The sequence below is a fragment of the Erythrolamprus reginae genome, chromosome Z (assembly GCF_031021105.1).
Source record: "Erythrolamprus reginae isolate rEryReg1 chromosome Z, rEryReg1.hap1, whole genome shotgun sequence".
Lineage (NCBI taxonomy): Eukaryota > Metazoa > Chordata > Lepidosauria > Squamata > Dipsadidae > Erythrolamprus > Erythrolamprus reginae.
In genome coordinates, this window is record NC_091963.1 from 35,808,570 (window position 1) to 36,027,048 (window position 218,479).

At 38.3% G+C, this 218,479-nt stretch overlaps 4 protein-coding genes across 7 annotated transcripts; 2 read left to right on the forward strand and 2 right to left on the reverse strand.

The window, feature by feature from the left end:
* Positions 1-10,352: 10,352 nt before the first annotated feature.
* Positions 10,353-31,044, reverse strand: ASNS (asparagine synthetase (glutamine-hydrolyzing)). 2 transcript variants are annotated; one of them, XM_070766902.1, is made up of 12 exons: positions 30,858-31,044; positions 27,246-27,518; positions 25,928-26,165; positions 23,902-24,087; positions 22,588-22,689; positions 21,113-21,240; positions 20,242-20,368; positions 18,692-18,798; positions 16,379-16,479; positions 14,766-14,847; positions 13,460-13,615; positions 10,353-11,530 (listed from the first exon to the last, which is right to left on the reverse strand). In XM_070766902.1, the coding sequence occupies exons 2-12, from the start codon at positions 27,492-27,494 to the stop codon at positions 11,321-11,323; spliced, it is 1,686 nt and encodes a 561-aa protein (XP_070623003.1). In that variant the 5' UTR covers positions 27,495-27,518; positions 30,858-31,044; the 3' UTR covers positions 10,353-11,320. The 2 variants fall into 2 exon arrangements, with proteins under 2 accessions (XP_070623003.1, XP_070623004.1); XM_070766903.1 differs by having other exon boundaries at positions 27,246-27,515; positions 30,858-31,023.
* A 19,823-nt stretch (positions 31,045-50,867) lies between these two features.
* Positions 50,868-58,637, forward strand: C1GALT1 (core 1 synthase, glycoprotein-N-acetylgalactosamine 3-beta-galactosyltransferase 1). The gene is made up of 5 exons (XM_070730078.1): positions 50,868-51,088; positions 52,229-52,322; positions 54,084-54,309; positions 55,580-56,247; positions 57,199-58,637. The coding sequence occupies exons 3-5, from the start codon at positions 54,087-54,089 to the stop codon at positions 57,409-57,411; spliced, it is 1,104 nt and encodes a 367-aa protein (XP_070586179.1). The 5' UTR covers positions 50,868-51,088; positions 52,229-52,322; positions 54,084-54,086; the 3' UTR covers positions 57,412-58,637.
* Positions 58,638-74,756: 16,119 nt separating this feature from the next.
* COL28A1 (collagen type XXVIII alpha 1 chain) lies at positions 74,757-192,092 on the reverse strand. Of its 2 annotated transcripts, XM_070729152.1 has the most exons (36): positions 191,943-192,092; positions 189,574-189,742; positions 185,762-186,318; positions 173,994-174,014; positions 170,440-170,493; positions 161,915-161,968; positions 160,381-160,422; positions 159,034-159,060; positions 157,083-157,127; positions 150,604-150,648; positions 144,813-144,866; positions 133,035-133,103; positions 131,965-132,033; positions 130,547-130,615; positions 123,611-123,679; positions 123,038-123,106; positions 121,091-121,159; positions 118,544-118,612; positions 117,368-117,439; positions 116,978-117,046; positions 115,132-115,203; positions 112,935-113,003; positions 110,586-110,654; positions 107,792-107,860; positions 106,519-106,587; positions 95,773-95,841; positions 91,498-91,566; positions 89,437-89,505; positions 86,916-86,996; positions 86,024-86,059; positions 84,965-85,001; positions 82,853-83,407; positions 80,203-80,381; positions 79,857-80,085; positions 75,870-76,044; positions 74,757-75,680 (listed from the first exon to the last, which is right to left on the reverse strand). In XM_070729152.1, the coding sequence occupies exons 2-35, from the start codon at positions 189,710-189,712 to the stop codon at positions 75,872-75,874; spliced, it is 3,507 nt and encodes a 1,168-aa protein (XP_070585253.1). In that variant the 5' UTR covers positions 189,713-189,742; positions 191,943-192,092; the 3' UTR covers positions 74,757-75,680; positions 75,870-75,871. The 2 variants fall into 2 exon arrangements, with proteins under 2 accessions (XP_070585253.1, XP_070585254.1); XM_070729153.1 differs by lacking the exon at positions 106,519-106,587 and having other exon boundaries at positions 191,943-192,024.
* A 14,256-nt stretch (positions 192,093-206,348) lies between these two features.
* MIOS (meiosis regulator for oocyte development) lies at positions 206,349-217,815 on the forward strand. 2 transcript variants are annotated; one of them, XM_070729604.1, is made up of 10 exons: positions 206,349-206,672; positions 207,905-209,263; positions 209,807-209,905; positions 210,318-210,575; positions 213,623-213,792; positions 215,382-215,447; positions 216,335-216,493; positions 216,830-216,982; positions 217,271-217,475; positions 217,657-217,815. In XM_070729604.1, exons 2-10 carry the CDS (start codon positions 207,976-207,978, stop codon positions 217,788-217,790), a joined length of 2,532 nt encoding a protein of 843 aa, XP_070585705.1. In that variant the 5' UTR covers positions 206,349-206,672; positions 207,905-207,975; the 3' UTR covers positions 217,791-217,815. The 2 variants fall into 2 exon arrangements, with proteins under 2 accessions (XP_070585705.1, XP_070585706.1); XM_070729605.1 differs by having other exon boundaries at positions 206,586-206,662.
* Positions 217,816-218,479: the final 664 nt, after the last annotated feature.

Consider the following 218,479-nt stretch of genomic DNA (forward strand, 5'->3'; position numbering starts at 1 on the left):
TAAGAACATTTTTTATAAAAATAAAGTAGTTTAGAAAATACAGGATATAAATGACAGTACAGTATATGAGACAAGCAAAATATCCAGAGCAGTTACTGCCACCTGCAGATGAAAATGAGGAAGTAAACAGAAATCATGCATAGATGTACATACACAGATAAACATAAACAAAAACACACACAGATACACACAGACACACCCACATTGAAATAGTATAACATAATGGGTTCCTGCAGGCCCCAAGAATTGTACCATGTCTTGAAAACAATACAAAATGTTTAGTGAAAGTTGAGCAGAATTATTTTAAATTTGCACTGTATGTGTATCACATAATTATAAAGCTTGACTTACCTTTCCATCTTTCCAAGGTGTGTTAAATGAGGACCCAAATTGTTGGGAGCAATATGCTGACTGTTTAGAGAGGGCTGTAAAGCACTGTGAAGCTGTATATAAGTCTAAGTGCTGTTGTTATTTCTTTATGTGTTATTTCAGATGTAAGAAAACTTGTTAAGTGGGAATCCAGCACAGATATGTCACCAAATACAGTGGAACCCCGACATAAGAGCTGCTCTACTTAAGAGCAACTCGAGATAAGAGCTGGGAGGGGAGAGATATTTTTGTTCTACTTACAAGCCCAAATTCGAGATACAAGCGCCAAGGAGCTGTCTCCTGAAGCCAAACGCTAACTTCCGCGTTCGGCTTCAGGAGACAGCTGCGAAGCGGCGCGCGTGTTTTAAAAGGTTGCAGCCGGCCTGGGGGGCTCGGGGGGGTGCTTGCAGCTTTCTTTCTTGCTCTTTTTCTTTCTCTCTTTTACCTTCCCTTCCTCTATTTCTTCTTTTCTTTCTCCTTCCCACCTTCTTCCCTCCCTCCCTCCCTTCACTCATTCCTCTCTTACTCTCCCCTTTCATAAGTTTCCTTGCTTCCTTCCTCTGTTCCTGTCCCTTCCCCCTTTCTTTCTTTCTTTCTTTCTTTCTTTCTTTCTTTCTTTCTTTCTTGCTCTTTTTCTTTCTCTCTTTTACCTTCCCTTCCTCTATTTCTTCTTTTCTTTCTCCTTCCCACCTTCTTCCCTCCCTCCCTCCCTTCACTCATTCCTCTCTTATTCTCCCCTTTCATAAGTTTCCTTGCTTCCTTCCTCTGTTCCTGTCCCTTCCCTCTTTCCTTCCTTCCTTCCCACCCTCCGTCCATTCATTCACCCATTCCTCTCTTGATCGCTTAAAGCCGGTCCCTGGTGCAAAAAGGGTTGGGGACCTCTGTCCTACAGGATTGGGTGGCAGAGAAGTTGAACATATGTAAATTTAAAAGTTTAAGAAAGTTTACAAGTTAAGTGAAAGAAACTTCATTATTCATTTATATGTACATGTACATTTCTTCATTAAAAACATGTCTTTCTGCATAATTTAGACTAACTTTGTGAGTTTTTTGAGGGCTGGAACCAATTAAAATTATTTACATTAATTCCTATGGGGAAAAGTCGTTCGAGATAAGAGCTGCTCGACTTAAGAGCCCAGGTCCGGAACGAATTAAACTCGTATCTCGAGGTACCACTGTACAATCTAAACTATGTTGTTATTTAAGAGGTATAACAAGCAGGAAGAGGGAGATTGTGATCCCGCTTTATAGACCGCTGGTGAGACCACATTTGGAATACTGTGTTCAGTTCTGGAGACCTCACCTACAAAAAGATATTGACAAAATTGAACGAGTCCAAAGATGGGCTACAAAAATGATGGAAGGTTTTAAGCTTAAAACTTATCAGGAAAGACTTAATGAACTCAACCTGAATAGTCTGGAGGACAGAAGGGAAAGAGGGGGCATGATCGAAACATTTAAATATGTTAAAGGTTTAAATAAGGTTCAGAAGGGAAGTGTTTTTAATAGGAAAGTGAACACAAGAACAAGGGAGCACAATCTGAGGTTATTTGGAGGAAAGATCAGAAGCAACATGATAAAATATTATTTCGCTGAAAGAGTAGTAGAAGCTTGGAACAAACTTCCAGCAGACGTAGTTGGTAAATCCACAGTAACTGAATTTAAACATGCCTGGGATAAACATATATCCATCCTAAGATAAAATACAGGAAATAGTATAAGGGCAGACTAGATGGACCATGGGGTCTTCTATGCCATCAATCTTCTATGTTTCTATGTTTCTAAGAGCCATTGGCTTTGAAATAATGAACAGTAAGAACCTTTGCCACAGTGGCTTTATGTGCATGATAATTGTAACATATAAACAAGATTTAAACACAGGAATTCCACAAATGTTAACTTACAGAATTCATCCAGGAAATATGGGTGGCATATCTTCAGGAATGAAATTTTATCTGGGTATGTTTCACCACAATCACTGTGTGTCATTAACAGGAAAGCCTGCAAAATAAGTTATCTGCAGGTAGTTCCCAATTTGCATCACAACTAAGCCCAAAATTTCCATTTTTAAGCAAGACAGTTGTTAAGTGAGTTTTGCCCCATTTCACCACTTTTCTTGCTATTGTTAAGTGAACCACCACAGTTGTTAATAACACTATGGTTAAATGAATCTGACTTCCCCATTGACTGTTTGTCAGAAGGTCGCAAAAGATAATCACACGAACCCTGGCATTGCAACTGACATAAATACAAGCCAGTTGCCAAGCCTTTGAATTTTGTTCACGTGACCAAGGGGATGTTGCAATGATCGTAGGTGTGACAAATGGTCATAATTCCATTTTTTTTCAATGCCTTTGTAACTTTCAGTATTTACTAAAGAAATGGTATATCGAATTCTATCTTTATGGCATTGCAGCAAATGCTGTTATGTCCAAATGAAATACACATACATATCTGCTTATTTTTAGGCAATCCAAAGTGCACCAGGTGTTTGTGTGTGACTGTGCAAATTTTAGAAGAATACCAAAAATGGAAAAAAAAAAAAGAGAGTAATTTTCCAATGATGGAGAAACAAATGCTGGTATATACAGGGAGGGAAAATGGGAGGGAGAGAGAGAGAAATAAGAGAGAGACAGAGACTGAAAAGCATCTGCTTGCACCATTTATTTGTTTTCCCAATATTGATAGTCCCATTACTTTGCTGAAAAGCCATTTTAAGTGGGCTGATTTTGAATCTGTACTACAGATCATTTCTGAAGACTTGCTTGCTACCGCAATTACTTTTTCTAACAAACTAAATCACAGCTTAAAGAAATATGTCTGCTTATAATTATATGTTTATTATTTCAGTTATGTGCCATTCAATTTTTCGATATTTCAAAGATAAGGTTTTTTAAAAAAACAAAATCTACAGCACTTCCCATGAGCATATTTTGTCTCTAAACTGATTTTCTTAAAAAGCAGACAGGAATTTCTTTAAGAAGTTGTATGTGTAGAGATCTTATTTAAGAATTAAGATTAGGAATTAAGTCTAGAGACTTCCAGTGGTGAAGTCATCGCACTGCCGGGAAAAAGAACATGGCTCTGTTCTTAAACTCCAATTGTTCTTGACAGAAAGCTTTTAAAAGTATTGATGTTTCTGGAGGAAACATTGACAGAGAAGGGGAACTTTGAAGGACCTCGGGAGTGAAACGCAATCTTCCTGAAACTCTTCCCCTGGGGTCCGCCAAACGACATTGTTTGGTCGACGGGACCCAGAGAAGGCCAACTGAGATTTGTGCGGTAGAAGGTGGTTCGGATGTATTCTGACCCAATGATTAATATCTTGAACAAAAAGATCATCAATATAAAGTTTATTAGCAGTTCGAAAGAAGCTGGATGAGGATAGCAAAGTCCTCAAAGACCTGCTGGAGAGCAATAATGATAACTGATAACTGAGAATAAAACTTCTGTGGACAGTTCCTATTATATGAGGTCAAAAGTTTGTGATCACTCCAGATAGAGCAAATCAGATACTAACAATATTTTAGGATGGATCGAAGGACTGAAGCACTGAAGAAGAGTTGACAATGGAATGGGATCAAGAGGACTACAGCCTAATAATAAGAAAGATAGAGGAAACTTTCCATCTCTCCTGTTCGTCGGCATTAAAAAAACCATCTACTGATCAAAATTGGGTATAACCATAAACTGAGTAAAAGGGATGATGCAAGGGTCACCAGAAAAGAAGACTGTACAATAAAGAACTGGACTTTGAATCTTAAAAGGTGGAATATAAGATTACATTATTATCATATCATAATATATTATTAAGAATAGTAATAATTACCATGTTTTCCCCAAAATAAGACATTTTGACCCCCTCAAATGCCCTTGGCCTTATTATTGGAGGGCCGCCAGTATGAGGCAGGGAGAGGCTAGAGGTCCCTTGTTCACTTCCCATAATTCACCAGCAGCTGATTAACGGGTGCTGCTCAGACCATGGCTACTTTTGCAGCCAATTGCAGCTGCAAAAAAAGCCAGAGGCCAAGTAATGCACCCATATGCCTCGCACCCACCTCACCTCAATGTTCCCTCTAATTTTTTTTCAGTGTGGGCAGAAAAGTATAGTGTCTGAGCAGCATTTTTAATGCCTGAGCACAGATGTCACCCAAGACAACTTGTTGCGTAATTATTTGGGGATCGGTGCTGGGGCAGAATAGGGTCCCTTCCCACTATGTTATTCTGTTATTTTATATTTCAATTAATATCATTATCAACTTATAAATCCAGATAGGCCATCATGCCTACTCCTCCTTCTTATAAATTCTTCTTAAAAGAAACAAAAAAACCTTATACAATTTTTTCCTAATTAGGAAAAATAATTCCCTTCTTTTTTATTAAAAGAAATTAATAATAAAACAAAACCAAAATCTATTACTATTAAAACTAAAACAACCAGCAAAACCAAAAACACAACCATTAATAAATCCATGCTTTAAAATCTTCATTTCTTAAATATTTATATAGTAATCTTATAATACTATGAAAATCTATCTGAACACCAATGCATCAATTAATATATTTCCATATTTACTTTTCTATAATTTCATTCAATATTTCCAAACTCAATTAATTTTCAGGCACTTAGCATTTACTATTATTAACTTTCATCAATCTTCTACATTTCCAAATATATTTTAAATTCCTAATGCAGTCATAAAATCATACAGTACGTATCATAAACCCCTTATTTATCATATGTATCTTCCATTAATTTTACCTATGTAATTCTATATACTGTAGTTCTAAAATTCTAATCAAATTTTACAAAGTAATACATCCTAATATTAAACAACACCTACATATATCTTTTACCGTCACTCCGTAGTCAATCTATATTTAATCAATCATCCCTCCTCAAATTTCTACCACTGTCTCATTTCTGGGTACCTCTCCTGTCTCTCCCCCTTTTCTCTCTCATTTGTTTCTCATTTCTCCCTCTTCCCTTTTTCTCTCATTTCTTCCCACTATCACTTTTCCTCTTTTTCCATTCCTGTCTCCTCCCCCACTTGTGTGTGCGTGTGCGAACTCTTGAACCATTTCCAAAAACAGGTGAGGGCTGGAGGTTTTTTCCTCTCTTATTATTGGGGTGCTTTTTACCATATGCTTTAAATCAAGAGTCACTTCTCTCTCTCTCTCTTTTGTTTCTCTTTCCTCTCATTCTCTGCCTCAATCATTTTCTCATTTCTCTTTTTTTCTCCCCTTTTTTCTCTCATTTCTCTCTTTCCTCCTCTCCTTTTCTCTCGCTTTCTTTCTTTCTCTTTCTCTCTCTTGCTTTCTGTCTCTTGCTTTTTCTCTATTTCTCTCTTGCTATCTCTTTCTCTCTTCTCCCCTCTTGCTCTCTCTCTCTTGCTTTCTCTTTCTTTTGTTCTCTCTCTCTCTTCCTTTCTTCTCTCTCCCTCTCTCCGTCGGTGGTGGGCACCCGCACTGCCTCTCTCACCTGCTTCTGAGGCGGCACCGACCCAGAGGCAGAAGTAGAGCACGCCCAGTCGCTGCATTGGTGACACCGGGCGAATGCCGGGTCAAGAAAAGGAAAGGATTTAGGGGTAATGATTTCTGACAGTCTCAAAATGGGTGAACAGTGCAGTCAGGCGGTAGGGAAAGCAAGTAGGATGCTTGGCTGCATAGCTAGAGGTATAACAAGCAGGAAGAGGGAGATTATGATCCCGCTATATAGAATGCTGCTGAGACCACATTTGGAATACTGTGTTCAGTTCTGGAGACCTCACCTACAAAAAGATATTGACAAAATTGAACGGGTCCAAAGATGGGCTACAAGAATGGTGGAAAGTCTTAAGCATAAAACGTATCAGGAAAGACTTAATGAACTCAATCTGTATAGTCTGGAGGACAGAAGGAAAAGGGGGGACATGATCGAAACATTTAAATATATTAAAGGGTTAAATAAGGTCCAGGAGGGAAGTGTTTTTAATAGGAAAGTGAACACAAGAACAAGGGGACACAATCTGAAGTTAGTTGGGGGAAAGATCAAAAGCAACATGAGAAAATATTATTTTACTGAAAGAGTAGTAGATCCTTGGAACAAACTTCCAGCAGACGTGGTAGATAAATCCACAGTAACTGAATTTAAACATGCCTGGGATAAACATATATCCATCCTAAGATAAAATACAGAAAATAGTATAAGGGCAGACTAGATGGACCATGAGGTCTTTTTCTGCCGTCAGACTTCTATGTTTCTATGTTTCTAAGATGGAGTTATCTCTCTTCGCCGGGCCAGCTGCTGCTGGGAAGGAGAGGATAGGGTTTTCCGCCCCAGCACAAATGCTGCTCCGCCTGCCCACCTCCAAGCACAGCACAGCGGATGTGTTAATTCTATCGCCGGTGGCCGGAAAAACTTGGAATCTGTGAAGAAGGAAGGTCAGCTTCTGGTCTTCGGAGAGGGGCAGCATACAAATCTAATAAATTATTATTATTATTATTATTATTATTATTATTATTATATTATTATTAATAATAATAATATTATTATTAATATTAATATTTTGGTCTTCGCACCCTCAGCAAAATGTTGCGAGACCGGAAACTGAGCTTCCTTCTTTGTGGCTTCCAAGTTTTTCCGGCCACCAGCGATAGAATCTGCCGGGGGAAAAGAGGTTTGAGACCTCTGTGCTAGAATTGGAATGTCCTGCACATAGGTCTCAAATCTAGTGCGCTATAGCGCATAGCGCAGCTTAGAGAGAACGCTGCCTGCGGTGACAGTCACAGCAGGCAATTCCATCCACAGAATAGCTCCTTCATGAGTGCCACTCCAGCTGGCACCTCCAGCAAGCGCAGCCACTTTTGCTATCGATTGTGGCCACAAAAGCAGCAGGCCAAGTGGTGCACCCCGTGCACTGGTCTTGATACTGTAGCAGCAGCCTGAACTTCGCTCCTGAAAGCCTGCGGTCCAATTCTGTGCTTGAGCTCCGCTAGAGCTTGGTTCTGGGAGAGATTCTTAGAGAGCCGATGGGGGAAAGCTGATTGTTTTCCCTTTATCTTCTCTCCCAAAAGCACTTCTCAGATTCAGCCACTTCTGCAGCAGAAAACTCGTGCCTCATTCGCCTTCCAAAGGGCAATGTAGCAGCCACTATCCACACTTTTTTTACTTCTTATTTTGTCCCGACCCATGTGGTCCACTAACATACTGGGCCACGTGAGTTGGGACAAAATAACTGTTAAAAAAATGTGGATAGCAGCTGCTACAGTACCCTTTGGAAGGCCGCGCATGGACGCACTGCTTGGCCTCCTGCTGTTTTTGTGGCCACAATTGATGGCAAGCCACACTTGCTGGAGTTGCAGCTGGAGTGGCAACCATCAGGCAGTTGTTCTGTGGGTGGAATTGCCTACTGTGACTGTTACCACAGGTAAGGAGGGCATGAAGCATGTCGGGTATGTCACTTTAGCCTCTGGCTTCTTTTACAGCTGCAATTGCCTGCAAAAGCAGCCATAAGTGCTGGAGGCAGCAGCCTGAACAGTACCAATGAAACTGCTGTTTCGTGAATGGTGGTTGGAGCAGCTAAGAAGCCGAGATAACGGGGGGGGGGGGGGGGGGGGGAGAGGGGATGAATCCTGTGCTGGCCATGCCCATCCCTCCATTTGGCTTGAGCCTTGACCTTATATTCAGGACATGTCCTATAATCAGGGAAACACAGTAGTATAAATTAATTTATATTTCATTAAATTAGTAGCTTAAAATAAGGTAATTCTGATGAAATCGAAATAACAATATTTGAATACTGAAAAATATAAAATTGTGAATGATAAATTGTTAAAAATACTTGAAGTTTCCCCTCCCTTTGAATAGTAAGTAGAGATTTGAAAAGAGTAATTTAATTTATAATAGATAGACATACTGATAGTGTAATTATTATAGTACTACTTGAATTACTTGAATGTTTAATGTTAAAGTATATAACTGAAATATGAACTTTGTGAACTGTAAGTTAATATAAACTCAAAAGAAGAAATCTACTTTAGAATACCTAGCTATATTTATCCTATTTGATAATTACATTAAAAGCTCTGCAACATAAGAGAGAAAGAGGGGAATCGGTTTGCTCAATTGGGAGACCTATTACTACACAGCAGCTCTCACTTGGATTGAAGATTGGATATTACTTAAAAAGAATTCTGACATTGCAAGGGTATGCTGGCATGCCTTTCTGTGGGATAGTAAAAGAAAGATCCATAAGTATTTCCAAAGACATCTAATTAGATTCATTTATACAAATATGGCAAACGATTAAAAGAAACTACTACAATAAAACTACCTGGTTCTCGATAATGGAAGCATTATTAAATTTATTGGACGTGGATAAAATTAAGAGATATTAAAGGAACAGGGATAATTAAAAGCAAGAGCAGAATAAGGAGCAAGGCATAGAACTTGACTGGTGGCCATACCTACAGATAAAATCTGTAGGGTACCACAAAAAAGATGCAGAACAATACGGATTCCAGAAAGTAGAAAATGAACTAGATAAAATTGTATTAGGACAAGAGGACAAAATGATCTTAAAATTCTATAATTATTTATTGAGTTATAAGATGGAAGGTTGTAAAAGAAGTGATGATAAAATGGGCTCAAAACTTCAGGAATAACATAGAATTGTGGGAGGTTTGCCGTTACAAAATGACAAAATCCATTGCATATAAAGAAAAAAATCTATAAAATGTTCTATAGATGGCATCTTCCACCAAGAAGGATTGCAAAAAAGTATTCCAATGCATCACCAGAATGTTGGAAGTGCAAACATAATACAGGAACATACTACCATATGTGGTGCTCTTGTTCCAAAGCAAAACAATACTGTCAAAGGATAAAGAAATGGATTGAATAAATAACAAAAGAACATAGAGAAATTAAATCAGAATAATCTTTGTTTGGGATATTCACAGGTACGTAATCAGAATAAAAAGACGCCATATCTAATTTTACATATTATCATAGAAGCAAGAAAATATTCACACAGAATTGCAAGAACGATAACATACCAAGTGAAGATTGTGTGATCCAAAAAATATTAAAGAGTGTGCAGTGATGGATAGGCTTAATAAAACAATGAATGATGAAGAATCAGAATATTATAAGATATGGATGACTGGTATAAATGGTTAAATAACAGATCGACAAGTTAGAAATGACTAATAGATAGAATGTAGTAAGGAAATTAATATTTTTTACTAATATGTCAGTTTTACAATAGTGCTGTTTTAATATAAGGCTATTTCATTTTTAGATGAAAATTTCATCTAAATCTTGTAAAATTGACATTAGTAAAAATATTGTTTGTTATAAGTAAGAATGGATTTACATGTTTAGATGTTTATATTATATGTACTGTATATGTCATGTTTATTATAGGTTGAAAAGAGGGACAAATGAATAACAAATGGAAGTAAATGAATATGATAGCTGTCTTTTTTAACAAAAAATGTTTAATAAAATTATTAAAAATAAGAATTAAGTCTGGAAAAAATGAAAATGTGTTAAACTCTATTCTTACCATTGTTAAACACTAACCCATCTCTACTGAATATGATTCTTGGCGATGTACAAAGATATAGGCAAAGTATAGTTTAAAAAAAACGATACTATTGCTTCAATGTAGTTTTTATATGCATTGCACCAGAATTTGCTTTTAGTGTATTGTGTGAGCTACATTTGGAAATATTGCATTACAATATTTATACAAAATACAAAATAATGTACGGTTTTTGAAAATTGACCAATTGATTAATTCAGATCAATATTTCTTAACCTAAGCAACTTTATGATTCCCCCTTCCTACATGTTGCTGAGAAATTCTGGAAGTTAAAGTCTAAACATCTTAAAAATTACTGAATGTATAAATTCTACTGTTAAAATACACTAGGAAGTTCTCTGGCGCCATCTTGTGATTTCAAGATAGGTTTTAAACAAGAAAAAAAGACACAAGTTTTACCAATAAATCCAGGCATTTATTCAAGTATTGTTTAACTTTTTAGAATACGAACCTTTTTATGCCACATGATGTTATATATTAAGACTGTTTTAACTTATTAAATAATCTCCTGTTGAATTAGAATTAGAAAATATTTTTCTACATGAATTCGTTTTCAACAGCTCTCTCATTTAGAAAAATTAATTTTACAGGCTTTACAGAAAAGATTTAATATTTAATTGTAACTATAGAATTGCTTTAATTGTGTAAAAGAGATTCTGCTGAGTGCATAATGTTATATTGGGATCCTTTAAGAAAAGATATATATGGCACAGCTTTAAACAATGATGGACAAGTGACTGCATCTTGATTTATAATGGGATTAAAAAGCTATGAATGGTGACTTGTCGAGGTCAGATGGCAATCACTCTTAAGGCTCTGAAAGAATCCAAACTTCCCAAATATACAGAGCTGCCAGAATAGTTGGGAATCTTAAACTTACAAAAACTAATTAAAATAACTAATATTTACCATCTGAACTCAGATGATTAGTTTTATTTAATTTATTTATAAGACTACAAACATACTACTTAAAAAAACCCTACAGCTTATTACTTGCAAAAAAGTGCACTTAAACTACTATAAATTCTCTGTATGCTTAGGTTGCTTAAATATCTTTTGATGTCAGAAAATTAAACTATCTGAATAAAGACTTACAGTGCTAGTTTTCTTTTTACCAAGCTTGATTTTGGAGTTTATCAGCTCTTGCATAATGCAGTTTAAGGCTAAGAGGCATTCTCATTACAGGCATGGCTGGAATCATCAATAACATTCTATTTTATCTAAATAAACTACTATATTCATTTACTTATTTTTTGTGGGGGAGGACCCCATTTATTTCTTTTTAAGTTCCTTTAAACCAACAAGATTCATCTTGTTTAATAAGCACTTTGGAGAAAATATTATTTCAATGTATACTAAAGCTATTCTTTTGTAGCAGATTTGTAATGTTTCAATGTGCGAGCAGATGGATCAGTAGCCTTGATCCACCTTGGCATCCAATAATGCGGGAGCCAAGTGGAACGGCCTGGGTAGTGCTTCTCAAAGATCTGACGGTAAAAATATGCTTCTTTTGTTTTGGGAGGATTGAATGGAAATTTTTCTTGAGCTTTCTCCAATGAAAGGTCATCAACCTACGGGCAGACATAAAATAGTAACAAATGAGCATTTCATTAGAAATTATTCCTTATTTCTCTGTTCCATTTTATTTTATTTTTTTATAAAACCACATTGCAGAATTCTTGGACTAAATAACTTAGAACAATTACAGAATTCATAAGGACAAAGGTATCCACAATGAATTTTGATGTTGCCATGATGCATTTGATTTTCCTCCTAGGCACTTCTGCCAAAGAGCCATTGAGAAATTCAATCTTCTTAGAACAGGGGTGTAAAACTCACGGTCTATGGGGCGGATGCATTACATCCCCAGTTTAATAAAGGGCAGAAACGTCATGATACTTCAAGTGACAACAACATGATGCCAGGTGTTTGACACCTGCATCTTAGAATGAGAAGATTGAAGAAATTATGGTGAAACCATCAGTGGACCATTTTTTCTCAGTTATTATTATTACTATTATTATAATATTAGGCCACCTGTATTACAAATTTCCTAGCAGAAAAATCAGAATTGTTTTAAATACACCAAAATATGCATACGCATACCTAAAAATAAAACCCAAATACATCTTGGTAGAAATAGAAAGGAAAATGTGTAGAAGAATATAGATCTGACCTTGGGAACTGGGTAGAAATGACTGGATTTAAGGGGGGATTTTCAGAAAAGAATACTCAAGTGTAAAGACAGAGATATAATAATTTTAACAGGCTTTCAACATTCTGCTGTACTGCCCTGTTAAAAACAATCCTGAAATTGCTGCCACGCCTATGTCTTAACCTTGTTTAATTTGAAAGGCTAACAAAAGATATATTACAAAAATTAAATTACACCTTCCCTCAAGGCACCCAAGGTAACATAACACTGAGAGCATATGCACCAAGACAAATTCCTTGTGTGTCTAATCACACTTAGCCAAAGAATTCTATTTCATTCTATCTCCCATTTTATCTTCAAAATCATGTTTGGGAGCTGGATCAAAAGACAATGACTGGCCTACAGTCACTCAATGAATCTCATAGTTGTTGTGGTTAGCTCTGGCCCAGCTCCAGCTCCAAGGAATGTGCAGGTGGATGTGGGGGAGACATCCACATGCCGCAGGCCTGTTTTGCTCCAGATAGACCAAGGCAGCATGAGTGACAGGAAAGAGGGGAGTTTGGCAGACAGCCCAGGAGGAGATCAATCATCTGTATCATCTTTGGATTCTGAACAAGAATTAATGACACATCCACGGATGCGTAGAGTGATGCATAGGAGACAACAACTGAAGGATTATTACAAGAAAAAATGAAGCCACCTGTGCTTGGGTGGGGCTCCAGTAATTAGGGCTGCTGCTATAAATAGCAGCATGTGGGTTTGGCTGTTGTGGAAGAATATCTGATTGCAGTTTGTCAGGAATCTTGTGTTGTTTGGACTTTGTTGCTTTTTCACGCCTTGGAAAACAAAGCAGAGCAACGTGTAGTTGGAAGAAGGGGTGTGAAGTTTCTTCACAGCTGCTAGCTAAGTACTTAAGGACTGCTTAAGGGAAATTGTACAGACTACCCGGTTGTTTTGGGAAGAGTGCTCTTTGCAATACAAAAAGAGTGCTTTGTTTATTTTGAATTTTGTGATAAAGAACATTGTTTTGAATTTTCAAACGTGTGTGTGTGTCTGAAATTTGTACCCTTGAATTTTCAGGAGGCTCCTATAAGAGAGCCCGGCAGAACAATAGTCAAGAGATATTTGAACCTGAGCCGCCTTAATCCAAGTCTTACATCAATTTTTTTTTAAAAAAAGAATAAATTTGGAAGCTTGGTTATATGTACACACATATGTATGTAGGCATGCTATATGACTAAGCGAATTTGATGACCTACTTCCAATATAGACACACTAGTTCTATTACATGAATTAATTCAGACTGATTTTCAGTCAGACTGGTTTTAAAAATTCAACCTGTTACCTGAAGCTCAATATAGTCTTGTAGCATAGAGAACCAAGATTTTTTGATAGAAGCTAGGCCGTCGCTGAAAGCTTCCTTGGGTCTCCACAGTATTTCTTTAGGCAATAAGTTAGAATCTTCAAAGGCTTCCCTTAATAAGTGCTTTTCCATCCCATTCTGTGCAGAGATAACATAATAAACAACACATAAAAATATATTCCTAAGGAATAAATACATCAGAAATTCTAAAAAAATATTTCAGAAACAAATCAGCATGACAATCCCATATTCAGCATATTTTTTCCCCAGGTTCGCCTGGTGCGCCAGTTGCGGCCCTATTTGGACCGGGAGTCATTGCTCACAGTCACTCATGCCCTCATCACCTTGAGGCTTGACTACTGTAACACTCTCTACATGGGACTGCCTTTGAAAAGTGTTCAGAAACTTCAGATCGTGCAGAATGCAGCTGCGAGAGCAATCATGGGCTTCTCTAAGTATGCCCATATTACTCCAACACTCCGCAGTCTGCATTGGTTGCCGATCAGTTTCTGGTCACAATTCAAAGTGTTGGTTACGACCTATAAAGCCCTTCATGGCACCGGACCAGAATATCTCAGGGACCGCCTTCTGCTGCACGAATCCCAGCGACCGGTTAGGTCCCACAGAGTGGGCCTTCTCCGGGTCCCGTCGACTAAACAATGTCATCTGGCGGGACCCAGGGGAAGAGTCTTCTCTGTGGTGGCTCCAACCCTCTGGAACCAGCTCCCCCCTGAGATTAGGATTGCCCCCACCCTCCTTGCCTTTCGTAAACTCCTTAAAACCCACCTCTGTCGTCAGGCATGGGGGAATTGAAACATCTCCCCCTTGCCCATGTTGTTTTGGTGTATGATTGATTATGTGCTTGTTTATATATATTGGGGTTGCTTTTATGAATTTTTTAATCTAAAACTGAAATTAGATTGGTAAATATTAGATTTGTCATTATGTCCTGTTTTTGCCATTGTTGTGAGCCGCCCCGAGTCTGCGGAGAGGGGCGGCATATAAATCCAATAAATATAATCTATAATCTACCCCATCAACTTTAAGGTCTTTGGCATGGTTTCTTGCCATATAGTTTAGGTTTGAATGCTAAATGGGTCAGTTCAATTGAGATCCATTTAAAGAAATTGCATCTATAGCAAGACCTCTAATGATCACAACCTAAGCCTGAAAATCACAAGCATATACGAAGTTTCAGAGAATAACCAATAAAACTTAAATGTAGACTATAGCTTCCTTAGGTAATACTGCAATTTCCTAATTTGTCTAATAGTAAAGGCTAGCCTACCTTTGGGATTCTGAGTTCTGCTGGCAAAGAAAGATAGTAAGCAGTAAACTGATGATCCAAAAATGGAACTCTTAGTTCAAGTCTGAAAACAGAAACAAATATTATTGATGTATAAAATAAGCATATAGATTTGAAAAGGGTATTTTGTGCAACTTAGAGTACAGTACTGCAAGTTATTTCTGCTGATCACCAGCTGCCAGAAGTTTGGCAGATTGAATCTCAGTAGGCTCAAGGTTGACTCAGCCTTCCATCCTTCCAAGGTCGGTAAAATGAGGACCCAGATTGTTGGGGGGGGGGGTATGCTCTGTAAACTGCTTACAGAGGGCTGTAAAGTGCCGGAAAGCAGTATATAAGTCTAAATGCTACTAACCTCATGCTAGAGAGCAAAGACCTGTCCTCGAGAATGAAGTTCCCTGGAGACTCAGGTGACCTATACTCTACTGGTCTTTCAGAGGGTATCAAAGACCTGGCCCAGATCTTTGGAAAAAGTGATTGAAGCCCCTTTCTGAATAGGGCAATGTGCTTCTTGTTATCCAGTTTTTGCAAAATTTTGTTTTTGATTTTATGATTTTTATTTGTCAGCTGCCCAGAGTCACTTGGAGTCTGGTAGCATAAAGATGCAAATAATAAATATAAGAAATATAAGAAATATAAGAAAAGGCCATTGTTCAAGTGTAACTTTGATTATACAGTATAAATTGTCTAATAGCCTTTTCCCAAATCAGTACCCTTTTAATATAACTATGCCTCCCTGCAACTTAAGAACTTTTCTATATAAGAACCAGGTGTTCAAGATTTTTTTGCCTCTACTTAAGAACCATTTTCTACTTAAGAACCCAAGCCCAGAAAAAATTCCCAGGAAATTTGAGAGCAGCATGAAGGCCCAGCCAGTTTCCTACCATTCCCCCTTTAATCCCGGCCATATCGGACTTTTCTGGCAGTCCAGAGAGAACAAAGCATTTTCCTTTCTCTGGGCACTTGCAGCCTCTGCCAGCGCCCAGAGAAAAGAAATGTTCCCTTCGCTCTAGATAGCGACTGTCCTCTTCCTCTTCTTCCTCCTCCTCCTGCTCCCACCCAAATTCCAAGCTTTTATTTCCTTCCTAATGGTTTTGCACGCATTATTTGCTTTTACATTGATTCCTAGGGGGAAAATTGCTTCTACTTACAAACTTTTCTACTTAAGAACCTGGTCATGGGACAAATTGAGTTCTTAAGAAGAGGTACCACTGTACAAGCAAATGCACATCTAATTTCCAATCAGGAAGATTTTTCAGCTCCTCAAAACAGTAACTTGATTTTTTTGCATAATACTTCCAAATATGTAATGCCATAGAATCTCTCAATATAAATGTCAAGTAGGAAAAAAAAGGGTAAAAACTGAATGAAATAAAACTATATAGCAAAATTGTACTTCATACAAAATATGAAAGAAAATCCCAATAAGCCTGAAGAATGGAGATAAAAATTCTACAGATGAAGTATGTTCTTCATCAAAAACCTTCTTCATTACAGAAAGTTCCTAAAAGGATTTTGGTGCAAATGTAGAAGCAAGACGTGAGATCTATATAGAGAGAGACTGGAAAGGAATTAAGGGATCTGCAGCGGAGTATTACCCATGGGCAGCAGTTGTCCTATCAGCACGGAGAACGTCAAACAGATAGAGCTCTCTGAGAAGTCTCTCACTTTCCTCAGCAGCTTCTTCAGCTGTTGGTGCCTACAAAAGAGCATGGAAATTATTTTCATTCAAAGGAAGATTGGCTGCAGTTATACACAGCTGTGTGCAGCTCATAAATAGCCCTGAAAATATTTTTTTTGGTTCAGGAGCAATTGGGTTGCCATTCCATAAACTTTCAATGCTCAAGTAATGCTTGGATCCAGGAAAATGTATGGACTTTTGTATTAAAAGAAAGTACCTCTACTCCCAAATGACTAAGTAAGCACTTTCGTGCGTTGACCTTCCCAGAAAGACAGGGGGTAGATATTGTAAAATTATACAGAATATGTCACTCTATACAAACAGAAGTGCATTAACCTAGAAATACAGTGGTACCTCATGATACGAACCCCTCGTCTTATGAACAACCCGAGATACGAACCCGGGGTTCAGAAAATTTTTGCCTCTTCTTACGAACTTTTTTCTTCTTACGAACCCGCCGCCGCCGAGAAGCCCCACCGCTCGGCTGTCACTTTTTGAAACAGCCGGGGGGTTTCCCAGCATCCTCCTGAACCCGAATGCCAAACCTGAACTTCCGGGTTCGGCGTTCGGGAGGCCTCCGAGAAGCCCCCCGGCTGTTTTAAAAGGTGACAGCCGGGCGGCGGGGCTTCCAAGCGGCCTCCCGAACCTGAACTTTTGCCGAACTTCCAGGTTCGGCGTTCAGGAGGCCGCTGGGAAGCCCCGCTGCCCGGCTGTCACCTTTTAAAACAGCCGGGGGGCTTCTTGGCGGCCTCCCGAACGCCGAACCCAGAAGTTCAGGTTTGGCGTTCGGGTTCAGGAGGACGCTGGGAAGCACCCCCGGCTGTTTCAAAAGGTGACAGCCGGGCGGCAGCGGTTTTTTATGGGGGTTTTTTTGTTGTTGCACGGATTAATGGATTTTACATTGTTTCCTATGGGAAACAATGTTTCGTCTTACGAACTTTTCATCTTACGAACCTCCCCCTGGAACCAATTAGGTTTGTAAGACGAGGTATTACTGTACATACAATGTGGACACATATCTTGTTTAAAATGCTCCTTTTTGTCCTACCATTTGAAGTTTACAGAAACTAGGAGCACTATTACACTTGTAAAATCTGTCTCAAGAATGTTTCACAGAGGATCATGGAAACTCAGCACTGACATCTCAACATGCTAATTTATATTCATTAAAATAATGATGTTAATAATTTTAAAGTCAGTAACATACGGTAAATAGGGTAAATAAGTAGTCCATTGGTATGCTTATTCTTGCCATGCATAAACTTCTAACACAGAAACAAGTATTCGTTTTCCGCAGATGACCATGCCTCTTCTTGATTCCAAATTATACAGCTATGTCAAGTGACAGAGGAACATCAAGGAAAATGTGAACCTTCCCAAAAAACTGGGATCCCTTCCTCCCCTACAACTGATAGCACATGACTTCTGAACCACTGCTGCTGGATCTGGGAGGAGCCAAACCAGTAGTGGGTTCAAAACTCATTGCCACTGGTTTGTGCATATATCCCAGCTGGGTGGGCAGAGCCTCCCGCTGCCCCCGCCGTTACAGGTTTGCCAAACTGGCCCGAACCAGGAACAATCTACTGCTGGGCCAAACCAATATATCCCAACGAATCCCAGCAACCGATTAGGTCCCACAGAGTTGGCCTTCTCCGGGTCCCGTCAACTAAACAATATTGTCTGGCGGGGCCCAGGGGAAGAACCTTCTCTGTGGTGGCCCCGGCCCTCTGGAACCAACTCCCCCCGGAGATTAGGACTGCCCCCACCCTCCTTGCCTTTCGTTAACTTCTGAAAAGTCATCTATGTCACCAGGCATGGGGGAAATTAATATACTCCTTAGCTATTATAATTTATGTATGGTCTGTTTGAGCTGTATGACTATTTTATAAGGGTTTTTAAAATTGGTTTTAACTATTAGATTTGTATATTGTGTATTGTCTTGTTGTGAGCCGGCCCGAGTCCTCGGAGAAGGGTGGCATACAAATCTAATAAATTATTATTGTTATAATATACCCACTTCTGCATCTGTAACTAAATCTTAAAAGGTAAATGATAGCTTTCACGTCCTTTTCGATTCTCAACTTTGGTGAGAAAGAATAGTTTGTTGCTCAGTTCTTCCTGCCTGTAAATGAAGTTCAGCAATGTTTATAAATATTAGCACCTATAAAAATTACTTTAAATAGCATTCTCTTATTATGGTGCTTGGCATAGGCAAGAAAGATTGCATTACCTTATGAAAATAGATATATCCTTGGGTCAACTCATCTGAGCCTTCTCCTGAGAAAATGACCACGCTGTCTGTTTTCTTTCGGATGTATTTGGAGATCAAATACATGCCTAGAATAAGAAACAATTTTCCCTCAAAGGTCACACAAGACCTATATGCAGTTGTATTTTTCACAGTAACTTGCATGATATATTCCCTTTCACAGCCATTTAACAAAGATTAGATAGAAATATATTCTTTACATTTAGCAGAAGTTTAGATACCTTGATTCAACAATAATTGCAGTATAATGCAGCATTTGAGCTAGTTTGAGAATGCAAACAGATAAAAACAATGAGAGTTTTGGTAATACTGTATACTGCTCAAAAAAATAAAGGGAACACTCAAATAACACATTCTAGATCTGAATGGATGAAATATTCTCATTGAATACTTTGTTCTGTGCAAAGTTGAATGTGCACAACAGCATGTGAAATTGATTGTCAATCAGTGTTGCTTCCTAAGTGGACAGTTTGATTTCACAGAAGTTTGATTTACTTGGAGTTATGTATTATGTATTATATTATGTTTTTTAAGTTTTCCCTTTATTTTTTTGAGCAATGCATATAGATAATTACATAAGTAATACGTGCAATTTGGTTGGTGGAAATAAACTTTCTCATCAAGTCCTTTTATAGTATTATTTTTCCCTTTTCTATCACCAATGACATGATCAAGATACCCTGACAAAGAAAATAATGTACAAGGGACTCTAGTTGAACACTGTAGCTTCTTTGGATCCTCATTTTACCAATCTTAGAAGGACAGAAGATTAAGTCAATGTTGAGTTGGCCACAGGATTGAAGGACTGTGGACAAACTTACCCTGCAATACTGTAAAACCACTGTGTCACCACAGCTCCTAAACTTATTTCTTGTAGCAACATCCATACATCCAACATTATTAGATATCTTGAAGTCTGGCACTTTCCCCCCAGATTTAAATTTGTATTCCATTCAATGGAAGCAATACAGAGATGTAGTAACTTAGATAAGAGTGTAAACAAGGAAAGGGGATCTATAATTTCATCATATAGATAAAAATAATGTGAAGGGTCATAAAGAGGCTGCCTTAAACACTACTAGTTCATAGCACTCAATATTGTTTTCTCAGAATATAAAAAGCTGTTTAGGTTTTCAAACAGGAATCTTTTTCAACATAACTGAAAATGCTTGGCATATTAAATTAAATTAAAATAAATTAAAGTGAATTGTAACTTTTCACAAGAACATCTGTCTGGTTTGATATGCAAAGTTTTATAACCATAAAGACAGAATAACCTAATAATTTTTATAAATAGTACTTCTTTTCCATTAAAACCATTAATTGGTTATTCCATTTTCTTTTAACCTTTTTCTTCCTTATCAGTAAATATAATGCTAGGCAGAAAAAAATACATGGAAGCTGCCCTATATAAAAAGTATTGAAGGGTTAAATTCTACTTAATTTATGCCTGTATCCATCCTGCTTCAAAGCAGGAAGCCAGACCAGCTTCCATAATTTGCAAACCTTACCCACTGACGCTCGTATTGTTGTGATGTCATATGTTTCCAAGGAAAGTATTACTTCTTCTAGTGACTGAATCCCTTCTTGAGAACTAAACATAACCTCATGATGCTCACTTCCAATGTGAGCTGCTACCTATTAAAAACAACCATTTATATTAAACTTATTAAACTGAATTTTCATCCAGCATGCAGTCAATAAAAGTTGAATTCTTCAAAATATATTTTACAAAATAGTATGTTTAATTTTCCACAATCCATTATGCTGCTGTTCACCTTAATCTAGAAGATTAAGGTGAAGAGTTATTCAGCATCCAATTTCCTCTACTGGCCAATCAGCACTTTGTGAAAGTCAAACTAAGGCATGAATGTGCTAATGTTCCATCCTTGTTGCTAGCCAACAGCATGTGTTAAATGGAATATTGCTCCCAAGAGACATCAGAGAGAATTGGTCTAACAATAATAATATACAAGGCTATCAATTTACCTTGACCCGGAAAATGCTATAAAAATAATTATACAGCATAGGACAAAGTATTCTCTTTGCTTGCTTAGAATCTACCAATAATCAATTTTACTAAATTGCAACAGACCTGCTTTGTTCAAATCTTACCAGCCTAGAATCTTGCTTAAATGCAAACATGAGAACTAAAAAGAAAGTACTTTTTTGCCTGCTTAAATGCAAACATGAGAACTAAAAAAAAGTACTTCTTTGTCTGCTTAAATGCAAACATGAGAACTAAAAGGAAAGTATTTCTTTGCCTGCTTAAATGCAAACATGAAAACTAAAAAGAAAGTACTTCTTTGCCTCCTATTATTCTCCATACGGTGTAAGAAGTATTTTTATGAAATAACTGCTAAACCAATAATAGCACTGTACCTTTCTTGCAGCCAGTACATCAGGGCTATCTTCCATCCCAATAGAAAATGTTTGCAAGGGATAGGAAATTTTTTGCTCTTTCACAAGTTTGATAAGTATGGCAGCCACCAAGCTAGAATCCAAGCCACCTAGTAAAACATGAATAGTTGTTGATATTGTGATTATCTTTTGTTCCCTTACAATTTAGAAGTTCTAACTCAGATATTCTTCCTTTCTATCTGGAATCTTTTTTCAAAGGAATCAACTTTACAATAAATTTTAGAGTGATCCCTGAAATTATTTGGAAAATTAACTGGCACGTAATGACTATTGCTATATCATTCTTTATTTTATGACTGGAATACATTTTTGTAGTTTAAAAATTGGAAGACAACAGCTATAGTATTAGATAGTTTATCTAATTCCATTAGATAACAAAAGGTTTTTTGCACGTAATTGTACTTAATTAAGCCTTCATGACTTCAAATAAACCAAATAAGTTTATAAGGACTCATCTTGCATCCTTTAGCAATGACCAGATATTTACCAATTGATATTGACAGAAAATAGGCTCTCTTTATTGCTATGGAAAATGTGTATCTATTATGCAGTTGGCACTGTAAAATATTTAAAATCTATTAAACTTTTCCTAAATGTAGTGGTTGCTAACAGAATGAAAGTATAGATTGTCCTTAACTTACAACATTAACCTAGGGACCATTCAAAGTTACAACAGCACTGAAAAAGGGATTTATGACTATTTTTCACACTTATAACCATTACAGCATCCTCTTGGTCACATGATTGACATTCAGATGCTCGACAACTGACTCACAGTTATGATGGTTGCAATGTCCTAAGATCATATGATTATCCCCTTTTGCAACCTTCTGACAACCAAAGTCGATGGGGAAACCAGATTCACTTAACAACCATTTTACTAATTTAACAAATGTGGCAAGAAAAGTTGTAAAACGGGGCAAAACTTACTTAACAAATTTCTCACTTAGCAACATAAATTTTGGGCTCAATTGTGGTCATAGGTTGAGAACTATTTGTACTGCAAATACAGTGCAGTTACATAAGATACATTAAGGAAATTTGTGCCATCAAGTCAGCATTGACTTAGTATTGATAAGTCCATGTATTTTCCTTGGCAACACTGTTAGAAGGGATGTCCTATGGATGAGAATGTATACATTAGAACCTCTGGTCCCAAATGCTTCTGAACATGACCTAATCAGATTCCAAGCAAAAAATTCACAAAATTTTTGAATCTAGTCACAAACACATACTTAAGTGGCGATCAAACACTCCCTCAAGAAGAGCTCCATTACTGACACATATTTAATCTTAGTAAAAAGGGAAAAGATATACACAGGAATCAAGAGGCTTTCTGTCTCTCTTCTCCCACACCCAATAGTCTTGCCAGTTACTAATCTATGGTTATGTATGTTACATTAAAAGATCTGTTATGGTTGTGGTTGTTATTTTACCTGATAAGAGACAACCAATTCTTCTATGAGACATCAAACGTTTTTTAACAGCATTTTCAAACAAAAGTCGAATGTTGCTTTTCACAGTTTCAACATCAACACCTAGCAGGAAAATAGAAGTTCCATTAAAATAGATGAAAAGGGAGGACAAACTACTAACCCATTTTCTATTAATTGTTTACAAAACTTCAAAATATTATTTCCTTGGAATAAAGTTAGCAATAACCAATAAAGGTGGTACTTGGCCCAAATTCTAGCACTCACCAATTAATATTAGGTCAGATGCCTGGCAAGAGGGATAGAGTAGAAAGTGACTGAAATAGTCTTTCCTGAAGGGGCCGAATCTATCCCTTCCAACTTGGCCTCTTTCACCCCAATTCACAGGATGTCTTCTAAACCTACCAAGAGTTTCCCCTGCTCCAAGGGCATGAAATACTGACAGGAAGACACACATTCCAATAAAAGAGAATATTTGTGTTCTGGTTTCTGGCAGAAATTTAGCAATTACAAATAACTCTTATTAAATGCATCATTTCATGAATAAAGAAACTCCTTTTATTTCTCTGCTGTCCTATAATTCAAACACATTCCATACAGCCCTCGGTCCGTTATCTCTCTTAGCTGCATTTCTCACATTCCTCCTTCTGCTTCACTTAAACAAGATTTATTTTCCTAACAGCATAACTTTGAAAAACAGCAGCACTGACTGATAACAATACAAAATACTTTGGCTTACTTTAGCGTGGCAAAAACACGTCCATTTTCCTTTCAGCAACGTTGAAACTCCACCCTTCTTCTCCACTGACCCCCTCATGTGCCAAATACATCACTACAATATTTAACCCATTCCTCTCTTTAATATCTTCTTCCAGACCTCTGTTCTCTATGTTTTTGGGCCCTTCTGAATTTAGGGTTAACCCAGCGAGCGTCTCATTCTCCCTCACTAGATCCTGAACTCATAGCCCCATCCTGTGGCTGACCTCCCATCTGTTCTACTACCTGTAACCCTGGGCCCCCCACTAATTCATAAACACTATCTGAATCCGAGTCCTCAATATCTTCATCATCCTCCAACTGATCAGGAGTATGTACAACAATTTGTAGCTCAGGATTGAAATGAGAGATGTTCTCTGAGCATGGTTGTTTTTCTACAGACATTTCATTACCCAAACTAGGTATGGTTACCTAGTCAGGCTAATGAAATATCTGCTACAAAACAACCAAGCTAAGAAAAGGACCAAAGAGACATTCACTAGAATGGAATATAACCTGCCTGACACGTGAACCCGCCTGAAAACTGAACAATGCTGTTACCTGAAGGCAAATTTTGTATTGTACTATAGGCAGCATGCAAAGGTTCCTCTTTAGGGCTGTGAAATTTGACCACTTCCACTGATGCAACTTTCCCACTTGGCTTTAAATCCAAGACTTCATAATGTCCAGGAAGAAAAGGCTCCACTTTGAGAGCACTGGACCTATTGTGTTTCAAGTTGATCAGACCTGCAAACACATAGATGGAACAGTCGTTATTTTATACTTGTCCAAAAGAAAATGCCTGTCAATACAGCTTTGGAAAGTGTAGATTTCAGAATACCAACCTTAACAGGGAACTGTGAACAATGAACAGGAGAATGTTTATTTGTGTTATAAGCCTCGTTTAAGTCACAATAGCTGCACTGTGCATGTGCCAAGGAACATAAAAGGCTGTGACCCTTTCCATATGCTTATTTTCATACAGGTCTATGATATTTCTTTCTACTATTTTTATTTTAAAGTTTGCAAACTGTTCTGTCTGGGTTCCCCCAGATGCCAACACCAACTAAAAAGAGTATCCAGACACGCTGATAAAAAGCAAAGTCATTTTATATCTTTGAAAACAAACACAGATAACAAAAACTGTTCTTACAAACTGGAATGCTATGAAGCTTCACAGAAGAGTCACGACGGCCAGACAATACAACAGGCTTCTTGCTGGTACACACACCACTGTAGATAATAAAACCCACGCCTCCCCCAAGTTTTCAGCCTTCGAGGCCACAAGCCAGAATCAGAGACGCCAAGGATCGAAGCAAGGTCACAGGACTCCCAAAAGATAACTCTCCACAATACAGGAAGGGCGGGCCTGCCTTTTCAACCTTTCTGAGGAGAACCACCCAGCTGTTGCCTATTAGGGATGGAAATACCTGGCTAATTGTCCCCTTCGTTGTGCTGCCCTTCTCTGCCTCATATCTATGATGGCTTGTGCGTTCTCATCTAATGATTCCAGGCTACTCGCTGGGGAGAGCTCCCCCCCGGGGGTCTCAGGCTGTTCTCCCTCCTCCTCGTCCTGACATTCCTTTTCACCGTCTGCCTGGTCCTCCTCCTCCTCCTGTTCCTTGTCCTCCCCCTCTGAGCATGGAGCCGGCAGAGTTCCAGCCATTCCCTGAGGAGCCTCAGACTGAATCACAACACAAGCCATACAAAAATTATAGTTCAAAAAGGACTTCTACTTCTAACATTTCTTTCAAATAACCCAAAACTGATTATAAATCTCATTATAAACAAGTTCGCACAATAATCTATACTATGCAATAATATTTTAATGAAAACCAATGTCTTGTTTTCCTTTCATGGGTTTAACTTTCTGTGGAAAGGTGTCACATCTCACCATTAGGACATTTCTGAGTCGCCTCGAGAAGGGCGGCATGGAAATATAATTAATAATAAATAAATAAATAAATAAATAAATACATTCTTAAACAGAGATTTCATAGGATAAGACATTATAATTTCAATATTAAGCAAGGTAACAATTTAGCTCTATTTGAGAGTTCAGATCCAAGATTGATTGTTCAGAAAGATACAGAATCCCAGTGACCAGTTAGGTCCCACAGAGTTGGCCTTCTCCAGGTCCCTTCCACTAAACAATGTAATTAGGCAGGGCCCAGAGGAAGAGCCTTCTCTGTGGCGGCCCCGACCCTCTGGAGCCAACTCCCCCCCAGAGATCAGAATTGCCCCCACCCTCCTCGCCTTTTGTAAGCTCCTTAAAACCCACCTTTGTCGTCAGGCATGGGGGAACTGAGATATTTCCTTCCCCCTAGGCCTATACAATTTATGCATGGTATGTTTGCGTGTATGTTTGGTTTTTTTTGTTTAAATAAGCGTTTTTTTAAAATTATTTTAAATATTAAATTTGTTACATGTTGTTTCATTATTGTTGTTAGCCGCCCTGAGTCTACGGAGAGGGGCGGCATACAAATCTAATAACTAACTAACTAACTAACTAACTAACTAACTAACTAACTAACTAACTAACTAACAAACAAACAAACAAACAAACAAACAAATAAATTTGAATTACCTTTTGCTTCTGAACAAGCACCCAGGAAGCCATCATCAGTTAGGACCCTAAACAATGGTCTAACTCCATATGTATCTCTCCCCAGAAACACCTTTCTATTTGCGGTATCAAGCAAAACGAATGCAAATACGCCATCGAGCATGGAGGCAGTTTCTTCTATTCCTCCCTTGTCGTAAAGATGAAGAATTACCTCTCCGTCTACTAAGGTCTGGTAATCAAATCCAAACTGTTTCTGCAGCTACAAGGATAGAAACATATTTAAAGAGGTACACAATTAGAATACAGAGGAACGCAAAAAGTATGCTTCTAACAACCTGCCATCAAACTATGTTAATAAAAGGAAAAAAATACAAAAATGAATGCTCCCCTTTAGTGAAATTAAAACGCAGTTTCCTACATATTCCTTTTTTATATATAGATTATCTATCAGATTATCTATTAGCTGGAAGAGTTCCCCTCTATTTATAGGGAAACTTTTAGCCAATCTTCTATTTTCCTTAACCTGCTAACCATATGATTGAAGTCCAGATTCCACCACCCTCGTACATGACAGATGACCCCTTCTGATGACCACAAGAGGGCAGTTAAACATATGGTTATGAATGAGGTATTTTACATTGGAATGCCCAACCAAGAAATCTTTACTTGTTGTGTGCATTGATCTTTGGGAGAAAGTGTTCATTTGAATTGAACTGAACCACTGAATATAACATTTTATTTGCTTCAGGTCTTGCCATCTTCATTTTCTAATGCAGGCTTCATTTCTATGGTCATATGTAATAATTTTGTTCTTTTCATTGAATATTAGGAAATATTAGGAAAATATATTAAATATTAAGTTAAGTGTAATCTTAAAGAGGAAGAATAATAAATGATGATAAATTGATGAAACAGAAAAACATGTTTGCTTCTGCTAACCATTCAATATATTTCAAAGGACACCATTACAAGCATGAGATTCTATTGAATGCTTAAGATTAAATTACACACCTTTTCTATGGCATGTTTTAATCTTTTATCAAACATTTGTTTCATTTACAATTTTTTTGCCATGAATACCCAATTACACAATCCCAATATTTTTTGCAATTTATCAAGATGCCATATTCAAAGGAAACATATGGTGTTAACATTAGGATATGGACAATTTACAGTTTAAGGAATTTATATGCTGCTTTTCAGTTTTCTAAACCCAGTTTATAAGAACATATTGAGCCAATACACAGACATGTTAAATATGCATAACAGTTTGTTCAGACACCAGATATTAGGGAATGCTACTAAAACTATTAGAATATAGTTCTTATCGTATCTGTACCCGTTTGAAGTTGTAAATCTCTCCATTGTAACACAGCCACAAGTAGGGAAATTTTTTCACTCTTATAGGCTGCATTCCATATAGCTGATCAACAATTGCTAGCCGATGGAAGCCAAAGCAACAGTTGGTAAAGCCATTGACATTTTCAAACCGGAAAGCATCTGGACCTCGGTGGGCTATTTTCATAGCAGAGAGACACTGGGCAGAGAGGCATCCATCACTTCCGAAAAGGGCCCATATGCCACACATGGTGATGATGATGAGTAAAGGCTACTGGAGAGAAAATGAACAAGGAAGTTTTCTTAATGTTCTGAAATCCATATCTTTACACCATTCAATTAGAATACAGAGGAACACAAAAAGTAGGCTTTTAACAACCTGCCATCAAACTATGTTAATAAAAGGAAAAAAATACAACAATGAACAAGGAAGTTTTCTTAATGTTCTGAAATCCATATCTTTACACCATTCAATTAGAATACAGAGGAAGACAAAAAGTATGCTTTTAACAACCTGCCATCAAACTATGTTAATAAAAGGAAAAAAATACAAAAATGAATGTTCCCCTTTAGTGAAATTAGAACTCAGTTTCCTACATATTCCTTTTTTATAGGTGAAAATAAATGAGGCATGTAACTTGTCAATACAAAAACACATCACAGGCAAAATTTAAATATTTTATTTAAAATAGTTAAACTATGTTTCAGGGGTCTAAAAACTTGACACCTTTAAGATTTGTGCACTTCAACTCCCAGAATTCCCCAGACAGCATTGCTGGTAGACAAATTATGGATGTCCACAAGTCTAAAGTTGCCAAGATTGGAGATTCCTAAAATATTTTGTAGTATTTAAAGTACCATATTTTTCAGAGTATAAGACGCACCCCTTTTCTCCCTAAAAGAGGCTGAAAATTTGGGTGTCTTATACTTTGAATGTAGCTTTTTCGAAGCTTTTTTCCCCAGGCCTAACTATGTGCTAATGATCTTCCCGGCTTCCTATTCCCTCCGAAGGTGGTTTTCTTCCAGCCCTAAATCTACTCCCTCTGAAAAAGGATTTTTCAGCCCTAACGCAGTGCTAATGATCTTCCTGGCTTGTTATATTTTTTTTATTCCTACTCACTCCAAAGCAGTTTTTCCTGCTCTAAGTCTTTTGCACGCTTGTTTGCATTCCTACTTCCCCTGAAAAAGGTTTTTTCAGTCCTAACCAGGGGATAAAATTATGTGCTGAAGCTGAACAGACTAAAGATGCTAGCCAGACGAATACCTGGTAGGTAGATTTTTTTTTTCTATTTTCCTCTCCCAAACTAAGATGCGTCTTATACCCTGGTGCGTCTTATACTCCTAAAATATGGTAATTTGCATTAATTTCATATTAATTAGTAAAACACCGTAGTGGGCTCTAAAACCTTTTACTACTGGTTCACTCACGTGTGAAACCCTTCTGCGCATGTGCAGAAGCGTCCCAGGTGGGTGGGCGGAGCCTCCCACCACTGGCGCTACTGGTTCTAAGAACCAAGCTGAACCAGGAGCAGCCCACTGCTGGTAATATCAATTTTGACAGATTTTTTTTTTCTTAGTTTGATCTTCAGAAAAAAAATGTCTTGTTTCATTTCTGTACATACCTACTTCCAAAAAGTTCTGCATAAATATATTTTGATCTTTCCCCCCATATTCCAGTTTTATTACAATTAAACTTTTTTTACAACTTTTCTACATGACCATTTGGCAATGCTTTCAAACAAGTGTGATCTTGCTTTACATTGAGTTAAGTTATTTAACAAAGTATCTTCACCCATTAACTCTTCAACATTTCAATTTTAATCTATTATGCCATGATGACTGTTTACTTTAGAGAATTAGAAAAAATAATAGAGAACTCCTTACCTTCTTCCTAATTAATAAAAAATAGAATCTGATGGCAATGAAGTAACAGCTACCTACTTAGAGTTGACCAAAATTAAGAGTCAGTAATGATGATTAACACAACAGAGTTGGAAGGGATCTTGGAGGTCTTCTAGTCCAACCTCCTGCTTATGCAGAAAACCCTACACCACTTCAGACAAATGGTTATCCAACTTCTTCCTAAAAACATCCAGTGTTGGAATAACTTTTGGAGGCAAGTTGTTCTACTGATTAATTGTTCTGTCAGGAAAATTCTTCTAAGTTGCTTCTCTCCTTGATTAGTTTCCACCCATTGCTTCTTGTCTTACCCTCAGGTGCTTTGGAAAATAATTTGAGTCCCTCTTCTTTGTGGCAGGCCCTGAGATATTAGAACACTACTATCATGTCCTTCTTTACATTAAATTAGATATACCCAGTTCCTGCAACTGTTCTTCATATGTTTTAGCCTGCAGTCCCCGAATTATCTTTGTTGCTCTTTTCTGCATTCTTTCTAGAATCTCACATCTTTTTTACATTGTGGTGACCAAAATTGAATGTAGTAATTAATGAATAAATCCTACACTCAAGGAAGTATGCAAAATAGTTATTCACTTTCTCCTCACAACACATCTGTGACTGTGAGATAGCTTAGATCAGAAGGCAGTAACTGGCCCCAAATCTCTCAATCACTTCTTTGATCATGGAATTGGCTTTCCAATTCAAGAATTTAACCACTTATCACCCTGCCCTAAATTTTTGATGAGCAAAGTCAATGGTTACTCCAAACTCACTTAACAACCATGTTACTAACTTAACAATTGTGATGATGACTTAACAGCTGTGGCAGGAAAGGTCATAAAATGGGAGTAAAACTCACTTAACAGATGTCCCACTTAGCAATATAAATTATGGGTTCAATAGTGGTTGAGGTCTACCTCTATTCTGCTTTGAAGAAAAAACTGATTAAGGACAAAACAGAAGGGTATGAAAGACAGTATCTGGAAGGTATTTAATGTTAAAAGAGACAACATACTGTAGCTATGGAGTTGTATAATGTTAGAAAGCACATCCAAACACAGCCACACTGGTGACTAATTGCACCAATTTTCCCATACATTGAGTGAATTCAGACAACACTCTTGTGAACTGCTCAGTCTTCAGAAAGGGGTGGCATACAAATCTAATAAATAAATCTAATAAATAAACTGTGCCACAAATTAGCCAGATAGCCTTTTATGTAACCCCACCCCTATCAAAAGTTTACACTCTTCTGCTTTTATCTCTTGCACAAGTGAGAGCCAGCACGAAGCAAAATTAAAAAGTAGCGGTCTTTAAATCTACTGATCAGATGTTGTTTGTTTACAAGAAGTCTAATAAATAAAATCCTGCAGGTGCAATTTTCTAATGAGTAGTTCTTTTGTTTGCATTCTGTAATTGTAAACATTAGGCTCACTTTCGACTCATTCGTGAATGAAAACTAGTGAATAAGGAAGGCAACCCATTGCAGCGGGTTTCTTCTAGGGAGCGGGGAAAAGTTGGTACCTGAATACACATTTTTGTACATGTTTTGACAAATAAATAAATAAATGAATGAATGGAATAAATGAATAGCACGTGTTTTGCAGCTCTGAATGGCACAAGGCGGAGCTTTGGGTGCAGAGTCGGTGGAAAACTTCTAAATCCCGGGTCCGAACAGCCCAGCCTTAAAAAAAAAATCCCCTCGCTGTCTTACCCTTTCAACTTCGGTTCAGACTTTGCACCAGGAAAAGGCGCTTTCACAAGCGAGATCAATCACCAGCAGGCTCGACGGGTGAAGCACGCGCCGTCAGGCCGAGCTCAAGAGAAAGGAAAGCGCAACGCGGAAACCAATCACAACCCCACTCGGCTACTTCTTCTGTAAGGCTGAGCCGGATTTCATCAGCCATCGGTCCGCCCACCGCCCGCAATGCATTGATTGGACGCTTTCCGACGCCGCCGGCTCTTACTGGGAAGGGTTCCCGCCCGTTTGCCTTTCCGGAAGTTATTTTCCAGTATAGCCGCGACGTTTTGAAGCATAATTCTGCTATGAACTACCGGGTGCAATTCATCAGCCCTTTTTTTGGCACCGCTTGTTGCCTCTGATTATGATGTCAATTGAGGGGGGGAGGAGCATCTGTCCTGGAGATGTGTGTGCAACTTACTTTTAATTTATTTTTATTTATTTATTTATTTTGTGCAATACACAATGAGGGTTTTAGTGGGTATATAATTTTCAAATTCAGCAAAAAAATATGTGACATATATATATGTGTGTGTGTGTATACACACACACACACACATAGTAAAATACATGAAGAAGGTTATAGAGGAGATACTCATAATCAAATATATCTAAGAATAGAAGAAGAGATATAGGAATAGAAGAAAGGTATAGGAGATATAGGAGAGCAATAGGACAGAGGACGGAAGGCACTCTAGTGCACTTATACTCGCCCCATACTGACCTCTTCGGAATCTGGATAGGTCAACCATAGATAATCTAAGGGTAAATTGTTGGGGGTTTGGGGATGACACTATGGAGTCTGGTAATGAGTTCCACGCTTCGACAACTGTTCAGTAACTCCGCCCCTCTCCGAGTCTGCGGAGAGGGGTGGCATACAAATCCAATAAATAATAATAATAATAATAATAATAATAATAATAATAATAATAATAATAATATAATAATATCATCTGAACGCAAGAGTAAGAGGCCATTTGGCTCAGGCGTCGAGCCAAAATAATCACTTGCTCTTTTTATCCATTTATTCAAAGGGTCAGCTATTTGGAGTGGTGTGTCTTGTTTTGTTTTCACGGTAATTGTTTTCTGCCCCCCCCCCCGCGCGCATTAAGATTAAACCTTGTCTGGAATGTAGGGTGGACTTTCTCTGAAAGATCTTGTGTATTAGATCAAGATGTTAATGCCATAAATTTTCAAGAGGAAATATTTAGATGGCATACTGAGTCCCAATGGGATTGGGTGTCATAGAAGTCGAATTGAAATAAATCAATAAATCAATAAATACATACATGCATGCATACATACATACATACATACATACTGTTTGTTTGTTTGTTTGTTTATTTATTTATTTATTTATTTGATTTGTATGCCGCCCCTCTCCGTAGACTCGGGGCGGCTAACAACAATAATGAAACAACATATTTAAAATAATTAAAAGACCCTTATTAAAAACCGAACATACACACAAACATACCATGCATAAATTGTATAGGCCTAGAGGGAAGGAATATCTCAATTCCCCCATGCCTGACAACAGAGGTGGGTTTTAAGGACCTTACGAAAGGCAAGGAGGGTGGAGACAATTTTGATCTCTGGGGGGAGCTGATTCCAGAGGGTCGGGGCCACCACAGCGAAGGCTCTTCCCCTGGGTCCCGCAAAACGGCAATACATACATATATACATACATACATACATACATACATACATACATACATACATACAATCTTAGAACCCCTTTGACCCTTTCTCAACCTTATTGTTGATAGGCAACTGAATATAAGTAGCAGTAACTTCCAGGCAAGGGACCAGATTACTTGTGGGACCGCCTTCTGCTGCATGAATTCCAGCGTCCAGTTAGGTCCCACAGAGTTGGCCTCCTGGTCCTGTCAACTAGACAATGTCACTTGGCGGGTCCTAGGGGAAGAACCTTCACTGTGTGGGCCCCAACCCTCTGGAATCAACTCCCCCCAGAGATTCACACTGCCCCCATCCTCCTTGCCTTTCGTAAGAATTTGAAAACGTAGACTCCAGTGGACCCCAGCCTCTGGCCAGTGAATGTGTAGGATGTTGTAGTATGTTTCTGAATATTTGACTTTTAAATGTTTAGCTTTTAAATAATATTTTAAATTAATTATTTCTATTAATTGGATTTTGAAGTATTTTATATATTGCATTTTATTGAAATGTTGTAAGCCGCCTCGAGTCCACGGAGAGGGGCAGCATATAAGTCCAATAAATAAATAAATGTAGCCACTTTATACATGTGTGTTCTCACCAATACACACACATACACATATCTATATGGAATGTACATTCATAAGCTAAGTACAACCTTAATACAGTGATACCTCATCTTACAAACGCCTCATCATACAAACTTTTCGAGATACAAACCCGGGGTTTAAGATTTTTTTGTGTTTTCTTACAAACTAGTTTCACCTTACAAACCCACCACCACCACTGGGATGCCCTGCCTCCGGACTTCGCCTCCGTTGCGCTGCTGGGATTCCTCTGAGGCTCCTCTCCATGGGAAACCTCACCTCCGGACTTCCGTGTTTTTGTGATGATGCAGGGGAATCCCAGCAGGAGAATCCCAGCAGCGCAAAAACGGGTGCTTCGCTGGCAACGGAAGTCTGGAGGTGGGGTTTCCCAGCGAGGGGAGCCTCAGTGAAATCGTAGCATTGCAAAAACACAGAGGTCCGGAGGTGGGGTTTCGAGGACTTCGGTGTTTTTGCGATGCTGCGATTTCACTGATGCTTCCTTCGCTGGCAAACCCCACCTTTGGACTTCCGTTGCCAGCGAAGCGCTCATTTTTGCGATGCTGGGATTCCCCTGCTGGGATTCCCCTGCAGCATCGCAAAAACACAGAAGTCCGGAGGTGGGGTTTCCCATGGAGGAGAGCCTCAGGGGATTCCCAGCAGCGCAAAAATGGGCGCTTCGGCTGGCAAAAGGGGTGAATTTTGGGCTTGCACGCATTAATTGCTTTTCCATTGATTCCTATGGGAAACATTGTTTTGTCTTACAAACTTTTCACCTTAAGAACCTTGTCCCGGAACCAATTAAGTTTGTAAGACAAGGTATCACTGTATATACATGGGTGAACCAAGAATGTCATTAGTACATTTTACTAAGTTCTGTTGGAAGAAATATCCATTTTGGTTCAGTTTCAAGTGGGAACAAAGACACTGGAAATATGGACACTGCTTGGAAAGATACAGTAGTTTAATGGTGCAGGACACATGGTTTGAGATCCTGGGCAAAGAAAAACGTGAGTGACACAGGGAGATTGATTTATACACTCTGTTGTGCCCGCCTTGGAACTTCCTGTTCCTGTGTAAGAAAATGTATTCTGATTGGCTATCAGACTCCCATGAGACCAGGTTGAATCTTGCTGAGTGATGAGGTAATGAAGAATTGGGGCAATTCTTATTATGTCTGAGGGCTAATCCTACTTTGTTGGCTCTTGGGGAGGAAATTTGCTTATGAATAGACCTATCTCTTAAGTGTTGACATCTGCTATGGGCATATAGCATGGAAAAAGGGAATGGAATGTTAAGAGAGAGCTAATTTGCATATTGGTACGTAAATCAGTTTTTGGCAGTTGGAAGATAGAATTCTTGGGATTCGTATGCTGACTGTTGGTGAATCTGCATCATAGAGAGCAGATGTACAGAGAAATATACCTTGTTTTCCGGAAAATAAGTCATCCCCGAAAGTAAGACATAGGAGAGATTTCGTAGAATTGTCTAATAGAAGGCATCTCCCGAAAGTAAGACGTAGGGGACATTTCGTTTCGCAGCATTCCCGAACAGAACATATAATAATATTTATTTGAAGAAAGTATAATTGTTGTACATTGAAATAATGGTACGGTAGTAGTAAGAAATTCTTGATAGGATTCAGTTTGTCTGGTTATGTTGGTTTGTGACAACTACTGTACAGTATATAATAAATGTTCTTTTTTTTTTGTTCAGCAATAAATGTGAATTCTTCTTCATTGAAAAAAAAAAAGACATCCCCTGAAAATAAGACGTAGCATATCTTTGGGAGCAAAAATTAATATAAAACACTGTCTTATTTTCAGGGAAACAGGATAGTTATACTGTCAAGTTGTTTATTTGTGTAAATATAAAACCAGTTCAATGAAAAAGGAAAAAATAAAACCGTAAGTTTTATATTGGAGTCACTGTATTTGTACCCCAATATACATTGTATCATGACTCTGCTGGATGAAGTGAAGAACATCACTTGAAAAACATAAATAACATAGAAATCCACCTGCTATTAAGAAAAGTGGGGGCTATTAAGAGTGAGTCTGCTTCCTGCCTAAAAGACATGTCCATTTCTCATCCAGGGAAATATAATATTCTGCCTTTTTAATATTTCCTAGTATATTTTATTCTTCTAGGAGAGGGTTGAGTGCTAACTTCCTACAGTTCATTTATTATTTTATTTATTTATATATTACATTTGTATGCCGCCCCTCTCCGAAGACTCCGGGCGGCTCACAACAACAGAAACAATGCAAATCCAAAATTAAAACAATTTAATTGGAGAAATACTCAAGAATATAGAACTGTTGCCTGTCATATTTACCCCTTCTTATATAAAAAATTAAATTTACAATCAATAATAAATGATATGACTTTCCTTGCCTTGAGGTTTATAACCAATTGTCTACTGCATCAATGGGTGATTAGCTCTTAAATTGATTAGCACTCACCATATTTTTCAGTGTATAAGACGCACCTTTTTACTTCAAAAAAGTGAATCAAAAATTGGGTGCCTCTTATACATCGTGGGGGGGAGAGTTGGGCAGTGGTCAGCAGCGGCGGCAGCAGCAGCCTACCTGTGCTTCAGCGGCTGCCCCGAGGCTGCCTGGCAGCCCTTAGCTGCTTTCCTCCCCATGGGAGACCGGCAGGCATTGCCCAAGGAGCCCTCCCAGCAGGCCAAAAAGCGGCTCGGGCGAGCGGCAGTGGCAGGCGCCGCCTCTCCCTGGCTGCGGTAGCTTCATTCGGACCACCTTTCACAACTGCCGCTGCCATCCGAGGTCATCCCACCGCTTCCTGTGCAAACCAGTCCTGCTTGCAAAGGGGGATGGTGGAACTCCCTCTATCTTTGTTTAAAAGCCGCTTGGCGTCTCCCCCCCCCCTTGCCCTGCACGGCCCTGTTTCAGCCTGCATTACAAAAGCCTTTTTGCCACCGTTTAGGGCCCGGCGCCATCCCCCTTTGCAAGCAGGACTGATTTGCATGAGCTTGAAGGCAGTTCTTGGAGCTCTATTCTCCCTGACGCCAAGAAAAGAGTGCCAGGTCCTAAATGGTGAGAAAAAGGCTTTTGGGGTATGTTGTGATTCAGCCTGAAGCTCCTCCGGGAACGGCTGGAACTCTGCCGGATCCATGCTCAGAGGGGGAGGACGATGAACAGGAGGGAGAGGACCAGGCAGAAGAGGAAGAGGAGAAGGGAGAGCAGCCTGAGACCACTGGGGGGGGCCCTCTCCCCAGCGAGTAGCCTGGATTCATTAGATGAAGACGCCCAGGCTATCATAGATATGAGGCAGAGACGGGCAGCCCAAAGAAGGGGCCAATTAGCAATGTATTTCCATCCCTGAATTGGTAACAGCTGGGTTTGGGTGTGGTTCTCCTCAGCAGGGTTGAAAAGGCAGGCCCGCCCTTACTGTATTGTGGAGAGTTATCAATTGGGAGTCCTGTGACCTTGCTTCGATTCTTGGTGTCTCTGATCCTGGCTTGTGGCTTCGAAGGCTGAAGACTTGGGGGAGGCATGGGTTTTATTACCTCCAGTGTTGTTTTTGCCAGCAAGAATCCTGTTTTATTGCCTGGCCGTCGTGAAACCTCTGTGAAGCTTCATAACGTTCCTGTCTGTAAGAACAGTTTTTGTTACCTGTGTTTGCTTTCAAATATATAAACTGCCTTTGCTTTTTACCAGTGTGTCTGGATACTCTTTTTAGTTGGTGTTGGCGTCTGGGGGGACCCAGACAGAACAGGGTACAGTCTGAAATGTGAGGCATGCAGGGCAAGGGAGGGAAAAGGGGCTCTCAGACAGAGAATTGGTCATGCATGAGGCTTTTAAACTAGCGCAGATGCCGCTTGCGTCCGGATAGTTGCAGGATTCCAGTGCTCTCTCTCTCACACACACACATACACCCACATGCACGCACACAGGCGAGAGAGCGGAGGGTAAAGGAGGGCCGAGCCGGGTTGGGAAAGGTAAGCCCGGCAGCCTTGGGAGAGTTGGGGAGGGAATCCCGGGGAGATATATTTCCATGTTTTGCCCATTTCTGCCAAAATGTCACTAGGCTTTCCTCGGGATGGTTTTCCCACAACCCCCAATTGTGGGTTGACTGGGATCCGAAGGCACTAGGGATATGGGAGCACCACTTCTGGGAAAGATCACATGGATGGGTTATTTTCTTGGAAACAATGCAGAATGGGGGGGGGGAGGGTTCCCCATTACCTTCTTCTGGCCTATGTATTTCTTGCTGGGCATCTATATTTAGAGTTTCCCCCTGTAGTCTCCCATCCAAGTAAGTAGCAGATTACTATCTAACCCTCTTTAGCTTTTTCAAGATCATCTTCTAAAACTTTACACAGGGTTTCAGAATAGAGTAGAGTAGAGTAGAGTAGAATTCTTTATTGGCCAAGTGTGATTGGATACACACAAGGAATTTGTCTTTGGTGCATATGCTCTCAGTGTACATAAAAAAAAGATACATTTGTCAAAAATAATGAGGTACAACACTTAATGATTGTCATAGGGGTCAAATAAGCTGGGTTTGGGTGAAACTTGACTTTGGTCTTCAAACCTGGCAGGTTTAAGGCTTGTGGACTTCAACTCCCATTCCTAAGGTAACATGACTGGTGGAGGAATTCTGGGAGTTGAAGTCCACTAGTCTTTAAGCTGTTAGGTTTGAAGACCCCTGGGTTAGAGGTTAGGAGTGCAAGGGTCTTCAAATCTGGCAAGTTTAAGGCTTGTGGACTTCAACTCCTATTCCTAAGGTAGCATAACTGGTGGAGGAATTCTGGGAGTTGAAGTCCACTAGTCTTGAAGCTGTCAAGTTTGATGTTTGTAAAAAGTATAAATGGTTTTAAATAGTATACAGTACATGGTTGTAAAAAGTATACATGGTTGTAAAAGGTATTCTGCTACACTGGCATTTTATTAAACAATACACTACACCATTTGGTTCACAATACTTTTTCCTCGTTTTCCTCCTCTAAAATCTGGGTGTGTCTTATACACCGGTGTGTCTTATACACCGAAAAATACGGTAGATTTTTTTTTAAACTTTCATTTTGCTTTCAGATGCTGAAATAATGGGGTGTCTTTTTTATCTGGCACTGAAAGTTGTTGGCATTTTTGCAGTCCAATGGCAAGAGCTTTAAAGATCAAAAACAGCATGTTGAACACAGAGGCAAAGTAGCAATCTGTGCAGCTTGCATAGCAGAGGTGTATGTGTCATTCTAGAGAAATACATAATTGCTCCCATTGCTGCATCAGCTGACACTTCCAAATTTTCTTCAAGGGCAGCTCCATATAGGTTACATTACAGTAGTCCAGATCCTGTATTATGAGATGGAAGGCCCCAATATTCAGAATTACTCAGTCTTGAAAGGCTTCAGCTGAATCCTGGGGGTGGGGGTGGGGGGGTGGGGTTCCAGGATCCTACATTCCAAGGCACCATAATAAGACATAAACAACATTGCTTAAGTCTCTGGGTCAGAAAGGTTTATACTGGAGATGCCTCACCCTTCGCACCCAATGATCTCCTTCAGGTTTCATATAGATTTTCAATACTATAGGAAAGGAGAAACTACTTAATCCTATGGAATCCAAGGTAACTTCTATCCCCTCTCCCCAAATTATTAGAATATAAATCTCAATATTCTATTTGCCTGGGAGTCAGCTTGGTATATGGTTATGGTTAAGGAATCAGGTTAGAGACTAGGAAATTTAGTGGTTCTTTTATGCATGAAACTAACCAAGTGTCACACTTAGTCAGTCACACTCTTACAGCTCTAAGAAGAAAGCAAACGATTTCTGAAAATTTATTTATTTATTTATTTATTTATTACTTAGATTTGTATGCCGCCCTCTCCGAAGACTCGGGGCGGCTCACAACACGTGGAAACAAATCATAAATAATCTAACAATTTTAGAATTAAAAGATTTAAAAGACCCCATATACTAACAGACATACACACAAGCATACCATATATAAATTAAACATGCCCAGGGGAAGATGTTTCAGTTCCCCCATGCCTGACGGCAAAGGTGGGTTTTAAGGAGTTTACGGAAGGCAGGAAGAGTAGGGGCAGTTCTAATCTCCGGGGGGAGTTGGTTCCAGAGGGCCGGTGCCGCCACAGAGAAGGCTCTTCCCCTGGGGCCCGCCAACCGACATTGTTTAGTTGACGGGACCCGGAGAAGGCCCACTCTGTGGGACCTGATCGGTCGCTGGGATTCGTGCGGCAGGAGGCGGTCTCGGAGATATTCTGGTCCAATGCCATGAAGGGCTTTAAAGGTCATAACCAACACTTTGCCAAATCTTGCCAACAAAACCACAGGGAGTAGTTCAGGTTTTCACCAAGTAAACACCAACATCAAATCATCATCACCCAGTGCAGGGAAGCGTTCCTCCCGGTTCGCCCGAACCGGTAGTGACCTACTGGTGATGTCACAATGGCATCACTGAACCAGATTGGTCCAGTGCTGATCCATGGGCACTATGATCTTTTCTTTGAATTTTTTTTCTTCTGAGCATGTGTAGAAGCCGAGTTGCCGGCATTGTGCATGTGGTTGCCATCTTGTTTTTGGCTTTCTTTTCAATCTTTTTTAAATTTAATTTTTATTTATTTTTATTTTTATTCTGAGCCAAATTTCCGGCACAGTGCATGTGGTCACCATCGATAATGTCCCAATCTACGTTTGGCTCCTGGCCAAAGCTTTTATCCTCACTATGCACAGGTGGAAAGAATAACAACTCTATGACCCCAGAGCAAACAGCCTTTCATTGTGGATAGTTCATTTTGCCTTGTCTGGAATGGCTGGAAGAGCATACCCTCAGTTCTAAAGGCAAGCCTTTCCTGACCCAGTCCAAAACCTGAGAAAGAATTCTGTCTTTGGACATGTGTTTGGTCATGTCTGCTGTTGATAGAAAGTTTGATAGTTCTTCAATTATCAGCACAGTGTTAACAGAAGCTAGATCTTCCATTGGAATAGGTAGAGGGCATCTGCTCGGTGTTGTTCTCGGTGGCTGGAAGGGGGGGAATTTCTCACTTGTGCCCAGGATGCTGGAGGAGAAATCCCTCCTTCCAGCCACCAGAGTTCTTTCCCTAGCCAGATTGAACTTCTACAAGTTCAAGTGGCAGCTGAATGAAAAGAAAAAGGGTAACCAAGCATGGTTGGGAACAAGCAAGTCAACCAGTTTCAATGCCAGAGGGAGAAAAAGAAGGGTTGGGACTCCTCGTATGCCCAGCAACCACCTCTTCTTTACCATCCACCTCCCTCCGCCTAATTTGGCACACATCTGAAATGGTCCATTGGGGGTGGGAGGAAGTGAGGATCCAGAAAAGCAGCAGCGGCGGCTGAAGGGGGAAGCATCTGCGTGTGAAAGTGATTTCCTGGCCTGTACAACTAGACACAAGAACAGTTTTTCCCCGAACACCATCACTCTACGAAACAAATAATTCCCTCAACACTGTCAGACTTTCTACTAAATCTGCACTTCTATTCTACTAGTTTTTCTCATCATTCCTATCACCCATTTCCTCCCATGTTGACTGTATGACTGTAACTTGTTGCGTATATCCTAAGATTTTTATTAATATTGCTTCTTCATTGCTTATTTGACCCCTATGACAATCATTGTGTTGTACCACATGATTCTTGACAAATGTATATTTTATTTTATGTACGTTGAGAGCATATGCACCAAGACAAATTCCTTGTGTATCCAATCACACTTGGCCAATAAAAATTCTATTCTATTCTACTCAAGATGTAGTTATAGGCAGCTAGAAATTCAGTCAACCTGGTCATCCTTGGGAACATAATTTGAGGGGACTGCCTGTTTGCAGAGACAATCCCCAGCAATGGTTTGTGGTCTGTGACCAAAGTAAAATGGCGGCCACGTAGGTATTCATAGAAACTTTTTGCTCCAGTTACCAGGGCTAAAACCTCCTTATATATTTGTCCGTAGTTCGTAGTTCTTTTCTGTCTGGGACATGATGTAAAAAAAAAAGTGATGGGTGCCTCCCTTCCTGTAGGCAATCTGTGACTGGATGCAGTAATAATTAATAATAATAATAATAATAATAATTATTATTATTATTATTATTATTATTATTATTATTATTATTATTATTATTATTATTATTATTTGGATTTGTATGCCGCCCCTCTCCGCAGACTTGGGGCGGCTAACAACAGTGGTAAAACAACATGAACAATCCAATTAATAAAAACAACTAAAAAACCCTTATTATAAAAAACCAAACATACACACATATTAATAATAATAATAATAATAATAATAATAATAATAATTCCTCTTGTCACAGCATTGTGATTAATGATTCCTACAGAAATGATTAATCCTTTTATACATTCCTAATAACCATTAATAATTATGACACCTTACTTGAAGTGATTAACAATAAAAGAACTGTTTCCTTTGTTAGTCCCAAGGGAGAGACATTGCTTTGGCGCTTACTGTCAACTTTTTCCACCTCAGTTAAATGAGGACAAGGTTTTATCAGGACACCTTTGGTCCTGTTTTGAAACTTGGCTTTTAAAACTGTGGTTTGAAGTGACCTTTACAAAAACATTGCAAGAATTCAACTTTTCTTATCCATGAGCTTTCAAATGTGTTTAGTCTGGGAAGGAAATATGGGTTACGTTCATCTCTTTTTTTCCTTCTCTTTACTATCACTGTGTCAATTCAAAGTAAGTAAAATATGTCATATCATTCAATATATTTTGCATTTATTTATTATAAAGATGATTAGGGGAATGGAGGCAAAAAGATTAACAATGGTTTCTGGAACTGGGTATATCTAAGAAAAGAAGGACTGGGGTGACATGATAGCAGTGTTCCAATATCTCAGGGGTTGCCACAAAGAGGAGGGAGTCAAGCTATTCTCCAAAGCACCTGAGGATAGGACAAGAAGCAATAGATAGAAACTAATCAAGGAGAGAAGCAACTTAGAACTAAGGAGAAATTTTCTGATAGTTAGAACAATTAATTAGTGGAACAGCTTGCCTCCAGAAGTTGTGAATGCTCCAACACTGGAAGTTTTAAAAAAGAGATTGGATAACTATTTGTCTAAAATGGTATAGGAAAGTGATGGTGAACCTTTTTGTTGCCATGTGCCAAAACTATGTGTGCATGCCAGCACCCATAATAGAATAATACATGGTCCCCTGTGTATGTGTGTGCAAACACACCTGTGCGTACCCCATTCGTGCATGTGACCAGCACTGCACAAGAGTGCATCCAGTGTTTATGCACCCCTGCACTCCATTTTGGATCAACCTTTATCGGTGTGAATAGCCTGCCTTTACAGAGGCAGTGGCAGCTCCTCTTGCCAGCCTTGTGCTGCGGCGACAGACGGACAGACAGCAGGACCGCAGAGGATCGAGTCACCCAGCCTGATGTTGCTGGCGCGCCACTCTTGAATCAATGCTCTGCTCTGGACATGAGCGGGCATAGCCCAGGCCATGCAGCCTGCCCCTCTCGGGGACCCGCTCGGTCTGGCTCCCAACCCCCCCCACAAGCCATTCTTGCCTTATGCGGCGGTGATGGCATTTTTTCCTCCTCCTGGCTGTGATTTGCAGGCCAAAAGTGCAGCCTGGCACTGCTAGTCCTTGGAGGAAAAAAGAGGAACTGGCCAAGCACCAGCATTGCCTAGAGTGCCGGAAAGGTGGACCACTTTCCTTTGCATCTTGTGCAGCAGCAGGAAGCCGGGCATTGCCCAGGGCCCAGCAGTTTTCACCCTTCTCGAACAGAACCAGTGAAGAAAGCAGGTTCGACATCACTGGTATTGGTTCTCCTGCTTGAGCAGGGGTCTGTACAAGAAGAGCTCTAAATCCCTTCCAGCTCTATTCTATTCTAAAATGGCCTGTTAGATAACCAGGTCAAATTAAATCAAGCAGAAACTAGAATTCAAATAATATTTTGTTTAATCCATAATTTAAAATAAGTACATTGAATTGAACAAGTATACGAATGTCACATATGTTCGGGGGGAGGGGGTTGTTGTCAGTCTCACAATTTTTAAGCAATTTAAAGAAATGGCTTGGACAAATTTTAAAACGAAAGTTTGCAATATTAATATATACAGTACATGCATGTTACAGCTCTAATCATTCCTATAGCCATTAGGCACAAAAAATAGACAACTGTACATACTTAAAACCATAAATTCTATTGCACATTCTATTCTATTGTTCTGTGTTGGGAGTTCATCCAGATTTTTAAAGCTTTAAACTGCAATAAAATAATTTGACTTCTACAAAAAAAATTATAAAATACAAATTATAAATAGTAGAACAATAATTACACATTGATCTTCCATGAAAAAAATGTTAAATATTCCTTTAATCTTATTTTGATATCAATGTGCTATTAATGTAATATGCGACATTTGGTACAATATCATTTAAGATTGTATAGATGTAAACCTAGATAACTGTTAATAAGTGATTTATTTCAAGGGCCTGCAGATGTGTGCTGCCCAACTGATTTTCGGCCTTCTGGAAGGCAGGGAGAGGTCGTTTTAGCCTTCACAGAGCTTCAGGAAATTCTCTGGAGCCTGTGGATGGTGAAAAACAAACCCAACAGGCCTATATGAAGTTCAGAAATGAACTTCCAGTTGGGCCATTGGGTCCATTTTTTGCCACCCACAGTCTCCAGAGGCTTCAGAGAGCCCTACGTGCATGTGCAGTGGGGGCAGCATGGGTTGTTGTGCATGCATGCATAGGAATTGCATTATAGGTGTGGGTACGCACGCACACACTATTACGCGCATCCAGTTTTGGCACCTAAGCAAAAAAAAAGTTTGCCATCAATGTCCTAGGTAGAAGCAGATGTAAATGTCTCCTGCTTGGGCAGGGGATTTGACTAGATGACCTGCAAGGTCTCTTCCAATTCTATTAATCTGATTAATACATCATCTTTAATTGGCCAACAGCCGAACTTACCTAGCTTGCCAAACTCAGACATTTGTAACATACATTTAGAAAATGTATGTTTTTTTTATTAATTAGAATGTATAGTGCAGCTAAGAAGTATTATAATATTAAAAACAGTGTATAAATTAGGAAACATGTTGATTAAGAATGTAATTTCATGCAGGTAATGCTCAGGTAATGATGGCAATTGGAACTGCAATTTCCATTGCAAAGCTATGCATTTCTAAAGCATGTGACTGCAATCCGAGCAAGTCATTAAGGAGGGAGAGGTGGGAGTCCCAAGCAAAGAGTAAGATTTGCAGGTAGCATTATGAAGCACAGTGCTATGGTAAAGCAGAGGGCCTTGAGCACTAGAGAGTGCAGGCATGTTAGCCAGATAATGGACTAAGAGTGCAGGTGGGCAGTAGCTTGCTGTGGGCAGGCATGTATTATAGAGTATGGGCAAGTGGGAGATGCTATAGACCAGTGATGGTGAATCTATGGCATGTGTGCCACAGATGGCACGTGAAGGCATATCTGCTGGCACGCGAGCTGTTTTCCTACCTGAGCTACAGTGCACATATGCACACCAGCCAGCTGATTTTTGGCTCAGCTGGAGGTTTCGGAGGGCAATTTCGGCCTCCAGAGGACCTTCAGGGGAGAAGTGGAGGACGTTTTTGCCCTCTCCAGGCTCCAAGAACGTCTCTGGAGCTTAGGGAGGATAAAAAACAAGCCTACCAGACCCGGAAGTTGGGAAACGGGGGAGCAGTGAAGTGGGAGGGGTCGTACACACATGGAAGGGGCAGGGCAGCATATGGAGGCATGCCCGTAGGGGGCATTGAATTGTAGATGTGGATGCATTTTCAGCACCCAAGGGAAAAAGGTTCGTCATCACTGTTATAGACCATGATATCCCTGAAATCTAGTACTCATCAGAAGAAAAATCACCAGTTATTTACAGGAGTGATGTGGGACCTGCTGGCTTACCCACCAAATTTGCTTATATGGGAAGTCTGGAAAGTAGCAAATGGTGACCATAACTCAATTGCAATATTGTAATAACAATCTGGGCATCCAAAGATCCAAATCATGGTCATGTGATCCCAATGATACTTCAACACCAACAACCTCACAGACCATTTGTAAGTGTCCCTAATTCAGGATTTAGGATTTACATCTCAAATGAAAAATATTATTGAAAACATATGATCTTTTAAATACTAGTAAGTTGTCAGTTTTTTTTCAATTTATTCATGAATAAATGAAGTGTGCTTCTAAACTTGGAATTTAGGTAACGGTTATACAGGAGAAATTACAACAGTTCAGTTAGTGATCATTCAAGGTTATGGTGACTTTAAAAAGCGACTTATAACCATTTTTCACAATTAAGAGCATTGCAGCATACCCATGAGCACATGATCAAAATTCTAACGCTTGGTACTAGTTCATATTTATGACTGTTACAATATCCCATGGTCATATGATCATTTTTTGTGTCCTTCTCTGAAGCAAATTCAATGGGAAATTCAGATTCACTTAACTTTGTTACTTGTTTAATAACTGTAGTGATTTACTTAACAACTTTGGAGCCGAGGTGGTGCAGCAGGTAGAGTGCAGTACTACAGGCTACTAAAACTGATCTGCAGGTCAGCAGTTCAAATCTCATCACCGGCTCAAGGTTAACTCAGTCTTCCTTCCTTCCGAGGTGGGTAAAATGAGGACCTGGATTGTGGGTGCAATATGCTGGCTCTGTTAAAAAGTGCTATTGCTAACATGTTGTAAGTCTAAGGAGTCTAAGCCCTGAGTCTAAGGAGAAGAGCCACATTAAAAAAAAATGAATAAATAACTAAAATAAACTGGGACGAGAAGGGTTGTATATGAGACAAAACTAATTTAACAAATGTCTCACTTAACAATAGAAATGTTGGGCTCAGTTGTGGTTGTAACTCAAGTACTACCTGTATGTATCCATAAGTAGCATTTTAATTTACCTTTTAAATTTCTTTTTCTTAGCTTGTGTTATAGGCTGCATCTGATGACCTAATGGGCAGCCAAAATCTTTACTGCCACACCCTGGGTGTGGCTTATTTTGTGGGTGTGGCTTGATGGTCATGTGACTGGGTAGGAGTGGCCGGCCAGGTGGGAGTGGCTTAAACGATCATCATCGTTCAAGTGAACTTAACAATTCACTTGAACGATGATGATCGTTTAAGCCACTCTGCTTTGACACGGCTCAGCTCTCCTTTTTTCTCTGCTGCTGCTGCTGCTGCACAGTCCTTGCTTTTTTTTCCTTTCATCCTTCCTGGCCTCAAGAGGTGGCCACGGCAAGAGAGGGAAGCTCGTCCAAGACCAGGAAGGAGGAAAGAGGAAAAAAGTGAGGAGCACAGACACAGTGCAGGGAAAAAAAGAGAGGCCAGCCGAAACTGGTAATCCGAGAAGTGACTGCCACCGGTCAGCTGGAGCTAGGCATGCAGCTTCATTTCCGCTATTGGAACTACGTTCCACCCCGTCCTGCCTGCTGCCCACCCCTGGATATATTCCAAATTTATTATTTCTTAATATTTTGTTTCAGTTTCTCTTGGAGGTTGAAGCATTCTCTGTGTGTATGTGTCTGTCCCTGATGGTAGAAAATTCATCATAGCCATGTTTAGTTAAGCTGCTTCACTAAACATGAAAATAAATTTTACCTTTATAGCAGAAAGGATATTTATTCTTGTAAGAAATGCATTATAAAGAGCATAAAATCTACCACTTAGTAAACTAGGCCCTATCAAGAGATAGGTCAAAGAATCTGCTGCTGTGGACATAGAGTAATAATGAAAGTGGATGCACAATAACTTCTTGAGATAAGGAAGATTTACTGTCCTAGGATTCACAGCTCCAACAAGTTATTATTTGAGCTTTACTTAAACCTGAAAATCAGTTAGTGAGATTCTGGTGATTTATATGTGTTTTACTAAATTTCATCTGTTGAGAAGACTGTTACTCATTCAACATTCAACAGAAAGTACTACTTGACTTTAATTGTTAAGAAATAAAGATTTATGCAGGCATTAATTATATGTTTTCTTCCTTCATCTTATTTGTCAGCCAGTAAATTAAATAGGGAAGAAGTGGAAAATGCCACAGGCAAACATACTGAATAAACTTCTTTTATTATAATTCAAAAAGCAGTAGTTATTCAATAGAAATCATATTGGTTTGCATATAACACAATCAAATTTGCATCTTGAAAATTTTGGAAATAAGATTGCAAAGGAGTTATCAGGCCCATAGTATATCATACATAGTCTAGTATTAACTAGAGACAATGCTATTTTTGAAAATGTCCCAAATCATACTGGCAAACAGTATTGTAACAATAGTTATTACTGCAAAAATTCAAGTTTTGAAATAAAATACAAAGTTATTTAGGAAAGAATTATCTACATGCTAACATCTGATCTCACCAGAACACACCAAAAACATTTTTAACACAACAAAAGCTATCACATATTGATTTTTTTAAGATTGTTCCAGAAAATATTTCATTTAAATTCACATTCATGCAAATTCAAAAAAGAGATAATGGCAGCACAACCTCAGAACTTAAGTCTTTCCTCCTTTTAATATTTGTAGTTTTTTTTTTAAAAAGGATAGACTTCAATCATAAAAGTGGCTGATATATTGACCTTTTTTGACATAACTCTGTCCTTATCAATGTCCCTGGTGTCATTTTCAAGTTGATGTCAAAATGTAGATAACACACAGCCTCAAATCTGACCTTCCAGCATTGTTTATAGCTAATAGGTGCATTCTTGACATTTTGTTAGCTGTATGAGTAGAGTTAAAGGAACAACCACAACTGTTAAGATACTTCTCCTTTCCAACATTCCTGAGTCTCAAAGCATTTCTCTAACCAAAACTATATTTTATCTATATTCTAGAAAGAAAAACAAAGTTAAAAAATTCAAAACAAAGCACCAGAAATGCAACTCATCGTTTTAATTATGTGAAAAAGGTTTGAAAAGCAAAGGTAAAAAATTCAAAACAAAGCACCAGAAATGCAACTCATCGTTTTAATTATGTGAAAAAGGTTTGAAAATTGCTTATGGCCCAGACTCATTATAAATTCAGTTAATGCTTGAAACATTGCTACTGAACCCCTTTTGATTTTAAAAAAATGTATCAGAAAGAACTAGTAGTTACAGGTCAGATAGATATTAAGGAAATTCATAATATTAATAGCTTTATTTAAAGTGATTGACAGTAGCTAACCAGATTTTCATGCCATAGTAATTTTCTAGACAAAATTAGAAATGCTAAATTTTGAATCAGGAGGCACAAACTAGGATAGGACAGGACAGGACAGGATAACAGTTATAAGGGGCCTTGGAAGTCCAACACCCTGCTTTTTTTGGGATTGTTTTATCTTTGAATGGTCATTAAATGAATGGTTTTAAAGGACTATGTGTAATATCTGTTTCTATTTCCGATAGGATCTACATGAAAGAGAAGGAAAAGCTTTTAAAAATGTAACCTATGTGAATTAAACTAAATCAGACATTTTGCAGGACATAATTGTAATTTTATCATAAACATACATGCACAATTATTCCCCGCACCTCATTGGACCTAGCTAAGGTATTACCTGAGTCAGTAAATTAGTATCACTCTATAAAGCAGTGGTGGGTTTCTCCTGATTTGGACCAATTCTATGGAACCAGTTGTAACTTGGCGGCCTTGGTCACTAGAACTCCCAGGCCTGTGAACACCTCTGAACTGGTTCTCTCAGTGGTACTATAGGTGGTGCCATCTTATTTTTTGCTTCTGCACACACAGAGCTGTTTGCTTTTATGTATGCACGGAAGCTAGCTAGCTAGCTAGCTATTGATTGATTAATTGATTGATTGATTGGATTTGTATGCCGCTCCTCTCCGGAGACTGGGGCAGCTAACAGCAATAATAAGGCAGCGTACAATAATAATCCAATACTAAAAACGATTAAAAACCCATTAATATAAAAACCAAACATACAGACAGACATACCATGCATAAAATTGTAAAGGCCTAGGGGGAAAGAGTATCTCAAGTCCCCCATGCCTGGTGGCAGAGGTAGGTTTTAAGTAGCTTACGAAAGGCAAGGAGGGTGGGGGCAATTCTAATTTCTGGGGGGAGTTGGTTCCAGAGGGCCAGGGCCGCCACAGAGAAGGCTCTTCCCCTGGGTCCCGCCAAGCGGCATTGTTTAGTTGACAGGACTCGGAGAAGACCCACTCTGTGGGACCTAACTGGTCGCTGGGATTCGTGCAGCAGAAGGCGGTCCCTGAGATAATCTGGTCCAGTGCCATGAAGGGCTTTATAGGTCATAACCAACACTTTGAATTGTGACCGGAAACTGATCGTCAACCAATGCAGACTGCGGAGTGTTGGTGTAACAGTTTAGCACTGCACACACACATGTGGGGGCACATCAAGGAGCAAACCGGCAGTGAGGTAAACCAAAACCCACCCCTGCTAATAAGTCTTAGTAAGACCACACTTGGAGTACTGCATCCAGTTTTGGTCATCACACTATAAAAAAAGATGTTGAGACTCTAGAAAAAGTACAGAGAAGAGCAACAAAGATGATTAGGAGTTGAGAGGCTAAAACATATGAAGAAAAGTTCCAATAACTAGTCATATACAGTATAATGAAAATAAGGATCACGGGTGATATGATAACAGTGTTCAAATATTTGAGGATCTGTCACAGAGATGAGGGGGACAATCTTTTTTCCAAAGCATCCAAAGGTCATACAAGGAACAAAGGATGGAAACTGACCAAGGACTGATTATCTAAATGGCCTAGAAGTGGAATTCTTGCCTCAAAATCAGAAGATTGTGAGTTCAACCCTAGGTAAAGGCAGATGTAGGATCTCCTGCTTGGGCTAAATTACTTGCAAGACCCTTCCAACTCTGTTAATTGGTTAAACTAATAGAACAGCTTGCCATCAGAAGTTGTGGATTCTTCATTAATGGAGGCTTTCAAAAAGGGATTGGGCAGCCCCTTTTCAGAAATAGCATAAAGGCTCCTGCTTCAACAGCGAGTTGGATTAGATGACCTACAAGGTCTCTTCCAACTCTGTTATTTTATTCAGTACTATACTTGGTGAAACTCTTATCTCTCAGGCCTGAGACATTTGTACATACTGGCCTGGCTCCTGGCTTCCAAGGTCATTTTATTGATGACAAGGTTTAACCATTTTTAAGAAATGGAGCCTGGCCTTTCAAGCCTTGTGTAATCATATTTTCTTTTTAAAAAAAATTAAAGATAAATCTGAAGATGGGCAAATCTTTAGGGGATACATAAAGATTTTCTTTTAAAAAATTTAAAACTATTAATAATTTTGCTTTACAAAATAAAAAGCTCAACAGCAAAAATAATAAAAATTAAATCTAAAGGATAGCTTTCTGAAATTAAGGGCTGTTCTTTTAAATAAAAATACTACGGTTCCTGTACCCATGCCCCGCACTGGACACAGTAAAACAATACTGGTTTGAAACAACAATGCTATATTTCCTGCCACTATTAGCAAGAGTGGTCATTTATATTTTTAATGCCAACCTGCTTTCTCGTTGTTTCATTGTAAAGCCCCCCCTGAACATAGACGCGAAAGCGGGGCCGCATCTGCGCCACTCACAGGGGCAAGTTTCCTGGCCGCTATTTCCCTGCTTCGCGCATCGCTCTTCCGCCCTCAAGCGGCCACCGCGTTCACCCACCCACCCAAGTAGGCGGGAAGAAGGACCCAACTCCACCCCGTTTCCACAGCTTCGGCGCTTTCGAGAGGCTGAGAGGAACAAGCGGGGCGGCGCTCGGCTCGGGTTCCCTCTTTTTCTCCGGCCGGCGACCTGCAGTCTGGGTAGTTGCGGTGTGGCAGTCTGCTTGCAAGCTATTGACAGCGGTCCCCGCGTGGTCCGTGCTCTTTCCCGAGCGCTCCGGAAAGGAGTTCTCGGCCTTGCGCCCTGTACTCCTGGAAGAGGCGGGCAGGGAATAAAGGTAAAGAGGAGAGGCTGAAATGCGGTGGTCGGGCCTGGAGGGGGGAGCGGGGGGCGAGGCGCTCCCGGTTCGGCAAGTGACGGGGCGCGTATTGTACGAACATAACGCGCATAATGCCATCTTTTAGAGAGAGGGTGGAAATAAAAAACGCCGCGTGGAGTACAAAGGGCTGAAATCGTGTTTTAGGGGCATTTGACAGCGAGGATATTGAAGCCGAAGAAATCTTGCTAATTTCAGTGGGGCCGCTTTAGTCTGATGTCTTCCGGGAGTGTTTTATCGCAAATCCTATGGCCCCAAGCAATAGCGAATGTTTTATTTTATTACTGTAAAGGGAATATTGGGGGGGTCCCCCCATTTAAATGGGGGTTACGCAACATCAAACAGGAATGAAATCCAGATACTTCGGAAGGGAAAAGATTTGTTCGAGAGCAAAAAGACAGCCCTCGAAGTACAAGTGCACTGGAGTGCCTTCCGTCCCCTTTCCTATTGCTCTCCTATATCTCCTATACTTTTCTTCTATTCCTATATCTCTTCTTCTATTCTTTCATTGATATGTTCTATTACTATATCTTCTTTTCTATTCTTTCATAGATATATTTTACTATGAGTATCTCCTCTATAACCTTCATCATGTATTTTACTATGTGTGTATATATATATATATACCCACTAATACCCTCATTGTGTATTGGACAAAATAAATAAATAAAAATAAAAAAGTTATAAATGGGATATAAAGTCCAGGTACTTTTACAAGGAAAGCGATTTTTGGGGAAGGGATATAGAGTGCGAGCCTGTACCTGCGTGTCTCCTGTTATGTTTAATTTGGTGAATAGGCAGTACCCGTGGGCAAAGAATTTTAATATACTTCTCATATTTGCAAACTTCTTTTTTTGCTGTTTTGGCCAACTCGTTTGTGGGTTCAAGGAACAATGTGTAAAGGATTTACCTATTTGGTTAGTTAGTTTGGCCATTAATTACCCGAAGTGGATTAGTGACCTTTGTAACATGATGTTCTAGTGTCCCTCTCTTTTTCCCTCCCCCGTCCAATTTTATTTTCCTATGGAATAAATTGGTTTCAAACTTGGTTTTAGTGTCATTCTCTGTGCTGCTGAATTCGATTTTTGCTCTTTCTTGCAGTAGCCTTTTCATCTTTGAATAACCAGAATGGGCCTAACTGTGCCATAGGTCCCATATTTCCCAACCAGTTTGGTCAGGACGTGCTAATTTAAAGGTAAACATTGTAGTTTAATAATCAAAGTCTGCTCCCATTGATGTGTTTGGGCTGATCTACCTATTAAGTCTGATGTAGATTCCTGTGAGATTAAGGGTAGGAGTTGTTCCATGTTACAATGCTTGGAGAGCAAAAGGATCCAAATGATCATACTTTTCTATATACCCTGAGATGTCAATACACTCATGGCTTCATGCAGGAAAAAAAAGTTACTATAGGGGTGTTAAATTGGAGGCCCGGAGGCTGGAACCTTTAACATGCTGGCCAGGCCTATTAAGTTGTGATATGCCATATGATGACAACATGTCGTTGGGAGTTTGACATCCTGAATTAATATGTCAGCAGTTGCAATGATGGATATGTTACGTTTGCAGCTTGCAATACTAAAACCAAACAGGTGGAAAAATATTGCAAACTCTCATTCCAGCGTAGAAAAATGCCACATCTGAAGACATTTTTAAAAGTTTGCTCATGTGGAAGATGAGAAAAAGGATTTTTTTTTCCAGAATAAGGAAGACACACAATTCTATGCTTGCAGTGGATATTTGCCAAGTTGAAATGAAAGAATGCTTTCTGAAAAAAATCATTTTTCTTTCTTTTTTCTTTTTCATTCTTTTTTCTGTTTCTTATCTTTTTTGTTGTCAGTGTTTATTATGTATTGTGTAAGTTTTTTATTATTGCATTTCTTTGTTCTTTTCCTGTTTTTAATATTTATATTCAATAAATACTTTTTAAAAAAGAAAGAATGCTTACTGACAGAAAAACAAATAGCTAATATCATGTTTCCATTACATTCCATTCAAGATGCTGCACCTGGAATGACATGAAAAAAACCCTTCTAAGTTTCAGTAAAATAAATATCCTTAAATGTTTTATATATGTTTTACATGGCAAATTATCCTGTGCAACTATCTGAAAATTATGTTAAATGCTGAGTCATAAATATATGCAGTTTATTTGTGCCTCCCTTTTGCTGTTCTCTTTATCTGTAGGGGACAAAAGCTGTACAGTGTTCCCTCGATTTTCGCGGGTTCGAACTTCGCGAAAAGTCTATACCATGGTTTTTCAAAAATATTAATTAAAAAATACTTCGTGGGTTTTTTCCCTATACCACATTTTTTCTCGCCCAATGATGTCATATGTCATCGCCAAACTTTCATCTGCCTTTAATAAATATTTTTAAAAATAAACTAATAAATAAACATGGTGAGTAATAATCTAAATGGTTGCTAAGGGAATGGGAAATTGCAATTCAGGGGTTTAAAGAGTTAAGGGAAGGCTTGTGATACTGTTCATAGCCAAAAATAGTGTATTTACTTCCGCATCTCTACTTCGCGGAAATTCAACTTTCGCGGGAAGTCTCGGAACGCATCCCCGCGAAAATCGAGGGAACACTGTATATACTCTTTAAATCCATTAGTGCCCTGGTAATGAAATACCTTTTAAAAAGTTTTTCCCCTATTTTGCACTCAGGGATCATCGCTTTCCCAACAACATCAAAAACGTAGGAATTTTCTCTTACTTGCACATACACACACAAACACATATATTAACATTGTATCCTTTGTTTCTGAGTATAAATGCATTTTGTTTATATTGCATTTATTTGAAAGGGGTCCATCCAGCCCATCCTTTCTCCTTTGTCTCTGAAGCTAAACACCTGATTGATTATAATTATTCAATTTCATTACTGAATGTATTTTTCCTCTGTGTATTTATGTGAAACTTAAGAGTAAAATAATGGTTCCTCTTTTCCCTCAGGAAATGGCATCTCCAAAATCCTTACTGAATATTTTGACCTTCACTTTTGGATCAGCAATTGGCTTTTTCCTGTGTTACTTACTGTTTAATTTAAGATTAGACGAACAAATCAAAGTTGAGCCTCACATTCTTCATAATGATCCTCATGGCCATCATTCAGATAATGATGAAAACAATAACCTAAAAGGACAAATGAATTTCAATGCTGATGCTGGACAACATAAAGGTATTTATATATTCTATCTTGAGCACGTTTTTATTTTTCTACATAATAAGTATCATGTCTGCCTAAAAGAAAGATTGTAAATAAAAATTTTATGGTCATGTTTTAAATGTGCCACGGCCCAAAAAAAAATAAAGAGGTGATCTAAAATATACAGGTAGTTAGTTGAGGAGCCTCCATTTAGCAACTTTGAAGATGTGATGACCTTGAATGAGTGATAATTACTTACGGTCTTTGAAGTTCTAGCCATTGCAGTGTAGTCAACAGATTGCAATGGTTTTAGTGTCTCACAATCACAAGATCACCATTTGTGACCTCCCTTGCCAGTGTTTGCCACAAGCAAGATCAATGGCAAAGCTGGCAAGAAAAGTCAAAGTTGCTCCAGTAAAAGTATTCCACATGTATTCTCATATTCTGTACAGCTCACCCACTTGCAGCCTCTCTTCCTGCAGTCCATAGTTCAATTCTTGCTTTTGTGTGGTTCTGCAGCACCCCCTTCCTATCTGGTCAAATTTATGCTGAATTGCACTAATCCCTTTCCCACATTTGGCTGCTCTCCTGTGTGCCATACCACTCCATCCTTTGCCCCTTCAGAATTGTTTATACAGTGATACCTCGTCTTACAAACTTAATTGGCTCCGGGACAAGGTTCTTAAGGTGAAAAGTTTGTAAGATGAAACAATGTTTCCCATAGGAATCAATGGAAAAACAATTAATTAGTGCAAGCCCAAAATCCACCCCTTTTGCCAGCTGAAGCGCCCGTTTTTGCGCTGCTGGGATTCCCCTGAGGCTCCCCTCCATAGGAAACCCCACCTCCGGACTTCTGTGTTTTCGCAATGCTGCAGGGGAATCCCAGCATCGCAAAAACGAGTGCTTCATTGGCAACGGAAGTCTGGAGGTGGGGTTTCCCAGCGAAGGGAGCATCAGTGAAATTGCAGCATCGCAAAAACACCGAAATCCTCGAAACCCCACTTCCGGACCTCTGTGTTTTCACGATGCTGCGATTTCACTGAGGCTCACCCTCGCTGGGAAACCCCACCTCCAGACAAAAACAGGTGCTTCGCTGGCAACGGAAGTCCGGAGGCGTGGCATCCCAGTGGCGGCGGGTTTGTAAGGTGAAAATAGTTTGTAAGAAGAGGCAAAAAAATCTTAAACCCCGGGTTTGTATCTCAAAAAGTTTGTATGACGAGGCGTTTGTAAGACGAGGTATCACTGTACTACTCATTTTTGTGAAGGTTAAATTGAATAACATATCTCTTCATACCTTCTCTAGATGAAAATAAAAATATTGCTGAAGACTTGTACCAGAAGGTAAGAATACTTTGCTGGGTGATGACGGGTCCCCAAAATCTGGAAACAAAAGCCAAACATGTCAAAGCTACTTGGGCCCAGCATTGCAACAAAATCCTATTTATGAGCTCTGAGGAAAACAAGAACTTTCCAACAGTGGGATTAGAAACCAAAGAAGGCAGGGACCACTTATACTGGAAAACTATTAAAGCTTTCCAGTATGTACATGAACATTATTTTGATGAAGCAGATTGGTTCATGAAGGCAGATGATGATACTTATGTTGCACTGGATAACTTGAGATGGCTCCTCTCAAAATACAGTCCTGAAAAACCCATTTATTTTGGGCGAAGATTTAAGCCTTTTGTAAAACAGGGCTATATGAGTGGTGGGGCAGGATATGTGCTTAGCAAAGAAGCTCTGAAAAGATTTGTGGATGCCTTCAAAAATAACAAATGTACTCATAGTTCTTCCATCGAAGACTTAGCATTAGGCAAGTGTATGGAGAGCATTAATGTTGAAGCTGGAGATTCTCGGGATACAAGCGCCAAAGAAACCTTCCATCCATTTGTTCCAGAACATCATTTAATCAAAGGATACCTTCCCAAAAACTTTTGGTACTGGAATTACAATTATTACCCTGCTGTAGAGGTAAGTTTTATAATGGGGGTGGTTATAAAGATTATTATTGATTATATTATTTCTTTTTTTAAAAAGTTTTATTGAGTATTTACATTAAAATTGCACAACAAAAAACAAACGTGTATACATAAAAAGATTAGAGAAGAAAATACACAAGATAGAAAGATAAAGAGAAAAAGTGAGAAGATATAAAAAAGAGAAATAAAGCATTCTGCTTTATATATTACATATTTGATATCATTATTTACAATTAGAGCTACTCAAAGAGTAGTATATTTTATATGCAGCTTATGTCTAATTTGCAAAGGAAAATCTTCCTTTTGATACATTATTATACATTTATCACCTAAGTACATTTTGTTATCTTCCTATCATTTTATCAGTCATATATCCTTGTTTCAATGGTATAATAGTGCTATGATTTATTCATATTTGTTGATAGTATTTAAACCTATTGATTATATTATTATTGATTAGTGATTCTATTATTTATTAGCAACTTTTAAAGTTGCTATTTTGCATCAGATGCAGGATCCATGTAGTCCTATTATGGCATCTAGGACATTACCATGGTTTCAGGCATAAATTTTACTATTTCACATCTGTTTTAAAAATGGGAGATACCTGAACTTTATGCATGGAAGCTCCATCATACTAAGTTTAATATTTTTTTTCTTTTAAGAATACTCTGGGGATCATCCATATGTGGAAGAGATTGAAATAACATTTCCCTGATGTACATCTACTATACCATTACAAAACAGTTGTACAGTATGTGATTCATATTCAGAGACAAAATATTCTGAAATATTCTCAGAAACAAAATGTTTCTACTCTTTGTAAACATAGGACAGACCATCACGATTGAAGTTAAAGTCACCTGATCTGCATTAATTAACTCTAAAACATGACTGTTTTCTTTGTTGCCTTTTGATTCGTTCTTTCTTTTTCTTTTTCTAGGGCCCTGCTTGCTGTTCTGATCTAGCAGTTTCTTTTCACTATGTAGATGCCACTACTATGTATCATTTGGAATATTTGATTTATCATCTCCGTCCTTACGGTTATCAATTCAGATATAATCCTGATGTCCCAGAAAAACAAAATTTAAGTGAGACTACAAAAGGCGGTATAAAAATCAAAGCTGAAGAAAATATTCCAAAAGCTTCTAAATAAGGGCTCTTGCTCAGCTAAAAGTGGCAAAATAATTTACAAAGTGTTCTTTTGTATCCTTTTTTAATACGCTGGTACGTTTTTTCATATGCCAAGGGACTGCATGCAGTACTTCTATCAAAGCTTTACTGACAGAGACTCAATCTGCATTTGAAACAAATACTTTTGTTCCTTTTCTCACGTGGACATTCAGCATTGGCATCTTTTTTCAATAGGAGTTGAAGTTATTCTTCCCTTTTTCCTAACAAAGAAATTAACTTCTTTTGCTTTATTAAACCAGAAAATGTTGAAGCCATTCAAGTTTATATATGAAGAAGAACACACATGAGATCATCTGAAGAAACACTGCAGCATCAAAAATGACCGCAAGAGGCTTAATTTAAATAAGATTTTCTTAACAGCTTGAACACTTTAATTGCATTTTTTGTATAACAGCTTTAATGTTTCTATAGAATGAAGTCTTAAAAGTGGTAACCAAAAGACAGGTGCAAATATTGTTAGTTCATATATGTAAATATAATTCCATTATTAGAATGATTGTTGTCTCCGCAAAACAAAATATTTCTTGATACAGTATTACTGTTTTTAATTTGTTTCATTTCATTTCTTTGTTTTAACTTTCTCTGGAATATGAATGCCAGAGGACATAAAAACTATTCATTAGAAATAGACTTCTCTAAGTTTCATTCTATATATTCAGAACAGGACTTGTTTAAATTAGAATTTAAATAATATTGCAAAATTAGTATTTTTAGCTGTTTCTAGTATGCAATTAGAGTTATCATTCATTTTCATTAAGATTCACTAATATTTTGGTAACAAATTTTGACAATTTTTTTTCTTTCTTGATGTATTTTTTCTCGTGTTTAGAATTATCAACATTTAGAAATGTGTAAATATCTGCTTTTGTCATGTTTTTTCCCAAAAGAACACGTTCAGGTGTTTTTCAGAGAATCAATTATGTAAATAAATGGGACACCTTACCCCGTAAAATCAGTTGACAAAATCCCCAGCATAATAATGTGTTCCAAGAATTCAAATTGAAATACCATCTTTTTCCAGACTTTAAAATTTTAGTCTCTTTTTTTCCTCCCCCATCTTTGAGGATTTTGATAAAGTGAGCTACCGGAAATGGTTGCCAAATTAGAAGTATAAATATCATGTATTTCTGTAAATATGATTCAACAAGTGAAATTATAGTCCAAGCCAAACAAAATTTTATTTCTTCAGATTATTGCTTTGAGTTTCCTTTTATTTTCTTTCTTCATATACTTTTCAAGCCAACCATCAATTCAGTATTAGGGATAGGTAAATGTTTTGAGCTTCAAAAACACCATAATAGATGCAACGGATGTGCCTTAGCTCACTCAAAAAGTGTTTAGAACTTGAAATAATTGCATTTTTTTATTTCTTGATATACTTTCCAAGCCAATGATCAGTTCAGTATTAGGGATAAGTAAATGTTTTGAGCTTAAAATACATCATAATAGTTTGCTCCTGGATGCAACGGATGTTCTTTAGACCAGTGTTTCCCAACCTTGGCAACTTGAAGATATTTGGACTTCAACTCCCAGAATTCCCCAGCCGGCTGGGGAATTCTGGGAGTTGAAGTCCAGATATTTTCAAGTTGCCAAGGTTGGGAAACACTGCTTTAGACCACTCAAAAAGTGTTTGGAACTTGAAATATTTTACACGTCACTATTTACAATGAACTTTAGCAAAAATTCTATTTATAGTATAAATGTGTATGTTTTTCTTGTTTTTCTCATAATCCTCAGAATTATTTCAAATTTTTTCTCAAAACGACCCCTTTAATTGATTTGATTTCTTTTAAACAGAATTGTTGATTCGCAGCAGATCAATTGTGTAATTAAAGATCACAATTTAGGCCATAAAGCCAGCTGACGAATCCCCAGCATTGCAATAAGTTCTAAAAGTTCAAACTCAACTACCATTTTTGTCAAATCTTTATTCTCTTACTATTCTTTTTCTTTTTTTGGTTACCCAGCTTCGGTGGTTTAGAAATAGTACCCAAATAAAAGGTGTAAATATCATCATTACATTGTTTATATTAAATATTTAATAATGGTGCTGATTTAACATCTTTGGCTGTTCTTACTTTTCATTTTGCCTTAGAGCTTTGCACTTAAGCTTCACTAACATTTCGGTTGCATTTTAAAAAAATGTTTGATATACTTTTCAAACTAAGCATCGGTTCATAATTCAGGATAGGTAAATGTTTTGAGCTTCAAATACACCAGAATAGATTGTTCCTGGATGCAACGGATGTTCTTTAGACGACTCAAAAAGTGTCTTGAACTTGAAATACTTTACACATCCCAATTTAGAATGAACTTGGGGACAAATTCTTTTTGTAGTATAAATGTGTATGTTTTTCTTGTTTTTCTCATAATTGTCACAATTATTTGCATTTTTCTTCTCAAAATGACCCCTTCAATTGATTTGTTTTTTATAAATTGAATAGTTGATTGTCAACATAATCAATTTTATCATTGAAGGTCACGCTTTAACCCACAAAGTGAGCTGACAAACCCCTAGCATCGTAATTGGTACCAACACTTCAAATTCAACTACAATTTTTGTCAAATCTTCAGTCTCTCTCTCTCTCTCTCTCTCCCTCCCGCTCTCTCCCTCCCTCCCTCCCTCTCTCTCGTAGTATAAATGTGTATGTTTTTCTTGTTTTCTTATATTATGAATTGGACTTGTTTATATTAGAATATTTAGTAATATAACTGATTTAGTATCTTCAGCTGTTCTTAGTTTTCATATTGCCCTAGGTGTTTTTAGTTAAGCTTCACTAACACTTTTGTTGCAACTTTTGATAATGGCATTTTTAAAAAATTTCTGTATATACTTTTCAAGCCAATGATCAGTTCAGTATCTGGGATAGGTAAATGTTTTGAGCTTCAAATATACCATAATAGATTGGTCCTGGATGAAACGGATGTTCTTTAGACGACTGAAAAAGTGTCTTGAACTTGAAATATTTTACCTGTCACTATTTACAATGAATTCTGACAGAAATTCTTTTTGTAGTATAAATGTGTAAGTTTTTCTTCTTTTTGTCATAACCCTCAGAATTATTTTTTTCTCAAAACCACCCATTCAAAACCACCAATTCAATTCATCGTGATTGGTATTAACAGTTCAAATTCAACTACTATTTTTGTCAAATCGTTAATCTCTCCCACTCTCTCTCACACACACTCTTTTTTTGTCTCCTGGCTTGGATGGTTTAGAAATAGTCCCCGAAAGAAAGGTATAAATATCATTATTGAATTTCCGTTATTTCCATTTTTCTTGTGTAATTAAACAAAATTCTTTCTCAAAATTACTGTTCTGTTTTTCTTTTTTGGGGGTTCCTCTGTAATTCATGTTCCAGAGGACCTATGAAGTATACATAGGAAGCTTCCTCTGGAGATCAAAATCTAGAGGACATAAGAAGTATTCATAGGAAGTAGGTAGAAACAGACATGTCCAGGTTTAATTTTATATATTAAGAACTGGACTTGTTTATATTATAATATTTAGTAACATAGCTGATTTAGTATCTTTAGCTGTTCTTAGTTTTCATATTGTCCTAGGTGTTTTTACTTAAGCTTCACTAACACTCTTGTTGCAACTTTTAATAATGGCATTTTAAAAAATTTCTCTATATACTTTTCTAGCCAATGATCAGTTCAATATCTAGGATAGGTAAATGTTTTGAGCTTCAAATACACCAGAATAGAGTGTTCTTTAGACCACTGAAAAAGTGTCATGTTCCAGAGGACCTATGAAGTATACATAGGAAGCTTCTTCTGGAGATCAAAATCCAGAGGACATAAGTATTCATAGGAAGTAGGTAGAAATAGACATGTCCAGGTTTAATTTTATATATTAAGAACTGGACTTGTTTATATTATAATATTTAGTAATATATCTGATTAAGCATCTTTAGCGGTTCTTAGTTTCATATCGCCCTAGGTGGTTTTACTTAGCTTCACTAACACTTTGGTTTCAACTTTTAATAATGGCATTTTAAAAAATTTCTGTATTTACTTTTCTAGCCAATGATCAGTTCAGTATCTGGGATAGGTAAATGTTTTGACCTTCAAATACACCATAATAGATTGCTCCTGAATGCAAGGGATGTTCTTTAGACCACTGAAAAAGTGGTCACCTGTCACTATTTTGAATGAACTCTGGCAGAAATTCTTTTTGTAGTATAAATGTGTATGTTTTTCTTGTTTTTCTAATAACCCTCAAAACTATTTTTTTTCTAAAACCGCCACTTTTTTTAAATTTCTTACATCCTGAATTGGTGATTAGCAACAAAATCAAGTTTTTAAATTAAAGTCACACTTTAGCGCATAAAGTCCGCTGACAAGCCCCCAGCATCGTGATTGGTACTAAGAGTTCAAATTCAACTACTATTTTTGTCAAATCTTTATCAATCAATTTCTCTCTCTCTCCCTCTTTCTCTTTCTCACTCTCCCCCCCCCCCCCCCGCTCTATCTCTTTCTCTATCTCTCTCTCTTTTGTCTCCTGGCTATGGATGGTTTAAAATTAGTCCCCGAAAGAAAGGTGTAAATATCATTTTTAAATATCCGTTATTTCCATTTTTCTTGTGTAATTCAAAAAAATTTTCTTTCTTCAAATTACTGTTCTGTTTTTCTTTTTTTGGGGTTCCTCTGTAATTCATGTTCCAAAGGACCAATGAAGTATACATAGGAAGCTTCTTCTGGAGATCAAAATCCAGAGGACATAAGAAGTATTCATAGGAAGTAGGTAGAAATAGACATGTCCAGGTTTAATTTTATATATTATGAACTGGACTTGTTTATAATAGAATATTTAGTAATATAGCTGATTTAGTATCTTTAGCTGTTATTAGTTTGCATATGGCCATAGATGTTTTTAGTTAAGCTTCACTAACACTTTTGTTGCAACGTTTGATAATGGCATTCTCTATATCCTTTTCAAGCCAAAGATATTTTCAGTATTAGCGATAGGTAAATGTTTTGAGCTTCAAATGCACCATAATAGATTGCTCCTGGATGCAACGGATGTTATTTAGACGACTGAAAAAGTGTCTTGAACTCGAAATATTTTACCTGTCACTATTTAGAATGAACTCTGGCAGAAATTCTATTTGTTTTATAAATGTGTACGTTTTTCTTACTTTTCTAATAACCCTCAAAATTATTTGCTTTTTTAATTTTCAAAACGACCCCTTCAATTCATTTGATTTCTTACATCCTAAATTGGTGATTGGCAACCAAATCAATTTTTTAATTGAAGTCACATTTTTTAACCCATAAAGTTAGCTGACAAACCCCAACATCGTAATTGGTACTAACAGTTCAAATTCAACTACTATTTCTGTCAAATCTTTAATTAATCTCTCCCTCTCTCTCTCTCTCTCTCTCTCTCTCTCTATCTATCTATCTATCTTTTATTTTGGTCCCCCAGCGTGAATGGTTTAAAAATAGTCCCCGAAAGAAAGGTGTAAATATCATTTTTAAATTTCCGTTATTTCCATTTTTTTTCTGTAATTCAAAAAAAAATTCTTTCTTCAAATTACTGTTCTGTTTTTCTTTTTGGGGGGTTCCTCTGTAATTCATGTTCCAGAGGACCTATGAAGTATACATAGGAAGCTTCTTCTGGAGATCAAAATCCAGAGGACATAAGAAGTATTCATAGGAAGTAGGTAGAAATAGACATGTCCAGGTTTAATTTTATATATTAAGAACTGGACTTGTTTATATTAGAATATTTAGTAATATAGCTGATTTAGTATCTTTAGCTGTTCTTACATTTCATATTGCAATAGGTGTTTTTAGTTAAGTTTTACTAACACTTTTGTTGCAACTTTTAATAATGGCATTTTTAAAAAAATTCTGTACAGTGGAACCCCGACATAAGAGCTGCTCTACTTAAGAGCAATTCGAGATAAGAGCTGGGAGTGGAGAGATATTTTTGTTCTACTTACAAGCCCAAATTCGAGATACAAGCGCCAAGGAGCTGTCTCCTGAAGCCAAACGCTAACTTCCGCGTTCGGCTTCAGGAGACAGCTGCGAAGCGGCGCGCGTTTTAAAAGGTTGCAGCCGGCCTGGGGGGCTCGGGGGGGTGCTTGCAGCTTTCTTTCTTGCTCTTTTTCTTTCTCTCTTTTACCTTCCCTTCCTCTATTTCTTCTTTTCTTTCTCCTTCCCACCTTCTTCCCTCCCTCCCTCCCTTCACTCATTCCTCTCTTACTCTCCCCTTTCATAAGTTTCCTTGCTTCCTTCCTCTGTTCCTGTCCCTTCCCTCTTTCCTTCCTTCCTTCCCACCCTCCGTCCATTCATTCACCCATTCCTCTCTTGATCGCTTAAAGCCGGTCCCTGGTGCAAAAAGGGTTGGGGACCTCTGTCCTACAGGATTGGGTGGCAGAGAAGTTGAACATATGTAAATTTAAAAGTTTAAGAAAGTTTACAAGTTAAGTGAAAGAAACTTCATTATTCATTTATATGTACATGTACATTTCTTCATTAAAAACATGTCTTTCTGCATAATTTAGACTAACTTTGTGAGTTTTTTGAGGGCTGGAACCAATTAAAATTATTTACATTAATTCCTATGGGGAAAAGTCGTTCGAGATAAGAGCTGCTCGACTTAAGAGCCCAGGTCCGGAACGAATTAAACTCGTATCTCGAGGTACCACTGTATATACTTTTCAAGCCAATGATCAGTTCAGTATTTGGGATAGGTAAATGTTTTGAGCTTCACATACACCAGAATAGAGTGTTCTTTAGACCACTGAAAAAGTGTCTTGAACTTGAAATATTTTGCCTGTCACTATTAAGAATGCACTCTGGAAGAAATTCTTTTTGTATTATAAATGTGTATGTTTTTCTTGCTTTTCTCATAACCCTCAAAATTATTTGCTTTTTTAATTTTCAAAGCGACTCCTTCAATTCATTTGATTTCTTACATCCTGAATTGGTGATTGGCAACCAAATCAATTTTTAATTGAAGTCACACTTTTTAGCCCATAAAGTCCGCTGACAAGCCCCCAGCATCGTGATTGGTACTAAGAGTTCAAATTCAACTACTATTTTTGTCAAAATTTAATCAATCAATTTCTCTCTCTCTCCCTCTCTCTCTTTCTCACTCCCACCCCCCTCTCTCTCTTTCTCTCTCTCTCTTTTGTCTCCTGGCTTGGATGGTTTAGAATTAGTCCCCGAAAGAAAGGTGTAAATATCATTTTTTAATTTTCGTTATTTCCATTTTTCTTCTCTAATTAAAAAAAAATTATTTCTTCAAATTACTGTCCTGTTTTTCTTTTTTTGTGGTTCCTCTGTAATTCATGTTCTAGAGGACCAATGAAGTATACATAGGAAGCTTCTTCTGGAGATCAAAATCCAGAGGACATAAGAAGTATTCATAGGAAGTAGGTAGAAATAGACATGTCCAGGTTTAATTTTATATATTAAGAACTGGACTTGTTTATATTATAATATTTAGTAATAGAGCTGATTTAGTATCTTTAGCTGTTCTTAGTTTTCATATTGTCCTAGGTGTTTTTACTTAAGCTTCACTAACACTTTTGTTGCAATGTTTGATAATGGCATTTTAAAAAAATTTCTGTATATACTTTTCAACCCAATGATCAGTTCAGTATCTGGAATAGGTAAATGATTTGAGCTTCAAATACACCATAATAGATTGCTCCTGGATGCAACGGATGTTTTGAAGATCACTCAAAAAGTGTTTTGAACTTGAAATATTTTGCCTGTTTCTATTTTGAATGAACTCTGGTTGAAATTCTTTTTGTATTATAAATGTGTACATTTTTCTTACTTTTCTCATAACCCTCAAAATTATTTGCTTTTTTAATTTTCAAAACGACCCCTTCAATTCATTTGATTTCTTACATCCTGAATTGGTGATTGGCAACCAAATCAATTTTTAAATTGAAGTCACATTTTTTTTGCCCATAAAGTCAGCTGACAAACCCCCAACATCATAATTGGTACTAGCAGTTCAAATTCAACTACTATTTTTGTCAAATCTTTAATTAATCTCTCTCTCTCTCTCTCTCTCTCTGTCTTTTTTTTTTGGTCTCCAGCCTGAATGGTTTAGAAATAGTCCCCGAAAGAAAGGTGTAAATATCATTATTGAATTTCCGTTATTTCCATTTTTCTTGTGTAATTAAACAAAATTTTCTTTCTTCAAATTACTGTTCTGATTTTATTTTGGGGGGGATTCCTGTGTAATTCATGTTCCAGAGGACCAATGAAGTATACATAGGAAGCTTCTTCTGGACATCAAAATCCAGAGGACAAAAGAAGTATTCATAGGAAGTAGGTTGAAATAGACATGTCCAGGTTTAATTTTATATATTAAGAACTGGACTTGTTTATATTATAATATTTAGAAATAGAGCTGATTTAGTATCTTTAGCTATTCTTAGTTTGCATATCGTCCTAGGTGTTTTTAGTTTAGCTTCACTAACACTTTTGTTGCAATTTTTGATAATGGCATTTTAAAAAAAATTCTGTATATACTTTTCTAGCCAATGATCAGTTCAGTATCTGGGATAGGTAAATGTTTTGAGTTTCAAATACACCATAATAGAGTGTTCTTTAGACCACTGAAAAAGTGTCTTAAACTTGAAATATTTTACCTGTCACTATATTAGAATGAACTCTGGCAGAAATTGTTTTTGTAGTATAAATGTGTATGTTTTTCTTGTTCTTCTAATAACCCTCAAAATTATTTGCTTTTTTAATTTTCAAAGCGACCCCTTCAATTCATTTGATTTCTTACATCCTGAATTGGTGATTGGCAACCAAATCATTTTTTTAATTGAAGTCACATTTTTTCGCCCATAAAGTCAGCTGACAAACCCCCAACATATTAATTGGTACTAACAGTTCAAATTCAACTACTATTTTTGTCAAATCTTTTATTAATCTCTCCCTCTCTCTCTCTCTCTCTCTCTCTCTCTCTCTCTCTCTTTATTTTTTTTGTCTCCCAGTCTCAATGGTTTAGAAATAGTCCCCGAAAGAAAGGTGTAAATATCATTATTGAATTTACGTTATTTCCATTTTTCTTGTGTAATTAAACAAAATTATTTCTTCAAATTACTATTCTGTTTTTCTTTTTGGGGGTTTCCTCTGTAATTCATGTTCCTGCGAACCTATGAAGTATACATAGGAAGCTTCTTCTGGAGATCAAAATCCAGAGGCCATAAGAAGTATTTATAGGAAGTAGGTAGAAATAGACATGTCCAAGTTTAATTTTATATATTAAGAACTTGACTTGTTTATATTAGAATATTTAGTAATATAGCTGATTTAGTATCTTTAGCTGTTCTTACATTGCATATTGCCATAGGTGTTTTTATTTAAGCTTTACTAACACTTTTGTTGCAACTTTTAATAATGGCATTTTAAAAAAAATTCTGTATATACTTTTGAAGCCAATGATCAGTTCAGTATCTGGGATAGGTAAATGTTTTGAGCTTCAAATACACCATAATAGATTGCTCCTAGATGCAACGGATGTTTTGAAGATCGCTCAAAAAGTGTTTTGAACTTGAAATATTTTGCCTCTTACTATTTTGAATGAACTCTGGCTGAAATTCTTTTTGTAGTATAAATGTGTATGTTTTCTTCTTTTTGTCATAACCCTCAGAATTATTTTTTTTCTCAAAACCACCCCTTCAATTCCTTTGATTTATTACATCCTGAATTGGTGATTGGTAACAGAATCATTTTTTTCATTGAAGTCACCCTTTAGCCCGTAAAGTCAGCTGACAAACCCCCAGCATCGTAATTGTTACCAACAGTTCAAACTCAACTACTAATTTTGTCAACACTTTAGTCGCTCCCACTCTCTCACACATACCCTCTTTTTTTGTCTGCTGGCGTGGATGGTTTAGAATTAATCCCTGAAAGAAAGGTGTAAATATCATTATGGAATTTCCATTATTTCCATTTTTCTTGTGTAATGAAACAAAATTTTCTTTCTTCAAATTACTGTTCTGTTTTTCTTTTTTTGGGTTCCTCTGTAATTCATGTTCCTGCAAACCTATGAAGTATACATAGGAAGCTTCTTCTGGAGATCAAAATCCAGAGGACATAAGAAGTATTTATAGGAAGTAGGTAGAAATAGACATGTCCAGGTTTAATTTTATATATTAAGAACTGGACTTGTTTATATTAGAATATTTAGTAATATAGCTGATTTAGCATCTTTAGCTGTTCTTAGTTTGCATATCGCCCTAGGTGTTTTTAGTTAAGCTTCACTAACACTTTTGTTGCAACTTTTAATAATTGCATTTTAAAATAATTTCTGTATATACTTTTCTAGCCAATGATCAGTTCAGTAGCTGGGATAGGTAAATGTTTCGAGCTTCAAATACACCATAATAGATTGCTCCTGGATGCAACGGATGTTGTTTAGGCCACTGAAAAAGTGCCTTGAACTTGAAATATTTTACCTGTCACTATTTAGAATGAACTCTGGCAAAAAATTCTTTTTGTATTATAAAGGTGTATGTTTTTCTTGTTTTTCTAATAACCCTCAAAACTATTTTTTTTACTCAAAACTACCCCTACATTTGATTTCTTACATCCTGAACTGGTGATTGGTAACAGAATCATTTTTTTAAATGAAATCACACTTTAGCCCATAAAGTCCGCTGACAAACCCCCAGCATCCTGATTGGTATTAACAGTTCAAATTCAACTACTATTTTGTCATATCTTTAATTTATCTCTGTCTCTGTCTCCCTGTCTCTCTGTCTCTCTCTCTCTCTTTTTTGTCTCCTAGCTTGGATCTTTTAGAAATAGTCCCTAAAAGAAAGGATATTCTTTAGACCTCCAAAATGTTTCTTGGACTTGAAATATTTTACCTGTTAAATCCTGAATTGATGATTGGCAACAGAATCATGAATCATAGCCCTCAGAATTTTTTTTTCTCAAAACCACCCCTTCAATTCATTTGATTTCTTACATCCTGAATTGGTGATTGGCAACAGAATCAATTTTTTCATTGAAGGTCACGCTTTAGCCCTTACACTCAGCTGACAAACCTGAAGCATCGTAATTGGTACCAATAGTTCAAATTCAACTACTATTTTTGTCAAATCTTTAGTCCCTCTCTCTTTTGGGCGGCTGTCTTCTTTAGAAATGGTGTCTGAATGAAAGGTGTAAATATCATTAGTTTGTTTCTGTACATTTAATTTTGTTATTGAATTTTTTCTTGTTTAAGGTAAAAATAATATTTCTTCAGGTTTCACATTATTAAAAAAACTTAAGAAGTTTTCCCCAAAGCCTCTAAATAAGGACCATTGCTTAGTTTGAAATGGCATAATGATTTTCCATGGTATTCGTTTATATCTTTTTTCAATATGTTTGTATGGGTTTTTTTAAATATTCCAGGGAAAAAATGTAGTTCTATCATAGCTTTGTTTTACTGACACATAGATTCAATCTATAGTTGAAAGAATTCCTTTCTTATTATTCACACATTGATTTTCAGTGTCTAGTATGATCTGCTTTTCTACCCTTTTTTTCTCAAAATAACTTTAGGTTCTTTGCTTTATTAAATCCGTAAGTGATGTTTTGCAAAATATTCAAGTGTGTATATGAAGAGAACTCTTTATTCATAAAGTCATATGGCAAAACCTCCAAATTCATTCTTTGTTGCATTTAATCTAATCCTGGACTGCAAGAGTCCAAATTTTTAATACACTTGTTTTACCTGGCTGTAATGGATGTTCTTTTGATAATTGAAAAAGTGTTTTGACCTTGAAATGATCTACATATTTACATTTGTATTTTTCTATTTATTATGTTATCCTTATTTACTACATTATATTTTATTACATTTTATGTACAGTGAATTGTGAGACAATTTCTTATTGCAGTATGTTTATGTTGAATCTTTCTGTTTTTGTGTTGATGATTAGAATTCTTTGCTGAAACAATTCTGCTAAAATCATTATATAAGTTTGTATTTTATACTTCTTGTTGATTGGTAAGATATGTCCTACATAGTATTTTCTGGCTAAATTATTTTGCATGGCATACTATATATTATTATATATTTTTGAAGTTAAGTTGGCGTACTTACAAATTATTAAAGTGTTAATTTAATATTGTACTCTTCTTTCTCTCTTTTTAGCTTGGAATATTGGGGAGGGGGTGTTTTTCACCAGTTATCTTAATTTACAGTATGTCTTAATGATACCTCACATATAAGGAGAATTAATTTAAAGAAAACATGAACATATGTTCCTCTTGACTTTTAGGTGGTTGCTAAGAAAGGCTGATCAGATCATTAGGTTTTTTTTCTATTATTATTATTATTATTATTATTATTATTATTATTATTATTATTATTTATTAGATTTGTATGCCGCCCGTCTTCGTAGACTCATTAACACACTCTGATGTAGTGATGGGCTCCTATGGGAACAGTCAGGAACGCAGTTCCGCTAGCAAAATTTGGAGCTCCACCCCAGAGCACCCAATTTGCACTGAAAGATGTTGAAACAAAATGTATAAGCCACGCCCACAGTGTGGTAGTAAAAATTTTAGCCCATCACTGCTCTGATGCTAAGGAGTTAGATGTGCTATTCCCTCTCCTCATCTGAAAAGAACTCTGTTCTAATTGCCAATTAAAACCGCTCTGATGTTTGCCCCTTCACTAAACCAGGTGTAATTGTGGCCAGCGCATGACTCATCATTATATGCCACCCCGAGTCTTCAAAGAGGGACGGCATCCAAATCTATTTTAAAAAAATATTATTATTATTATTATTATTATTATTATTATTATTATTATTATTATTATCTGGTCTGTGGACCGGGAGTTTACACATGCTAGTCCCCTTCCCCACCTGAAAAGAATTCTGTTTCAACTACTAGTTGCCTTATATTAACCTGCTCTGATGCTAAGGAGTTACACATTCTACATAAATTTTCAATGTCAATGTATCAAGCCTGATTATAATTATTCATTAATTTTCAAGCTTTAACTGTCAATTTCAAGCCCAATCACATAGTTTTGTAGCAAAGCATGGGTATCCAGCTACTAATATGTTAGTCATGTGTCGTGGAGAATTTCTGGAAACTAGAATTATGGTAATGAAATAATGCAAACACTTTGATCTCTATTTCATCTGATGGTACTGGTTAGTTATCAGTATGCTGATGATTCTCAGCTTTACATGTCCACCCTGTGTCAATTCAATGAAGCAATAGAAGTAATATGCCAGTGTCTGGAGGCTGTGAAGGTTTGGATTAGTGTTAATAGGCTCAGACTCAACCCAACAAAATGGAGTGGCTGCGGATTTTGCCTCCCAAGGACAATCCTACCGTCTGTCCATTATTCTGGGGAGGGAGCTTTTGCCCCCCTCAGAGAGGATCCACAACTTTGAGCATCCTCCTTGATCCACAGCTGAATTTAGAAGACCATCTCTCAGCTGTGGCAAAGGGGGCATTCACATGGTTGCGCTTGGTCCACCAGTTGTGGCTCTATTTGGATCAGGGAGTCACTTCTCACAGTCACCCATACCCTTATCACCTCAAGGTTCGACTGCTGCAATGTTCTCTACGTGGGGTCACCTTTGAAGAGCTTTTGGAGCCTGCAAATAGTGCAAAATGCAGCCATGCGAATTATTGTGGATCTTCTAATATCTGCCTACATCTCAACATCACTCTGTGAGCTGCATTGGTTGCTGATTGGTCTCTGGACACAATTCAAAGTGTTGATTACAATAATTAATAATAATAATAATAATAATAATAATTTATTAGATTTGTATGCTGCCCCTCTCCGCAGACTCGGGACGGCTCACAACAATAATAAAATTATGCAATGTGACAAATCTAATATTTAAAAGAAAACATATAAAAACCCAACATTTAAAACACCATACAGCACTAGCATACCATACATAAAACTATATAAGCCTGGGGGAGATGTCTCAATTCTCTCATGCCTGGCGATATAGGTGGGTCTTAAGCAATTTATGAAAGACAAGGAGGGTGGGGGCAGTTCTAATCTCTGGGGGGAGTTGATTCCAGAGCGCCGGGCCGCCACAGAGAAGGCTCTTCCCCTGGGGCCCACCAGATGACATTGTTTAGTCGATGGGACCCGGAGAAGGCCAACTCTGTGGGACCTAATCGGCCACTGGAATTCGTGCGGCAGAAGATGGCCCCGGAGGTATTCTGGTCCGATGAGATGATTATGACCTATAAAGCCTTACATGGCTTAGGACCACATCACCTACGGGACCGCCTTCTGCCTCATGTACCCCAGTGACCGATCAGGTGTCATGGGTTTGGACTTCTCTAGGTACCATCGGCGAGGAAATGTCGTCTGGTGGGGTCTAGGTGAAGAGCCTTCTCTGTGGCTGCTCTGGCCCTTTGGAACCCACTCCCTCCGGAGTGGCACAAGTCGGTTGAGAAGGACGGCATAGAAATCTAAATAAATAAATAAATATTCCAACCCTCAACCCTGATAAGATGGAGTGGCTGTGGGTTTTACCTCCCAGGGACAATTCCATCTGTCCATCCATCACCCTGGGGGGGTGAATCATTGACCCCCTCAGAGAGGGTCTGCAACTTGGCTGTCCTCCTCAATCCACAGCTCACATTAGAGAAACATCTTTCAGCTGTGGCGAGGGGGTGTTTGACCAGGTTTGCCTGGTGCACCAGTTGCAGCCCTATTTGGACCGGAAGTCACTGATCACAGTCACTCATGCCCTCATCACCTCGAGGCTTGACTACTGTAACGCTCTCTACATGGGGCTACCTTTGAAAAGTGTTTGGAAACTTCAGATCGTGCAGAATGCAGCTGCGAGAGCAATCATGGGCTTCCCTAAGTATGCCCATGATGCACCAACACTCCACAGTCTGCATTGGTTGCTGATCAGTTTCCAGTCACAATTCAAAGTGTTGGTTATGACCTCTAAAGCCCTTCATGGCATCGGACCAGAATATCTCCGGGACCGCCTTCTGCCACACGAATCCCAGCGACCAGTTAGGTCCCACAGAGTTGGCCTTCTCCGGATCCCATTGACTAAACAATGTCGTTCGGTGGGATCCAGGGGAAGAGCCTTTTCTGTGGCGTCCCCAACCCTCTGGAACCAGCTCCCCCCAGAGATCAGAGTTGCCCCCATCCTCCTCGCCTTTCGTAAGCTCCTTAAAACGCACCTCTGTCGTCAGGCATGGGGGAATTGAGATATTCCTTTCCCTCCAGCCCTATACAATTTATGCATGGTATGTTTGTGTGTATGTTTGGTTTTTAATAAGGGTTTTTAGTTATTTTAAATATTAGATTTGTCATATGCTGTTTTATTGTTGTTGTTAGCCACCCTGAGTCTACGGAGAGGGGCGGCATACAAATCTAATAAATAAAATAAATAAAATAATAAATTTGAGTGGTTTTCTTGTGATGCACATGATCCTCCCAGATCTTACTGTAGACAAGGATATTATCTTAAAAAAGGTGCACAACCCATCCAGTAGCTCATCCATCCTGGGCAACAGGTAGCTAACAAATTTCACCACTCTGTCAGATGTCTACAGAAAACCTTATGTCACCATTCAGATTTGGCACCAAGAGTGAACACCATTGACTGACAGATGAGTCTATTATGTTCATCTGAAGCATTTTTAACCTATTTTAACCATTTAGTGACTCTATAGGCATTGTCTGATAGCTCAGATTTCATCCAAAGTACCTTAATGTACAATAACCATGCACTTATAATTCTCAACATTCTTCTTAACTCATCCTTTTGGTTCTCTTTTATACTGAAATTTATAACCACAGCTCCATGGGCTGAATAGATCAAACCTTCCAAGTTTGATCTATTCAGTTTAGATTATTTTCTATCAATACCAATAAAGTCATTCCACCATCATCTCTACTATGCCTTTTCTGTAGGAGGTTTACTTGATATAGAAACATAGAAACATAGAAGTCTGACGGCAGAAAAAGACCTCATGGTCCATCTAGTCTGCCCTTATACTATTTTCTGTATTTTATCTTAGGATGGATATATGTTTATCGCAGGCATGTTTAAATTCAGTTACTGTGGATTTATCTACCACGTCTGCTGGGAGTTTGTTCCCAGGATCTACTACTCTTTCAGTAAAATAATATTTTCTCATGTTGCTTTTGATCTTTCCCCCAACTAACTTCAGATTGTGTCCCCTTTAATATATTTTATTTTTTGGCTTTACAGTTGTATTTATTAATTTACTAGACCAGTTCTTTTTATTAGATAGGGACCTGCCACTTTGCCTGTAGCTTACTTTCTTACTTGACATTAAAAGGACTTAGTCCCCTACATCAGCATATTTAACCCCGGTCATATTGTTTGTTTGGCTTTACCTGGCAGTTGCTAAATGTTTCTGTGTTTTAGGGCCTCCAATTTATTCCTTTGTGTCAAGATGTATTTAGGTTTTTAGAGCCTTCTAGGTTTCTAACCCATCACAAGATTGTTTCCCATGTCATAATTCAAAAGGACTAAATTCTCTGGATGCCTGTGGAACATCCCTGCAGAAATGGTAGCCAAGTATTCCAACGCTTTGGGTCCTGCCCTATATTTTAGCATATTCTTTAACCCATTCTTAATTTAATCCATTCCATAAAACCATTTGCCTCTGTGTAATAAGGACTAATATGCACTCTTTTTATTGACAGGTCTGCATATATAGATATTCAGCAGGCCTGATTGGAAATTTGTGTCCTGATCTGTAAAAATCTCCTGTGGTATTTCCATGGCAAGATTTTGCTAGTCAATGTATGCTCTATGGTCATATTCATTGCTAATTTCACCACTTTTATCTTTTAGCTGAATTTATTTAAGTTTATGGAAAAATTACCATATTTTCAAATAAAACAGACTTCTTGTTAATGTTTAGTCAAAGCTACAGTTTCCCCAGTTGTACTGTATGGTTGAGGGAGATGGACATAAGGAAGGTTGAGTGCTGAAGAACTGATGCTTTTATATTATGGTGATAAAGACTCTTGAGAGCTTCTTTAGAAGATCAAATTAGTGACTCCTATAGAAAATCAACCTTGACTGTTCTTTGGAAGAACAGATACTGAAGCTGAGGCTCAAATTATTTGACCACCAAATGAAAAGAAAGAACTCATTGGAAAACACCCTGATGTTGAGAAAGATTGAAGGCAATTGAAGAAGGGGACAGCAGAGGATGAGATGGTTAGACAATGGCCCAATGGACATGAATTTGGACAAATTTTGGGAGACAGTGGAGGACAGGGATATGGTTCATTGGGTTGCAAAGAGTTGAACATGACTTAGCAACAACTTGTTGATGCAATACATTTAATTATTATTTATCAGTTTTAGCATATACAGTACTTTTGGTGCAGAGGTAAGGTTTAAAAAGAAAATACAGTATGAAAAAATATACATAGACATCTTTCTATGATTTTCCCTATTTTTATATAATGATTTTGACATTTACTATGAATTCATTTTCCTCTTTTGTTTAAGACCCCCTGAGAAACAAGAGTATATGGAATAATGATAACAATGTTCAAAATATTGGGCCTGTTTTAACTAAAGATTTTTGCAAAAGAAACTACCCTTAATGCTCCTAAAATATATTAGTGAATCGGCAGGATGGTGTTTTGATATAAACAGGACACATGTAGTTAGCAGTTAATTGTTCTCTGTGGCTTGTTGCTATAATTATAGCTGGAACTTGGCACCTGAAGAAAGATTACAGGGGAAATAGCAAAAAAACCCATATTTTCATTATGCTTAGCTGCAAGATTAGATATGTTTTGGTGCTAGAAAAGAGTTAGAGCTGTTCTATAGGGAGAGATTCTGTTTTGAAAGTTACCAATTACAATATAGTTTTCCATTTGTTGCTGTTGCAGTTTCTAATGATGATATAAAATTCACATTCTATTCTGTAGATTGTGTGATACACAATAGTTTCATTCCAACATAATAAAACCATATTCTATGAATGCTAATCAGCATAAACATGTAAACTGCTTTTTATCAAGTAAACCTATCATCTATAAAGATACAATATTGTATTACACTATAATCTATAGCATACTATATCCAACCATTATAACACATTACACTTTATAATACTATAAAGATCAGTGCTTCATAAAAGTATCAAATATATTGTAGAAGTACTATTAATACAACATTTGAACTTCTTTTAGTATGATTATGCAACCTTTGACTTCATTTGAGATTTCACTTGAGATTTCTGCAAGAGAGAAATATATTTTAATGTTAATTCTTAAAAATCAGCAAATTGACATTTTTAGAGGACAGCATACAATTCAAATTAGTGCCATCTTAAATAACTAATTGTTCAAGGAAAACATTTTCATGGCTATTCTAAATTAAATAAAATCTATAAATCCAAACATCTTATTTAAGTCATATTACTTACCTTTATCCTTGAATACAAATTTCTTGGCACTCTTCTAGAGTTTCAAATCTATTCTGGTTGCCTTCACATCCTCCATACCAAAATCGGGCACAAGAATTTGTATCTTTGGCATAAAACCATTTTACTTGATAATTTCGGCAGCTTCCAGTTTTCATTGGTTCAAAGCACCTGGTTTCTGAAAACAGTGTATACAAATATATTGTTTTGCAGTACTTCTATAGAAGCTGAAATGTATTGTCTATATAACTTCATGGCACCGGACCAGAATATCTCTGGGACCGCCTTCTGCCACACGAATCCCAGCGACCGGTTCGGTCCCACAGAGTTGGCCTTCTCCGGGTCCCGTCGACTAAACAATGCCGTCTGGTGGGACCCAGGGGAAGAGCCTTCTCTGTGGCGGCTCCGACCCTCTGGAACCAGCTCCCCCCTGAGATTAGGATTGCCCCCACCCTCCTTGCCTTTCGCAAACTTCTTAAAACTCACCTCTGCCGTCAGGCATGGGGAAACTGAAAGATCTCCCCCTTGTCCATGTTGTTTTGGTGTTAGATTGATTGTGTGCTTGGTTTTTTTTTTATATTCTGGGGTTGTTTTTTAATGAATTTTTTAGCTTAAATTGTAATTGGATTGGTGGGTATTGGATTTGTTATTATGTATTGTTTTTACCTTGTTGTGAGCCACCCCGAGTTTGCGGAGAGGGGCGGCATATAAATGCAATAAATCTAATCTAATCTAATCTTTATTACTACAAATCATTGTCACTGCCTGTATTTTTACTGTTAATTCTAAGCAAGAGTTAAAATTGAATTGTTTCCAGCTTTCATGACACTCCTAGTTTTCTCTGTCTTTACTTGTTCTGCAAGGTTACAGTAGTACCAACTCTACATTAAGTGCTGATTGACTGGCAAATACAATCCTCCTTTGTAATGCTTGGAGGGTTCGAAGGTTAATAATAACAATGAATTCACCAATGTAATAACCTTCCAAATTTCTGACGAATATTCCAACGAAATACATATTAAAATTGTTATAAATAGAAATCCCTTTAGTCAATTGGGCTTTTTCTTAAGACGACATGTTATAAGGTGCCCAGAGTGACCTTACAGGAGAAATGGGAAGTAGAGAAATTTAATAAATAAATAAAAATAGAATAAGTTTATATAATTTAAACATTAAAATTTTCTTTATAATTAGCTGAATTCCTTTTATTTATATCCTGCATTTATTATTTTTACAATTAACTCATGGATGTGAACATGTCTAACACACTTCTTCCTTCTATTTGCCCCACAGCAACAACCCTGTGAGAAAAAGTAGGGCTGAGAGACAATAACTGGCCCACCTGGCTTTCCTGGCAAAGGTGGTACTAAAACTTACAGTCTTCAACTTTGTAGACTCGTGATGACGAACCTATGGCAAGCGTTCCACAGGCGGCACATGGAGCCATGTCTGTGGGCACGTGAAGCATTGTCAGCTCCAACACGCATGTGTATCCTGGCCAGCTGATTTTTTAGCCTTCCAGAGGATGTGGGGGAGGCTGTTATCACCCTCTCCAGGGCTGAAGAAAGTCTCCTGAAGCCTGGGAAGGGCAAAAAATGGCCCAATGGGCTTACTGAAAGTTTGTTTTCCAGTAGACCCGCTTGGCTCATTTTTTGCCATTCAGAGTCTGGAGGCTTCAATGATACTTGTGCGCATGCGCAGAAGGCAGTGCAGGGGATTGTGTGTGAATGCATGGGGGAATTGCACTATGGGTATGGGCACTCACATCCGTTCTATTGCACATGCAAATGTCCTTTTGACATCCGAGCAAAACAAGGTTCGTCCTCACTGTTCTAGACTATAGGTTGTCCTTCGTTTAAATGAATCCAAAATGTCTGTTGCTAAGCAAGACAGTTAACTAAGTTTTGCCCCATTTTATGAACTTTTTGCCACAGTTGTTAAGATATAACCTGGTTGTCAAGTGAATCTGGATTCCCCATTAACTTTGCTTGTCAGAAGGTTACAAAAAAATAATGAAATGATCTTGGGAGACAATACTGCAACTGTCATAAATATATCAATCAATCTATCTATCTATCTATCTATCTATCTATCTATCTATCTATCTATCTATTTATTTATTAGATTTGTATGCTGCCCCTCTCTGTTGCCAAGCATTCAAATGTTGATCACACGATAGAAACATAGAAACATAACATGATCAGGGGATTGCTGTAACAGTTGTAAGTGTGGAAAATAGGTTATAAATCACTTTTTTCAGTGCCATCATTAAACAAATGCTTATAAGTTGATGAATTCCTATACCACCTTAATTACTAGACCAAACTGGCTCTCCATTTTTTACATTTTTCAGTCTGTTGAAATTCTTGAGATCTATAAGAATAAATTACGTTCCCCCCCCCCTTTTCTTTGGCAATCTTAATCTAATTATTATACACAATTGCTACTACTGGTATAGTAGAAAATATGGAAGATGGAAAGTGAGAGGACTCATCAAAAAATCGAATAAGTTTTGGTTAAACTCCCCCTTGCATTTTAAATGGGTTGATTTCATAGGCTAAGAATAACATTGGAAGTCAGGAAGAAGAGCCGTAACCAAGCCAACAAGATATATTTCAGAAGGGATAAAGCATCTAAGAAATGTTCTTTTTTCTGTGAAAAAAATTACCTTCCTGTAGAAAGTAACTGCAAAGGTAAAAATGCTTTCAAACTTGCAGGATTTCGCTATTGCAACCTTACAATAAAGGTAGCACTCTTGGTTTTGGTTTTCTGTCTGGAAGTGAAATAAAAAATGAGAAAATGCCTCACCCACAGAGGTGGGCTACTAAGGTGGAACAGTGACGTGTGCTCGCTCCCATGGCTCTAAGTGCTAGTGGAGTCCAGCACAATCCTGCTACTGCACCTATGGAGGTAGCAGAATCGCATGTGGAGATGCAGATACAACCGTGTTTTGGCACAGTTTTTTGCTTCTATGCGTGCAGGTGCACTAGCTGTATCCAGGCAGTCCCTAATTCCCTGGGTTAAAAATGAGACCCATCCATCTGCATCAACTTGGTCTTATGAATAGGTTGTCTTACTGTCTATTACTAAAAATGACAAATAGTATTCAAGAAACAAATAATTGAAGCCACACAGTGTTTTTTTTTTCTCAAACCACTGAAAAACATACTTTTCGTTTAAAATGTGCAGTTTCAGCACATTCATGAAAAACATTGCGTAGCTTCAGGAATTTGTCAGATCAAAATATCAGATGCTGTCACTTTGGTGATAGGTGATCTGGTCATAAATACAAGTTATTTATAAGCTCTTAACCCAAACTGTCTGTACCCAACAATGATCATTTATTCATGATCTGAGCTTCGCTGCCAGATAGAAAACACTGGTTAATGGCATGCCAGGCTGATCCTCAAAATCATTAATTGAGTCTCAGTAATTAAAAAATGTGAATGTTTAAGTCCAGTCTGGAGTCTTATAATAATATAATTTATTCAAAAGAAATAACATTCGTCCTAAAGTTTTACAAGATATGAAAGGGTTCATGATCACAATCAAGTTAAGACTGAATTTTTTTTAAAAAAAGGTTTGCAACAGCTAGGTATAGCTGAGTATATTGAGTTTACAATGTACACTGTATACAAGGTTTGACTGGCATGTACAAATATTCCAATGTTATCTGATCCTCTGCCTCCCACTAAATGTCTCCATTAGATTATAATACAATTCATGGCAAGTTCTGACTTGTAAGGATCAGGGACAAATAATGAGTCCTAATGCCATCTACTGCCATCTTAGCCTCTGGCTCCCTGATTGCCTTGACTTTTCATGTAGAAGCAAGAAAGAAAATAAAAAATAGAAGCAAAGCAATTGTGAATTTGTCTTTTGGGTTTTTGACACTAGAAATTATCATAACATTCTTCCGAGAAAAAAGAAAAGTGTCCTACTAAGTCTGCTTATCCATTTCATCTCTCCAGCCTTAGAACACTTCCATACCTTTCATAACGTGTATTACTGTAGGAAGCGGTACAACAGCTGGTGTAGGCTGCACATGTCTAGTTACATAAGACACAGCTGCTACATCTGGATGATGAGTGCTAGATTCCAAATAATCGTGGCTGATTGGCCTTCTATGATGTTCAGGAATATGCTTAGAAGTGGTTGAGGTCACATTATGATCCCGATCCAAATATAATGATCCTTTCTCAGTGGGTCTCCTTGAAAACTATATTTATAATAAAGAAAAAAAAATCAGTAACAAAATTTAGTAATGCTCAATTCATGTGGTCTTGAAGAAATCATGAATTCCCTCCTGTACGAATGTCTTTTTAGTAATACTTACAGAATTGCTAGTCTCTGGGTGTAGGGGAGGGGCATACGATCCGGAGAGATCAATTTTGGCTGACTGACTGCCATGTTCGTTGGTTTCGAATCTTGGAGAAAGAGCTGAACTGAGCACTTGGGTGATGTACGAACTCAAATCATTTTCACAAATTTGTTTGAAAATCTTATTCTCAAGAGCTAAACATATGAAAAAGAAAACAGTATTATACAATGGAATTGCATATAGATAGGAATTACTTGAAATTGACTTCCAGTTGCAACTGCAGCGAGAACAGCTAGAAAATAGTGGGCTCTCTTGACTCCCATGAAAATCAAGCTGGTAGCTGCTGTCAGGAGATCCTTTAGGGTCACAGCCATCTTGTAGGGACAGTGAAGGAAGGAGAGGCACTTTCTCTCCTGATGATGAAGAAACAGCAAATCCCAGCGACCAGTTAGGTCCCACAGAGTGGCCCTTCTCCGGGTCCCGTCAACTAAACAATGTCGTTTGGCAGGACCCAGGGGAAGAGCCTTCTCTGTGGCGGCCCTGGCCCTCTGGAACCAACTCCCCCCAGAGATTAGAATTGCCCCCACCCTCCTCGCCTTTCGTAAGCTTCTTAAAACCCACCTTTGCCGTCAGGCATGGGGGAACTGAGATACTCTTTCCCCCTAGGCCTTTACAATTTATGCATGGTATGTTTGTATGTATGTTTGGTTTTATAATAAGGGTTTTTCAGTTGTTTTAATATTGGATTGTTACATGCTGTTTTTTATCACTGTTGTTAGCCGCCCCGAGTCTACGGAGAGGGGCGGCATACAAATCCAATAAATAAATAAAATAAATAAAGCAAGTTCTCCCCCAAACAGCAGCAAGCAAAGCCACCATTGCTGGCAATCCCAAAGCTGGGACAATTGGGAGCCAAGGTTGTGCAGGAGCAGTGGATGGACAAAACATTGAAATTGGGTGAGATTTTTACTAACTGTTACTTTAATGACTTGCAATAACAAGAAAAATATGAAAAAAAAACCCTCCTAAGCTCAAAATAGCAGTGAATTGAAACACAAGTGGGGGGGGGGGGTGTAGAAACAAAAAGGCGGGAAAGACCCAGGAGAAACTATAAAAATATAGAGTGTGGAAAAAAGCTCAAATTACTTTTTTATTTATTTGAATTTCTAAACCTCTTGTTTTTATTGGATAATCAACTGTTTTTGACAGAATGTTTACTTGGATTGGGGTATTAGAAAGCCATCTACTGGAGAAAGAGAAATACTGCAACACTATAGCAGCAGTATACATAATGAAAGCTAATCTAATACACACAAAGTCTAATATACAAAACAAGCAACAACATCTGGTTGCAGGTTGTTCCTGTATTTTGATGTTTCTTGACCTCTCAGTGGCTTTCAATAACATTGACAATGATATCCTTCTGGGATGACTAGGGGAATTGGGAGTGGGGAGTCACAGACGGTGTTTGTAGGAGGACAGAGGTTGACCCCTAGGTCTCTCCTTTGTGGGGTGCCACAGAGTTTATTTATTTTATTATTATTTTATTTTTATTTATTTATTTATTTTGTCCAATACACAATACATATAGAAGAGAATAGACATGAGGTAATATATATAAAGAAAAATAAAAAATAGGGGAGAAGATATATGAAAGGAAGAAAATATATATGATATGTGAGATAAAGGAAAGACAATTGGACAGGGGATGAAAGGCACATATCTAATATATTATTATTATTATTATTATTATTATTATTATTATTATATCAATACAACACAGCAAACGAGATCACTATGCTGGATTTCATATTTCATCACCAGTCGGGCGCTTCCCAAGCACCTAGGACTGCGTGATGTAGCGGTAAATACAGCCTGTCAACGTCATTGCAAGGGTGTAGTGCATGATGGATCGTCATTAATTTTCTAGTTTTCCTGTCCAAGTTGTCCAGCTCTGCATTATTATTATTATTGTTGTTGTTGTTGTTGTTGTTATTATTATTATTATTATTATTATTATTATTTTACAGGTTCGTATCTTACAACTAATGATTGTAATGGAATATGGGAATTATCTTGTGGAAAGGAGCAGGGTTGGGTTTCACCTTGCTTCGCTGCTGATTCGCTTCTTCCCATAGAAGCAAAAACAGCTGTTGTGTGTGCATAGAAATGAAAAGTATGATGGCACCACCTATAGCGCCACTGAGAGAGCTGGTTCAGGGGCTGTCCCGCTGGCCATCACTGCCAGTTTGGCGAGTGGGGGCAAATTTCTGCAACTGGTTGTATAGAATCTATCTAAACTAGCAGGAATCTACTTCTGGAAAGAGGGGAAGAAAGCAGTCATACAAGAGAGGAAGGAGCCCTCAGTGGCTTAATGGTCACAAAGCAACTAAAGAAGGACTCTAGTGGAATTAGCAGTTAAAAGCGGTGTTAGGATGTTTTTTACTCTCAAATCTGCAAGATTCTGTCAGTGTCACCTTACGATAAAATGGCTTTAGCTCATCTAGTCTTCCTTTGTGTCCGGTGTACCTAGGATGGCTGACAATTAATATTGCAGATTTATAAAGATTTTGTTTCATCAGAAACTTAATGGTGTGTTGCATTCACAGTTTAGCCATATGAAGCATTCACAGTCTAGCCATATAAATTCACAGTTCACTCTTACCTTGTAGAGTCATGAAGTCATCTATCTGGTAGACATGATCACTGTCTGGATCAGTAGCAATTAGATCCATTTCTTTTCGAAAATTTTCAAAGTTGGGGTCAGTCTTCTGTACCACTCCAATTACAAATATTTCTATTTTGAGTGCATGGGCATCTTTCACCACTACTTCCAGTTTATGTGGGTCACGTTGATCTGCCTGCCCATCTGTTATGACCACTGCTACTTTTCTAACTCCTTGTCGAGCCGTCTGAAATATATCAATGGCTTTGCTGATCGCAGTAGCAGTGTATGTGCCTTCCCCGTAATATTGCATTGTATCAACAGCGTTTTTTAGGCTGTCTTTGGTAGAAAATTGCTGCAGTGTGGACACTACCTCCACTTTGAGGCTAAAATTGATGATGCCAATGCGGGTTGTTGCTTGGTTGACCGTGATAGCATCGATCATAGTTTTTACAAACCGTTTAATCCTTTCAAAGTTTTCAGGCCCAACACTTTCAGAGCTATCAATCACAAATACAAGTTCCAAAGGATTTTCTTTGCACTTAACACCACAGCCTGAAATGAATGGTATATGAAATGAGAGGGTAAGCAATGTGATATGTCTATGATTTTCCAAGAAGTAATACACTTGAAATAACATGAGCCATTTGTCACATCAGTTGCCCAGAATTATGTTTAAAATGGGCAGTCAAATATTACAAGCAAACAAACAGATAAAAGGTGCTTATTTCCCCTCTAATGGATAGTTGAAAAATAGGGAAAAAATGCTTAGTCATGTGGGCATATATTCTTCAAGGCAGTGTATCAGATTCAGATTTGATTTGATAAATAGCATTAGGAAAAGCACATAGATTTATATAATGCTTTGTGGTGCTTTACAGCAGAATTTCCCAAACTTTCCAGCTTTGTGGGGAGAAGAGGGAATGGTTCTGCATGAGAGTGGGCCTGCGTGGATATGCAGTTCTATTTGCAACAATGGTGGACACATGTGCCTGCCACTCACACAAATGGAGTGCATGCACACAAACCTGTCCATTACTTATATGTACTTGCCTAAGACTTCCATGGCCCAATTCTGAACACCCAAGGCTCAGTGGCGGGCCATGGCCTGGGGATTGGGGACCTCTGCACTCTTTAAGCAGTTTACAGAGTCAGCATATTGCCTCCAACCAAGGGTTACTAAAATGTTTACTACCACGCTGTGGGCGTGACACCCTGCATTTTCTTTCAACATCTTCCAATGCAAATTGGGTGGTCTAGGGTGGAGCTCCACTTTCGCTACCGCACTACGTTCCCTCCCCATCCGGGCAGTAGCCCACCCCTGGCTCCAACAATATAGGTCTTCATTTTACCAAACTCAGGAGGATAGAAACCTGAGTGAATCTTGGGTTGGTCAGGATAGAATTCCATGCAGTAAGCAGAGTTAGCCTGTAATACTCCATTCTAACCACTGAGCCCCCAAAACTCCTAAAAAGGCAATGTTAATGCCTAGGCAGAAAATTGTACAACAGGCACATTGATGATTAGCTTGTAAAAAAGCTTCACCACAGAGAAACAATATAGAATTTCATTTTACAGGCTTGCTTCCCAAATTTGGAAAAAAGTTGTGTAAATTAACATGCATAAATTTTACATTTAATTATATTCTTTGATACTTGTTTCACTGATGATATACAGATAGTTATTCTATCAACAACTCCTATAACTGTGCAAATTTTAGACCAAGTAAAAGAATCCATTCTTATTTATAACAAACATAATTACTTTCCTCTTGATAGTACTCTTTAACACACAAATAGTCCTTATATCCAGAAAAAAACAAAGGTCATTTGGAATGATAGCCTTAGAAGCTAAAGTAGGCTTTGGAACTTACCATTCCAACTATGGTAACCATTTTGTAAGAGCACCAAAGTACCCACTACATACTCTATAGATTGTCAACATAAGTTAAATTATGCTTTAGCCCAATATGAAGTTTGTTCAAGCTTTTGTTTTTCTTTTTCTTTCTCTCAACAAATTTAATTGCAATATATTATAAGATTAAAATTTAATTTTTTTAAGCAAAATTATTTGTATAGTAAAATGATTTTTTTCCCCTTAAGTAGATCTTACCACATATCTCCATAATGAGTTTGATTATTTCTTCTTTCTGAAAGAGAGCAAAACCGTAGTGTGGTCTTTCAGAATTAGAAATGCCACAGATGTTTTAAAAAAGAAGTTTTCAGTAAACATAGTTTTACAGTATGTTTAATTGAGAAGATAGTAGTTTATATAATTTATAGTTTATTAGATTTGTATGCCGCCCCTCTCCAAAGACTTGGAGATGGAGACAAAAACATATTATTTGAATATCCCAACCAGCAAATGACCCAAATAATCCCTGAATCTGTTAGGCTAATATAACTCTCTCTTGGTAGTAGGTAAACTCTACCAATAACTAATAGTATTTATTAATTGATTTACCAAAAAATGTATACTGCCACCCAGTATCAGGTTCCTAGCAGTATATTTGAGGACGGCACACCAGTAGTAAAAATATAGCTGTGCGCACAGCTCTGGGTCTTCTGCAAGTGTGTGATATTTTGCTTCTGTGCATGCACAGGAAACATAATCCCACAAGGGGACATGCATTTGCATGAAAGCAAAAAATTGCCAAAATCTCATCTGCATGCGCAGAAGCAAAATCTCGCTGGGACACATGCGTGGCTGCAGGAGACCCAGAGCTGCGTATGCAGCACACCGATAGCAGTGGCAGCGGCAACCCCCACCTGCTGCCACCACATAGATGTTTTTAAACAACCGAGCAGCTAACTGGGCTATTGTATACTTGGAAAGAATCAATATATATTATCAGTAAGCATGGTTTTAATTCTACAATTTGCTTTATGCAAATAAATTAGAAATGCTGTTAAATTCAAACCTAGTGCTGTTCAAAATGTGTGTTCTAAGTGAACATCAATGGTGAATGAAATATGATTTGTATCTGCTAGCATAATACTTGAAAGAGATTATTATTAAGACTTTTTTCAAAAATTAAGCTGACATAGCATAGGGGGCTTATTGTACAGTTTCTAATTTCACACTTATGTAAATGAAATATTTAAATTGGGCTAATTGTGGCTTTTAATATATAAAAATATTTTGATGTCAGCAAATGATAGATGTACTTACAGTAAGACCAGGTTCACCCTTTTGTCCTGAAAATCCCTAAAATATAAAACAATGGCATATTATTTCATAGTCTTCTACAACATACAGTTTGTTTGTTTGTTTGTTTGTTTGTTTGTTTGTTTGTTTGTTTGTTTGTTTGTTTGTTCGTTCGTTCGTTCGTTCGTTCGTTCGTTCGTTTATTTATTTATTTATTTATTTATTTATTTATTAGATTTGTATGCCGCCCCTTTCTGCAGATTCGGTGCGGCTCACAGCATGCAATGAAACAATAAATTTAAAAACTTTTAAAAATCCCATTATTAAAACAGACATACACACAAACATACCATACATAAATTGTATAGGCCCGGGGGGTGCCTCAATTCCCCCATGCCTGATGGCAGAGGTGGGTTTTAAGGGGTTTACAAAAGGCAAGGAGGGTGGGGGCAGTTCTAATCTCCAGAGGGAGCTGGTTCCAGAGAGTCAGGGCCACCACAGAGAAGGCTCTTTCCCTGGGACCCGCCAGATGCCATTGTTTAGTCGATGGGACCCAGAGAAGGCCAACTCTGTGGGACTTAATCGGTCGCTGGGATTTGTGCAGCAGAAGGCGGTCCCAGAGATATTCTGGTCCGATGCCATGAAGGGCTTTATAGGTCAAAGACAACACTTTGAATTGTTACCGGAAATTGATCGGCAACCAATGCAGACTGCGGAGTGTTGGTGTGACATGAGCATACCTTGGGAAGCCCATGATTGCTCTCGCAGATGCATTCTGCTATAATGAGATTTTGTTATAATATAAATAAGGGTGGCTCCAGAGTAGGTCAGGCATATTACAGTCTCTTTGATTTCAATAGATACTCTTCATAGGACTAATCTAGACCCAAGCCAATGTGAAATATTTAAGTTTTACCTTTGATCCTTGAGGGCCAGGCTCTCCAATTTCTCCTTTGTTACCTCTCTTTCCCTGGTCTCCCTTCTCTCCATAGTCACCCTAAAAAGACATAACGTTATGTTAAATACCGGAATTAATGACATACATGGAGTGTCTTTATATCTTAATAATCAACGCAAGTTATTATTTTTTGATGAATCATGATATTAAGTTATGCAAATCAAACATAGTTAGAATAAAATAACTTTATATAAAAGAAATAGGGTAAATACAAACAATTTATATTAGCATTTTTCTGAACAATCATTAAAATAAAGCTCTTCAACACCAACGATGACACAACCACTCTCCAAAAAGACCTTGACGCTATTTCTGAGTGGTCTAACACATGGCAACTCCAAATCTCAACTAGCAAATGCTCTGTCCTACACATTGGGAAGAAGAATCTGAACTCCAAATACGAACTGAATAATCAAATTATCACAGATAATCCCCACTCAGTTAAAGACCTTGGTATACTAATAACAAAAGATTTAAGAGCTAAAGCCCACTGCAACAACATAGCCAAGAAGGTTTCAAGAGTTGTAAACCTAATCCTACATAGCTTCTGCTCTGGCAATCTTATACTACTTACCAGAGCTTACAAAACTTTTGCCAGACCCATCCTCGAATACAGGTCATCTGTTTGGAACCCATATCGCATCTCAGACATTAACACCCTTGAAAATGTCCAAAGATACTTCACCAGAAGAGCCCTTCACTCCTCCACTCGAAATAGAATACCCTATGAGACTAGACTTTCAATCCTGGGCCTAGAAAGTTTAGAACTAAGATGCCTTAAACAAGATCTAAGTATTGCCCACAAGATCATATGCTGCAACGTCCTGCCTGTCGGCGACTACTTCAGCTTCAACCACAGCAACACAAGAGCACACAACAGATTTAAACTTACTATTAACCGCTCCAAACTTGACTGTAAAAAATATGACTTCAGTATCTGAGTTGTCGAAGCGTGGAACTCATTACCGGAGTTTTTATTCTGCCTTTATTATTTTTACAAATAATTCAAGGTGGTAAACATATACAACACCCCTTCCTCCTCTTCCTCACAACAACTCTGAGAGATCGGTAGGGATAACAGAGAGTAAGGGGCCTAAAGTTACTCAGCTAGCTGCCATCGCTAAGATGAGACTTGAACTCATGATCTCCTGTTGTTCTTTGAATTAGGTACCAACTGGCATCCTTTAGGTCCATTGGTATCATTTACCATATTTTCCTAAGTTTGAAACGCCTTGAAGACCTTTTGTTTTTGTTTCCATCTTCAGTTGATTTACTGATGTCATACTAATGCTTCTTTTCTCTTCTAGCAGGTCTTTGAAATTCTTGTTATTCTTGAAATTATTTTTTTCTGAATTCGTTATCTTTTTTGGTCTTTGGTTTCTTTTTTTTTATCAATTAACACACTTTCTATCTGCTTCCTTCTACTTCTTATTTTTGGCAGTCTTTTTTCTCTTTTATTATACCATACTATGAAGATCCTGATTCTTGGGAACAATATGCTGACTCTGTAAATGGCTTAGAAAGGGTGGTAAAGCATTATAAAGGGGTGTATGTTTAAGTGCTATTGCACTTAGAATTCACCACCACCACCAAAGTAATGGATGGACAAATGGAATTATCCTTGGAAAGCAAAACCCACAGCCATTCAGTCTTGTTGGGGTGGAGTTTGAGCCTGCTGACACCCATCCAGACTTCCACTGCTCTTCCACTGCTTAATTGAATTGACACAGGGTGGAAATGTACAGCTGCATATCATCAGCGTACTGTTGGAAACTCATCCCATGCCATTTGATTTCACCCAGCTATTTCATGTAGATGTTAAACAGTAGGGGAGAGAGAACTCACCTCTGAAGAACCCTGCAACAGAGGGGCCTAGGAGTCTATCTCTTCCCCCCATCAACACCCACTGCGATTGACTGGAGAGGTAAGAGGGGAACCACTGCAGAATTGTGTCTTCCACTCTCACCCCCTCCAGTCGGCGCAGAAGGATACCATGGTCAATGGTATCGAAAGCCACTGAGAGGTCAAGAAGCACCAGGATAGAAGAATATCCCCTATTCTGGGCCTGTCAGTGCAACCAAAGCAGTTTTGGTGCTGTAACCAGGCCTGAAACCAGACTGATAAGAGTCTAGAATAATAGGCTTCAGCCAAGGACTGTAGGAGCTGGAGTGCGACCACCTTCTCAACAAGCTTCCCTAAAAAGGAAACCATAGTTATTCAAAATAACTGGATCAAAGGAAGGCTTCTTGAAGAGAGGGTGCATCACTGCCTCCTTTAATGGAGGGACTCCTCCGAGACCAGCCAGGAGGGACATGGGTCCAATAAACAGGTGGAGGATCTCACAGCTCCCATGGCCTTGTCCATTTCATCAGGCATTGCCAGTTCAAACTTCTCCCATACAATGAATACATTGTGTGTATGCATACAATGCATATAATGAATATTTAATCTAACTGATTGTTAAATGAAAACTTCTTACCTTTGGACCAGGTAATCCAATTCCTCTAGAGCCCTTTAGTCCTGATGAGCCCTGAATTCCTTGCTCTCCCTGAAAATAATGCATAACATTAATTCCAAATTTATCTTTGCATGAAGTTGATCAGATCCTGAAAAGGCTGGCCTTCAATTCCCACAATGTTTGATCACTGGCTGACAACTGAACTGATGGAAATTAAGACTGCAGAGATATATGAAGAATTTTATAGTCTTCAGCCTGATTCAATGTCATTTTATGTTCCAGTGAAGTGGTTCAGCTTTATATCTTTTGAGCTTGGATTTCTGTGTACATACAGCTATTTCTGTTAAACAGATATCTTTATTAAAGTCACAGAAAGCAGACATATAAGAACCTTCTCTATAGATATGAGAACTGAGTTATTATATTTTTCCTCAATAGCACACCTTTGAAATGAATTGCCTAGGGAGCCACTGAGTTAATACAAAAAAATTAAAATAATTATTCAGGGTGTGGATTTGTATTTCCAAGGAACAGTTTCATATCTACAGGCCGAAGAACTGGAACATAAGTGTTTTATAATGATACAGCTACTAGACAACAACAAGCAATTTTCTGTTTTCTTTTGAAATGCCTCCAAACAACTGAATCCTGAGGTTTTAAGAAAATACAAGGAAAATTAGATCTACTCTGATATCCCTTTGGCTAAATGAGATAATTTCTTCATACACACACAACATATAAAAAGTGCACAGTGATTGTGCCCACTACCACACAATCATTCTTACCCCACCATATTATAAAATCAATAAAAATATTTTTTTTAAAAAAAGAGATAATTTCCTCATAAAATTGATAGATGCAAATATTTCTACATTTTTTGCAAAAAACAAAAATAGAGCTCTGCAACCGGCGTCCTTGCTTTGGGCTTTTTCAACAATAGTGGCAATATAAGGAGGGATTCTGCCTTTGATAAATCATTGGAGAAGTTCTTTTATACCACTTTTCTCTTTAGAAATTTGCTAAAGAAATTAGAAGGCAATTGTAGTATTTATAGCTAATAGTGGCTTGTATTTTTTATTATTATTTGGCCTTAGGTTACAAAAGCAAAATAAAAAATAAGAAAGGGAAAGAATAGGGGGGGGGGATGGTCTATACCAGTGATTCCCAAAGTGGGTGGTACCACCCCTTGGGGTCAGCGGGGGTGCTAAGAGGCAAGGGTGGCAGCAAAGGGATAGGTAGTTCGACGGTCCTATCCCCGTGCCACCACTCATTCCACCCAATCACCCGCTCGCCACTTTTCCTACCCCTCTTTTCTCAGGGGGGCTGGGCGGGCCATAAGACTGGTGTCTTACTGGAGTTTAACAGCTCTTTGTGTGCCTATAAGTTGGTCTCTTTAAGGAACAAAAAAGCTTGCAAAATGCAAAAACTCCTTTTGCAACGATGGGCAATTAATACCTTTTTGAAGTGAGAAGAGTTTATTTTGCAAGCTTTTTTCCTGTTGACTATTCTGTAAAAAACACAGGCTACCCTGTTAGGGTATACATTGTTCCCTCGATTTTCGCGGGGGATGTGTTCTGAAAGTCGAATTTCTGCGAAGTAGAGATGCAGAAGTAAATACACTATTTTTGGCTATGAACAGTATCCCAAGCCTTCCTTTAACACTTTAAACTCCTAAATTTACAATTTTCCATTCCCTTAGTAACCATTTAGATTATTACTCATCATGTTTATTTATTAAAGTTTATTAAAAAAAATGTTTTTTAAAGGCAGATGAAAGTTTGGCAATGACATATGACATCATCGGGCGGGAAAAACCGTGGTCCAGGGGGGGGAAACCGTAAAGTATTTTTTAATTAATATTTTTGAAAAACCGTGGTATAGATGTTCCACGAAGTTCGAACTTGTGAAAATCGAGGGAACACTGTATTTAAGAATTTAAATTGACATAATAGTTATTGATTTGAGATATTCCCATGGAGTTTTTAAATTAGTGGGAAATGGCAGCAATAAAACAAATACCCATGCGAAACATGAGAGGAATAATCTACTTTCAAAAGCCTTCCCTAGCATTAATATTCTTACCTTATTTCCTTGTATGCTGTCTCCTGGAGCACCTGGAGGACCAGGAAAACCCTTTTGTCCCATAATACCCTATTTAAAGAAAGGAAGAAGAGGTAATAGAAAAAAAGAATTTAAGAAATTCCCAAACTTCACTAGAAGTTCAAGTCATGAAAAATAGAAAAACAGAAAATGTTTGATAAATATAGTGCAATTATATCAAAGGAAAATCTTCAGATTTGCTTCAAAAAATTAATATTGCTGTCATTTCACAAACATTGAAATTATTTCCGCCCCAACACAGAGAGAGGGGGGGACCCAAGTTATAGGACAGTCTATCTTAAACAATTCTAGGTTCATTTTATTGATTCATAACAATCAATAAAAACAACAGTATAAAAACAAACTACAATCTTCCCATCAGGTACCAGACATCCATACTGTTGATGCCTTACTCAATCCCAATTTGATATATCTCTGTGACTTTCTTTTTTGTTTTACCTCAGAATCACATAATCACAAGTTAGAAAGGACTTTGAAGATCTCTAATCAACAGAGGTAAGTTCATGCCATTTTGCACAAAGCCCGTTCCTTCATTGAAAACTTTTAGTGATGGAGCATCCATAACTCTAGGGTATTCCACTGTATAATAACATTAAATATTATTTCAAGTTTTGATCTCTCTCCGTTCAACCTTCCTGTCCTTGTCTTACCCTTTGATGCTCTGGACAATGTCCACATCTTCTTCGGGCTGACTCCCCTTTATACAGTATATGGGCATGGCTGGTATCATACTGTATATCCATTTAACCTTCCATTTGTTAGGCCAAACTGGGCAAGGTCCTTTAACCTCTTATAACATTTAGCCTTCAAACCCATTATTATCTTTCTTGTTCTACTACACACTATTTTTGTATGGCAAAAAATGGACACAATTTTCCTGGTGTAGTGTGAGCAGTGCACATAGAGCAGGGTTCTCACATCTTCTGGTTTTGAAGCTGTACTTTTATTGATGCAACCTGCACCCACACTGGCTATTTTGGCAGCTGGAGCACATTGCAACTCAGGCTTAATCCATGATTGTACTAACATACACAAATCTTACCACAGCTGTACTCCTGAACTCTATCTGGCTTTCCTTATCTACTTAAAAGCTTTCTATCTTTCCAAATGCTTTGGTTCCCATTTTGTTCAGTGCTTTCTCCAAGTGCATTTTGTTCAGTGTCAATATTATGCTCCCTGTAGCAAGACCTTTGCCTGCTTTTTTTTTTTGTTCCTTGTAGACTACATTTTGATTTACATTTCATAAAATAATTTTGGTTTCTATTTCCCTAATAGATGCCAACTCACAGTCCTTAAGATTTCATGTACACATTGTGTATTATCGCAATGATAAATATACATTCTTACAGTGAAGACTCATATCCTACTATTATGCTTGGAAGCCACGTCATTCTTTTGAGTTTCTTTCAGATCTTGCATAGTAAGTCTGGTCTTTTAGCTTTGTTTGGATTTTATCAAATATGCACATTAAGTAAATAGTTCAACTCACTTGGAATTTTGCACTAGTCACTTGCCTTTTAGCACAAACTAACTCACAAAGTTACTATTGTGGGGACAAAAAGAAAAAGAATCCCCACATACATCATCTTGAGTTCTTGGAGGAAAAGTAAGTTATAAATCTAATATAGTGATACCTTGTCTTACAAACTTAATTGGTTCCGGGACAAGGTTCTTAAGGTGAAAAGTTTGTAAGATGAAACAATGTTTCCCATAGGAATCAATGGAAAAGCAATTAATGCGTGCAAGCCCCAAATTCACCCCTTTTGCCAGCCGAAGCTCCCGTTTTTGTGCTGCTGGGATTCCCCTGAGGCTCCCCTCCATGGGAAACCCTATCTCTGGACTTCTGTGTTTTTGCGATGCTGCGATTTCACTGAGGCTCCCTTCACTGGGAAACCCCACCTCCAGACTTCCGTTGCCAGCGAAGCGCCCATTTTTGCGCTGCTGGGATTTCCCTGCTGGGATTCCCCTGCAGCATCACAAAAACACAGAAGTCCGGAGGTGGGATTTCCCATGGAGGGGAGCCTCAGGAGAATCCCAGCAGCGCAAAAACGGGTGCTTCGCTGGCAACAGAAGTCCGGAGGCGGGGCATCCCAGCAGCAGCGGTGGGTTTGTAAGGTGAAAATAGTTTGTAAGAAGAGGCAAAAAAATCTTAAACCCCAGGTTTGTATCTCGAAAAGCTTGTATGACGAGGCGTTTGTAAGATAAGGTATCACTGTACATATCTCTATTTTCCTCTTCCCTTCTCTTCATTACAAGTTTCAAGTTTTATTGGATTTATATGCCGCCCCTCTCCGAAAACTAGGTCTACAAATAGACCATGCTTATTGACCATTCTTTAGTGAAAATTTAAAACTACAATAACACTGAAAAAGTGTCTTACAACTTTACAACTTTATAAATGGTTCTTCCATTTATAGCAATAGCATTTAGACTTATATACCGCTTCATAGTGCTTTTACAGCTCTCTCTAAGCGGTTTACAGATTCAGCATATTGCCCCCAACAATCTGGGTCCTCATTTTACCCACCTTGGAAGGATGGAAGGCTGACTCAACCTTGAGCTAGTGGTGAGATTTGAACTGCTGAACTACAGCTAGCAATTAGGTGAAGTAGCCTGCAGGACTGCACTCTAACCACTGCCCCACCCTGGCTCTTATGACTGTCACAGTGTGCCGGTGCCTGGAGGCAGTGAGGTCTGGATGGGAGTCAACAAATTCAAACTCAACCTCGACTGGACTTAATGGTTGTGGGCATTGCCTCCCAAGGATAGCTCTGCAATCTGGGAGTCCTCCTAGATCCGCAGCTGAAATTAGAACATCTGTCGGCTGTGGCTATGGAGACCTTTGCACAGGTTCACCTACTGCACCTGTTATGACCCTATTTGGATCGAGAGTCTCTTCTCACAGTCACTCATTCTCTTATCACTTTGTGGTTCAACTACTGCAATGCGCTCTATATGGGGCTACCCTTAAAGAGCGTTTGGAATTAGTCCAGAATGCAGCTGCAAGTTATAGTGGGTGTATCTAGATACATCCATATAATACCTGTATTCAGTGAGCTGCACTGGCTTACAATTGGTCTCTGGATGCAATTTTAGGCAGTGGTTATCATTTATAAAATTCTACATGGCTTAGGGCCTGACTATTTACGGGATTGTCTTTTGCCTCACACTTCCCAGCGGCCAATTATAGTCCACAGGATTGGCCTTCTCCAGGTCCTGTCAGCCAAACAATGTCAAATGGCGGGGCCACATGGGAGGGCCTTCTTTGGGGCGACTCCAGGTCTCTGGAACCAGCTTCCATGGAGTTCCATACTGCCTCCTTCCTCCTGGCTTTCCAGAAAACCGTAAAAAACTGGCTTTGCCGGCAGGCCTGAGGTCATTGAGCAACAGCTTCGACCTAAAAGTGATGAATGTTTCTAGGTATTTTTAAATTGTTTTATATTATTCTTAATTTTGCTTTACGCAGCCCAGAGTTCGACAGGAGTTGGGCAGCTTATAAATGTAACAAATTAAATTAAATTAAACATATAACAGGTTGTGTAAACCAACAGGCTGCCCTTGGATTGTGCTGGAATAAAAAGGAATATGCTATTTAACTAAATCTGTCTCTCTTGTAGACTTGAGACAAGATGAAACAAGTTCGCGGAAAGAAAATAGAAGAACTAACTGTAAGTAGAGACATCCAAGTTTAAGATTATTCCTGCCAATATCTTGTCCAAATCTATGTATTCATTATTTCTCAAAATGGTGAGAAAACTGTTGAAACTATAACAATAAAATGATCAAAGTAGAGTGCTCTGATTTATAAAATGTACATTATTATTAACATTTTCCAAAAGAGCAGCAGCTAAGGAGTGAATCAGTATTACAATTGAAATCATACAATATTCTCTTTTTCCACACACTTGAACAGTATGAAAAAAGCCTATATTCTTTATGAGAACTTTAGAGTACTAATAATATTGCAAAAGCTGGGCACATTAGCTGAAGTTGTTATTGACTATAATATGCAGTGGTCCTATTTTTCTGGTGGGGAAGAGTTAAAGCATTGGATTAAGGACTGAAGGGAGGGAAGAGAATATGATGCAAAGCATCAGAATCAAACATGGTAAATGATGTGATTTTTCTCCAAATATTTATTAGAGTTGGTCCAATAGGGTTTGAGGCCCTGTTGAAATGCTTTCCTCATCCTCACCATCTCCATTTACCCAGCAATCAAAATAACATATCACTGACCTTTGGCCCAGGTATTCCCAGTCCTCTTTGCCCAGGAGGCCCTGGTGGTCCTCGTGGTCCATGTTCTCCCTAACCAAAAGAAATTAGAGATGAATTATAATCACATACAGACCGGGAGGGAGGGAGGAGGGAGAGAGGAAATAAGATATATAAGACATGGGCAGTGATGGGCTACTAAAAGTTTTGCTATCACATTGTGGGCAAGGCTCATGCGTTTTGTTTCAACATCTTTCAGTGCAAATTAGGTGTTCTGGGGTGGAGCTCCATTTTCGATACCCCACTGCGTCTCCCCCCCCTCCTTATATAAAGTGTATGTAGCAACATAAGAAGAGCCATGCTGAATCAGGCCAAAGCCCATCGAGTCCAGCATTCTGTGTCACACAGTGGCCCACTAATTGTACATGGGGATTTTGGGTAGAGAGAGAAGGCAAAACCCTCCCTTTTCCTTGACTCCCAACAAATGGTACTCAAGGGAATCCTGCCTGCCTCAACCAACATAGAGGCAGCATATGGACATCCATTTCAATAACTACCGCTACACTTGGCATCCATGAATCTGTCTAATCCTGCCTTGGAGCTTTCCAGACTGATAGCTGTCACGATCTCTTCTGGAAATGAATGCCATAAACCAACAACCCTCTCGGTTGTCCTCGCTTTCTTACCTATGAACTTTAGGGAGTGCCCCCTCGTCCTAGTATTCTGTGATAGAGAAGATAATTTTTCTCTATCCACCTTTTCTATCCCATGCATGATTTTATACACTTCGATCAAGTCAACCCTTAAATGCCGTCTTTCAAGGCTGAAGAGACCAAGGCGTTGCAAACTGGTTTCATAAGGGAGGGGCTCCATGTACACACACACATACACACACAGCTCTTCTAAAATTGTACACATTCAATCTCATTTACTGCGATATAAAAAACATTCCCAGAACCCAGAAGGGGAAAAAAAGAGGGGGGAAAAAATCAAAATTTTGCTACCGATACTGTGTACCTGACCAAATTTTTGCTACCGGTACTGCGTACATGACTGTACCTGTAGGAGCACAGCACTGGATATGGGCAATCTCATTGTAACCTCATAAACCAAATGTGATTTCAAAGCAAAGCATATATTAGAAGTACAGTGTTCCCTCGATTTTCGCGGGTTCGAACTTCGCGAAAAGTCTATACCATGGTTTTTCAAAAATATTAATTTAAAAATACTTTGCATTTCCCCCCCCCTATACCATGGTTTTCCCCGCCCCGATGACATCATATGTCATCGCCAAACTTTCGCCCGCCTTTAATAAATATTTTTTTTAAAGAAACTTTAATAAATAACCCTGGTGAGTAATAATCTAAATGGTTGCTAAGGGAATGGGAAATTGCAATTTAGGAGTTTAAAGTGTTAAGGGAAGGCTCGTGATACTGTTCATAGCCAAAAATAGTGTATTTACTTCCGCATCTCTACTTCGCGGAAATTCGACTTTCGCGGGCGGTCTCGGAACGCATCCTCCGCAAAAATCGAGGGAACACTGTAATATAAGGCATTTCATTTTTTTTAAAAAAGCAAAGCTAAATATTTCATGTAATGTGCAATTTGAGCAGGTATTTCCAAACTTGGTAACTTTAAGGTTTGTGGATTTCAACTCTACATTCAGCAATATTTCATAAGGCATCTTACGTGAATAAAACAAATAGGAATTGGATCATTCAAATCTAAGTCTCTTCCAGCACTACCATTGACCTTTATCTGGGGCTTTTGGAAAGACAAGGTAGAGCAAAGTTTCATCTGCAAAGTCTGACGGGAATTGGGGGTCCAATGCTGGATTTCCCCTTCTGAAAACAGAAGCTGTGATATGACAGAAAACTGAGCTATCCTATGTGCCATATATTAACATAGCAAGTCTCAAGAGGCAATGTTCCCTGAAAAAAAATGCTAAATTTATTTTTATTTAATTTCAAAAAGTATATGTTGCATTTCAAAAACAGACTCTCCAAAGCTTACTATATGCAGCCATATGCATATGCTGCATATGGTAAGCTTTATGCATATGAGGCATATAAGATGCACATTACTATATACAGTACATCCATCCACAATAGATACCTTAGGAAATTGTATTCCAACGATGAAAATCTTGGATCAAAGAAAGTAACTTTGCAAGCAGATGAACCAATTGGTGATTGGTTAATTCTTTTTTTGGTTTATTATGGTTTTTAAAATGTTCTTATTACTAATTATTTGACTTGTTTATTGTATATACTATTTTTGTTATAAACCGCCCTGAATCCCACTGGGATTGGGTGCATAGAAGTCAATTAAATTAAATTAAATAATAACTTTATTCTGATTTTAGCTTTTTAAAATTTTGGAAAGGTAAATTCCAATACTTGGAAATATTTGGAAAATGGAAATGTGCCATGCGGTAGCCGAATTCAGTTAAAACTCTAATCAGAATAAAATGAAACTAAATTATTTTAGAAATAGCTTCCAGATGCTTTGCACTATCTCTGCACTTTTTCCATGGTTTAGATAGTTCATATATTGCTATAGCTACTTTAAAGCTTCATAGTAGCTATCTCCTATTTTATATATTTTCTCTGTATTTCTTTTGTAGTGTCTGTTCCAGTTTTTGTTTAACCCAGTGTTTCTCAACTTCAGGAACTTTAAGATCTGTAGACTTCAACTTCTAGAATTCGTTAGACAGCATGGCAAGATATGGAGTTGAAGTCCACACATTTTAAAATTCCTGAGGTTGAAAAACACCTATTGAAACTAAATGTATAATGGGGAGAGGGGCCCAGTATCCTGTTTTCTCTGTTCTGTCATCACTTCAAACTTCTTTGCTCCCACACAGAGACTTTCCATGTGTTAAAAACCTCATGATAAAGAAAACACCAGGAGCAGGATTTGGAGCAATTAAGACTATCTGAAGTCTGCAGTGTATTATCTCTACACAGTGGTTCTTTTAATGATTCAAGCAAAACAAGGAAATGATATACTACTTCAAAAAAATTTAGCTCTGTGACAAATGGCGATATAGTTTTGATTTATTTTAATCCCCATTCTTCTATGTTATAAACAATCTGCAATACATGCTGATACCGACCAATTTAAGATAAATATTTTCCACATTGAAATTTGGGGTCTGCAATGTGAAATCATGGGAACCAATCCTTCTCAGTTGTTGTGATGAAAAGAAACAAGAGAATTTTATGTCTATCTTGTGTGCAGGGGTGGGCTTCAGACGGAATGCTAAATTGGGCTTGCCACCGCGGCTTGTGAGTGCTTGCGGGACCAGCGCGATTTTGCTTCTGCACCTGTGGAGATAGCAAAATCGCACACGGAACCACAGCAGGTGTGCCCATGTTTCAGCATGCGTGGAAGCAATAAAATCTCACCGAATCATGGGCGCACCTGCAGCTCTGTGCACAATTTTGCTACCTCCACAGGTGCAGAGGCAAAATTGCGCTGCTGCACAAGCCCTCACGAGCCACAGCGGCGAGCCCAATTTAGCCTTCCGGCTAGCAGCCCAACCCTGCTTGTGTGATATATAAAGCTGGGATAAAAATCTAATATAACTCCAAAGGAAGCAATTTCAAATAGCTTTAGCAGGGAAAACAATTAGAATTGGCATTATAGTTGTGACCTCACCCCTGCAATCACGTGATCAAAATTTGGGTAATTGGCAACTAATATGTATTTATGATGCTTATTGTCTCAGGGTCACCTGCACAAAGTCAAGGTAAGAAGCTGGAGTCGCTTAGCAACCATATGATTCACTTAGCAGCCATGTGATTTGCTTAACAATTGCAGCAAAACAAATGTTGTAAAATTGGATATGACTCACTTAACAGCTGCCCCACTTAGTGACAGATGTTTCGGTCCCAATTGTGTGCGTAAATCGAGGACTACCTGTATTTGTGTTGAGATTCTCAATGTGCTAAATCTCCAATAGATGGAGCCAAATGCTTCCTAAATTATTCAGATAATTTTGCATCTGAAGACATTTGTGGAGTTGCCAACAATAAGCACACATAGTGCATATTAAGCTACAATTTTTGCTTGCGAGAAACTGCTTTCCACTGACATATCTCAAAATCAGTATAAGTGATTTTTATACTGTAAAGCTGCTTACTATTATATTTTCCCAGCAAGCTTTGCATCAATCTCTTGTGCAATGTACATACTTTTGTATCCTTTTGCATGTCTTGAGTCTATCTTTCCTGGCTCTATAAAATGCAGCCATGGTAAACTCAATGACTCAATGAGTAGTCACATCTGCATACCACAGAATTCTACCAACAACCCCCCTGGACATTGAACCTTCTTTGCCAGAACTCATGGAAAAGAAGAAGTTCTCTATCCATTTCTTGTACATTTACCATATTGTTATTTTATATCTATTTTCATTTGCACAGAGATTCCCTTGATTTGTAAATAGGGCACTGGAAATAGGAAGGAAATGAGCATGGATCAGAGGAGCAAAACATCATTCCAGCGGTGGACTTCTGCCAGTTTGGACAAGTTCTTAGAACTGGTAGCGCTGGCAGCAGGAGGCTCTACCTACCCATCCGGGACACTTCTGCACATGCATGTGCAGAAGCGTCACATGAGTGTGCACACAAACCAGTGGTAAAAAAAAAATTACAACCAACCACTGTATCATTCCCATTTTATCTAGCAGAACCGACCAAATCTGGCATGCGCAGCCTCTTCAACTAGATTTGATGTTTGTTTGTTTGTTTGTTTGTTTGTTTGTTTATTTAATTTTTATGCCGCCCTTCTCCTTAGACTCAGAGCGGCTTACAACACGTTAGCAATAGCACTTCTTAACAGAACCAGCATATTGCCCCTACAATCCGGGTTCTCATTTTACCCACCTCGGAAGGATGGAAGGCTGAGTCAACCTTGAGCCGGTGATGAGATTTGAACTGCTGACCTTCCAATCTGCAATCAGCTTCAGTGGCCTGCAGTACAGCACTCTACCTGCTGCGCCACCCCGGCTCTTTTTATCTTTTTGATAGATCTGATCTAGCCCTGCTCAATGTTTTCTTAACTAATACCAAAAAAGAGGAAGTATATTTCATTTTGCTTTTCATTGGACATTGATTTGTGTGTGTGTGTGTGTGTATTCGTTACTGTTGTTAACTATTTATTTTGCTTTTCATTGGGCATTGATATGCATGTATGTATGTATGTATGTATGTATGTATGTATGTATGCAACATGTTGTTAACTATTTTTTATCTATTTGTTTGTTTGTTTGTTTGTTTGTTTTTATTTAATAATAAATTTCTAGGCCGCCAAGCTCCAAAAGTCTGAATGACTTACATAAAACAGCTATAAAGTCAACAATCAATTATTTCCACCCTCAGATACAAAAACAGACAAAGTGATGACGGGAGTATTTTGAATGCTTTATAATAAAGAAAATAGCAACGTTTAAAATAAATAAGATGACAGCATGACATCACCGAGAGTCTTGGTGGCACAGTGGTTAGAGTGCAGTACAGCAAGCTACTTCTACTGATCACTGGCTATCAGCACTTTGGCAGATAAAATCTCAGTAGGCTGAAGGTTGACTCAGCTTTCCATCCTCCAAGGTCGTTAAATGAGGACCCAAATTCTTCAGGGCAATGTGCTTACTCTCTGTAAACCGCTTAGAGAGGGTTGTAAAGCACTGTGAAGCGGTATATAAATCTAAATGTTAATGCTATTGCTAGTGGTTACATTTATAGTCCATGTATAAATGCATATAGTTGCTTGTAATTATCAGAACAATTATGTAGCTGGGTCCAAATTTTAAAATTCCACCCACTGCATTCCATACTGCCAGCCACACTATTAGCACTAGAGTTTGAAGAACTAGGGTTCTTATGTTTTTCATAAGAATCCTAAACATCCTAAACCCTCTAACTTGTCCACCAGATTTGGATGCAGCAGAGGGCATTCCATCCTAATTGTTGATCCGTCTCTTCTGGTAGCAACATATTTTGAGTCAGTTCTACAGTCCAATTAATACGATGCCTGAAGTTAGGAACAGCCAGTTTGCTCTTTTTGGGAGTTCAGCCAGAACCTGAGAGGTCACAATTTAAACAGGCATTCTTTCAGCAGCTGGCCCAGCATATCTCCTAGGGACGATGTTGGTGGTATAGGTCTTTGATCTGGTTTATAGGCAGAATACTATAGAGCTTCTGCCACTACTGTGTTATTTAAACTGCCATTCCTTGAAAGTTATGCATTTTATTTTCATTTGTGATTAAAGCTATGCTCCCTTACTGTGTACCATGCCTCAACAACAAGGCGGTACCCATACAGTTCATGCATCCCACAGGCAATTTGGTGTGAATTGAGTCTCTGTTACATCAAATTGCAGTTCTCTGCTGGCTACTTGTGTGAGCCATTTCTCAAGCCAAGAAAACAGAGCCCCAGGAACATTCTTACACTGCAAAATTTAATGGCATTTCAGCTATGCAAATTTATTAATGGGGGCTTTTCAGTTAAAAAAAGCTGTTTTAAGTATCTGGAAATTAAATACAAAATTAGGGTAGTCTCAAAAAAGATTTGTTGGATTTTTGTCCTTACACAATGTCAATAGTGAGAGAAGAAAAACAATCTTCATGTGTTCCAACAGGATAGCAATAATAATAATAATATATTATTATTATTATTATTATTATTATTATTATTATCATCATCATCATCATCATCATCATCATCATCATATAGTATTTTATGGAGAAAAATAGCCAAACGTGAGTGCAAAATGAGATACATGTTCTTGCAGGCTTTTAAATTTTGTAGAACTTTATTAATCAAAATACTACAAAATCAGGAGATAGGGAAAAGTATTAACATCCTAAACGTAGATTGGATGCTTCAACTATGTGGTAGTCAGTTTAAAGTCTGTATCTTGATATAAAAAGTGTTGTTTTATAGTCTATGTACAGTGACTCCACTGGTGTTGCTGATCTAGCGAAATGCAACATGGGACACTCCTTTTAGACCAGCAATTAGGGGATTCCAAGGCAATATTCTAATACAATATTTCCCAAACTTGGCAACTTTAAGATACATGGATCTCAGTTCCTATGATTTCTCAACCAGTCATCTTGTCTTATAACACTGGATTCATCTTTCTTCCTACTTTCTGAAGGTAAAGTACATTCAAAGGCAGAGCTAAATAGAGGAAAGCCTGACCTTACACGTTCTTCTCCATGCAGAAGGAGACAATCTATGTCTTCTTATACATGAGAGAAAAAAAAAAACATGCCTTCCTGAAGACAACAAGGGAAGACATATACCAGACATTCTATCCAGATGTTTTCAAGGCTAACTCAGACTTCCATCTTTCTAAGGTTGGTAAAATGAAGACCCATGATTGTTGGGAGCAAAATGCCAACTCTGTAAACCATCACCACTTAGTGCTGAAAAGTACTATGAATCAGTACATAAGTATCTAAGTACTATTGCTATTGCTGGCCAAACCAGCAGAAGCCTTAATTCTGAATCAGGAAAGCTTAGGCAAACTTCTAGAGAAGACCCATAAGAGGCAGTTTGGTCCAATGGTTGAGGCACCGCATTAGAAAGAAGAAGACCAGTTCCACCTTAGTCATGAAAACCATTTGGGTGACTTTGGATCAGTCACTTTTTCTCATTCTAATCTACCTCACAGCTGTTGTGAGCAATGTTCCCTAGTGTCTGAGCGGCAGTCCCCTTGGGACTGGGCGGCATATAAATAAATGAATGAATGAATGAATGAATGAATGAATGAATGAATAAATAAATAAATAAATAATAAATAAATAAATAAATAAATAAATAAGAAAAAATCCCTTCTTTTTTATTAAAAGAAATTAATAATTTAAAAAAACCAAAATCCATTACTATTAAAACTAAATCAACCAGAAAAACCAAAAATATAACTATTAATAAAAACAGGTGAGGGCTGGGTTTTTTTTCTCTGTTATTATTTAAGTGCTTTTACCATATGCTTTAAATCAAGAGTCACTTCTCTCTCTGTTTCTCTCTCTTTCCTGTCATTCTCTGCCTCAATCTTTTTCTCATTTCTCTTTTCTCCACTTTTTTCTATCATTTCTCTCTATCTCTTCCTTCCACTCTTCTCTCTCTCTCTTGCTTTCTCTGTCTCTCTCTCTCTTGCTGTCTTCCTCTCTCTCACTCTCTTCCTTCCTCTCTCATCTCTCTTTCTTTCTCTCTCTTTCTCTCTCTCTTCCCCTCTTGCTCTCTCTCTCTTTTTCTCACTTTCTCTCTCTTGTTTTCTTTCTCTCTCTCTTGCTTTCTCTCTCTCTCACTCTTTCTCTCTTGTTTTCTTTCTCACACTCTTTCTCTCTCTTGATCTCTCTCTCTTGCTATCTCTTTCTCTCTCCCCTTTCTCTCTCTCTCTTTCTCACTTTCTCTCTATCTTGCTGTCTGTTGCTCTCACTCTCTCTCGTTCTCTCTCTGTTCTTCTCACAGCGGAGGCTGGCGAAGTTGATATTCAATGTCGGGGGCACGCGGGCGGTTGTGCGCACTCCCCATCCCCCTGCCAGCTCGCCCGGAACATTCAAAATAAGAAAAGCCTTCGCCGGCGAAGGTTTTTCTTATTTTGAATGTTCCGAGTGGGCTGGCAGGGGGATAGGGAGCGCGCGCAACCGCCTGCGCACCTCCGACATTGAATATGACCTTTGTCGGCGTCCGCTGTGAGAACGCCTGCACCTCTCCTGCAACCCCCTTGCTGAGAGCCCGGGACGAAAGTGCTTTCTGCAAAGGGACTGTGAGACGGGCAGGGCGTGCGTTCCTGGTGCGGGAGGAGCCACGCCCAAAGGCAGGAGGTGGCAGAGGAGCAGAGGGGGTGGAATGGGTGGGCAGGGGGCAGCGCCGAAAGGCTGAGGGGCAGCCGCGGCTCCCTTCCCTTCTGCTGCCAGCACCTCCCCGCCCCCCCCCCCCCCGGCTGGCTGGCAGGGGGATGGGGAGCGCGCCCCTGTGAAAAAAGGTGTGCAGGGGGTATTTGGGGGCGCGCACACACGCACGCGCGCAGCTTACAGGGAACAGTGGTTGTGAGGGGGGGGAAAGGAGGAGGAAAATGTGTTGGATATGTTCACCACCTTCATTTATTTATAAAAATAATATAGCAGGATACAAACAAAAAATAAATAAAACCAGGCAGGGACCCACTTTCCCATACCATGGGGCTGTGCCTCAAAGAGAAAGAATAATCCACAAGCAAAACAAAGAGTTAGCAATGATGCAAGGGAGAAGATACTTTGCATAACAGTGATAAGATTAAGCTCTTATGCTGCTGTTTCTTTTGGTCTGTAATAAGAGACATTAAGAAAACGGCAAACTGATCAATTTGACTTGTGCAAGGCATCCCATCCCTTGGCAAAAAAAGACACAGTACTTCTCCCTGTCCTTCAATCCCCCCCCCCCCCCTCCTGTCTTTCTTGTAGTTAGGCTACATTCTAGTCTCAAAGGCAATAGGTGTTATGCTTTATTTTAGTGTTTCTCAATCTTGGCCAACTATAAAATGTGTGCTCTTCAGTTCCCAGAATTATCTGAGGCTGACTGGGGAATTCTAGGAAGCCCACGTATCTTAAAGTAACCAGAAGCATTGCTTCAGTGCCTTGGTACGGATCATAGATCAAACTGTTCACATATTTGCGATAAAAATACAATTTCATTCCTCCCTCAGGCAACCTATCCTTCATATATGGGTTTTCTTTATAATACAATGGGTGTACTGCTTTTTAAAGTATATTAATATCAACAGCTTTCCTTGATGTGAATCCTGTTCATACAGCCAAAAGCACATCATATTTGAGAGAATGTTCTAAATTATAAGAACGTGACAAAATATTTATCTTTTGGAATCAGAGTTTATTCTCAAATTTAAGTCTTACAAAAATACCAAAGTCTACTCAGAGAACCCACCCCTGGTCTAATTCCCAGTGACATGAAACTGTCAGAATACTTGTTTGTTTGTTTGTTTGTTTGTTTGTTTGTTTGTTTGTTTGTTCGTTCATTCAATTTTTATGCCACCCTTCTCCTTAGACTCAGACCGTCTTACAACATGTTAGCAATAGCATTTTTTAATAGAGCCAGCATATTGCCCCCACAATCCGGGTTCTCATTTTACCCAACTTGGAAGTATGGAAGGCTGAGTCAACCTTGAGCTGGCAATGAGATTTGAACCGCTGACGTACAGATCTACAGTCAGCTTCAGTAGCCTGCAGTACAGCACTCTACCTGCTGCGCCACCCCGGCTCATTGACATGAACTGTAGACATCCACTCAAATATTACATGAGAATGAAAGGCCAAACAGCTTTATTATTCAAAAAATGCTACAGAACAATTTTTCTCTTAGAAACTCTACAATGTGTAGACTTGAGTTTCCAGATTCTGGGAATTGAAGTCTATGCATATTAGAGTTGATCAGATTGAGAAACATTGCTGTAGAATTACTGCATATTTATTATATCTGAATATTCTGATTCTTTTACAAAGAGATATGTTTATTACTCAGAGTCCTTTGTATTCTCTATACCAGCGTTTCCCAACCTTGGCAACTTGAAGATATTTGGACTTCAACTCCCAGAATTCCGCAGCCAGCAAATGCTGGCTGGGGAATTCTGGAAGTCTAAATGTCTTCAAGTTGCCAAGGTTGGGAAACGCTGGTCTATTGCATTATAAAATATGCAATATTGAAATTTATGAGGACATATATTTCAAAAGTTAAATAAGACTGCAGCATCTCCACCTTTTGTCCCGGATCACCGGCTCCTTTAAGGCCTCTTGGTCCTGGAAAACCAGTCAATCCTTGAGATCCCTAGCAGAGTTGAAGAAACAGGCAAATTAGCTTTGCAGAACAATAGAGAACAGAGGTGGGATTAGGTCTTGTATCAATGGGTGTATTTCCTTGGATTGGAGGCATTCAGGAGAAGGACACAATTTACAAGTAGAAGAGCCCAAATTCTTGGTGTCTCCAGAAAAATCTGGGGAAAAGCCAGGGAAGAGAGAACTAAGAATAATATTTTTGATTCAAGGGTTCGTGTTTATCATTGACATAATATAATTTATTTATTTTTGACTTAACACAATGTGCATATCAAACAACTTTAAGTTTTTCAACACCAAACCATGATTAAAAATTATGGATCAGTATAAGGCTGCAATATAATTTTATAGCATGTATGTATGTTATGGTCTTCGAGTCTTCAGAGAGGGGCAGCATACAAATCTTATTATTATTATTATTATTATTATTATTATTATTATTATTTATTGGATTTGTAGGCTGCCCCTCTCTGTAGACTCGGGGCAGATAACAACAGTGATAAAAACAGCATGTAACAATCCAATATCAAAACAACTAAAAAAACCCTTATTATAAAACCAAACATACATACAAACATACCCTGCATAAATTGTAAAGGCCTAGGGGGAAAGAATATCTCAGTTCCCCCATGCCTGACAGCAAAGGTGGGTTTTAAGAAGCTTATGAAAGGCGAGGAGGGTAGGGCTAATTCTAATCTCTGGGGGGAGTTGGTTCCAGAGGGCTGGTGCCGCCACAGAGAAAGCTCTTATTTTATTTATTTATTTATTAGATTTGTATGGGTCCCCTGGGTCCCACCAAACGACATTGTTTAGTTGACGGTACCCGGAGAAGGCCAACTCTGTGGGACCTAACTGGTCGCTGGGATTCGTGCGGCAGAAGGCGGTTCCAGAGATAATCTGGTCCGGTGCCATGAAGGGCTTTATAGGTCATAACCAACACTTTGAATTGTGACCGGAAACTGGTCGGCAACTAATGCAGACTGCGGAGTGTTGGTGTAACATGGGCATATTTGGGGAAGCCCATGATTGCTCTCCCAATAATAATAATAATAATAATAATAATAATAATAATAATAATGGTACGGTATGGTACAGTATGGTACGGAATGTATGTATGTATGTAATTTAAAACATTTACAACCATATTTATTATCCTTAAATGCTAGATAAGAACATATAAGTGAAATTACACTTACTGGTGGACCAGGAAAGCCATCTCCCTTGAGCCCAGGTGGTCCTGGAGGTCCAATAACACCTGGAGGACCCTGAACACAAATAATAAGCATTAATTATCTCCATTAAAACTGAAATGTCATAGTTCCATTGGCAGTATATTGTGTGATATCATAGAAAGCGGTGCCTCTGCATGGAGGAAAGTGTAACCTCTTATTGAACAATACTATTAGGAAAAGCATGTGAGATTCTGATGTAATAAATGCATTCTTGAATCTGAGAGCACCAATCATGTATGCCATTGGATCAATAATCTCTAAATCATTTGGGAATCCATAGAATTTTAGAAGTGTTACAATAAAGCAGGGGTGTCAAAATCAATTTAATTGAGGGCTACATCAGGGTTGTGTTTGACTTTGAAGGGGACATGAATGGATGTGGCCATTTCAACGTTACTCATGTCAAGGGCACTTGTGGTGCCAGAGAAAACAGGCTCCTGAGCTCCATTCTCTGCTCCAATGGGCTCCTAAAACCCCCAGCAGCAGAAACAGAACTTGAAAAAATTTTCTCTGGCAGAAGCATCACAAGCTAGTCCTTTGCTGTTTCTAGGGTGGCCCTATGGGCCATATCTAAGCATCCCGGGCCTTGAGTTTTCTACCCCTGCAAAAACAGTATATCAGAAGGGTCACCTGTCACTTCCAGAAGCCTGTAAAATGTTGCTGCCAAATTAAAATGTTAATGGTATTTTAAGGAATAAAACAATTAAATATCAATCATATCAACAATGTTAAATGTAATAAACTGGTTTCTTGTATTCAAATTACATTAGATCACATTATGTTTTTGCCTTATTCTTGCTTATATTTTCATAAGACATTGTTAATTTTAAAAAATGGTAGAATATTGGAAAAGTTACTTTCTAAAAAAGTTAGAGAAAGCCCAAATGACATATTGAATGTATCAAAGAAAGCTGCCAATCTTTCATATATCAAACAATTTCTTATTAATTCTCTTAGTGAAGAAGGAAATTTAAGGGCAAAATTGCTGTATTCAGACTTCCAAGGTCTTGTGCAAGACGGAGTTGCCAAACATGTGTTTTTACTTTGTGAACATCATATTCTACTGAGTATTTTATCCAGTAACTTCCTCCTGACAATAGAAGAACAGTTTTTCGGAAATTGTGCTTTTTATTCTCCAACACATAGTCAGAAAACCTCACTGAATACAGACAGTGTCATTTCAAGTGTGCAAGATCAAAAGTTTAAATGTTCAATTTTTTTTACATCTATACAAATAAAGCTATTGTGTTTTCATGCAATAGAGTATATGCACCATAGTGCAATATAAGGATTTATCTTAATCGTGTTTCTTCTAAAAGATTTCCAAGTAGAGAAGAATATATAGCTTATTTGTCTTGGCAGTGTGGCACCAAAATTACATATGTTCTCAGGCTCTGTTTGACAAAGGACATCTATCAAATTCCGTGAAACTGCTAACAGATTTTCTACTGTAGGTCTAGGATGTTAATAAATAACATGCATATTTGAGATGTAGGATAAAGAGGCATGGATAGAAGAACATTTATCCCTGGTCTTTGTTACAAGTACAATGATACCTCGTCTTACGAACTTAATTGGTTCCGGGAGGAGGTTCGTAAGGTGAAAGGTTCGTAAGACGAAACAATGTTTCCCATAGGAAACAATGTAAAAGCAATTAATGCGTGCAAGGGGGGAAAATAGCAAAATGGCGCTCTGCTGGGTGCCGTCGCCTGGCTGTCACCTTTTGAAACAGCCGGGGGGCTTATCCCGACCCGAACCTGAACCCGAACTTTTGCCAAACCTTTCAGGTTTGGGTTCAGGAGGCCGCCGAGAAGCACCACCGCCCACCTGTCACCTTTTGAAACAGCTGGGGGCTTCTTGGCGTTCTCCCGAACGCTGAACCCGGAAGTTCGGCAAAAGTTGGGGTTCGGGTTCATGTTCTGGAGGCCGCCGAGAAGCACCCAGCTGTTTCAGAAGGTTACAGTCGGGCAGTGCCGCCCAGCGGAGCACCATTTTTGCGATTGGCAGCGGGTTCATAAGGCAAAAAAAGGTCGTAAGAAGAGGCAAAAAATTTCCGAACCCTCGGGTTCATATCTCGAAAAATTCATATCATGAGGGGTTCGTATCACGAGGTACCACTGTATTCATTTTACTTTTGTTTCATTCATTAGTGTATTAGCCTATGAATTTTGTTAAATACTGCATAGTTTTTTTAAAAAATATATAAGAATCCACACTGTGAAATAACAGTGTGAATATCTATGAGAAACTGAAAGCTAAGTGAAACGATATTGATGGAAGAACCTGAGCGAATAAGAAATCTGAAAGTTTGATTTGTTCTGAAAGTTCTATTACTGTATGCAGCCCAGAGTCTGCAAGGGCGGCTTAAAAGTCAATTAAATTAAATTAATTGGCTTTCTAGTTTCACTGTATTACTTATTGTATTTATGTACTATTATTAAACTGAATAAAGTAATGTTTTAGATTCAAATTTATAATCAACTATATGATGCATCAGGCTGGTAAACATTTCAGAAATGTCAGGATATGGAATAACTCTTAAATGCTTAATAAGAATAACATTGTATTGTAGTTTTGAAACAAAAGACAGTACATCACTAAGCAAGTAGATATTAAAAAATTGAAAAATAAAATATAATATGAAAAGTATTGCTGTCTAAAAGGGGGGAAAGATACTAGATATATCACCAGATATTAATTAGAAAAATACTTCCTTTTACAACCTGCTGATTTTAAGCCATATTGATTTATTTATTACCTTAGGTCCCAGAATTGTTTGTCCAGGACTTCCATCATTTCCAGGAGGGCCTGGGTACCCTTGTTCACCCTAAACATAGAAATATGAATAAATTAAAACGATTACATTATGTCCAAATTTTTTTGTAAGTGAATGACAACTTCAGGTGTTGATCTGAACAATTTTGATGAGAAGTTATTTCAAAGTATAGCTAGAAGAAGATATGTCCACCTACTTTGACAATTCCAAAACTACAAATAAAAATAATTTATTTCATATCCTTTACACCTCCCTGCTGCCTGCAGACACTAATCCTGTTTCAATGTTGACAGGTTCTAGGCAAAAGTGTTTAAAGTCTCCTTAGACCCAGGGTCGCTTACAACATGTTAGCAATAGCACTCTTTAACAGAGCCAGCATAATGGCCCCACAATCCAGGTCTTCATTTTACCCACCTCGGAAGAATGGAAGGCTGAGTCAACCTTGAGCTGGTGATGAGATTTGAACCGCTGACCTGAAAATCTAGCAGTCAGCTTTAGTGGTCTGCAGTACTGCAATCTACCCACTGTGCCACCCTGCCACTTATGCCTCAAACTAGTTTTAAGTATCCATTTAGTTTGATATTTAAGAGTACCTTTCATTGTGATAAATTTAGTTAGCCATATACTGATATTCCCCTGCATACATTAATGTTTTATTCCCCCTTCAGATTCTTTTAATCTCTTGTTTTCACACACACACACACACTGTACACACATATATACAGTGGTACCCTCATCATACGAACTTAATTGGTTCCAGGAGGAGGTTCGTAAGGTGAAAAGTTCGTAAGCTGAAATAATGTTTCCCATAGGAATCAATGTAAAAGCAAATAATGCGTGCAAATCCTTCAGGAAAATCCCAAACTTTAGAAGGGAGGCAAACAGAGGGCAGGGAGGAGCAGCTAAAGGGGGCGGGTGGAAGAAGCCAGGCTAGGCTAAAGGGTGAGTGGGAAGGAAGAAAGGCAAGGAGGGCGCCCCTCCCTTTTCTTTTTTCAAAAGACACAGTTTCAGTGCTTTTGCAAGCATGCAAAATCTTTACTCCTCCAAGCTGCCCCTTCCTTTTCTTTCTGAAAAAGACACCGTTTTAGTGCTTTTGCAAGCATACAAAATCTTTACTCCTCCAAGCTGCCCCTCCCTTTTCTTTCTTAAAAGGACACTGTTTCAGTGTTTTTGCAAGCATGCAAAATCTTTACTCCTCCAAGCTGCCCCTCCCTTTTCTTTCTTCAAAAAAGGGAGGGGGAGAAACCCCTTCATCCCAGCAGCAGCTGCTTGGGTTCGTAAGGTGAAAATAGTTTGGAAGAAGAGGCAAAAAAATCTTAAACACCGGGTTCGTATCTTGAAAAGTTCATTAGAAGAGGCATTCGTAAGATGAGGTACCACTGTATATGAAATATAACTATGCAAAAATGCTTGTGTTGCATTTCTCTTACATCCTCCTTTATTATTTTTTATTTCTTGCATTGTATATATGATCCAATACTAAGAAAATGATCCATACATTTGATGAAGATTTTAATAGTTATTTTTTTTTAGGTGAGGGATCCTTAGTGGTCTTTGAGCTTGATTGTTTTCTTGCAAACACTATTAATCACTGTCTAACACTGATGATGTTATCTAGTTTAGGTAATGCAAGAAATCAACCAAGCTCAGAAAGCACTAAGGACTCTCCATTTCAACCTGGAGCTACAAATGTTTTCCTTTTTTGGTATTTTTTAAAGTATCAACATTTTTTTTTTTTGGCTGTGAACTACCAATGTTTATTCTTTTGGCAGTTCCTGTTTTCAGATGTAATGGTATATGGGAATGTCCTTGAGAGACATTCCCATATACCATTCTCATTTACCTTCATGTAAAAAAATGTCTCAGCCCACAGAAGGAGCAAGAGTGTGGGAAAGAGTCCCTTCCTAATTTTCAAAGGGATACTCCCTAATTTTCTTCAAAGTAAAAAGAAAGGGGAGAAATATTTCCCACTTGGAAAGATTCTGTTACTGTAGCCTTAGAATAAAAATAAAGTTAATACTCCTGGTTGTGCCTCCATTCAGGGCTAACATCAGGTAAGTATACTTCCTATGAACAGCCAATAGATTATTTACCTTGGGCCCAGGTACTGTAGCCTTAGAATAAAAATAAAGTTAATACTCCTGGTTGTGCCTCCATTCAGGGCTAACATCAGGTAAGTATACTTCCTATGAACAGCCAATAGATTATTTACCTTGGGCCCAGGTACTGTAGCCTTAGAATAAAAATAAAGTTAATACTCCTGGTTGTGCCTCCATTCAGGGCTAACATCAGGTAAGCATTCTTCCTATGAACAGCCAATAGATTATTTACCTTGGGCCCAGGTAGCCCCCGTATTGAAGGTCCTGGAGAACCAATGTCACCTTTGATTCCAGATTCTCCCTAAAAGAAAATAATCCATTCATGAACTTGGATATCAACACACTTCTTATTTGTATTTTAAAGCCTGACTGAAAAGAAATGTCTCTCTTTCAGTTCAATATAGACTCTTTTTATTAGTGCAGGATTGAGTCAGATAACATTACAGAGGTCTGTAATATTTCAAACATACTATAAAATCTGTAGAAAGCATCAAGCATCTCAGATTCAAAGGCAAATACTGTTTTTGGAGATACGACTATGCTTATATAATACCTGTCTACAGTTCCTGCCTCTTTTCCCTGGAAAAACATGAAAAGCATTAATTGCAGACAGTTTCTAAGCATGCACACTCTGAAATATCTTTTCACTTTCAAATCTAAATCACAGTGCAGCCCTAAAATCAGTGAAACTCAATTTATCACAATTGTTTACCTTTACAGTAGAACCCCAACTTACGAGACTAATTGGTTCCGGAAGGAGGCTCGTAAGTCGGAACGCTCGTATGACGAAACATTGTTTCCCATAGGAAACAATGTAAAGTCAATTAATCCGTGCAACAACAAAAAAACCCGCTGCCGCCGAACGCGGAAGTTAGCGTTCGGCTTCAGGAGACAGCTGTGAAGCGGCGCGCGTGTTTTAAAACGTGGCAGCTGGCCTGGGGGGCTCGGGGGCTTCCCCCCGAGCCCCCCAGGCCGGCTGTGATGTTTTAAAACACGCGCGCCGCTTCGCAGCTGTCTCCTGAAGCCGAACGCTAACTTCCGCGTTCGGCTTCAGGAGACAGCTGCGAAGCGGTGCGCGTATTTTAAAACGTGGCAGCCAGCCTGGGGGGCTCAGGGGCTTCCCCCCGAGCCCCCCAGGCCGGCTGCAACCTTTTAAAACACGCGGGATACGAGCGCCAAGGAGCTGTCTCCTGAAGCCGAACGCGGAAGTTAGCGTTCGGCTTCAGGAGACAGCTCCTTGGCGCTCGTATCCCGAATGTGAGCTCGGGAGGCGAACAAAAATGTCGCTCCCCTCCCAGCTCTTATCTCGAGTAGCTCGTAAGTAGAGCTGCTCGTATGTCAAGGTTCCACTGTATGTTATTGGTTCTTTTATTATAAATACGGTACAGTACAATTGAATCAGGATAGTAAGCAGAATATTACAAATAATCTCAAAATTCTGGATTAAGATACTTATATTGCAGTTATTGCTGCCAACCTGCCTTCCATTGAGGACCTGTATACTGCACGAGTCAAAAAGAGGGTGGGGAAAATATTTACTGACCCCTCACATTCTGGACACAAACTGTTTCAACTCCTACCCTCAAAACGTCGCTACAGAGCATTGCACACCAAGACAACTAGACACAAGAACAGATTTTTTCCAAACGCCATCACTCTACTAAACAAATAATTCCCTCAACACTGTCAGAGTTTCTACTAAATCTGCACTTCTATTCTACTAGTTTTTCTCATCATTCCTATCACCCATTTCCTCCCATGTTGACTGTATGACTGTAATTTGTTGCTTATATCCTAAAATTTTTATTAATATTGCTTCTTCATTGCTTATTTGACCCCTATGACAATAATTAAGTGTCGTACCACATGATTCTTGACAAATGTATATTTTATTTTATATACGCTGAGAGCATATGCACCAAGACAAATTCCTTGTGTGTCCAATCACACTTGGCCAATAAAATTCTATTCTATTATTCCTCCCTTAGATCTATTGGAAAGCAGCTAACATACAACAGACATATTTTAATTCCATATTTTCCTTTTGGTCCATTCATAAGTTAAGAAACTCATTTGTAGGGTATGTCTTAGTGATATTATATCTTTAAGACTGATCTTCGCTTTTACTTTGAGATTCATGAGTTTTTGAAATCCTTGAACTATTTGGAACAGCTTGGTCCAAACAACTACAATGAGAGCAGTGAAATTCATCAGACTTGTTTTGTTAATCAATATATGTTTGATCAGCCTTTCCCAGAAAGATGATTTCCAGATATGCTGGACTATAGTTTACATTCCCCAACAGACATGCTATCTTTAATCACTGGAGATTATCTAGAAAGTGCATTATATGAATTGTATTTAATAATCTGCATGCAGAATACTGGAAGCCGTTACACAGTAACAATTGGGAAATGCACCAAACACACCTTGGCTCCTGGAGGGCCTTGAATACCTCGTGGTCCATCTAATCCTTGGGCACCTTTTGGACCTTCTTCACCCTGATTTTTTTTTAAAAAAAGAAAAAGAAAAGCAATATTAACATACAGAAGTTTTCACCTAATCTACCTCAAGACAATCTGAATTGGACAACTTCTATTTAAGAATACTTTTAGAACAGAGTCATGCTATGGGGGCAAAAATCAATGACTATATGTGTTCTGCCTGACCGGGCTCAGATGATAATTAACGGTCCAGGAAAGAAGGTCAGACACACACGTGCATTGCTAATCAGCAAACTTGTATTAAACATAAACGAAAAGGCTAAAGAAAACTGTCCTTATTTTCAGGAGTAAAACACAGTTCGAGGCGAAAATTCAGCTAGATACAAAGTTCATGAAAAAGCAAACAAATACAAAATTCACGTAGCAGAAATGTTACAGGAGTTCTCTGAATTCTCAAGGCACGAGAGCTAGTCCCAGAGTTTTCAACTCCCACTTGCCTGACAATGCTGAGTTGAAATCCAAAGGCACAGAGCAGAGGCTTCAAAGCAGGAACCACAAAGCCACACAAACCACACAGATAAACATCCACGGTTTGCCTCTGCCTCTGTTCCCTTTTGTAACTGTAGCCCTCATTATGGGAACCACACCCAGCCCTCATTCTGTGGACCACCCCAAACACAGGTGACACCATAATCACCATTGATAATCCCTTAATTGAGCCCTACATTGCATTGCTCTACAGCTATGCATATTAATTATCTGTTCAGCATACAAATCCAAAGAAGAGAGGCTATCCAACGGGCTGCCTGCTAAATCCCCTGGGCTGTCTGCCAGTTCCTGTGGGCTGTTTGCCAACTCCTCTGAACCATCTGCCTCATCCTCTGGGCTGACTGCCACATTTTCCTGGCTGTCAGCCAGGCTTTCACAATCACTTTGTGACGCATCTCTCACTTATGTGGAGGCAACAGCTGGCCCAGGCCTGAATACAACAATATGATAGAGGCTTTATAGGCTTAAATTCCAGGTGTTTTCCATGTTCAAATATTAAAAAGGACCCAACCTCTATAGCAAACTATTTTGCTAGTTTCATTAATCTATTTCAACATCTGTTCCTTTGCCCTGCACGTGATGCCTGCATAGGATCTAATAAAACCTAATACATTCAAATCTCTTCTTTCTTCATGTAGTTCAACATATACAGCAACAAGTTCAATGAAATCTGCTTTACATATTCAGCTAGACTCTTGGTACTTTTATGGGCATTAATAGCAATATGTAATGTAAGTTTGTTTGCCACTGATTTTTTTTTTTTTTGCTTAATAGTCTGCTTGAAATAGAGTCAGTGAACTCAAGTTGTGACATATGAAGTATGATAGATTATTTTCATGCAAAATACAACTCCCTTTAGGTTTCGAATTAAATTTGTGACCTATGATCATAACTTTTGGCAACTGGAATTTGCACAGAATAATCCTATCTGTCAGATGATACTCATGACTCTTGAAAAGGCTTTCTCTCTCTCCAATTCTAACTGATATGGAAAAATATAAGCAAGATATTTCTAGGCTGAAAATTGGACACTCTTTAAAATGGCAGCATCTTTCCTCTCTCATATTTTGTAATCTTAATTCCAATACAATGCAATGATGGAAATTTTTTGTTCACAAGTTTTTTGTGTAAATTACATATATTGAAAATATTTAAGCTTCGAAGCATTTTTGAAAAAGCATCTTGGATTTTTTTAAAAAAACCAGACTGCTTGATGCCTTTTTACTTTTATTTCTCTGCTCTACCATACAATTACAAAACAAATAAATAAATTAAATCATACCTTTGGACCCAAGAGCCCTGTCCCTGGAATTCCATCTGGGCCTCTTGGACCAGGCAGCCCTTGTTCTCCCTATTATCAATAAGATTAAGATATTGATTCTACTCAACACTATAAACTATAGACTCTTTTTATTAGTGCAATTATATTAGTGTATTATTCCAAAACAAATAAAGCACATTTGAAACAACAAACTAAAACATGAAAAATTCAGTAGCTTTAAGATAATAATCCAAAATATAAAAAAATATGAAAGCACAACCTCTTGCTTAAAACACATAGTAAAGGTGGTAGGGGCATAGGAACATGAAGAGGTGCCTTTTTCTCATTCACTTGATGGATCTATAGCCCTGTCTTGGAGACCCACATATATAAAACGAACAAACCACTGACCTTTTTTCCTGGTATCCCTTGTATTCCTGGCCTCCCACTTTCTCCTGTAAGTCCTGATCTTCCCGGGTCTCCCTTTGAAAGAAAGTATCTTTTTTAGAAGGATTTTTTAAAAAGAAAAGTTCAACATAATTATAGCATTTGGGGAAAATAGTTGAATACTCCATTCTAATTCTTTAAATGCATGAAATTTAGGTTAGAAAAATTAAAGTGAGTACCTTACCTTACTCAGATATTGTCAGATACTGAATCATGATCACAATGATTAGATTAGATTAGATTAGATTTATTGGATTTATATGCCGCCCCTCTCCGTAGACTCGGGGCAGCTCACAAGAATGGTAAAAAACAATACATAGTAACAAATCTAATATTTAGCAATATATATTACAGTTTTAGGTTAAAAAATCCAAAAGAAACCCCAATATATAAAAAACAAGCACACAGTCGAATCATACACAGAAACTACATGGGCAAAGGGGAGATGTTTCAATTCCCCCATGCCTGATGGTCTGTTTTGCCAGATATATTGATGAATATCTGTGTGCTATTATTAACTTATATAACAAATATTCCTATTGCATTCAAAAATCTATCTATCTATCTATCTATCTATCTATCTATCTATCATATTTATATGCCGCCCAACTCCCGGTTTCCAAAATATAAAAATAATTTCTAAAACGGTAAAAACAGATTCTAAAACATTAAAAACATTCAATTAATAACCCCAATTAAAACACACACACTCAACATTCCACATTCAACAATCCCAGGTCTTTACAGCTTTGTGGAAGGCTAGGAAAGTGGGGAGAACACAAATCTCCAGAGGCAGTTGGTTCCATAGGGTTAGGGCTGCCACAGAGAAGGTTCTCTCCCCAGGACCCGCCAGCCAACATTGTTTGGCTGATAAGACCCGGAGAAGGCCAATCCTGTGGGTTCTTATTTGTCACTGGGAAGTGTGTGGCAGAAGGCGTTCCTGAAGGTAGTCTGGTTCTAAACTTTATAGGTGATAACCAACACCCTGAATTGTGTTCAGAGACCAATTGACAACCAGTGCAAATTGTGGAGGATCAGTGATATATGTAATGCAATTTCCAAAATCACCACTCATGGGAAATTTCTTCATTTCTTCAAGCAAAAATTAATTGTAGATTTATGAGTGCAAAACAGGCTTACTTTCGGTCCAGGCTGCCCAATTCCTGGTGCTCCTATGCCTCCTTTTTGTCCAGATGGTCCCAATTCTCCCTTGTAAAAACAAAAAAAATAAATAAATGAAGAAATATTTCCTAATAATGTATACTGAACAAGTAAAAAAAAAAGAGCCATGTAAATATTTACTAATCCGTTGCATTCTGGACATAAATTGTTTCAACTCCTACCCTCAAAACAATGCTATGGAGCACTGCACACCAAGACTATTAGATACAAGAACAGTTTTTTCCTGAATGCCATCACTCTGCTAAACAAATAATTCCCTCAACGCTGTAAACTATTCATTAAGGCTGCATTAGTATTGCTATTAGTCTTCTCATTGTTCCCATCTCCTCTCACTGATGACTGTAACTTGTTGGTTGCATCCTTTATATGTTTTATATTAATATTGGTTGTTTCCTGATTGTTTATTTGTAATCTATGACAATCATTAAGTACTGTACCTCATGATTCTTGACAAATGTATCTTTAAATAGAAATAGGAATAGAATAGAATAGAATGGCAGGGCAGGGCCCTGCCATTCCATTCCATTCCATTCTATTCTAGAACAGAATTATTTATTGGCCAAGCGTGATGGGATGGGATACACAAGGAATTTGTGTCCTGTGCATAAGCTCTCAGTGTACATAGAAGCAACAATGATAAATCATTCTTTTTCTTTTATTTGTAATCTGTAATTGCAATTTTGCTGTTGCAGAATATGAGGTCTAGGCAGCTGTTGAGTCTAATATTGTTCATAACTAGTTGGTCGAGTCCCACATTGTAACAGCATTGTATGGGATAACATGAATGGGTTGCGTAGTGCATTTGTTTAGTGTCCAGTTAATGTGAGGAAGATAAGGGGGTATGGGCAGGAGGCTGCTCACATTAGTAGTGAGGTTAATTTGTTCACATGGATGTAGTGAGGTTAATTTGTTCACATGGGTGATGTCGTAGTCAGGGGCTGTGTAACAAAGTAGAAAACAAAGTGTGGCATTTAGGGATAGATCACAGACGATGGTTTCAGGGAGAGTAAAATCATGTGCAACTTTTATGTTTTTTACGTTTAGTGACTTTTTGTAGAATATAGCTACTCCGCCTCCTCTACGGGATTCCCAGTTAGACTGGAAGAAAAAGACCTTTTCTTGATGTGATGATGGAGTCGGGGTAGGTTGCATTTAGCCATGTTTCGCAGACAAAAATAATGTCAATAATCATCATAAAATACATTAATCATAATCAAAAGCAGGGATGAAATTCAAAATTTTCCCCTCCCAGTTCTGTAGGGATGGCTTGGTGGACATGGCAGAGGAAGGATACTATAAAATCTCCATTCCCACCCCACTTCAGGGGAAGGAAATTGCAAAATCTCCATTCTCATCCGACTCTGGGGCTAGCCAGAGGTAGTATTTTCTGGTTCTCCAAAATGGTCAACATTTCTGCTACTGGTTCTCCAGAACCTGTCAGAACCTGCTGAATTTCACTCCTGATCATACGTCAGATGGCACGGAGGTGTCATGTCCATGCATGCCCACATCCATAATTCCATGTGGCGCCCCCCCACACATACGTGCATAATATCCCCCCTCCCTCCTGGCATGTGACGGCACACCTGTTTTTCATTCTGCCCTGGGTTCAGGAGCCTGGGGAGATAAAAAATGGCCTTCCCCATCCATCCCGGAGGCCCTCCAGGGGCAGAAAATGGCCTTTCTGCCAAATTCCAGTTAAATTGAAAATACCCCTTTTTTGCTCTCCCTAAGCTCCAGAGCCTTTCTAGGAGCCTGAAAAGAGCAAAAAATGGGCCTTCCCCACCCACTCTGGATTTTGAAAACAGGCTATTTCCTGATTCTCAGTGGGCCCAGAAAGCCTGAAAATTAGCACTAAATGCGCACTAGACCTGAGCTTGCTTGCCCACCAATATAGCTCCACATGTCACTTATAGTGTATGTTTGGTTTTATAATAAGGGTTTTTAGTTGTTTTATTATTGGATTGTCACATGCTGTTTTTATCATTGTTGTTAGCCGCCCCGAGTCTACAGAGAGGGGCGGCATACAAATCCAATAAATAATAATAATAATAATAATAATAATAATAATAATAATAATAATAATAATAGTTGTTGTTGTTGTTGTTGTTATTATTATTATTATTATTATTATTATTATTATTATTATTATTATTATTATTATTATTATTATAGCACGTATGCCATAGATTTGCCATCACGGCCATACGTGATAGTCACAGAATACCAAAAAAGCAATCAACATAAATCATGTTAGGATACTAAATACAACAATGAATATAAATAATCAGATACAAGCAACAAAGTTATAGTCATAAGAAGGTGAGGAAATAGGTAATAGGCATGGTGAAAAGGATAATAGTAATACAGCTCTACTACATAGTTTGACAGTATTGTAGGAATTAATTGTTTAACAGAGTGATGGCTTTTATTGTTGTATTCTGTAAATGCATGGAAGTTGTAGCAGATTGTATCAGTCTATAAATTTAACACATATATACATACCTTTTGTCCAGGTAGTCCTATTCCTCGTGACCCTTTCATACCAGGAGCACCTTTTAGCCCTTGAATACCCTGAAAATATAATTTTTTCAATTTTTCAAACTTGCCCTAGCTCAGGTAACAATTGTATTCAAAGAATAGACAGTCATCATAAAATAAAGAAAATTGACTCACAAACATTTGGTAGCCAGTACTTTCAAATGCAAGCTTAAACATTATTTTATTTAACGTTGAAGATTAAATATGTCATCTCTTTTGTTCCATGCTTTCTGTCTATTACAATATGATTTACTTTTTGAATTTCATAATAACCACCCACATTTTTATACAGTTATTGCCACATAGACAATAGACTTTGTTGGACAAATATTAATGTGCTGGAACCAAATATTCTTCAAATATTACTCCTAGACTATAAGACAACATTTTGTGGGAACGATTTGTCCATTCTAGCCGGTAGCAAGGCTTATGGATTCAGCAACTTTTATAGCACTTAACAATAGCACTTAGATTTATATACCACTTCATAGTGTTTTACGACCCTCTCAAAACAGTTTACAGTTTACAACATATTGACCCCAATATTTACCAACCTCACAAGGATAGAAGGCTGAGTCAACCCTGAACCAATTAAAATTGAATTCCTGGCAAGTCGACAGTTAGCCTGCATTCTAGCCACTGCACCACCACAATTTTTGTTACATTTTATGTCACATCTAAGACTAGCTGCTACATTGACATACCAAGAATCAAACTTAGGAATTGCTGTATGTAAAGCATACATTCCACTATTGATTTACAATGAATTAAAATTCCTTGTTGTCTTGAATTATTGGAGTTTCAATACAAAACAACCAAAGGATGCTAGGTTTAACTCTTTAAAATAATCCAGATTTTGAGTTATCCAATGTTATAATGTTCCTCTCGAATTTACAGTTCATTTATATTTATTTACAAAAATAAATGTTATTTTCTTACAGGTGGAGCATTTGCAGATGACTTCAGATACATTAAATTACAAACTGTTACTGAATAAAAAGATATAAACTAGACTGATCCTGTTCAACTATAGATCCACGAGTACTAGAATAATTCATTACACCCCAGAAAACATCCCCAAATCATTTTTTTTTACTTTTGATGATAGCTGTAGCGATTCTCAATGTTTGCTATAAATTGCCATTTAAAAATTGAAATTGTTGCAAAAGGATATCACATTTTTTAAATTCTTACTATGATAGGGCTCTAGTTCAGTGATGAAATACCAGTTCTGCATGCAGTCTTTCTCTGGTTCGATCCCAGATTTCTTTTTGGGAGGCTTGAAGAACTGCAATTTGAAACTCTGGAAAAGTTCTGGGTAATTATGTCTCCAAGAGTAAGGCAGATATACCAAGATTCTGACTTGATATAAGGCAGTTTCTATATTGATTGGTTTAGCTTTAATATTAAGTGTTTCCCTTTTGGGGAAACTGTACAAAAATTAAGGGTCTGCAAACTTGCTGGGCAACTCTAATTTTCTTGGAATTCCTAAGATTCTTCAATTATTTATTTATATATTTATTTATTTATTTGATTTTTATGCCGCCCTTCTCCTTAGACTCAAGGCGGCTTACAACATGTTAGCAATAGCACTTTTTTAACAGAACTAGGCTATTGCCCCCACAATCCGGGTCCTCATTTTACCCACCTCGGAAGAATGGAAGGCTGAGTCAACCTTGAGCCGGTGATGAGATGTGAACCGCTGACCTTCATATCTACAAGTCAGCTTCAGTGGCCTGCAGTACTGCACTCTACCTGCTGCGCCACCCCGGCTCATATTACCTAGAATTATAAATTAACCTAGATATGCAAATAGTCAATGATCATACATTGTAGTTGCCTGCCACTGACAGTTTTAAAATGTTTAAGGAAGGATGGTTTGTAGAGTGAGGTGACCAAATGAGATGTTACCTGATTTCCTTGGATTCCAGTTCCAGGTAGTCCCATTGGGCCCTGAACTCCTTCCACCCCTCGTTCACCCTACATGAAAAATGCTCCCGTAAGTTATTGCTTTAATTAAAGTGTCATAATGATGTTAGGTTCAAACTGGAAAATCTTATGTACAATAGCTTACAAATTACTCAAAAGGAATCAAATTGGGTTGGGTGTGAGAGTAATGAGGGAAGAACAATTGGGAAAATAATGAGACTATGTCACAAGGCAGTAATACTGTAATTATCTCAATAATCGTAATTGATGCTGCAATAACCATGCTAAAGTTCCAGATGGCAGCTGGTATATGCATGAAACACTGTAGGTTGCAGATGCAAAAATGACAGAGTATCAGTTATATTGTGGGACCACCATCTTAACTTCAGCTCTAAGCCACCGCACAGCTTAATAAGTTGGTTAATAATAAATCTTTGGTTTTATTGCGTTTTATTTTTCTTTAATTCCTCTGAGACATTTTTTATGTGGCGGGCTGCAGTGCTGGGGTTTCAACAGTATTACATTCTTTTTTATACTGTCAGCTTTATATGGTACCTTATCTCCTTGGATGGATAAACCTGGGGATCCAACTGGTCCAGCAGGTCCCTCAGAACCTTTATCTCCCTGGAAAGATTTGTTAAGATTTTCTGAATTGACTTAGGACTGTACACAGGATTTATCACAGAAGGATATTATATTATATTACATTTGAACAATCAGACAGGCAAAGGCCAGTTCTTTAGCATAAAGTTTATATCTTAAACAGTGGTTCTTAGCTTTTTATTCTCCAAGGACCCCCCTTTAAATACCTTTTGTGGCTATAAACCATGTGGCCCATGGCCATAGACCCCCAAGACTTAACTCAGGATTGAAATCATAGCAATTTTTTCATGCCTTCGCAGATCCCCTGTGATAACATTGTGCTTCCCAGGGGTCTATAGAGTACAGATTGAAAAACACTGCCTTAATAGATTCAAGGCACAATATGTAATGTAACATTATTATCAACCACTCTGTGTATCCATTCAATTGTCTTTGCAAAAAGACAATAAAAGATTAACCCATTTTCTATCATTTTCCAGCCTAGCTTATGCTATAGATTTATTTCCATATTTATTAAAACACTCTATACGCTGATTTACATCAGAAAATAGATTATGAAAATATATGTATACCTGGTGATTTTAATGCAATCGCTCAGGTAGACATGGACTATAAATCCTCAAAAAAGAATAAGACACAAAGAAAAAAAATTATCTAAATCCTTTTTCACAATAATAGAAGAGCTGAACTTACTTGATACATGGCGATAGAAAAGAAAAAGACTATATTTTCTATTCCGCTAAACACATATCTTGGTCAAGAATAGAAATGATAATGCATACACATCACATAAATATTGAAACAGGCATTTGGGCTGACCACAAGCCAATTATATAAATTTGGAAGGGAAGAGGAAAAGATCTAGGTGGACATTAAATCAAGAAATCTTAAATGAAAGAGAATTCCAAGAGCACATAAAAAAAGAAATGGATTTTTTCTTCAAAGTAAATTATCGAGGGGATACCCCATTACAAATTATATGGGACACAGTGAAGGCATATTTTAGAGGTTTGGCAATGACATACACTGTAGGGATTGTGTAAGCCAAATATTAGCTATGCTCTAGGATATACAGAAACAGTTATATGAAATAGCATGGTGAAAATTTGCCCAGAGACAGTGACTCATAGAATAGCCATGAACTTTGGACAGAGTAAGAAAAAACCCTCAACAGCGCTCCTGGCACGAGATAAGACACTAACGGTGTGATTGGCTAGCAACTCAGCCACTGATAGGTGCATAAAGTGAGAAGTTAGTAGCCTATAATAAGCTGTAGATGATACCTTTTATAACCAATTAGAAGCTTAATAGAAATAGCCTATGAATAGTTGTGTAGTCAGAAGCCTTAATTTTGCATATAGAAATAGCCTATGAAAAGTTGTGTATTCAAAAAACCTTATTTTTAGCCTATAGATTTGAAAACCTTATATTTGTAGCCTATAAGAAACGTATATTAGGAAAAATTAGACTTGTATTTAGCCAATAGAAAATTACTAGTTGAAACCCCTTCATTTGCATATGAAGGGTATAAAAGAAGCATATTTGTAATAATAAAGCTTTGTCACTTTACCCAGACCATTGACTCCGTGTTTCATTGGTAAGCACTAGTAATGGTTTTAGGATCGGGCCTCGTGAAGTGAACCATCACAGGGTTGTCGAGACCCCCGTCCAGCAGGGATCGCGTCTCATCAAGTGGTGACCCCAGACGGTGACCGATTGGCCTTAAGGACATCGCTGAGGGGGCAACGCTTGGATCACGCATCTCAGCGCACTCAACCTCCCATCTCTTACCAAGTGCACAAATACGTAAGTATGGGAGTACGGCTGTCTTTGGTACAGGAACTTCATGTTCAGGAATTAGGACAGATAGTTGAAGCTAATAAAACTTATTTAAAAAAGAAAGGGCAATATCCCACAAAGAAGGGATTGGCCAAATTATTATTATATATCTGGCAAGAATGTCCAAGTTATCCTCATAAAGGAACATTACAAACTGAGACATGGACAAAAATAGGTGAATATTTACATAAAGAACCGAGGGCGCCTCCACCTATTTTATTAACATGGAAAGTTGTTTTAACAGCCCTAAGGCTTCATTACGATGAGGAGACTATAACATATGATAGTCATAACGAAGCCATTAAGGAATGGAGGGAGGGAGGGAGGGAGGGATAGATGAATAGATAAATGGATAAATGAATTAGACAATGAAGGAAGATACAAAGCAAATTGTAAAAGGAATTCAAAGAACTAGAAATAAGACTCCAGAGTGATGTACAAAATAAAAATATTAAAGTGATGATGGACTTGAACAGACACAAATTAAATATAATACAATGAAGAAATAACAAGGAAAACTAAGAATATTAAGCAAAATATTTTTCAACATGCTAATAAACCAGAGAGAAGGTTAGATTACAAAATAAAAAACACACTATTCTAATTCCAATGAAAGTAAGCAGAGAATGAGAGACATATTACATCACATTTGCATTCTAATTGGACACAAAATAGATTTGGGCTCTGTCAAATCACATACAACATAGTACGTTGTACAAGATTTTTAAAAGAAAAGGATATTGTGAAACTTTCATTGTTCTAATTTACAGTGTATTAGAAAGTTCTTTCTAGCAATACATAGGGTATTTAGTGACGCCAATCACTGACATGCTGTTCCTACTTCTTTTTCTATAAGTTCTATTTGAGAAAAAAAATTAAACTCCTAAAATTTTCTTCTACGTGTTTCATGCTCCTCACATTTGGAAAACAGCACCTGTACAATCTGTACAATCTCAACTTTCATCTTTTTTTTAATCTGCCACTTTTCCCCCTGCAGATATTGTTGGGGGAAAATCATCATTGGCATTAAAAGAGATTGGAAAACTATTTTGACACAGGACAAGAAATGATTAGAGTTTTTTTCCCCATGCAGCTGACTAGAACTGGTTGAAGACATGCACTTATATCCATCAGAATTATTAAATGGACTATTTTCATGCAGATTCAAGTAGGAGATGCAGATTATATGTGTGATGGAATGAAGTATGGAATCCTAGCAAGGAAAGGCAGCTTCCCAGAGGACAAAAGACAGCAAAGATTGGAAAAATCTGGTAGCCAGGAAGAAGGCTAAGATTGCTCCTCATTAGAAGGTCACAGAGTATATCTATAGTTATATAGATAATTGTTTTAATTTGTCAAGGAGATGAAGCTACTCAGCAGTAACTCCACGTGTGATTTTTGTTCTTTGGACCAGACTGTATGGTGGTTTTTCTAAATTTCTAAAATTTTCTAATAACTACAGAAAGGTAAAAGAGTTAAAGTTATGCAGCATATGTAGCAAGTGACTTGGTTGCAATCTAATTCCTGCTTAATATTAGAAATTTTGTCATCAGAGTCCCCTTAATTAAATATAAATAAATTGTAAATTGGACAGAAGTCTCTAGGAAAAACAAATGAGTAATCTCAATCAGCAGGAGGTCGCGAATCTTCCGGTGTACATCGGTCAGTACAGGATACACGTGGGAGCAGGAAATAAATATTGCTTTAATTCCCACAATTAAATCCTTGTTTTTATATTTTTAAACTTCTTTGTTACTTAGTAGCTTCACATATTTTACTTCCAAATGCTGGTAATACTCCATGAAATGTCCATGGAGATTCATTATAGCATTCCTTGGGTCCCATCATTCATATTTAAGATTGGGTGAAACAAAAAGTCTGGGAAAATATAAGAAAGCTAGGGATGCTCAGGATATAAATATTTGCTGGTCTCATTGGAAAAGACTTTAAAGGGCTACTAGCTATGGTGCTATGCAGGAAATATACACACTTTTTTCCTGCCAATTCAATAAGATGTCAATGAATTTGCTGCTCTATTTTCTTCCTCTTGAGAAGATCAGTGATCTAAATGTAGTAGTGGATTCTTATTTAATTACAATTTAATTACAAATCCTGTCTTTTCATTGTAAAAGCTCCAGTGATCTGCAGTCTCCTTAGCTTCAATTAAATTTTAAAGGAAAGTAATATGGGGAAACCATTCATTCTGAGCTTTTTTACAGAAAGCCTAGGCATCCAGGAATGTTTTGGAGTACAGTGTTCCCTCGATTTTCGCGGGAGATGAGTTCTGAGACCGCCCGCGAAAGTTGAATTTCTGCGAAGTAGAGATGCGGAAGTAAATACAGTAGTCCCTCGCTATACCGCGCTTCACCTACTGCGGCTTTACTTCATCGCGGGTTTCTGAGGAAGTCGATCGGCAGATTTAAACAGCCCGCCGAACTCGATCGGCAGGTTTTTTAAAAAAAAAAAATCTAAAATTGTAAATACTGTATTTAAATACTGTATCTAAAATAAATACTGTGTGGGAAGGGTTTATAAACACTTAAAACAATGAAAACTTACCAAACAATTACAATATAAATACTTAAATAAGTACTATCAGTCGATAAATTCCCCATCGCGGATTTCACCTATTGCGGCCAGGTCTGGAACGTAACACCAGCGATAGGTGAAAGACGACTGTACACTATTTTTGACTATGAACAGTAACACAAGCCTTCCCTTAACACTTTAAACCCCTAAATTGCAATATCCCATTCCCTTAGCAACCATTTAGATTATTACTCACCATGTTTCTTTATTAAAGTTTATTTTAAAAAAATATTTATTAAAGGTGGACGAAAGTTTGGTGATGATATATGACATCACCGGGCAGGAAAAACTGTGGTATAGGGGGGGAAACCACAAAGTATTTTTAATTAATATTTTTGAAAAACCGTGGTATAGACTTTTCGCGAAGTTCGAACCCGCGAAAATCGAGGGAACACTGTAATAGATATACACCACAAAATAACAGCAGTTCCAGGTGTATCTGCAATGGATGAGCTAAGAGAGCTAAACTGACAGGGTTGGACTGGAGATAAATGACCGGGCAATATTATGCCTACACATGTATAAAAGGGCAGGGCTTCAATCCATAGTTATGCTCATTATTTGGAATTGCTTAACCCAACACAGAAACCTCTGAGTAACACCCACTGTTGCTCTTCGCACACTAAAGTAGGCACAAAACAACCCAAGAGAAATCCTCAAATACTTTAGAATAAAGTAAAAATAACAATAAGAGCCTTCTTTACAACTGATGAAAACTTCTGAGAAATTGCAAGGTAGACACATTGAAAAAAAATGCCACAAATTACTTCTACTATGAGAAAGTGCTTTCCTCTGAATTTCCAATTTGACAAATATGAATGCAAATGCACTATTATCTGACTCTTTGTAGGCATCAACCTAGTCACTGTAGGGGGAGGGGGAACAAAGACTTGAAGAAGTATTTTACCATAGCTCCTTAATTACCCTTTAGACAGTGATGGGCTACCAAAATTTTTACTACCACACTGTGGGTGAGGCTTATGCATTTTGTTTCAACATCTTTCAGTGCAAATTGGGTGCTCTGGGGCGGAGCTCCAAATTTTTCTACCGGAACTGCATTCCTGACTGTTCCCGTAGAAGCCCATCACTGCCTTTAGAGCCATTCAGGTTGAATTGGTGGCATCACTATGTTTAATGGAAAACAATCATTTAAGTACATTGATACCTCTACTTAAGAACGCCTCTACTTAAGAACTTTTCTAGATAAGAACCGGGTGTTCAAGATTTTTTTGCCTCTACTTAAGAACCATTTTCTACTTAAGAACCCAAGCCTGGAAAAATTTCCCAGGAAATTTGAGAACGGCACGAAGGCCTGGCAAGTTTCCTGCCATTCCCCCTGGGTTTCTCTCTCTGGTGCAGTGCATGGGAGGCAGCCTTCCGCGGAGTGTATAGGAGGCGTGTGCTTCTCCTCACCGCCTCAGAGTCCCTCTTTAAAAAAAAAAAGGCTTAAAATTTTGGATTTTTTTGATTCCCCTCACCTCACCTTCTTCCTTTGCAGTGATTGTCCTCCTTCTCTTCTTCTTCCTCCTCCTCCCACCCAAATTCCGAGCTTTTATTTCTTTCCTAATGGGTTTACATGCATTATTTGATTTTACTTTGATTCCTATGGGAAAAATTGTTTCTACTTAAGAACGTTTCTACTTAAGTACCTGGTCATGGAATGAATTAAGTTCTTAAGTAGAGGTACCACTGTATATATGAGTTGCAGGACTTCGCTTTACCTGTATAAGTCCCCTATTATTTACTTAAACAAATGAACTGGTTTCCAGGATTATGCATAAAGCTGAAAAATTATGGTAATGCTAATTACTTGTTTTATGGTGTGCATCATTTTCCTATACAGTAGTCCCTCGCTATACCGCGCTTCACCTACTGTGGCTTCACTTCATCGCGGGTTTTCAAGAAATATTAATGAGAAAAATCATTCGCGGATCTTCGCTGGTTCGCGGGTTTCTGAGGAAGTCGATTGGCAGATTTAAACAGCCCACCGAACTCGATCGGCAGGTTTAAAAAAAAAAAAATCTAAAATTGTAAATACTGTATTTAAATAGTGTATCTAAAATAAATACTGTGTGGGAAGGGTTTATAAACACTTAAAACAATGAAAACTTACCAAACAATTACAATATAAATACTTAAATAAGTACTATCAGTTGATAAATTCCCCATTGCGGATTTCACCTATCGCGGCCGGGTCTGGAACGTAACACCAGCGATAGGTGAGGGACTACTGTATCTCTAGGAAGTTTTATGTGTTTACTCAATTTTTTTTTCTGTTTGAAATATTTTGTAAACATGCCTTCTAGAAAAGGAAAGGGAGAAAACATGCTTTCTTACATTTCAGGGGACAAGAAAATGTTTTAAAACTGAAAAACCTAGTGGACATATCCTATGAACAAAGTTTTAGAAAGAAATAATTAAAGCAAACATGGAAATAATAAATATGTTTCAGATATTTACCTTCCGTCCTGGAAGTCCTTCACCTGCTGGACCTCTTTCACCCTGCATACCCTCAGAACCACGTGGCCCCTAAATTTCGAGAAAAATAATAATCATCTTGTGACTAGATGGTGTCATATACACACCATTCCCCCTATATAGACAGCCTTCATCAACGTTGTTGGAATATTCCCATGTGCTCAATGCTTTCCTGACACTAAAAAAGCTCTAGTGTTGAGTTTGCTTTTTACTTAATTTAGATTCCTTTGCTGAAAAAATATAAAATTAACTTCAAGCATACTCTTTATTTCCATTAACTTTTTTAAAATAAATTGCATTTTAGGTCACCCAACTGAAGTTTTTTCCATTGTATCTCATTAGTTAAAACTACATAAATACTATAAAAACAATCCTATATCAGCATTAAAAATCTTCACAGAGAACAAATGAAATTCATTTCAGGCACATCAATCAGTCAATACGGCATAGAATCATAATAAAGCGCTAGCACAGTTCTGAAATATCAAAGTTGCTTTTGATATTTCAGAATTTTAAGACTGCATTATTATCAGGTATAATAATAATTTATTAGGCAAGGTTTTTGTTTCATATTCTCAAAATGCCAAATGTATCTACTGACCAAACAGGTTGTTTGTCCACTTCCATTGAAGAGAAAACAGAAAACAGCAGATTGCTATTTACTTGTCGAAGTGAACTATACAGTATATTGTAAAAGTGCCAGACAGACAACATGATCCACCATTATAGTACTATATGTATTACTATTAATAAATTTTAATTATTTTTTAAAAACACGTAAAAGTGCTTTAACAAAAATGGAAATAAAAATTACAAAATAAAAAACATAATTTATCATAATTATGTTTTTTTATTTTGTGTATCATTATAATAATAAACAGTTACTATTCTATATGTACATATCTAATGCAAATATTATTCAAATATACACAGAGACAGTATTTCTAATAATTTATACAACAATTCTCTTTTTAAATTTACTTTATTCGAATAAACAAGTTCCATATTTCATTATACTAGTCTTTACAACCTCTAAAGGCAATTTGTTCATAAAAGTCAAGTACAATCAGGTCTTCAACCAATTGAATAAATGGAGCTATACATTTATCATTCCAGGGCTGCAATATAATGGTACTGTATATCAGCCTTTTAGCCATAGTAAAGGCACAGACAATCAATCTGTTGTTGGATTGCCAAATTCCATGTACATTCTCTGAAAATGTTTTATATAAATATAAAGCTGCTGAGAAAACTGTGGATATTGTATTTATTAATTCACTATTCATCAACACAAATAATTTGAGAGGCTTCTCAGAGTCCATTGCTATCTCTAATCTTACCAGTACTTTAAAGATTATAAAACATAAAATTTTATGAAAAATATTCACAAATTTACTTACTGTTAAGCCAGGTTCACCAATTCCAGTTGGTCCTGGAAGCCCAATTCTTCCTTCTTGACCTCTATCACCCTTGTAAAATAATTTTTTAAATGAATTTTTTAAAATTGTTATTGCTCCAAATAGATTTTACAAGACAGTTTATCAACTAGTCATTTATTGCATCATCTAGTTATTAAGACCCTTGATAATCACAGGTATAATAGATCAGTCATGGTTGGATGATTGCAGACAATGTGAAGACTAGGGACCAGAATGGAAATAATAGAATCAGCCTTTAAATTTACTTTTTTCAAATAAAACTATATCATAACTAAAAAAAGCCCTACTATACAATAGAAAGCCTAGGCAACCAGGAAGGTTAATGAAATATATTAGATACATTAACTTGCGAGAAATACATGATTGGTTTATTTTTTTAATGTTTCCCTTGCCAATAAAATGGAACTCTGTCTACTGGCTTTTTGATTGCACATAAAGAGACACGTCCTAGTTCATTGTTCAGATCAAAGAGGTGTTTCGGTCTCTTCATTTTATTTTGAAGAAATGATGAGTAAAATCTCCTTTGGATGGCCTGGGAAAAATTTAGCTTGTTAGAACCACACATTTAGCTTTTGTTAGAACCATAGTAGTGATGACACTAAGTGGCAAAACTAGAATTTTTGGCCGATGGATGTCTGTATGGCTGTTGTCTGAATGTGTATGATTGATTTTAACATATATGGGGATTTTAGATTGTTTGTTTAGTGTAAATAATTGGATTTATCTATTGTATTCTTTTGTTTTTATATGTTGTAAACTGTCCCGAGTCCTCGGAGAGGGGTGGCATATAAATCCAATCAATCAATCAATAACTTCATGGGTTATTTCTCTTCTTTTTTAAATGTGTCAGGCCTATTTTCACTGTTATACTTATTATTTCTGTATTCATATGATTTTAAAGTAGAAACGTAAAATATGGAAAGGCTAAAAAGGGCTCCATTTGCCCGTTCGTACCAGACAGTAATATACTGTATAAACTGCTGTCATTTGTCTGCAGTCTATAAAGCTATGTATGACTTGATGTCTATTACCTTAGGTCCTGGATATCCAATTCCGGGGATTCCTGCAGGACCATAAGGTCCTGCTGGTCCTGGTTCTCCCTTAAAATGAATAAAAATTTACTAATTAATTCTTTGTATCATGGGAAGATAAATGTTAAGAAATTAAATGTTGGCATTCAGTGTATCCAGATTCCCAATAGTGCTAACTTGACCCTTTATTAATTTTACTGATTAAAATATCAGGCAAGGTAGAACGTTTATTCACTCATTCCTTTAATTTGTATAACAGCACAATTTAAGCCAGTGACTGTGAACTGCAAACAATCATAAAAGCAATTAAAACAGTTAAAATACAATACAAACAATACATTTAATAAGAAAGCAGCTAAGAGATGTTATAATTCATCAGTGTCAACATAAGGGACCCTTGGAGCCATTGTTCAAATATGTGGTCAGAATATAAACATTTATTTTACAAAGAATGCTTTTATTCTGTAAAGTATTCTATTAATTCTTTAGTTTCTATTTTTAATAAGATAATTTATGCATTTATTTTGAACATTTGCCCTGCTAAACTTTGGGTCTACATATCATACATATTGTTGTGGTTAGCTCTGGCCCATCTCCTGCCCTAAGGAATGTGCAGGTGGATGTGGGGGAGACATCCACATGCCGCAGGCCTGTTTTTCTCCTGATGGAATTTGCCGATGAAGCCTCCTCTGACCAAGGAAGCATGAGTGACAGGGAAGAGGGGAGTTTGGCAGATAGCCCAGGAGGAGATCAATCATCTGTATCATCCTTGGATTCTGAAAAAGAATTAATGACACATCCACGCATGCGTAGAGTGATGCAAAGGAGACAACAACTGAAGAATTGTTGCAAGAGAAAATGAGGCCACCTGTGGTTGGGTGGGGCTCCAGTAATTAGGGCTGCTGCTATAAATAGCAACGTGTGGGTTTGGCCATTGTGAAAGAGTATCTGATCGCAGTTCTTCAGGAATCGTGTGTTGCGGTTTTCTGGACTTTGTTGATTTTTCACCCCTTTGAAACCAAAGCAGAGCAACATGTGTTTGTGTCTCACTTCGTTGGAAGAAGAAGGGGTGTGAAGTTTCTTCACAGCTGCTAGCTAAGTACTTAATGACTGCTTAAGGGAAATTGTACAGACTACCCAGTTGTTTTGGGACGAGTGCTCTTTGCAATACAAAAAGAGTGCTTAGTTTATTTTGAATTTTGTGATAAAGAACATTGTTTTGAATTTTCAAACGTGTGTGTGTCTGAAATTTGTACCCTTGAAATTTCAGGAAGCTCCTACCAGAGAGCTCGGCAGAATGCATATACAGTGGTACCTCAAAATACGAACCCCTCGTCTTACGAACAACTCGAGATACGAACCCGGGGTTCAGAAAAAAATTGCCTCTGCTTACGAACTTTTTTTGTGTTACGAACGCCAAACCCGAACTTCCGGGTTCGGCGTTCCGGAGGCTGCTGGGAAGCCCCCGGCTGTTTTAAAAGGTGACAGCCGGGCGGCGGGGCTTCCCAGCAGCCTCCAAACGCCGAACCCGGAAGTTTGGGTTTGGCGTTCGTAACACAAAAAAAGTTCGTAAGAAGAGGCAAATTTTTTCTAAACCGTTCGGAGGCAGCTGGGAAGCCGCGCGGCTGTTTTAAAAGGTGACAGCCGGGCTGGGGGGCTTCCCAGCAACCTCCCCAACCCCGAACTTTTGCCGAACTTCCAGGTTCAGGGTTCTGGAGGTTGCTGGGAAGCCTCGCAGCCCGGCTGTCACCTTTTAAAACAGCCGCGCGGCTTTCCAGCAGCCTCCGAACCCCGAACGCGGAAGTTCGGGTTCAGCGTTCGGCTTCGGGAAGCTGCTGGGAAGCCGCCCGGTTGTTTTAAAAGGTCACAGTCGGGCTGGGGGACTTCCCAGCAACCTCCCGAACCCCGAACTTTTGCCGAACTTCTGGGTTCGGGGTTCAGGAGGTTGCTGGGAAGCCTCCCAGCCCGGCTGTCACCTTTTAAAACAGCCGCGCGGCTTTCCAGCAGCCTCCGAACGCCGAACGCAGACGTTCGGGTTTGGCGTTCGGCTTCGGGAAGCTTCTGGGAAGCCGCCCGGTTGTTTTAAAAGGTCACAGCCGGGCTGGGGGGCTTCCCAGCAACCTCCCGAACCCCGAACCTTTGCCGAACCTCCGGGTTCGGGGTTCAGGAGGTTGCTGGGATGCCTCCCAGCCCGGCTGTCACCTTTTAAAACAGCCGCGCGGCTTTCCAGCAGCCTCCGAACGCCAAACGCGGAAGTTCGGGTTTGGCGTTTGGCTTCGGAAAGCTGCTGGGAAGCCGCGGGCTGTTTTAAAAGGTCACAGCCGGGCTGGGGGGCTTCCCAGCAACCTCCCAAACCCCAAACCCAGAAGTTCGGCAAAAGTTCGGGAGGTTGCTGGGGAGCTCCCCAGCCCAGCTGTGACCTTTTAAAACAGCCGGGCGGCTTCCCAGCCGTCTCCCGAAGCCGAACGCCAAACCCAAACTTCCACGTTCGGCATTCGGAGGCTGCCGGGAAGCCCCGCCGCCCGGCTGTCACCTTTTTAAACAGCCTGGGGGCTTCTCGGCGGCCTCCCGAACGCGGAAGTTCGGGTTTGGCGTTCGGTGTTCAGGAGGTCGCTGAGAAGCCCCCAGGCTGTTTTAAAAGGTGACAGCCGGGCGGCAGCGTTTTTTTTTTGCGGGTTTTTTTTTTTGGTTGCACGTATTAATTGACTTTACATTGTTTCCTATGGGAAACAATGTTTCGTCTTATGAACCTTTCGTCTTACGAACCTCCCCCTGGAACCAATTAGGTTCGTAAGATGAGGTATGACTGTATAGGTCTTTACATGTATTTAAACATATAATATGAGATGAGATGACATGATATTATGAAAGAATGCATATAACTAACATTCTATATGTACACACAAAACCTGATGTGTATATGTACATGTAAAACCTGGTGTGAAAAAACAATGTAATGCATGTTAAGCTGCAATTATCTTTTCGATTATAAATATCTATGGTTCTCATATGTTAAGTGATGGATTGATTCCCCCAACCACCCCAGTTAGAGTGATTTCTGAATCCAGTTTGGTGATTGAATTGTCTCTGAACAATCTATTAGTTTTATTTTGCCATATCTCTTTCAGTACAATTGATTATCCTTCTATTACTAATATATTGATAGGATAGTATCTGTTTTTAGGGAGATCAATTAATTAAAGTTCTGTTCTTAATATCACAAAGCTTTCTCAATATTCCAGGTTCTAGTTCTTAATTGTTCCGGTATTTCAATGAATAGTAACAGGGGTTCCGACATGTTACCTTCTTCCCATTCCAAGAAATAATTCTTTTCTGAAGGATTGTTTTTAAGCATGAATTTCCAGTTACATGTTTATTTTCCATGGAGTAATTAATTAGGACAAAGAATCTTTATTAAACTTTTACTTTAAGGAGTAGAAGCAAAAAAAAAAAATGTACCAGCAAGCAAATCAGCAACCATGAACGATTGAGAACTTTTGGAAACAAGTTGTCCTTCAGGTGACATTAACTATGGTAAATTTATAAAAAGGACATGCCAATTTTGTAAAAATACCCATTTATCTACAATAAATTAAGTTCTCAAAAATATAGCAAAATCTAGTTAAGATACAACATTTTTATTTCATTGTTCTCAATAAGAATAATTTAAGCACCCCTTTAATTTCACCTTAAAGCAAATGAGTCAAAAGAGAGAAATGATTTCTGTGTGTTTTATTATTATTGTTGTTATTATTATTATTATTATTATTATTATTATTATTATTATTATTTAGATTTGTATGCCGCCCCTCTCCGTAGATTCGGGGCAGCTCACAACAACAATAACACAATATATAACAAATCTAATAATTTAAAAGTCATTAAAAATCCCTTATTAAAAAGAAAACATACACACAAACATACCATGCATAAACTGTATAGGCCCGGAGGAGATGTCTGGCGGCAGAAGTGGGTTTTAAGAAGTTTACGAAAGGCAAGGAGGGTGGGGGCAATTCTAATCTCTGGGGGAGCTGGTTCCAGAGGGTTGGGGCCGCCACAGAGAAGGCTCTTCCCCTGGGTCCTGCCAGACAACATTGTTTAGTCGACAGGACCCGGAGAAGGCCGACGCTGTGGGACCTAACCGGTCACTGGGATTCGTGCGACAGAGGGCGGTCTCGGAGATATTCTGACCCAACGCCATGAAGGGCTTTATAGGTCATGACCAACAATTTGAATTGTGACCGGAAACTGATCAGCAACCGATGCAGACTGCGGAGTGTTGGTGTGACATGGGCATACCTAGGGAAACCCATGATTGCTCTCGCAGCTGCATTCTGCACGATCTGAAGTCTCTGAACACTTTTCAAAGGTAGCCCCATGGAGAGAGCGTTACAGAAGTCGAACCTCGAGGTGATGAGGGCATGAGTGAGCAATGACTCCCGGTCCAAATAGGGCCGCAACTGGTGCACCAGGCGAACCTGGGCAAATGCCCCCCTCACCACAGCTGAAAGATGGTTTTCTAACATTAGCTGTGGATTGAGGAGGACGCCCAAGTTGCGAACCCTCTCTGAGGAGGTCAATAATCCCCCCCAGGGTGATGGACGGACAGATGGAATTGTCCTTGGGAGGCAGTACCCACAGCCACTCCGTCTTTTCAGGGTTGAGTTTGAGTCTGTTGACATCCATCCAGACCCCAACAGCTTCCAGGCACCGGCACATCGCTTCCACTGCTTCGCTGACTGGACATGGGGTGGAGATGTACAGCTGGGTGTACTGATGATACCTCACCCCATGCCCTTGGATGATCTCTTATCTGAAAGCAAGTTGAAATGTGTGTTTATGCACACATGCACATACACACACATCTTCAAAGTATTGTTAATTCTTGGAAGTGGTTTACTACTGTATGCCTCCTAAGGCTGAGACAGAGGGACTGATCCAAAATCACGCAGCTGGATTCATGTCTACGGCAGAACTGGAATTCACAATCTTTTTGTTTCTGCCCTGATGCCTGAACTACCACACCAACTAGGTTCTTTTGCAACTATATTTCAGCATAATATAATTAGTGTTACAATCTAAGGATTAGTAATGAGATTTGCATTTCTCAGGTCTCAATGCAATGATATACACTGAGAGCAAATGCAAACTTCATTATTTTTCATGACAGGTGTACTCGCATTCTGCCAGCACACAGAAGAATCTTTCAAGAAACCATGTAGTGGAATCAATTAAATTCCAGCATAGCATTGCATTCTTTAAATACTTCCTTTCAAGCTAGAATATAATATTTTCCATCCGTTTTGATCTGTATACCAGTATTTTATTAAAGCAATATAAACTTATTATAAATCTGTTCCCCATGGTTGCTTGACTAGGGAAAAGTTAATGCTTTGATGTTAATTATCAACAAAGAAACATTTTCCCCATCAGCATGAAGTGAACAAAAGCCAAGAATAGCAATGCTAATATTTGTCTACTTTCTTCTAATTATCTTGGTGAAGTTTCTATGCTGATAGGATTCCTACAAAGAAGCCTATAATTTTAAATGCAATAGAAATATCAGTATACTATTGTTTTAAATATTAAATTGTCCAATTTTAAAACATTCAATGTTGTTAAATAGATATATTTTTATAATCAGTTTCAGATGTTCAGTTAATATACAAATGCAAATGCATATATATTGGGATATATGAAAACAAATCATTCAATTTCTCTGTGACTAGACAAGGAATGATTTATTTCAGCAATGATAGGGCTACTAGACACAATCAGTTATCATTTATAGTGCTACATTATAAATCATAGATTTCTTTGGAAACAGTTAGGAAAGATAGAATGAAAGAGTGCCACAAGGTGAATGAATTCAGTTATAGTGGCAATAAGATTCTATTCCAATACTTCTAGTAAACACCTGTTGAAACTTGAAATATACAGTGGTACCGCATGATATGAACTTAATTGGTTCCAGGAGGAGGTTCGTAAGGTGAAAAGTTCGTAAGACGAAACAATGTTTCGCATAGGAATCAATGTAAAAGCAAATAATGGGTGCAAATCCTTCAGGAAAATCCCAAACTTTAGAAGGGAGGCGAACAGAGGGCAGGGAGGAGCAGCTAAAGGGGGCGGGTGGAAGAAGGAAGGCTAGGCTAAAGGGTGAGTGGGAAGGAAGAAAGGCAAGAGGGGCGCCCCTCCCTTTTCTTTCTTCAAAAGACACCCTTTCAGTGCCTCTGCAAGCACGCTGTTCTCCTACTTTTTTAAATGCAAACTCTTTCCCCCTCCAAGCCGCCCCTCCCTTTCCTTTCTTCAAAAAAGGGGGGGGAAAGAAACCCCTTCATCCCAGCAGCAGCTGCTTGGGTTCGTAAGGTGAAAATAGTTCGGAAGAAGAGGCAAAAAAATCTTAAACACCAGGTTCGTATCTCAAAAAGTTCGTTAGAAGAGGCGTTCGTAAGATGAGGTACCACTGTACTTCTAACTCAGAATGTAGTTTTGAGTTTATATCACTGACTGCGTACAAATGTTTATTTGCCAGTCTTGATCCCCATACCCTCAAACACTGACTAGTTTCTCCTTACTATAATTGCTGCTGTGCAAGGTTCAATGGCCATCTCCTCTGCAAGGTTTAGTGGCTATTTAGGTAACATAGCAATGCTTAGATAAAAGGGAGAGCAAAACACTTTAGCAACATAGGCTTTTTAAAATTTGAAATTGACATTTGATTGATCTAAATAATAGAATCATAATTTCTAAGCAGGGGAATTATAAAGTAAAGATAAGCAGACATTTAATTATGTACAATATATGTGTAGATTTTTTTCAGTGACCAATTCATAGGATGTTAAAAATAAGTCATTTGAATGGATGTATTCTTGAAATCTCTCAGTTAACACAGAATTTGATTTTCCCCCCCTGCAAAGTGGCTATTCTTTCACGTAACTATTTCTAAAAAATCAGAGTATTTCATGCAAAAGACTTTTTAAAATATATTCAAGTTATTATTAAAAACCAAACCAAACAATCAATAACATAAATTTTAAAAAGCTTCAAAAACAATGCAAGTATCTGTGGCTGCCATATCATGTTAGGATAAGATTTAATATCTGGACTTCTAACATAAATGTCTTATACACTTTTATTCCATTAGCCAGGAACAGGACTGCACGTAGGACACAAAGTGAGTCTGCATTTCTGGTGAGATCTGCTTGGAAGTGACTGGCCATAAAGCGGTTCATGGCAGCCCCCCTTGAATAACAAGAATGTGCCAGCAGGATGAGAACTGTGATAAAAGGATGCATGTTTACATTTCCTGGGGCACACTGGACGAAAGCAGCAATAAAAGACCTTGCTTTGTGGTAAACAAGAGATAACCATATTCACAACAAAGGTCCCAGGAAATTGGCCATAAGAGACATTTGTTCAATAGAAGCTAGTTACGTGCCATATGTAGATAGGAAGGACTCGGAAGTTGTGTCATATCTTAGAGTCATGTTATTGGATGTTTGTATACCACTTGACATATACGTATAACCTTACCCAATTTGCATATTTCCCCCAATAAAAGGAAGTGCAAAACTGTGTCATTTCACCCGGAGAGAAATGTGTCCAACTTTTCTTTCTAGGATTTGAATTTGTGAGTGACCCCACGCGTCTGGGTTGCCCTAAGTCCCTCTGAAGACCCTATTCCCCACAAGGACTTTGCGGCATCTGCAATTATCAAAGTTTGAGAAAGAAAGTGCACATCGCAAGTATGTTAATAATGCTGAAGCTTGACAATTATGCAAGATAGTACCGGGAAAAAAAGATCTGAATTGGGCATAATGTTTTGCTTCACAAATTATCAATTTTCCTGACTGTAATTCAGGGAGAATATCAGAAGCTATCTATTTATTTTGTGACTGATTAGCTTTTTAATAATCTACGTATAATAAAATAGCTATTTCTATCTTGCACTAGAATGTGTCAACAGAAGATCTGAACACAAGGCAATGTGTAACATATTGGTTCTTCATTTGAAAAACCATCTAGATCTCCTTCTGCAACTCTCCAATAATTAATTGTCCTCTTAGAAACAACCCTTCCATAGCAACTGACTTGTTCCACTCACTGGCATTATCTTGAGAACATACTTACTATTTATATACTTGGAAAGAGTATTTATCATATAAATAACTACTAGACTTAGAATTCATTCATAAGTGTCTGGAAAGTTAAAAAGAATAGTTGAACGTTCTTTCTATAAAGATTACAAAAATTGGAGAGATTGCTACGTATCTGTCAGCCATAGTACTCACATGAAAATGGTACTTATTAACTGTAAACAATTATTCACTTGACTTTATAATTTCTTCCTATGTAAGGGATTAAGATATGAGAAGTGTAAAGGCTACCAAAATGCAACTAGTTAAGAGAGATGGCTTTTGTAGCTTGATATATTTTCAAATTTAGAAAGTAATCAGTGGAGTTATTTAAATATAAAGCTTTGCAAAATCTTTACTAAGCATAAGGATCAATTAGGCATCATTTGATATTCCCACGAGAAATAAATTTATTTGCCATGCTAGAAGGTTCATTTGCTACCTACTGAACAGGGTAACTAATAGCAATAGCGCTTAGACTTATACACTGTTTCACAGTGCTTTATAGCTCTTTTTAAGTCATTTACAGCATATTATCTCCAGCAATTTGGGTCCTCATTTTACCAACCTTGGAAGAATGGAAGATTGAATCAATCTTGAACTGGTCAAGATCAAACTCCTGGAAGTGGACAGAGTTTGCCTACAATGCTGCATTTTAGCCACTGCGCCACCATAGCTGTTAAGGTTTTTCTTAATAAAGTCTCCCTACTATTCAAACAATGTACCTTAAATTTAACATTACCACTTTTCTAAATCTAATACAGTGCTCCCTCAATTTTCGCGGGGGATGTGTTCCGAGACTGCCCGCGAAAGTCGAATTTCCGCGAAGTAGAGATGCGGAAGTAAATACACTATTTTTGGCTATGAACAGTATCACAAGCCTTCCCTTAACACTTTAAACCCCTAAATTACAATTTCCCATTCCCTTAGCAACCATTTAGATTATTACTCACCATGTTTATTTATTAACGTTTATTAAAAAAATATTTATTAAAGGTGGACGAAAGTTTGGCGATGACATATGATGTCATCGGGCGGGAAAAAATGTAGTATAGGGAAAAACCTCAAAGTATTTTTAATTAATATTTTTGAAAAACCGTGGTATAGACTTTCCGCGAAGTTTGAACCCGTGAAAATCGAGGGAACACTGTATTTCAAAAAAGAATTATTATTTTCAAAGATGACAATTTTTCCACATCTTAATAATATTGTGCTACAGAACGGAAATGGTCTCAAGTGTTCTATTTATTAGGGTTTTTTGGCTATTCATTAGATTCTTTGGAGTCTTCTTGGGTATTAGAAGATAACTGTATGAATAGTCTTTCTAGCCTGCTTCTTCATAAGCCAATTTTCTTATCCATAGAAACTACAGGGAAAGCCCTTGAACAAATAGTAATCTTTGTAAGTATAGACATATACTTCAATGCGTTCATTGCTATTGAATTTCACTTATTTTTGACTGCTAAATGCACCACATCAGTGCTTTCACTATGCATTTTTACATAGTTACTGAACTTATTGTCACTGGTTTTTTTATATTTAATTTTAATTATCTAATTTTTTGCAGTGCTCCTTGATTTATATTAGTAGAATTTATTATTCACATTTGCACCACAGCATAATAATTAAAGTTTCTTCCAACAGTTTTAAACCTATTCTCACCCTCTTCCAATTCGGGATCCTTTAATATATGTTAAAGCATATAAGTTGAATAAATATAGAAACAACATACAACTTTTTTTTTTTACCCTTTTGACAATTTAGAGCTCTGTACAGATTGTGGTTTCATAACCTATGCATAGACTTTGTATGAGTACAATGAGATATTTTGGGATTCTCATTTTCCTAAGGACATTCCACAGCTTGACAGAGCTTCTACAATCAAAGGAATTTATATAATCAACAAAACTCATACTGACTTTTTTTAGTAATCATTATTTTTTAATTATCCAGTACGCATCAGCAATATCATCTTGTTCCTCAAGCTTTAAAAAACCACCCTGAGTAAAACCACCCTCAGATTTAGGTTAATTATCAAGGTTCCAGGTAGCACCCAAATTAAATCAGAGCTCAAGTCATATTACATGTCCAGTCAATGAAGCAGTGGAAGTGATGTGCCGGTGCCTGGAGGCTGTTGGGGCCTGGATGGGTGTCCATAGACTCAAACTCAACCAGGATAAGACGGAGTGGCTGTGAGTTTTGCCTCCCAAGGACAACTCCATCTGTCCATCCATTACCCTGGGGGTGGAAGTATTGACCCCCTCAGAGAGGGTCCGCAACTTGGGCGCCCTCCTCAATCCACAGCTCACATTAGAGAATCATCTTTCAGCTGTGACGAGGGGGGCGTTTGCCCAGGTTCGCCTGGTGCACCAGTTGCAGCCCTATTTGGATCGCGAGTCACTGCTCACAGTCACTCATGCCCTCATCACCTCGAGGCTCGACTACTGTAATGCTCTCTACATGGGGCTACCTTTGAAGAATGTTTGGAAACTTTAGATCGTGGAGAATGCAGCTGCGAGACCAATCATGGGCTTCTCTAAGTATGCCCATGTTACTCCAACACTCCGCAGTCTGCATTGGTTGCCGATCAGTTTCCGGTCACAATTCAAAGTGTTGGTTATGACCTATAAAGCCCTACATGGCATCGGACCAGGATATCTGCGAGACCGCCTTCTGCCGCACGAATCCCAGCGACCGGTTAGGTTCCACAGAGTTGGCCTTTTCTGGGTCCTGTTGACTAAACAATGTTGTCTGGCAGGACCCAGGGGAAGAGCCTTCTCTGTGGTGGCTCCGACCCTCTGGAACCAGCTCCCCACAGAGATTAGGATTGCCCCCACCCTCCTTGCCTTTCGTAAGCTCCTTAAAACCCACCTCTGCCATCAGGCATGGGGGAATTGAAACATCTCCCCCTTGCCCATGTAGTTTTTGTGTATGATTCAATTGTGTGCTTGTTTTTTTATATATTGGGATTTCTTTCTTTTGGACTTTTTAACATAAAACTATAATTTAGATTGCTAAATATTAGATTTGTTACTATGTACTGTTTTTTACCATTGTTGTGAGCCACCCCGAGTCTGCGGAGAGGGGCGGCATATAAATCCAATAAATCTAATCTAATCTACTTCTCAAATTTATTGCCGGAGCCATCCTGGAACCTACACTGGGAAATCTGAATCTGAGTTTCCCACCCAGTTGAAAGTTCACATCCCTTGACCCCCACCCCCCAGCCATAAACTTGTCCCATTGCTCACTCAGATTGTGCCAGCATGGCAAGTCCTCCCTCCGCTTCCACCCAGGTGGGTGGGCATAGGATGGCCTTGAACTACTCGAAAGAATGCTTTGTGGCTGCATTTGTCCTCTTATGAAACCAAGATTCCAAAATCTTTACGGTCACAAATGTATTCTATTTTTTAAAAAAAATACATTTCTCTGTGTCCTCAAATGTTCTGGTTGCCTCAGGAATAAAGCCAAGATATTTCACGTCAGGAACACCCACACATGCTGCAATAGAAGCTGCATTCATTCCAAGCACAGCGATTTAATAATCAAATACAAAACACTGAAAAATAAATTATGAACCTGACTAGGACATGACTGGTTGACTAACATGTATTTGTAAAATGATGTACTGTATGTCTCTTACCTTGTTTCCTTGAATGCCTTTTGAGCCAGAATCACCTGGTGGGCCACCAATACCCTTTAGTGGAAAAAAAGTGAGGGGGGATTAAATTTTCTACCAGTGGACATATATTTATGATTACATTTGTAAATCATGCTCTGCTCATCTGGAGCTGTATTTTTCTTAGATATCCTAGATGGAATTAATTACATCGTCTCAGTAACAGCAGTAAAGGCATCCTGCAAACAAACATGAAATCTAGAAGTTCAAAAAAGTGCAGAATGATCTGAAATCATGCTACTAAAAATAGATTTTGTCTCATTGTTCTATTTGTGTTGTATGAATTATATTTATTTATTTATATGATTTATATTAACTGTCCCTTTACATAGTGATTCTGGGAAGCATACAAGAATTAATCACAAACTTATGCAATATAAGTGTGACATACTGTATAACCCCATAATTAAGCTTTTTGAAATAAAGCTTAAATTCTATTATTTTTGAAGTGGTTAAAGTCATATAAATCATATGATATAGAGGAAACATTTGGTACTAAAAATAGTACTGAAAGCCAGCTATTGCACGGGAAGTATTTCTATGAAATAATGATATATTTTCAGCATCTGTTTTCCATTTCATATTTAGTTACTCGTTAAATTACACCTTACAATCACATTCTGGTGGACTTTTATTAAGCTTAAAGATCCAGTTTATGAAAGAGTGAAAAAAAGGAAGTGACTTTTGCTGACATGTATAAAAAATGCTTTTAAAAGGTATTTATTTTATCAGTGTGAAACCATCTTTCTCTTTTATTAACTATATATTGAGTACATATACTATTTTTCATTGAGAATGCTCAAACCTTTATATGTAAGTGCACAAATATTAAAAGTTGTGCCCAATAATTGTGTAATATTAGGAAACAACATATAAAAATGTAAAGTCATTTGAAAATTTGAAAATACTAAAATTTATTTATTTATTTTAATTTAAAGACCTGGCTAAAATATATTTAATTTCTTGTTTAACTAGAGAGATAATAAATGCTGTATATAAGGCAACAATTTTCAAACATTAAAATTTTATGATGTGTGAATTTTAACTCTCAGAATTGTCCAGAAGGATGCATGAAATCCATCTTTTAAGGCTGTCAAATTTGAGAAACTGATGAAAACCAATTTACTAAAAAATAAATGCCATAGTTGGGAAGCAAAATTAATAAATAGGCCTGTGAAAAATATAGTAAATGATCATAAGGGGCCTTTCCCTCCAACAGTAATGATGGAAAAAATTATTAGATCTAGAAAGCAATTTCTACCCTGCTGCATTGCAGTGAGAAACAACATATGCAGGCATACATATAATTATTATTTATGAACAAATCCTTACAAATGTGTTGCCCTAGCAGTTACAGTTCCTTCAAAACAATCTGAGCAGCAGTGGAATAAAATTTATTACTCACACATAGAAATTGGTAACATGCAACACCCACCCTATAACTCAACCCATGCCATTTCACTGTTTTTCTGGAATAATTAGACTAGTGAGTTTCAAACTTGGCAACTTTAAGACGTGTGAAGTTGTCCTTGCTGGGAGTTAAAGTCCATATACGTTAAAATTGCCAAATTTGAAAAACACTGAAAAAGACCAAGAAATAGAATCCATTGGTTACACGATTATTTGGTCATATCACAAATATGTAGCAACAAAATTTCAGAATTACAATTGCACAATTTTCAGATAATAATATGAAATATGATTTGGAATTTTATTTTAAAATATCAGGCTTTTATATTTAAATTCCACAAAAAAGACCATCCTGTTTGGTATTTCAAAGCAACAAAAGCATGAGTTTAGAGGCCATGGTTAAGATTGCTAGAATGATTTAATCTTAAAAAAAATGTCTTCGATTCATAAGTTTTTCCAGTGTTGTTCCATCTGATATAGTTGGTTGAACTGGAGAGTTTTGAAGTCCAAAACATCCGAAAAATAAAATCCAAATCAATAAGAGATATTCAGCAGCAATACAATTCTCTACCCATGGGAATCTATCTTAAATAGGGAAGAATAAATATGGAGAAATGCTAGATATTTTTTTGTACGAAAGGCTAAAGAATTGGCAAGGAGAGAAGCTAGCAATTCCACTGAGAAGACAAAAATGTTCTCACAGTATTACTTCAAGCTAAGGACTGTAGAACAGAATACTAAATATGAATAAATGACAAGTTAGAGATTGATAGTTATTAAAAATAAAAACTGAGACAAAAATCTATGCATATTTAGGAAGGCAGCATTACACTGCTCTCAGTTATTTGAGTTTCTAGAACAAAAAAAGTCTTATGCTATGACACTGGAATGCACCCAGCATTCAAGTATATGGGAACATGAGCCAGATACCTCTATGAAACTCAAGCCAAACATGAATTTTTAAAAGTTTCATTTTTAAAACAATTTTAAGATTATATAAAGCTCTAGGGAATAAAGGACATGTTTCAAATAATTTCTATATGTGTTTTGTAAAAATATTACACTTTTACCTGTAGGTTCCCATAGAGGGATTGACATCAGGTAAAGCGATTGGCTAAGCACTATTGTACAAATGTATAAATTGTGTGCCTACTTTACAAGGGAAGAGGAGTTGTTATCTCTGAAATATATTTCCAAGTGTTTGTTTGTTTGTTTGTTTGTTTGTTTGTTTGTTTGTTTGTTTGATTGATTGATTGATTGATTGATTGATTGATTTTTATGCTGCCCTTCTCCTTAGAGTCAGGGCAGCTTACAACATGTTAGCAATAGCACTTTTTAACAGAGCCAGCATATTGCCCCCACAATCTGAGTCCTCACTGGTATTCAGTGGGGGGGGGGGATTTATTTATATTTCTGTTTGGTTTGGTTTGGTTTTGTTTGGTTTAATAGAGTAGAGTAGAGTAGAGTAGAGTAGAGTAGAGTAGAGTAGAGTAGAGTAGTATAGTTTTGCCTAGTTTTGTTTTGTTTTTGTATTTTTTTCTCCCTTTTGGAGGAATTGGTATTTTAACATTTAATAAAGAGAATTATTTTTAAAAATATTGTTTCATATTCACCCTTCAAAAGGTTTGCTGCTTTTTAATATTTAAACTGACCTGAAAAACCAGAATCTTTTTTTTTTGGTCAGTTTGAGGTATTCTTTATTACAGTACCTAAAGAGCACAGGTTTATAGTATTTTTCTGCCAAATGATGTAATAGTTAATATAATATGTAATGGTGTAATGTTGCTATAATGCTGTAATATGTAATATTAATATTTAATATGTAATATGTAATTTAATCTGAAATGCTGGAAAAATAGGTAGTAACCCCGGTAACTTTTTCACAGAGGTGAAAAAGTTTTTCCTCCCAGTTTGGACCGATTCTATGGAACCTGTATTAACTTGGGTCGCTGGAACCTAGGACTACCATGCCCCCAAACTGGCTCTCTTGGCGGTGCCTCTAGTGCCACCATCTTGGGTTTTTTGCTTTTGCGCACATGCAGAAGCTGTTTTTTGCTTCTGTGCATATACAGAAGCAGTTATTTAGCACTGTGAATGCGTGCATGCCCATGCAGCACATGAAGGGCCAAACTAGCAGTGAAGAAAAATAGAATCCATCCCTGCTTTGCACATCTCTGGGTGGTGCACTAATTGTGCCCATTCCTGGATCAGGAAGCTCTGCTCCTTGTCACTCATGGTCATATATTTTCCCATCTTTATGATATGGGGCTTTTTATTTTATTTTATTTTATTATTTTATTTTATTTTATTTTATTTATTTTTTTATTTTATTTGTCATACAAATACAGTGTTCCCTCAATTTTCGTGGGGGATGCGTTCCGAGACTGCCCGCGAGAGTTGAATTTCCGTTGTGAACCCCTGTAAACCACAGTTACTGTATTTTTCAGTGTATGAGATGCACCTTTTCCTCCCTAAAAGAGGCTGATAATTTGGGTGTGTAAAATACTCTGAATGTAGCTTCCCCCCCCCAGCACTAATTAAGTGCTAACGATCTTCCCAGCTCTTACCTTGCAAGCTCTTGCATTGTTTCTCTCTGTGAAGAATGTTTTCAAAGCCCTAAGTCTTTGCAGGTTTTTTCATTGCTCTAATTTGCTCTGAGTAAGTTTCTTTCCAGCCCTAACCAGGTGCTAACGATGTTCCCAGCACTTACCGGCTTGCAGGCTCTTTGTGAAGAATGTTTTCCAAAGCCTATCTTTGTTTGTTTTTTTCATTCTCTATTTGCTCCAAATGTTTCTTTCCAGTCCTAACCAGGTGCTATTAATGTTCCCAAGCTCTTTCATTGTTACTCTCTGCAAAGAAAAATGTTTTCCAAGCCCTAAATATTGGCAGACTGTTTCTTTCCAGGTGCTAATGATGTTCCCATCTCTTACTGGCTTGCAAGCTCTTTCATTGTTACTCTCTCAGAATAAAAAAAAAAATTAAGCCTTAACCAGGGGATAAAATAGTGTTCTGAAGCTGACCAGACTAAGGACATTAGCCAGATGAATACTTGGTAAGCAGATTATTTTCCCTATATTCCTCCCCCAAAACTAAGGTGCATCTTATATTCTGGTGCATCTTATACTCCAAAAAATATGGTAATAAGAAGAAAGAATAAATCTTCCTTCTAATGGACCTCAGAGACCACTAAATTCATAATTTTAAATTTCATGAACCCTTAATATGATCTGCCTAATGACGGTCTGGGTGGGTGTGGATCATGTGACTGGGTGGTCATGGCCAACTTGATGTCACTCACATTGAAGAGTGCCTTGCAGGCTTCTACTTCTCCCTCCCCCAGTCACTCCTTGCCTCTTCCCCAGGCAAAGGCCTTCTACAGGAAGCAGTTGTTGGAGCTAAGCAGTCACCACAAGAAAGAGCTGGCAAAACAGCGGTCTCAGTTCAAATTGGATCTGACTGAGAAGGAGGCTCAGCAGAAGCACCTCACTGAGGACTACGAGCATAGGCTTTCCAAGCAGAGGGAAGACCTGTGGAAGTGCAATGCCAGGTGCCAGCACTTGGAGGCTCAGCAGGCTGAGATGGTCAGCCAGTTCCAGGCCATGATGCAGTCCCACTGAAATGAGGCCTTTCATCTCTTTCCTACTAGTGGTGCTTACCTCCAGCCTTCGCCCAAAGCCCTGCATCAGGAGGTTAAAGCAGAGCCCAAGTCAGAATTTCTGTCCCATTGCATCTGACCCACACAAAAAGACCCCAAAGGGAGAGACTCTCTGAAGCAGCACAAGCATTCATTGTCCATTCATCCACTTCCTCCCATGTTGACTGTATGACTGTAACTTGTTGCTTATATCCTAAGATTTTTATTAATATTGCTTCTGCATTGCTTATTTGACCCCTATGACAATCATTGAGTGTCGTACCACATGATTCTTGACAAATGTATATTTTATTTTATGTACGCTGAGAGCATATGCACCAAGACAAATTCCTTGTGTATCCAATCACACTTGGCCAATAAAAATTATATTCTATTCTATTCTATATCCAGCCTAGGGGCTGTAGTTTGAGGATCCCTGATTTAGTGCAATATAAAAAATGCAAATAATTTTTCTGCGGACCACCAAAAGTTTTTCGCAGACCGTCAACAGTCCATGGACCGCCAATTCACGACTATTGTTCTAATGTATTTTGCTCAAGCCCAAATTACCCCTTAACCATTACTTACTTAAAGAAAACAAAAGATAGGTGCGTATTCAGTATGATGTGCAGTTTAGCTCTGAGAATTAGGACAAAATATTTACATATTGCAAATGATAATGAAATGGTTGGTAGAATTTAAGAAACTTACCTGAGGGCCTCTGGGTCCTTTCGGGCCAGAAGGGCCATCTAGACCCTGTTCAAATAAAATAATAAATATGTAAGTGTTATTAGTAAGTTCTGGTTTAAACAATGCTTCTTAAATAATTATCTCTGCTACAGTGCATTATCTCTTCATAAAAGTATGAATTAGTTAATTGGTATGAATCCCATGCTCAAACAATGGCTTTAAGAAAGAAAAGCAGATAAATGTGTTTCATTCTCTTTTTTAACTGAACCCCCTAATAGTTGTGATGGAACATTTCTAGATGCGGGAAACGGTTCTACTTTTGGCATGGTCTCCAATTGCTACCCTTTCATGCTAAATAAGTAGCATTTGCAGTCAAAAAGTCATGATAGAAACATAGAGACATAGAAGTCTGACGGCAGAAAAAGACCTCATGGTCCATCTAGTCTGCCCTTATACTATTTCCTGTATTTTATCTTAGGATGGATATATGTTTATCCCAGGCATGTTTAAATTCAGTTGCTGTGGATTTATCTACCACGTCTGCTGGAAGTTTGTTCCAAGGATCTACTACTCTTTCAGTAAAATAATATTTTCTCATGTTGCTTTTGATCTTTCCCCCAACTAACTTCATATTGTGTTCCCTTGTTCTTGTGTTCTTGTGTTCACTTGTTCTTGTGTTCACGATGATGAGTTGATGCTACTACCAATGTCTCTGTAATAGAGGCATTGGAAAAGCCCTGCTTTCCTATTAAAAACACTTCCCTCCTGAACTTTATTCAACCCTTTAACATATTTAAATGTTTCGATCATGACCCCCCTTTTCCTTCTGTCCTCCAGACTATACAGATTGAGTTCATTAAGTCTTTCCTGATACGTTTTATGCTTAAGACCTTCCACCATTCTTGTAGCCCGTCTTTGGACCCGTTCAATTTTGTCAATATCTTTTTGTAGGTGAGGTCTCCAGAACTGAAGACAGTATTCCAAATGTGGTCTCACCAGCGCTCTATATAGCGGGATCATAATCTCCATAGGGACCATAATGATGGTAGGTATAATCATGCAAATTGTACCATGTTCTGTTTTACATGCATCTGACATGCAACATCAGTAAAAAAATAAGTAGGCTATCAATCATAGGATCATAGCTTCTAACCTAAGTTTTTGACCTACCACCCCTGGATCCCCTGTATTCAGCAACATAACATCCATGTCCTTTGGGTTCCTGAGAAAGTAATATTGTTTTCAGTAGATTTTCTACATCTTTATGATATTCATATTCCCAGATTTTCTTGAAAAGCATAAATAACAATTCTAACGGTCAGTCACAAGGGGGTAAACTAAGGATTATAAATAATTCCCGGATTATTATCACTCGTTTTTAGCAACTGTTGAAAATTATGACAAGGCTAAACAAGGGAAACTTGTAACTGGTTTACAAAGCTGCATCTGTAGAAGTCTCCCATGTTCACAGGATCATAATTCGGGCCCTTGACAACTAGCTCAAAAAAAGTTGCAATGGCCTGAAATCATATGATTGGCATTTATGGCCTTTCCTGCTGCCCTTCAATAAGCAAAGTCAGCGAGGAAGCCAACATTAAAGATAGCAATAGAAATAGCATTTAGACTTATATACCACTTTCACAGTGCTTTAAAGCCCTATCTAAGCAATTTGCAGAGTCAGCATATTTCCCCCAATATTTTACTGACCTCGGAAGGATGGAAGGTTGAGTCAACCTTGAGCCCCTCAGAATTGAACTCCTGCAGTAATGCATTATAAGCACTGTGGCTCAGAAGTTTCTCCTGCAACTTTTTCACTTTACCTGCCTTTGGCACTCATTCATAGCATCTGGCTATGACACTTCCCAGAAATGACCTTCTTTAGAACTGGGGAGGGAACGTGGCAGGCATAGGTCACTGCTGGTTCCCGCGATCCAGGCTGCCAGTTTACTATCGGTTCTATAGAACTAGTCAGAACAGGAAGGAACCCATTTCTGCCCAGCATAACTAGATTAAAAAGGAGGAGTTGGCAGCACTGCCTCTTTCACGAATTTCACAACTTGCTTTGAAGGATTTGTGACCCCCCAAAAAAGCATCCTGTGGCTAAAATAAGAAAACGACAAGTGAAAGACCATAGCTCTTTCTAACCCACGCTTGGTTATGTAGACTGGTAGACTCAGCCTTCCATCCTTCCGAGGTGGGTAAAATGAGGACCCAGATTGTGGGGGCAATATGCTGGCTCTGTTAAAAAGTGCTATTGCTAACATGTTGTAAGCCGCCCTGAGTCTAAGGAGAAGGGCGGCATAAAAATCGAATGAATGAATGAATGAATGAATGAATGAATGAATGAATGAATAAGAAAGGTCTGAAAATAGGTCTATTATTTCTATAATTTTGATGACTTAGCTGCCTGGCAGCAAGTTTTCCAAAGTCATAAGTTATCTTAAATACATGGAAACATAGAAGATTGACAGCATGGTCCATCTAGTCTGCCTTTATACTATTTCCTGTATTTTATCTTAGGATGGATATATGTTTATCCCAGGCATGTTTAAATTCAGTTACTGTGGATTTACCAACCATGTCTGCTGAAAGTTTTTCCCAAGCATCTACTACTCTTTCAGTAAAATAATATTTTCTCACATTATTTCTAATCTTTTCCCCAACTAACCTCATATTGTGTGCCCTTACCTCATATTGTGCCTCCTTTTCTTAAGAAATTAGTATGCCACTCCTTATTTTTTCAATGTGGGAAAGATAAATCTAAACAGTAACTTATTTGTTTAGCTGTAAAATAAAAGTGTGTGTATAGGTCTTTCTGTGTTTGTGTGTAATGAAACAAACATAGATAATATGTTGTTTTTCTTTTTTCAAAGCACTGTGAAGAAGGAATTTTATTTTGTTTTTTAAAAATGAAATATTTTCCCATTTTTATTCTATAAAGATACATAAAAACTGTGAAAGAACTACTTGGAATTAAGAATGACGGAATACCAAATGCAGAAATACATTATATAACATAAAATATTATTTTCATTATATTTTCATTTCCATGAAAATAATAAGTGGAAAACAAATACAGGCTCAGAAGTAGTTGAAATTACTGATAGCACTGTACCATTATTTCAGATTCAGAAAATGAAATTGATTAAGGAACACTTGTCAACAAGATTGTTTTAAGCCTTCTTTCTCACCTCCCACCTCTTCGTAGCTTTTTCTGAAAATTAAATGTTTTCTGTGTTTCCCCTCACCCCAATTTTTTGTACACCAAACTCCTATAGACAAGGGAAGAGATCAAAATAGCTTGCCTGTTTTGCTTTACCAGAGAGGTAAAGCAAAACTCTCTCTCTGGCTGTTGGGCATGTACAAAGCAACCCCCTCCCCACTTTGGTACGTCCCTCACCCTCCTCAAGCTATTTTGCTTTTCAATTTCAATTTTGCAAGTAGAATCTGCTGGGGGAAAAACTTAGAAGCTGCGAGGAAGGAAGCTCAGCTTCCGCGCTGCCCGAAATCAGTCTATGGGGAAGTCCTTCTTTCGGGCAGTGTGGAAGCTGAGCTGCCTGTTGGAGGTCATTGCCCGGCATCAAAGAATAAAGAGACGGTCCTTCCAGCTCCAAGGCATTCAAGCCGCTGACTGGCATTTTAAAAAAATCAGGATTTTTTAAAAATACCGCGGGAAACGGGACAAATTGCAAAAAAAGTGGGACTGTCCCACCAAAAGCAGGACGTCTGGTCACCTTACTATACAGCCTGCTTATGCTCCCATAAATGTTTTCTGCAGCTCTCGCCAACTGGCCAACTGGCCTGAAACTCCTCTTTTCATGTTGCAGTCTCATGAGACTCTTGCTTAATGACCCACAGGATCTTGGATGTATGATGGCCACCGGAATTCCTATTGCTAAGCAATGCAGGCATTTTACATTAAGCTTTACAACCACATTACTAAGCAATAGAAATTCCAGTCCCAATTGCCGTGGGTAGTTGACTACCTGTATGTTAAAACGTTAACAACTTCTTTTGCCACCACCATTATGTGATTTTGCACAATCACAGAATCATACAATGTCTAACAATACATTAGTTTCCTGAAATTCAAAACACCAATTAAATATTTCAAGCTGTAGAAGTTATGTAAAATTTCAGGTTAGTTACATTTTAGATTTGTATTTTTTTTAAAAAAAACAAACAAACACTAGCTTTCATTCTAGGTTGCCATCTGTAACATCCTTTCAACACCAACATTTTTTTTTACACGCTGTATAAGATTAAATTGCAAGAATTCAAATAAAAAGTGAATTAAGCCAGGGGGAGAGTATTTAATATGGAAAAGAGAGAGAGAGAAGAGAGTGTGAAATTCATTAGGATGGTTTGCTTGGGTCCTGTAAATGAATACAAATTTCTTTCTTTATCTGACAAGTATAAGTAGCTCCTTTAATTTGACAATACACAACATGTTCTGTTGTGTTTTGTTGACATGGAAATAGTCCATGTCAGATTCTGTACTCAGCCACGCAGCAGTCATCTGTTAAGCTATTATGAAAGCTGGGATTCCAAGTGTTCTTTGGAGAAGCCCAAAATTAGGGACAATGGGAAACATCAGTAATGAATTATCTAAATACAAAGAAAGGGCATATAACAGTACAGCCATTATATTGTAATGACGATCTGTCCAGACTGTAAATGGGAACTGTTCCCTTAATATTTTCCTCAATGTTCCTGCTCCACGTCTGGTTATTTCCCCCTAGTATAATTTCTGTCTTTCTCTTGTGTGGGGAAAAAAAGTCCTTTTGGCAAACCCTCTTTATCTTTTTTCTTGCAAGTGGGAATCTTGTGGGTGATGAGAACTCTGGATGACTCAGAAATTTCTTTGAATGCCTAATCCATTATAGTTTTTTAATCCTTTACAGATGTTCCATGCCATTTTATTCTTTGCCCTGACAAAAATATGAATGCCCCAGACAAAGCTGTTTCCTTACATATCCACAATAGGAACATATGGTTTCTCTTTTTCCACTAGCTGCTCTGTAATTTGGATTTTGTCTTTAAGGGGTCACATAGAGAGACACATATTGCACATATTTCACTTTATCCTCTGCTATAGATTCAGAATTGATGTTCTCAGTTGTGAATGGACAATGTGATAATAATATGCTAAAAACTTTATGGATCATATTGATTCCTGTTTACCAAATTAAACATTTTTAACACAAACATTTTGGCTACATATTTAAAAACAATAGAATAGAATAACAGAGTTGGATGGGACCTTGGCGATCTTCTAGTTCAAGCCCCTTCTCAGGCAGGAAGTAATGGTTATTAGGAGAGATTAGGTGCATGTTTAATGGCAGCCTCTTACCAAGGAATCATGTTGCCAGTTATTGGCAGAAGACAATGTCCAAAAAGGATATTAAAGTACTGACAGTGGCTTGAGAAGCTGCATTTGTCATCTTATATACACCAACATGAGATTTATATTAGAATTCATATTTTCGGAGGAGCTGCAGATTATCCTTTTTTTTGAACTAGACACACAATTATTGTTCTGGGAGTACATGTTAAATACACTGTAGGACTGTGGAATCCTTGGTGCTTTTCTAATATGGTTGCAGACATTTCAATACCATACAAGGCATTTAGAGCACCAAGCGCAGAATGCACCAAGGACTCCAGATTCAACCTTGAGTGGTTTACACCAAGCGCAGAGTGTACTACAGTTCAAACCTGAGCTACATATACTTTTTCCTATTGCTGATATTGTATTTTGTATATTTATAATGTGATCAACAATACACCAAAACTTTAAAAATAACGTGTTGTTCACACTAATTTAGCAATTAGGTGAAAACAGCCAATATTTTGTTGTTTTGTTTTCTATTTTTTAGAAGTTCCTGTTCTAATTTATAGCACCAAAATTCCTTGGAAGTCTCTCATCGAAGCCTGCTTAGTTATTGCAAAATCAGATTGCCCTCTGCTATAACACATCAGTGCATATCATCTGGGGGAAACAGAGGAGGGATTTGGAAAAAAAGTCATTAAGACAGGAGAAGCATAAAAGCTCCAATAAATAAAAATAAAATAAGTAGGTGCTCTATCCTTTTCTTTTTAGAGGACACATACCATTAAGCACAGTGCTGTAATTTCCAGAGAGTAGGAGGGAATCTCTCTCTCTCTCTCTCCCCTCTCTCCCCACTCTCTATCTCTTTATCTACCTATCTATTTGTCTGTCTGTCTGTCTGTCTGTCTGTCTGTCTGTCTGTCTGTCTATCTATCTATCTAGTCAAAGCCCTGGTCATCACAACTTTTTTATTTTAAAACTGATCTTTTGATTAAAAGATGTGTTTCTCTTGGTTTAATAGGTTGGGCTTTGCACATTTTTAATCAAACAGGATTCTTTAAGAACTATTGATATTGCCTTTTTCATTACAAAGAAATCCCCACTTTTATATCTCCATGTAGTAAAAAATTTAAATAGAAGAAATTATCAAATAATATCTTTAACTTACTCTGTCTCCTTTTAACCCTGGTGTTCCACATTCTCCTCTGTCACCCTGAAAAAAATATTGTCTATTTCAATTCCATTTGTCATGAAACTAATCATGATATTATATATAAAAGACAGATATAAATCATTCAATTTAATCATTACATGAAACTGTAATATGTAGAGAATACACACACACACACACACACACACACACACTATATACATCCCACACACCACCAACCAAGACTAGGTAAGTGTGCCCCTTACTTCCTCAATACAATCAATACTAATCCCAAATGCAAATAAATCAATGCGGGAAGCATAGTTAACAAAATGCCTGAATTCCTACTACTACTAAACACTGACACCTTTGACATTATTTCTGTCTGCGAAACATGGCTAAATACATCCCTCCCTGACTCCATCATCATCATAGCAAGAAACTATCTTGTCTTCTGGTCTGACCGTGAAACCCGCAGAAGTGGCGGAGTAGCTATATTCTACAAAAGGACACTAAACCTAAAACATCCAAGTTGCACATGATTTCACCCTTCCCGAAACCATCACCTGTGATCTGTCCTTAAATGCAACACTTCGCTTCCTACTTTGTTACAGAGCCCCAGACTACAACATCACACATGCCAACAAATTAACCTCACTGCTAACATGGGCAAACCCACTAGGAGATCATCTTCAGTGCTTCACTGCATTGACACAGGGTGGAAATGTACAGCTGAATGTTGTCAGTGTACTTGGATGCTCTCACCCAGTGGTTTCATATAGATATTAAACACAATGGGGGGGAGAACCAACCCCTGAGGAATCCCACAAAGGAGGGAGCTAGGAGTTGACCTCTAACGCCCCGCCAACACTGACTCCAATCGATCAGAGAGGTAGGAAGAGAACTACCATAAAACGGTGCCTCTCACTCCCAACTCCTCCAGTCAATGCAGAAGGATACCATGGTCGATGGTATCAAAAGCTGCTGAGAGATCAAGAAGCACCAGGATAGAGAATGACCCTATCCCAGACCCGCCAGAGATAATCCATCAGTGCGACCAAAGCAGTTTTGGTGCTGTAGCCGGGCCTGAAACTGGACTGTTGAGGATCAAGATAATCGGACATAGATTCTTCTCTGGTAATATAACACTACTAACCAGAGCATACAAAATATTTGTCAGACCAATCCTTAAATATAGGTCATCTGTCTGGAACCCACACCACATATCGGACATAAATACATTTGAAAGTGTCCAGAGATATTTTACTAGAAGAGCCCTCCATTCCTCCTTTGCAACAGAATATCCTATGCAACCAGACTTGAAATCCTGGGCTTAGAAAGTTTAGAACTATGTCACCTTCAGCACAACCTAAGCATAGCTCATAAAATTATCTGCTACAATATCCTACCTGTCAACAACTATTTCAGGTGCCTGAAACCACAACAATACATGGATGCACAACAGACACAAGCTAAAAGTGAACCACCCCAAACTTGACTGTAGAAAATACAACTTTAGCGACAGAGTGGTTTATGCCTGGAACTCACTACCTGACTTTGTGGTTTTGTCATCTAACCCCCAAAATGTTACCCTTGGACTATCCACTGTTGACCTCACCTGATTCCTAAGAGGTCAGCAAGGGGCGTGCATAAGCACATCAGCATGCATACCATCCCTGTCCAAGTGTTCTTTCTTATCAGTATCCATCTTATGTATATAAACAATGTTGTATCTATGTATATTACAAGTACGTACTTGACTATATATATATATATATATATAGTATTCATATTGTTCAAAGTCTGAATCTAAATCTTGATCTAGAAAGTCAAATGATTATGCTATCCATTTTGATTATCTATAAAAATATATAAACTCATTTATTTAATTTTAAGAACTGCATTTCTGAATATGTAATTACAGTATGGAACAAATTATGAGAATAAGAGTTTTTAAAAATCAGTTTACCTTTTCTCCCTTATATCCAGGGTTCCCCTGTTACAAAATAATATTCAAAATTATTTATCAAGGATATTTTATTAGAGATATCAATAATATAATAAGAAGTTGCACATTTTGGAGAAAAAAGTGGCCAAGCCTTAAAGGGAAGAAAATAAGATTTATACACTTTTACACATGTAAAATTTATATGTAAACATCATTGATCATTTCAACTTGCATTCATATGCAAGAAAATAAAAGAACAGATAGTCTTCATTGCCTGACTTAATATGTGAGTGCTTCATTATCTTCCTTATATCAGACAGATGGGTTATATCAAATTTCCAGATGTCTCCTCTACATGTGTAGATTTCCTGCATTTGAATTCTGAAATATCAAAGTGCATATTTTTTGAGTGTCCAGATTCAGAAAGGCTACTGTGAATATTTGTCTTTCTTTTTTATTTTCCCTAAAATACTAAGAGGAAGTTGATAGATAACAATTAGCCAGAAGTTGTCCAATGTGAATGAAAATTTGCAGCTGGGTCTTTCTGCTCTGATCTCCGCTGGGTTTCTCATTGTTCTCTCCTATATCTCCTAAACCTTTCTTCTATTCCTATATCTCTTCTTCTATTCTTTCATTGATATGTTCTATTACTATATCTTCTTTTCTATTCTTTCTTAGATATATTTTACTATGAGTATCTCCTCTATAACCTTCATCATGTATTTTACTATGTGTATATAGATATATACCCACTAAAACCCTCATTGTGTATTGGACAAAATAAATAAACAAATTAATTAAATAAATAAATAAATAAATAAATATGTTGAGGAGTTTTTCTTATTTTATTTTTAGGAAATATACATTGAAAGAAGACTAGATCCCATTCTATCTCTTTTAACATCAAAGCTATTAAGTGAAGCAATTACTAGGGTATCTACAGTACCCAACACTTTCATTAAAATATCAAAAGCAGCATCACACCATTGCAATATAAGCCTGTTTATTTATATTTTATTTATTTATTATCAAATTTGAAATCTGCTCATCTTCCTCAAAAAGTAACTCTACCTCTTTCCCATATGCATACAATATCACATATACAAGATGGACAGGTTGCAATTGCACTAGAGAACAGTTTGCATAATTTGTTTTCTTTCTGCCCACCTAGGATTCTTCTAGGCAAGTAAAAGAAATAGAATATCCCTTCTTTCAAAACCCCCATTGTGATACTGGAGCAATGAACCAATGGCATCAGATAACAAGCTGACAGAAAAGATACTAATCAGAAAGCATCTTTTTCAAGAACTGACAGTTCATTATATAGATGGGCTTTTAGTTAAATGATTGTTCTAATTATCCATATACCTCTGAACCTTTTTCACCAGGTTCTCCTTTATCAGCCTCGCCCTGGAAAAGAAAGGTAGAAACTAATTAAAAATTGGTTTTGTATTTGGAAAAAAATATTGCCTTGCATATGTTACATTTAATCAAGTATAGAATCCAACTTTGGTTATGATTTTGTTTAAATCTATTGACCAAGATCCAAAGATGTGTATTGATCATCAGTGTTCCCTCTAATTTTTTTTTTTGGGGGGGGGGCGGAAAAGTATAGTGTCTGAGTGGCAGTCCCTTTGGGACTGGGCGACACAGAAATAATAAATAAATAAACAAACAAACAAACAAACAAATAAAAAACCCACCCTGTTTTGCCTCAGAGAATTTCAAAATAAAATACTGTACTGTGTGTCTATAACAGTGAGATAATAGGGCAACTCTTTCAATATCAAAATGCCACTTAAATAGTTGAGCTAGTTTCAAACTAGATTTTGATTTTCTTTCTCTCTTCCTTACTCCCATTCTTTTTCTTTCTCTTTTCCTTCCTCTCTTTTTTCTATCTGTTTCTCTCTCTTCCTCTCTCTCTCCTTCCCTCTCACTCTTTCCCTCTCGGATTCTGGGCAGGTTTGGAAAACTCTGAGTTGATGATGATTTTTAAGTGAGCGATTGCTCACTGCTCAGCTTAGAGGGAACTATGTTGATCATTCCACAAAGGAATGAGAATAAGTACATGTTCCCCACAATTATGTTTATATTTTCTTACTGAGGTGGAATCCTTCATTTTAAAAAATGCTTTTGAGCATTCCCTTAAGAGCCATTTGGGTGGCCATATTGGTTTCGTTTTTCTTCATAGAATGACTAACTTTGAAAATGAATTTTATTCTAGATATCAAGACAGAAAGAGACAAGAGCTTTTGAACTCACAACAGTAGAACCCTAATTCAAATGTAAACCAAAGCCCAATAAGCTGGCACCTAATCATGAGAGAATAAATATTTTATGAAAATTGTAATAATTGATATATTCCATGGAAAATATTAAAGTGGAAGCACCATAACACAGATTTGAAATAAACATCCAAAAATTACATGGGATCAGGAGTGGGTTCTAACTTAGTTCACTTCCTACCACACCATTTGGGAGGAATTTACATGCACAAAACCAAGATGGCAATTGCACGCACATTGCTGGAAACCCAGCTTCTGCACATGCTCAGAAGAATTTTTTTTTAAATTTACATTTTTTTAAAAAAACTAGATAGTGGCGCCCACAGATCAGCACAGACCAAACCGGGTGAGTGATGTCATTGTGATGTCACCAGAGTTGTTATTGGTTTGGGCGAACTGATCCAAACCAGGAGGAACCCATCCCTGTATGGGATGTAGGACTAATAATGTATTTATTTATTTTTATTTATTTATTTATTGGATTTGTATTCCGCCCCTCTCCGCAGACTCGGGGCAGCTAACAACAATGATAAAAAACAACATGTAACAATCCAATTTAATAAAACAACTAAACTTCTCAAACAAAGCATTTTTAAGAAATTCCCTTTTGGATTTACCTTTTGTCCCTTGGATCCTTGTTCACCTTTATCCCCTCTTCCTCCATGGCTACCCTTAAGAAACAAAAATATATATATACATTATATACTGACATACACTCAATGCAATTTAAAGTATGTCTGATTGGCAAAGTGACCAGTGATTACCTGTGCATTTTGTGTTTTTTTTTCCCTAGGTGTAGAACCTTACTTTTTTCACCATTGAATAACAAATAAAAATTCAATGGTGAAAAAAGTAAGGTTCTGCATCTAATTTTTAAGAAGGTATTGGACAACCATGCGTCTGAAATAGTGTAGGGTTTCCTGCCTAAGCGGAGGTTGGACTAGAGGACCTCCGAAGTCCCTTCCAACTCTTGTTGTTGTTTTTGTTGTTGTTGCTGTTGTTGTTGTTATTATTATTATTATTATTATTATTATTATTATTATTATTGTTGAGTATGTTAATATGCCATGTAAATAGTTGCCTGAGGTGAATGCTGTTACCAGGCAGATTGGAAATGCTAGGAGGCGTCTGATTGGCTCAGACGCAGGACAGCTCTTTTGGCGCGAGCCTTAAGAGTATAAATAGAGCCGAGTTTCTCATTGCCGGCTGGTGAGTTCCCAGCTGATTGTCACTTGCGGAAAGAGCTGAATAAAGGGAACCACTGTTTAGCACTTCGTCTGGCGTCTCAATACTTTTCACTGGCGACGAGAACCGGAGAGAACCTACAAGCAAGATGAATCCTTCGCAGATCGGCCGAGCACCCGACTACTTCGACCCCGAGAAAGCGTCTTGGGAAGCCTACATGACCCGTTTCGAAATCTTCCTGGAAGCCGCCGGAATGGGGACCGCCGAAGACGACAGAAAGCGAGCCATCTTCCTTAACTACTGCGGCCCCGAAATCTTCGACTTGGTTCAAACGCTCACCGATCCGCTTCCTGCCAAGAACGTGCCGGAGCCAGACTTACAATCCAAGCTTGCGGGTCATTTCAAACCCACGAAGCCAGCTGTGGTATACCGCCATCAGTTCTCCAGGATGGCCCAACGGGAAGCTGAGTCTATCAATCAATTCGCCACAAGACTCCGAACCGTACTGTCAAAATGCCGTTTTGACAGCCCAGAAGCTCGACTAACAGACGCAATCATATTCGGCATGAAAAACGCCACCGTACGCGGCAAACTCCTCACCGAGGACGAACCTACCTTGCAAACCGTCATCAAGCTAGCCCAGACAGCCGAGGTCGCCGAAGCGGCTGCCAAAGACCTCCAAAGCCACGTCAACAAAGAAACCGTCTCTAAGATCTCCTCCACAGCTGATCCGGCCGACGACCTCAGCCCTCCAGCCGCCACCGACGATTCCTGCCTCCTGCTTCCCAGCGACCCCTCACGACAACCGAGATACCCTCGCACACCAGCTCCATGCCCAGGTTGCCGGGGAAATCATCCGCGACTTCGCTGCCCGTTTCGGGAAGCCATCTGTCGCCGCTGCAATCGGCGCGGTCACATCGCTGAGGCCTGCCGGGCTCCCCAGCCTGAAGAAACCTTTTCCGCTCCGCGCCAACAGCGTTTCTCCTACCAGGCTCCACAAGCCCGGGAAAACCGGCCTCCAAGATCTTTTACCCGGAAAAACAACTCAGCCGCTAACCGCGACTACAACAGAGGTAACTGTCAAACTTACGTAAATTGCGCAAATTCTACGCAAGGCACCAAAATCATTATTTCGCTACTTTTAAATGGCAAGCCTTGTGACTTAGAACTGGACACCGGGTCTAGGCACTCTATTATGCCTTGGGACAAATTTAAAATGTATATGCCAAATGTCTGTAAATCTAAGTTAACTCAAACTGCTTTGATTATAAGGGATTTCCAGGGACATGTAATCCCTGTATTGGGTAAAATAGATATTCCTGTACAGTTCAAATCTGTTAAATGTTCCCTACCTTTGGTAATTGTGGATGGGGCAAGGCATTCCCTCCTTGGGTTAACCTGGATGGCCCCCTTAGGTATTGAGATCTCTGGCATCTGTTTAGTACAGTCCCCCTCTGATACCCCAGATTTTGTACAGGAGTTTCCTGAAGTATTCAGCCCCACTTTAGGAACTTATAAGGGGGACCCTATCTCTTTCTCCATAGACCCAAAGGTTCCGCCCATTCGCCTGAAACCACGAAGGGTTCCTTTACCTTTACTGCCTAAACTAGACCATCAGCTAGATCTACTTATTGCTCAAGGAATCCTAGTCCCTGTAGAGCAAGGGCCATGGGAGACTCCAATTGTCACACCATTGAAACCAGACGGTTCGCTAAGAGTCTGTGCAGACTACAAGTCTACTATAAATAAGGCCCTTCAGCATCACCCCTATCCCATACCAGTAGTTCAGCACCTCCTACACTCCCTAGGAGAGGGAAAAGTCTTTGCAAAGATCGATCTTGCTCAGGCATACCTGCAGCTTCCGGTCGATGAGCCTACCTCCTTGGCTCAGACAATTGTCACGCACAGAGGGGCTTTCCGATGCACAAGACTGCAATTCGGGGTAAGCATAGCCCCTGGAATTTTTCAGAGCTTAATGGAGCGAGTATTAACGGGGCTTGAAGGAACCATACCCTACTTCGATGATATATTAATTTCAGCTAAAACCATTCCCCAATTGAACCAGAGAATCAGGGCTGTCCTACAACGACTCCAATCCAAGGGCCTCAGAGTAAAAGCAGACAAGTGTGTATGGGGCACCCATAGCATTGAATTTCTAGGATATAGAATAGATAGTCAGGGCATCCACCCCACAACAGATAAATTAAAAGCAATTACCGAAGCACCTGAACCAACCAATAAGACTGAACTACAAGCTTTTTTAGGTCTTCTGAATTTTTATTCTATTTTTTTGAGACAGAAGGCAACGGTCGCAGAACCCCTCCACCGACTCCTTCAGAAGGGAATTCCCTGGACCTGGGGCAGACCTGAACGCCAAGCATTTTCTCTAATAAAGACCTTATTGACTTCTAATAGTGTGGTGGTTCAGTACAGTTCAGTCTTGCCCATAAGGCTTACATGCGATGCTTCGGCTTATGGGGTGGGCGGAGTACTGGCCCACGTAATGCCAGACAACACTGAGGCACCTATAGCTTTTTTCTCCAGAACGCTGACCCCTGCTGAGCGGAACTATAGCCAGTTGGATAAAGAGGCCCTGGCTTTAATAGCTTGCATTAAGAAATTTCATAATTACTTATTTGGAAGGAGGTTTGAATTAATAACAGACCACAAACCCCTTTTGGGACTGTTGCCTTCAGATAAACCTACCCCTCCGTTCATGTCCCCTAGACTGATTAGATGGGCTCTCTTCCTCTCCAGTTATCAGTATACCTTAATACATAAGGGAGGGAAGTCCATAAGCCACGCTGATGGACTAAGCAGGTGCCCTTTGGCACAAAGAGGGGAAGAACCAGTTCCTTCGGAGGATGTACTACTGTTAGAAATAGAAGAAACCCCCCTAACTTCAGCCAGGGAAGTGGCCGAGCATACTAAGTCAGATCCCATTCTTCAAACAGTGATTAATTGTATACACAGGGGTTGGCTTGGGGGACCAGAGGAGGGGGGACTGGCAGACTTTAAGACAAAGCGACTAGAATTGTCCTACATGAAAGGATGTGTACTATGGGGGGATCGAGTGGTCATTCCAACTACCCTTAGGAAAAAGGTGTTAACTATGTTACATGTGGGACACCCAGGCATTGTCCGAATGAAGGGTTTGGCAAGGGGATACCTGTGGTGGCCGGGCCTAGATCTCGATATTGAACATTGGGTAGCTAGGTGTGACCCCTGTCAAGAGTCACGACCCAATCCCCCTCGAACTGCCCCCGTAGAGTGGGGAGAGCCCACTGGGCCTTGGTCCAGGATACATATAGACTTTGCTGGCCCCATTGGGTCCCAGTATTTCCTGGTTGTCGTAGATGCCTTTTCTAAGTGGGTAGAGGTAGTGGCTATGCAGAATATAACAACATGTGCCACTATAAAGGTTCTGTATCATTTGTTTGCAACCCATGGGTGTCCTGATGTCCTTGTTTCAGACAATGGGCCACAACTGACCGCACGACAGTTTGAGGTGTTTTTGAGTAATCTAGGGGTCAGGCATGCGCTAATCTCCCCTTACTCCCCATGGGCTAACGGGTTGGCTGAACGTTATGTGCGTGTGGCGAAAGAGGCGCTGCGCAGAGCAGGCCCTGGGGAAATACAAAGTAAATTAGACCAATTCCTGTTAATGCAACATATTACTCCAAATGCTGCCACCAATAAAAGCCCTGCAGAAGTCTTAATGGGGCGGAAACTAAGGTCTCCTTTAGACAGGTTACATCCTCGATATTTAAATACCATGGGTCAAGGTGAAATGTCTGTAATACCTGAAAGAAGCATGTATCTAGGCCAGAATGTATTTGCCCGAAATTTTGATGGGGGAGTTCAATGGGTAAAAGGAAAAGTCCTACAACAAAAGGGCCCTAAAACATATTTAATACAATTAGAGGATGGCCGTATTTGGAAACGGCACATTGATTACTTAAGAGGGCGGATTAACTCTGAAAATACGCAAACCGCCATTGTAACCTCTTCCCCCAAAGCAGACTCTTATGTACAACCCGATATGTTGGATGTAAATTTGGGCTCACCGAGGCTGGAACGCTCCCACGACACCAACGAGCCACCATCATCCTCCTCCGACGTCGATTCAGCTTCCATCCGGACTTCGCTGCAGGCCGGAGCCCCCACTCGGGCCCAGCCAGGCTCCGGATCCGACAGAGAGCCAACCTCCACCAACGAAGTTCCAGACTCAACTGATCTGCGCAGGTCTGAGCGAGCCTCGCGCAGACCCACTCGATTGGAGGATTTCATCACATGGCTCAATTGATGGACAGTAGGCACTTGACTAAGGAGGGAGGGGTGTTGAGTATGTTAATATGCCATGTAAATAGTTGCCTGAGGTGAATGCTGTTACCAGGCAGATTGGAAATGCTAGGAGGCGTCTGATTGGCTCAGACGCAGGACAGCTCTTTTGGCGCGAGCCTTAAGAGTATAAATAGAGCCGAGTTTCTCATTGCCGGCTGGTGAGTTCCCAGCTGATTGTCACTTGCGGAAAGAGCTGAATAAAGGGAACCACTGTTTAGCACTTCGTCTGGCGTCTCAATACTTTTCAATTATTATTATTATTATTATTATCATTATTATAGAAATCAACCAAAATTATGTAGAAGAATAGATACATCATATAGCACATTGGATTTTTCCATGTGATTGGACAAAAGGCACCAACATTTGTCCAGCAAAATCTAAAGACAGATAATAGCTGAACAGGATAGCAAAGTTTAAAATCCAAACACAGTTATAATGTTATGAAATAACTGCCTCTATAATCTTAAGGTTTGCAGCTGAAGCTCTTGAAGATGCTGTTGTTTGTGGGGATCCGTTTATTATACTTATTGGGGAAATAAGTTTAATAAACTCACTGAGGAATTATGTTTAGCTGTTGCTATATCATTGTCTTCAGAATGAGTGTCAAGATCTTGAACTGTGCTTTTGGAATTGTTTTGAGTGATGATTTGTGGTGCAGAATGATTGAGCCAAATAATTTTGGCTCTTCGTATTTGGGGGGGGGGGGTTATGACAAAAATTGTGTTTCATTCCTTGGAGACATTTAAGACATTAATTAAACTCTCAAATAATGTCCTCCCTTTTGGACTGTGGCTCTTGACAAAGTACGCAAAGCATGGATTGGCCCTCAATCTAACAGAAGTTGCATACTCTTACTTTAAAGTTGAAATCAATATAAATGACAATCTGAAAGCCACTGACACTAATTTATCACTAGAATTGTTAATTCTATTATTACTATTTTATTTATTTATTCATCAAAATCTGTACAAGATAATAGGTACGGTATGTTGGTAATGACCTTTAAAGATCTTCATGGCATTGGACCAGAATACCTCCGGAACCGCCTTCTACTGCACGAATCCCAGCGGCCGATAGGGTCCCACAGAGTTGGCCTTCTCTGGGTCCCGTCGACCAAACAATGTCGTTTGGCGGGCCCCAGGGGAAGAATCTTCTTTGTGGTGGCCCCGGCCCTCTGGAACCAACTCTCCCCGGAGATTAGAACAGCCCCCACCCTTCTTGTCTTTCGCAACTTACTCAAGACCCACCTATATCGCCAGGCATGGGGGAACTAAGACATCTCCCCCAGGCTCTCTTATATTCTATGTTTGGTATGTATGTGTTAGATGGTTTTTTAACAGTTGGGGTCTTTTATATCATTCTTATTATTAGATTTATTCCATTGTCTATACTGTTTTTTATTGTTGTTGTGAGCCACCCTGAGTCTTCGGAGAGGGGCGGCATACAAATCTAATTAATAATAATAATAATAATAATAATAATAATAATAATAATAAACAAAAGCAAGTAGGTATAGATAACTTTGGACAATAGGACATGGATGGTAGGCATGATGATGTTCTTATACATGCCCCTTGCAGACCTCTTAGGGATGGGGAGAAACCACAGAGTCAGGCAGTGCATTCCATGCACTGATCACTCTGTTGCTGAAGTCATATTTCCTGCAGTTGATTTTTGAGTGTTTGAGGTTTAGATTGAGTTTGAATCTATTTTGTGCACATGTGTTGTCGTGGTTGAAGCTGAAGTATTCATTGACCAGTAGGACATTGTGGTAGATGATTTTATGAACTATTCTTTTCTAGCTTTTCTAGCCCTAGATTACTAATAGCATTGTAAAGGGTTGAGTGTATGGGTTCAATTGAACATTCACTTAGGGTCCAGTTAATATTAGGTAAGTTGAGGTCACCAAGAAAAAGAAGAGGGTGTGGGTCCGAGGCTGCCCATGTTAGTAGTGAGGTTGGCTTGTTCGAATGTAATGTCGTAATCAGGGGTTCTGAAGCATAGTAGAAAGTAAAATATGGTATTTGCAAATGATGGTTTCTGGAAGACGAGTTCATGTCTAACTTGGATATTTTTAAGGTTTAATGATTTTTGTATAAGATGGCAACTCCACTGCTCTAAGGGTTTCATGATCAGACCAGTAAACCCGATAGTTTCTTACTGTAATAATGGAGCCAGGGAGGGAAGTATTCAGACATGTTTCGCAGACAAATATAATGTTGAATTTAGCAGTTTTTTGTAAGAGGAGGAGTTCGTGTATTTTGTTTACGATACTACCAGTAATAAGCAATCATTAATAATATAATTATTATACATATCAAATACAATTTGGCTAAAGTGAAACATGTAGCTTATTCAATTGTATTAATAGCATAAAAGCAAGTTCTACCTTTACTTACCATTGATTTTACCTGTTGCAGACTTTCTGCTACTGTTCAAGGAAAACTATAGTTTGGTTGAACCAAAATCCAGAAACAAAATTTGGATATGTACTACAGAGTATATAAGGCAGTAGTATATGTCACCTGTTTCTTCCTTCTTCCTTTGCATAGAGTCTGCACCTGTTCAATCTTTACCAGGTTCTTCTTTTTCCTATGTCCCTTGAGATACTACTGCCAAGGCCATAGCCCAATACAGTGTTCCCTCGATTTTCGCGGGTTCGAACTTCATGAAATGTCTATACCACGGTTTTTCAAAAATATTAATTAAAAAATACTTCGTGGTTTTTTTTCCCTATACCATGGTTTTTCCCGCCCGATGACGTCATATGTCATCGCCAAACTTTTATCTGCCTTTAATAAATATTTTTTAATAAACTTTAATAAATAAACATGGTGAGTAATAATCTAAATTGTTGCTAAGGAAATGGAAAATTGCAATTTAGGGGTTTAAAGTGTTAAGGGAAGGCTTGTGATACTGTTCATAGCCAAAAATAGTGTATTTACTTCCGCATCTCTACTTCGCGGAAATTCGACTTTCATGGGCAGTCTCGGAACGCATCCTCTGCGAAAATCGAGGGAACACTGTAACAGGATTTTTCACAAAATAGTCCCCAGAATACTCATATTTTAGTAAGTGTCCAGATTGAACATACTACACGCTTGAATAAACTACACAAAATTGCTGAATAAACTACACAAAATTGGCTCTTCTGTATGCAGCGTTTATATGTTAGCAATGCCCAAGCTTTTGTTAGGAAGCTTTTTTCCCCTTCTATTTAATCACATCTGATTAAAGATTGTCTGGACAACATCCAAAGTTTTTCTTGGTAAGTTTTTTCAGAAGTAGCTTGTCATTGTCTTCTTCCTAGGACTGAGAGAAAGTGACTGGCCAAGATCACCCAATTACCTTTGTATCTACAGGTAGGTGAAATCAGAACTCACACAATCCTGGTTTATAATGTGATATCTTCACCACCCCTCCAAACTAGCTATCTTAAAACTTTTACATAATTAAAATGTAAATCTATCTTCTGAAGGGATTTTGGTGTTTTGTTCTTTGTTTATTCTTTCCTTTCTTATCTATTTTCATATATCAATATATTATCCTTAAAGCTTTTTGAGATTATCATTTATGAACTATAAGTAGAGAAATTATGCTATATACTTACAGGTGGTCCTGGGGGCCCTCGGTCACCTTTCTGACATTCACAGTTCTTTCCACACTAGAAGTTTTAGGAAACATTGAAACATAAATAAATTAGTATTGGAAATGAAGAAGACAATTTGAAATTACTAAATTTGAATTCACTTAGGAAACAATCCTGCACGAATAAGTTACAGGTATTACTTATTTACTTTTACTCAAACCAGGCTGTAGAAACTGTATTTATTTATTTATTCAACATTAGGGCAACCTTATTATATGGGATGCTGGACACTATTAAAACAATGTTCCAATTATTATTTTTTTATTAAATGGCACGTTTGTGGGCAAAGAACATCTAGACACAATATAATCATCAGCTTCCACGTGGATATCTCAGATTGAATCACTTTTTAGGGACTTCCAAAATGCTAACGAATGGGGCTAACCTTGCTTTGGGGATCAATATTCCAAAGTTTGGGAGTCACAACAGAAAAAGAACACCATCTGAAATTAGTTTCATTTGAACACTAGATGAAATTATTTAGGAGACAAGATTCACAATATACTCCTCCTACAGGACCCAATGGGGTGAAATATGATTGGCAAAAAGCAATCCTTAAAAATTCTGGCCATTTTTAAAGTTCAAAATCAGAACTTTGAACTGAATCTGGAAATAGATGGAGCTGCATTGTGCACCAGTTATTTTTGGATACTCTTCAAGAGCAACCTCATGCATTTACAGTAATCCACTTCATATTAAAAGAACAATGGAAAACAATGTTGAAGAACCTGAAGAGCCAGAATCAACCAAGATGTTGTAATTGTAATAGTTCCAGGTGCTTTTGCCTCTACATCTGGATGTTGGAAGAAGAAGCTAAATCCCTTTCTATCTTGAGATAAAATGTAGTGCTAGCATTTAGATAAATAAATTGTTACAAATTATGGTTAAGACATTCTAACTCATGTAACAATTTAATGCTATACAGTAGTCCCTCACCTATCGCTGGTGTTACGTTCCAGACCTGGCCGCGATAGGTGAAATCCGCGATGGGGAATTTATCGACTGATAGTAATTATTTAAGTATTTATATTGTAATTGTTTGGTAAGTTTTCATTGTTTTAAGTGTTTATAAACCCTTCCCACACAGTATTTATTTTAGATACAGTATTTAAATACAGTATTTACAATTTTAGATTTTATTTTATTTTTTGAAAAACCTGCCGATCGAGTTCGGCGGGCTGTTTAAATCTGCCGATCGACTTCCTCAGAAACCCGCGATGAAGTGAAGCCGCAGTAGGTGAAGCGCGGTATAGCGAGGGACTACTGTATATGGTTTGATGTATAGACTACATATAGCTCAATTTATTCAAGGAAGAAAGACATAAACCATACTTTACCAATCATAATGGCTGGGTTTATATACTATGTTAGACCAAATCATTCATAGATCAAATTGTTGAACAAAATACATAAAATAACCTTTTTGTATGTATCAATAGAAGTCACAAAAGTGTCATATGTACAATGATGTCATATATAACTTAGCCTTCTTGCCAATGCTCCCAATGTCCCTTCAAATAAAAGCCTAGTATACCATCTATCCAGGGATGGGCTATTGCCTGGACACTGGGGAACACAGTGGTGTAGCAAAAATGGATCTCCACCCCAGAGCAGCCAATTTGCACTGAAAGATGTTGAAAGAAAATGCAGGGTATCCTGCATAAGCCACGCCTACAGTGTGGTAGTAAAAATTGTGGTAGCCCTTCACTGCATCTATCTCACAGCTGAAATCCTGTCACCTCTCTAAAGAAAAAGTGACGATTCTGCAGCCAACTTTATTATATTTAGTTTGCCTTTCAACCTATTGTACAAGCAGCAGAATCATAAACAAGAAACAGCTGTACATTCCTGAACTACTGAATTATTCATAACATAGAAGTATTTTTACTTTGTAGGGTTTTACATGTGGAATTCAAGCTTCTGAGAACTGTTCATTTCTCCCACTTGTGCATTCACTTTTTTGGTTCAAAGCTCAGATTGTCATCCCAAAGAGAAAATTACCTTTTTTTTCAGATACATATTTTTCACAATAGTAGGGTGGGCAAAGGGTCTGGGGAACTTGCAGAGAACTCCTCGGGACAAGAGGAAGGCAAAAATTCCTCCAGTTTTTCGAAATAAGAACTAAAAACAGCCCATTTTTCAGAAAATGGGGGCATTTTGCAGACTCCCCAGATGCTTTGCCCATCCCATTTTTGTGGGAAAAGTGGGGGGAAATGACCCATTTTTCACAAAAACAGGTCCATTTGTGCCATCCCCCAGCATCTAGGAGCTTCTGCAGGATTGCCAGACCCTCTGATCCAAAAATGGGATGCAGGGGCAGGACTTCGGGACAGTAAAAATTGTTGTATTCAGTGTATAAGACACACCAACATTTCTTTATACTTCAAAAATAGCACCGGTAGTCTTTACCTACCGGTGCCTTTTGCTGGAGGCCTGGGGAGACAGGGGCACACGGCGGCCGCCATCTTGGATTCGGCCGAGATCTCGCAAGACTTCGCGAGATCTCGGCCGATGATCAGGCCTGGGTGGCCTGATCAGTGACATGTCCGGGCGGGGCCTGCCTGCCCTATAAAAGGGCGTGCAGGCCCGAGGCTCTCCCTTTTCGCCTGGACTCGTCATTCAGTGCAGACACCCACCCGCCCTCCATATCTTACAGTGTGCTATTTTGGGTCACCCTAGGGGGCCGAATAGGAATTTTTGGCGGTCTGGCCCCTTAGCCATGACCGTTTTTTCACCTATTCCACACTGTGGAGACGGATGGAGCTGGTAGGGGTGCTTGCACCTGTGTAGGTTAATTGGCTTACCTTTAGTCATTTGGGTAGGCAGGTTAGGGGCGGAAAACTGGGTGGTGGTTTAGCAACTGCGTGTTCTCCGTTGGGCATCTTTGGGGATGATTGACAGGTTCTCTCCAAGCTTGTGGTATTGGCGACCTGAGCAGCTGGGGGGAACCTGTCTTTGGGTCCCGCCTATTTAATTCCCCTTTTAGGGGTTAGCCAGCGGGACCTCCCACATGCAAGTGCATGGCATGGTCTCAGGTGAGGGAGGGGTCCCTCACCTGGATTAGCATGGAGCTACGCCCATATGTTGCCCCGGAAGTTTATTATACGTCATTTTCCGCCCCGGAAGCAATTGTTTGACCCTGCGGGTCCAAGGTAGGGTCATTAGCTATTTATGTTGATTATGCTAATTTGATTAAATAAATTATGCAAATTTATGTTAATAAAATGACCCAGTTTAAATCCAGCTCATTGTGTCCGTGTCGTTACTCCGCCTCTCCTGCAAATATAGTACTTGACATATTTAGAACTGCTGAATTTCTTCAAAATGCATTGCATGGTGGTTTCAATAGATTAACTCTTCACAAGTGAATAATGATAACTTTAAGCAAGAGGGAAGGGCTGGAAAATATTATATTTTTAATTGGATTGAGTAAGTAAGTCAAAGAAAATATTTCTAGGTACACATCATAGCAAAATGGAATTCCATTGCATGTTCATAAAACTTATTCCACTTACCCTCTCTTCAAACAAAGTGTCCTGAAAAATTAGAAGAAATAATAGATTAGCTTAACATGATATTTCACTCACTGGTTGCTAGCCTACATTTTTTAAAAAAATATTGGATTAAAGTATTGAATATAGGCCTAGCACTTTTGCCATGAATGTACAAAATTAGATATAGCTTATTAGGTAAGCTTATTGAAATGTAATAAACATTAATAAAAAGATAAGATAATGAAGAAAAGGATAATAATAACAATAATTTATTAAACTTGCATGCCACCTGACTTTCAATTATTCTGGGGGTATTTCTTTTCTAATCATCCTATTTTCTTTTACCATCTCTTGTTTGAATCATCAGCTCCAATTCTTTACTTTACTAATCCTGCCATTCTAAGTTTCAATGCAAATAGAATCATGTATTCGTTTATTTTAATTTAATTTTAATTTATGGGAATGATATGGATGAACAGGGTCAGCACATTGAAACGGAAATTTATCAAATTCTAACTAACAAAATGAAGTTCAACATCGAGAAAAGCAAAATCCTAAATCTAGACAAGAAAAACTCAAAACACACATACAAACTGGAAGAAACCACACTTAACAGTAGTGACTGTGAGAGAAATCTTGGTGTCTTGTTGAGCAATCAGCTAAATATGAACCAGCAATGTGCAGCAGCGGCTAAAAAGTCAACACAATCTTAAACTGCACCAACAGAGGGATACACTCCAAGACTAGGGAAGTACCAATACCACTATAGAATGCCCTAGTCAAACCACACCTGGAGTACTGTGTTCAATTCTGGTCACTTCACTACAAAAAGGACAAAGAAACTCTAGAAAGGATACAGAAGAGAGCAACCAAAATGATAAAGTTACTAGAAACTAAGACATAAGAGGAGAGGTTGCTGGAACGGAGCATGGATAGTCTAGCAAAAAGGAGGGCTAGCAGGGACATCATAGCAGTATACATATACTTGAATGGTTGCCACACTATTTTCCAGGGCACCAGACCAGTAGCAACAGATGGAAACTGATGAAGGAGAGATTCACTATGAAAATAAGGACAAACATCCTGACAGTGAGAATGATCAACCAGTGGAACGGCCTGCCAGCAGAGGTTGTGAACGCCCCAACACTCGACACATTCAAAAAGAGATTGGACTGCCATATGATTGGGTGGGGTAGGGTCTCCTGCTTGAGCAGGGGGTTGGACTAAATGACCTGTAAGGTCCCTTTCAACAACAACAAAAAAGGAATAAAGATACTATAAAGACCAGATAATATATATGCACACGTGGAAAAATTATCTGTGCTGTAGCTGACAAAAAGGCAAACACAGTTCTAGGCTGTATTAACAGAGAGATAGAATCAATATCACGTGAAGTGTTAATACCACTTTATAATGCTTTAATAAGATCATACTTGGAATATTGAACCCAATTTGTCATCTTGATATTTAAAAAGTTATTTAGACTCTAGAAAGAGTACAGAAAATAACAACAAATATGATTAAGAAACTGGAAGCTAAAACATATGAAGAACAGTTACTGAAATTGGGTATACAGTATCTAACTTAATGAAAGAAAGAGCTAGGGTATGACATGATAGCAGTGTTCTAATATCTAAGAAGCTGCCACAAAGGAGGTCAATCTATTCTCCAAAACACAAGGCAGGACAAGAAGCAATGGATGGAAACTAATCAAGGAGAGAACCAATCTAGAACTAAGGAGAAATTTCCTGATAGTTAAAACAATTAATCAATGGAATGATTTGCCTCCAAAAGTTGTGGATATTCCAACATTGGAGAAGAGATTGGATAACCATTTGTCTGAAATGACATGTTTTCTGCTTGAGCAGAGGGTTGGATTGAAAACCTACAAGATCCCTTTCAACTATTTTACTCTGTTACTCTACTGTTATTCTTTAAAAGTGATCATTTAAAAAGTTAATAATTAATACAAAAATGGTTTTCACCAATTATAATGATACTTGTTCTGCATTAATTCCAAAGGCTAGTTGACATTTCTTTTCATGGCAACATAGCAAAGCATAGTAAAATCTTGGAAAATATCTACTCATGAATATTTGTTTAATGCTTGCTATATAATTGATTTAACGTAAATTCTTTGTTTAATTTAATCTTACTAATTTTATTTTCATTTTTCTAATAGGATTTTAGAGTTCAGAATAAAAAAAAACCCTGAAAGTTTTATCTAAGAGTCTGCTGGGATTCTTTTTCCACTTTTCTGCTGTTTAATTCTGGGAATAGCAGAAGAATAGTTCCTGGTTATTGTTTTTTAAGAGAGAAATAAGTGATCTATTGAGAATTTTTTTTAAAAAAAGTATAGGTACTAAATGTGATGTAACGTAGTTTGTTACTTATGCATCTATTGTTTGAACATTCTTTCTACATCAGAAACATTTAATGGTGCAGGAAACAATTTAAGACAATAAATGGTTTGTCATGTAAACAGACTAAAATAAGTTGGGCCATACTGGCTCATCTTTTTAGGTCCTAATTCTGAAAAAGAATCTTAAAAATTGAAAACTAAAATATTGTTTAAAATAGAAATAGCAGTTCCTCCACTCACAGAGCTGAACTGATGGGAAAAGCTGCACCTGGTTAAAAACTTTTTTTTCCTAGTCTTTGATGTCTCTAGATTTTCAAGGACAAGTACATCAACTGACCTCATTTTGTTATTTTTCATGACAGTTCTTTTTTTTTTTTAAAGTCTTGCAAGTAGATTGTGCAGCTTCTAATACTCCCCTGAGTAATTCCATTATGAACTTTGATCTTGCATTTTGTCTAGGGTTCCTTTCTGATTTAATCATATCCTGTTTATTTTTTGTATTATTTTTATGTATGATATCCTGAAGGCTCAGCCATACAAAATTGTTCTCTATCTGCTTTTGTATATTCTATGTAGCAAGTACATTGTTGTTACATGTAATATTATAATTTGTAATTTTATGATTAGATTTATCAATCATTGCACACCATGAATTAACTTACCAAAAAAGACATCATTACTGAGTTTCATAATATGCTAATTCAGTGCTAATTGTGGCTTAAAATGTTACACTAAGTCCTTCTCTAAATATTAATGTAGCCCAGTAGCTGGATTCACACAATACACTAATTCTTAAACCTGGGTTTTAAAAACATAATTGCTACATTTCCTAACTTTTCAAACAATGCATTAAAATACTCAGAGTCCTCGGAGAGGGGAGGCATACAAATTGAATAAATTATTATTATTATTATTATTATTATTATTATTATTATTATTATTATTATCATTACATTTATGCTGATTGTAGTCTGGTTCATAGAACTTCTCAGATAATGGATGCATTTGCTGGATGTTGAGCCACTACCTGACTATCTTACCTTAAGCTTAAATTGTTGTGTAAATCCAAACTGCATTAAAAACAGAGCTCAGCATAACTTCAAAAAAACTGAAAGGATGATTAATGCATATGTTTTTTGCTGAAAACATATTTATTCCTGAACAAACATCAGAAAATTTTCACAGACTAAAAAATGATTGAATAGTTTGCTGATCAGTGAGTGTACACAATGAATTCGATGCATTAAGCCATAATGTGATTTATCTGTGGTTGTGAATAAATCAGCTAATAAGGATCTTTATCCTTATTATTTGCCATTTATTCTGACAAATCTAGCATACATTTACATTGTCTTTTTATTGTTGTTAGCCGCCCCGAGTCTTCGGAGAGGGGCGGCATACAAATCTAATAGATAGATAGATAGATAGATAGATAGATAGATAGATAGATAGATAGATAGATAGATAAATACTAAAAAGCAGAGATATCACCCTGCCAACAAAAATGCATATAGTCAAGGTTATGGTTTTTGCATTGCAATGAATGACTGTGAAAGTTGGACCATAAGAAAGGATGAGCGCCAGAGAATTGACGCCTTTGAAGAAGACTCCTGTGAGTCCCTTGAATTGCAATGCTTTCAAACTGGCCAGTCCTAGAGGAGATCAACTCTGACTGCTCTTTAGAAGGCCAGATCCTGAAGATGAAACTCAAATGAGAAGGAAAACCTTACTGGAAAAGAGCCTAATACAGTAGTACCTCTAGATATGAGCTGCTCCACATGTGAGTATTCCAAGTTACGAGCCACGAGGGGAGACCCAAGCTCAAATTCGGGATACGAGCCGAGCGTCCACTAGGTCAGTGTTTTTCAACCAGTGTGCCATGGCACACTGGTGTGCCGCGAGACATGATCAGGTGTGCCGCGAAGCTCAGCTTCTGAGACCGGAAGCTGAGTTTTATTCTTCGCGCCCAGCTGGAGCTTCCCACTGGAGGCGGCAACAAGTGTCCTTTCGGGCCTGGCGGGAGGGCAATGGCAGCAGGAACGGGAGGCTGCCGGCTGCAGTGGCCCCAGGCAGTTGCTGGGGGATGGCAGCGGTGAGCAAGAGCTCCAGGGTGGAGCCACCGGCAGCACCCCACCCAGCTGGAGCTTTCCTGGCGGGGGTGGCAACAATTGTCCTTTGGGGCCCGGCGGGAGGGCAATGGCAGCGGAAACAGGAGGCTGCCGGCTGCAGCGGCCCCGGGCACCGTTCCCTGTAGGCTGCGCACGCCTGCGCCAGCACACCCCAAAATGCCCCCCGTGCACCCTTTTCCAGGGGCGCGCAGAGAGCCGCGGCCACCCGCCCGCCTGCCCGATTTCCCTCCGCGCGGCTGGGGACGCGGATCCACCGCCCCCACCAGCCTGATTTCCCTCCAGTGGCTGGGGACGCAGATCTACCACCCTCGCCAGCCTGATCTCCCTCTGTGTGTGGGGGGGCGACGAACCGAGGACCGGGGGCTGTCCATCCGTGTTGGGTGGTGCAGGGCAGGCACAGGCAACCCCAGGGGAGAACAAGGGATGGAGAAAAAGGAAAGAGAGAGAAAGGGAGGGAGAGAAAATTGAATGAAGGAGGGAGAGAAAGAGTAAGAGGTAGAAAGGATAGAGAAAAAGGAAGAGAAAGGGAGGGGGAGAAAGGAAAGAGGGAGGAAGGGGGGAGAGAAAGAAGATATGAAGGAGGGAGAAAAAGAAAGAGAGATAGAAAGGAAAGAGGGAGAGAAAGGAATGAGAGAGAAAGGGAGAGAGAGAGAGAAAGAGAGATAGCAAATGAGAGAGAGAAAGAGAGATAGCAAGAGAGAGAGAGAGATAGCAAGAGAGAGAGAAAGAAAGAAAGAGAGAGAGAAAGAGAGAGAGAGATAGCAAGAGAGAGAGAGAGAAAGAAAGAAAGAGAGAGAGAAAGAGAGAGAGAGAAAGAGAAAGAGAGATAGCAAGAGAGAGAGAGAGAAGAAAGATAGCAAGAGAGAGAGAGAGAAAGAGATAGCAAGAGAGACAGAGAGAAAGAGAAAAAGAGAGAGATAGCAAGAGAGAGAGAAAAGAGAGAGAGAGAGATAGCAAGAGAGAGAGACACAAGAGAGAGAGAGAAAGATAGCAAGAGAGAAATAGAGAGAGAGAAAGAGAGATGGCAAGAGAGACAGAGAGAAAGAAAGAGAGATAGCAAGAGAGACAGACAGAGAGAGAGAAAGAGAGAGAGAGAGATAGCAAGAGAGAGAGACACAAGAGAGAGAGAGAAAGAGAGATGGCAAGAGAGACAGAGAGAAAGAAAGAGAGATAGCAAGAGAGACAGACAGAGAGAGAGAAAGAGAGAGAGAGAGATAGCAAGAGAGACAGAGAGAGAAAGAAAGCAAGAGAGAGAGAGGAAGAGGGGGGGAAGGAGGGAGAAAGAAACACATAGAGGGAGGGAAGGAGGGAGAGAGAAAGAGAGGAAGGAAGGAAGAGAGAAAGAAAGAGGGATGGAGAGAGAAAGGAAGGAAGAGAGAGAAAGAGGGAGGGAGAGAGAAATAGAGCGAAAGGGAGGAAGAGAGATTTTTTTGTCCAAACTTTTTTTAGCCCCCCCCCCCCCAAATGTTCCCCAGGATTTTGAAAATATGAAAAATGTGCCACGGCTCCAAAAAGGTTGGGAAACACTGCACTAGGTGGCGCAATAATCCTTGCTTCTGGTTATCTCAGAGGGGAAAAACAAAGTCTAAAGCCATTTGTTCCAGATATGAGTTGTTCGACATACAAGCTCCGTTCTGGAACGAATTAAACTCGTATCTAGATGTACTAATGTACTGGGGAAAATTGAAAGCAAAAGAATAATGGGATGACAAAGAATGAGGTTGCTGGGATGGTAGTAGACAGGAAGGCCTGGAGGAATGTTACCCATAGAATCACAATGGGTCAGACATGACTTCACAACTAACAACAACAACAAAGGGTTTATTCAATAAACATTGGTTTTAAGCAAATCCTAACTTGTGATGTGTGACAATATTCAGTGTGTGACAATATTCATTTAGCTTTCTGAAACTTGCTGTATAAAGTGAAAATGTCACTTTCAGGTGCCGTCAGTCTTGTAAGATAGTCCAGGCAAGAAGAACATAAAAGAAGAAGTACTACTATTTATTATAAGGTTACATTAACAGAATATTGAAAGTGTAAAAGTATATTTCTTCCCCACTAGGGCAGGGGTTGCTACCTCTGCTGCTCCCAGTGTGCTATGTGTGCAGTTTTAGGTTGCTGATGGGCACGTGTTCTAGCAAGATTTTGCTTCTGCACATACGGAAGAAGTAAAATCTCACAAGGGGATGTGTGTGCGTGGATGATTTCAGCAATTTTTTTGCTTCCACACATTCACAGAAGCAAAAAATCCCCGAAATCTCTCTTGTGCACGGCCCCTCGTGAGATTTTTCTTCCTGCACATGCGCAGAAGCAAAACCTCACTGGATCCTGCGCAGCTTCTGCTCAGGCAATCTCACACTACTCACCAGAACCTACAAAACTTTTTCCAGACCCATCCTTGAATACAGCTCATCTGTCTGGAACCCATATCGCATCTCAGACATTAACACCCTTGAAAATGTCCAAAGATACTTCACCAGAAGAGCCCTTCACTTCTCCACTCGAAACAGAATGCCCTACAAAAGCAGACTATCAATCCTAGGTCTAGAAAGCTTAGAACTACGTCGCCTAAAACACGATCTAAGTATTGCCCACAAGATCATATGCTGCAACGTTCTACCTGTCAATGACTATTTCAGCTTCAATCGCAATAACACAAGAGCACGCAACAAATTCAAACTTAATATTAACCGCTCCAAACTTGACTGTAAAAAATATGACTTCAGCAACCGAGTTGTCGAAGCGTGGAAGTCATTACCTGACTCAGTAGTGTCAACCCCTAACCCCAAACATTTTTTCCTTAGACTATCCACAATTGACCTCTCCAGGTTCCTTAGAGGTCAGTAAGGGGCGTGCATAAGTGCACCAGTGTGCCTTCCGTCCCCTGTCCAATTGTCTCTCCTTATCTCATTTATCTTTTCTTCCTTTCAAATATGTTCACCTATACTTTTATATCTTTTCTTCTATTCTTTTCTTTACTTATATTATTACATATCTTTCTCTTCAATGTGTATTATGTATTGGACTAAATAAATAGATAGATAGATAGATAGATAGATAGATAGATAGATAGATAGATAGATAGATAAATAAATAAATAAATAAATGCGCAAGCATGCAGACCAGTCACCCAAAACTGTGCGCATAGCTTCATTTTTTCTGCCGGTGCGCCATCCGCTACTGTTTTGATAGCAACCCAATACTGCCCCTACTCCAGGCACCTTTACATCCTGGGAACTAGGAAGGGTTCTTTCTTAGACATTTGCCATGCTCATTTCCTGCTGCAGGTTAAACTGACTCTTTTTCCTGAGTCAGAATGGTGCAGTGATTAAAGTACCATACTGCAAGCTAATTCTGTTGACTACGGTCACGTGGCACGGGAGGAAGTGAACCAGCAGCAAGGTAAGTTAGAATCCACCTCTGTTCTTAAGTTTTCTTATTTCTTTTATAGAAAAATGTAGGAAATGGGGTTCCAAATTTGAGGAATTGTTGTTTTGTTTATTTTATTTTATTTTATTTTATTTATTTATTTTGTCTAATACACAATGAAGGTTTTAAAATACATGATGAAGGTTATAAAGGAGATACTCATAGTAAAATATATTTAAGAAATAATAGAAAAGAAGATATAGTAATAGAACATATCATTGAAAGAATAGAAGAAGAGATATAGGAATAGAAGAAAGGTATAGGAGATATAGGAGAGCAATAGGGCAGGGGACGGAAGGCACTCTAGTGCACTTGTACTCGCCCCTTACTGACCTCTTAGGAATCTGGATAGGTCAACTGTAGATAATCTAAGGGTAAAGTGTTGGGGGTTTGGGGGGGACACTATGGAGTCCAGTAATGAGTTCAACGCTTCGACAACTCAGTTACCAAAGTTGTATTTTTTACAGTCAAGTTTGGAGTGGTTAATATTAAGTTTAAATCTGTTGTGTGCTTTTGTGTTGTTGTGGTTGAAGCTGATGTAGTCGCCCACAGGCAGGACGTTGCAGCATATGATCTTGTGGGCAATACTTAGATCTTGTTTAAGGCGTCTTAGTTCTAGACTTTCTAGGCTCAGAATTGAAAGTCTAGTCTCGTAGGGTATTCTATTTCGAGTGGAGGAGTGAAGGGCTCTTCTGGTGAAGTATCTTTGGACATTTTCAAGGGTGTTAATGTCTGAGATGCGATATGGGTTCCATATCATTTGGGTATGTTTCATTTTGTTCACTGGATTCACACTTAGAAAAATGTATGTATAAATCAAACTATCCTATTAAACCAGAAGCAGATCTTCACTTCTGCAAAGGACAAGCATGATTTATTAGGAAAAGTTATATACAATGGTAGAAAGGCTGCATTATTCACTTTTTTGTTTTGGAGGTCAGGAAAAAATAAGAAGGAAAGGAATATTCTATGCTTTCTATAGGAAGCAAATTGAAGAGAAAGGGTATTTCAGTAGCTAGAGCATAGCAGAACAAAGCAACACAGAAACAATTAAAAAAGAACGGGAGCTGCTTGATTTCTAGCTTTACTTTTAATGTCAACAGGATTAAAAGTGCCAAGAGTAAATGCATCTGGAGCAGCATCTAAAAATATATAATCAAAAAGGAAAAGGAGTCGCAAACAAGATAACCAAGTAGACAAAATAAAAATTCTGGAATGCTTGCTGAGCCAGGGAGTGAATCTCTGCCAAGAACCAAAGTTCAGTGGATGAATAGAGAAAATAAAATAAATGATCTAATTAGCTACTGGAAAATTTATAGTTTGCATCTGTCTTTGATGATGGGCCTGAAAGTGTGTGCAAAGATGAGTCAAAGAAAAATGCTGCTACAACACAGCTCTTCTATTTATAATACTCAAAACTCATAGTTTTCTACTATCGATATAAAGCATGTGTATCCAACTATTACTATAAAGTTGATCTTCCATTCTGCCCTTATTCTGAGACTAACTTCTTTTTTATTTTGCAGAAGCACATAGAAACATAGAAGTCTGACGGCAGAAAAAGATCTCATGATCCATCTAGTCTGCCCTTATACTATTTCCTGTACTTTATCTTAGGATGGATATATGTTTATCCCAGGCATGTTTAAATTCAGTTACTGTGGATTTATCTACCACGTCTGCTGGAAGTTTGTTCCAAGGATCTACTACTCTTTCAGTAAAATAATATTTTCTCATGTTGCTTTTGATCTTTCCCCCAACTAACTTCAGATTGTTTCCCCTTGTTCTTGTGTTCACTTTCCTATTAAAAACACTTCCCTCCTGGACCTTATTTAACCCTTTCACATATTTCAATGTTTCGATCATGCCCCCCCTTTTCCTTCTGTCCTCCAGACTATACAGATTGAGTTCATTAAGTCTTTCCTGATACGTTTTATGCTTAAGACCTTCCACCATTCTTGTAGCCCATTCAATTTTGTCAATATCTTTTTGTAAGTGAGGTCTCCAGAACTGAACACAGTATTCCAAATGTGGTCTCACCAGCGCTCTATATAAGGGGATCACAATCTCCCTCTTCCTGCTTGTTATACCTCTAGCTATGTAGCCAAGCATCCTACTTGCTTTCCCTATCATCTGACTGCACTGCTCACCCATTTTGAGACTGTTAGAAATCACTACCCCTAAATCCTTTTCTTCTATCTATCTATCTATCTATCTATCTATCTATCTATCTATCTATCTACCTACCATCTATCTATCTATCTATCTATCTATCTATCTATCTATCTACCATCTATCTATCTATCTACCATCTATCTATCTATCTATCTATCTATCTATCTATCTACCATCTATCTATCTATCTATCTATCTATCTATCTATCTATCTATCTATCTAGTAGACATTTTCTTCCTTTTCTGACATCCCCTTGCTCTTGAAATGTATCAAAGTTTGACAACTTTTAAAGAATTATAGACCTAATTTTGGCCATGGCAATAATGGTTAATGGAGCAAGGAACTGGAATTTGTCTTGTCCACCAAGAAGTAGACATTGGTAGGGTGTCATCAACAAGTTACTGAAGAATGTCTGAATGTTGTGGTGCTGAAATGCTGGGTGATGAGCAGATAGGGGAACAGGAAAGGCCTAGGAATGAGAGGCAGCAGATTCCAGGCAGCTATAACTTTCATAAGGAGTCTCTGAGGTCTAAATAAGCAAACAACCATTTCAACAATGATTGCTGGTCATTAGAATAAGAAACACAATAGGTATGAATTGGATTGATATCTTACCTGTTTAACAAAGAAAAATAATACTCAAAATCAGTTTGGGTTCCTATTATCTTGCTACCAGTTTGCTTCCTCCCAAGACCCGTGGGTATGCACAGTGGCAATAGATAGATGGATAGCTAGATATATGGATAGATAGATAGATAGATAGATAGATAGATAGATAGATAGATAGATAGATAGATGATAGGTAGGTAGGTAGGTAGGTAGGTAAATAGATAGGTAGGTAGATAGGTAGATAGATAGATAGATAGATAGATAGATAGATGATAGGTAGGTAGGTAGGTAAATAGATAGGTAGGTAGGTAGATAGATAGATAGATAGATAGATAGATAGATAGATAGATAGATAGATAGATAGATGATAAATAGAAAGATAAATAGAAAGATAGATAGATGATAAATAGAAAGATAAATAGAAAGATAGATAGATAGATAGATAGATAGATAGATAGATAGATAGATAGATAGATAGATAGATAGATAGACAGACAGACAGACAGACAGACAGATAGATAGATAAAAAGATGGTGATTGCATGCACTGTGCCAGAAATTCGGCCCTTGTGCATGCTCAGAGGAAAAAATATTAAAAAAAAAAAATTTAAAAAAATGACAGCACCCATGGACCAGCACTGATCGAACAGGTCAGTGACATCATTGTGACATCACCAGCTGATCACTACCAGTTTGCTCAATTGGTCTGAACTGGGAGGAACCCACCCCTGCTCAAAATGACTAATAAACAAGAATAAGTTAGAAAGTTTATAATAAATAATGGCATTTAATTATGATTTGTTGATCAATTGCATTCTTATAATTATACTATTTGAAGTAAATAGTTTAAACAAGTAAAAACTCAATTAGAACAATTAAGACAAATAGTCCATCCTTATATTTTACATTTTTCAAAACTGAGGGTAATGTATATCTGCAATAGTTATAAGTAGCACATCTATACTATGTTGGCAAACGCCATAGTACAATAAGTTTATTTGCACAATCCTAAAATCATGCTTTCCTACCCCTCTTCAACTTCAACAAGAATTAAAATGAATTAATTTTTTAAAAAAACTTACCAACTGGTTCCTTATTTTATCTGAAAGGCTGGGCTCATTCAAAATGAATACAGACTTCCCTGGAGAATCACCAGATATCAAACGCAGCTTGGTTTTATTGACATCGTTAGACAAACCAATGGTAATGAAAGATATTCCAAGAGCTCTGGCCTTTTCTGATATGTCTTGAATGTCAGGACTTTTGGGGTGATCAATACCATCAGTCATTAGCACAACCACTTTGACGCCTGTTTTACGACCTTCTGCTTTGAGCAGCTGAGTTGCATTAGAAATAGCATAGTAGGAATAGGTGCCATGCCCAATGTAGCTCATTTCATTGACTTTTTGCTTAAAAATCTGCAAGTTTTGCCACACTGAAAAAGGACAGTCAAATCTGACAGTGCTACTGAATTGCATGATGGCCAGTTTGATGTCATATCTGAGAGCACGCGTGGGTTTCATGAAGAAGACGTTATTACTTAAGAGGATAGCAAACTCTTTCTGCTTATCAAATAATATACCCTTTGCACTTTCAGAACTATCCAGAACAAAGACGATGTCAATAAAACAGACAGAATCTAAAAAGGACAAGATCAGAAATGACACATTGAGAAAAGTCATACATTAAAAAAAAAACAGCATTGTGATGCATTAACAAAAGGAATGGGCCTGTTTTCATAATTTTGATTCTTCATTCCATGGACATCACTATCAAGGGATTCAAAGGATATTGATATACAATAGGATTTGCACACTTCTATATTGCCATTAAGCATGGACAACTTTGTGAAGCAGAAGAATTTTCCACCCTATGCCCTCAGTTAGAGGTGGTACAAATTGGTACAATAAAACATCAGTAAAATTGTCTATGGAGATTTGCAATCATCAAGGTCACGATTATCCCAAACGTGCTTTTTTTCAAAATGCAATTCTTTTTTTAAAAAAAACATTCTGTTTCTCATTCAAGAAGCTTCTTCAGTTCTAATTGACTGTAGAGGAATAGAAGGATTTCTATTCTTTGTAGTCATCAAGTCATTAACACTGTTAGGATTGGTTGTTAGCTCTGTAAAATTTGTTGAAGCTACTTGGGGGTTTATTTCTTTTAATATTAGATTTGTGCCACTATAATATTGTTTTTATCATTGTTGTGAGCCGCCCCGAATCTTCGGAGAGGGGCGGCATACAAATCTAATAAATTATTATTATTATTATTATTATTATTATTATTATTATTATCTGTATACTCAAAGTCACCTGAATCAGAGTGCAAACGAGTGTGGATTTACTTCAGAAAGAAGGAATAGAACAATGGTGGCAAACCTTTTTTGGCTTGGGTGCCAAAAGGGAACATGCATGTGCGATAGCATATGTATGCGTGCCCACACCATAATACAATGCTTTCCCCCATGAATGCACACACAATCTTCCCCTGCTGCCCACCCCCCCACCCCCGCATGTATATAGGCCTCACTGGAGCCTCTGGACTTACAGTAGGCCCATTGGGCCGTTTTTTGTCCTCCCCAGGCTTCAGGAAAACCTCGGGAGCCTGTGGATGGTTGAAAAAGGGTTCAACAGGCCTACCAGAAGGTCAGAAATATCCAGGAGGCTTTCCTGAATCCTGTGGATGGCAAAAAAATGGCCCAATAGGCCTACCAGAAGTTTGTCCCATTGGGTCCGTTTTTTGCCATCAATAGGTCCCAAGGGCTTTCCTGAAGCCTGAGGAGGGTAAAAATGGCCTCCCCTCAGCTCTTCTGAAGGCCGAAAATCAGCTGGCCATTATGCTGGAACTGACATAGGACAACGCCTCGCATGCCCTCAGATATGGCTCTATGTGCCACCTGTGGCATACATGCCATAGGTTCGTCATCACAGGAATAGAAGCTTTTCAAGAGTGTTTGATACCCCTTTGCACTCTGATTCAGAGTGCTAAAGAACATATGATTGCAAAGAATATACATCTTTCCATTTTCCTTCAGATAGTTAGAACTGAAGAAGCTTCTTGGATGAGAAGCGAAATATTTTCGAAGAAATGAAAATCCAAGTCCAGTTACCTTTTGAAAAAAGCACCATTGGACTCCGTAACATTCCTTCCCATCCATTATATATTGATATATATCAAATCATCCCAGAGCAGCAGCAAAAGAATAGTAAATAGCATGATAATAAGATAATACAGTTCCAATCAAGGAGAAGGTAATAAGTTATATTAACTGCATTGATGTAAACAATGAGTTTCATGTTTTAACTTCTTTCTCATATAATAGAATAACTGCAGTAAGTGCATGGAAGTAAATGCATGGAATAAGGGAGGTTGTAGAATATAAAATTCATTTTTGTTTTGGTACATCTCCTCTTAAACATGAAAATTAAACCTGTCACCCCTTGAAAAGTCTCATTAAGCATCATCTAATATCTTGGAATGCTGGAAGGACCTTGGGAATAGCTTACCCAATATCCCCTTGCTGAATATAAAATCTGAAATATTAGATACAACATTCCTAACAGATCATTCCCAGTTTCTATTTATACAGTATAATATCTTCTGAAATAGACACTGTTGAACATTCATCATTTTTAAGATGATTTGCTTAGAGTTCTTTCACAATTGTACGATTCTGAGTTACAGAATAGAATGGATCAATTAGGCCAGGGTTTTTCAACCAGTGTGCCGTGGCACACTAGTGTGCCGCGAGACATGGTCAGGTGTGCCGCGAAGAAGGAAGCTCAGGTTCTGGTCTCATAACTTTTTGCTGAGAGGGAGACAGAGAGAAAGAAAGCAAGAGAGAGAGAAAGAGAGAGAGAGAAAGAAAGAAAGAGAAAGAGAGAGAAAAAGAAAGAAAGCAACTGAGAGAGAAAGCAAGTGTGAGAGAGAAAGCAAGAGAGAGAGAAAGAGATAGAAAGCAAGAGAGAGAGAAAAGGAGAGGAAGGGAGAGAGAGAAATGAGCAAAAAGGGGAGGGAAAAAGAGAAATGAGAAAATGATTGAGACAGAGAATGAGAGGAAAGAGAGAGAAACAAAAGAGAGAGAGAAGTGACTCTTGATTTAAAGCATATGATAAAAAGCACCCAAAAAATAAGAGAGAAAACCCCCCAGCCCTCACCTGTTTTTGGAAATGGTTCAAGAGTATGTATACATACACACACACAAGAGGGGGAGGAGACAGGGATGGAAAAAGAGAGGAGAGTGTCTTAGAGTGTCATTTTGTGTCATTTTGGTTGGTGGTGTGCCCCAGGATTTTGTAAATGTAAAAAATGTGCCGCGGTTCAAAAAAGGTTGAAAATCACTGAATTAGGCAACAAATTCAAAATGATGATGTCCTGTCCAAATGAGAAAGAGCACCATGGAGATAATAGATGCAGCATTTAGTAATATTTGTTATATCACAAGTAGTGTTCAACGCATGTAAATAATTCACAATTGTAGGCAGGTGGGACTTCTACTCTGCAAGTATTTTATATTATTTCTCCCCATGTATTAAGGTATTAGATAAACAGCTCAATATAACCCAGTGGCAATGACAGCCATGTTTATCATAAGATGTGATTACTGAACCAGCTGAATGTCTCCCAAACCATGAAAATATAATTGTGAGCCTGGTATTTTTTTTCCAATGCATATTCCATGCGTCATGTTTGCCATTAGAAAGAGATGCACATTCAGAAGAGAAAAGCAATATCCTCTGTAATCTACCGGGAATGAAAATATGGAATTCCATGAGATTTGTGAAGATACAAAATGCAGATAAAGAAACATATCACTCTCCCCTGATCTCTCATGCAACCTGTAGCACTTCCTTTTTGTTTATAATGCTTATATCAAATTCTAAGAATTTACCCTGAATATTGTCTTTTCTTGTTAGAGGACTTAACCTTTGTCCCTTCCTTCTGTTTTGTCCATATACTACATTGTTTGTTGCACTGGCCAAAACCAAAAGGTAAAGGACGGAGTGCTTTTTCCACATATTGACTTGCATTCAAAATCCAATGACTGCTTACTGCTCCTGCTAATAAAAAAAAAAAAGCCATTAACTTTTCATCACGTTAAAAAAAGTCTAGAATACTGATTTGTATGGATTATTAAATTATTATTATTATTATTATTATTATTATTATTATTATTATTATTATTTATTCAATTTGTATGCCGCCCCTCTCCGAAGACTCGGGGCGGCTCACAACATGTAACAACAAATCATAGATAATCTAACAATTTTAAAATGTTTAAAGATTTAAAAGACACCATATACTAACAGACATACACACACACATACCATATATAAATTAAACATGCCCAGGGGGAGATGTTTCAATTCCCCCATGCCTGACGACAAAGGTGGGTTTTAAGGAGTTTACGGAAGGCAGGGAGAGTAGGGGCAATCCTAATCTCCGGGGGGAGTTGGTTCCAGAGGGTTGGGGCCGCCACAGAGAAGGCTCTTCCCCTGGGGCCCGCCAACCGACATTGTTTAGTTGACGGGACCCGGAGAAGGCCCACTCTGTGGGACCTAATCGGTCGCTGGGATTCGTGCGGCAGGAGGCGGTCTCGGAGATATTCTGGTCCAATGCCATGAAGGGCTTTAAAGGTCATAACCAACACTTTGAATTGTGACCGGAAATTGATCGGCAGCCAATGCAGACTGCGGAGTGATGGAGAAACATGGGCATACCTAGGTAAGCCCATGACTGCTCTCGCAGCTGCATTCTGCACGATCTGAAGTTTCCGAACACTTTTCAAGGGTAGCCCCATGTAGAGAGAATTACAGTAGTCGAACCTCGAGGTGATGAGGGCATGAGTGACTGTGAGCAGTGAGTCCCGGTCCAGATAGGGCCGCAACTGGTGCACCAGGCGGACCTGGGCAAACGCCCCCCTCGCCACAGCTGAGAGATGTTTTTCTAATGTGAGCTGTGGATCGAGGAGGACGCCCAAGTTGCGGACCCTCTCTGAGGGGGTCAATAATTCCCCCCCCCCAGGGTAATGGACGGACAGATGGGATTGTCCTTGGGAGGCAAAACCCACAGCCACTTCATCTTATCCGGGTTGAGCTTGAGTCTGTTGACACCCATCCAGGCCCCAACAGCCTCCAGGCACCGGCACATCACTTCCGCCGCTTCCTACAACTTTGAAATTAAATTGCAGTATTTCATAATTTAAATTAAACTATCTCATCTTCCTATTGCTATTAGGTCTTGAAAAAACTGCATCTAAATTATTTCTAATTACTTTTTAAAATCTATTTCATATTGCTGTAACTTTTTCTATTGTAAGCTTTCATAGAAACATAAAGAGAGGGGGGAAAACACAAGGAAAAACTATTTTAAATAAATAAAGAGAAAATACTTGTGCATTTTTTTCCTTCTGGCTGATAAATCAAATTTCTACAACTATAAGTTTCGCAGATTTCACAGATCTTGCTTATTTCTCATATTTTCTGAAGTTTCATAGATATTTTATTCTTTTCTGTTTTGAGATAACAGGATGAACATGGCTTGCATTAGGTAATATAATCATGAGAATTAGCATAATCCTTTAAAAAAATTAATCAACTTCTCTTTTTTTAGATATGTAAAAGAATTGCTGAAAAAACTCTCATTTCTGTTATTTAGTCTTGGGGGAAATTATCAGACCACTTTTCTCTGGGAAAAAAGGGTGCTTGTGTAAGTATAGTCCAAAATTGCATTTTTAGCAGACACAGTCATTTTGATCATTCATGTGCAGCATTTAATTCTATTCAGAAAAAAAAAACTTTTTGGCAATGAAAGACATTCATTAAAATATGTGCAATATAGAACCTAAAATAATGCAAAGTATATTACAAAACAACTAATTTTGCAAGATTGCAAAAATTTACTCTGCCTTCAGTGGGGCTTAAATGCAGAAAGGTGGATATTGGGCTTGTCATTAATACACAGAGCATCTCTGTTAAGTTCAATAAGTTAGTGATATGAATATAAAATTTCCAATTCTATGATTCACAAGTAATACCAAAAAGAATTTAATATCATATTGTGAAATTCTATTCTCTAACAGAAAATAAAGTCTTATTTTCAACTGCATTATACTTATATCATATTGCTAATTTCGACAATGGTTAAAAAGCAGTTGGCTGTTTATCGTATCGTTAAAACTAAAAATAATATGCTTTGGATTTGAATTTATTTTGCTAAGATAAACTATTTTTATCATCATCATCATCATCATCATCTTACCTTACTTTAGAAAGCACTGAAGCTCAAGCTGGAAAGTAAATAATTTTAAAATAAACACTGTATTGAAAATGCATTCTGGGGATAGGGGATTGGTGTTCTTTCCTGAAAAATTGCAGTAGTTCTGGAATATCTAATTACTCCAGATGCAAATAATAGTACCTTGCATCTGGAACTTGATCCTTGACTCATTTTTCATTGCTCCAAGCTAAAAGCAGAATGGTTAGGCTTTTAGCCAGATCTTCAATGTGGGTGGACACACAAAATGTTAAAGGAACGGCTTTTCTGAGAATTTGCTGTATAAGTAGCTTTTTCATTACTATACGGTTTTTATTTGTTTTTATTTTTAACAACAGTCGCAATATTTAATTAAGCAAAATGTTCCATAAACCCTGCAAAAATGAGAAATAGAAGATGGAATTGAAAAACATCAAAACTATACATAGGAAGCTATCGTAGGATCAGATGAAGTATTTATGTAAATCCTAGTAAGTTATAATTTTATTATCAAGACTTATTAAATAATCCACAGCTTATACTGAATATCAAACAAGTAAATCTCATTATGCAGGCTTCATATAAAATAACACATTTAAAGAAAATAATATACTAATTTAAAAATAAACATGTTTTAGACCTTGAACTATCTCTCTTAAGGTGATCAGAGAGAAGGGCACATTTTAGAGAAAACAGTCCTGTCGATTAGTGGTTCCAAAATCCAAAGTTGTAAAGTCAAGACAATCCATGGAGATGTAGCAAGAAAATAGAGTTTTACATAACAATCTGTGAAAATAACAAGAGGAGAAGGAAAAATTTACCCTAGATAATGGTCTGACAAGAAATTTCTACACCTACATAAGAAATATGATTATTATATCTAATTCTCTGGAAAGTAAAGGTGAGGAATGGGAGAAGTACTTTTAGTATTTCAATATTCTGATAGTATATATATCAGTGTTTCCCAAACTTTTGACATATCCAAAGTAGACATCACAGAGTTATTGTCAATGGCGAGTATTCTGCGCAGAGACAGGTTACAAGCGGTGTGCCACAAGGGTCTGTTCTGGGTCCTATTCTTTTTAATATGTTTGTGAGTGACATAGGGGAAGGTTTGGTAGGGAAGGTTTGCCTATTTGCCGATGACTCTAAAGTGTGCAATAGGGTTGATATTCCTGGAGGCGTCTGTAATATGGTAAATGATTTAGCTTTACTAGATAAATGGTCAAAGCAATGGAAACTGCAGTTTAATGTTTCCAAATGTAAAATAATGCACTTGGGGGAAAGGAATCCTCAATCTGAGTATTGTATTGGCAGTTCTGTGTTAGCAAAAACTTCAGAAGAAAAGGATTTAGGGGTAGTGATTTCTGACAGTCTCAAAATGGGTGAACAGTGCAGTCAGGCAGTAGGGAAAGCAAGTAGGATGCTTGGCTGCATAGCTAGAGGTATAACAAACAGGAAGAGGGAGATTATGATCCCGCTATATAGAATGCTGGTGAGACCACATTTGGAATACTGTCTTCAGTTCTGGAGACCTCACCTACAAAAAGATACTGACAAAATTGAACAGGTCCAAAGATGGGCTACAAGAATGGTGGAAGGTCTTAAGCATAAAACGTATCAGGAAAGACTTAATGAACTCAATCTGTATAGTCTGGAGGACAGAAGGAAAAGGGGGGACATGATCGAAACATTTAAATATGTTAAAGGGTTAAATAAGGTCCAGGAGGGAAGTGTTTTTAATAGGAAAGTGAACCCAAGAACAAGGGGACACAATCTGAAGTTAGTTGGGGGAAAGATCAAAAGCAACATGAGAAAATATTATTTTACTGAAAGAGTAGTAGATCCTTGGAACAAACTTCCAGCAGATGTGGTAGATAAATCCACAGTAACTGAATTTAAACATGCCTGGGATAAACATATATCCATCCTAAGATAATATACAGAAAATAGTATAAGGGCAGACTAGATGGACCATGAGGTCCTTTTCTGCCGTCAGACTTCTATGTTTCTATGTTTCTATATATGTACCCCTTCTATAATTTTTGTAACACTTAGTACCCCTCATCAAAAAAAAGGATGTATTTTAATAACAATCAAAATATATTTATGTTTTCATTTTTTGGTACATACACAAAATAATAATAAATGAAAAATAAAATTATTCATAATAAAATATAAATAAAAGTTATATTATAAATAACATTTATTTGGATCAATGAGAAGGATGGAATTGTTTGTGCTGAGATGACAGATCGTCATAATTTGGTTCCCTGGTTGTTAATTTTAATCTGAGATGTGGTTCCACGTCCAATAGTCTATCCCTTTTTTTTTACTTAATGTCTACAAATTCTGAAAAAGCAACTTCACATAAATATGACCTTGAAAAAGGCAAGATATATTTCAGACCTTTTTCTGAATGTGTACCCTCACCAAACTCTTCCCGTATCCCTGGGGGTACGTGTACCCAGTAATGGGCAGCCAAAATTTTTACTGCCACACTGTGGGCAGTGTTCCCTCTAATTTTTTGGGGGGGTGGGCAGAAAAGTATAGTGTCTGAGCGGCAGTCCCTTCGGGACTGGGCGGCACTCTTTCCCTCTCACTCTTTCCCTCTCGGCTTCTGGGCAGGTTTGAAAAACTCTGAGTTGATGATGATTTTTAAGTGAGCCATTGCTCACTGCTCAGCTTAGAGGGAACTATGACTGTGGGTGTGGCTTATTTTGTGGGTGGGGCTTAATAGTCATGTGACTGGACAGGAGTGGCATTGTTCAAGTGAACTGTTAAGTCCTCAACATACAATCTCACCAGTGTCACTCGCTGGGGTGACAATTTGCTTTGCGTTTCCCACGATCACCCCCCCACCTCAGGCTGGGTAGCTAGGCGAACAGGTGTAGCCAGAAGCATAAATGCTGCCAGCACCGCTTCCACCCATGCCTTCTGCTTGCATCTCAGGTGGGAGGTGGCCACGCGAGGCTGGAGGGGAGCCAGGCAGGAGAGAGGGAAGGTCATCCAAGGCCAGGAAGGAGGAAAGAGGAAAAAAGCAAGGAGCGCAGACACAGCAGCAGCAGCAGCAGGGAAAAAGAAGAGCCGAGCCAAGACCAATAATCCAGGAAGTGACAGCCGGTGATCAGCTGAAGCTGCACACACAGCTTCATTTTCGCCAGCGGAACTGTGTTCCACCCCATTCTGCCTACTGCCCACCCCTGCGCGTACCACACTTTGGGAATCACTGCTATATATAATAGGATACTTTTGGCTTGTCTCAAAGGAATAATAGAATAACAGAGTTTGAAGGGACTTGGAGGTCATCTAGTCCAGTGTTTCCAAACTTGGCCACTTGAAGATATCTGGACTTCAACTCCCAGAATTCCCCAGCCAGCATTCGCTGGCTGGGGAATTCTGGGAGTTGAAGTCCAAATATCTTCAAGTGGCCAAGGTTGGGAAACACTGATCTAGGCCAATCCCCTGTTCAAACAGAAAACCTTATAGCATTTCAGACAAATGGCTGTTCAGCCTCTTCTTAAAAGCGTCCAGTGATGAAGTACCACAATTTCTGAAGGAGTTCCATTGGTTATTTGTTTTCATGCTTAGGCAATTTCTCCATAGCTCTAGATAGTTTATTTATTTATTTATTTATTTATTTATTTCTTATTTATTTATTTATTATTTAGATTTGTATGCCGCCCCTCTACATCCATCCCTTCTTATCATGCCTTCTGATGCTTTGGAAATTAGATTAATGGTATCTTGTTTATGGATCCCCTCAAATAGTGGAGCACAATTGCCCTAGTCCTTCTATACCAATTCCTGCAACTATTCTTCATATTGTCCTAGTCTTCTATACCAATTCCTGCAACCATTCTTCATATTGTCCTAATCCTTCTATACCAATTCCTGCAACCATTCTTCATATTGTCCTAGTCCTTCTATACCAATTCCTGCAACCATTCTTCATATTGTCCTAGTCCTTCTATACCAATTCCTGCAACCATTATTCATGTCTTAGCCTTTAGCCCCTAATCATCTTTGTTTCTCTGCTCTGCACTCTTTCCATCTTTTTTATATTGCGGTGACAAAATACTGAATGCAGTATTCCAGGTGTGATCTGATCAAGGCATTATAAAACAGTACTGACACTTCAAGTGATTTTGATTCTATCCCTGTTAATGCAGCTTAGCATTGTATTGGCTTTTTTGGTGGCTGCAGCATACTATTGGTTCATATTTAAATGTCCTCTAGGATTCCAAATCCCTCTTGCAGTTATTATTATTGTGTCACGTTTAAGCCAATCTCTACCTGTACATTTGATTTTCTTGCCTACATGTGAAACCTGACTTCTATCTCCACTGAATTTATCTTGTTATATAGGGCCCAATGATCCAGTTAATTGAAATCGCTCAGGATCTTGAGGCTATCTTCTGAAGTTTGCTATTCCTGCCAGCTTGGTGTCATCTGCAGATTTGATGAGTTCTATCCTCTCATCAAAATGGTTTATCAAGATATTGAAGAATATTGTGTGTAAAATAGAATCTTAGGCACCCCACCGCTTACCCCCCTCCATGTGGTTTCATTAAGGACTAAACATTGACTGCAGTTGTCATCCAGTTATGAATCCACCTGGTGGTGGTTTTATTATTTATTTATTTTGTCCAATACACAATGAGGGTTTTAGTTGGTATATATCTATATACACATAGTAAAATACGTGATGAAGGTTATAGAGGAGATACTCATAATAAAATATATCTATGAAAGAATAGAAAAGAAGGTATAGTAATAGAACATATCAATGAAAGGATAGAAGAAGAGATATAGGAATAGAAGAAAGGTATAGGAGATATAGGAGAGCAATAGGGCAGGGGACGGAAGGCACTCTAGTGCACTTGTACTTGCCCCTTACTGACCTCTTAGGAATCTGGATAGGTCAACCATAGATAATCTAATGGTAAAGTGTTGGGGGTTTGGGGATGACACTATGGAGTCCGGTAATGAGTTCCACGCTTCGACAACTTGGTTACTGAAGTCATATTTGCTGTATGTCCCACATTTTTCTAGTTTATCAAAAAGTAGATTGTGGTTTATACTGTCAAATGCTTTACTGAAATCCAAGTATACTATGATGACAGTATTTAAAGTGTCCGCTAATTTAGTCACTTTGTCAAAGAATGAAATAAGATTTGTTTGGCATGATCTATTTTTGATTAAAACAACAGCATTTTGAAAGACAACAACCTTTCAAATCATTTCTCCCATTCAATAGTATATAGAGGATGGGGAGGCTGTTGGTATGACCAGTGCTATAATCCCATAAAATTAATATCTGCTAATTTTATATGTTTAAGGAACTCTCTGAGGGATTCTATTGATATTGAAGCTATCTGTGGAGATATAACTGTGGTGCTTGTCACTATGTCAGGGTTCCAAGTAATACCCCCAATGCAATAAAACCTAAGGCTGGAATTTCCTCAAATTTCCATTTTATTAGAGATGTCATATTGGCACATCTGAGAAAACCCGAATCTGAAAGTTTCCAAGTTTTCCCCACATAAGTTTTCCCCAAGTTTAACCCAAAAGAAAGTTCAGGTTCCGGCCCAACACCCACATATCCATCACATGATCCAATCAGGCACCGTCCAAAACTGGAGATGCCTCCCAGTGTCCTTTTTGCAGCTGCAAGGGAAAATGGCCTTGAGTTTCTGAAAAGAATGTTGTTTTGACTACATATCACCCACACTCCGTACAATTCCCCCCTCCCAATTTCTCACAGAAGAAATGTGGTGGTCCAGAAGGCTCAAAAGTAAAAGATGGCTTCCAGAACTGACCCACTCATAAACATGCTCTTCCCTCTAGCACAGAGTTCCCCAATGTTTCTGGTTTAGCAGATTGGCAGGGGAGACGGAGAAGAGGTGGCCCCACATGAGCAGCTGGCAAGTGCACAATTTGCACAAGTGGCATGCATGCAAGCCTGTTGATCATGCAAATGGAGTGCACACATACACGCTTGCCCAGTGCTCACACAAGTGATGCATGTGTGTGCACGCTCGCTGGCCATTTCTGCAGCCCAATTGCAAAATTCTGCTCTAGCAAATCTCAAGCAGCACCTTGATTCATCTGGAGATGAGGCAATAAAGCAGGCTAATGGACCCTGCAGCAAAATGAAGGAACAAACTGATTTGAATGTGAATTTGGGCTCTGCCCAAAACTATTTGCTATTCAGTGTCAGTAGATGTAGTGAAGAGGCATTATTTTTGCTTTGTGTCTATATGTAAAATCAGTGATAACTTTCGATATCATTCAATATCTCGTCCCATGACATTTATTTATTTATTTATTTATTTATTTATTTATTTATTTATTTATTTATTTATTTATTTATTTATTATTTAGATTTGTATGCCGCCCCTCTCTGCAGACTCGGATAATTAATAACTATTATTATTATTATTATTATTATTATTATTATTATCATTATCATTATCATTATTATTATAGAATATCTCGTCCCATGACATACATTTATCTATTTATTTATCTATTTATTTATTTATTTATCTATTTATTTATCTATTTATCTATTTATCTATTTATCTATTTATCTATCTATTTTTTATCTATCTATCTATCTATCTATCTATCTATCTATTTATTTATTTATTTAGATTTGTATGCCGCCCCTCTCCACAGACTCGGATAATTAACTATTATTATTATTATTATTATTATCATTATTATTATAGAATATCTCATCCCATGACATACATTTATCTATTTATTTATCTATTTATTTATCTATTTATTTATCTATTTATTTATCTATTTATTTATCTATTTATTTATCTATTTATCTATTTATCTATTTATCTATTTATCTATCTATTTATTTATTTATTTATTTATTGGATTTGTATGCCTAAGAAGCTCACTGTAAGCAATATCCATTGCGCTTTGCAGGCAAAGTTTATTAGATTTCTTCAATAGCAACTCCAGCATTGGGAGAGGTCATATGAAGGTAGCATTGAAAACCGCTATTCCTATTCACATAGATTCTCTTCCATTTATACATCTAACGGAAGAGAATAGGACATGTAGAGAGGTGAAGGCTACCAGCTGTTTGCTCAACTTGTGTCCTTCCTGGCTGATTAAATTGATTGTGCTGGAACTTCCTGTTATGGTAAAAAGATAAAATAAGTAAGGGATCTGCTTTCATCTTCTTAAGGGAGGTAGTTATAAAATGAATAGAAAAAAAGCTTCCTGGGCCCGCTCCATTAATGTTAAAACTTTAACATTATTTTCCTGGACATCCCAATAGCTGTTGATACTACCAACGTCTGGGCTATCTGGTATTGAAGCATTATTTCACAGTAGTTGCAGCCATTCCTGTCAGGACATTGAGAAATTGGTGTCAACAGCTGCTTTTGACATCTAGACTGTGTTCCACAACTTTCTATCTAATCATTTAAGCTTTATCCTGTATTTTTGTTTATAGCAGAAAGTAATAGATATTAAATGATATGGCTATATGCATATACAGAGGAGAAAAGGTGCACAATAACACAAGAGCACACAACAGATTTAAACTTAATATTAACCACTCCAAATTTGACTGTAAAAAATATGACTTCAGTAACCGAGTTGTCGAAGCGTGGAACTCATTACCGGATTCCATAGTGTCATTCCCAAACCCCCAACAGTTTACCCTTAGATTATCTACAGTTGACCTATCCAGATTCCTAAGAGGTCAGTAAGGGGCGAGTACAAGTGCACTAGAGTGCCTTCCATCCCCTGTCCTATTGCTCTCCTATACCTTTCTTTTATTCCTATATCTCTTCTTCTATTCTTTCATTGATATGTTCTATTACTATACCTTCTTTTCTATTATTTCTTAGATATATTTTACTATGAGTATCTCCTCCATAACCTTCATCGTGAGACCACATTTGGAGTACTGTGTTCAGTTCTGGAGACCTCACCTACAAAAAGATATTGACAAAATTGAACGGGTCCAAAGACGGGCTACAAGAATGGTGGAAGATCTTAAGCATAAAACGTATCAGGAAAGACTTCATGAACTCAATCTGTATAGTCTGGAGGACAGAAGGAAAATGGGGGGCATGATCAAAACATATAAATATGTTAAAGGGTTAAATAAGGTTCAGGAGGGAAGTGTTTTTAATAGGAAAGTGAACACAAGAACAAGGGGACACAATCCAAAGTTAGTTGGGGGAAAGATCAAAAGTAACGTAAGAAAATATTATTTCACTGAAAGAGTAGTAGATCCTTGGAACAAACTTCCAGCAGACGTGGTTGATAAATCCACAGTAACTGAATTTAAACATGCCTGGGATAAACATATATCCATTGTAAGATAAAATACAGGAAATAATATAAGGGCAGACTAGATGGACCATGAGGTCTTTTTCTGCCGTCAGTCTTCTATGTTTCTATGTTTCTATATCAGGACTGTGTCTGTGGATAATGTCCTTACATTTTCAACTGAATGAATTGAGCTCCACCTTGTGGGTTTCAGTGGCAACTAATTTAATTTAGGACTATTAAATAGCTAGGCTTATGATAAAATTTGGAAATTCTTATAACTTTTTTCCTATATGGATACACATAAAGGAGCTGAAAAATCATTCCTAGATTTGATTTCCAACCTCATAATAATAACTGTGCAATTTGATAAAAGTTTACTTCAATCTCACTGAGCACAGAACAGAAGTTGCTGGTTACTAAATTATTCTGGATATGTCCAATCAATCTATAAACTTAATTTTTAATTCAAATACAATTCATTCTCAAAATATTATCTTTTCTCAACTAATATATGAAAATTGTAGGTTGAATTTAAAAATAACACACCACAATGTGTTTACACTGCTTATCTGAGTCTCACCCCAATGGAACAGTCTCACCCCATCTGTGAAGGCAAAGGAGGCATGCTGCAGACTCCCCCTGCTCAAGAAAATTGGCTCCTGTCTTTTGGAACATCTTGTCCCATAGAGATCAGAACTTATCCCCTAACCTTCTGAAGACCTGCCTCTGCTTGTTTAGTTTGGGGCTGCAACAGAAGAATATCACACTGGAGGTGGTTGATGGACCAACTGAAAATCCCCTCTTCCCCTTCCCTGCATCCTGCTTCAGATCTTTAATTATAAAATTTGTTTTTAGTATTATTGGAATTACATATTTTAAATAGTTTTATTTCTTTGGTTGTAATTCTCCCAGAGTTGCATTTGGTAGGATGATCAGCGAACAAATTTAATATTTTTTTTAAAAAAAACCAGTAATTTTGTGAATGCTTAAACTGGAACTCTAACACCTTTCACTTCTCATCCAAAAAGCTTCTTCAGTGCTGAAAAAGCTTCTTGCATGAGAATCAAAACTTTTTCAAAGAAAAAAACAGGATAGTCCAGTTGCCTCCTGAAAAAAGCACTTTTGGGACAACCATAACCCTGGATAACCGAGAATCTCCATAGACAATTTAATGAGTCCTTTAAAACTGAATCTGCCAATCATCTGGTTTGCCAAAATTTATTTATTCATTTATTCGACTTCTATGCCGTCCAAACCCAAAGGATTCAGGGCGGCTTACAAAATAATATACCATAATGTGTGTATATAACATAATACAGTATACACATATTATACTACATATATGATCATAGTGCATAAGTGCACTAGAGTGCCTTCCAACCCCTGTCCTATTGTCTCTCCTATATCCCATATATCTTCTCTTCTATCCCTGTATCTTTCTTCTATTCTCTCTTTTAAAAAAAATATTTTTATTAATATTCAGAATAAAAGACATAACAAAACGAACAAACATTAAATTGACAAGACACTACATTTAACACAAAAAGGAGCTACAATTGCTCCACTCAGCATAGAGGTCTTAATACAGAAAGAAAAAACTAATTATAGTTTAGATCAATACAGAAAAGTAAACATATCAATAAAATATCTCTATATAATATATGCTATTATAGAAATTTTAACTTTCCAATACTTTCCACCAATTACAGTGATCCCCCGCTCTTTGCGAGGGTTCCGTTCCAGGACCCCCCGCAACGAGCGGGTTTTCGCGAAGTAGCGCTGCGGAAGTAAAAACACCCTCTGCGCATGTGCAGAGGGTGTTTTTACTTCTGCAGCGCTAGCGAGGAGCCTAAGATTGGGGGCGGCGCGGGTGTTTTAAAACATCCCCGCCGACATGAGGGGCTCGCTAGCACACCCCCAAACCCGGGTTGGGGGTTCGGGGGTGTGCTAGCGAGCCTCCCATGTCGGCGGGGATGTTTTAAAACACCCGCGCGACTTTCCAATGAGTCCCGAAGACAAACGCGTTGTCTTCGGGACTCATTGGAAAGTCGCGCGGGTGTTTTAAAACATCCCCGCCGACATGGGAGGCTCGCTAGCACACCCCCGAGCCCCCAACCCGGGTTTGGGGGGTGCTAGGAAGCTCCCATTGTTGGCGGAGACCTTTTAAAACACTCGCGCGGCTTCCAAACCGAGTCCTGGAAGCCGCGCGAGTGTTTTAAAAGGTCTCCGCCAACAATGGGAGCTTCCTACCACCCCCCAAACCCGGGTTGGGGGCTCGGGGGTGGTGGTAGGAAGCTCCCATTGTTGGCGGAGACCTTTTAAAACACTCGCGCGGCTTCCAAACCGAGTCCTGGAAGCCGCGCGAGTGTTTTAAAAGGTCTCCGCCAACAATGGGAGCTTCCTACCACCCCCCAAACCCGGGTTGGGGGCTCGGGGGGGGGGGTGGTAGGAAGCTCCCATTGTTGGCGGAGACCTTTTAAAACACTCGCGCGGCTTCCAAACCGAGTCCTGGAAGCCGCGCGAGTGTTTTAAAAGGTCTCCGCCAACAATGGGAGCTTCCTACCACCCCCCAAACCCGGGTTGGGGGCTCGGGGGGGGTGGTAGGAAGCTCCCATTGTTGGCGGAGACCTTTTAAAACACTCGCGCGGCTTCCAAACCGAGTCCTGGAAGCCGCGCGAGTGTTTTAAAAGGTCTCCGCCAACAATGGGAGCTTCCTACCACCCCCCAAACCCGGGTTGGGGGCTCGGGGGGGTGGTAGGAAGCTCCCATTGTTGGCGGAGACCTTTTAAAACACTCGCGCGGCTTCCAGGACTCGGTTTGGAAGCCGCGCGAGTGTTTTAAAAGGTCTCCGCCAACAATGGGAGCTTCCTACCACCCCCCCGAGCCCCCAACCCGGGTTTGGGGGGTGGTAGGAAGCTCCCATTGTTGGCGGAGACCTTTTAAAACACTCGCGCGGCTTCCAGGACTCGGTTTGGAAGCCGCGCGAGTGTTTTAAAAGGTCTCCGCCAACAATGGGAGCTTCCTACCACCCCCCCCGAGCCCCCAACCCGGGTTTGGGGGTGGTAGGAAGCTCCCATTGTTGGCGGAGACCTTTTAAAACACTCGCGCGGCTTCCAGGACTCGGTTTGGAAGCCGCGCGAGTGTTTTAAAAGGTCTCCGCCAACAATGGGAGCTTCCTACCACCCCCCAAACCCGGGTTGGGGGCTCGGGGGGGGGTGGTAGGAAGCTCCCATTGTTGGCGGAGACCTTTTAAAACACTCGCGCGGCTTCCAAACCGAGTCCTGGAAGCCGCGCGAGTGTTTTAAAAGGTCTCCGCCAACAATGGGAGCTTCCTACCACCCCCCAAACCCGGGTTGGGGGCTCGGGGGGGGTGGTAGGAAGCTCCCATTGTTGGCGGAGACCTTTTAAAACACTCGTGCGGCTTCCAAACCGAGTCCTGGAAGCCGCGCGAGTGTTTTAAAAGGTCTCCGCCAACAATGGGAGCTTCCTACCACCCCCCAAACCCGGGTTGGGGGCTCGGGGGGGGGGTAGGAAGCTCCCATTGTTGGCGGAGACCTTTTAAAACACTCGCGCGGCTTCCAAACCGAGTCCTGGAAGCCGCGCGAGTGTTTTAAAAGGTCTCCGCCAACAATGGGAGCTTCCTACCACCCCCCAAACCCGGGTTGGGGGTCCGGGGGGCGCTGTCTCTCGGCGCTTTCGTGCTGAGTCCGGGAGCGAACTCGCTCCCCGACTCAGCTGGAAAGCGCCGAGAGACAGCGTGGACAGGCCCGTTCCTTGGCGCTGTCTCTCGGGGCTTTCCAGCTGAGTCGGGGAGCGAGTTCGCTCCCGGACTCAGCACGAAAGCCCCGAGTGACAGCGCCAAGGAACGGGCCTGTCCACGCTGTCTCTCGGCGCTTTCCAGCTGAGTCGGGGAGCGAGTTCGCTCCCGGACTCAGCACGAAAGCCCCGAGTGACAGCGCCAAGGAACGGGCCTGTCCACGCTGTCTCTCGGGGCTTTCGTGCTGAGTCGGGGAGCGAGTTCGCTCCCGGACTCAGCACGAAAGCCCCGAGAGACAGCGCCAAGGAACGGGCCTGTCCACGCTGTCTCTCGGGGCTTTCGTGCTGAGTCGGGGAGCGAGTTCGCTCCCGGACTCAGCTGGAAAGCGCCGAGAGACAGCGTGGACAGGCCCGTGCGGCGAGAATGAACGGCGTGGGCGGGCGAAGGGCGGGCGGCAGCGAGGAGTTTGCGTGGGCGGTGGGGAAACTCCTCGCTGACGCCAGCAAGAGGGGGAAGACTCAGGGAAGCCGCCCAGCAGCTGATCTCCCGGTTGCCATCTACGCATGCGTGCCCACGGGCACGCATGCGTAGATGGTATTTTGACTTCCGGGTTGAAAAATAGCGAAGTACCCTGTTCGCAATGGTTGGGGACGCAATAAACGGGGGATCACTGTATATCATTGTGGTTTAGACCAATTCGGCAAAATAAACTTATCTATCAAATATCTCTATATGATATACAGTGGAACCCCGACATAAGAGCTGCTCTACTTAAGAGCAACTCGAGATAAGAGCTGGGAGGGGAGAGATATTTTTGTTCTACTTACAAGCCCAAATTCGAGATACAAGCGCCAAGGAGCTGTCTCCTGAAGCCAAACGCTAACTTCCGCGTTCGGCTTCAGGAGACAGCTGCGAAGCGGCGCGCGTGTTTTAAAAGGTTGCAGCCGGCCTGGGGGGCTCGGGGGGGTGCTTGCAGCTTTCTTTCTTGCTCTTTTTCTTTCTCTCTTTTACCTTCCCTTCTATTTCTTCTTTTCTTTCTCCTTCCCACCTTCTTCCCTCCCTCCCTCCCTTCACTCATTCCTCTCTTACTCTCCCCTTTCATAAGTTTCCTTGCTTCCTTCCTCTGTTCCTGTCCCTTCCCCCTTTCTTTCTTTCTTTATTTCTTTCTTTCTTGCTTGCTTGCTTGCTTGCTTGCTTGCTTGCTTGCTTGCTCTTTTTCTTTCTCTCTTTTACCTTCCCTTCCTCTATTTCTTCTTTTCTTTCTCCTTCCCACCTTCTTCCCTCCCTCCCTTCACTCATTCCTCTCTTACTCTCCTCCCCTTTCATAAGTTTCCTTGCTTCCTTCCTCTGTTCCTGTCCCTTCCCTCTTTCCTTCCTTCCTTCCCACCCTCCGTCCATTCATTCACCCATTCCTCTCTTGATCGCTTAAAGCCGGTCCCTGGTGCAAAAAGGGTTGGGGACCTCTGTCCTACAGGATTGGGTGGCAGAGAAGTTGAACATATGTAAATTTAAAAGTTTAAGAAAGTTTACAAGTTAAGTGAAAGAAACTTCATTATTCATTTATATGTACATGTACATTTCTTCATTAAAAACATGTCTTTCTGCATAATTTAGACTAACTTTGTGAGTTTTTTTAGGGCTGGAACCAATTAAAATTATTTACATTAATTCCTATGGGGAAAAGTCGTTCGAGATAAGAGCTGCTCGACTTAAGAGCCCAGGTCCAGAACGAATTAAACTCGTATCTCGAGGTACCACTGTATTCAGTCTAGTAAATTTAACTATTTAACACTTTATTTTGATATCTTTAAAAATATTTTTCTTCTATTCTCTCATTGATTATTTTATCCTATGCTCTCTTCTATTCTTTCTCTAATTCTATTTCCTCAAAGGTGTCCTCTATTACCTTCATTGTGTATTATTGTGTATTGGACAAACAAACAGTAAGTAAGTAAGTAAGTAAGTAAGTAAGTAAGTAAGTAAGTAAGTAAGTAAGTAAGTAAGTAAGTAAGTAAGTAAGTAAGTAAGTAAGTAAGTAAATAAATAATGTGTAGTATTTGTTTTATTTGTTCTGCTTTCTGTGATACGATAGTTTTGTCCTTCTAAAAGATAGGCTGCTTCGCTCCCTTGGAAAAGGCCTTCAATGCAATTATCAGTCAACCCGACCGGACCTGCCTGGCAGCATTCGCGGGAAACCCGCAATTCGGAAGCCGAGTCTACCCAAAACAATTCATGCGCCGCTTTGGGGAAAAAAGCGGAATCCCACATAAAACTGTCATTAACACACATCCCACAATCCTTCTCGGAAGCATTTACTCTTCCATGCCGGAAGTAGATACTTCTTTGAAGGCGGAAGTCCGAACTGTTGTGGAGCTGCTTTCATGTTTTTGAAAGGATTTTTTTCCCCCTTCTCTCTTTCTCGCTTTCATCTGTGTGATTCCAGCAGCCTCTCTGCGGGAGCTCCGGTGGGCGTTGCGGGGCCCATCCTGCCCGGTTCACGGGTTTCTCTCTGAAGTTCACTTCGTGGTGGCAGCAATCAGCCGCGCTTTTACTGCGCGCGGAGCATTCGGCGTATCTGGGCAGATTCCCCCCCCCCTCTCCGGATGTGATTTTCGGTGGTGGTGGTGGGGATGCGGGCACAGAATTTGAACATGTCCGTCACGGTAAAATCATAATTCCGACTTTTAAACGTTAAGCTAGACTTTCGTCAGGATGAGATGGCAACGCACGTTAACATTCCTAAAGGTTTTTCTAAATCCTGCGCTGTTGTTTGGGGATGTTGTAATTGTTAACGAGCATTGCGAAGCTCATTGCTTTAATGTTCAAATTTTATACTAAACGTATGTTGGTGGATAATGACGTTTCCCCTCAAATTCGTCACCACTTAATTGAATCCACAGTATGTGGGAACTTATTGACAACTTGTTGTCCTTAATATGGAAAACAATGACAACAACCCACCATGAAGTAGTGTGGAGCATGAGATGAGAAGATATTTATTTTATTGTTTTGTCAAGTACATATGGTGGTATACAAAGGTATAACAATGTTTATATACATGGTACTAATAAAATAGAAATATTAGGATGGGACGGAAGGCATGGTGGTGCATTTATTGCTAAAGTGCAATTCCCAGAATCTACTGAAAACTTCCATATATAATATTTATCTCTGGTTTAGAAAGTAACTGCCACAATCTGTATACATACTGACTTTATGCATGAGAATTGATCTATTCTAATGCATAATCCAGTAAGAAAAATTAACAAAGTGAGCAAAAAAAATACAGGCAAAGTTAATGGAGAAGATAGATTCACTTACAATTTTGCTTATCAATAGAAATTTTCAGCTCAATTGTGGTTGTTAACTAAGGACTGTGTATTGTACAGTAATTTTTATAAGCATGTGAGCAGTAAAAATACAAATCAGCAGACAATCTATAGATACATGTGAATTTTTTTGCTTAACATTAGAAGGAAGCTTTAATAAAAATAACTTGTTGAGTTATTTCATTAAATTCATTATAGTTTAGCACTCTAATACACTTTGTAGCTTACAAAATCTAATATAAAATAATTTAAAACATAGGCAAGGCAAATCAATCCAGATTAAAAACATATATTAAAACATAGTAGGGCAACTGTCTCCTCTCTTTTTCCCTCAACAAATTAACCTCAGGCCTGGGACCAAAGTCTCATTTTAAGTGCTTCTCAAAATCTGAATCTCTGAGCAGTGATGCTAAATTAGTAAGCCATTCAGAAAAAAAAATGGTTGTGCAATTGCCAACTAGGAACAAGAAAAGTGAATGCTACTGTGCAATGCTTATTTGGAATGATGTAAAGTATTTAATATTATAACATTGGTTATTTCTTTTCTTCTTTCTTTTTTAAAAAAGGGGTCCATATGAATGAACGTGGCTCTAGTTTTCCAACAATGTTTTAAGCTGTCCAATTTGGAAGAGCAGGCATGAGTGGCTCCAAACCTGATATTCTGTGGGCTCCACACCATGTTGATAGATTTGTTTTATGTGACTCGGAACTCAGTCTCTATCGTATTGAATCTGCAGTAAGTTCAGAACTCAAAGCAGGATCAGTACGTTTATCTGAAGAAACTGCAGCTACTCTTTTGTCCATTAATTCAGAGACTCCATATTTGAAATGTGTAGCTTGGTATCCTAAATATGATCCTGAATGTCTATTGGCTGTTGGGCAAGCTAATGGGAGAGTTGTCTTGACTAGCCTTGGCCAAGACCACAATTCAAAATGCAAAGATTTGATAGGAAAAGAATTTGTTCCAAAGCATGCTCGGCAGTGTAACACCTTGGCATGGAATCCATTGGACAGTAACTGGCTTGCTGCTGGCTTGGATAAACATCGAGCTGATTTTTCAGTATTGATCTGGGATATAAGTAGTAAATACACTCCAGAAGTTTCAATTGCCACTGAGAAATTAAGACTTTCAAGTGATATTGAATCAGGATTGGTCGTAACAAAATCACTGTATGAATTAGGTCAGAATGATGCTTGTCTTTCTCTTTGTTGGCTTCCACGAGATCAGAAACTTCTTTTAGCTGGAATGCATCGAAACCTGGCTATTTTTGACCTTAGAAACACAAACCAAAAAGTGTTTGTGAATACCAAAGCTGTTCAGGGTGTTACTGTCGATCCACACTTCCATGATCGTGTGGCTTCCTTCTATGAAGGCCAGGTTGCCATATGGGACCTTAGAAAATTTGAGAAACCTGTATTAACTCTGACAGAACAACCAAAACCTTTAATAAAAGCAGCATGGTGTCCTACAAGAACTGGTTTATTCGCCACTTTAACCAGAGATAGTAATGTCATCAAGCTCTATGATATGCAGCATACGCCCACACCGATAGGGGATGAAACAGAACCTACAATCATTGAAAGAAGTGTTCAGCCTTGTGAATACTATATTGCTTCCTTTGCATGGCATCCTTCAAGTCAAAATCGAATGGTTGTTGTGGCTTCTAACAGGACTATGTCAGATTTCACTGTGTTTGAAAGAATCTCTCTGGCATGGAATCCAGTTACTTCTTTAATGTGGGCTTGTGGAAGACATTTGTATGAATGCACAGAAGAAACTAGATCTTTTGAAAAAGACATAGCCGCCAAAATGCGCCTCAGGGCTTTATTCAGATATGGCCTAGACACAGAACAGGTATGGAGAAACCATATTCTTGCAGGAAGTGAAGACCCAGAACTGAAGTCACTTTGGTACACTCTGCACTATATCCTTAAAATAGTACAGTATTTGCTGCACAGAATGACTGATTCCTGCCTTTCAGGGATCTCTGAAACATGTGGATTTTGGGGGGCTGGTGCCTTTTTTTCAATTTAACATAAGGTGACATTTGGGGTCTGGAATTATGAGTCATTATATAAAACAGTACTAATGGCTTTCAGTTACACAATTTGTCTAAAGAATTCAGCATTTTTGTAGATTATTTTAAGACTGAAAGAAAGATAATCTCTGAATTTTCTTATTAACAATTATAACAGATATTTGTTATAGCCACTTTATGCTATTGCAGAGATATTAGCTTTTAATTACTGATAGGATTACACTAAGCTTGCACAAATAATTTTGAAGAGGGTATTTGTACAATTCCTTGGATCAAGGAAACCAAGTCAAAGCTGGTATCTTAATGATATCACATCTAACTTAGTAGCAAAACAAGGAATACCTGTATTAATAAACAAATAAATGCAATGTGTGTGGGTTTTTGCCTCACACATCATCATATTAATTTATTTCCTATATTGGAAAATACTTATGAAGCAATATGCTGATGATATGGATCAGAAATTCACAGGAAACAAAGGATCCTTGGTTTATGCAGGCATCAAATCTATAGTGAAAACATCTATGGGTAAGTTCATTTTGCATATTATTTGGTAACATCTTAAATAATTTAAAAGTGAACGTCTTTCAGGAGTTTCCTTCATGGCTTATTCAATATTATAGATGTATCCATTGAAAGCTTCTTAAAGAAATTCTATCTTTCCATGGACCTGCATGGTATGCCATTTGATTCAAGGTAGAATAACATTTGATTTAGGGAAGTGCTTATAGGTACAACATGCTGCATTCAACACATTGCATCATTTTTCCTCTTTGAATCTACTTCATTGCATTGTTCTAATTAATATCATGATTGAATGATAATTTGTGAACACAACAATGCTAAAAAGCCTATATTTTAATCATAAATTTAACATAGGGCATTCAAATATTAAGAAGTTGTGCTTATTGTGTATCCAATCAATCTCATTCCTTTTCAGGAACATCGGAGAACTTGAGGCAGAGCCGAAGTGGGTCTGAAAGACATGCTGATATTATTCAGTATACGAGTGAAGAAAGGTCATTGGCTCTGCAGCTTTGTGGATGGGTAAAGAAGGGTGCTGAATTGGATGTGGAACCCTTTCTGTGTTCTTTGGAGCAAGAAGGAGACTGGGAGCGAGCTGCTGCTGTAGCATTGTTCAATTTGGACATCCGAAGGGCAATACAGATAATGAACAAAGGAGCATCTTCGGGCAAAGGTGTGTTATGATGTACTGCCACTTATACAGTGTTTGTTCACGCTGAATATTATTTATCTGCTTATCTGTTAATTAGATGGCTTTAAACACTTAAATCCAAAGGTACAAAAATCCCTTTTGTTGATTCAAGGCTTCATTATAGAATGACACATAATAAAGTGTGTTTAAAATTAGTTTAAAGTTACATTTCTATTTGTAGAAGGTATAAAATTCATTTGTTACCAATCTGTTTTCTCCCATGGCTTGCACAAAAATCTGTGGGATTGTGCTTAATATGTTTATTTTCCCCTGGCTATTCTTTAGATTCAAGCTTGTAGAAACACGTGGACCACAACTTTGTCATTTATCTAACGCTATATAAAAATTAATATTCAGATATCTTGAACAAGAGTGGTGTGATGTTCAGTCTTACGTTGAAGCAGATGTTTCTCTCCTAGGCCGCAAATTTAAAAATGTGGTTTGAACTTTGGGTGAAATCAAGGACATCCAGCTAGTGAATGCTCCATCTGGTTGCAGCCTTATATAATTCATCTCAGTTGATTGGTTCAGAGTAATTTTACAGAATTAGCAGAGGCAAATGTTAAGAAATTGTAAAATATAGCTGTCTAAAAATTAATTCAATAACTATTTCAAGTTTATTGAGCCCTCAAAGAATGGATATTTGATCCCCCCATCCTATTAACATACACATCCAGCTGTATTTGTTTTAGTTCCAAATAATTACACGTAATTATTACAATACAGTTACAATAGAAGATTGGGAGGAAATATAATTAAGAATGTTAATGTTATTTCAAACTATATTCTTAAAAAATAGAATTTGTCACCTCCTGAAAAGCTTTGGCTCTGTTGAGTCTGGGTGTCAGGCACAAGGAACCAGGGACACACTGAGGTGATCAAGGTTACTTACTCATTATTGCAGTGTGTATTTACAAGGACAGGCTGTGTTCTCTTGGCAACAATCAGATAAGACTTAAAGGACTCTGGAGGAGATAAGCCTTCACCATTTTCTGCTGTGCTAGGATTTTACCTCAGCCCCCTTTTCCCATTCTATTTGGAAATTTCATTAAATCAAGATGTAACAGAGGATAATTTTATGTAAATGGAAAGTTAACCATCTGATTTTAAAGAATGAGTCCAACATATGACTGTTATTTATTTTTTAAATCTCGCTTTGCGAACATTAAGAACTTTCAGTATAGTATACATTAAAAATTGAATTCTATATTGCTATCAATAGTTATTGCATGGATCTTTTCCTTTTTTCAATTTATTATTTTTTATCTTTGTTATATTTACTTCATTTGAATCACCAAACTGCACAGACGTACATATGCTTGCCTCGACATAACTGATTTGAAATTTCTTTCTTAAAGAATTTTTTATTTTTTCAACATCTTTACATAAACATCCATACCTATACCATAGTACCAAAAATATATATAACTATACATTTTTGTCCAAAATACCATAAACAAATATCCTAAATTTTCACCTTTTGTGCTTTTATCTTCTGTCTGTTTTCCTTCTATATTTCACACTACTCCCCTCCCTCTCTTCCCTCTACCTCCTTTCTCCCTCTCTCCCTCTTTCCTGCTTCCCTCCTCCCTCTTCCCCCTTCATTTCCATTTTCTCTTCATTCCTCTTATCCTTCCCTGAGTACCTCTAATCCATTTTATAGTGAATAGATGAGCAATTCAAAACCCTAACTGCATACCAAGATTGGTGCTACTCTTAAACTTATATCTTTTCCCTTATCTCTCTGTGTGTGTGTGTGTGTGTGTGTGTATAATACTAGGTATATCTACTATTATTTTAATGCTGTCTCCTTATCTCCTATTTTTGTTTCTTGGGTCTACCACCTTTAATTTTCAATTTTCTTCCAAATCAATCGCCAATGCTTATCTTCCAGACATATCCATTATCTCTTATACCTCTTAATTTTAGGCCATACTCCTCCCTTACCTCAATTTATATTCCTACTCATCTTTTTTATTTTTATTCTGTCATTTCTAAATGCCCTAAATTTCCGATCACTTCTCCTGTATCACATCTCCCTTTCAACTTTATTACTAAGTTTTTTTATTTTAACTCATTATCCATAAACAAATTCTAATCTCGTCACCAGATTTCCATCTGTTAGTTAATAACTTCCCAATATACAATACTAAAGGGGGAAGAAAAGCTAATTATCTAAACTCTCTACAACAACAAAAAATCCAATTTATACATTATATAATCTTACATAAGGATCTTTTAAAATGATAATTGTACTGTCCAACAATTTCAGTTATCTAAATCCTTTTCAACATTAAATAAATTGTATATGTTAATCTTTTATAAAAGTAAATCTTATAAAGACAAATAGTAATTATTATTTGAATATAAAATTATTCAAATTTTATAACCTACCTACAATTGACTATAGTCAAGTTTATTTCTTTTCTTTATTCTTTTTTCCCTTTCATTATCAAAATTTAATTTAAACCATCGTGTTCCAATCTAATGATTAAATGTAAATTAATAATTCTAAAAAAAAAAGTATATAATCTTATATAAAGACCTTTAAAAACAATAACTTTCCAACAATTTCAAATTATCTAAATCAGTGATGGTGAACCTTTTTTCCCTTGGATGCCAAAAGTACGTGCATGCACACTATTGTACCTGCGCATGTGCCCACACCCATAATTCAATGCCTGGGGAGGGCGAAAATTGCCTTCTCTGCCCCGCCGGAGGCTCTTTGTAAACCAGAAACAACCCATTTCCCAACTTCTAGTGGGCCCAGTAGCACCCTCCTCCATCCACCCAGAAGCCAAAAATGCCCTCCCAGAACCTCCGTGCAAGCAAAAAGTCATCTGGCCATTGCACACATATGTGCTGGAACTGAGCTAGGACTTTTTAAATTTTTCTCTTATTTAAAAAAATATTGATGCATTTCACAGAATAATTTATGTAATTTGAAACATTTTGAGCTATTACTTGTTGATTACCATGTTGTTAGGTTTTTTTTTTGACTTTAGGGTTATTGTCTTTTTGCAATGCAGGTGATCTAAATCTTAACGTGGTTGCTATGGCATTGTCAGGATATACAGATGAAAAGAATTCCTTGTGGAGAGAAATGTGCAGCACTCTTAGGTTGCAGCTAAACAATCCTTACTTATGTGCCATGTTTGCTTTCTTGACCAGTGAATCGGGCTGTTATGATGGGGTTCTGGTAAGCTTTTTAAAATAAAAAATTGTATCATTGTTGAAATAGTATGAAGCAAATATAGATTATTCAGTGTCGTATTAGGAAATTGATCTATCCGTTAAAGTGGTATAAATTTTGAGCCTTTAGACAAAGGCAAAAGATTTTTATGATAAATTGTGTTGTGGTTGTACAGCTGAAAGGTTACCTTTGCATTGATTAATTGTTCTTTCTCTGATCCAAAAATTTTTGAAAAATCCCTGACATTTGTGAGAAGGTAGTCAGATAAATGATTGTGTGGTCCGTAATATATACTAGTAGTCGGGCAATTAAAAAATGAAGGATTAATTAAAATGTATTGTGTTTTAAAGTATTTGACACTGTTTTTATATTTAATATGATGGTGTGATGGTTCAGTGCTTAAGCCTCTGAGCTTGTCAGCTGGAAAGAACCAGGTTTGAGACTCGACCACCACATGATGGGGTAAGCTCCCATCCTCAGCCCAGCTCCTGCCAACACAGCACTTCAAAAATGTGCAAATGCGAGTAGATGAATAGGTACTGCTTCAATGAGAAGGTAACAGTGCTCCGTCATGTCATGCTGGCCACATGACTGCAGAATTGTCTTTGAACAGCACTGGCTGAATGGCCTTGAAACAGAGATGAGCACTGCCCCATATAATCAGCAATGACTAATGAAGTAAAATCTGCAGGGACTGCTTTATTATTTATTTATTTATTTATTTATTAGATTTGTATGCCGCCCCTCTCCGAAGACTCGGGGCGGCTCACAACAACAATAAAAACAATGTTACAGTGGAACAAATCTAATATTAAAAGAGAAAAAGACATATAAAACCCTATCATTTAAAACCAAACAACACATACATACCAAACATAAAGTATAAAAACCTGGGGAAGGTGTCTCAGTTCCCCCATGCCTGGCGATATAGGTGGGTCTTGAGTAGCTTACAAAAGACAAGGAGGGTGGGGGCAGTTCTAATTTCCGAGTGGAGTTGATTCCAGAGGGATGGGACTGCCACAGAGAAGGCTCTTCCCCGGGGCCCGCCAAACGACATTGTTTAGTCGACGGGACCCGGAGAAGGCCAACTCTGGGACCTTATCGGTCGCTGGGATTCATGCGTTAGCAGGCGGTTCCGGAGGTACTCTGGTCCAGTGCCATGTAGGGCTTTAAAGGTCATAACCAATACTTTGAATTGTGACCGGAAACTGATCGGCAACCAGTGCAGGCCACGGAGTGTTGTAGAAATGTGGGCGAATCTGGGAAGCCCCACGATGGCTCTCGTGGCCTCATTCTGCACGGTCTGAAGTTTCCAAACACTTTTCAAAGGTAGCCCCATGTAGAGAGCGTTGCAGTAATCGAACTTCGAGGTGATGAGGGCATGAGCGACTGTGAGCAATGACTCCCTGTCCAAATAGGGCCTTTAACTTTTTTTACTTTTATTTTATATTTTTCAAATTGCAATAGATACTTTACAGTAGAAATACAAACTGTCCTACTTGTCACCTTATTTTTCATGAAAAAAATTGAATCATGTTAATTATAGAAAATATACATACATACATATATGTGTGTGCCTGTGATTTTTTTTTCAGAATGAAGGTAATGTTGCTGTACGAGACAGAGTGGCGTTTGCTTGTAAATTTTTAACTGATATACAGGTAAGATGATCAGATGTGTTGCTATTTTTTTCTGTTTTATTCAAAGTTCTTTCCAGAAAACACACTATGTTGAAAATAACAAATAATAACACACGTTTCCAAATTTCTCATCTTCTTTGCGAAGGCGAAGTAATCAGGCCAGGAACTGAAATATCAAAATGGTTACTATTTTGTACTATTCTAGGCATTGAATTACTATTCTAGGATTTGAATTTCATATTTCATGGCTCATAGCAACTATACAAGTCTTTGGTCGTCTCTGTGCTTGGATGTTTTCATTGCAGACATTTCATTACCCAAAGTAGCACAAAGTGATATTATCTACTTTGGGGAATGAAACATTTACAAGAAAACAATCAAGCTCAGAGAGCACCAAAGACCTCTCATTTCAACCGAGCTACAAATATTTTCCTTTATTGATGGCATAGTGACTGCCGTGTGATATTTTGAGTACAGGTAATCCTGTAATACTTTGAATTGGCTTTCTATTGTCATAATCCTACTGCTGTTAATAATATTAAACACCATAGCTTTTGCATTTTCTTTCATTCTTAAAAAAAGGTTCCATAAATTTTATTTTCTATTAAACATAGTTGTCTTCAGCATATCCAAATTTCTAATTTCTCCTAGCAATTTCTCACATATATTCTGCAGATATGTCAAATTAATGAGATGACAGTATTTCAGAAACATTTTGAATTGAAGGACATGGACAATCTGTATTACCCATTCATGTTAATGAATGGATTTCATATTCTGTTCCTATTGAGAAACTTTTTTTCCATATACATTTAATACCATATAGAGGCATGCCATATTTGTGTGGGTGGGAAACAGATAACAACAGGTTAAAGACTTGAAGAAAATCATATTCTTTTTTAAAATAGTTAAACAGATTCGTTGAAAAACTAACGAATGAAATGAAAGAATCTGGAAATCTTGAAGGAATCCTACTGACAGGACTCACAAACGATGGAGTTGATCTAATGGAAAGCTATGTAGATAGAACAGGTGACGTTCAGACAGCAAGCTATTGTATGCTGCAGGTTTGTATCTTTTTTGAAAATAATCTCAAGATTCAACATTTGTGAAAATATTATGCTTGCTTCATATATTTATGTTCTTACTTTCCTTTGAGGTAAATCATTTTTCATTCTATTGTGTTTTTATTATCTATGTGGTATCTTCAGTAAACTTTTTGTGACTATATTCTCACTATTTCTAAATCACTTAATTTTAAAGTTTAGAGATAGTATATAAAATAGAAGCAGAATTATTTTTTGTCAAAATTAACTAGGTTTTTTTAACCTTTGCAAAAAAACCCCACCCCATAATTTTTTAACTTCATCAGAAATATGTTTTGTTGCTGTCTATCTTTTCAGGGTTCTCCCTCTGACGTGCTCAAAGATGAGCGAGTTCAATATTGGATTGAAAGTTACCGGAATCTGCTGGATGCATGGAGATTTTGGCACAAACGAGCCGAATTTGACATCCATCGAAGTAAACTGGATCCCAGCTCAAAACCATTAGCACAGGTAAATATGGTTATAATTTTCCGGGCTGTGTAGCAATTTAATTAATCTAGTATCTTCAAGGACCTTTATTAAAGTATGTCACTATCTTGCTTGTTACATTTTAGAACCCAGTGCTAGTTTTCCATTTATGGATGAGCTCTAGTAAAAGAGACGCCTTTATCAATATAATTTTGTGGTTTCAGATTATATTAATGTTATAATGAAAATCATTTGCTTTTGTGTTTTTGATAATATAAAGGATAATATAAATATATAATATAAATATGTGCTTTATTTTTTTCTTGTTAGGTATTTGTAAGTTGCAACTTTTGTGGAAAATCAATCTCTTATAGCTGCTCAACTATACCACATCAAGGCCGAGGTTTCAGTCAATATGGTGTAAGTGGATCACCCACCAAATCAAAAGTCACAAGTTGTCCTGGTTGCCGTAAACCTCTTCCTCGCTGTGCTCTTTGTCTGATTAATATGGGCACTCCAGTTTCCTGCTGCCCAGGTATGTCTCCCTAGTTTGAAATTGTTCGTTTAACTCAGATTTTTAGCTTTGAATTATTTTAGATTTTTAGAATTGTCTGAATTCTCTTTAGTGATTTAATTACAGCTTTTCTGCTAGTACAATATTTAATAAGCAATTCTGAAAAAAGTGTTAAATAGTTTTGTTTTGTTTTTTCATAAAGGAGGATCCAAATCAGATGAAAAAGTGGATCTCAGCAAGGACAAGAAATTAGCTCAGTTCAACAACTGGTTTACTTGGTGTCACAACTGCAGGCATGGTGGTCATGCTGGGCATATGCTCAGCTGGTTCAGGTAACAAACTAAAAATAATACTATGTGAATGAAGCCAAGAATCCTTGTGGGACTTATCATTTATCTGTACCTTTAGTTAATATGTTTACACATCAATATATCAGCAAAATTATAATTTTACAAAATATGTAGAACTAAGAATTATTATCAAGAAATAGATTAGCAAAAAATAGAGACATTAAATATAAGAAAAAATTCTGTACATTCAATGAAAGTCTATCTCTATGGATATTCTGAGTTATCCAGGTTATGGTTGTCCCAAAGCTGCTTTTTCAGGAGGTAACTGGACTTCCTTATTTTTTCTTTGAAGACATTTTGCTTCTCATCTAAGAAGCTTCTTCAGTTCTGACTGGGTGGTGGTGAATGGAAGGATTTATATTCCTTGTAGACATTCCCTATCATCCAGTCGGAGCTAAAGAAATGAAATGTCTTCAAAGAAAAAGCAAGAAAGTCTAGTTGCCTCCTATATTTTTCTACTGAAACATGTTCTAGACTTCCAGGAAATAAATGAATAAAAAGTACCTTTGGGACAACCATGACAGGGATAACTGAGAATCTCCATAGACTTTTTGCTATGGAAAAAAGTCTTTGGAGATTCTCAGTCATCCAGGTCATGGTTGTTCCAAAGGTACTTTTTATTCATTTATTTCCTGGAAGTCTAGAACATGTTTCAGTAGAAAAATATAGCTAACC

What these genes read in the sequence shown, in the direction of transcription:
- MIOS (XM_070729604.1), top strand. Translation starts at nt 207,976, where the DNA reads ATGAGTGGCTCCAAACCTGATATTCTGTGGGCTCCACACCATGTTGAT. An exon ending in CAAGCTATTGTATGCTGCAG is followed by an intron (nt 216,494 to 216,829) that starts GTTTGTATCTTT and finishes CTATCTTTTCAG; the next exon opens with GGTTCTCCCTCTGACGTGCT. An exon ending in TCCAGTTTCCTGCTGCCCAG is followed by an intron (nt 217,476 to 217,656) that starts GTATGTCTCCCT and finishes TTTTTCATAAAG; the next exon opens with GAGGATCCAAATCAGATGAA.
- C1GALT1 (XM_070730078.1), top strand. Translation starts at nt 54,087, where the DNA reads ATGGCATCTCCAAAATCCTTACTGAATATTTTGACCTTCACTTTTGGA. An exon ending in TGATGCTGGACAACATAAAG is followed by an intron (nt 54,310 to 55,579) that starts GTATTTATATAT and finishes TACCTTCTCTAG; the next exon opens with ATGAAAATAAAAATATTGCT. An exon ending in ATTATTACCCTGCTGTAGAG is followed by an intron (nt 56,248 to 57,198) that starts GTAAGTTTTATA and finishes TTCTTTTTCTAG; the next exon opens with GGCCCTGCTTGCTGTTCTGA.
- ASNS (XM_070766902.1), bottom strand. Translation starts at nt 27,494, where the DNA reads ATGTGTGGCATATGGGCCCTTTTCGGAAGTGATGGATGCCTCTCTGCC. An exon ending in AATACAAAATTTGCCTTCAG is followed by an intron (nt 22,690 to 23,901) that starts GTAACAGCATTG and finishes TTTTCCTGCTAG; the next exon opens with GTGTTGATGTTGAAACTGTG. An exon ending in GATATATCTATTTTCATAAG is followed by an intron (nt 16,480 to 18,691) that starts GTAATGCAATCT and finishes GCTCTTTTGTAG; the next exon opens with GCACCAACAGCTGAAGAAGC.
- COL28A1 (XM_070729152.1), bottom strand. Translation starts at nt 189,712, where the DNA reads ATGCAAGTCAATATGTGGAAAAAGCACTCCGTCCTTTACCTTTTGGTT. An exon ending in CAGGGTTAAAAGGAGACAGA is followed by an intron (nt 150,649 to 157,082) that starts GTAAGTTAAAGA and finishes TTATTTGAACAG; the next exon opens with GGTCTAGATGGCCCTTCTGG. An exon ending in GGGGGCTACCTGGGCCCAAG is followed by an intron (nt 110,655 to 112,934) that starts GTAAATAATCTA and finishes TTCTATGTTTAG; the next exon opens with GGTGAACAAGGGTACCCAGG.